This window comes from Gymnoscopelus braueri (genome assembly GCF_963280865.1).
Source record: "Gymnoscopelus braueri genome assembly, chromosome: 14".
NCBI lineage: Eukaryota > Metazoa > Chordata > Actinopteri > Myctophiformes > Myctophidae > Gymnoscopelus > Gymnoscopelus braueri.
In genome coordinates, this window is record NC_137619.1 from 35,071,672 (window position 1) to 35,322,440 (window position 250,769).

Genomic DNA, 250,769 nt, shown 5'->3' on the forward strand with positions numbered 1-250,769 from the left:
TCCTTAGGCCCCAGCCATAAAAGTCTGTCCCCCTTTCGTCCATACATGGGCATAGACACAGGCTGACACGTCATGTGAAGTCTGGGTCTGGCAGAACCAGGTCTCCTGGTGTTGTTATTAACTACTGACCCATGTGCTCAAATTGAACAAATTGTTTACAGGCCTATATGTTGGTCATTGTTTGTATGCTGTATGTGCCTGAAACCCCCATTTATTTTTGGTTGCTTAGAAACGTATCCAAAACCTTCTTGACCTCCCTGGTTCACAAACACTGTTCAGGGGTCTGCCATGAGAATAGTCACACCAGGGGCCACGTTGTACAAACCAGCTCACTCTGTCTGGGGCCCCCAGGGGCTGTAATCTGCACCAGACTTGGCACAAACGCTGTTCAGGGGTCTGGCATGGGAATAGTCACACCAAAGAACTTACATTGTAGTCATAGGGGGCGCTACAGCAGTGTTTAACTCATTCACTGCCAGAGTAAATAAATCAATAAATCATCCATTGGGGGCACGGTGGCGCAGTCGGTAGCGCTGTCGCCTCACAGCTAGAAGGTCCTGGGTTCAATTCCCGCCGGGGACGCTGTGGGCGCTGGGGGCGTGTTCTCTCCTCCGCGTCATCAGTGCCCATACCCTAGGTGGGGGGTTGGTGAAAGGGCCTTTCTGTGTGGAGTTTGTATGTTCTCCCCGTGTCTCCTAGGGTAGTTAATACCCTCACAAAAACATGCAGTAATCCTGGTCACTATACTGCCTCCCCCTGGTCAGCCAGGGCGCCTGATGGAGGGGAAAGGAACTGGTTGGAATAACGTGTTCCTTCCACGCGCTACGTCTAACCAGGGAACCTCCCCCCTGTCAGGTGATAAGAAGCGGCCTGCTTGCTCCTCATGCATTGAAGGAGGCATGAGCTTCAGCTTGGGCTCTCCCTAGGTTGGCAGAGGGAGAGTAGCGCCCAGGATTACATAGGCAATTGGCACTGGGTGAAAAAATATGGGTTACAAAATCGTGGGATAAAAATTATAGGAGAAAAAATAAAATAAAATCATCCATTGCCAGCGATGTTTTGTTTTCCTTACTTTTTCAACTAGTCACAGAATATTTATCTCCTGTATGATCAATCCCCCGATCGTCGCTAGCCACGGAGGGTTTCTCTGAGCTTCCACGAAAAAATGATTACAAAAATCGCGACCCTGTTCGTTTGTCATAGGCCGTTGAATATAGCATGTCCTATTAGCTTATCCAGCTGATGGGACTGTGGTGATCCTTTCTTCTTCACCTTTCTTGTAAAACAACTGTTCTTACAAATCAATATCCTTCATCATTGCTGTTCCCTGCATTATACAGTATTACAAAAGGTTGCAAGAGAGAGGGCGCACCAGTGAGCACAATAGGAAAGCGGTAATCGATAGCAACCAGTAGTAAGAAGTGATCCTCATTCCACTATTTGTATGCAGGATGTAGGCAAATTCATATAGAAACCGAAAGTAATAAGTGCTCCTCATTTCACTATTTTGTATGGAAGATTTCAGTAAACTAATATACTGTAGATCAACCTTTTGTTGTGTGAATCTGTGGGCAAACCTCATGTTGATAATCCTGAGTCCTGACCGGCTGTCTCTTCCAACAGACAGGAGTGTGGTGATCGTTTCTTCATCACCTTGAAAAACACCTGTTCTTACAAATTCCTTTGACCTTCACTGTTCCCTGCATTGCAGCTACAAAAGGCTACAATACAGAGATTTCTGCATTCAAAATGACACGCTTACTGAAAGAAACGAGAGAGAGAGGGTGGTGGGAGAAGGAGAGAGATTTTAGGCTGGTATTTCAGTGATCCCTGCCAGGCAAAATTGTTTTGGGGGCGTCTGATTAGCCTCTCAATTGCAGCGATTACAAGGGGTACTTTTATGTTTTCTCAGCTGATTGTTGGGCCAATGTAGCCGCAAGCCCTCACTTAAACCTGTTTGTGTTGTAATGGCTATAGCTCAATAGTATTTATAGACTATAAGAGGTAGAGGCTTTGCTGAACTCCAAGAACAGAAAATGTCAATACACTTTTGCAATAACAAAACAGCACCTTGTATATTATCTGTCGGTGAAGATTCCCTGAGTTTGTACATTAATACTATGACTTACTGTATGTACTTACTTACTTGAGACATACTGTGTACAGTACTAGTTGCTCGATGTCACTCCTCCCCCCTCACAGTTTAAGGTAATTATATTTTCACCTTCAAACATTATTATAAGTTGACAGTGCAGCCAGTCATAACACCATCTGAAAAGCCTAAAGCCAAACAGAGGTGGGAACTCCAAAGCCACCTATAAGAGCAAATGTCACCACTCTGTAGAGATACAAAAGGGTTAGAAAGTGGCAAAAGGAGCTGCTCCTTTTCAACAAAACTATTGCGATCTCCTTTCATGTGAACCAATACAAAACATTCCCTGGTTCAGTGGTCATTAAAGGCTCAGACATGTAGCCTATGTTCCACCAGTCTTATGAACAAACTTCTATGTAGAAAGAATTTGTCTAAACATGTTCTAGGGAGAGCATAGAGGTCGTAAAGAATGGTCTACTACCTGACATCAAACATCCTTAACATAAATTCAGTGGAATTTGCATGATGATCATTCTAAATTGAATTGTACAACTAAAAACAAACGTCGCTTTGTGTATGGAGTGGGATTGATGCCACATCCAGTTTCAGTTTTGTAATTGCCACCAGCCTAAAGTAAACAATGTACTGAACCAAACATAATGGTTAACATCCTTCTCTTCACGGTAGACCTATACTTACAATTTGCACAGTTGTACAAATCAATATGTTTGATACTTGAAAAACATTGAAGTATACTTCCTATTTGTGTTAATGGTTTCAGCTATTTTCTACAGTAAATGCTGCCTTTTATTCACTTTATTTGAGCCTTATTCTTATTATTTGGTCATGTATCCAGCCAACAGCCAACCAGATGCAGTACTAAACTGCATATACTGTACTGTAGGTCAGAAGTAGGTTTATATTATTTTTTTGCTGTCCAGGTATACTTTATTTGTAACCGTAGGTTTTGCAGTAGACAAGGCAACCATCTTGACACAAATTTGGATTAACAAAGAGACAGTTCACAAACATGATAAAGGGCTTAAGTGTTCAAATAATCAGGCCATTAAAAAGAGAGAGAGAAAAAATAACAACACTAAAATAAATGCATAATACCACTGTATAAAAGTTGACGTGAGCAAGTGACACAATAATTTGCCAGGTCACATACAGTAGAACAAAGATAATCCATATAGACTAGAGCAGCCAGTCTTTTACATAATGAGAGAGAGAGAGAGAGAGAGAGAGAGAAGTGGGGGAGAGTGATGGAGTGGAAAGCACCCACAGGGGCATCAAAGCACTACTTCCTTTTTCTTCTTCATAAGGTTGCTCCACTTGCAGACCCAAGGGAGGCAGGGATCACACAACTGGGGGCCCAGACAGACAGCTTCCTGCTCAGGCCTTACAAGCACATGAGTGATGGCTGAGGTGGAACATCGATTGCCATGCTTGACAGCTCAGACATATCATCAGACTGGCTGATATGTTGTTGTTTTTTTTGTCATGCTTAAGGGAATGATCTCTTTGTCTGAGACATCTCCCCATCTCAGTGTTGTGAGTGTGCAGGAACGTGTCGACTCAGCCTCTTTTAGATATGATGGATACTCAAGGATGAGACTTTAACTGAACACACACAGCAGGCATGATCTCTTTAGAAACATACTGTAGAGACGGAACACACACACACACACACACACACACACACACACACACACACACACACACACACACACACACACACACACACACACACACACACACACACACACACACACACACTCTTATACACCAGTCACTGAGACAAAAAGGAATCTAGTAGTATAGTTTAATTTATTACATATCGTATAATATAGTTTACAAATTTATTTTTTCCCCAAGCTTTTACAAATGTATATGTATTTTATGACCTACTCCCATAAACAATTTGTTTTCCTATGAGCCTTTTCAAACCATAATGGTATCAGAGATGTTTAATGGTTCCACTACTACTACTGTCCATCTCTTGGACATCTCTTACAAATCAAGGAAGCTTGTTGAAAACAAATCCTACCCAAAGGCCTCTTTACTACTGTCATGCTGTCCTGCCAAATATCTATACAGTGGTTATATTGGCAACAGACCATAGATTTCTCTCAATGACAGTGTCGTCTTCAACCGAGTGCTTATTGCAACCAACGTGTAACATTGCAACCGAAAGCCCACCTGACCTGGCAATTGTCAAAGCAACTGTTTTTCTAAGAATCTGCTGTGAGAATTTGCGCACCTTAATGGCTTTTGGAACCTGGCTCTTTGCAGTGACCGAGGCATGCACTTATACTGTAGATTAAAGATTCTCGAAAATACTGGTTCAGTGATGGATGTTCAAGGTGCATGGGAACTCGGAAATGAAAGAAAAAAGGAAACAACAACCCACAAAAGGCTTTGAGTTGCATCACACTCAAAAGTACTTTCACAGCTTATACCAGACCCAAGTCTTCATGCAGACACTAAAGGGGGAAAACACAGAGCAGAACAGACTCCTCTGGGAAGTATCCATATCCTCTTGCACTGGACTACCAAGTAGCATATCATCGCCGTCGGGCAGAAAACTTGCATCTCCATATTTTATATTTTTATATATTGGCAAAAGTAGCTTTTTTTGTGTGCTATTTTTAAATCACCCCCACGCCTATGATGACATGCTCATGCTTTTTATAAATATTGATCCAATGAAAAGTATTAACAGCCTTTGCCTAAATAATAGCTATATTGGATCCATTGGAATGCAGGTTATTTTTTTTTCCATATCCTGAAAAGTAACGCCCTTGGACATACGATGTTTCCACACAACAGCAACAATATTTAGTGAAATACAGGAATTTTTGTTTGACTACCTACCACAGCAAGGCACATGGCACCATGCAGAAGGACTAATAAAGGTCCCCTGGCACTGTTTTAAGGGCAGGTGGGACGGGGAGCAGGAGCACTGCGGCTGCTGTGCCGTGCTGCTGGTTAATAATTTCTTTGGCCGAGCCTCAAGGAGGCACAGTGTTCTGCTGCTCTCATATTCCCGCCTGTCTGCCTGAATCGACTCCCGAGTCCGGAGCTGTGACGTGCAGGCTGACGTGAGGAATTCTCTGCAGTGCATGCCTCTTAGGGGGGAACACGCAGAGAGTAGTGACTCGTAATTATTGTCGTAGTAGTAATACCAGGGCCTGTGTGAATGCATTCGACGTGCAACATTTTTGGAACACGTGCAATTTGACCTTCCAGTTCGATTAAAATGCAACTAAATGAACATGGAATGGGGAAAACTGAGGTGCTGGGGAGCCCAATGTCATGTACTGTATGTTGAGTGTTAGTGGTAGAGGGTTTGTATGTTCCCAGTGCTTCCACCTGTTGAGCTTTTCCTGGAATGACCCTCCTCCCAGTCTGCTAGAGCAGTGGTTCCCAAACTTTGGGTCGGGGGTGGGGGTCCCTGAGATGATTAGCTTAATGTGCATCATAGTTTTCTCACTCAACAGTAAACAAACCAACGTACAGTAAGTGTATATGTCACAGTATGATTGGAAGACCAGTCAGATTGAAAAAGGTGCACTTCTTTTTCGAGGCGGAGCAAGCGAGAGGCTTTGATGTCCCCCGGTACAAACCGAGTGCTCTGCTCACAGCTGACAACAACAAACTAAATTAGCAGCTACGCTAGAAGGAACACTGCCTCCCTTCGAAGTGGTCCGAAAATGGATTCAAACGTCATTCTGAATAAAATAAACAATCTTATTATATGTTGTGATTAATTAATTAATTTAATTAAAACGTTAAACTTTATAATGTGAAATAAAGGCGGGGGGGGGGGCACAATCTAAACCGCTAAGCTGACAGGACTCCTCGGGGAACCACCCCCGTCTTGTCCCATCCTGTCTCGGCTCCCGGGGCCGGGGCCTATCAGGAGCCGCAGTGTTTCCCTAGGATGAGCGGGGTGCAGAAGTGCTTGTCTTCGGACACCGACGGAGGCGAGCGAGTCGCCGTGCTGAGCGTTGCAAAGTCACCTTCAGTCAACTCAGCGCCGTCCGAGTTATGTTCCGAGAGGGACAGAATCGTAAACGATCTTCCCCCCTAGTCTCAGTACCGCCAAGACGTCAACACCTCAACATACTCATCCTAGGAACACTATGGTTAGCCTCTTAGCTTTAGCGCCTAGTAGTAGCTCCCGTTTCGAGCCCGTTTTCCACTCCGTTTATTTATAAATGATTTATTTATCGGATATTTTCACATTATTTATCTGTGGAACCGAGTCAAACTAAATGTAGCCTCGGAAACCCATGCTTTTTTTTTGTTACAAAAGAAAAAAAGCCTGGGAGAGCCATGCAGGAATGATGGTCTTAGGACCTTGTTATCTCCTAACCAATCAGAGTGCAGAGGGGCGTCGCTCTAAATTTGGTGACGTCAGCGTGCTCCGTGCACAGGCCGGGGGGGGGGGGGGGAGGGGAGGCGGGGACATAGATTGATGAAGCAATAGGAAGCCCCACACGAATCCGGGCGGCTGGGTTTGGATCCGCCCTTCAAGACCATTGATTGGGCTCGTTCTCTCAGTCTAAACTAAATGTAATGCCTACAATTCCAAGTGCTTGTCAGGGTGGTGGTCCCCTAGCCTGGGTTTCTGATCGGTCTGAAGCGGAAATAACTTTACGTCATCAGGTGGCCGGAACACACGACCGGAACCTCCGGTGCCGTGCATCTCCAAAGCCTGGTGACTCATGGTTAGGGGTCCCCAGTACAAATATGATTATTTTGGGGGGTCGCGGCCTGAAAAGTTTGGGAACCCTTGTACTAGAGCAGTGATTCTCAGCCTTTTCTGGATCAGGGCCCACTTGAAAATGTGTTCACTGCGTGCATTTTCAGAGCATGTTTATTTGTGTTCCGGCTTGGATCAGTGGAACTAACATTAAGTTCCTATTTATCGGTATCACGATAAACTCATTTTTCAGAGTTGTAAAGAAAAATTACATTATTATTTTTATATTAATATTATATTATCATCAAAAATGAAAATCTTAGTGTTTTTCCAATTCGTTGGGGGCCCTCTTGCAATATTCTCACGGCCCACAGGTTGAGAATCACCATACTAGAGCTCCAGCCAGGTTGACGGGAAATGGCACATGTACACACAGGCACGCACACACAAGAGCCAAAGCACACAAACTGGAGGTCTAGATTCTCAGACTAATCTGTTTCTTGTCTCTTTTAGTCACTGCCTTCGTTTTCCAACTTCTTGAACTGATATGTTTTTCACCTGGCGGCCCGTATGAAAGGCCTTGCTCAAAAAAAGGACACGTGAAAAATAAATCCCTCTGCATAGATGTAAAAAAGCAGAAAGTGTCTCCAGGGACAGTCTCTGCATAAACAACAGACCCGTTGCAACGCAGCACAGATGGCCTCAGTCTTTTCCAAGGCCCGATATGTTGACCATCCACAGACCGAGTCTGTGTGGTTGGATCTGGTTCATCTTAACTCTGCTGGTTGAGACCCAGCATCTGAGCGGGCCAAACCCCAACTTCTAAATCAGTCTACCGACTGGGGTCTGAGCACGTAGTCTGTAGCCAAGGGCCATGACCAAACACAAGTAGTAGCAAACCCCAATGAGCTGGACCTGGTGCTGAAGCAGCGCTTTTCATCATGGCTTGATGCTCCGAAAATAAACCTCATCCGATTACCTCACCCACCGTTACGGCAAGCCTAATTAAACCATGCGGTAGGAGTTATTTAGAAATCTTAATTCTTACTTTTCAGGGAGTCCAAAAATATCATCCACAGTGACTTCTTATTAATGATGGTAATGATATATGATAAGTGGTTGGTTGTGTTTTCTTTTCATTTTCCCCGCAGGCTTGTTTAATAAATCTTGATTAACTTGAATTGCAATCGAGGCCTTATGGTCTGGCAGTGAGATGATTGAAATTGTTATCTATAGTGCAGTGGTCAAAGAGATTACAGTGTATTAAAATTCCACAAAAACGACAATGGAGAACGTACAGTAGACTAAAAATAAACATGTGACATCTTATTGAAGAATAGCTGAGTGCTGAAGAAGGCATTTACATTTTGTCTATGGCAGTATTGGTTACATGGGTAGACATTTGAGAATCAATAAAATACTCGACCGAGGAACCCTGTCCATAAAAATCTAATCTCCATAAAGCCTCGTATTCCAAATATCAACAGAAATTTGAAACTTTACAAAGTACTTGTGTGGTAGGCAGCCCAAAATTACTTTTAAACACGCATTGACAAGTTGCATTGACATGTTAAGGCCCATGCATGGGTCACGGGCCCGATTATGTGGTGAAAGGCTGAAGTAGGTTTCAGACACATGAACTATACATGAACTATGTACAGTTAATCTGAAATACCTTGTCCAACTGAACAAATACACAGTGTAAAGGCTATTTTATACTCTGTAGTAAGACGATTGCAAAAGATAAGTTATTTTTGGCAAGCAACACCCTCTAAATTAAGCTTAATTTCAACAACACCTTTTGACAGTAAATAAATAATACACAGAGATATCCAGTTTCAACACCAACCAACCCTGATGGGATTTTTCCCTGCAGCTGCCTTGCCATGTTTTTCTTTCTTTATTAGAGAGATTGTCACCCCACATCTGCATTCGACAACTCCTTTATGAAACCTCATGTGAGCTGGTTCTAATTTGTCGTCCCTTGCACGGAATTCAACTTTACCAGGCTCCAAAGACTTTGGGGAGGACGAGATGGGTGAGGGATGCAGCGGGAGAAATAGGGCTGTACATGGGAGGAGGATGACACCAAAGACGTCTAATAAGCACTTGGTGTTTTTAAGTGTGCATGATGTGGTCCTACTCAGTGAGAAGGTTGATGCTGAGACTCAGAGGAAAGGCCAGATGTTGGTTGTGTCATCCCTCAACTTGAGTTTTCCCCCTGCAGAATTTCTTATTTAATTGACTAAATTATCAATTAAATGATTGTAGACCCAAGAGGAGGTCACCAGTGAGTCGGCGGCTTTGAGCCCTACAAGGCCCCCTCTGGAGACCATTTTCCCACAATGTTTCATGGTATTTAATGAATGTGTTCAGACGTTTAGAGCCACTTTTACGCTCACAATTAAATGAACACTTGAGGGTTTCACTACTCTGTGTCTGTCAGGTGTCTCTGCTCCAGAAGGATGTGGAAGTGAAAGAAGAGAAATACCTCAAGCTCACTGCAGAACTAAATGATCTGACCATAAGTGCAAACAAGAGCCTATAATTTATTTGATGTGCGTGTCAGCAATACTTTAATATCCCAAAGGAAAATAACATTGAGGGTGGAGCGACCGGTTAATTATAGAAGAGTGAGAAAACCTCACAAACCACTGGAGGCCCCAGGGTTGATGGCTCGGACCGCCTATAAGCCTGGTTGCACGGACCAACCTCACCTTACAGTGTTGTTGGAAACCAAGAGGGAAACATAGTGTTTTGGCCTCGGAGGAAGAGACTGAAACACAGAGGATACGATGGAGAGGAAGAGGGGATGACAGCAGCTGAAGGAAGCAAAGACCTTGAGCCTGGGGACACCAGCACAGGGAGGGAGAGCACCATGGCCTCATTAGAGTCCATGCTGCATTGTGTATGTTTTTGAACAAGTGCAGCTCATGGCTGTCCCGCTGTGTAATAACACACTGGCAAAGGAGACACGTTGTAATTTTGATATTTAAAAGCCACAGTTGCCTGATACTGTGGTAAACCAGATGGAGGGGAAGATGAACAAAAATGTATTTAAGCTCACTGGAAGATGCCTTGTGTTCAGTAAGGCCTTGAACTGTTTCTATTTAATTTGATTCAAGATGATGGGTGACAGATTAGATTAAAAAAAAACAGAAAGATGGCCTTCAACATGGTATTCAGTTGGATGTTTGTCAGCCTTGCGAATTCTGGGTATGAAAATGTGAAAATATCTTGTTTGGAAATGATTTGTATCTATAAACCTAAGACAGCTGCTACTTTTTCATAGAGATGGCAATGATATTTCAAGTATTATGGCAAATATGCATTGAATATAAGGTATTTATTGTGCCTCACAATGTGATGTATCTCTCAATTTGCCCATAAAAAAATCTAACCAATTACAAATAAATCAGCTAAATGTAATTAGTTAAACCAACTGTGAGTACCTAATTAAAACCAATTAATTAAACTAAATGTAAGGGACTACCTGTCAGTGTACTAATCAAAGTTCTCTGTGATTGATGGTGTTCGTGGTGGTCCAATTGACCCCCTGGCTCCCTCTCATTTACTACATCCTCTAATGGGCTAAACATGTTAGCCTGGACACATAATGTCCATTTTAACAGGACCGGGATCTTCTCCGGACACACCTGCAGGTGATTAGTAATAATTAGCCTCAGGGGCTGTGAACATCCTTTTAACCTTGACAGCCCTTCCCCACCCCCCTTCAACATTTCATCAGATGGGCTACAAGTCCAAGATGGATAGCTTGAGACAGATTGGAGCAATTGTATCTACATCACAGGAAAACCACGTCACCCATCTACTCTGGGCAATTGCTTAATTTGTTACATAGAGCAGACAAGCATCCAGTCTTTGGCTGGATCGAGAGTGAATCGGGAGAGGATTGACAAAAGCTCATGACTATTTGTATTTGTTGGTTTTATAGATTTTATTTATTTAATTATTTATTCATGCAATTTTATTTTAAACCAAAACCTTAAAGGGATTCTAGGTAAGCCTACATTTTAAAAATATTTATATATATATATTTGCATTTTTCTCCCTCTATCAGCCACTATATAATGATGCTGGGGTGTTATCCTGCATTGAAACACAGTCCTTTCTGAAATCCGTATTTTCCCTAATATTTATGTTTTGACATCCGGGTATCCGGGACATAAAATGTTGGTGACGTATGTGGGAGGGGGAGGAGGGGCAGGGGAGGAGGGGGGGGGGGGGGGGCAGAGTTCTAGCCAATAACAGCGCGAGGGTGTGTTCAAAATCCAACTTTATCTAGACGTTCGTTCATAAACATGAACAATGCCATAAACACACGATAAATGCACCATTTTTATTACAAAATGTATAATATACCTACATCACTCATTGTCCAGCAGCTTCAGGTATCGTTATATCCTCAGTTTTTTTAGCGGTGCTGCGATCAAGGTTTTTGCGATCCGATCCCGATCAGGCAGCATCAAAACAGATCCGATTCCGATTAATTCCGATCCGATACGGCACATAGTCTCTATACAGTCTATCTCATATTTTGTATTCTCAAAGATTACTGGGTTTTTGAATTGTTATGCAATCAATGAAATCAACCAGCAATTACTTACAGTAATGAGCTGTTATTGAATTGAATCTAGATACTTGCAGAAGAAGCCTTAGTAAAGCTATGGGATGGAATTCATTAACAGTTGCTGAAAGAGTGAGTATATTTTCTCAGAATTTACTCACACAAGCCGTTTTATGGGCGTGCTGTAAATTTCACCACTTATGTTGTGGTTGGACAAATGAGTCTGAGTCACAGAATACACAATGGCAGTTTATAAGCACAAATGGATACAAACAGTATACAACTCTTTCGACAAGTACAAAATACAAATGGGGAACAAAGTGCTGAGATCTGTCATGACAGGCAGAGGAACATGCATTTTTCCTGTTGTGTTCATGTGAGTTTAAGGAAGAGATTCTCAAACATTTTCATGTCAAGGACCCCAAATTGATATATATATTTGGCCATGGACCCCCATTTAAAAAGATTTTGTGCCAGGGAAGAGAAGATTTGTCAATGTGACATGTTCTGAGCTTGTAGATCGACTATTTTCAAATATCCGAAAATAGAATAAGTGTTTAAACGGTTCCTCATTTTTCTGGGGACCCCCCCCAAGGACCTCTGGGGGTCCCCGGACCCCACTTTGAGAACCAGTGGAGTAGGGTTTCTCTGATATGCTGCACTAATGCACACTCAAGATTAGTTTCTTAAACCATGGCTCCATGACAGAATATGGGTCACAGGGTTGTTTCTGGTGCATCACCAGATCACAGGAACTCTACTGTGTTTTCATTTGTCTGGGTTTCTCTGGCCAGACTAATGGCCCAGACTAATTTTATCCAGTTTAGGGGTTTGAGGCTGGAAACATCTAAGGAAGCCCTGATTTAGACTCTACCTGTTACCACCCAGGAGAGACTCTTACAGATGCATTCATTCCAGAGCACCTAAATCTCCCTAACTTTCAAACACTGGCTGTTAATGGAAAATGACCAGACGGGGCGGAGAAGAAGGGATGAAGACCCATTGTGCTCCCTTCCGCCGCCGCCGCCTTATCTCTCTCTCACTCACGCATTCTCTCTTTCTCTGTCATCTTCTGTTTTACAGTCACTCGCTGTTTCTCTCTCTTTCATTCTTCACGTTTTGTAGTACATTGAGGAACGGAAGGACACATGCACACATCAAACCTGTGGAGAAAACAGTATTATTATTGTGGAAGTAAAACAGTGTAACCTTGAGAACAAGAGTTTATGTGATCTAGTGTGTGTGTGTGTGTGTGTGTGTGTGTGTGTGTGTGTGTGTGTGTGTGTGTGTGTGTGTGTGTGTGTGTGTGTGTGTGTGTGTGTGTGTGTGTGTGTGTGTGTGTGTGTGTGTGTGTGTGTGTGTGTGTGTGTGTGTGTGTGTGTGTGTGTGTGTGTGTGTGTGTTGTTTTTTTTTAGATGGAGAGAAAGCAATTTCATGTATAATAAACAGATCCATAAATGTTCAACCGAACTGAACGTGCTACTGTATTTTTTCATGTCTATCTTCTACAGTACTTTGTGCAACACACTATAGTCACATCACAGCCCCCAAAACCATAAAACTGGCCTAGTGCCCTCACATAATCCTCAGGCACAAGCCCTACATCAGCTCTCAAGTACTGATGAAACATAATTTACAAAAAAAAACAAAAAAACATTTTTGTTTGACAGCAAACCCAACAGATCTCTCCCCCATTTAAGTCCTTTGCAATGAACTGTATCAATTAGCTTATTTCTAATTCAAGAGTGAGATTACATGCACAAATGAACCCACGTAGATTCCTCCTAACCCATGGCACATGTTGAGCGATTGGACTCTTGGGATGATTACTAAGCACTTGACCAGAAAATTGTCATGTTGCAATGGCAACCAGATGCCTTAGAGTTTGGGTGCTGCTGCAGTAGAATTAAAGAGATATGTCAACCGTTTTATGTTACCATATTGTCTTTTCTGTCAGTAAAACCAGGTTAGCAGTAATGACAGAATCATTTATGTGCTGTACAAGCTCTCTGTAATCCTTCGACTACAGCCTTCATATATTGTGCAGAATAAGCTCTTTATCTAACTCAGACTTGTAAAAAATTGGATGTGTGAATCATGTAATGTGTGAGTGCTTCTGTTTGAGAGGAACATCTGGGAGTTCATCCTTGAAACCGAATGTAAGTGTCATTTTAAAGGACCATACCTCTATTGATACTCTATATGTTGTCTAATCACAGTTTCAGCCACATATATCACACAAACTGACCATTTCCCAATATTTGATTCTGTGTTGGCATGATTGCATTTGTATGATATGTTACTAACATATCATTGGAGTTGATGTATACCATACATAGTTTAATCCTGAGTGTTCCTTTATCTCTGCATTATTTACTACCACTATTTATTTACTGCTATGTAGATAAGATGATGCCTGGAGATTTAACGTGGCCTGTTTTATATGGAAACAAGTGGTAAACTCATCCCTGTGTTAGTTTACAACTACAATCTCTATCACAGCTGTGACAGCAGTAAGATGATGAGTCATTTTTAATTAGATTTAATCCTATGATTGCAATAAATGTACCTCTTACTGAGATTCATTTTCAAAGTGTGTTTTTCTGCTTGGAGAATCACAAAGCCAGCTGGCCACACAGAGTTGAGTTGTAATTACAAGGACTCGCACCACATGGGTTCATTACATAGTGATTCCTGCCCATCCACCCATAGTCATAAACCTTGGTAGGAGCATGGCGTCCTAAGATGTGGCTGACAGTCGAAGGGCCATCTCTTGGTCTGACTACAATTACAGCGCAAAGACACAAGTCAGGAAATTCTCCATTAGCTTTTTAAAAACCCCTCTGTGGTGGCCAGAAAACCTTTGCCATAATCGAAACCACCCATGTGGTTTTGTAAACGCAATTAAACCAGCCACCGCTTGAGGTCGACCAGCTTGATTTTGGTGGCTGCCAAGTCACCGTGTGGCAAAGCACGAGATGAAGTTGCTACACAACAGCAAACAAACGCTGGCATTATTAAATGTGGTGTGCCCTTCAATTTCATGTATTAATCAATATCCTGCTGTGCTGATGCTATAATAGAACACAAACATGGAGAGCTGTTCTGGTACATTTTAACTGGCATCTTAAAGGCAAACGGTAAAACACTCTCTGGCTAGACCTTTAACTAGAGGGCCTGAACATGATGCACAGATGCTTGAACTTTTTTTTTGTTGAACAAACTGTAAACTGAAAAGCCACATCAAATAGTGACCACTTCCATTTGACATCAGGGATGAAAATGATATATTTTGACATGTATATTCTACATTATATCTTACTCTTAAAGTAAAATTGATGCAGGTCCATAAAGATGCACACAGAAAAAAACACATTATGGAACAGGCACATATTATGTATGAGTAGTCTTTCACTCATTCACATTAAATTAAAGCTCCAGCGTTTTTCTTCCATTTATGGACAGACACAGAGCACGAATTGTGGGGAGAGTGAGAAGGGGAGTGGAAATGATGAAACAATAATATGATTGGTTGAAGATTCACCGCATCATTGAAGCACTAAAAAGTTGAGGCCAGATCAAATTGGATTGGTAGCGCCTCAAGCCCCTCAAGGGCCTCTATGGAGTGTGTTCCAAAAGCACTTTCACTTTTTGTCCATTGGGGGTGCCACAAATGCAAAAAGTTGCCATTTGTATGGCAATATACAGTATATGGACTAACAATTGTATTTTGATTCAATTTCTACCTGTTTGTAACTGTTCACATGTCCATGTATTCAGAGTCCATGAACTCTTACCCCTTGCCCCCCCACTTCTTGTCTTTCTCCCCCTTCTTCTTCTTCTTCCCTTTCTCTTATGGAATTAACAAAAACGATGACGCTTGCACAAAAAATTCACCCACAGTTTTACACCTGTAAACCTGTGATGTGACAATGAAGTTGATAGTCTGATACCAGGCTTATAGAGAGCACTGCCCTCGCTCTGTATATAAATGCCTTCCTAGCCCCTGCCATTTATGACTCTGAGGAAGATGCAGTAGTGAAGAAAAAAAACGTCATTCAATACCTTTTTGTACTTAGCACCTTAATAAAAGAGGCTTCAATTGTACGCGTGTACAATTAAACACCAGACAGTGTCTTCTCTACATACGCTGTGTTGTCCTGCTCTTGTGATGCACCGGGCTTGCCTACGTTTAGCTGAGGCGCGGCAGTAGACTCCCTTTCTTCTGCAAAAAGTTTCACCTTCATGCCTGCGGCTTTTCTCTGGCCCTGATAGCTGCAACCCACAACTTACACAGCCCATGGGTAGCCCTGGGTGTTTTCTTGTTTTGGAGGGATGTTGTAGGATGTTACGATGTTGTAAATCTCCAAGACTTGATCATTTTTGTTTGTTTATAATTATTATATAAGGAAATTCTAAAACCTTACACAAACACGCTCCCATCTTAGCACTCATGCCTGACTCTATGACAACTGACATCATTTCCATGACATCCTATATTATCTGTTCAGCTGGTCCACTCCAGAAACCTGCCAACCAGCCAAACACCCTGCGGTGCCGGTACCCATGTGCACTAAGCAGTGGGCGTCCAGGGGACATGTATCCTTTTGTTCTAATATGTACAGGCACTAGTGCGCTACTGCTATCTTGATAGATGAAAGTTATCATTTTAGGTATTAGGTACTGTGTGAGTGAGTCCACCCTTATTTACCTTCTGCATGAAACAACGTCATTGGTTTAAGACTTGGATTCTTGATTGCTACCGTATAGTCACAAAAATACATCTCCTGTCCTCCTGTCCTCAAAAATATTTTGTTCAAATGAAAATGTCAAACCAGCACATTTTCTTCTTGAGGCAGATGGCTTTGTATAACGGTTTTGCTCAAATGGTGGTGCATCAGGCCAGCATCTCAGGCAAAATATTTCCTTTGGCCAGAGGGGATTAGCCTTTGGCTAGCTGCTATAGCTGCCACATGGGACACACATTTCTGAATCCAGTCTGGTGTTTCCATGGAGGGGGTTCAGAGAAAGTGGTGATAGTAGGCCTACTGACTGAAGATTTGGAAGCCTCAAGATCCCAAAAATCTAATTTTACCCACTAGCAAATGATTGGTTGACTGCATCGTTTGACACTGGCCTAATGCAGAAATAATACCACTCACTGACTCACTCACTCTCATTCATCAATTCAACCTCTCTCTCTCTCTCTCACTCAAACACACACACACACACACACACACACACACACACACACACACACACACACACACACAGACACACAGACACACACACACACACACACACACACACACACACACACACACACACACACACACAGAGGCATAGTCAAACAAAGAGCAGCACAAACAGGAGCCAGCTCAGTGGCCCATGGTGTGTCTGTGTGGCTCGCCAGCCGTTTTAATGGGGTGGGAGATGAGAACTTCAAAGACCACTAGAGCCGACCTAAACACTGTTATTTGACTGTGGGTGAAACAACAGCAGCAAACTAATCAAAGAGGGACGAACATTTGTCTACTCCTCCTGACCGTCCTGTACCCTTGGACACCGGAAGAATGATGCAAACAAGTGTGAGTGTTCATTTAGTGTAAACGTTTTTACACTTGTAGTTAATACTCTGGATTCTGCTGTGTAGGTAGCTACCTGGAAATCATTATAGATTTTTGGGCTCTCAGGGGCCTTTATTGGGTTTTCAGGGGATGACCTCCATGTACGTGGTGTATAGGAAATGGTAGGTTTCACTCCTGCTGTAATGCAGCGTTTCAGCTATATTGCACTCAGCAAGCAAGTTGTTAGCCAGGACAAAATGTGGTTATCTGGTCTGGTGATGTGTTGGCCCATTAGAGAACCTCTGTTTAAATGGTTCTACAATGTTTCTGGTGAGTCGAGGCTTTAAGCAGGGGACAGCAAAGTTGGGCTTTTGGGGGTAAGCAACAACATTGAAATTATACACTTGGTTACAGTTGGAATGATACATGAAAGTGATTGAGATGCAATTGTAGTGTTGCTGACAATGGCAACAGTTAATTCATTCATATCTGAAGTGAACACATTGTGACCCAGTCTTCCTTTTCTTATCTGTGAAAGGGAGAGGCTGATTAAGTTTTATGACTTGGTTACATCATAAAGCTATGTTAAAAGGCAGAGCTCCCTGTCACGATGATGGCATTCAATAAAATGAGTGCCAATTAAGTGAACATAACTGAATTATGGAGGTCGACATAAAGTTACATGTTGTTGTCAAGGCTACACAAGTTTGACAACAATTTTACTTGCACAACATGAGTGTGTGTGTTGTTGTGTTGGTGACGCGTCTTCACTGCGCGCCGCCTCGTACTGACTGACTTGACTGAGGGCACCTAAAAATATCCCTCGCAAGTGTGCGGATCAAAAGGGGCAGCAGCAACGCTGCCGTGAATCCCTCCCCAACCCCAACCTACACCCCACAAACTCATAGGAGGAGCATGCACGCCACTGTCGAGCAAAAGGCCCATGGTAACCACTTTAGTGCAGAGGCGAAGTGGCTCGGGTTTCAGCGAGCAGAGCGCACTGACGGCTGATCTCTCAGAGATAGTGGACTGTGTGTGTGAGTCACTGCAGCAGCACCGCTTTGAAGAGCAGAGCCCCATCAAATGGAGCGGCTGAACGCATAGAGAGTCCCTTTCACATCGGACATGACTTGACTGAATGATTGATCCAAATCTACACAATGCCTCGTGTTATAATAACTTCGATATTATTATAGACACTCATCTGAAGACAGCAGCAAGGTAGTTTTGTGGAGGAGGACAGCTGCTGCTGCGCAACCTGCCAGCCCTGCACGGCAACAATCCCCCCTCAGTGACTAAAGTTGTAGGTCGTTGGGATTTCTCCTCCGCTCTTCACCTCACAACTTTTTTTTTTCTTGATGAATATTGGAATTTCGCGGTGGATCAAAAACGAATAGAAGCGTGTGACAGCCATGGAAGAGGATCAGAAGTGGGGAGTCGGTGGCAAATCGAATATAATGGGGAGGACTTGCAGCGTCCAGCAGCACCCTTGTAAAAAGCCTCTCTGGAGAAATTGGAAAGATTTGTCTGGCATAGCAATCTGCATAACATTCTCGCTCTTTTCGCTTGGAGTATGCATTCTGGTTGTCCTGCGGACGTCGGAACTGCAGTCGCGGATAGTAAGTCTGGAGAAGCAGCGAGACACGCAGCTCTCTGCATGGATGTCTGTGGAGCAGCAGGTGGAACCCGTTATCTTGGGGCGACTGGAGCAGATTCTAGAGGAGGTGAGCGGTGTGTGTGTGTGTGTGTGTGTGGGCCACAGACCACTGCGTAAAGCTGTGGTTCTCAACATTTTCAGGCCACGAAAGTAATCATATATTGAACATATTTGAACTGGGGACCCCAGTCTCAACCTTTTCAGGCCACCAAAATAATCATATTTGAACTGGGGACCCCCCTACCCTGACAAGCACTTGGAATTGTAAGAGTAAATATTGTGAAAATAGCCGATCTGCAAGCTCACGTGAGCTTGTAGATCGGCTTTTTTTTTGTTGACAATTTGGCCAACGTTTGACCAGTTTTTCTATTATTACTTTTGATGCAGTTACTGCAGTAATGGTCTTTTTTCTTTCTTTCTTTTGTTTAAGGTATTAAAAAGGTATTAAAAGGCTTTAAATTGTCACTTCACTGTCATCTGGGGAACCCCCCCCCCCAAAATCAGGTCCCGACCCACGGGTTGAGAACCACTGGCGTAAAGTGCCCGCTCTGAGATAAAGCTGACATTTGTTTCCTTTAAGCTGTGTGATGCGATTTGCCTCAACAATTCACTGTCATAGAAATTGTGAACTCATGTCTATTCTATTGTCTATTGTCTTGTCTATTTTGAAATATATATATTTTACATTTGAATTATCCTAGGCTATTTTCGCGGCGGAGTCTAACAGCTGCATATCATGAATGTAAATGGGTTCAACTTTTACAATATTGACTATTTTAAAAGGTTGTGGGATCGATGCTCGCCCCAGGCCCCCAGCATAAGGCTACTTAGTTCCGATGCGAATTTCTCTAGTGCCACGACGAGCAATAAGCCTAATATTACGGTGGAGAAATTGGATAAGTTTATTTTTTATTTGTTTTATTAAGTAATATGATAAACCAAACGCACAAGACTGTAGCCTATTAGCAATTAAATGAATGCGTGCAGAAATTATAGGCTAAATAGGCTATCCTAAGGTGACTATGATTTAATCAGGAATGTAGCCTATTCTTTCATTTGCGAAACGATGGTTCCAGTTAGTATCATTGTTTTGGATAAGAGCGTTGACCTGGCCGTCTTATATCACATCTGTTGTTTCTAAAAACGCTTTCTGAACGCTGCCCTTTAATTGACCAGCTCCACAGCTATACTAACAACTTTACTGTGATTGAAGTGCCGCAGTGGCCCATGTTCTCCCTCCCCCTGTTTACTTTAAAGCCAAACTTTTGTTTTGCCCCTCCACTTTCACTAAAGGGCATCATAAATGCTTATCAGGGACTAAAGAAGAGCTCAACTCCACAGCAATGGTGTAGTAGCCTATGATAGTTAAACATAGGAATGCTAATAAAGATGGAACATTGAAGATCTACACTTAATTCAAATAAAGAGTTGGCAAAATGATTATATTATCCAGAGAAACAAACAGAACTATACTGAAGATAAGTGACAAAAACTGAGATTCTACTAATTAAAATATATATGAAAAGGTCTTGGTATTTGTGCTTTAAAACCTTGAAAAATGTGTCTTATATACCTATGACTAGGAACCTAAATTATACTACTTATAAGTTCCATTGATCCAAGCCAGAACACAATCGATTGATTGATCATTAAAATAAACATGCTCTGAAAATGAACGGCGGGCCAACCCATCTGACCACCAAGTGGTCAGATGGGTGGGCCGCAAAACGCTTTCAAGATTTTCAAGTGGGCCCTGATCCAGAAAAGGTTGGGAAGTGCTGCCATGCAGAGTGAGAGAGCAAGCCACTGCCTTTTGCAGTTACAGTATCCATGCATGCTGTGGAGCTAGATCCTCTTCATGTGGGCAGATGAAGACTCCAGTCTGGCCTCAAGGAACACTGCCCCACCTCATTGTATACGTAGGACTGTGACTCCAGTCTGGCCTCGAGGAACACTGCCCCACCTCATTGTATACGTAGGGCTGTTCGTACAAGTCATAATTGATGTGAAGCAACTACAGTCGTGGTCATTTCTAGACTGACGTCTCAGTTAGTTTCTCACAACATTGTCCAGAGTTTTTCCTCCCTGTCTCCTTGAACGACTCTATGGAAAATGAGCCCAGGCGGGGGAATTAGCTCCCAATATTTTCCTTCTCTCATTTGGATCAGGGGAGATTCTCATAACTTTGGTGGATAATGTTTATGGTAGTTTTCTCTCTCTCTCTCTCTCTCTCTCTCTCTCTCTCTCTCTCTCTCTCTCTCTCTCTCTCTCTCTCTCTCTCTCTACCCTCCCTATTTTGAGCAAAAAAAGAACATTAAAAAAACTGTCAAATTGTCAAAAATGATCGAATGCAGCTAAAATTGCAGATCTACAAGCTCGCAACGTGTTGACACATTGTAAGCTTGTAGATCAGCTATTTTTGCTGCACGATACAATCATACAACAAAGTATAAAATATGGCTTAAGTGATTAAAGTTACAAATAAGACAAGTCTTCCTCATCTGGTTTTGGTTATGAGGCACTGTAGCCTTTGTTGCATTGCCAACCCAACAAACTATATTATATGGCAGGCAATACTTCTGCCCTTTGCCAATGTCAGAACAGTAATTTCTTCATAAGCAACACATATTTTCCAATTTCTTCATACAAGCATAGATGCACTGCCCATGGCCGAAACCTCAACAGGTGTCCAAAAAGAGAATCATACTTGTGAGGTGACTATATTCACTCATATTCCATCAAATCGCCCATGTACTCTTAAAAACATTCATTGAATCCGAACGCACCCTTATCTTGCCCCAGAGTGGCCTCTTTTGACATTTACAATTAACCACAAAGTGGTCTCTGCAGACTCGGCAGGGACCTAGCACACATTCTCGGTTGCGGAGGCTTGGTGTGAGTTGCAAGCCAGATTCAGAGGTGTGGAAAAGTGAGAAATACAGACTCCCTCTACCCCGGTTTCCTCACTGTGATCCCCATAGATCTGTCACCCAACACGGTGTAAAATATATATACTGATGTGCTTTGGCTGTATTGTCGCTGACTGCTGGACACACACACACACACACACACACACACACACACACACACACACACACACACACACACACACACGTGGGAATGCATAAACACACAGAATGACAGATAGACTGATGCGTGCACACACTGCACTTATTAACACACATACACAATGCATGTGCATGTAATGTATCGTGTATTTCCCGTGTGCGTATTTGAAAGTATGAATGCCCTATGTGCTAATCAGACAGCCTAATGCAAATAGCACACTCTAGGAAAAGTGCCTGTTCAACCTCTGCACTTTGTCAGAGCACAGTTAGTGAAGGCTTCAAGATATGCACAGATGTGCGCACACACACACACACACACACACACACACACACACACACACACACACACACACACACACACACACACACACACACACACACACACACACACACACAGCAGAGGCAGGAGTCGAGCTCTCAACCTATCCGAATGATTTATCCAAGGGATTAAGGCCAGTGGACTCTGTGCAGCACTAATGCATTACAATAATTTTCTTTCCCTTTAATGATTATAACTTGTACTGTGACAGCTCTTATCTTGTATTCAGAATGCGTCCAAGTGTCCAGTGTCCAATGTCTGCAACACTGTAGGTCTCAGAATTACTTGGTACTATTGGTTGAGGATTGTAGATGTTTTGTGTTACGATCCCCTGTGTCCAAATTTAGCAATGCTGGAATTCCTCAAGTACCTCAGTGCCTCAGTTTTACAACCCTTAGGTGTAACACCTATAGTATCCTTGATGTGCCCTTGAGATACGGCAGCATAGCAGGATTTACAACAAGCTAACACAAGTATGTTTCCTTAATGACGTATGTTGGCAAACATTGGATCGTTGGTGAGAACAAAAGGAATCAATAGGAGCCTTTATGACACAGCGTTAAATGCTTTAGGACCCCCATGGTTGATGATAGGGTTAGTGCCGATGTTGCATCTGTTACATAAATCAGCTGGATTCAAATAAGAGTACACATGCTTCACCCTAGAACTATAAAATAGGCGTCCCATGGTTCCTTGATGTGGTAACAGTGCTATAACCTGGGAATGGATGGAGGACAGTCTGAATATATTTTGAGCAGCATAACTGGGGCCCTGTGGGGAGTCATGCCGATATGGTCTTAGTATAGCTTTAGGACAGTAGAAGGTTTTGTCATGCATTGAAAATAGAATGTTAAAACCAGATCAAAAACTCTGGCATCGGGTTACCATTAAAGTGGGGAGGCATAGAGGCGGAGAATGCACGCCCCTCCCTCTCTTTTTATCACCCCATCCCTCCATCCACCCTTCAGCTCCCTTTTCCCAAACGGACTGGGCACCCCAGCTGTTATTCATGCATGCATGCATGCATGTATGCCCTATGCATCATGCCGTAATTGATGTATGTGATTTGTGTATGCCATCACTAACTAAGCATCTGCATTACATATAAGATGTCTGTTGGAGCTCTCTCAGATGAGTCCTCACAGAGACCAGTTGTTAACGTGGATTTGGCGAAAACGTCAGCCGAATGTATGATTGGGTGATAAAGGCTACTGATAGTCTTTTGTATCATGGTTTTTACATTTTGTTCCCCCTGGCACAGTTTTAAAAGCCTCTGGATGTCAGTTGTGACTTTTGATGTGGTTAGAAACGGCTTTTAGGGTCAAAGCTGACTGGAAACAAATAGGTGAATCTATAGAATCCAGTACCTCTTCTGCATTATCTCTCATTATGTAGTGCACTGGTTGTCTTATGGGTCCTTTCGTCTCCATGTTTAGCTGGGTGTTGCACAGCATAGCAAAAAGTGCAATATAGAACTTGTAGCTATGTAGCTCAATGGATTTGTCTTACTAAAGAGTTCTCCAGAGCAGGACATGTCAGGATCAAGCAAATAAATTCCCAGAGCTATGTTAATAATATTATGGGGTTTGAGGGGAAGAATGTGCAACAGTGCAGTCCTACAGCTGATTCAGCTTGAGCCTGTGATGAGAGTGCATGACTTTTGAATCCTCGGGTATCTTGAGTCAGTCCCAGCTTTTTGAGAGCATGGCTGGCAGGTTTGACATGGCTGTAATAACTTGTCCCCTTACAAATGGAATAAAACACTAAATATAAGGGCTGCGGTGTGTACATTAATATTTTAGTTGTTCATAAAGTTGCTCATAACATTTATTTCAATTTTCTACCCCGAGTGAGATTCACAGTCTATGTAATCCCTGTCTGGCACTCCACCACCCAAATAGTACTAATCCAAAATATTTTTTGTTTAATGGTGCGCATTTGTACTGAGGATTCGGGTATGATCCACGGCCACAGTCATACATATACTGGGATAGTGGTCACACTAGGCCAACGGGCAGTACAGAGAATAGAGACTCAATGCTTAGAATGGCAGAGCGTTCATAACATCCCCTTCAGCACCTGTTGCAGGCCTCTAAACAGCCAGCCCTGGCATTCCTATGATAGTAACCATCACCGATGGGACTGCTGCTATGCCACTGGGAATGTACTAGAATGTTTTTGTGTTCTGCTCAGGGTCAAATCGCAGGCGGCCTTTTGTTGATCTAACGAGGTCAACTGTCACACGTTGATACCGTGATGAAGTTTAAATCGAGACTAGTGGCAAATCCATTGCATGTTTTGATTGATGTTTTCTAATCTCACTATCTATGGGTTGTACATTGGGAGTGTTGTGTATACACATTTAAAGACAGTGCACACTTGGATAATGTATTCTACACAGTATTCACTGACCAAATGATTGGCATTGCCAGTGCAATGATGAAGTTCACCAGCTGTTTAAAACACTTTATTGAACATCAGTAATCTAAGCAGACATTGATTGATGGAATCAGGCCGTCTGAGGATTATACAATTATCGAGTACAGTTTCACCATATTTTACCAATGTCACCATATTGTAACATTGCTGTGTGTTTTGTCTCCTGTGCAGAAGCTTGCGGCTCGGCTACCTAAGACGCGAGAGGCCAGAGAAGTTTCCCACAGCTGCTTGTGTCCCCCAGGTAAGCTCATTCTTCTCTCGCATCTATCCCAACACCTCATGGCTGACTCTTCTACACCTCCATGGCTGTGTTCTCAGGTCTAACCTAGAGGGTATTTAGCCACCGCGACTAATTGCCACTACTGCTCAAGCCCTCCTTTGGTTTCACTTCTCTTGGGGGGGGGGGGGGCAATTTGCCTTGCTTAGATAGGTCACTAGATCGAGGTAGTGTGGGTGGGGTTCTTGGCAGCACTGCAGCCAAAGGGCGAAAGATTGTTCAGTGATAATGAGACCCTTCCCTCAATGTGTTACCTAACCGCTAAAACCTTTTAAAGGAAGAGTGAGTGTGTTCTTAATGGTGTTGTTGCCATGAAAAGGTTTCATTCATAGCTTTGTTTTATTGACGCAATACTAACAACTGTTATCATTCATGGTGCTTTGGTTGTCAATGGAAACAGGGTGCAACTCCCACGCAATAAGCGAGAGATGACACGGGTGAGTTTACATCAGCGTTATCTACACGTAATACTCTTGGCATAGTAATGACACTTTTATCACTCAAATATGATTAACCTAGGTAATGAATGTTGCCGTCTTAAGGGGGTGACATACGTTAGAAACGGTTAGAAACAGGAGAAATGCAAACATTGAAGCTCAAAGCAAAGTTTTTTTTTGTTGTTCTTATGGGTTGGTGGAAGTAAATGTTTTCCATTTGTAACTCTGAGAGTGTACAAATGCAATCAAACGGACCTGCAAGAGTAAGGATTAGTGTAGAAGAGAAGAGCAGCGGAGGTGAAACTGGGGCATCCAGGCAAACAATGCTGCATTCTTTGCCTCTTGGTCTGGATGGAGCATAAATGGGAAGGATTTAACAGGTTTTATTTGGTACATGACTATCTGCCACACTTGATACTGTACATGCCAACTGGTGCCCTCCCTCTGCACTTGTGCCTTCCGACTCGCTCAGCCATACCGACAAGTGGAGGTGTATTTCGGGCACAAGTTGGCAGGGGTGGGCATTTGGTGTCACATTGAGTCATGATGCAAGCTTCATCAATGTATTGCTGGGCATTCATCATTTTAACACGGTTCCATATTTATAGTATTTTGTTGTGCACAACAGACCCACTGATGGTCATGGCCAATTGCATAATAATTTTCTTTCTCTAAATTTGTGTACTTTGGTCCCCGTTTGCTGCCAACCCACACTGTTTGTCTGGGGGAGGGTGAAGACGACAACATGCCTCCTCCAATACACACTCACCAGCTGCTTTTTTCTCTGAGGTTCACACTGTCTGGCCCAGTTCCCCGCCCTCCTGACCAGCAGGAGTCACTAGTGCGGCGAAAAAGAACAGCTGGCATTCCAACTGCGGACAATGCCAGTCGCGTCTGATGGAAGCACTACTACTGCTAGGAAGCAAACCCCAGTCTCTATGGTGGGGGGGGGGGGGCGAATGTGGCCTACCACAAAATGTAAATTTTCTCCGACTTCATTAATTTAGTTAGTTTTTCAGTATTTTCAGCATTCATTCCTTAAATATGATTTTCATGGAGCGCATGTTACTTTTTTATCGTCATCATCAGTGACTCCAGGTTCACCTTTTCTCAAATTACTTAAGACATGATCAAACCAATTCCATTCTTTCAATGATTAAAACCCTACTGTACAGCAGAGTAAAGCAAATAAACAGATAAATAGTAAATACATCAGCCAATCAAGACAAGTCAGTCAGTAGGTCTGATTTCCAGGGGCGTTAAAGCAGCTGGACTGTTAGCAGTTCGAGTCAAACTCGTATAAGAATGGCTCATTCAGCTACAGATGCCACCTGTTTCTGTGCTACAGCCCCCAGGTGTGAGTAATTTAGTAATTAGGTAGGGATGTGTTTGTGTGTGCGAGCTGTATGCACTTGCAGATGTACATTTATTGTGTGTGTCATATGGTTTCTTCTGTGTGTGTGTGTGTGTGTGTGTGTGTGTGTGTGTGTGTGTGTGTGTGTGTGTGTGTGTGTGTGTGTGTGTGTGTGTGTGTGTGTGTGTGTGTGTGTGTGTGTGTGTGTGTGTGTGTGTGTGTGTGCGTGTGTGTGAGAGAGACACATCATTGCATGTTTACAGTATGTCTCTTTACTAGGCTGTCTGTCTGTATGCCAGGCTGCCCCATCCCCACTGAGACCTGTGAGAACTAGGGGAGGTGCTGGCCACCACACATTAGTGCTAATTGGACTTGTCAATAGGATGTCAGCGTTACAATGTTCCGGTAAGTGTCTTCTGGACGTACCGTGAACACCAGTTATGGTGGAGGTGCTGTCAGAGCTTCAGAGAAGAAGCCACAGTCACTGCAGGTGTGGAAGCCTTTCAACTCCGGCTGTCCCAGATGGCGTGTGCTTTACAGCGGGGGCTGACATTTGTGGGTTTCCTCGCGTCCCACGGCTCTGACCTCCTGTAAAAATGGCCGCCTGGAGACATTAAATTATTTTCCTGCATGAGCAGATAAATTAGATAAACTGGCAAGATACAGTTTCTCTTTCCACAAGCCATTTCTGCATAGGATCTTTTTTCATTGAAAGCACTGAATAAAACAAGGTCGTAAAAACGAAGCCTTGACCGTCACACGGCATTTCACACTTAACCTAGAGATGTTTGTTTGGATAGGTTTTTTGCAGCTAGCCATATATCTTAGTGTTTATAAGCCTTCCCATTTGAATGACTAATGACCAACCATGGCCTGTTCAAAAAACACAATTCAGCATGGCTGCTGTCTCTTTGGGAGGCTCATCGCTGTGTTTTCTTGCATTGCATTGTGGGATATGTGTATGTATGTATGTATAGATGGCTATAGAGCGCCGTCCCATTGCCCACCTGGCTCCTGCCAGTCAGCACGACTGCACACTATGTTCACATGGCTGCCATTCTTTTGTTTATTTTCAGAGCCTGGCGATCAAGGTACAGTGAGACACAGACTGGGTCTCAGGAGCCCCCCGGGCTGAGACTAGGGACTCATGTTTGATGATATGGGATTATGTGGAAAACAAATCAGTGGTTAAAAATGTATTTTCTTTTTGTCCTGATGAAGGTCTAAGGACCGAAGCGTCATATGGTAACATAAAGCTTTTTGCAAGTTCTAGACAGCGTAAAGGATGTTGTCCTCACCCACAGAAATGCACAATAATTCAATTAATAAATATCCATGTGCATTTTACACTGAATCCAGGAAAAGTCAGAAACACAAGTGTCACCAGCAGTTTACACTGCAGTGGTCATAGTGGTTCCTTCCTGTGTAGAGAGAATAAACATTGATTGATTGAATATTTTATTCAGAAAATGTAAGCACGTGGTACAGTAAGACATTCAAGCTAAAAGAATAGCACAAAAAAAGTCCTGGGGACTTACGTACATTGTGGTCCTTTGTATTGAATTCAATACATAAATGTGTTGCATCCCTGTGCAGCACGGATTGAACTGGACATGCACGCTCGCGTGTGTGCGTGTGTGTGAGCATGTGTGTGTGAGCATGTGTGTGCGAGCATGCGTGTCAGCGGATGTTTCTGGTCCACATGAAGGACATTGGGTATTATTCTCAGCTTGACTGTTTTGCGGGCAGCTTGTGAAAATTTGACTTTTAGTGTCTCTGAAACGGCTCAGGTCCCAAGTAAATTAAGTGCCGCTTCGCCTGTTGTTTTTCAAAACGTTATCATGACCACAGGGTTGTGAAAAGCCTTGATGTTACATACATGTGCCTAAAATAGGTGTAACATACATGCTATTTTAAGTGGATGGAAATGAACCACCAGACACATGGTTATGGTTGAGTGGTTCCATATCATCAGTCTGGGTATGCCATGTGTATGTGACTGTCTACTTATGTGTGTAGGCAGCCCATGTGCCTTTATGTAAACATGGCCAGAGGACTATGTATGTGTCACTTTCCAATAACCTCACAGTCACAATCATATCATCATGTCATGTTGCACACAGACGGACAGACAACATTACAGATCACCAAGGATATTAATATTTCACAAAGCCTCTGGGTTTAAGGGCTTTTGTATACACTAACAGCAAAGGCCTGATTTGTCAGACTTGTTTGTTATGATAACTTGCATGGTTTTAGATCTTAACAAGGAGTGAAACGTATTTGAATATGTTAGGAAGGAGTTAACAGAACTAATGGGCTTTTATTATGTTTATTTTGGGGGCGGTGATAATAATGCCACATGCTCATGGAAATTGAAACAAGATTTTCCAAAAAGCATGACATGTTTTTTCGTCAAGACACTAAAAGCAGTACTCCTCAGTCCTCACTAACCTGTGATGAATGAGTCTCTGTCGAGTGTCCCTAGTGTGAGATGCCTCTGGCAACCACCAGAGGGTGAAGACCTTCGGGTCAGATAAACAGCCTGAGGATTGTCAGTGGGGAGTGAGTGTGCATGTTGTGTGGACCATTGTTAAAGTGGGACTTGGGACAAAGGATATGCAGTGTATACGTTAGTGCTGTGATTTATGGTTGTAAAAATGTGTGTGCCTGAGTTGTTTACTAACGCATATCCACAGCTGTCATAAACAGTGTTTACTTTTTTTATTTATAACATTACGCTAAGTCACACATGAAGAGTGATTACGCCATGGCTGACTGGAGATAAAAAATCACAAACCGACCTGTTACATGTGACTAAAACAAGCCAGAGGTTTTAGTTGTGCAAACAAGCTGCATGTGTGCAAGTATTAACACATTGTTCAAAGTGAAGAAAAGAGTACAACAGTGAGGTGACGGCGAACTTGGAATCAGGATAAAAACCCATAGAATCGACTCGAATCCCCACGTTGCTGCAGGGAGAGGCTGAGTGGCACTTTCTTAGATGGAAAGTGAAGAAAAAGTAGAAAGCACTTTGGGGACAACAGCCCCTCCTCCATCTCTTGTCAATTGCATTTCCGCCTCACCAAAGAAATTCTAACTCTGTGGATTTAGTTGCTTTGTGCCTTGGAATCACAATGACGTATGTCTTCAAGCTATGGGGGAGGGATATTTTTTGTGTGTATGGAGCATGATGCTCGCATGAAAGATCATGTGACTCCATAGATGTTGTCACAGACGGATGTTTTAGGATTTTTGTTTGCTAATGAATGTGTGTGTTAATACACTGTCTCTCCATGTATCACTACAATTCTATCTTGGGAAGAGCTCGTCAATGGGTCTCAGTTCACCACTTGGCTTCCGCGGAAACCCATCCGCCCGCATGGCTTTGGAACAAGGCAGGGGTGCTAGCTCATGTCCCTGCCATAAGGGCGGATTAGCCCCGGGTAAAAACAGGAGAGATGGGGGGGTCCAACAGGATAGAGGGCGGGGGAAAGGGGGGGGGGGGAGTTAAAGAACTTTTAATCCTGCCGCCGCTGTGGGAGGAAGTAGGCTTTGACAGTTTACCTGGCCGGGATCCCAGGGGAAGCCATGTCCAGGGAACAGAGGCATGTAATCTAAGACCACATGGTCTGCCACACAGGCTGGCATGGTTGGCATAACTCCATTCAGCCTTCATTTAGCCTCCCGCCCACCCAGGACAGGACACCGTGAAGGAGACTGAAATCCTGCTGGTGCCTTTTGGCTCACATCAATAATATCTGGGGTCGTGGCTGGGTATGTAGACAAATACCTGCACATGCAGTGTGCCATGACGGAGCATTACACGGCTTGTCGTCCACATGTTTCATGTGACACGATGAGGTATTTATTGCAGTTTTCATATGTCATATCACGTTACACTGCTGCAGCGCTTTCCCATGCTCATGTCCATCAGATCTAAATTGGACACTGCTTAGAACAGGATGAGTACTTGCGAAGACAGTGCTATGTGCAAACATTGCAAGTCTGTTATTGTCCAAGGTATGAGCCATTGTCAGATGGTCACCAGTGCCCCAGTGTGCGTGCCAGGGTTGCAGGGTACACTTGGGGAGATGGAACTACCGGCACTCTAAGCATGCCTCCTCAGCCTGACCGCTGACAGCCCACTGCAGCCTTCAGTCCAACTGCAGCCTCCATTTCCCTGCAGAGAGAGAATAAGGGAGCGATATAGGAGCAAATGGGGCAGAGAGGGAGGGCAGAAAGCAGAAAGAGAGCCTTCGTTCTGGTGCAATTGAAAAATACGCCACCGCAAACCACGTGCACAGACACACACCAACTCCATCACCTCCTATATTAAGCTGATGCTGTAAAGCCAGGTAATCCAGAGCCCCTGTCTTTTTTTGTTCCATATAAATACCCTTGCTGCCAGTAGATATATTTGCAGCTGTAAAAGACCCTAGCGATGCCCTTGTAAACAAGAGGCTTCCTATAATCTTTTGCTGCCGGGGGGTGGGGTGGGGGGGGGGGGGGTGTTTGAGGGACCCAGGGTCGAAGGGCTGGTTATTTAAGGAGTCCCCCAAGTTCACCTTGACATCTCTGCTGACAGGAAGAGAGCCTGGCAGATCTCCTTTCTTCGCCCGTGATAAGTTTACAGCGCAGCTGCCAGTCTGTGGCCATACGTGGAGGAGGGCTGATGCCCGAGGCACCAACAGGCCGTGGGTAGAGAGAGAGGGAGACTAGAGGAGAGATGGATGGGGTGAGACAGAGAGTCATGGACAATGAAGGGGGAGAAAAAGACTTGACATGAAGGGGATGAGGAAGGGAAAGTGTCTGTCGACAGCGTCGTCGGCTGGCAAACATGTCGTGAAAAAGACTAAAGTACCGTATGTGTTGTCCGACCTACCTGTTGTAAGGTCACAGACATGGGTGTCCATCAGTGGCTGTCTTACATTTTCATTGGTTTTCTGGACCAAGCGTTCTGTTGGTGTTGTATAATAAATACATTAATAATTATACTTTTACATGTGCAACATTTGGCTTAATGGGCATTTATTTAATGAGTAATGTAACCATTGATGAAATTATAAAATATCTGCAGATAATATCGGTTCTTGCTATTGTTATCTCCTTACTATAGACATTGGCGACAATAGTAGAGAGAGAAAGAGCCCGAAGGACAAGGTGAACCACACAAAGCTAGAAAGGTGGACAGAGAACATAGTAGAGCTACAGTATAGTTGACCATCTGGTTTCCCCATAATGAATGCTGTGCTGGGCTTGCAGCCACCTGATCTCCTTGCAATCACTGTTCCAGCTCTTATACAACGCACCCGCATCCTAAACTTGTTAGCATCTTGTTTGGAAAGTCACTTCACAGCCAACACTGTATGCACTGCTCAGGGAGAAATGTTGTTCTGGCTGATTGCCTACCTTATCTCCATCGCCTAACTGAATTGGACAAAATACAGATACAGTGCAAGAATGTACCTGTATGTGCAGTATGTGTACAGTGTGTGCATTCTCCATTTTGCATGCAACACACAAAAGCTGAGTTTTTGTTTTTATTCACATCACATTTTAGACACTTGTGGATTAGATCTGTTGCAATACAAAGTCCACAATATCCGGTTTCACACTGGCCCATTCAGTTCATGTTGTGTGAATAGGATTTAGGAAATGCGTAGTCATTCAGCAAGAGCTGACCGCAAACGACGCCCATTTCTGCTGTTACAAATAAAAGCATGATAGTGAATACAGCACGGTGAAATTAGATGTAATTGAATCTGACCTCCCCCCAGTGAGCCCCCCACTACAATTATGGCTAGTTTTCCTCGTATGGGAAAAGGTGGGCCAAAAGGGATTCTAGCTGTCTTGGCATGGTACAGTACTGCACCGTTAAGGGCTACCAACTGTCAAGAGATTAGAAATCATGGACCAGAGTTTGTAGAAAGTCTAAATTATCTAGATGATAACTAGATGATAACTACATTCCAAAATATTTCCAGATAGGTCAAAAGTGTTCATTTCATCTTAGAGTAAAATGTATAATTAAGGATTCACTCGTGGCATCGTTCAAAGTGTTAATGATCTTTATCTCCAAAATCGGAAACATTGATGTAACATCACCCACATTGTCTTGCTCTTATGACAGAAATTTGGCCAATGAACATGCATTTCAGGAATTTAAAATTGTAAAGGTATTTGAGGGGAAATTATTCATTATTTACATTGGACAAAGGCCAACAAACACATTGAAGCTTTATTTTCAGTCTCAGATGTTTGGCTTTGGGGCAGATGAGTACTTTTCCAGATGGTGCTGAAATTACCTGAAATTCTTAACATAACAGCTATACCTTATAGGTTTTATAGGGATGGTTTATCTGATGTTTTGCCAGTTGGAATGCTCAGATTATGTTATTTTCAGGGTCAGATTCTACATGCAAGTATATCACAGATCTGCAGCGCAAACGTCCTTGTATTCCTTTACATCCACATATTGTTGCCACATTCGTTTGAACACCACAGCCGTATAGTTTCATTAATTTCCCCCTGAGTATCACACTTGCAGTTTCACACAACTACTACAGCAATAACATCAACCATAACACAATGCACACTCTGAGTGCTCTGAATGCTTCTTTTTTTATGACCATATCATTTATGTCCACAAATTATTTCATAAGTAGACGCTTTGCATGAAATAAAATGGACGTCCAGAATTGCACAGGCCACAGAACGACTAATGTCTTATAAAACCAAAAATCCTAATCAGCTTGACAATCAGCCCTTTTCACTGAGGGAATCACTGTGTGGGAAGTCTGGATGAGAACAGACGTGCCTAGTTTGCAACTCTGTTTGAGTTCGACGGGTGTTTGCTAATGCTATGCTTCCTTTATGTATGTGACAGGAAAGCTGACATAAGTTAAACAAGGAATTGCTGCATTTGTAAACTTCAGCTCCAGGTAGAATTTACTGAGCTCTAATACGTTTGGAAATCCTGACGTACTGTATACTGTACATGAGTAGTTTTTTCTTCCACTGGCAAAGAGCTACGGGGGGAAAAAAATACAGTGTTGTTACAGTTCTTGTGCTGCCACATCAATTCTGTAAAGCTAATGTGCTTCATTAAGATATATTTATTCAATAACACGTGTTTACAGGAAACAAGGGGCCAAAACTTGACACCAGGTGTGTGGCCTGAAACCGAGACCTCCAACACACACACACACACACACACACACACACACACACACACACACACACACACACACACACACACACACACACACACACACACACACACACACACACACACACACACATATGCGCGCATGCGTGCGCATAATTATGCATGCATGCCCAGTGCACACACACAAACAAACAAACATGCACACACACACACACACACACACACACACACACACACACACACACACACACATGCGCGCGCACACGCATGCGTGTGCATAATTATGCATGCATGCCCAGTGCACACACACAAACAAACACACACACACACACACACACACACACCCCCTCCTTCCCAGAGGGCGGTGTTGTACATTGGCACTCAGTCTGTGAGGCCCCCCCTGGCCCGCTCCAGACATCCTGTGGGCATCAGAGCGCAGCATGGCGAGCGAGTGAGCAAACCCACAGGGAGCACACTCTTATGTTAACAGACCTGGGATGCCAGCCAACAACAACACATTTCGTATAGGCATTTTTCGAAAGGGGAGAAAAAAAAGAGAAATTTAGTATTTTTTTCCCCTTCTCCCATTGGCTACAGGAGGTCAGTGCTGGTAACAGTAGTTGAAATTGCAGTAGCTCATTTGCAAAAGGTCATGTATCGCCTTTAGAGTTCACTTGTAATTAGGACCACTTGAAAGTCTTGGCCAAAGGGGACGCACGGTCACATGCACACACACACACACAGGTTTCCTCCATACACCCTTGCGCAATGGAATGGCCTCGCGCCACTGTACAGCCGAAAGGGTTGCGTGAATTGAAATCTTTAAGTAACTGAGAGATGGAAGCACTTGAGAGCTGATTGTTAATAAGGGCTATTAGGGTGTGTGTGCAAGTGTGTATCCCTCACAGTTAATGGTCCTGAAGACACAGGCCATCTGCTTTGGATCATAGTCTGATTGAGAAAAGGAGTGGAACGGACCTTGAATAATATTATGATCGGCTGGAAAAAGTCTCTCTGTCTCGAAATTGTCCTCCAAGATTCTACTGTTTGCCAGTTTCTCCCAGCTGCCGGAACATCAGCTGTCAATGGAGGGGGAATGAGTTTGTTTGCTAACTCGACTTTGATGGATGTTGCTTTTCTACTGAATACTACAGATTAGATTTTCATGAGATATTTCACATCTCACTCAGCATGTCACTCCCTGGCCCAGAAAAATATTTATTTTTGGGCTTTTTATGCCTTTATTGATAGGACAGTAGGTTGACAGGAAATTGGGAGAGAGAAATGGGGAGTGAAACGCAGCAACGGCCGTACATTGAGCCTAGGTGCCCGGACCGCTACGCCAGCTGTCCGGGCCTTAAACCACTTTTTGCCCTATCAAGTAATGTGAACTGTTTTAGAGCTCCTTTTGCTGTCGATTTGTATTTCTTTCATTATTCCATATACCAAATGGGACTCTTTCTTCAGAGTGAAATGAACGTTTGGTTCTAAGAAATGGGGTTAGGGTTGTAGTCGAGTTGTTGTGTGCAGGACAATCATGGGTCAGTTGTTCAGGTCACAACTGGAGTTGTTGCTGAAAAGGATAATTGTTTTGGACCCTGTGAACTTTCAGCTCTTAATATATTTTTCCAATATCAAACAAACGGGACTTCCCGATTGGCAAATAAATTCTGAACTAATTTCCCATTTTAAATATGTAATTGTCGAGGCCTTGTCTCTCAGTTTGTAGATGGAAAATTCAGTGACATTTACATGTACTGTTCCACTTCAGATGATGCAAGCTGACACTATAGGTCATGTGAAAAAAAGAAAGAAACATTGCTTGAATTCATCTGTACAATAAAAAAGTTATATCTATTTCTGTCTTATATTTATATACATTTATATAATATATATGGTTTTATATCAATGATAAATATAGTCAAGTTGGTCTTAATATAACAATTGGCTAAAAGAGTAGGTCATAGTGGTTGCACACATCATAGAGAAATCGTTTGTGTCTCTGAAATATCAGGCCCTGTTAAAGAAGAGGTCCAATCAATGTACAGATCACTCTTTAATAAAAGTTTGGCTTTCTTGTCTTCTTTTTTACAAGGACGACTTTTCCAGATGTAAAAAATATGAGAGGCTTTGCCCATGGATGGGTTACCTTTTGTGTTTGACATCAGGCACTGATTTGGTTGATCGGCCTTGGGGCTCAGCTTAAGCTATTTCCCCTTATGCTCAATTGACTTTTCATATGAAGCCATAAGCCACAGGCTCTGTGACGCACACAGCCACTCTATGCTGGCCATTTGCCTTTAAACTGTGCCATTCCCCGGCAGAAATGCAGACTCTCGTAATACGACTTTAATCACAAGACTTTATTTCTCACAATGAAAACTGGAAAGGCAATCGTGACCTTAGTGGACTTGTAAGAGAACTAGAGGTCCGGGCTGCTACGTGGCCTTCACATCTAGTAGCCTAGTCCCTCACATCTAGTATCCTACAATATAGGCTACGTATATACTATTATTCCTCAAATACAAACCCCTCAGGTACACAGGGTGGCTTGCTCTGCGTTGGCCTGGTTGGTCATCATTGGGTTTTGACTATGCTGGTGGGTTATAATAAGATGTGGTATAATGTTAATTTGGGTAAATGCCTATTTTTCATGTTAGTGATGATGTTCTGCAGCCTCGCCGTTCTGAGGGTTGTGAAACAGCCCATGCTAGGGGAGATGGGGAGGTAGCTGGATTACGCAACAAATGTTGCGTAATCATGTAGTGCGGCAAATATGGGCCAAAAAACAAGTAGAAATGAATGCTGAACAATTAAAAGTACACGATCCAAAGGCGACAGGCATGATCGATTGTTAGGCGAAATGTGTAGGAAATTGGACACGTGGTCTGCTAGAACATAGCAGAAACAAAGAGTCCTGACAGAATGACCCTTAAGTCCAACCACTACGCGACTGTATATATAGATTGCCCATTCATAGCTCTGTTACTGTCACTGCACTTATCGTAACAGAGACGGAATGGATTGGGGAGGGCTCATGTTATCAATGATTCATTCTCATTGGTCATGGTGATGCACTGCGTCAAGAATGATGTGACATAACAGTGGGGGCTCCTGTGATTTGTGGGAAATGGACCCTGTATCAGAAGCCCTTTAAAAGGAGCCCTCTGAGGACCCATGTTTCTTTCTGGAGACATTAGTGCTGAGGATAGAAGGGGGCGGGGATACAGGGAGAAGAGGGAACAGAAGAGAGGATGACGAGCGTTACGTCACAAACACACACCAAAGAGATGCCGGCAGATCATCGGAGGTGGAGGAGGGGGCTGGATCTATTACAAGCCTGAGACTCTTCAAGGGGTCGCCTTGGCCTCTGACCCCACACACCCACTCTACCCTAAAACTGTCCACAAATGAATTGGGAGTGGGTACACCCGGACCTCTAATGGGTTTTTAATGACTCTCTTTCAGCTTTGCTCTCTCTCTCCCTGTCTCCTCTCTCCCACTCAGTTTGTCTCTCCATTTATTGTTTCCACCATGCTGGAGGCCGGAGACTATGTTTTCGTCCCTGTCCGTCTGTCTGTGTGTCTGTCCGTCAGTCTGTGACCAGCTCAACTCCGGCGCCGTCATCAGCCTGTCATAGCGCCACCATTAGGCAGAATTTTGCCTAATGGTGCCTATACTCCTACAGATTTTGTCCAAGCCTCACGCAAATCGGTACACAGAGTCTGGGGTCATATGATCAAGATGTATGAGTCTGATTTTTCAGATCCCATTCTAATACTTTATTATCTGCCAAAGTTTGCGGGGCCTGGGTAGGCAACCCGGCCTGGCAGAGCACACTTTTCTAGTTGTTCCCCTGCTTCAACGTATTCTTGCAGTAGGTTTGAGTGAGCCCTACTGGTGCTCACTCACTGACTCACTCACTCACTGACTCACTCACTCACTCACTCACTCACTCACTCACTCACTCACTCACTCACTCACTCACTCACTCACTCACTCACTACACTCACTCACTCACTCACTCACTCACTCACTCACTACACTCACATACACACATGCTTAACCTCCTGCTGTTTCTACGACCCCCTACACCTTCCCGTAACCCCTCTCACCTTCTAGTGGCCCCCTGTGGCTCCTCTAGATCTAATTAGGCCTATTAAACAGATAGGCTGTGTTTTTCTAAGCTGTACAGATGGAGCCTGGCCCTTCGAACCCTGTCAGCATGGTTTTCTGCCTACGTTGTTCATGTAATCGCGTGCGCACGTGAATGCGCATGCATGCGTGTGTGTGTGTGTGTGTGTGTGTGTGCTGTATATGCATATGATCAATAAAGGCAGTTATATATCATGTGTATTGCACATAAACACACCCAGAAACCCATACTGTACACTTACACAGACATGCTCATACATTGATTGATTGATTGATTAAATACTTTATTATTCAGAAATGTAAACAGCACGAGGTGCAGTCAGACATTATGGCTAAAAGGATAACACGAAAAAAGTCCTGGGGACTTGTATCAATTGTGGTCCTATACAGAGACTTGAAGTAATACCGTGTTAGATTTAACACAACCATGGACCTTTATGATAATACAATAGCAACATAGTACAATGTGTGTCAAACCATTGTTGTGCAAGTGCTGCATGATTTGTTGATTTCTTAGAGTGCACAATATTTACTCTTCGGAGACGATAAGACTGGCGTCAAAAGGTCACATGTCATATTCCTGCTAGATTTAGTTTTCCTTATCACTGTTATCACCATTGCTCTTGACCTGTCAACCTTTATGGCATTCATCATCTAGGGCTGAAAGAAAGGGGAAGGACTTTGCTGTAGACATCGATGTTACAGTACAGAACAATTTTTTGTCCTCAACTGAAGTACAGCGGCTATTGAGTGTAGCTTCTGTTGTTGGCAGCCTTTGATTGAGAAGTTTGTATTGTTTGTATAGAATGCATCCAAGATACAGTTAACCACTTTAACCCTGCATGTCATTATATAGCTATTTAAGACTTATTTTAACATAAAATATCACTTGCACCCCCTTTAATATACTGTACAGTCAACAAGAGAGGTATTTTGGAAGTCCTTTATGTTGCGTAGGAAAACAACCTGTGAATTTGCATCAAGCATCTCTTTTGAGCACCATTCATTCATTACTGCTGTTCTCTCTAAGGCAACAATCAACTCCTCCACTTTCAATGGAAGCTTTGTTGCTACTTGGATTTGGCTGATAGATCCAGAGTGCCTCGGATTCCTTATGGTCGCCCAAGAATGCACTAAGCTCCCACGTAGGACCTACTTTCTCTCTTTCTTGTTGTCTTGCAAAGACGTTAGTGTGTCAGGTCTCTGAGGTGAGGCGAAGAATGCAGGAGAGCTCTATGGGTTTACCAGAGACGCTGGAGTCCTGGGCTAGCCAGCAAGACACAAGAAGCCCATAGCGGTGGGGATGGAGCCTGACCCGCATGGGTTTCAGTGTGGAGAAGCGAGCAAAGGTATCGAATTGCTCGGGTTTCATTGTTACGCGCAAGACTTGAGTCACCTCCGTCGAGGAACCGCTGAAGACAGGAAGTTCATCCAGATCCTTACAAAGTGAATCATCTTGTCAATGAATCATTAAAGGGGTCCTGAAAAGGTTACCCCTGGTGTGGTCCAACACGTGCTAATACAGCCGTATATCTTTACAGTTGTCTGGTAACAAACTCAAAAGCTACCATTTAGAAAACGTAAAAAATAATAAATAAAGATTTCATCCACAGACAGGGTTTGATAAAGCTCGTCGCAGGAGGCGAGGGGCTGAAGTTAGGTGAAGCATTTCACCACAGACCAGCACTCGCACAGCCAGAAAAACATTAATGCATACTTATTACTTATCAATTACAGTTTCTGTAAAGCCCCCCTGTTACACTTTCTGTAAAGCCCCCTCCCGCTGAGGGTACTGGAGCGTTTGCCTGGCAGTGCGTCAGACAAGCTATGGGCCTGTCAACAGAGTGAAGCCTTCGCAGAGCCTTGCCGTCAAACCCACTTCTAAAGAAGGAAAATGGCTGCCAAACTAGGGTCAACTTTTAAGAGGACCTTGTTGGGGAAGTCGTATAAAAACCATTTGTGACCTGGTGAGGTTATGATAATAATAAGTTTTAATAAAACGTATCTTGGCAGAGCATTCTAGCACGATCAAGGAACCTACTGTGTTTGAATGTGGCTGGTGAACCTATATGTCTCATTTGGTTGCACTTTACTTCCCTGTCCTTCCTGTCATTCTTCAATATAGCATTTAATATCTGTGCACTATAAATAGTAATAGTAATAATCTTTAAAATATTGCCCGTAGATTTTTCATCAAAATGTCTGTTTTTCTTCCATTGTAAAAACAACGTTTTAATAACGTAAGACTTTTAAAGATGTTTCCATTACATTGAATCTGTAAAAAATATACCCCTGTCTCGTTGAGTTTATTCACTGCCATATTTCTTCTTTTTGTTCTAAAACAGTATGTGCCTGTGTAGAATCTTTTATCATTTAAGACCTGTCAGATTATGGCTTTGTTCAGATTGCTGGCAAATCTGATTTGTTTCTCAAATCTGATATTTAGCAATGACTGTCCACACTGTTATTTGCAAGTGATCAGATCAGATTTGTGTATTCAGACATCGTCCTTGGTTGCTGTGGTAACGATTTAACTTTCGATCGGCATGAGTAATGCTTAAATTATTCTCTGTCATATGACGAAATGCAGTGCATTGTTAGCTGGTAGATCGGCTATTTTCACCATCGTATGACATAAGTATAAATCAGGCTTCAGTGTGAGAGTAGAAATCAGGTTTGAATTGCATTTTAAACCTCCCAGGACTGTTGTTCAAATCTGAATGCAAAAATTCATGTTTCCATGTGGTGTTTTTTTTTTTTTTTGCTGTTCAGGCTTGATAAAAACCAATCTGATTCCAATCTGGATCAGCCAGAAATAAGATTTGGGCTGCCAGTGTGAACATAGCCTATGCTAACGTGTATGAGAATGAATGGGTTCAGAGAGATGGAACCAAACTGAAACAAGACAAAGGGACAAATTGACTTCCAGGATGTCAAAATGATATCTTCCTCAGATAATCTGACTGGGTGCTTTGTAAGCAGTGGTGAATAGAGCTTATCTGTCCAGGTATCTCTAGTTTGTGGATCCCTTATCATGTAGGTCATAGGTCAAGCCTGTTGCCAACTCACCCCTGGGCTGTGTCGCGTGTGTGCTGCCTGGTTGTGTGTCCGTGTACGAGTGTGTGTGTTTATCTGTGCGCGAGTGTATGTGCATGTGTTTGACTTATTTGTGTGTTTCTCTTCCTGTAAGGCGAAGGCAGATGATGACAACGTGCTGCTTCTGCACAATGACTTCCCCAGCTGTGAAACGAGAGAGCGCTGCTCACTCACAGAAGGAGAGAGAGAGAGAGAGAGAGAGAGAGAGAGAGAGAGAGAGAGAGAGAGAGAGAGAGAGAGAGAGAGAGAGAGAGAGAGAGAGAGAGAGAGAGAGAGAGAGAGAGAGAGAGAGAGAGAGAGAGAGAGAGAGAGAAGGCTGGGGGTGAGTGAATGCACCGGTGCCATGCAGAGGGCGGGGCGGGGGTCTGGGGCTGTCGGGAAGTCTCCCAGGCTCAGACAGTTGTTTAGCTCATCTAGTCCCTAAACAGGCGTTTGATGTCCTCAAGATAAACAAGGTTATTTATGGTCCTGCAGGGGACCGTGAGGAGGTGACAGTAGTGACATCAGTGTTCACAGAACGGCTCTTCAGTGGGTTTTCGGACAGATGGGCCTTTTAAGTGATTAGCAGCCTGTTGCGTTTTGGAACGAGTGACTCTCTCTCCTTGTTTACACACATGTCTTTCTACCTCTGTGTGTGTTTGGGTTTGCGCTATTATACAGCCAACAAAAGTGTTTGCATTAGTGTAAGTGTGAGTGCATGTCTGTGTATAGGCTGAGCTCTTCTTTTTTTTTTACCTGACCTCAACATGACCTTTTGACCCCTGGAAATGGTCCCACTGTACTTCACACAGGAAGGAACCTTCTCTCCCTACCGGCACTCTAGCTTGTAATGAAAGAAGAAGTACCAGGTCGCTTACAATTACACTGTTACAGGTCGTCTTTAATCTCAGTGATAGGAAAGGCCTGCTTGGGGGGGGAGATGTGGTGAAACCCCCTCTCCTCTCCTCTCCTCTCCTCTCCAGTGTGATGTGTCTCTATGTGGTCGAGACGGCCACTCCCCCCCCCCCCCCCCCTCCTCCCCTTATTCTTGTGCCAAGACCTGGGGGCCTCCCTCCTGAAATGCAAGGCTGTAGAGATAAAGCTGGCAGCCCCCGCTGTCCCAGACACTCAGGACTCACACCACCAAAACCTGATATCATCATTTACTGTAGTGCACCTCACAGCATTGTGTGTGTGTGTGTGTGTGTGTGTGTGTGTGTGTGTGTGTGTGTGTGTGTGTGTGTGTGTGTGTGTGTGTGTGTGTGTGTGTGTGTGTGTGTGTGTGTGTGTGTGTGTGTGTGTGTGTGTGTGTGTTTGTGCGTGTTTGTGTACTCTGTGTATGTGTGTAAGGAGTCAGGACTCGAAAAGGCTTTCACAGCCAGGTTGAGTGACGGTGATGGGATGAAGGCACAGCATTCTGAGCCTGTCAAGGTCCCATTCATAGTATTCAAGGATTAAGTGTGTGTGTGTGTGTGTGTGTGTGTGTGTGTGTGTGTGTGTGTGTGTGTGTGTGTGTGTGTGATGGAGAGGAGAGTGTGTGTTGTGAATGCTGCTCTCTTATTGTTTAGCTGCTGTCAACATGGTCTCAGCAGGGTGCTGATGACTGATCCTGTAATCCAGACGGGACAGGAGGAGTTTTGGGCGCAAGAACTCCACCATGTCTTCCCTCTACCATGGCAACGCTGACCACATAGTCATAGACTCTCAAACTACGGGTTGGGGCACAAAATAATGGGCTGTGGTCCAAGTGCTGGTGGGTGCTTACATAACAAGAGTAGCTAGGGATGTTTGGGTAATTTGCAGGCTGTTGGAAATGTTTGACCATGGTTCACAGGGTGTCCATGCAACTGGAATGGAATGGAGACCAGAGAAATACAAACAGGTTCATCTCTCTAAGTGTGTGTGTGTGTGTGTGTGTGTGTGTGTGTGTGTGTGTGTGTGTGGGGGTGTGTGTGTGTGTGTGTGTGTGTGTGTGTGTGTGTGTGTGTGTGTGTGTGTGTGTGTGTGTGTGTGTGTGTGTGTGTGTGTGTGTGTGTGTGTGTGCGTGCGTGCGTGCGTGCGTGCGTGCGTGCGTGCGTGCGTGCGTGCGTGCGTGCGATCATCTGGATTCGAACCTGCTCACCTACATTGGAAACCAAACAGCTACTGTTCATCCAAAGGGAAATCCCCCACTGCCCAAAGGAGATAATATAGTAAGCTTCTGGGCTTTATGCAGGGCTAATTTGCTACATTCAGCCCCCCTTTGCCAAGGGAGATATTAGGCTTGTGGGCTTCAGGCAGGGCTGCTCTGCTACACTTGCATGTGCAAATATGTGTGTATGTGTTTATCTGTGGATGTCTGGTGTATGTTCTTACCTCTCATACATGGTATAAGATGGAAGAGCTGCGAGCATCGTCACTGGACCAGTAAATTCAGCTTTAAACATTCAAGCAGGGCCAGGATGTTGTCGTCAATCCTGAGCTCATGAGAGCATTCAAAGGATGATCCAGCTCCTCGCGTCCTGTCCTGCTGGAAGTAGGAAGCCCCTTAGGAAGTGAGGCTTCCACGTTCTTCCCTGTTTTCCAGGTTCTGTCTGGATTTCAGGTCAAACCACGTAGTCAAGTAAAGAACTATGACAGGGGGCGGCCATAGCTGAGTGGTTATTGAGCCCGCCTAGGGAGCCAGAGGCCCTGGTTGCCCCAGGTACGATTCCAGGCCACGGCAGCATATGTGTCGATGAAATGAAATTTGTCCCTGAGCAAGACTCTTAACCCCTAATTGCTCACAGGCCCTCATTGGAAACAAGCCCGCAAGGACTTTCATGAACGTCCTGTTAAAAGGAATTATCCATATCCTTATCCACAGGGCCACCTGTGATTTGGCTGCATAATCGATGGATTCTACTCGTTTTATTGACCCCTTGGCCTTTCCTCTAGTGTCACCCTTACGCCAAAATGTCCACTTGCATCCAAGATATCTCAGAATCTAATGTGTGGCTTGCAGGATGAACCCTGCTGATTTTGGTGAACCCATGGCTTTTCCTCTTTCAGTGAATATTCTATATGCAGTATATGACCCCCAATAATCTTCCCTTTTTTCTATTTTCAACCCCACTAGTGAGACCACAGGGCTCTATATGCTGGTTGTTTCCTCTTTCTCAAGATGTCATCTCAACGTTTTCTTAAAATAATGTGTGACAACAAGACTAACTGGCCACGTTGTTAGCTGGGAGGTGCTGTTGTTCTGGTCCACTTCAGCAGCTCTGGGCACTAATGGGGAGTGAGTCAGGAATGCTTGCACGAACAGGCATCCTCCCCATCCCACGTCTCTCTCTCTCTCTCTGTCAACTATACCTCGACCCTTAAGAATCTAACCTCATGCCAACTCTAAATACTTTGAATCAGAGCTTTGAATATGGGCTTCTGATCTGTAGTGGCCTCAGTATTTGCTGTCACGGTTGACCTTTGTGCCTGCTCACGCGTGATGACATGGATATCCCAGATTATGAGGCCTGACACTGCTCAGGGGATTTGAACAACCACTGTGTCTCAGTCTCGCTCTAGTGAGCCAAAATGGATGCTATAGCTTCCTTGGTCACAGCACTATGTCAGTGGTCCAACAGTGCAAGTAGAGGCGGGGGCATCAGTCCCGGCGGTATTTGGACAGGGGTTCTAGTTGGCTGACCGTGTGTGGACCGTGGGGGCCACTGTTGCGTACAGGAGCCGGTTTTGTTCTGTAGGTAACAATTGAACAGCAGATGGTTGATCTGAGCCAATGTGGTCAGCACACAGCAGAGATCTTCAGAAAGAGGCCCATTGCCTGTATCCCAGAACTTCCCCTGTCCGGAAGCCCTTGGATTTTTTAATTATCACCCCAAGGAGTCGTCAGCAATTTGGGATTGTTTTATTGGATTTGGGCGCAGGCCTGGGGTTTCTGTTTGTCAAGCTTTGAAGTCTATAATTCCTGGAAGTGCATGACCAGTGACCACCTCAGTGTCTTACCCACATGTCCAGACACAAACATACACATATGGGTGGACACACGCACGCACTCATGCACAGACACACACACCACGTGTACTTTGCAGGCTTTTCTAAGATCAAAATCTGTTTTCCACTTTTAGGATTGAAGGCTGAGGTTTCATGAACGTTCGTCTGGTTATGTCTGACGATTTTCCTAATTGTATCTGATGACAGTAAAAGGGAAACCTGGGGTTAATCTAAAGCAGATCAATCTCTCAGTCAAAAATCAGACAATGAAACGGACTGTCAAATTACCAGCTTCTTTCATTAATAAATCTAGTGTGTCCCTCTACAGAAATGTCATATGATACACAATGCGACCCATTGTTGCAACTTCCCATCATCGATTTGAAGGGGGGGGGGGGGGGGGGGGGGCAATTATAATACTGAATTCATTTTTGACATGCCAAACAACTTTTTTCCTTTTTTTCCCTCCTTTTTTCACATGGGAATTCCACGTTTCCTCCTCTTCTATGAAAGCAGATTCCTTTTTATAAAGGAAGCTTAGCCTGAGGCATGAGCAGACTGAAGTTTGATCTCCCTGGCTTCTGAGTGGTTCAACTCCTGGAAAAGTAGAGAGTAGAGGAGGGGGGGGGGGGGTGACAAGTTGCACACGCTCGTGCACGCACGCACACACGCACACACACACACACACACGCACACACACACACACACACACACACACACACACACACACACACACACACACACACACATACACATACACATACACATACACACAGAGACACACACAGAGACGCACACACACACACACACACACACACACACACACACACACACACACACACAGTGTGTTTTTGAAATGCCCTAGAGCAAGTGTTCTGTGGCTAGGGACATGGCTAATTTCTGGTGTGGATTGTGAGAGAGTCCATATGTCAGCCCTTTTGAAATGTGCTTGGAGACAAATAAGGCCTGTTTCTTGTTTCTTGTTGTAGGATAATGATTTTGGAGTGTGTGTGGGGCACAATTTGTGTTTTTGTCTGCAGAGGTTGACAAGTCATAAAAGTTTATTATGCTCTCTGCAATGTTAAGGGTTGCAATCTCAACGTGTATGTGGTCTCCCATGCCATAAATTTATATGAAAATGTTGTTTGGACAGCCACTTAACAGATCTGCTTTGAAACATAACACTCTGTGCTGAACCGGTATGCTTGAGATTTCTTCCCTACCCCACGGCGCAACAGATTTCTTTTTCATTCATAGGTTGCATGAATAATATCCATCCATCATATACTATACACAGAGAACAACCACTCTTGCCAAACCAGTAATTCTTGACCTTCTGAGGGCACGGTAGACCCTGTCTAGACAGAAATATCTCTGGCAGACAATTATCATATAGAGATTTGGTTGCATTTTTATGATGTACTATTTTCTGTTGATATTTACCACTTTTTTACAATTTTACAATTGAGCCGATCTACAAGCCCACAACGCATCACATCATGAAGCATTGTGAGCTTGTAGATCTTTGCACTTGAACTGCTGACTCTCGAGGAGTGTTTATTAAATAGTCTGTGGACATTCCTTTTATTTTTGTGTTGGTGTGTGAGCGTTCCTATTGCCCTTCTTGTTTATGGTGAACAAATGTACTTTGTAGCGTTATACAGAGGTGCACACTTTAATATCCATCGTGTGTGTGTGTGTGTGTGTGTGTGTGTGTGTGTGTGTGTGTGTGTGTGTGTGTGTGTGTGTGTGTGTGTGTGTGTGTGTGTGTGTGTGTGTGTGTGTGTGTGTGTGTGTGTGTGTGTGTGTGTGAGTGAGTGCACGCGTGTGTTTGTGAGTGTGTTTAGTCTTAGCCATGTCTTTATATCTGAGATGCAGATGTGTAGGAAATCCTGTGAAGATTACTCAGAAGACATCTGGAAAGAGACACAGAGGGGAAAATGTGTGTGTGTGTGTGTGTGCATCCGTGCGTGCGTGTGTGTGTGTGTGTGTGTAACTGAGAGAGAGAGAGAGAGAGACTAACATTCAAAGCAAAACATTTGAATATTTATGTTGATGGAGCAGGTTCTGGGAAGTGCTTATATCCAGGGTTTCTATGTAGCTGTAGACCAGCCTATAGGACAGTATCAAGTTGCAGTATCCCCTCCCCTAAACAATATGTTGTGACATTTGTGCCTCTGTATCTCATTGGCAATATCATGCAAACGTTATATTAACATGCCACACTTGCATGACATTAGCGGGCAATATTCAAAGTGTACTTACGTATACAATACTTGAATGGTCATTTATGTAGTTGCAGTTAAGACATTGATGTCGTATTTTGATGCTTAAAGCAAACATCAATAATGCCACTTTCTGTAGCTCGCGGAACACTATTCAATTTCATTAGGTATGACACCTGGTATTCTGCACACGCAGGTCCCTGCCACCATACTGGGGTGTTTTCGTTTTGCACAGCAGGATCATTCTGAGTGGTAACAGAGAGGGGGGTGCAAACAGTAAAATGTCATTGGTGTCCCCGGCAGTAGTCTTTAACTAAGCTGCAGCAGCGGGCGTCACGTATCGCTGCTCCGGGTTACAAGCCTCAAGCGTGTGCTGCATGTTTGATTATGTCTGCTTTTGGCACTTTTTTTCTGCAGTGAATTTCCTGGTCTGGCTGGAGAGAGGGAAGAGAGAAAGAGAGAGAAAGACAGACAGACACAGAGAGAGCGAGCACACAGGAAAGGAAGGAGAGCAGAATAGGAAGGGTTGTGGTGGTAGGGTGAAGGAATGTGAGAATGTCTTGTCAGTCATAACTCCGCTCGGCTGGAGGTGAGGTGGCGTTTGCGGCTAGCGCTGTTTTTCTCATTTGGGGCTGCGTTGAGGGAAACTTGATCCGTTCATGTGATTTGGCGTTTCACTTTGTTTGTCTTTGCAGTGGACGTGCCATCCCTCATCAGCCCTACTGTTTATTTTGATATCCTGTTTGGGACCTAGAGCTGAGCTAGACAATTGATTGGGCACCGTCTGGACGGCTTGCCACAAGATTTACACAATGCTGTTCTGTTCCCAAATTTTTGAGTAGGCTATGTCTGATAAAACAAAACACAAAAATGAATTAATACCATGTAGTTATGCAACTTTCTTTTTCTTTTTTCTTTTTTTTACAAAGCATCAGACAAGATCTCAAATGTTGTCACTGCTGGGCAGCCTGAGATCTGCTATTTTCACTATTTATTTATTTTAAAGATATTTTTTAGGCCTTTTTCTGCCTTTATTTGATAGGAAAGTAGACTGACAGGAAACGGGGAGAGAGATGGTGGGGGGGGGGTGACACACAGCAAAGGCCGTCGGGATCGGGAGTCGAGCCTGCGACAGACTGTCGGGCTGGATTACCAGCCTAGGTGCCCAGACGGTTACGCCAACCGTCCGGTGAAAGTGGTTACTGTAACTCTTTGCGTTTTATAAGTAAGTAAGTAAGAAAGTAAGTACGTCGCCCGACAGTGACGATATGCACTAGTGCAGTGTTCTGTCATTTAAGGCAGCATTATAACATTCAAATCTTTCCTGCCATGCACATACACATGTCATGACTAGTATCACTTTACAGCAACAAACCACGAAATATTTCTGTACGGTTTTGAAGTATTTGTTTACCCCCGTCAGAGCTGCATGTGTACTTGATTCATTTGTTTTGCACAGGGGAGTCAGACTGAATAATGTCACCGATGACAGCCCAACCTAAGCCTGGCTTGTGACATTGAGGTGTCTGGGCTAATGACAAACAGCAGACCTGGGGTGACGCGTTTTTCTAATCTTTCGGACATTGCGACGTGGCTTAATGCCTGGCTTGAACAAGAGTAACTCTCCTCGTAGTCATGCAGGAGTCTGGTATAAAAGGTGAAAGGGGACAAGGGGTCGGATAAAGTGGGGCGAGGGTGGGTCTTTTTTCCCTGGGTGTTATTTCAGAGAAGCTGAAATCCAAGCTTTGCTGCGGTCCTACTGTCAGACTGCGCAAGGGGGGGGCTTAGATTATATCTCAAGCTCATCTTTCAGCTTCACGAAGCTACAAGAACACTTCAAGGACTTGCGCGCCCATCAGTGGCCACCAGTTCATTCAACTTGAGTGTGGGGACAGCAGAGATTCTGGGGCCTGATTACATGCTCTCTATATTAAGATATAGAATGTCTGTCCTGTAGCTAACCGCAGCTAGCATTATCACTACCAACAGTCAATTGTACTAATTGAATATACAAATATTTCAGTTCAAATCTTTAAATGTGGGGAACATTTTCAATTTCTTATTATTTTGTTTTCCCTCTTTATGGCAATTCTGGCTTGTTCCCTATCTGATTACAGCCGTCCGTAGGTCCCCTTTTAATGCATAGGACTTGTGATGTTTACCCCGGTGTTTCTGCCTTTGTATTTAGCCCAACAGGCAAGAACCATTTGAGAGAGAGAAACCACATTTTAACACTAGTACTTAATGTGTAGTGTGAAGCTGACCAAATGCCAAGCTCCTACGACACACATGGTAAATGCATTGACTTCCTTCTCGTTTATTTCAGCAGTCTCTCTTTATGTCTCTCCCTTGCTCTCCCTCGCTCTGAGCTTCAGTTTTAATAACTTATAGCTTGACAAGATACTACAATTCTTCTGCCTTGTTACTCGGTATGAGAAGGAATCAATACAGCTGCTCAGTTTTGAACTTGGCAGAACTTGAACTTGGCAGATGACTGGAGTTATGAATTCAAAGGCTCCTAGCTGGTGGTCCTCAGGGAGACTTGACATCTGCACTATTTCACATTTAATAATGTGACCAAGTTGGACTAAAAGCTGCATTAAGCCTTACTTATACGTCATTGTGCAACCGTGCCGCGTGCCGAAAATAGCCAATATACAAGCTAACAATGTGTCGCATCCGCGTGACGCATGACGGCGCGACACCGTCATGCGTCGGAGCATAAATTAGGCATTAGTCTCTATCACTACCATGAAGTGATAGAACTCAACAGGAGAACCTGAGGAGACCAAACCAGGCTGTTTTCGGTTGTTATAAGACCACAGGGGATTAAGAGAGTGACTAATTGCCATGTTAAAGCCATGCTGTGATTACATTTTTCAGAAAATTATGATATATCCCAGCTGCCGCGTGCATGATTACACTGAAGATTGATGTCACCAATTGAAGAATGTCAACTCATACAAGTTCCCTCGCCTCACGGTTGAACTGAATTATTCTGAGGTCTAACAGTTTTCAAATCTATTACAGTATGTAAGCTCAACAAACCGTCCTAGATTACACACTCATAAGTCTTTATCAAGTGAGAGGAAACGTCAGTGTCACATGTCATGTCACCAACGCCGCTTATTTCCTGACTTGACAAAAACATTTCAGGTTCCGTTACGAACGCAGGCTTAAATCCGATATTTCACAGCTACCTGTTGATGTGACTAATTGACTGTACTTCTCCTTGTTTGTTTTCATAGGGCTGTTTTTGCAGGGTCAGTGATCCATTCATCAGGCTCTAAAAACAATAACACTCATTTAGATCATGTCTCAAATCGCTCACTTCACAAAGTCATCAGAGGATACGCACATAGATGAGGCCCGAGAGGCTGGAGGAAGGGCGAGCTGGCTCGCTTGCACAATGCATCCTCTGTTGTCCTCGACCCGGCATAAAACACTCCAAGGGTTTCACGTTTGGCCATGAATGTTTCGTCTCCCGGATCGTTGTCAAGTTGTTGTTTTAACCTTCACTCTGATGCTATTTGTCTGGGTTAAATAATGTGCTTAGGGGTCAAAAAGCGGTGGCTTTCCCCTCCCGGAACGCCCACTGTGTCTCGTTAACGTGTGGCTCAAAGGAAGAGAGTGGCGCCTGGAGACTGCTCGCCCGGCGTTGCCGTACACGTGCCTGGCCTATTATTAGAGCCCTCTTTCTATAGGCTATTGAGATCAGTGCAAATAATCTGCTCCTGGAAAACAATGGGTTTTAAAGTCTTCATACCCTACTCTATATGGTTGACTGAGGAGACACGTTTTGGCACAAGGCCAAATATTGTAGGTGTATGTAAATATTTGAATTCCTACTGTCCTGCAGGTAAAGTAAACTGTATATTCCAAATTATTTTGTGAATCATTCATATTTATACCTCTCTAGATATTTCAAGACTGTTTTAAATGCCTTCAGTCTTTACTTATTTTTCATTGTCGACGTGTTAGGGAGTGAACACAGTCACTATTAACTGGAAGGAGTGAAAGAGGAGGTGGTGAGTGGAACCTTTATTTGGAAGGGCAAATATTCCAAGTGCAATTATCAAATCAGACAATATGAAATCAAGAAAGTCCTTTGGCATGCTTTCCCTTTCAGCTATCATGGGTCTGTTTGCTTCATTAATTCGCCGCTGAAGGTTTGCATGCCGTAGCATCCAATCAAAATCCCCCCATCCACGGACAGCATAGCAGACTTCCTCTGGCGCAAGCGCTGTCTGTTAACCCCTACCTACACGGGGCCAGACATACAACAACCCCACCCTGAACCAAAAACCACAGGATACGTCTGAATAAATCTTGATGATTTTAAAACATAAGGAGATGAATTGTGAGTCTCGCTCTCTCTCTCACTCTCTCTCTCTCTCTCTCTCTCTGCCTCTCTCTTTGTCTCTCTCTCTCTCTCTCTATCTCTCTCTCTCTTTCTCTCTCCGTCTCTGTGTCTGTCTCTCTCTGCGCTCCACTTCCCATATAGCTGTGTACCTTCCCGTAGCTGTTTCCTATAGTTGGTGACAAACAGCAAAGGAAGTACATGCAGCATGAGATATTAGTTTTCATGACAGGCCTGTGTGCTTTTGAAGGTTATTTAATAGCACAGAGGCCCCTCTTGGGTTACAGCGTGGGAGGTGGGCGCATCATCACTGAAGGCGTTGAGCAGAAGCCATTTTTGGTTGGCTCTGACTGTGAAAATTCCTACACTGAATTACACACCTTTTTTTTACACTTTAGTTTTTTACACTGTGGATTTTTGTTATCTCTCTCATCAGTCCTTGCTATTAAAATAGTGAAGTTTGGTTTATAATCTTTGGCATCAGCTGGATTTGGCAGGTAATAGTACAGTCTTCCTCCAGTTAGTCTGTGGTTAGTTTTCTTAAGATAGCCTGGAGCGTCCACTGTCAGGTTTTCTTTTGTTTTGTTCTGTTTTTTCTATGTGGAAGATAAGGTCAGAGCCGGGAAATCAGATGACCTCTGTCTGTTGACTTCCCCATGGCTTCTATATGGCCATTAAGTCAAATAGCTTTTTTCCCCTGCCTGCTGCAGATCTTTTGTGTCGTGTTAATTCATGGCCTAAAGGTCTGAGAACAGCTCAGCATGTTCGAAAGCAAAACCCATGTCAACCTGAATAAACCTTCAGTGCAACTGAATGCAACCCCACTATTAAGTCAATGAAAGAGGAGCCAGGGTTGAGGGCTCATTAAAGCACTGGGCATTTGCAGAAAGGCCCTGACTGTGCACTTCTAGTGGTTAGGTGAATTAGCAAGTCAGGGAATTGTAACCTAGTATCCCCAGGCGCTGACGTTTCGCCTAATTACTTAATGATATAGTCTAGGCTTTATTAGTTTCCAAAGTGTTTACCAAAAAGAAAGGTGTTTGTTACACAGGAACATAATGTACAGTGCTACAGTATAGGGTATGTAGTAAATATAATTGTATTAATTTATCTCTTACCATGCCAATCCACAAGTGCACCTCCTGCACGAGCAGTTCATGACACACATATATATAGACTCAAATGGGAAAGGTAGCTACCATAGCAAGTGTATTCAAATACAGTTTGAGAAGGAAGGTGCTGGAGCAGTTCGGACGATTTAAGGCTTTTTCTTAAAGGTATCATGACATTCATTTTCACTTTTTTTATTTTCAATGTTTTATTTGGGGTTTTATGACCTCAATTACACCCAAAAAACCTGAACTTAGAACATTCAGTGGATTTTCTGTGGTCTGGGGTTTTCTGAATAATTAGGCTGAAAAGTAATCTGAGCTTGGCCCTTCGACAGTGAGGTCACTGTCGATTAATCCCGCCCACTCTCCTCCTCGCCCCTCCCCTCCCCTATCCTTTCCTTTGGGGGGGGCGGAGCAGAGGCGATGATTGACAGGCAAAATCCCTCACCAGCGACACCCGCAGGCAAAGATTTCTTTTTTCATTGCAGTTGAAAAGGCCTTAGAAATGTGAGAGAAAAACACCTGCCATGGATCAATGGAATGGAATTTTCACTTAAAACTTTTTGTACACTTTTGAAGGACCAGGACAAAGACTTTGAATGTGGTGTAAAAGTGAATGTCATTAAACCTTTAAAGGTGCAAAGTATAACAGGTAGACTAACATTTCGACATCATCAGAGTCATGGCTGAGGTGCAGTGTAACTCCCTTTCTTCTTGCATTCAAATACAGTTTTTACAAGTTTTCTGTTTTGCTCTGGCTTAGACTCGCACATACGTAATTGGTTGGGTTTTTGCCGTAGTTTCACGCCTGTGATTTAAATACAGGAAAGTATGGTAGATGGGAAAACAAAGGAGAGATTTATGCTTCCGCAGCATGAAAGCACTCAGTTCAGTGAATTGCTTTTGAAATACTTTTTGGAGTGGACTAGAGTGGAACTGTTAGGATTTTTTATGTATGCCTTTTCTTCCCTCCTGGGAGCAATTTGGGAGAATAATGGTAAAGGCAGATTAATTGTTGCCTGTCTGGCACATACAATGTCATCTTTGTAGTGATCTGCTGTAAGCGCCACAGACTAATTATTTAACCCTGGACTTAGTTGCATTATTTATTGTGCTCAAAGAGTCGGAAAATATGAAAGTCTCTATGAAGTCATGTTGCATAGAAAGCATAACAGGTACTCAGTCATTTCTCCCATTCCAGAACTGATGGGAACAGTGCTAAAGGAAACTGAATAGGATTCCTTGAATTAAGATTTAATTTGCATAATACATGGTAAGCTGGCGTCTAGACCTGTATTTTACTGACGGATACTGTGATGAACTGTTCATAAAGGACTTGGACTTCAGAAGACTGTACTTTTGAACGGTGCACACCACATGTTGCTCATCCACCCAGCCCCTAAGCATATTGGCTCCCCACCCAGGGTCCATTTCCCATGGCCTCCCATCCCATGGATGCTAACGAAGCCAAAGCCTTCCGTGCGTGAAGATCCAGCCCTTTGCCATGAGCCAGCTTACACAAAACTAAATTGCATATAGGAAATGTGTCTGGACATTACTGGTATGAGTTCACTTGAAGGCGCTGCTCATGTCAGAGAGCCAAAGCAATATCATCTGTGGTGTTTATTCTCAAAATGGCTTTTCAGCAGCATTAGAGAGCATCTTTTCATAAGGTTTGTTTGGCTGAGTCACATTTGACATTTTGTAAAAGCATGACATTAGCCTGGTATGAGCCAAAGAAATCACAGGCTGCCATGACATTATGCTTAACATGGCTGCAGAGTTACAGGGGCTCCGAATGAATGGGTCAGCTGTCATGGGTACACGTAGGCGACGAGGTCGAGGATGAGGGATGAGCCTCTTTGTAACCCCCCCCATGTACCCCCACTGGTTGTAAATGAGTAGAGGTAGAGTTTGATAAACTATTAGTTTGTCTAGACGTGATTTTTTTGGTGGAAGGCCTAGGAACCCAATATATCCATTGTTAGCGTTTATTGGTTCCCTGTGGATGCAGCGACGGCAGTGGTGCATAGAGAGAGTCGTACTATTTCATTTTCAAGGAGTCAACTAATCTTCCTCGCCTCCCTGAAGGTCACATTTTCCTTTTTCTTCTTTTTTGGAAGGAGAGGATATTATATGTGTATGTGGGGGCGGAGGGGGGGGGGTGGGGTGATATGTACAGTAACAGCAGTGAAAAGGCATGAAATTTGAAGAATAATTTTTTCCACATCTCAATAGGAGGTGGAGGCGTTTTCTTCCCCCTCCCTATGACAGAAGTGCAAAAGTTCAGTCTGTTTTATCCTTTGACAGATACACACCCCGAGGTAAATCCCCTCTACTGTTTGCACAAATTATACGTAGCCTGCGAGTTAGTTCTGGCAGCATACACTCGAGAGGTTACATGCATTGCTCATTCTATATGGCTGTTTACAGCGTCATGCAAGATCCTTACGTCATACACAGACGTGGCAATCAGCTGTCCAATTGGGCGGGTATTTAAGTTCTCTTGAATCGGGCATTCCATCCGGTTGTGTCTTCTAGCTTGTTGTCATGCAGCGTTTGCTGTTCCTGGCTGGTTGTTTGGTTGTTTGCTGGAGCTACTGCAACTTGCTATCATGCTTCCCAGAAGCTGCTGTTGTTTGCTGGTGTAACTGCTTCATGCTACTTGAATCATGCTTTCTGCTCATAAGCTGCTGTCTATTATAGGCTACTGTGAAGGCCAGGTGGTATGGCGTCGCGTTTGTTTATCTACTAAGGCTGCTGTGTTCTTCTCTATGCTGCTGGAAAAAAAAAAAAAAGGAAAAAAAAAAAAAAAAAGCTAATATGCTGTTGATGCTAATGTCATTGTTGAGGTTTCAGTGGTGGTCTGGTGCCGCTGGTTGTTATATGATACTTGTTCTATTACTAAAAGCAAAGCAACTTAAATTGTAGTGAAACTGCTCCTTGCTAATGTTTTCAAAGTTAAGCTGAAAAACAGCGGTGTTTTAGCTCAGCCAGCAGAGCTTTCTGTTGTGTCCCTCCGGGCTATGGGGCCTCATCTCATTATTAGCTGGTTTTCTGTCAAATCGCTTATTGGTGGTTTGGCTTATTTCTGGGGAAAAGTTATTTTGGGATCGCTTTCTTATGTGGTTCTGTCATGGTCCCCAGATTAATGTGTAGTTAAAAATATACATATTCCAAATATTCCACTTTTATCACAAGATTTCGAAATAGCAGATCATCTACAAGCTCACTTTAGGCTATTTCAATGACAATGCATACATTAGGATAATACAGGTTAAATACAAGTATTTTCGTGGTCTAGGTTGGCTGATTTCTCTCTCAAACCGGCATCACTGCACGTATCAGTGATCAGCTGTTCAGAGCAGAGAGGGAGAGAGAGGTCCAATAGTTAGTGTCACTTATGCAGTGCATTGCTCAAATCTTATGTTTCATATAATGTAGCCTACTGGTTAAAAACGATTAATGCACAGTCTGGCCGTCATCTTGAGTGGGATAAGAAAGTACACTTGTGGATGAAGAAGAGCTAGTGTGTGTTCTTGCGCTTCCAAACATGTCGTGGTTCACTGATCAACGTCAGTGCGCTCCCTCCGGGCTATGGGACTGCAAGCATAGACGCAACACAGTGCTGGGTTGCCATGTCCGCTTATTATAAGCACAAGTTATAACTAATAGTCATTTTTCTTGATCTCGTTTTAGTGTTGCAGACAGTAGTCTGCGGATTTACTTGAGTAAATCAGCATAGCACCAGGTATCTCAGTGTAGGAATTAATAATGTTTCAAGTTAATCTACAGTTGGTTAAAATATATATAGGCTATTTATATTAGTGATTCATTCTTTCAGCAGTTTTTCAAATCTAGGAGACTGCATTCAAATATGCTGTAAAGAGAACTTATGGTTCATGGTGCATAATTTTATACTAAAGTAGACTATAGTGTGCAGTATGGCCATTATATTGTGGTAATATATTTTATGTTGCAGCTAGTATGTGCTAATTGGTGGCTATAGCTATTTCCATCTGATGTAGCCTACATTTTCTGGTAATAATTTGCCTCTAAGATATAGTGGAGGCTGGTAAATATAATAATGAAGTAAATTGTGCAAATCAAGTAAGTAATGGGCTATTATACTGTGTTGGCTGCAGTGCTTGGTTAGATGTAAGCTTTGGTTACATTCTAAAGTCCCCCCTGTGCTATTGTATTGCAAAGCTAATTAAGCTATTCTTGCTGTCAAGGTGATATACATTTTGCTGCTTACACCTTGGATAAGAGACTGGTAGGTTACAGGGATTTTCTTAAGTAAATCTTGAAACACTTGAAAGAAAACAACTGCTTTTCTTTATCTTTAGCAATAGCAGGCCATCTAAATGGTCTTTGTTATATTAAAGATGGTCCAGCAGAGGGCATTCATGCTCTCAGGGCATAAAGGAGGGGAGCAATTTATGAGGGCACTCATGTCTTATCTTGGGATCAACATATGTTCAGATCCCCGGATGTAATGCATTCTTATAAAAGCGGTTGACAATTGATGTCATGTTGTGTGACAAGCTACAGGAGTAAAGTTATTGCTACCAGATAAATGGTGGGGCTCTTCAGTAGAGTCATGGTTGATGGGCATTTCAAAGGTTCTTGGAATCCAAACTTAGTTCCGTTATTGTTGTTATGAAGTTATTGGATAATGAATGGTATGGTCATTAATTAAAATCTGCTCAGGAGGCAAATATTTAATGTTATGTTCTTTAAAGGGTGGCTTATCATTCTTGGTATTATGTTGGCGTGGTTCTTCTTGCAGTCTCGTAAGCAAGGTTGCAATTTTACAAGCATGTAATGTAAAGGGAGTACTGGATTCAGATTAAATATTGTTGGTACTACTAACTACTATAAGTCGATAACCATTGCTTTCATCTACGTGGAGTCTAATCTAAGTGTATATCAAGAGTTAGTCATGCATCTTGATTTCTGATGTTTTATTTCTATGGAGGGACATTTTATGAATATATCTTAAATCTCTCATTGGAAGCTGCTTCAGTATTCTTAGTTAATTAGAAGTCAATCTATGGTTAGATGGGGCAGTCATAGATCTTAGCTGTTAAAACACAGATCTTAGTCTGTTCTCACACAAGCAGCATTATGTTTTATCTGTGGCTCATTTGTTCATCAGGTCATGTCCCATCTTCAGTTTAAGCTTTAATTCAACAGAACAAATTTTAACCATCTGCATATTATCAGTTGGTGCACAGATCAACCGTTCTGAATAAAATGGTCCTTAGTGCCATGTTCGTCATGTGCGCTAAAATGGGGAGTTCTTTGTTGGCTCAGGATGTAATGAATACAAGTGTTGTAATAGCTAAATGTAAATGGTAGTTCTGTTATTACCATGCATATCTGGTGGTCGCTGGGTGAAGGTAAGGTGTAGCGTGACTTCAAAGTCATGTTAAGTTTTAAATGTTTCTTTAGTTGGCACTAAAGAGTTAAGCTGGTTGCTCAAACTCAAAAAAGTGGCATCATGGTTGATGCGGTTGGTTTGCATCATGGCTGATGCGGTTGGGTAATAGCATCACGGTGATGCAGTTGGATGGCATAAGAGTTGATGCGGTTGGGGGCATCAGTAGGATGCGGTTGGGGGCATCAACTCTTAACACTAGGCATGTTAAGTTTATGTAGTATATTCTTCTATGTGGCTATTAGAGGAATGGTTAAGTGCTGCCTGTGCATGGCAGCTAAGGCCTTTTAGTTCACATAAAGTTAGTATGTCCTCGCTGATCCCAGACGCCGGTCTGTGGTGGATGGGATATCAGCTTGGTCAATTGGTATATGGGTTTGAGAATTCACCCCACACATAGTTTTAGTTCACATAAAGTTAGTATGTCCTCGCTGATCCCAGACGCTGGTCTGTGGTGGATGGGATATCAGCTTGGTCAATTGGTATGGGTTTGAGAATTCACCCCACACATAGTTTTCCTATCATATAGAATAAGGCTTACGGCAAGCGTAGCCATGGCTTCACATTCAAGTTCACATAATGTTAGAATATCCTAGCATGATCCAGAATTGCTAGCTGCATATTCGTCACTGTCTCCTGAAGGAGTCTATTGGGATATCTGCTAGGATGAATCGGTGAGCGTTCACCGTAGGGCGTTCTTGGTTCCGCGTGTTGGGGGTTATGTTAGAATATCCTAGCATGATCCAGAATTGCTAGCTGCATATTCGTCACTGTCTCCTGAAGGAGTTTAGTGGGATATCTGTTTGGATGAATCGGTGAGCGTTCACCGTAGGTCACGCGTGTTGGGGGTTGTTATGTTATGGTATATCTATCTCCCTGCTCTTAATGGTTAATGATGGCCGTATGATTGTGCTGAGCAGGGAGAACAAATATAGCAGAGCCTGAACGCCAAGATAAAATATTACTTCCACACTTGTATTCTCATTCTATTATATTGCTTAAATATATTCGGTCTATAATATTGGTTCAATCTATTCGTGAGTTATCTGACAGAAATTATACGTAGCCTGCGAGTTAGTTCTGGCAGCATACACTCGAGAGGTTACATGCATTGCTCATTCTATATGGCTGTTTACAGCGTCATGCAAGATCCTTACGTCATACACAGACGTGGCAATCAGCTGTCCAATTGGGCGGGTATTTAAGTTCTCTTGAATCGGGCATTCCATCCGGTTGTGTCTTCTAGCTTGTTGTCATGCAGCGTTTTCTCCCACCACCACCCCAGCACCACCAGTGGGCTCTGCTATTGGTCTGTTCCCCATGGGGGGTTGTTATGTTATGGTATATCTATCTCCCTGCTCTTAATGGTTAATGATGGCCGTATGATTGTGCTGAGCAGGGAGAACAAATATAGCAGAGCCTGAACGCCAAGATAAAATATTACTTCCACACTTGTATTCTCATTCTATTATATTGCTTAAATATATTCGGTCTATAATATTGGTTCAATCTATTCGTGAGTTATCTGACAGAACTGCAGCTGAAAATCCTTCCAAGGCTGAAAGTGAATTTACAGAGTAAAATCAATTGGCTGTTTTTGCTAAGGATTCTTTTTCCCTCAAAATTAGGAAATTTGGTACGGTTGTTACGGTTTGAGAGCAATAGGATTTATGATTGGCCTTGCAAAGTGCTTGTCCAAGTTCTGCTGACAGAAATAATTTGAACTTCAATCTTCTGAAAGAATAAATGAATAAATAAATAAATGTAATTTATAAATGAGTGTAATGTAATTTTATGTTGACTCACACACACACATTGTGCAATTAATCATCATTTGTTTTTTGTTCTATAAAGTTCTCTATGTATCTATGATAATAATACAGACAATTTATATAGCGCTTTTCTAGGTAATCAAAGTCGCTTTACAGAGCAGATAAAAACAACTTTATTAGAACAGACTAGTTAAAAAGGATTAAGGGCGCGCTCCCACCAAGAGTTGGCTGGCCGCTGTTAAACGCAGGTTGTGCACGGCCACAGTTTTTTGCAGCCAGCGGATTCAAAAAAACGGGAGTGTCGCGCCTGTCACTCACTTTCAGGAGCCTCCCCGTAGCCCGCACCGCCTCTGCCTGCTGCCTTGAGCACCATGTTGCTTCCTGAGTCTTGAGACGGTCCGCCTTCGACTCACCCGATTGGACAGAGGGAGAAAATCAGCGCCTGCCTCCAGCAGTTTTATGCTTAGTCGCGGAGAGCAGATAAACGCAAGGTCTGCGCGACTAGCGGAAAAATCTGCTCTTGCGTGAATCAACGCATTTGCATTGACAATGCATTGGCAGATTCTGCAAACAGCGGCCAGCCAACTCTTGGTGGGAGCGCGCCCTTAAACTATAAAAGAAAGATAAAGGTAAACAAAACAAAAGGGAGGGGCAGGGGTTGGGGTTTTATGTAGGGAATGCGATTCTGAAAAGGTGGGTTTTGAGTGTGGTTTTAAACATGGTGAGGGTGGGTGCAGTTCTCACTTTATGCCTTTAAAGTGAGAACATTGTATGTTTTTTGTTGCTGAATGAATGAATTATTTCAAACCATTCAGATCACACAAATCCAAATACCAGCCCATTTTACTCAAACAAACGACAAATACGTTTTCATTTATGCATAAAAATGTCAAAATGAGTTTAAAACCAATGTGTTGACAGACATGCCTTGTATTAAAGTAAGAAAATAATACTATGAATTTTCGAGAGCTGTGTGTGCACCCAGCAAACTGCATTCTATACAGACTGAGTGGGCCCGTTTTTGTTTTCTACTATGCCTTGTATTAAAAACTATCAGCAAGGAACTGGTCATATTGATACAGTATATTCATTTTATGAAGTTATTTTCTTAGATCGTATGGATCAAAGCATGATGTATGGAGGACTCTACTGGTCCTCTGAGCTTGTCCATCACAGTTGACCACCAAAGCCCAACAGATTGTTAATAGCTTTGTAACTACTAACTAATGAGATATTTATGTGTTGCATTCACTATTTCAAGCGTGTAACCTTCTAGCCATAACTTACTAATATTGAACCCGTCATGGCTGTTAGGGCTGTGTTTTTGGCAGGGCATGTTGTACTTGCAATATCTTCCGCTTGCTTTCCTCTGCAGTATTATTAAGTATTTCCTAGAATGTGTCTCTCTTCGACGCTTAAAGAACAGACGCCTGATAGTCAACACATTTGCGCTGGCCACTACTGTGTGTTTACAAGAGCAACCCGAGAAGCAGGGAATCTGAGAGAGACTGGTGGTGCCGGGTGAGCGGGTGAGGGTTTGGATCTGGGTATTTTCAACACTGGAATTCCATGGGTTATTCCTGGATCTATATCCTCGGACAGGGTTTGTCTCAAGATGGCAACCCACCTGCCCAGAGGCCTCCACCACTGGTGTACTTTAAACGACACAAAAGGTCAAGCGAGCTTAGAGAGGATATGGTTATTTAGCATCAGAGTTGTTATGGATGTAAAGTCAAAGGCCATTATGTTTTATGTAGTGTTACAGTATGGGCATTGGCATAGAATGTTTCTGGAGGGTACTAGCACGCTAACAAAGTTTCCTGCTGCCTGCGTGGAACAGTGTTTGGTTAGACGGGTTCCACTTGCCATAGGAGTGGATCACCCATGAGTTTGCATGTTGGCATGGAATATTAGATGCCCATTTCAAGCTACTTCCTACCAAGGCTCTTACATAAGAAGGAACAGGTGTTAGTGATACTGTACACCATTAAGCCCAGTGGAGGTGAAGGCGGGGCATATATGATATCAATATCAATAACAACTTCCCCTTTTATGTCATGTGTGCTGTATGTGTGTAAAGTATGGTTCGTGTATTGCTCACTGCCTGTTGCGTGTGAAGCTTTTGCTTGAGTGGCCCCTCTTCGAGCACCATCACTTGGGCTATATTTATTTGAAACCCCTTCCACCCCAAGTGCCTTTGGATCAAGGTGGTCTATAGATGTCCCCCCTCACCCAAGGTTCCAGCCAACAGGATGTGATGGTGGGCCCAGAATGCAACTGGAATCTGGGGTCCATACTTGCTTTCCCCTTGCTTGCATGCAGAGAGGGTTTAGGCTTACGCTTTGGGGGACAGACTCGCAACCACAAGAATGACTGGAGCGCCCCAAATTATTTGCTCCTCCCACCACCAGTAACTGATCTCCTCGTTCGATTTGAGTTTTGCAAATGCATTGCTTTAAATTGTTAGATGTGGGCAGCTTGTGTGGCTAGCTCTCCTGTGAGTGGCTTAGAAGCTTGACATATCCCTTGGTAACTTCTAAGCTTAAGAAAGATTTTGTGTGTTGTTTAATGTATAGGCTTACTTATCTGCAATGCCATGATGCTGGACATACAGTATAGGCTATTACTGGTTTAAAGTGATGTTGAAGTTTGGTAGAACCTTGTGTTGTATACTTACCTGGGCATGTTATACATGTAAGGCCTAATACAGTATTGTCGATCATCTTTATGTGTTTCTTGTGCTGCTTGAGTGAGAAACCAGAAGTAGAGGCTCATTTTGTTTATACATTGGCAGAATCCATTTTGTGTTTATTTTTGTGCTAAAAGTAATTTTGAGACCTGTTTTGCCATACAATACCATACAATGAATGAATGGCATTGTATGGTTCCTGGTCCCTGCACAGAAGACAACAAACATGTTGATGGACAACATTGGGACTTATATTATGCCCATTCAGCTATATTACTCAAGGTTCTACCAAATTACTTTAAAAGGATATTGCTTTAAGCTAGTGACTTATGTCTAACTGCTGGTTGTGTTTCAACCAGGGCGTCCTGGGTCGAGAGGAAAGAGAGGTCGAGATGGGCACCCAGGTACAGTAGGATGAATGTACTGTGTGTCTGTGCCTGTGTGTGTACAGTATACAACATGCACTGTCCTTCTGTAACTACACAGGAGAAGGGAAAGATTTCAGGTTGCACTCTCCCTAGTGGGTTGTTTTATGTGTGTAGCTGTCTGTCTCTCTCTATGTACTGTAGGCATGTATACTGTACTGTACTGTACTGTGCTGTGCTGTTTTGACAGATGTTCTCTGGTGGTGATGTACTGTATCTGTCACATTTTGGAATTTTACATTTATAGAATATTTGAGTCTTGCATTCTGTGAGGAAGTCACAGTGAAAAGTCTCTGCCAGGAATGCCACATACTGTACTGCAGCCATTCATTCTACTGCAAACGACCATTACCTGAGGGTTTCAGCACCCACTTTTGGTTTGGACGGTTACTTGCACTCGAGTCGATGTGAACAAAAAGCAAAAAAGGGAAGAAAAAAAACCTTCAGTCAGCACAACCTGAGAAAAATGCCATCTCAAATTACTAGAAAAACACAGCCACAAAAAACAGGAAAGGAAAGAAAAATGCCTGGTCCAAAAGGGGAATATTTGTCACCCCTGACCACGTCGTGCTTTAACCCCTGAATGTTATTGTTCATGTCAGACTATTTCACCAGGTTGCAGTAGTGACCAGACATTCTTTACTCTCACTTCGTCAGTTTTTGCAAGTCATTAATTTATGGTTGGCTGTCTCTTTTTGAAAGGCCATTTCTTAATCTCCGAGTGCTTTTAAAGCAGGATTTATGACGGACAATTTGACTTAGGCATCCTGTGTTACAGTGTTGCCCCGTATTAAGGCGCTTGGTGTCCCCAGCGCCCTATTTCTGTCTCCTCCTTACCAAGTGGCTAGTCTGCGCGTCTGGCTCCAGTCAATTTAGCAGAAAAATTATCATGTGCCTACTGCTATTTTTACGCTCTTTTCTAATTCAAACTGTCTGTAAAACCTCCTCTTAGTATCCCTCAAACTGTCTCGTTTCTCCGTACCAACTGGTTTTCATTTAACGGCAGAACAAAGTGAACAAATTGACCTGACAGCGGGCTTTTCATCGGGGACAGCCCGAACCTTAAGGAGCAGACAAAATAAGCCTGTTTAGAAGATAATGCAGGGGATTTGATTTGACATTTCATGGAAGTGATTTGTCATTAGTGGTTTTCCTCGCCTCATTGTGATTGACGTAATGGCATCTTTAGTTTCCCCCTCCCCCCGCCTCTGTCATGAATCATCAGTAATTGATTTTGTCGGATGACTCTGGGCTTTCTGATTATACTTGTGAAAAGGTCATGGGAGAAATATTCGGTTCCCTTTTTTTGGTGAAAAGTCTACCTGAGCAGTCTGAGTTTGAGTGTGTAGCCCTGCCTCAATGTGTCCCTCCCATATGTTTTTGATGATCATTTTAAAACCTGGTATTACCCAGCAGGGCAGCCTTTTGATCAGGTCTCTCTCTATGGAGCCTTGAATAACCCGACACTAAAGATAATAAATAGTACATTTCCAATTAAAGCCATTTGGACTTGCAATAACGTAATAATTATTTAAATATTTGAGTTCATCAAGTTCAATATAAGAGTAGTTTAAGATATTGTTACTGAGAGTTTATCCCTGAATGGAAAAAGGTCTCACCGCTTTGGCCAGATGCCTTGAATTAATCTGTGACTGGGCGTGGAAGAAATGCTTAAAGGAGCGACCCGGTTCATCTCTGGCACAGGCTTCACATTGTGTTGTCAGGCAGCACCTCCCTGGCACACGCTACGTCCCTCTTGCTCTCCATCCCCTCCCTGACCTCTCGCATCAATCCAAGGATTGATCGGTAGGCAGAATATCTGTCATTACTAGCCAGGGTCATGAGATGTTTTAAACATGGCGAGGCTGACCCACGGGACGACACACAGTATTTGTCAGATGCATGATGATTGACTGCATTAAGGGCAAGTCCCCTGAAATTGATACATTGGTTTGTGCTTCAATGACATGATGCGACATGGGTTTGAAAGCACCGCTTGGCTTTATACGTGGCATTAGCTCCTGCGCGTGACTTATTAAGGCAACAGACAGACTGAACACATCAGTGAGTCACCCTCTAGCAGTGGAATATAACAGGTGACGCCAAAGACTTGTATTTCAAAGCACTTTTCCTCACCAGTCTTGTAGGTATTTCTTTTCTTGCTGAATAAGACGCAACGCTTTTATGATACCCTATTTGTAAGTGTTGGAATCTTCCCAAGACATGCCCAATTTGAGTCATAATTACTCTACTATGAATCGGTCAAAAACGGGAAGATTGCAGGGGTGAAATATTGACGGGATTCTGAACAAATTGAATTCATACTGTTTGAAACTCTTAATGCCTATCCTTAATGTAAATTGTTTTCTAAATCATAGAAAAACTAAACAGTCTTTTTCTCTCCCTCTCTTGCAGGACCTCCAGTAAGTAGACGAGAAGCCTTGTGTGACCTGATTGTGGTAAAGTGACTGTTTTCTTTTTGCATTTTGGTGTGGAGGCCCTTTCTCTGAGGTTGAGTATTCAGGTTGCTTGATACTGTACCAGCATCTTACCTTGCCTTGAATCTGGATGTGTGATGTCTGCACAAGGCCCATTCATAAGTGGTCATACTTTTATATAACACTTCCACATAGCCGGACAAGTTCGGGCTGTTAAGAACTAGTTAAGTCTATCAAGCAATCACAGTTGAGAATAAGATATTTAGTGCAGAGACTACTGCTATTATGCATTCATTACAGTGTCCTAAAAGCCCATTGAGCATGAATACGGTATTTGTAGTCGTTAATCGGCACCTCAGCCAAACGTCCCTCCCTGGAAAGTATGATGGATGATTTCATAGAGGAGATATCCAAGGTACATGATGTCAGACAACGAGGCGCGTTTTCCATTTTCGTGCACTTCCAACACCACAGGAGCCGACAACTGCAAACTCCAAAATATGCTCAGATTAAACGTCTCTCCTGCACGGTAAAATCCTCAGTGTTAAACAGTGATGATTTTACTGTGTATGTCTAGTCTGCCTTATGCCAAATACCTATGATGTGGTATATCATCCTGTCCGTTGCATATCAAGGCTAACCTGTAAGGCCCGTCTTTGCCTTTGGGATGTATGCAACTTGTTGGGCAGGGTGCTAAAATTGCTCACAGCTGTGACAGCTGCGTCCTAGCACTGAGCAAGGGTGAAGGTCACCGCCTAACTTAGGGCCATGGCAATGATGGATTGTACTGGGACAGCCAAGGGGAAGTGGTAGAGCCAGGGATAGCCAGAGTCTGACACGGTAGCCAGGCTGGGTGTGTACTGTACCACAAGGGCTTCTGTCGGAAGCCATTTGGGCCGTCGTGGGTAGGTCAAGGAAACTGATAGGATTAATTACAGCTAGTTAGATGGTTTGATAAGACAACTGAAGTTATCATAGGATTAGACGGTGCAGTTCATCTTGCCTATTTTGTGATTAAAGCGTAATATCTGCCAAGCCGTTTGAATATTACAAATCTAAAATGGTTATTCATCCTGTTAAGGCAGGATGAACCAGGGGAATAGCCAACTTCACCAAGCCAAAGTATTAAACCGTTTATTATCTTATGAATAAATCAAGTAAACGATATTAGTCTCATATATCAACTTAAAATAGATAGTTTAGATGGTAATAATAAAAAAATAAAAATAAATCTATGTTCCATAAATCTGTTTTCTAACACACTGGAACTTAATGTGCACTTTGACAAGGGTGGGAAGTTCTGACAAGACAATTTGTATACATTATATCAGGAATCTATTTACATAAGAAGCTTAAGCTAACACTGTTACCCAAGTGATTCCAAGTGTAAAATGACGTGAAATTAGTCCTTTCCTGCTCTCCTGAAAACCGTGCGCTGTCGAACACACAATAACATTATCATTCTTCATAGGTCACATCACAGGGGCCTTGGCCCTCTGCCCTCGCTCTGGCCGTGTGCGTTTAACACACTCTAAAACAATCAAGTGTGATGGGAAACACCCTCCAACGCTAATAAAACTGAACAGTGCTGCCAAATTGGCGCCTTCAAAAGCTGTCAATCACAATCTCAACAAACACAGTAAGCCACCATTTAACACCATCATGGGTGAAAATGGAGGGCATGTTTATTAAAGATTAATTGCCAATGCGTTTTCATAGTCAGTTAGACATCGCCTCACATTTCTCTGATGTCAGCTGCTGGGTAAAATAACACCAATCAGAGTACAGCTAAGTCGGGCCTTTCTCCCACACATCCCAACTAGTTCCTCAGAGGCTCCAGAGGCCCCAAGAGACTGTAGATCGCCCGCATGATAGCCAAATACATCCCACCCCCTTTCTCATTCATTCAGCGGCACTTTGCCAAATGGGAGCCACATGTTGCAGGGCTACCGCGTAATTCCAATGAAGGGTTCCTTCCGGCAGTAGGGAACCCCTGACCCCTGCAGACGGCCCCTGGAGGCCCTGTAGCTTATGGGCAGGCACCCATGTGTGGCATGTTCTCACTCAGCACCTGGCGCTGCACCTCACCACTGCCCTCTGACTGCTGGTGCCTCGTACGTAAGGTGCTTTAGTTAAACTACTCATCTTACGACCAAACAGTAGTCACTGGGCTCACTTGCCCAGATGTTTAAGTGTCTGGCAGAGCATGTTACATTCAATAGATAGGCTGCCTATACAGTACATACGTGGAGTATGTACTGTACATTAGGGCTAGGTGATATGACATTACATCTTTCAAAAAGTTAACAAAATTAAAACCGTGTCACATCTCTGTGTTCGATCGTATATTTTAGCAATTTTTATAAAAACATCTGAATATTTTGAAAGTATAAAATAAGGATTCAGTGATTAAAACCAGGAAATGATAACACTTGTACCCTATTACAATATTACAATATCCAAAATCTATCTAGATGATATCTAGTCTCATATCATGTTATTCATATAATATTGTTAACGTGTCCTGCCCATGGTTGAAGGTTCTACTTTATTGTTACCTTATTTTGTTTACATGTACATAAGAGTAAAACCAATTTATGTTTGGCTTCCTACTGTACATACTTAATTTTGGCCATACTGTAACTTATACTCCTAAGCATTGTAGATAATTTAATGATTCCTCAGGAAGACCTAACACATAGAGGCAATATATCAAAATATGGTCCTGCTGTAGTTTTGCTGGTAGCTTTTGTGACTGTAAATTTAATTCATTTTGTCAGAATCAAAGCGCAATGAGAAATGAGAGTAGTGTTAATGTCTCTTCCCTCTAGGATTATTGAAGTAAGAATAATGACTTCCCCTCTCTCGCTGTCGGCCAGAACTCTCTCACACACACACACACACACACACACACACACACACACACACACACACACACACACCCACACACCCACACACCCACACACACACACACACACACACACACACTGGGATGGTCTAACAAAGTCTCTCAGGACTCCTCAGGGAGGAATAGCGATGAAATGCCAACATTCAAGACCAGGAACTCCTCCAAAAGAATTCATACAAGTAAACAGCCAGTGTGTCTAGGTACAGTTGCTTTTTAGAAAATGTCAAGAGTTCCTGTTTAATCTTACAAGCAATTAGTTGAACATCCTTTGCCAAAGGATTGCTTACAAAAGAACCATTTATTTGTTTTCTGCTACCTTGGTGAAAACAAAACACACTTGACATTGACAATGTGGCCCCACTTCTTGAAGACGCCCGTAATTGAATGTTATTGTACTCACTGACATTGTACCTCCTCTTGCTTTGTTTATCGTGGAAGTCACTGAGCAGAAATGCCCTTATTTCTGCTGTTAAAAAAAGCGCTTCAGAGAAGAGTGAGTTCAGAGTTCGGAAGTTCATGGTCAGTTATGCAGGTGCATTACGAGTTTAAGCCTGAGTTATACTTGGTTGTGCATTGTGTCATGTACCGAAAATAACAGACACATTGCAACCCATTGTGACCTTGAAGATTTGCTATTTTTGGTGCATGATACTGGAGCACAACAAAGAATAAATCAGTCTAATCTACAGTATAGCTAAAGAAATGCACATGGTGGCATGCACTTTCACAAAACCTTTGCATGTTTCTATACTGATAAAAAAAATATCAAATGTTGTGATCTGTAATGTTTACCAAAATCTTGTAATTTGTTGATATGTACCTTTTCTTTTCTTTTTCTTGTTTGCATTTTACCTCGATTTAAAGAGGCATGTGATTGCATTAGCCATAGTTAGCAATAGCATTCAACTAAAATCAATCACTTCAATTAGCCACTTTCTCATGTATGTTTTTCTTCAGTCATGGAATGCTGTGTTGTCTCTTTTTTTGTCTGCCTGTTTTTGCTGAACCATCAAAGGTCAAAATAAAAATGTACACAATTTAATTCAAAAACGTTACTATTAGGCATGAAAATTTGGTTTCAGTAATGCTTATCAAAACAAATTTATTCTGGCCTGGCTCAGTGATTGGTACTTTACCTTTTATGATATAGACTCTCTCTGTAATACTCTCTCTGTAATACTCTCTCTTTTTTTGTACCCATCTTCTCTCACCCTTCTTTTAGGGTCCTCCTGGACGAGCAGGCTTTCCGGTAACTGTCTTATAACTTGTGTCCTTTCTGTATCTCCGTCTGGTTGCCTGTGTGAAGTATTGTCCAGTATTGATCTTTCTACACTCTACCGAGAAGCTCACATTTTTGTGCTGGGTGCATTTTCGTATTTAGAAGGTGTTAATTTAACTCCCAGAGTGTACAAATGTAAGCACATGGAGATCTCAGTTGCAGGTTAGATTAGTTTGATGTAGATTAACAATTTAGCCAAATATGACAGCTTCTCAGTAGATCTCAGAAACATCAATGCAACGATTGAGTGCATACAAAGCAGTTTGCAAATGAACATGAATATACTTACTATACTTATTGATGAATTTTCTTTATTTTAATTCAAAATGAAGAAAACATATAAATGATACCAAAAACATTGAAATGTCCTTTTCCAGTGCAATATACAGTAGACATCATATGAGTGTCATCCGTCATCTGTTATTTTTCATGATCATTGCAGTCTGTTTGGTATTAAACTCACCTCCCCTGTGTCTAATGGCCTAACAGCTCCCCCTCTGATCAGCCAGCCATCTCTCTAACATGTCTTAACAACCTTGGACCCAAACCCCACCTGGTCTCCATCACAGCATGGCAACAGGAGACCGTCTAATATCAGGTCTTTGACATGGGTTGCCGGCTACAACCAGCAACCCCCCCCCCATCTCCGTTTCTGACTGGCTCGATTATGAAACAGTCAGCAGAGGCAGGACACAGGTTTCTCACAGCAGATTAACTAACTAGCACCTTTTGTCAAAGATAGGATGAGATTCTTTACCAGACTTTGTGATTTATTATACCTGTCAGCTAGCTGGAAATGAAATCACAAGTGGTTTTTGACTAAATGAAGGGGAAGGATGTGGTTTTGGAAGCGGAACTGTCTGCTTTCAAATCAGTATTCAGTGTTTCCATAGAATGCGGTTATATTAGATGTGATTTTTCAGCAAAGAAATAGTTGAGTGATGACGGATGGATTGTAAGCACATTGTTCCCTCTTCGTCTTACACAGCACACAAACAGACACGCACACACACACACGCGCGCACGCACAAATATACATTGTCTTCGCCACATAATTCTCCACACACATTACAAACTACATATGGATACGGACAATTAACACTAAGCTCTGGGCTATTGTCTTAATGCCCAAAAATAAGAACCAGAACCGGGCTACAACCATAAAAGACATTAATGTATCATCATCATGCTATAACTTTATTGAAACTGCTGTACCCTAAGCCCTGCAGGGATTTTCATTTAGCCATGCCCTGTCATAAATGTATATATAGAAGCAAAAGCCATCTGATTGTGTGTATATTTTACCAGTAGTAGCTTTTGTGTTGAGTGTGGGCTGGTGCAGTGTGTGTGTGTGTGTGTGTGTGTGTGTGTGTGTGTGTGTGTGTGTGTGTGTGTGTGTGTGTGTGTGTGTGTGTGTGTGTGTGTGTGTGTGTGTGTGTGTGTGTGTGTGTGTGTGTGTGTGTGTGTGTGTGTGTGTGTGTGTGTGTGTGTGTGCGTGCGTGCGTGCGTGCGTGCGTGCGTACATGTATTACTATAATTGTGAGGGCCAAATGTCCCCACAAGTATAGTCGAATTTGAGAAACAGACGTTGGTAGGACAACTTTCCTGGTCCTGGAGAAATGGTTGCTTTATGGTTAAAAAATATGCTTTGAGTTTGGGTTACGATTAGTTGAAGTCTCAGGTTGGAGTTAGGGTCCTTACACACCGGGGCGATTTTTTTCATGCGAATAATACGTTTTTTTTTTAAACCTTATAAAGTCAATGCAAGCTTCCACATCAGTTTCGCGGAGCGAAAAAAGCGTCTTTTAATTATTCGGAACGAGTCCGAATTTTGCGTATATTCGCATATTCGCCGGTGTGTAACCGCCTTTAGGGTTGCGGTTCGTTATTTAGGGGTTGGGGTTAGGGGTTAGGCTTTAAGTTATGCCCATTTATATGTACTTGCACCCCGGTGTCACATACCAAAAATAGGCGATCTGCACTGCAGTACAAGCTCACAGCAACGCCGAAACACTGGCATGCAGCTGAATATAACGCAGGCTTTAGGGTTAAAAATGGCTAAATAATGTTTTTGATTGTGGTCCTAAAACGTTGATGTCCTCTCAAGTATAGTAATTCAGACGTGTGCGTGTGTGCGTGTGTGTTGGAGAGGAGCCTAAGATCCAGCTGAGTCTCATTACTGCTGTAAATACACCTGAGAGGCCTTAACGCTGCACTGCTAAGGGCCCGCATAAATCCTTCTGACTGGAGTGGAGCATACGTGTGTGGGTTGCGTTTGTCAGCTGTAGGCGTGTGCGTGCGCGTGTATGTGTTTGTATGTGTGAAAATGGGTGGTCAGCTGTGTGGTCAGACAGCAGTGAATTTGAGACTACTGAAGCCCCAATAACTCTGAAAACCAGACTAGAGAGAGTGATAGGCACTACAAAAAGAGAGCTACACAAGAGAGCTCGATTGTGCGTGTGCGTGTGCGTGTGCGTGTGTGCGCGTGTGTGCTTGTGTGTGTGTGTGTGTGTGTGTGTGTGTGTGTGTGTGTGTGTGTGTGTGTGTGTGTGTGTGTGTGTGTGTGTGTGTGTGTGTGTGTGTGTGTGTGTGTGTGTGTGTGTGTGTGTGTGTGTTGGAAGGTGGAGGTAAAGTATCCCTTATCTTTTTAAGGAGAAAAACCTAAACAATCGGGGCAGTTAAGTGACAAATGGAGTGGAATTGTGTGGGGAGTTATCAGGTTTCTGTCTGCGATCTCCCGGAATGTTGTGTAACACAAAAACAGACTTGGCTGTGTGGCTATGTGAGCTTTGAGAGCGCACAATTCACCCTATGGGTGGAAAACCAACTTTAGTGAAGGTTGTATTTTGTGGTTATAGAAAATAACCACTGTGGGTCTTTTAGGCACTTCATATAGCCCCCGACTCTGAATGAAAACAATCTTGTGGTATTGGTAGTGTTGTTCCAAAGCCTTGGCTCAAATCAGGACCTTGGACAGAGATTTAAAGAGCCCCACTTCAGTCTCTGGAGACAGTAGTACAGCATGAAGCTATTTTTAAATGTCTCTCACTTATTGGTGACACAACATCTGGCCTAGCATCAATATACCACGACTTTGTGAGATTTTCAGGAGAGAATCAAATAATTTTTTTTCGGGATTAACCACTTAAATCCTACAAAATATGTACTATATTAGCGATAATAGCTGATCTAAGCGCTCACAACGCGCTGCTACTGTATGCATCACGTTGTGAGCTTGTAGATCTGCTATTTTTGCTGAATGTTCGCCTATTTTTGTCGAATGTTTGCCTATTATGACGCATGCCCGTGAATAGGGATTCATGTGGTTAATGACGAGAGTGTTAGAGCTTCACAATAAGCCTCGCTCAGACCTCTCCTCAAAGTTGTAAATGTTTGAGGTAACATTGCAATAGTTTATGGAGCCCGGCCCAACCTGTACTGTAGCTACAGTATACAACAGCCAACTCTGCTCCTGTGATCGCTCCAACCACCCTCCCTACCCCCTCCCAAAACTCCTAGCCCCCTTTTTTTTCCATGACGTGTCACAAGAGTGAGTCGTCAAACAGCTGTCAGCACCAGCCAACTCCCCGATCCTTGGGGCAGGCCTGCTATTGGGGCCACGGAGCGGCTCGAGCATATTAAAGGGCTCCCAGGAATGAGCACCTTCATGTGATAAGTCATTGCAGCGTGACGTGCGTTTATGGTTGTTTGGGATAGTGTGAAAGAAGTCGATATGCAGGGCAGACGACGTGCAAGCCTGGAGGGAGAATGTTTGCTGATGTTTGTTGTTGTTGTTGTTTGGCTTTTAAAAACATGGCTCAAACTCGAGTCTCACACCGCTGCCTCCACCCACATGTTTCAAACCTTCATGACCTCTTAAGAGATATATCTCTTTGCAGATGGTGATCAAAACTAGACAGACGAGGTGTGGTCAGCTTGCAATCTTCATTTCAGGCAATTTAGCCAATCTAGTACAGTATGATTCAAGTAAAATTTTATTTCTTTATTTTGTCAGTATATAAGAAACCAAGATTCTTGGGCATGGCTGCATCAAAGTAGTTAGTCCTATATCACTGTGGAATGGCTGTAGTCTCATTTCAACATTAGGCATGTTGGCATGGTAGGCTGGTTCAGCTTTGTATAGGGTGGCAAAGTTAACCCATTGTATTAGTTTTGATGGTCCTTTAAAGAATACCATGACTTTAAGAATTCTAGTCATCACATAATAAATAAATAAAATCAACAAGCACGTCACAATATGGGGGAAATGCATTGTTACTTCAATGAATCATAGTTGTTGAATGAATTCTAATAACACTTACTGTACACGTCAATTAAAATATGACTAATCGACAGATTTCAGAAGTTTTTTTGTGACAGACTGTAATTCAGAATGTTATGGTATCCCTTTAAGAGTTCATCTGTTAGTTTTCATTATTATTGTTGACAACAATCCTTTTGACTTTGCGTTGCTGAATAGGGTGACAAAGGAAGTATGGGAATCCCTGGAAGAATGGTGAGTGATTTGGGATTGTGCAGAAGGGTTACCCCTGTAGTGTGTCGATCCACATATAAGCAAATACCCCCCTCCCAGTAAATGAATAAATAAATAATGCTTAAGACTTAATAAAGGCTCAAAATTTTTAATGTATCATGACTTCTAAGGAAAGAAAACATTTGTCATTTTAAGATTTATTTGGGTATAAAATAGCAGATATACAAACTCATAGTGCGGCACTCGGTACCGCGCTATGAGCTTGTAGATCTGTAATTTTTTTGCAAAATATTTTGAGATGGGGGTCCACGGCCAAATACATATAATTTTTGAGAACCACTGATATTATAGCAGCATACGTTTTTTTTTTTAACGTTAGGATTTAGAAGACATTTGTAGAATCCCCAGAAGCAAAGATTTTAGTTACAAATGTTCGCTTAAAAAATATATATATTCAAAGATTTGCACACATTTTCCAAGCTTCTACAAGCTCATTGTGAGGCACTCGGTGCAGAGCTTTGAGCTTGTATATCTTCTATTTTTGAAGAGCCCAAAGAAATCAAAAAATTACAGAGATGCGTTCCCGAATCGGTTAATCTACCATTAGTACAGGTATATGCACGACTATTATTAGCAGGACCTATATAATCCCACAAGTAGTCTAATACAAATGTAGAACAGTATATTCTGTATACAGTATACTGTATAATTGCCACCTTCTGTGTCCCTTTATAAAAGGTGCAGGGATCAAACATATTGTGGTAAAACATCATGGGAAAGATTTGCACTGACACTACAACTTTGCAGATAAAGCTCTTCCCTGCAGTTAGGACATTCATAACTGCAAACATGTAATTGTATATTAACATATTGTGTTATATTTTACGTTTTCGTGTTGGCTGTCTACAAACATGCCAATTTACTATAATGACTTAATTTATTATATATTCTCAGTCATGAAGAACAAGCAGCTTGCGCTTTATTGTAAACTATCATTACCAGTTCCAGCGTCCTCTCCATTTAATCTATTAGTGTTTGCACGCCTAATGTCTCACAAATCTATCTACAGTAAGCCCAATTCTTCCATAATCTGTCTTATTCATGAGTCTTCAATACATACAGTATGTATATAATTTTTATGACTGATTAGTCTTTTTCTTTGAGTCTTGGAAGAAGGGTTGCATACTTTTGTTTAGCCAACTCAGCTTTCACCTTGAGATAACATGCATTTGTCATTTACAGATATAAAGAAAACATTTTTTTCGACTGACAAGCCAAGGCTTCCCCTTATATTGCCTCATTCAGTAAGATTTGTGTCCGTTGGATATGTCCATTTTTCAAGGCAGTTATATCCCTGCACCATATGGACGACATTCTACCACTGTATCTCTCAGCTGAGGATTGTCACTTATCCAACACTCGTTCTTCTGCTGCCACTTTGGACTCAATACTTTGCTGGCTTTCAAAACACTCCCTCTCCAACGGTAGGCTTTTCGCCGTCTAGCTCCCGCTGTGAGACCAATGCAGAGCACTCACTATTTCAAACAGGGTAGAACTATGTGCTTCTCAAGTACCTCCTCCAAAGGGAGTTTGATTTTTTTATGGCTTATCCCTTACTTTCTGCCTGTTTCCCTGGCGGTCTATGTAAGAAAAGTCTGTCTCGAAACAACACGTCTCCCGTTAGCGCCCTCCCTACCACACTGAGAGCGCTGCATGCCCCATACCCTCTCCATGTCTCTAACACCAATTCCTCTCTCTCTCTCTCTCTCTCTCTCTCTCTCTCTCTCTCTCTCTCTCTCTCTCTCTTGTCTCTCTCTCCTCACTTCACACCTCGTTGCATGCAACTGTGTCTGCTGTGACTGACTCCAGGGCTTAAAAGGACACACAGGGGAGAAGGTAAGTTTAGGAGCATCTGCCATTATCGAAGGAACCTGTTGTATAATCTCCAAAATAATAGAGAAGAAGGCAGGGGAGAAATCCATAAATCACAAATGATATGCGTGTTTGCATAGTTCCATGGTTTTGATTTTGAGGCATTTAAAAAATGTATTTGGCCATGTCACGACAGACTCTTACATAGGACATAGTTGGATGAGTAGGTCAAAGTTCTATGCGGTATAAATAGGGTGTCACCCAAGACATTGCTAAGATCTCTGTCTTAGTGGGTGGCGGTGTGGTTGGTGGTTAGCAGTGCATACTTGTGCACTGTGTAGTGTATACAGGTAGTATTGATTTATATCAGGGAACCTGGGCCTGTATTTTTAAAAGGGCATAAGGGTCACATTCTGCAAACCGCTTCCCAGCCCGGTTGGATTACCTGGAGTTTTTATACATTATGAAACACAATAGTAAAGATCTGTCACAGAGTCTCAATGCTCTAATTTAAGACTCCCCGAAGAAAGTAGAAGGACATTTATGGAGACCACAGCAGAGTTCATGAGAAGATTCTTGAGGGGAACGTAGTATCAGTGGATTGATATATATATAATGGTGGCTGAATTGTGTCTGAGGTACGTTGCGCAAATGTTCCATCATATTTCCATCTTCCAAATCTTCAACGTGTTCACTTGCACCCCAAAGACGTGCTGGAGACACGGCACCCTATCATGCTCTGAAGAAATGTGCCTGCCAGTTTTGTGACCTCCTGAATCCTGACTCACCACATTTGCAAAAGCAATCATCTCATCCATTTCGATATTTGCTCGTATCAAAGCCAGAAGCAGCAGCTTTTTCAGATTGACTTTTCATCAAATGTGAGGTGATTTATAGCGTGCTGGTATGTATGTGCGATGAAAAGGGGAAACATGCGTCACATTCTGCACTGTCACACTGTAATAACAAAGGAACTTACTAGCCAAAGCGTCAGTCAGCCAACACAGTTGTTCTGTTGGCCTCTAGGAGCCATTTATTGACCAGTGAGAAAACAGAAATAGCGTTGTGACCACCAGAATGGTTAAGTGGAGAACCAGATGATGTAGCGTCCGTTTTTGGGAACTCTTGACAGATTTCTGTCCAAAAAAATCTGACGGCTTCCATTTTCTTCAGCAGCGGTTGTTTTAGGGAAGCACACAGTAATATTGGAGCCGGGGTTTCTCCCCTGTGGTTGGTTTTGCACTGTGGTTGCCAGGAGAGAGACTATGAAGGAAATACAGTGAGACTTGGCTGCAGTTCATCAGCACATAGGAAAGCATCTTCACTCAAATAAAGACAGACAGTGAGACACAAAAAGAAACAGTGAAGATGAGCTTTTCCAGAACATTTCACTCTTAAAACAAATGGGTTCTGTGGGTCTTGTGGGTCGGGCTTGTGGGGCAAGTGACTGGCAAATACAACCAGTCTGAGAGTGAAAACGGAAAGAAATGATGGATTGGTTTAGCAGAAAAGGCGCATGAACCACAACAGATGGCCAATCTGCTTTTTATGGGCTGGAGAAGATTTCATTTAGGGGGGGAGATTAAGTCTGCAAAGACTTTTCATAGCCCTTGTTTCTACTATATGTCTTTTATGTCACATTTGGTTTGGATTGGTGTTGGTTTTAGTCGTGATCTTGTTTCTGCTTTGATATATTGACTCACTTTAAGCAGTGTAACACCTTCTGTACAGTACAAGGGTCTCAGTAGATCTTTGCACATCTTGTTTACCGCACCGTCAGACGATCAAGAAAGTAACTGTAAACTGAAACCTGACCTGGAAACCTCTTTTTCACCATTACCTTTGGCATTTTTGGCCCCTGCGTGATATATCCACCATCAATCTATCTAACCAAGAGTGTGAAAACAAATACTTCCCCTCCCCAAGTAGGCATTCGTTCAGAAACATTTAGAATCACCTGCGTTTTTGATGGATGGCTTGGTCATCAAAGATGTCCTTGTGTAGGGTTTCCTTCGGGTGTTGTTGGCGGGGGTTGGGGATTTGTGCACAGTAGAAGCTAATTAGGGAAAGTGCTGGAAACCCGAGCTGGACCAGTCTGGCCCCAGTGGTTTGTGGGATTTTGCTGGGAGGGTCTGTGGAGCTATAGTACGTGGACCAGGGCTGACATGGTGCAAATCATCTGTTTTGTGCCAGAGCTGAAGCCCAGAGGCTCTCCATTGTTTGCACAGCAGTGCCGTTGACCTTTTTGAGTCACATTGTCGAGTTATAAAGTATAGTCCTGAAATCAGACCCCTTTTCACTGGGTTGAAATTGATAGTAAATTAGAACAATTATGCTCATATGCATGCTAACCTTGTCCCGTGATTGGCCTGAGAGGATGTAGTCATGTGTTGGAGGTAGAGATACAGTAGGCCCGTATGTTTAACAGATGGTAACTGATGTACTGTACTGCACTTGCCCCCAACTCCCAGCACCCCTCTTTTGCTATTGTAAGAATAATATCTGGACCCTCACAGTGCTCAATTTCTGTAGAGGTTTGTTAGGAAAGAAAATGCTGTTCTTTCTGCTGCTCTTGCATTCGCTGTATCTTCTCTTGTGTCATTTGTCTCTCTTTCTATCCGTCCTTAGGGGGCACCAGGCGAGCCGGGGCTGTCCATTATTGGCCCAAGAGGACCTCCTGTAAGTCTCTTCACCTCTCCTTACACCTAATAAACCCCCATGTCTTATCTCTAAACACTTATCTCTGCACAGCCCACTTTGGGCCTGCAATCTTAAGCATTTTATTTGCTGCCATTTCTGGAGAGACGTCTGCTTAATGCTTCTGGGACTCGTGCCTGTTTTACGCTTCGTTGCACGACGGTGTTGCATGCCGAAAATAGCCGAGCTTGCAGATTGGCTATTTACGGCGCGTGAATGTATAAATCAGGCTTTTAGACACTAAAAGCGTGACCTTGCAGTTTCCTCAGATTAGATTGGACAATTGTTGAGATTTGCTCTGTCCATGCTCATGTTACAGTATACGAGATCCAGGATTAAGAAAGTAAGTCAAGCAGTCGCTGGCCATGATTGTAGGCGAATGTACCCTGATCCAAACAATAGAACAATGTTTAAATGCATATTTTGTGGGAATATCTTAACAATCGTTTAAGAGGGCTTGATATTTGATTTGGTGGTAAAATAGATAATTTGACACGACTGATTCTTTAACCGTTTAAGTCATAGGGAGGAAATACCGATCTTCAAGCTTCAAGCGTCACATTGTGACACATTGTGAGCTTGTAGATCGGTTATTTTAGCTATTTTTGAAAATTGTGCAAAATGTTGAAAATGTGTGAAAAGTTTTACATTGAAATTTGACATTTGAAAATGTTCGCCTGTATTGACATGCCCAAAATACTGTAGGGATGGCAGGTTGAAAAGTGGTTAAGAAATTATATCAGAAACTAAATATTAGAAGTCCCACATGTCCCGCATGTGGGATGAATCTCTAACCGGACATGAGACCATCATTTGGTCTTTTGTATTAACACATTGGGTGCCAGCATTTTTTCATAACAACTTACGTTGGGTGCCAGCATTCTCCCCATTGACTGCGCTTTGCTGTTTAAAGCTCTAGACTCCACGAGGAGCAAATCCATGTAAAAAAAAACATCCATTCATGTTGCGCGATGACCCTGGCTACAACCTGGAACGATAACATTTCACTCGCGAGTTACAATGGGGGGGGATCGCGCATCGCGCATGACCGGTTTTCCCCACCGGAAACAGATTCGGAGATATAGGTGTTTTAAAGAAGGAAATAGACAGGAAGTGGATGGCAGCCATGTTTTTGTTTTTCCGGTGATCTATCTGGCCTATCCTTCTCAAGATCACAATGGGTACTCCCAGAGCTGCTCTAGCCCCGCCCGTGTGGAGAAAAACGAAAAAACAAAAAGACATATTTCACGGTCTGGACCGTGTTCGGCACCGGACCGCTACTCTGCGCAAACACGGTTCAGACCGTGTTTGGCACCCGATGTGTTAAGGTCCTGAAGTCTGTGAGACAGAAATCAATGGACCAAATCGTGGTTTGGTTCATTTTATGTCCTTCCTCTTCTGTTCTTATGTTCTTCCTCTGCAGGAAAACAATAGTGTGTCGTGTCTGTGTTGCACAATATCCCTTTTCTCAAATCTCTTTGAAGACACTTCAGTCATAGTTCCTCTTTTGTTCCAGTTTACGGTTGCAGAACAGTAATATACACAGCCAATAGTCTAGCCACTTAAGTGTAGCTGACATCTGTTTTTGAAATTGGTGATTATTACAATATATACCTGTGTGTGTGTGTGTGTGAGAGCGAGTGTGTGTGTGTGTGTGTGTGTGTGTGTGTGTGTGTGTGTGTGTGTGTGTGTGTGTGTGTGTGTGTGCGCGTGTGCGTGCGTGCGTGTGTGTGTGTGTGTGCGAGAGAGCGAGAGAGAGTGTGTGTGTGCGAGAGAGCGAGAGAGAGTGTGTGTGTGTGTGTGTGTGCGTGTGTGTGCGTGTGCGTGTGTGTGCGCGTGTGTGTGTATGCCCACTCTTCCTGAATGGGTAATAGGCATTTCTAATGAATAGCAGGCTGGGGAGGAAGTGAAGCGCAGTAGGAGCCAGGTTCTGAACATAGAGGGCCAGTTAGAATGAGGTACTTGAAGGATAGTTTCCCACAGCAGGTGAGATTGACATGCGAGGCTGGTCTTGACCTGAGATGGAACAAGGGAGTTAATTTGGCAGAGAGGTTGGGAGAAAGAGAGAGGAAATGACAGCTTAGGCTAGCCAGGTGGGCCTGTATGCACTGCCACACTGTCATTTTAGAGAGTGGAAGATCAGTGGTGCAGAGTTTTCTTCTGCAAGAAAGGTTTTCCACTATAGTTAGACTATTATGGGCTGCAAACCAAACAATGTTTTACCCCAGCTAGCAGCTCGGCTCAAAGGATGGCAATGTCAGTTGGTCAGCGCGTCGAACCAGTGTTGATTTTGACAGCAAATTTTTAGTTTTAGTCAGTCTTTTGAAGAAGATTCTGTTTAGTTTTAGTCATATTTTAGTCACCTGAAATGTTTTACTTTGAGTCTAGTTTCAGTCGACTAAATATCATAAGATTTTAGTCGACTAAATCTACAGTTATTTTTGGCGGGCCTTGATGGCATCGAAATGCTTTTCACTTAGCTGCATGCCGAAAATAGCCAATCTACAAGCTCACAACGCGTCGTGCTGCGACGCGTTGTGAGCTTGTAGATCAGCTATTTTCGGTCTGTTAGTCTAGTTTTTATTTGTTGATTAAATTGTCAGTATATTTAGTCATAGGTTTCATAGCTTAGTTTTTATTTTGTTTTTGTCAGTGAAAAAAGGTAGTCAACAGACATTTTTCGTCATAGTTTTAGTCGACGAAATCAACAGTGCGTCGAACACATTGGTTACACTTTTGGGAACAACATATCTCTCAAACTACTGGCTGGAATCTGCTCTGCACCTTCATGCTCCCAAAAGGATGACCCCTACTGATTTTGGTGACCCCATGGCCTCTCCTCTAATGCCAACCTTATAGAACAAATTTTCCACTTGCACCCAAGATATCTGGTCAGTCACCGGCACAGCCTGAGGCCTGACAAGTTTTAGATGTTTTTTTGTAACGAGAGTTTGGACATCTAATGATGACAATATCGGTCGGTTCAAACCACTTCTTGGGTTATGTGCGGTGTAAGCGTCAGCACGACCTCTAGGGGCTAGTGGAGCTTTTAGACTTTTCCATGAAACTCCAATCATACATAATGATGACTTGTCCTACCATTATTTTTGCTCAGATGCCACCTAGTCTATAAAAACAACAATCCAATGGCAAAGACAGTGGGTTCATAAGAAATTGTTCCTTTACAAACCACATCCCACGTCCCTTGTAAGGTTGATGTAAAAATACAACGAAGCCATGTTCTACAATGTTTTTCCATAACAGACTCGAGATTCCTCGGGGAGAGAAAACATGCAAGCATTATACTTCTGGTCGCAGACATACAATCTGTTTCATTAGCCACATTCACCCCCTTCCTTGTAATTTTCTTTCTGTTTGTCTTTATTACCACCCCCCCCAACCCAAACCCCACCCCTCCCCTTCACTCTTTTCCCCTGGGATATTGAATGGCCTTTACCAGTCCCTGAAGCAGGGTGGAGTGTCCACAACTCAAATCCGCCTCGTTTTCATCAGAGCCTGAAAACATGTTAATTGCTATTGACGTATGTTACCTTTCCTCCTTTTCTTTATACTATTTTTATTACATTGGAAAAGCATAATCTCTTTGTGGATCTCTCTATTCAGTGTTGTGTTTCAACGTTTTCCGCTTTCCTCCTCTCTTTGAAAGGGTCATTTTTTTCGATCTCCCTCCAAAACTCCCCATTGCCTACGGTATCACTCCCACTGTCAAAGTCAATTACAGCACGCTGCCCAAAAGCTTTTCTGCACAGAAGGAGGGGGAGAATGGAGTCATGACTTCGTACACTGACCTCCTTTCAGCAGATTTCCATGTCAGTCCTCCACAAGTCAAAAAAAACACACCGTGATTTTGTTTCTGTTTCTCTTTAGGGGCAGCCGGGAACCAGAGGATTTCCAGGCTTTCCAGTAAGTCAAAGCTGGGCCGTTTATCCTTTATATAAGTGGTGGTCAGTTGTTATAGATGAAGATTTTATTAAGTGGGGCCATATTAAGCAAATACTTGCTCGGAGTGGCCCTCATAAGCAAGAAAAGTGTCTGTAAATGACTTAAGTACATAAGTGTCCCATGTAGTGTTCCTGGCAAACAGTAGTTGTTTCAGTTATACATCTGATGCATGATTTCCATGATTCCAACACCAGTGTTGTGTGACACTGAATGCTTGACTCAAAGTCACTCGTTAACACAGTACAGTAGTTCCCTTAACTGTTTTCCTCCTGTTAGGAGCACAGAATGCTCCTAACCCATTACGTGACTTGCAAATACTTTTACTGCCTCTTGAAAATGACCACACTACAGAGCTGTAGTCAGTATAATGTTAGCTATGCAAGTGCATCAACCAATGACAACCATTATTATGCTTTTAAATGTATTTCTCTCTTCCTTTATCCTATAGGGTCCAATCGGGTTGGACGGCAAGCCTGTGAGTTTCCACCCACTTCCTGACAAATGTGAAATAATTGCGCAATTTAGTGTTTTTTAGTGCCCAGAACCTGCCACCTTATGATGGTAATGAGCATAATTAAGTTAAGAATGATTATGGTCATTATTGTAATAAAATCTCTATTAGCATCATTACTGTTATTACAGGGTGGAGTTAAACATGTTATTGATATTCCTAAGACGTTTTCCCAAGGAAATCATGTCCAGGTAACTGTTGGGATCAATTTGATTATTTTTGTCCACCTGCACTCACTGTGTTATGTTCATACAGGGGCAGAACGGATTGAAAGGAGACATGGTAAGTCCTCCTCAAATGCCTCATAAGATTTGTTTTGTTTTTGTGCTGATATAATATGTACAACCAAGCACAATAAATGCTTGGCTCTGTATGAACAGACTAGCGGATAATGTGTTTTAGATGCGTTACATGCGATTACCATAAACAAAGCTTCACGCCAATATAAACCTGTGTGAGCTCTCTTTTGGTATTATGGCATTGCATTACCTGGTTGTTTACTTTGTGCCCTCAGTGTAGCCACACAAATTCACTGGGAAAACAGACTAGTGGGCTGATTTATGTACAGAGTAATGGGATAGCAGTAGGCCTCCTGTTCTAGTGACAAGGAGAATGCCGGGCCATATTTAGTAGAGAGGGTGCGTCTGATGGGAGCTGTTATGCACACTCTGGGTTTCAATCAGGGTTAGTAGGTAAAACGCTGTCTAAAGCCTGATTTATATTTAAGTAAAATTAAGCATAACTGACATGGACACAAAGGGACTTTGCACTGAATTAAGAAGCATGAACCGTATTGCATATGCTTTATGCATTTTCCTCTACATAAAAAAAAGGGATATGGGCAAATCCCAGTTTTGTTTTATTGTCCGTGCTGTGAACATTGTTTCAGAGACACCTTACAAAGCAACGTTTAAGTTCTGAAATGCATCCAGTTCATACCGTGACCAATGATCTGACAATGACTTGCTCTGGCTTTGTGATGCTTGCGTTTCTACCCTGCTGGAGAGCCAAAGAAAAGAGATGGATTCCCCCCCTCCTCCAGACACCTTTACTGGCTCCCATCAATCCTATAGGCTCCCAGCGCGCCTTCTGCTTGAGTCACCACCACTGTTAAAACGCTACTGCCCCCACCACATCTATATGACCGCTGGACGGCTCTTACTATGCCTCACCTGGGAGTTGGAATCATGGTTTTATTGACAACTTTTCTCACCGATTTTGATCCTTTGGATTTGGATTTTTTTACAGCCTCAATAAAGATACTGTATTTTATTTAAAAAAAAGAAAGAAAGAAAGAAGGAGCTCTGTGTTCTTCGTCCGTGGAGCAGCTTGGACGCCGTTATGACATTGATGCTCTGGCTTTTATCACGCCCGCTGGTGATGTTAGTACCTTTGTTTGAAAACCATTACTCTTGCTCAGACTTGGAAGAGGCGGGGCTATCATGCAGGGGTTTGTTTTATGAGTGGTGGTGGTGGGGGGAGGGGGGGGGGGTGCTTGAGCTTGTGCTGTCTCCAGCCCCGAGTGTGTGTGGAGTGGTTCCTCTTCATTGAAGCTCTGCACACGCGGGAGGATCTCTGGGCCAGCACAAATGGCACGTCCGTCCGGGAGGCCAAGTGGGGTTGGATAATGTTGAAATAATGTTGAATGTTGATGAATGGCCCCATAATGAGCTCCCCTTTCGAACCCCCTTCCTGACGAATGTCGAGGAGCATTGAAAAAGGCTTTGAGGGGTCATCTGGTAAATGTATAGAGATGGAGTCCCCTTCACAAAGTAGCTTTGGCACTCTTGTGACAGCGGGGTCACAGGCGTGGGGTGTGCTGGATGTGTCCAACTGGGCCCTTTCCCCGAGTCCATTAATCAACCAGTCACCAGGCTCTGACAGCGAGCTAGACGGGCACCCACCCCAAGACCTGATGGGAAGTCATATTGAGTGGCTTTGACTATAGCAAAATGATTGGAATCGACATATGTAGTTGGCAAGACATCAGATTAGATTCAGTCCTTGTCAAGTCCTTGTCAAGATCTGATAACCTTTATCGGGATACATGCGTGTTTAAATCCTGTTCGATTGAAATCTTTGAGGTATAGTTAACTTGTGTGTATGCATAAATCCGTCAATGATTGATTGTTCTACTGTTTATTGTCTTAGGGTCACCGTGGACCTAAAGGACTCTCAGTAAGTTTTTTTGAAGTCTGCTATTCGTCTATAATGAATGTCTGTCTTTTCATCACCCTTATATAACTGCCCACCTCTTCTTCTACTTTCCAGGGTGAACCTGGTCCCAAAGGCGAGAAGGTGAGTTTTTTCTTTTATTCATTAAAATAGTATTAAAAGCAGTGTGTAAAACTGTTATTTACTGACTAAAGCAAATAGCATTTCACCAGCCAATTCAATTTCTGCAGTAAAAACAAGATAGACTACACTGATTGTACTCAAACTTATATCCTGATTAAAGGGATATTTCACTTTCAAAATTTTTTTTGGTCATTTTATCATCTACTCAGGCCTTTGTGAACCGCCCAGACAGTTTTTAAGTTGCTTGATTCATTATTTAGATATTTGATATTCATTGTATCAGACACGCCCCCTTCCTATACAAACCCATTGTAACTTCAAACTTCATTTTAACCATGCTAGATTCATCAAAAACACCCGTCCTTGGTTCTGGTGACTCATCCTGCCCTCCTAATTCGTGAGGGGGCCGTGTTTTTTCAATTACTTTTTTCATTTATTTTTTATATATTTTTTGGAAAATGAAAAAAATAAAATACAATAACAAAATTAAATAAAATAACTGAAAAATGTAATCGGAAAAACACGGCCCCCTCGCGCATTAGGAGGGCAGGGTGAGTCACCAGAACCAAGGACGGGTGTTTTTGATGAATCTAACATGGTTAAAATGGAGTTTGAAGTTACAATGGGTTTGTATAGGAAGGGGGCGTGTCTGATAAAATGAATATCAAATATCTAAATAATGAATCAAGCAACTTAAAAACTGTCTGGGGCATGAGTAGATGAGTAGATGATAAAATGACCAAAAGTTTTTTTGAAAGTGAAATATCCCTTTAAGGCGATTATAGACTTGACAAGCTTAACACAGCCAGACCCAACCAAATCTCACCAGAAATTGGCTTGTGAGGTGAATAGTGTTAATTTAAAGGCCTGACTACTGTAATTACTGCAGATTTATTTTCTCTGATCCATTCCTGTGTTTCGTGTTTTCTCCAGGGCGTCTGTGGAGACTATACACACCGGGTAAGGAGATATCCTACATTCATCCAAGTTGTATACATGTTCGTTCATCTTATTTCAGTCTGTGTCTTTTTTATTAAAAGTGTGAGATGTAATTGTTTTTCTTTCTCCTCACAGTAGCCGTGCATTAGATGGTAACTGACATCAGAATAATACCAGTACTGTATTCTCCTATAGCAACTTATCTTTCACAGGTCCAGACATATGGGCAGCGGTGAACCTAGTGTAATAACAGAGGAGGAGAGAGAACTTGAAAGAGGAGCAGGAGAAAAAAGAAGCGGGGCTTTAGACAAACGACTCTGTGATAGGTAGCACATGCATAAAATGCAAACAGGCGTCCGGGTGATGCAGATCGTCCCAGCGTCTCTGGGGCTTGGCTGCTTGAGAGAAAACAAGGCAATTACAGGCTGCTTGCTGGAGCATACACTCAGATGTGATAAGGTCCTGTATGTGGGGGTGCCAAGAATAAGAGTCTCCTGTGTGTACTGGGGGATTTTTCAGATAACTAAAGTCCATTTCCAGTGTAATCCGAACTCCCAGCTATTTAACGGCTGCTGTGGAGATGTTAAGAACAACGTTTTCATAAACGTTTGTTACACTGTCAAACTTTGTATCAAAGCTCTGTAAAATAACAGTCCCATGTTGAAACAAGTCGTCGATAATTCGTCAGGCTCTCTGATATGCATCTCCTGCCACCAAACGCTTTTTGGCTAGATAAACATGGTAGGTCAGAATGTGCAGTTCAGCGGAAGTGGAACTCAGAATGTTCTAAAGTCTTCAACCTGCGCTGCTGCCCTCCCCCTCACTTGATGTGCGTGTGTTTAATTACTTTTATACACCTATACAGGAGTCTCCTGCAGCAATCTCCCCTGTTGGTGGGCAGTTCCACTCAAGTTCTCCACATACGAACATGCGGGTGTTAGGGGAGACGAGGAGGTCTATGTGGGCTTGGGGTGGTGGTGGTGGTGGGTGGGGGATATACAATGCTGTGGATCTGCGATCTGATTTTCCACTGGCAGGGGAAAGCCAGTGCAGTGTGTGTTTTTGTTTGTGTGCATGTTTGCGCCCTTTGGGTTGATATAAATGTTCTGATGACGAAAGTGATCTAAAGTCATGACTGACCCGTCAGTAGATCCACACTCATTAGATCATAATCACCATTAGCGCTGCTGAGTAAATGTTAAAATGTTATTGAGTTTAAAAACTGACCCCTTACCTGGTATGCAGGGCGTCTTTGTGCAAGAACTCCCTCTGAAAACCCTGGCTGCCTTGCGCTCCAGTCAGGCTCTGACGATGTTGAAGGTTTGTGGGTGCCCTCAAAACACCCCCGTATCCTCGAAAGTGGTCTCCACACAGTCATGCCGCAAAGAGAGCCAGTGCTCCAAAATACTCAGGTGCTCCTCAACCCTCTGCTCTCCACCCCCCCCCACCCACCCCCCCAAAGAGTCAGTCAATCAATGTCACTGGCCACCCAACTTACAGTAGCAACGTGCAGTGAGGAGATTTTGGTTTCTAACGAAACAATCTGATAATTTCACGCTGTAATCCCGTTACCTTCAGCGGAGACTCTTTGAGAACAGAAATAGAGCAGCCTTTCACTGGGTGAAAAGGCTGAGAGACGAGAGCTTTGACATTGGGTTCCTAGTGGTAATGTTGTTTCACTCAGGCTATCTTAACCACTTCAAATTTGTTGACTGAGGTCCCCCAGGGCTCTATACCTGGTCCGCTCCTTTTTTCCTGTACACCTTATCTCTTCACCTAAAATGGCCCATCTACAAGCATTGTGAGCTTGTACATCAGCCATTTTTGCAGAATCTTCGCCACAGAATTGGCACGCTAGGGTTAATGTGGTTAAGACAATAAAGCGATGATCTTGTGAGCTGGTGGTGTCGGTGGTAACACACTATATTACAGCATGGGGGCAGATGTGGTGGATCGCTGAAAATGGTGGGGTTTAATTCAACTGTAGCAGCGCACTTGCCTACTTTTAGTCCATTTCCTCCCCTTTACTCATAAATCACATGCTGTATATATTTCCTCGTCACGTAACTATGTAATCATTATTTTTCTGTTTAAACAAGTTAACGATTAAAGTCATATACTTCGGATAATAATTATCCATATTGATCACAGTGAGGCGGAGCATTCTCCTTTTTGTTTAAAATCAAAATGGAAATATGTACTGTATGTAAAAAAGTAGGCAAGTTGCACACAGCTCGCTCCAGTAGCCTGTGTGTCAACTGGGACATGTGGATGTCAGTGGGATCGTGCCTTTACCCCCCTCCCCCCCCGTTCCTCCCTCTCTAACTTGTATCTGACAATGCTGGTCATCTCAACAGAAGCGACGTATTGTACAGCCCTGTGTCGGACAGTTGGCCACAGTAAGTCTGGATGTGTACTGTGCTGTAAGCTACTGCTGTACTGTATACTCTCTTTGTGGCAAGACTGAATCCCACCTGATCTCCGCTCAGCTGCAATCTAGGGGCCCAGAGTGTTGTTGATGAGAGTTGGTGCAAATAAATTAAATATATATATATATATATATATATACTGTATATAGGGGCTGTCACGATTACAAATTTAAGTTGACGATGAATTCGATGATTATGTAATAGTTGTGACAGGCCTATATAATAAGCGCAGGCCCATTATGAATATGGCTGAAGGCTTGTATATGAGAAATGTGCATGACTTTCACATGCTTGCGAAATAATGAAGTTGGGTATATGCGGGCACGTCAACACTCCTCACCTTCACCTACTGTAGCCTCCAGTTTGCAGGACTGGCAACTCTTCGTGTTTTTCTTTCCTCAGCCTCCTTTCTTTCTCTCCGTTTGCCTTGCCATTTTCCTTGCTTTTCACTCTCATGTTATTTTTTTCTATTTTTTTCTCCTTCCCACCTCCCTTCTCTTTCCCTGGCCTCCACCTCCTCCTCCTCCTCCTCCTCCTGGTGACCTTTGCCCCACCCTGTGACCTTTTTGCACCGCTGGCCACCTGTGCTTTGTGACCCCAGATGTTGCCCATCACCGTGCGCAACATGCCCTCAATAAGCCCTCTAATCCTAAAGCGCCTCAAGGTACTATTTCTCTCTGAGCCCGTCACGTGCCTCTCTGTCCTGTGGATGCCAACTGCCGTCGACCGTCGCCAAACTCTGCTAAAGTCTGCGTTATGCTTGTCACTATGTGTCGCACGCTGAAAATAGCCGATCACATCTGTGACGCGCTGTAGACGCTTGTAGATCGGCGATTTTCAGCGCTTGACGCCATCGTGCCAACGATAAATCAGGCGTTTCTGTAACGCTTCACTTCATTCCTTCTTCACTCTTAATGTATTTCACTGTTTTAGTGACAGACTTCCATCCTAGACATAGTCTGAGCGAAGTTACACCTTATCTGGAATCAGTGCTATTGCTTTGATATGAAAGTAGTCTGTATGTTTTTAATTGGTTATAATAAAACGTGATTCATCTTAAGAGTAAAAATCTATTGATTTAAGAACAATGTGGTCAGGTGGCCAGTGGCTATTAAAAATGGATAAAGTTGTGGTACATTATACAAATATTGCACTCTTCAAGAGCCATTTATATACTATTAAGGTGAAATAAAAACCTCAAAGTGAATGCCAAAGAACCCACGGTTTTGACCAAATGTGGAAAAGATCAACAACATTACGATCGGATCATTTACACTCAGCAGTATCTTGACAGCCGGAAATACACGAGTCAAATCAGAGCCTGATTTTGGCAAGTATAATGCCTGATCTTCACGGTGAACTTTCACCTCCGACTCTCTGAAAGAGCCTCAGTTTACCTGCCATGTGCTCAGCGGGCACCCTACCCGGTTAGTGAGAGGGCCTCCTGGCACAGGTAGACCTGAGTTGGCATCCGCCCTTCATCTTGTTTTTCCCCCAGGTGTGCAGTTCGCTCTGTGCCAGGACAGAATACCTTGTTTGGAGACAATGCTGCGCACTGTGGTAGAGCAAAAAAATCTAAATCTAAAAGGAAATACCACCCTTAACTGGGTTGGCTGTGTTTTGTAAAAAAGCCCTGCGTGGATCCAATCTGGTGTACCATAGAGGAATGTGTTCATTTAAGTCCTGTATCCGGCGACATAAATCATAGCTGCACAAATTTTGTTCCACTGTGGGGAATGCTAAAATATGGATCTGATGTGGACGGATATGTTCCGGATTATCTCAGGGTAGACCCACTGTTAGACTTGGCAACACTGAGCGTGAGCTACTGTAAATGTATGTTCTTTATAAAGTTACACTGTGATTATGGAGCGCTTGGATCAAGGCCAGTGCTTTGTATTATTACATTCTTTTTCAGTTAGACCACATGTGCAAATAAATCATATACTGTGGTGGAATCATGTCATGCCATGTCAAATTGTTCCTTTCTATTGAAATGACAATGAATGTAAATCCAGACCTAAGACGTTTTATTTTTTTTATGTAGATGAAGCTAGTCTATGCAGTACATGATAAACCTAGAATGTTCATCATAGATCATGGAGACCATAGTGGTCTTATTTAGTCAATGAGATGAATTCCAGGAGTATGATCGGAGAGTAAACTCTTAAAACCATAGATTCAGGATCTGCGCCTGCAGGCAAGTTCATGTCAGTTTTCCATATCCCGTGTCCATTGAAATTGACCTTGATTTGATTTGTTTAGTCTTGGCTTGTGCTTTAGATAATTTCCTGTTCTCTGGCTCATAATGGAGAGTTCACAGAACAATCGCACAAAGAGATGAGTTGCTTGTCAGGTAAAATGCAGGAAATTTTCAAATATAATTTGAATATAAAAGTGGATACATTTCACGGTTAACACTGTAGTGGACAACGTAAGTCTGCAAATACGATGGCATTGAGATTCCACTCTTCCTCCTCAAGGAGAATCCACAGTTTACCCCATTCACAGTGCCACACTCTCCAAACCAAGGTACTCGGTGAAAAAGTAACGGCAATACAACGCTTTGTCTTGCTCCTCTCTAACATTTCTCTGTGCAACCTCTTCCTCCAGTTATTGTTATTATTGTGCAGTGCAGTGTTGAGGTTGTTGTGTTGGCATGGTGTTGCTGTGGGAAGGCTAGGCTCCACCATGGCAGGTTGTAACCCTAAGGTCTCTCAGCAGGGCGAGCCTGGAGCGCAAGGCCCACCAGGACCTCCTGGCCCCCCAGGGCCCTCCGGCTTGAATGGAGGCAGTGGCCCGCCGGTGAGTTCTTTATATCACTGTTTCCCAAACTTTTTTAGCTCAAGACCCAAAAGAGAAATTAGACGTTTGCCTGGGGACCCAAACTAGTGAAAATAGCAGATCTACAAGCTCACAACGCGGCACGAAGCGACGCATTTATTTATTTTCTTTTTTTATGTAGGAAACAAAAATAATTGGTCCGCGACCCAAACATGGGTCACGACCCATTGTTTGGGAAACAGTGCTTTACATAATACAGAGCACCGGCTGAATGTCTAGGGTAGATGGCGATTGCAATTAAATCCGAATTTTACAAAAACCCAGGCAGGAACTATTATTGGACTTAACTTTAAATGGCCCAGTGATTTGTTAACCTTGGTCAGTGTATTCCATGAAAACTGTCATCATTCTACCATTCCATTTCCATACCGATAGCAATACATTTTGGTAAACAAACTGATGTGCTTGAAGGGCAACTTTACCGATATTTAATGTGAATCATGTCGGTTTATTGCGAGGACAACATGAATATTTGACATAGCACTTCCCTATATGCTCTGTTTCACAAGCTCTCTCGAAAAGTGTACATACATTTTGTGGAAATATGTCGTATTACATACTGTAGGCTGGCAGCGATTTTGCTGAGAGAGCAAACTGTTATTCACGTCTTTCTCACAGTGGAAGAATAGGATTCATGTTATATATAGCTGACGGTGCCCTTTAACTTAGAGAGCCTCCTGTTTGTCAGAGAAGAGGTGTAAACTCTCATAATTGTCATAAATGTCATACATTTATTTAACTGAATTCATATTTTCTTGTTTCAGCTCCACTGTTTTTATAGAAAATAAACATTTTGATTGTTAAGTCTTCACTTAAAAAGCCTCTTTGTTCTACTTAAAGGGGAAACCAGGTGAACCAGGCAAACCAGGAAAAGACCCGAGGGTGAGCGCAAATTTTGTCATGCCTCTACTTTCTATTCTATTTTTACTTGATTTGCACACATGTGAAAATATATCGGCATGACATTCTTTTTCTTCTTTATTCTCTTTGTAGCTTCTACCAGGAATGAAGGTAAACAAATCGCTATTGTTTTACAAACACAATTATCGTTAATTTTCTCCAGCAGCTCAGTGGACTCTCATGATGATTTTTGATTTAACTCGAGATGAAAAAAGGGGAATTCGAGTTAGACGCAGTTGAGTTGTTTCCTCTCCTTTATTGCTGCAGCTGTATGCACAGCCCCAACCTACACGGCAGAAAGAGACCTCATCGGTAGTTTCTGTGTTTCTTTTGGACGGAGCAAATCAATTTCCTCCCATGATGCATTAATTGTCATGGATAATTTGAGAGGAGGAATCTTTTGATTGTCACGTCATGGAAAAGGAGAGTCCTGTAAAACGGCTGTCTCTTTACGAAATAAAAAAGAAACAAGTTCATATCACAGCAGGGGCTTGAAGGTCCACTGTGTTTCTCAGGTCATGGGACCTTAAACAATGAGCAATACCATCCCTCAGCTGGCCTACAGCAGGACCAAAGCCATCTGGTTTGGAAAATATGACTTTGATCCCCTCAATACAAGACATAGCACACAGGCCACCTGCTAGGTCTCCTGTCGAACCTGTCTGTGTAATGATACTATGGTGCACATGTTCCACTGGTTTGACCCATGAGGGTCCATTTGGTTCCATTTGTAGACTTTCTGAGTTAAATTAACACTGAGGATTGGAACAGTATTTATAAGTGAAAGATGAATAATGGTTTCTCTTTATAGGGCGAATCGGGTTCATCAGGTCCAAAGGTGAGTCCGTGTAATTATAACTTTTGTATGAGAGATATTCACGTAAAAAAGTGTTGTGGGTCACTGACCAGAAAGACATAGATCTACAAATTGTCTACTGGGCAACAGATGGATTTTACATCACAAAGGGAAAATAATAAGTTTAACCATGTATCACTGCCACTAGATATGGGGGGTGGGGGTGGGTGAGGGGGGGGGGGGGGCAGCAATTTTCTCTGGATCCATCTGCTTTCAAGTATCGGCTAGGATTAACACAGGCAATATTTCATCTCTGTGTCGTCTGACTTATTTGAAAATGTCCCACAGACTGTTCATGGGTTTCAGACATTTTTCATACATGTCTGTAAGCAATAACCTGACATTTTTGGAAGGAAATTATATATCCGCATGAAACCTGGCATAATATTGAACTTTGAACAAGACTTCTGATGAAGTCCTGCATTTTTGTTAATGGTGTTTCTTGTCGTCGTCATCAACTTTCTAACTAACCACCTCATGTTCTCTCCCACAGTGTTAGTTTGTTCATCATCTCTCTCTCTCTCTTCACAGGGTGACGTCGGCCCTGTAGGTCCAGAAGGCCTGAAGGTACTGTATGCTTCTATGCCTTTCTTGACATATCGATTTTGTATCTCGATTTTGTATCTCAATTTTGTATCTCAATTTCTCACTTACACATGGGGTGGGATATATATATATATATTTTAGTTTATTCAGGACATACAGTATGTTAATTTATAAATGTATTACTGTTTTTAGTTTGGTTGTTTTTTGTCATTTGTGTGATATTTGAATCAATCTGTATGGTAGAGTAGGTTAATACAATATAATAAGCACGTCTGCAGTGGTTGAAGGTGGTCTGTCTCCCTACTCTTCCATTGAGAATGTTTGACCCTGGTGTCAGCTAGGACACCGACTGGTTGACAACTAGCACTGCCCTAAAGCTCATAGCACAGAATCTCCCCTCACCCAGCAGTGGTACCTAGAAGAGCGGTAGAAATTTGGTCTCTCGTGAGTACAAAGAGCAAAGACCCAGGTTCGAAGCCGACCTCCATCTTGTCTCCCATGTCTCTCCTCCCTCTTGGCCCATTAGTTCCCTGTCTCTGACCTATCTGAAATAAATAATCCCAGAAACGAACCATTAAAAGAAACAAAAACAAAAGAACACAACATGCACACGTACACACGCACAGTCACAGTCACACGCTCACATGGTCCCATGGTGGCAAAATTCTGGGAGCTAACCTTGGCTGAAGCCCTGCAGAGGACAGAGAGAGCTATGCCCATTAAACCCTCCACGTGGCTGTCCTCAACCACTTTTCCATGGCTTAATGGACTTCCTCTGGCGGACACAAACACACACAGGCTCTCACACACACATACACACACTCACAACTGTTCTGCACTAATCTGACCTAAGCCGAGCCATCACATACTGTACAACGTGACTACTGAGACAGACAGACAGAGAGAGAGTGAGAGAGTTGTAGGCAGGCAGGCAAATGATAAAAAGTATAGTGCCAGAAAAGGCTAATAATTTTAGACTTTGTCATGCGACCGCATCACTCGACAAAAATAACCGATTCTCAGTCGAAAATGGGGGAAATGCCTGCCTCCATTGACCACAGGGTCACCTCTACATAAGCCCCGCGGGCAGGCTAAAAGTCTCAGCCCCCGAGTAACGTCCGACTGTTTGGCTGCTGCTGTCACAACAAAACCACTGTATATAAATCCATGACGTGATGCCTTTTTTAAAAGTGATTATTACCTGATGCCAGATATAAAAAGCGCTGATTTATAACGTGGGGGCTTTTTATAGTAGAAAAATAATACCCTTTCATTGTATGGTTTTAATACTATACATTGATTTCAGGGGGCTCTGACCGCTGGAAGAACTTTGCTATTCTGAGCTCCTGTGCATATTATTGCCCTGTTAAACCTCAGCTAGTCTCCCCATCTCTCTTCGTTTTCCCATGAAATCCTCCCAGAAAAGCCTGTATGCATTGTGTGGGTTTATGAGGACGATGGCTCCACTGTACTGTAGGCTGCTGAAAGGCCAGGGGAAGTGATTTGATTTAAATGGGTCTATTATTGTTTTATAATCTTATTCAAGCTATCTACATTGATTCATTCATGAAAACATTTTAGTCTTGTCTGTCGTACAATACAGTATGTTACAGTATGTCCTCCTCCACACTCCCATGTTGCTTTATTCTGACATTTGCAGAAACATCAGAGCCTGTATTGAAAGATGTGCATGAAGATAGGCTCATAGTTTCTACCTATACATTAACTTAATCCATTGTCAGGTAAAAAAAAATCAAACCTCCCTAAGTGCTCTGTATGGCTCTGTGTTCATGGGGTCAGAGTTTGTAATGCTTACAGGTTATATTGTGCCATCTAGTGGTTGACTATGAAATAGTCATTTACAACAATACAATGAAAACACCATTGTACTGTGCAATCTATTGTGAACTGTAGTGACAGTAAAAGGTTTACAAGATGTCTTGTCTACAAGTACTGTACATTACAGTAACATTTATTTTGAGTTAGGCTGCTCAGACATTGTAGCAATTTGTAATCTCTTTTTTTCTTATTTTTTAAGCAAACGTATACACACAACAACAAAAATAATAACATGTCTTCTTATTTGTGTTTTCCTCTCACAGGGACTGAAGGGAGACCAAGGAATTAAGGTAATTTAATGCACCAGTTGGAAGTTATACATGTGCTATACTGTATGTACAGTCCAGAGCAGTGTCGGTCACTTAATTAAACTTAGCCTATACATTCATCTTGCTTAACTACAGGGAATGTTCTTGCACCGTATTCTTGTTATTTGAGTAATTTGGCAACACAGCCCACAATGGACTTTAGTTGTTTTGTTGTGTGTTGGTTTCTACTTGCCTGTTTTATGAATGGACATACTCTCCTCTGACAACCTTGCGGGAAAGGAGGCTCCCATTGAAAACAGGGCGTATGCTGTCAGGTTGTCGCCCTTATCTAGAATAAACCGGAGGTCTGTGGCTTAATCTGTGAATGTACTGTACACTGACACAGTGAAAGCTCGATTGCCCGGTCTGGACGAGATATCAGCGCACTTCAAAAAGTTTCCCCCCGCCACCCCACATGCTTCGGCCTTGTCCAGTTTTAATTCCCCTTTGGCCAAAGATTGATGGAATATTCATTTCCACCAAAAGACCACAAGTTTGTTCTCCAGTCCAAGGACCACCGTGGTAGAAGGCCCGTGCAGAACGGCCCTGGTGTCATCTCTAAAGAGGGAGATTTATGTGACCTTGTTTCAGGCTCGTGTCATGTGGGAGCACTCCTTTTCCCCCCGGGGCCGTTGATAGTCCTTTGATTCTCCCTGGTTGAAATGGTGGGCTTATGTTTTTGCCCACCTTGCCTTTCTGAAATGATGTCTCCATCCGCGTTGTAGGGAGATGAAGGACAACAGGGTTTCCTTGGGGAGAAAGGAGAGCAGGTACAGAGAAAGTCCTGAGTGAAGTTGTGCCTGGCATGTAGAGTTTTGTTTTTGATGGTGATCTGCATGGAAACATTACTCATGCCGGCCCTGGAGATGATTTAAATGACATTCCTCGGTTTATTTGACAGAAAGTTGTAATGGTCTGTATTTGTAAAAAGTGGTGTAAAAGCTGTCCTTGTATTTTATTCGTCACATAATCCTCTGCATGTAAAAATAGTCATTTTTGTTTTTGTTCTGTTTTTGGATACGAACAGCTTCTCAGATTTTTCAGAGTTTCTGAGCTTATGTAAATACATGTACCGTAGCCTCTTCAGCCTGTAGGACCCTCGACCCCTTTCTTTACCCCGTCCACAACACTCAAAAATGTTTAAATATATTCCTGTTATCTATCAGGGTACACATTTAGGATTTCAACAAGTTCAGCTCGTCACTAGCAGCCATCAGAACATGGCCATGTGTACCAGCAAATATTTCTACAACTACAGTAGCTGAACAGTGTCCAGATCCTGTAGTGAACATAATTCTCCACCTTTCATCTCCCTGCCTCCGCCATCCAGGAAGCTCAGTTGTCCCGTAACCATGGCAAATGATCTTGTTGCCGCGGTAGCGCTAGCAGTAGCGGCACCGGCCCGTGTGTTTTCTGCATTAAGCCCTTCACATGGACAGATTGAGAGGGGGGGAAAGAAAGAGAGAGAGACTTCAAGGAAAGCACATATCAAGACGGTGGTATCCACGGGAAACAGCGAGCTGGAAAGGCTTTTATTGTTTTATAATAAAGAGAAAGTGCTTTCGCAGGCCAACCCTTCAAAGTTTTTGTATGGTCACTCGAGGATTTGAGGTTCGCACTGACCCCAAGGGATCTCTGTTCTATATATAAGCTCACAGAGCTGGCTGACTGTTCCTTCTACTAGACAGAAATAAAGTGGAGCAGGTAGGGATTTTGTGGCATATAGTCATAACAATTAATATCTACATGGTGCCGACCGCAAAGGATGACTGCGTCACACCCTTAACCACTTCAAGCCCAACGCGCACAGCAGGCAGCAGTTCCACATGCAGTCATGGAGGAAGCAGACAAGACTATACCACTCATAGACCTTGTCTCTGTTACAGCACTGTAGATCACTCTTAACCACATGAACCCTAGCGTCCCTATTCTGGGCATGTCATAATAGGTGAACATTTGGCACGTAGGGGATCATTCTGTGAAAATAACAGATCCACAAGCTCACAATGCAGCGTATAGATCTGCTATTTCACTATTTTACGGACAACAAAGTATATAGGGTCTAAGTGGTTATGTCTATACTCACAAGACAAAATAATACACTTTTTTCGTTTGAGAATGTGTTACATTAGCTGCTCGACGACAGACACTTGTCTTACGAGTGTCTTAATGACATCATCACGGATGTGTGTCTACCCTCCCCCCAGTCTACTTCAGCTTAATTCAATAAGCTTTGTCTTTAAAGGGGTCTTTGATTTCCGTTCCCCCTCGAGTCAGTGAGTGGGGTCCACTCTGGACAGGAAAGTTGGATGATAGAAAGATGGGCTTAATGACGAGGAAGAGGAGGTCTGTGGGGAAGCTGCTTTTGCTTTTCTCAGGCTGACTGAATAGACCTTCCTGCCCTCCTGGAAATGAGAGAGGCAATGGCCAAACGCAGCTGGAAAGAACATTATGAACCATGGGGAAGACAAGCAATTAAATTCCCAGATCACCCACCTAGACTTATTATTGTTCATTGTACTGTAGCTAGCTACTAGCTATAGCTCTGCATGCACTAACTCTAAAGCCTTGTTCAGACCAAAGATTTGCAATGAGATTAAACCATTTAAGCCAAATTTATACTTTGTCGCACGGCTGCGTTGTGCCCCGCAAATAGTCGATCTACGAGCTCACAACATATGTCACTGATGCAAAGCGTTGTGAGGTTCTACAGTAGATCAGTCATTTTCAGCTTGTGACACCATCATACTACAGAGAATCAATTAAGCATTAGAATGTTGCAGAGAAAAATCACAGCGGTCTGAATTACCCCTACTATAAATTGGGTTTCTTTTGCACCGCTGAACAGATTGGCACAACTGTGTTTATCCCCCTATAATAAAACCTCTATGAAACGTGAACTGCAGTATGTGAATATCATAGGGAATCATAAACTAGACTTGCCATTTTTATCACCCAACTTATCTGATTATTATCCTGTCCAGCTGTTGCCAGCATTAGTATTTCTCTGTTTAGACCACTAGTGGAAAGTGTTCTGTACTTCCCGGTCATTATGGAAACACTGGAAGAGAGGAGCTTTAGCTTTAGATGAGGTCTACAGGATGACTTGGCTGCAGCACAAACACATTTTAAACAACTAAGCCTGCAGCATCAGTGGAGGGATCATTACCGTTTCTTTAAAAGCCGTGTGGGGTGGTCATTGATCTGTTTCTCCGTGTCTATCTCGCTACATTTCCTCTGAAGTGGAACGCCTCTGTCCGCACGGCTTCAATAAAGAGATTAACAAATTGATAAATCATGGCTCGGCATGCCAATTTGACAGGTACATGCTGCCCTACACCCATTGAGTATCTCGGGCATAGAGGCATGCGCGCGCAAACCCCCCCCCCCACACACCCCCCCCCACACACACACACACACACACACACACAACTTACTTTAATGTTAAAATAGAATCAAGCAGAGGGAATGGGGGGCGGACCATTAAGTGCACAAGTGGAATGCTGCAAGCTTATTGGTGGAGCCACAGATCAAAGAGAGGCTCCGGTTCCTGTTTTAAGGGGGGCTGGTTTGGGTGAGCCTCTGAGGGACCCCACCACGCGATTACAGCCATCACCGCTTGCATCCTCCTGGGGGACCACTTGGATAAGGGGGGGTCCAACAATGCTTTCATCTTTCTAGAAACTGACGCTAGGTATCAGACACTCTATCCTGAAAGGGTCCCTTCACCCTTCCCAACTTGACAGAGGAGTGTGATTATGAGATATGAGTCAGTCCCTCACTCACTCACTCACTCACTCACTCACTCACTCACTCACTCACTCACTCACTCACTCACTCACTCAACCCATGCACAGTAAATTCCTCAGTGTTCATTTAACTCTGAGTGTGTACAAATTGAACCAAATGGACCCTCTTGGTACTCTCTCAAAGTTTGTACACTCTCAGAGTTAGGTGTGGGTCCCGCCTCCTCGTCCCTCCTATGTCTAACTGTCCCTCCTCTCGCTGTGCTGTGCTGTGCCGTGCCCCCCCATCCCCCCCACCCACCCACCGCCACCACAGCACCTGTTAGGAGCTCCAGTCACTTGTTGAGTGTTTGTCTGTCAGTGCAGAAAGGACAGGGGATCCATGGTCTAAAGATCTGCCAACTTGCAAACTATGATCTGCATGTCTTCCTTCAGACCAGCAGGAGCCCAGTTTTCAGTGTCTACACACACGGTACAATCCAGAGTGTCCATTTATCTCTTGATGATTTAACTGAAGAGACCTTTACAGGTCCATTTTACACTCTCAAGAGTCAAATTAACACTCCAGATTTTACTTTAGCCTTTAGTGCCATACCTCACAGTTTTATTCAGGTTCAACGTTTTACTAGGCAGTCTGATATAACCATTTAAAATATATATGCATGTTTTGATGTGCTGACTGTGCTTGCTATCCTGTTTTTTCCCTCCTTTTTAACACTACCTGCCATGTTCTATACTACAGATGTTGCTTTTCTTCAAATCTTTGAAAGCTGTGTAGTTTACAGTATGTATTTCATAGTTGTAATTATCTACTTTTAGGGAGAACTGGGAATGCCAGGGAAACAAGGACTAAAGGTAGTCAATGTATTGCATTTAGCGAGAAATGGTTCAATTTGAGCACTTTGAATTACTAACAGTCCATTTCCTAATTGTTGTTGAGTGTTTGTTAAAGGCTTGTACACTCTGACTCCTATTTGATTAAATCATTACTGTGCTGTGCACAGTGCACTCCCTAATGCATTGAAAGTAATTTTTAGGATTATGTTTTCAGCATGATTTTATGAACTATAGAAACTGTGACAGCCGGTCAAAATGTCACTCTTTTATTTGTGTATGCTGTCTATAGTCTTTCATTTGCATCCAGTGAAAACTGAACTAAGAACTCCAACATTGACACTGGCCATGAAAATGGATTATTCGAATTTCTATTATAATTATATTGTATGACTTAGAGCTGAGAACACTTAAAACCCAACCTCTATCTATCTATATCGACGTGTATAAGACATGGTATTTATGTCTCAGCAGACACACCATCCACATTATACCAAATCCAGTGGGACAACTAGAATAGTAGGACTTGCATACAGTATGCTTGCTCCTCCTTCAAGGCGGTCTGTGTACTGTTTCTGTACTGTGTCTGTGGTCACAGCTGTGACTGTATATCATCTTTGGCACGTCTACTCGTTAATCTGGCCAATTGATGAGGGCAGCAAACACACAGATGAATTAAATGACTCTCATGTGTTCCCTGCTATTTATAACAACCAATTTCCGAGGGTTAATCGTCTTGCGGCTGCCTCTTTGACGGATGATGATCAGCGACAGTTACTGTAGTTATCCAGACTAGAAACTGTAGAGAAAATATAGGAAATATACATGTCATTTCAAAGCACAGTTGTTAAAAAACCTCTGTTTATTTGTGTGCATGCTTGCCTGCCTGTCTTGATGGATGAATGGATGGATGATTACAGTACATACATCGAGCTATCGTTGTGTGTTTGTGTGCTAGTGTGCATGTTTGTGCATGTACTCTTTCAAGGTGAAAATACAGGATTTCCGCTCATTGCCCATTATTTTTAGTCTAGAAAATATATTCTCTTATGTCTTATCACATCCTCTCTGCTTCCTTTCCTGCTTTTCTCTCCACTTATCGCTGTTTTGCCTTGCTGGCCGTCATAGGGAGAGTCAGGCTTTCCAGGCACCCCCGGACGTAAGGTAAATTAGCTTGGAGTGGTGACTGTGTGGCTTCTTGTGTCATTGCAGTAAAGCATAGAATCAACGATCCAATCTCTTTGTCATAACTTCAATCTTCCTTCCATTGGAAAGGGGCAAGCTGGCATCCCTGGTACCCCTGGTATCCCTGGCAAGAGGGGCTATAGGGTAGGCCTGGCATGGAGTAGGCTAAATGTTTTGCTTTCCACCTGTCAGTCATCTGTGTGTCTTAGCGCCTGGACCCTTCATTAAGTCAATCAGTCATTGCCTCAGTGTTTGCCTTCGTAACCAACCAAAGCTGTGAATAATTCACAACTTGCTTCTTTAACTTTCACCCACATTACATTTTTCAATTGGCTTTTGTCGAAGCGTTTTTGATCCTAATAGCTGGTATGATTAACCAGCCTTAAGGACTAATCCTAATTTAGGTGGATTGTTTGTTGTACTGATGTGTCATTCACATGGTGACCCTCTCATTGTGTTGTGTGTCAGTAATGACTGACAGTTGATTATTAACACCTCGGCAGTTCATAATCACAGAATGGCTCAGGATGTCTGCGAGATGTGCTGTGATTATTCAGTATGTGCGTGTGCTCTTGATGTTGCACAGATAGAATCTATCTGTGCGTTTCATCCATCTGATGGATGAAACGAACAAAGAATGAACGTGGGTTCATCTTTGCTCTTTGCCCGCTGATCAGTGATGTTAATCTCAAATTGCAAATTGAGTTTCATGTTGTTTCACCATTCCCCACGTAATTCATTTTACCATACTGTTATTTTCATGAAGCCAGTGTTTACTGTGTACGGTGTATTGACTGTATTCTTTGTGTTTCTGGCAGGGTGACAAGGGAGAGCCCAGTGCTGCAGGTCAAGGAATCAAGGGGGAACCCGGGGTCCAAGGATTCCAAGGCCAAGCAGGATCTAAGGTATAATAATGACAGATATTTAATATATAAGAGAACATTTTTAGTTCATAATGAAAGTGTGGGATCACCCCACTCTTTCAAAGAAAATAGCAACACGTTCCCATCCCAACACTTGTTTTGTTTGAGCTGCTAGATAATCTAACTGTCATAACCTTATTCAACCTCTAGGGGGAAGCAGGTTCTGAAGGCCCAGCTGGACCCAGAGTAAGTCAAGACTGTGTTAGATTTATAATGAGTGTTAAGATGGATGGAGCAGATGCTCAGTGAAAACCCATTTTTTTCTCCATACCCACAACATGAAACGTCAGTAGCAGTACTGTATTTCACTTGACAAAATGTATTTGTAAACATACAAAATATATATAGGAAATGTTTTTAATTTCTAATGTTTTTAACTTTGTAGGGTCCTCCTGGGCCAACGGGCGAGCCAGGAAAGGCAGAAATCCAAAACAATGAAAATGTACGTCACTCTTGAGTTATTATGATTATTTTGTATTATTATTATTATTATAAGCATTCAAAATAACAGAACGGTTTCAGAATAATTCAGTTTTTAAAACAAACTTTTCATCCAATATTTATCTGCAGGATATCCGGAATATACCTCTGATGGTAGGTCCCTCTGCAGTATGTTTGAGGTCCAAAAATTACAACAAATGTATGTTGCTATATACTGTACATAGCAACAGGAACCCCAAAAGGGGTTCCCGTCCTGAAAGGTATAGTTACAAATAGGGGTTCCCGCCCAAAATGGGTTAACTCATAAATGAATGACCTGTGCCTTTATATCATAAACAAATAGTTTCAAGTTTCTGTTAAATCCATCTTTTCATCTCTCTCCCTGCCAAGGGCCCACCAGGGTTGCCAGGTCCTCCAGGGTCATCTGGACATTCAGGCACAAAGGTAGGTGGTTTCTGGGCAGAGAACGGACAGCACCTGCTGTTTAACTATTTTATCAGATGTTGTATTTTACTAGAGTGTGACCGATGCCACATTTTTGGGTCCGATGCCGATCCCAATTTTGGAGAGACCTAACCACCGATTACCGATGTTTTGACCCATATTTTGTGTTAAAAAAAATGTTTTTTTAAAAGAAAAAAAGTAAATACATTTTAATCAATTTGAAAAACAATCAATCAAATCAATTTGAAACGTCTACAAGCTCACAGCGCTTCATGTTGTGATGTGCTGTGAGCTTGTAGATGGGCGATGTTTTGAAACTTTGAAAACTTTTTATCTAGTCATGTCCAGAATAGGGAGGCCAGGTTGAAAGTTGGGACACATCGGGTACAAACGGTAATTGCCAATAACAAAAAAGTAAAATAATGACTGACTGATCGGCCACCCGATATATCAATCTGGCTCTAGGTTTTACTCTTTACCTTGATAATTCCAATTCCAATTTAATTTCAACAATTCCATTACTATTAGGATCAAAAACTGTGGTCTCAACTTGTCTGTGTAGAATAGTTTGTTATTGAATAGAAAATACTGTAGATCAGAATAGAAAACAATACAAATGTTCTGCGACTAGTAATACAGTACAACTCATAATTACATCATGTCCTATTACTTAGAGATTTATGAATGCCAGGAGTGATTTAATTGTATATCCAGTGGTTAAATAATTACTTCATGAATACAGAACACAAATCTCATGCGCAATGCATTAGTTTGTATCATGATCTTATTAAAGTGATAGCTGAAATTTTGATCTTAGTCATTTTCTATCTAATGCATGCATTATGTTGTGTGCGTGTGTGTGTGTGTGTGTGTGTGTGTGTGTGTGTGTGTGTGTGTGTGTGTACAGGGTGAAGTTGGTCTACCAGGTCCTCCTGGACATGATGGGGAGAAGGCAAGCTTTCCTGTGTTATTTCTTATCACAACTTCTTAATGCTAGCAACACATCAGACTTGTTAAACTCATGCATCTTCAAATAAATAGGCCTGGATTACTATGGTAGAATCACCATTAACGATTGCAATGATGCTTGAAATGTAACCAAACCTGTGCTAATGTGGTATAGAATGTATTATGAAGCAGACATACTGTACCATGGCCACGGAAAATACACACGCGCGTGTGTGTGTGGAGAGAGCGTGTTTCACCCATGCAATAACCCGATGGGTACCGATTACTTTGTGCTTGAAACCTGAAAAAGCTTGATCGACGTGTTACGAGGCGCTGCATTGTCAGCTTGTGCTCATTATGTTAAACGGCATGTAACCATAACAAGTGGCCACGGTATAAGTGCGATTATCCCCTGATCTGTCCTAGTAATGGAAAATAGACTCACCTTCAAGTTCACCTTCAACTTGCGTGTTATTTTCCAATATTGGGACACCTCGGTCGTTCATTATCCCATGTATCTAGCTAAACAGCTATGTGTATGTACTATATGTGAAGGGACCCAGAGGGAAGCCGGGAGATGGCGGTCCTGCCGGCCCACTCGGTCCCGAGGGTCCCAGGGGGGAGGGTGGGCTCATGGGTTTCCCAGGACCCAAAGGAGACAAGGGGGACATGGGCCCGTCTGGATCACCTGTGAGTATACCACTAAGCCACATCACACCGCTGCTTGAGCCTCCCACACCAAAGCTCCAAGCCTCCATCTGTCATTATGCTGAGGGAAGGGAAGGCCTTAGCTTGTAGGGCCACTCTCTTATTATCTAATTAGAGACTTAGTGACATGGAAAGGACCCAAGGATGACAGTGAATTAGGCCTCATTTATGCTCCATAGTACGACAGTGTCGCTTGCCAAAAAGAACTCATCTAATTTACAAGTTAACATCAAGTTATTTTTTGGCAAGCGACACCCTTGGATGATGGAATATATACTAAGCTTTAGAATTCTTGGATCCCAAGTGTGCTCTAATAATAATTATATGTGATGTTGTACTATATCTAGTGGAGCCTGCAGTCGATAGTGAATATCTATGTTTTTGTTTTCTAGATGTGGCCAACTGGCCCTGTTGGTTTCACTCAGACATTTCTGGTGTAAATGTGTTGAGATAGGATGGGCAGCATTGCGTCCCTCACTATTCTATGTCATTAATGCCAAGACACACACAGGTTTTTACATCGTTGCACAAACAATTGGTACAAAGTGCCATGTTTTGGCATTTAATAGTTACCGCTAAGAACTGACAAAAAAAGGTTGTAAAAAGACAGTGCTCTTTCAATCCTCTGTTTCAAATATTCACTATTTCACTATGCATGCAAATTGAACTGAATTGAACTGAACTGAATTGAACTGAATTGAAATTCTCTGCCATTATGGTGCTATTTATCTCCCCCTTCCCTGTTCTGTAGGGTTTAGATGGCCCTACTGGTGAAAAGGGGGTTGCGGGGGCCAGTGGCCCCATTGGATTACCTGGCACAATGGTACGCAATGGTGCCCTTCAGACTGAAGCACCCCGTGTGTCTGAATCTATGCAATTCCTTAGGCTTGAATTATACTTGTACTGTGTGTGCACCGGTGTCATGTGCCAAAAATAATCTGCAAGCTCACACTGCAACGTAGGCCGATGCATTGTGAGATTGTAGATCTTTTTTGTTTTTGGCACTTGATATGGGAGAATCGTATGAATCGAGTTTTATAGGTTCACCCCTAGCGATGGTTGAATACAGGCCTTTTTTATAGATCCTGTGATGAAAGAATGTATTGTCAACTTCTTCATTCTTTCACAACCATCGTCACAGGGTCATAAAGGGGAGTCCGGTGAGGGAGGAAGATCAGAAATGGTAAGGATTATACTGTACATATAGTTTTAATGGTGCGTTTCTGGTTCACATTTTTGCAGTGAAAGCAAAAGTACAGTACCTGGATCAATCGTGCTTTATGTAACCTGGTGTGTGTGTGTGTGTGTGTGTGTGTGTGTGTGTGTGTGCGTGTGCGTGTGCGTCTGTGTCTGTGTCTGTGTCTTCAGGTCTATGGCCCTCCAGGGCCGGCCGGCGCTCCAGGACCAGTTGGCCCAGCAGTGAGTCTAATTTAATGCAGCCATTGGTGTTGAACAATACAGGCCCCTAAGTATCCTGAAGCTACACACAGTATTTGACAGAAGATAAGATAAACATTTCTTGATGCCCATGTGGAACAACAGCAGTAAGCGTGAAACAGAGGATACTGTAGATACTGTACAAGTGTAGAGAGATAAGAATACGAATCAAATAAAGATACATTTAGTGATATGTACAGTATATTCTATCAATAAATGTACATGAACACCTGATAGCAATGGTCCTTTCCTCATTATAAAATGCACTGGGGTTACCACCCAGTATTGTATTTTGTATTCACTTCCTTTCACTCGGAGCACTGGGCACTTAAAGCATCGTAGTTTTCTGGATGTATTTTTATGCACATTTTCAACGGTGTGTATGTGTTACCCTATCAGGACATATTAAGACCTACACACTTGTGAATAGCAGTTTATCATACTGGCTTACAGTTGCTGCAACAGTGCTCTGCCAAGTTGTCACACTGAAATTTTGTATTTCTATCCTCCAGGGACCTCCAGGACTCTCAGGGCCAAAGGTGAGATTGTTTTCCATTGTACAGTAACCGCTGGCTCATACTGTACAAATATTCATATATTTTCGAATTCACATGTACAATACAACAAACCTCTTGAGTTTGGTTTGTGATCAGGCCTTTGTTTCTCTCCCAGGGGGAGCCAGGCATAGGAATCAGAGGAGAGAAGGGAGCGAGTGGTCACAAGGGTGACAAGGGGGACAGAGGCCATCTTGGACTTCCTGTAAGTGACTGGACTTTCATTCCATTCTGTAAAGACTTTTATCTTTTTAATTCAGTGAGATTAAACAAGAAAACGGTATTTTCACTTCCCTTGTTAAGTGTACTGACTGACTTGTTTATGTGGCTTTACTACTGTAGGGCTGCAACTATCGTTTATTTTCTTCTTGATTATGCTATCAAACGAATCAAAAACTACAACAAAAAGTCTGATCATTTTTTGATAATTGTTGATTAAATCGTCAGATTAACCACTAAAATAGTGACAATAGCCAATCTACGTGGGTGGTGAGCTTGCGTAGATCGTCTGTTTTTGCAATTTTAATTTTTTTCTTTAAAAATCGATACTTTTTTAATAATCGATTCAATCGATTAGTTCGATTAACGGTTGCAGCCCTGTATTGCTGTAGACTGGAGTTTTATGTGTTTTGAGACTGACTGCCATAATGCTGTCACATCATGTGTGGCTTTGAGTTCAGGCCTAACCCTCAAAGGATAGGTTTCATGCCTCAGTAGCTGCTTTTATGTTGTCATAATCCTGTCAAAATGTTGCATGGATGGGTGGACTGTATCATGTCAGAGTAATTAACTAACATGACAGGTCTCAACATCCCATCAAGGCTTCATTGTAACTGCCAGGGGAATGTCATGTAATGTAGATAATTAGGGGCCCATTAGGGTTTTCTCTGTACAAGTTTTATATTTCTGTTGTTATTCTTATAGTGGTTTATGTCTATCAGTCATGGTGTCTATTATTAGTACTTGGCAATGTCGCTCACCGAACATAGATTTTGAACATGAGATTTTCATTCTTGGTTCTCATCCTGACGTTGAAAATTGATCTATACTCAACTAGCCATAGAAATAAATGTACGGAATGGACATTTACGTTCATACTGTAACTACACTATGCTTCCATCTCAAACACAAAATAATCAATCGTGATGGAGGCTTCCATGGCGCTTTTGGTCGATATGAATATGCGTCGGTTATACTTAATTCTTAGCTATAAGCGTCACTGGGTCCCCGAGCAAAGTAGGTGGCTGTGAACACAGTAGTAGACCTATCTATACTTTTATATCTATGGTACTATCACACATCATCACAGCACAGTAACTCCTTTTGTACAAAGACATTCTGAGTCATATTGTGTGACTCAATACAATATTGTATTATGGGCATAGCACAGGATGATATATACTGTAACTCTACCTATATTGTAAATATGAAAACATGGATTTACCACTCAAGCCCTATTTTATACTTCGTCGTAAGACCGCGTCTAACGGCGAAAATAGCAGATCTACTATCTCAATCGTGTCAAAACGTGACATGTTGAGCTTGTAGATCTGCTATTTTCACTATTTTTGAATTATTTGATAATAGTGGCATGCCCCAATGCCAGGGAGATGACTTGAAAGTCGGTTTAAAAATGTATTGTCATGATTGTACAGTACGTCCAAAACTGTCTATAAAGCATTACGTGCATCCATGTTTATTTATTACTATGTTTGTTGACCACAATATGACTGCAGTCCTCGTGTCAGAATCGAGTACACAGACAAGGAGTTACTGATGTCACTCACCTCACCCATCACCGTCATCAATCATTATCATCCTCATCATCACCAAAACCACTTCCACCACTATCACCCTTTTATTCATCAACACCTGAATGTGTTTTTGGAGTCACTGCTTCACTCACAACCCCAACCACCCCACCCCCACCCTTCTCCACAATTCCTCCTCCTCCTCCTCCTCTTTCTCCACACCCTCTCTCCATCATCTCCGCTCTCTAACTGTGTACACGCTATACAGGGGGCTCATGGGTTAGACGGCAGACCAGGTCCAGTGGTGAGTGGTGCAAATCCTGTTCCGGCTCCCCCTCTCTCTTCTCCTTCTTCTCCTCCTCCACTTCCACTTCCACTTCCATCCCCCGCCCTCCCCCTCTCTCTCTCCCCCTGCCACAGCTTGCCTGCCTGTCTGTCTGTCTGTCTGTCTGCATTGCTGTCTTGTCTGCTTGCTTTCTTACCTTCCATGCTCGCCCTGTCTGGTTCCCTCCTAGTTATATGAAGAAAGAGAGAGGAGAGAGAGCGGTTCTGTTTAGCGCTGTGTTTTGAGGATGCATTGGTGTGAAGAAAATGCATTCACACCATTTGGATGCATTTAGACAGGCAGCATCGTCTCTCATGTCGGAGCGGCAATGCAAATCCACCCAATCCTCAACCACACCTAAACAGTTTCCTGCCTCGTGATCCTGTGAACCCGCAGTGGACTGTAAAACTCTGAGCCGCCATTTGCTTAGGCAGAGGAGCATGTGGAGAGGCTGCATGCGGACATCTATTACAGTACAGCAGGACAATATGGCCGTCCTCCTGCTTTATTCTGCACAGCACTGCACACACTGGATATGCCTGAGATGCAAGGTCCTCTCCTCCGTTCCTGACTACTGCACTGTAAAATGGAGTGTTCATTTAACTCCGAGACCCTTAAAGGGATAGTTCACCCCAAAAAATATTTTCTCTCGATTAGTCACCCCATGGAGACTTGAATTCATGGATATTGTTTTGCTTTTGTCGCATTCCTGAGCCAATAATTTGATGACCAGCGGACCAGTAGGCAGCGGTTCCGGTAGGAGACACAAAGGAGACTCTTTGTGTCTCCTACCGGAACCGCTGCCGGTCATCAAATTATTGGCTTAGGAATGCGACAAAAACTAAAACATATCCATGAATTCAAGTCTCCACGGGGTGACTAATCGATAGAATAAAAGTCATATTGGGGGGAACTATTCCTTTAAGGGCCCATTTTTAAATGAACGCACCAGATTTTACAGTGCACTCAGAAAGCAAGCCGCAGCAGAACTCTTTAAAAACAATTATTTTTACTCATTCTTCCCTCCTTTTTTTTTTAATAACGATAACTGATTGTTCTGTAGTTCAACAAGCTTTGGTGCGTTTGGGAACAGAATCCCACAGTGAGAGTTGAATATTCAACCATAATTTGAGCCTCGTTTTGCGTTGCTCTACTTTAAGATTAACGATGTGATCTAAATGAATGGTCGACATGTCTCTGACAGTGTTTTAACAACTCTGCTCACATCCACCAAGAAGCTTGTTGATCTATTGACAGTAGACGGTTGATAATGTCTCTGCTTGCTCTTACCATTGTTTGTCTGGTTGAGATGCATAACAAGTGCGTTTGATTTGTTCTTCTCCAGGGTCTTATTGGACCAGCAGGGGTTTCAGGACCGGCAGGACCAAAGGGAGAGAGAGTGAGTATATCTCTCTCTCTGTGTGTGTGTGTGTGTGTGTGTGTGTGTGTGTGTGTGCGTGTGCGTGTGCGTGTGCGTGTGCGCGCGTGCGTGCGTGTGCGCGCGTGTTGCCAAAAGCATAGCAGAATATGAAGAATCGTTGAAAGAATCGTTGAAAAAAACGTTGCGAGGACCTCACAAGAGAAAACATTTAGGGGTTACATTTAGGATTTATGGATTTAGATTTCACATGGGTAGTATATGATTGTGTGTGAGTGTGTGGGTGGGTGTGTCCACAGCACAAATTGAAATATTTGATTTGATTTGAGAGGTTCAGCACATACAATTTGAATCCTCTCTTCTCTATCATCACAGGCTACCAAAGGAGACGCAGGCGTTCCAGGACCAATTGGGCCTCAAGGCATCCCTGTAAGTCATTATGTCGCATTCATTCTAAATAATTGCAACTCCCCCCTCACCCCCCCCCCCCCCCCCCCCAGGTCATTTCTAGTTGGCACTTGGAAACCTCACTCCACAGAGGTTGGAGGCCTTTTCATAGATTAATGGCAGCAATACAGCCACCCTATCTCTGATTGTTTCTGACTGTTCATATTATTTTGTAATTTCTCTCTTAGGGTTTAGTAGGACCACAAGGATTCAAAGGGAACCGGGTAAGATAACTCTATTAACTCTTTGGACGTGACGGATTTTGCTGTGTACTCTAGGACAGCTTTCCTAGACTTGTTAGCATTCTTTATGGTGTCATATTCAAAGAGCAGATCGAGCTAGTATTTATTTTCAAATCAAATGCATTAGCTAACCTCCGCCATTATTATTATGACTGCCTTTGTAGTGCCGTAAAAGTTCATTCAAGCAGAACTATGGAGTTTTCAAAGACTTAATTATATAAACATGTCCAATCAAGTGTCCTCTTTGAGAGGTTGCCAGAAAGGAAACCAGATTAGTCATACTGTTAGCTTTGTTTTTTTTGTGGTTATTGGATGATTTGTGTAAAGACGTCTTTTGCCTAATGCATTTGTTTTGCAGTGGCTTTTCCACCCACATTTAAAAATAAACTGTAACAGATGAAAAGAGATTACAGATTTGTGCTTGGATAAAATTAAGACAATAAAGAGCACATTATGGATGTTTTAATGTTTGTGTTTTAGGTTTTTTTGCTCTTGTTTTGGGGGGGAGTTGTAATTTGTTGATGCCATCGTGCGTAGTTTTCCTATTCTCTTCCTATCTCTTCTGTTCTCTTTGTATATTATTAATCATCTTTGCATGGTAAAATATGGTAAAATGATGGACTCTATCCACAGGTTGCCAGTGTATCAGAGAATCTGTTTTCCATTCCTGTTTCCCCCTTCCTGTCTGAGAATGTCTGTTTCCTTCCTATTAACCTACGACTGTTTTAATATTCTTACTCCCATTTAAAAAAAGTCTTTCATAGACATTTCATTAGCTCTCTCAGCACATTCAACTGGTCTCAAGTCAAAAGTATTTGTTTGCACTGCCCACTATCGGTTACTTCCAAATGTATTCAGTTGGCTAAACCAGCTAATTCAAACAATAAACAAGCAAACAATGAAGTAATTAAACCTTCACACGCTTTCATAAACGTCTCCACAGATGTCCAGTTGAAGGTGTTGCAGACATAGCTATGAGATTGTGCTGTTTTTACTCTTTGTCCTGTCTTCCTTTGTTTCCGCAGGTCTTCCTATTCCCTTTTCCTTCCCTCCACCTTGCACTGTGTCCCGTGGCTCTTTTTATTGCCGGGGTTGCCCTCTCTCCCTCTCACAAACCTTGGCCTCCTGCTGCTCCTCTTCCTCCTGCATTCTAATGTAGTCCTGGGTTAATCTCCTCCTACACCCACCCACCTCCCTTCAAGGCAAATTCATACCTAGCCACGCTGACCGCATTGCTTGACGTAAATGATGTAATTTCAACCAGAAAACGTTTCGACGCAGCCGGCGTCGACACATTTTTCAGTTGAAATTACGTCATTTGTTGACAGTGACGCTCTCACGTGACGAAGCATGAATGCATCCTTTACTCCTACTACTTACCTCCTCCTTGCAAGCCTCTTCCTTCCTGTAATCTCCACTGCTCTTAGCTGACAAGCAATGTTTTCCCCAACATTTGCCAACATCAATGTTGGAGGGTTGGTTGCGCAGGTAACATCATGACAATGTTGGGAGAACATTGCCCGTCAGTCAGGCAGTTTTCCTATCATAATTCCTTATCAATAAACTCTCCTATAATCTTACTCTGATCCCTTAAAGCCTTTAACCTTGGTGAGCAGACATTGATGATGATCAGGGTTCATATTGCTGCGTTTTCAAGCCAATTCACACACAGTGCTGTATACTGTAAATATAAGGTCTTTGATTCAATGCAGTGAATGTACTGTAGGTCTAGCTTTCTTAAATAAGTGATTTGGGAAACTGTAGGTGGCTTTGGCTGTTGGTAATCTTGACCTTCCATTTGTTAAAATTCTGATTAGTTCACGCACTGTAAGGTGATGCAACTAACTCTGACAATAGTTTACATATTAGAGCTTGCAGTTACAATACACAGATTCATTATTTGTTTCCGAGAGACTGGATTACAACTGCTGAGAATTGAACCTACGATCTTACACTTTAGTCTTGTGGCATTGTTACTAGTCTGTATTGACACATCCTATTGTTTTCCTGAAGAAGTAAAGTTTAGCTGTTGATTACTCACCCATAACTTTATTAATCTTAATCAGTGTTGTTGGGGAAATTACTTTCAAAGTGAACTATATTACATATTACTTCAAATTAAGTATTGGGTTACAATATACGATGTTGTGCCAAGTAATGCATTATTACTCTTGCAATACTTTTACATAACACTAATGAAGTGCAAAAGGATTAGACATACAGTAATATTAAATTGAAGAGGGTAAGCTAAATGGAATAGAGAAGAATGCTACAATAATTTCAATGTCATGATGAAACTGATACTGTAATAATGTTACTGTAATAATACCCAATTTATAATGTGTTTATATTTCTGTGTTACTCGTGAAATTAATTAATTAATTAATTTCCCACACGGAATCCATAACATTACTGGATGAAAAATATCATATATAATATAATAGGCACTGTAAAGTTATTCACACATTGGCCACCTTTATTGAGAAGATCTGTTTGTTGTCTTTTCCCACTAGATTAATGTTACAGATACAGTGCATAATGCTCGTTGGAGAAGTGTCTAATGCATATGAGACTAGTCCATACTAGACCAATATTTTTCTTGTGACGATTATAAAGATAACTATTTCTATTAGTGAAAAACCTACAGTAAACTGGCCACTGTCTTGCGTTGCCTAAAAAGTTCACCTATAAACTGATGCACACAAATAATGTTGGTGTGAGAGATTCACGGAAAGAATAATAATTTTCACATACAGGTATTAATATCAACTATACACTACAGTGAGGCATTGTCTCTACAAGGAAACAAAATAGTCATTAAAGGGATATTTCACTTTCCAAAAACAATTGGGTCATTTTATCGTCTACTCAGGCTTTTGGGAGCACATCAGACAGTTTTTAAATTGCTAGATTCAGTATTTAGATATTTGATATTCATTTTATCAGGCACGCCCCCTTCCTATACAAACCCATTGTAACTGGAAACTCTCTGGGGGGCACTTTGAGAACCAACCAAGGAGTTTTGGTTCATAGTTCATGTTACAGAAGTCTGACGCCTTCATTCACACTCCAGCAGTGAAGAGTTATGTAAAATAATACAAGCTTGAGAGTGGGCTAAATTTACAGAATTAAAATATACAGAAATCAACAACAAAGTACATTGCCAGTGGGTTTACAGGTGTCAGTGCAAGTGGGGAAATTACCTGCATGTGTTTCTTATGCAATATGTTACCCCCCCAACACCGGTCTGAACAGAGTGGAGCGCATCTTTCTGTCAGATGAGTGAAAATCCAAACAAAGTGCCCATTGGTGCAAGGGTGATAAAATTAATAGCAAAATACCCCAAAAGTTACCACGGCACTCTTGTGGAAAATGTTAAAAAGCCTTTATTGTAAATTGGCTACTGGATGGCAAAGGTTAAAAGCACCAACGCGTTGCGGCAAAAGTCTTCATCAGGGTCTGAACACGCTTTACATTTTGGATATAGCCAACCGTTTTTGTAAGCAATTGCCATGTTGATAGCTTGCTCTAGAGTTTGTTTGTAGTTTTATATATAGATCCTTAGTAGTAGCAATGAAGTTCATTAAAATAAATTGAATCAGGGCAAATGAAATCAATGAAATCTGCTCACCAAGTGCACTGCAAATCCCTTCTCCCTAACTCCCTCTACTTACCTTCCCCTTCCAACAATTTTAAATGTAATGCACATTGTCTTTTAAAACACCAAAAAGCACATCAAACATTACTGTTATGATCTTAGAATATCACAATTAACAAAAATGAAAGAAAATACACATACAGTAGGTAGGAAATTACAGGCAGATGATTGTGCTTTTACCAACACCAACATATTTGCTTACTGTGTGGCAGATTGACCAGGAGGACTAAAGTTTGTCTTTGTTTTTAATGCGCTGTTGTTTGCAGGGAGAGAGGGGCAAGAAAGGCAACAGGGGAACAAAAGGGGATAAGGGAGACCAAGGAGCACCTGGATTAGATGCCCCCTGTCCGTTGGTATGTCTGTAGTACAATGTGTAACCAGGAGGCAGAGGGAAGGAGCACAACCTTAGAATACAACATAGCTACGAAGAACTTCAATTCCCAGAAGTTTCGTATTCTGAGGCTGACTTCCTTTTGCCTCTGGTGTGAAATGGTTCTAATAAATCCTCAAACAAGCGTTAGGGTTTGGTCTAAGTGTCCACTTTGGTGTGGGAGGGGTAATTCTAATTGGATGGTTTTGGGCCTTCGTAAAAAAAAAAAAAAAAAAAGCTTGTTCTCTGCAAAAGAGAAATAGTCTACCGATATGAAATGATTCATCAAATGAAAGATGGTTTGGTGAACTACACTCAGTGGACCACAGGCCATAACTCTGCTTGAGGGATATTTTCTTTCCAGGGATGAGACGGACAGGAACCAGGCAACCGCTGTTGATGAGTAGCAACAGATGTCAAAGTTATTAGCTGCACTGTCATTGAGATTCAACATCCCTCCAGCAGCCCTGCTGTCTTGTGCTCCCTCTTCAAGCGGACATGACAGGCTGAGCACAAATGGAAAATGTCCAGTGATGACAATCCGTGACCTCGCCCTCTCATTTCTGCAAATCTTGACTACCCCACCCGCCCATCTCGAATGTGTATACAATCAAAAGTTGAATCAGTTTGCTGATGATCGGGGTCCAGCTTTCTACAAAATCAGCATGCCGTCTCGGACAAAGAACTGAGACTCCATCACCAGTCGCATTACGGCAGACATTTGCCAAAGAAACAATATTCTGTCGTCAGTGTCTACGCCCAAACAATTTATAGACCTGGCCCTATGCTATCTCATCTCTGCGAGCCCGGTTCCTGTCAGTCCGAGGTGTCCTGCATGCTTAGGCACACCTGTTTCCAGAGTTACCTCCAGAGAACCTGCACATCTGCCCGCCAACAACCAGCGGGAGGGGGGGCGGGGGACACACTCCCCTGCTGTAAGAGAGGTGCAAAGCAACAGATGTTTAAATGGTTGATTTCACAAACAGGGTTTCCGAGGCTTTAAAGGAGAGAAGGGTGAACCGGGCCTGCCAGGCCTGGACGGGCTGGATGCCCCTTGTGCTGTGGTATGGTGCTCTCTCTCCCCTCCCTTTCCCTGCATGCATTTAGCTCTCTCTAACCACACCCGTAACTACTATCTCTTAAATGCTACTCTGTAGGGTTCTGCTAGAAACTTGCATGTCGGTATGGGAATTAAAATAAACTCACTGTTAATAATTTGTTTAACTGGCCCAGTATCACTACAGTTTTAGGCACCTGCTGTCTGTATTACTACTACTACTAAAAATGTCTATTTAACCACCTAAGTAGAAATATGCATATTATTATAACCAAAGTAACCATCACTATTTGACGATAACGTACAACTCACAACTTAATATACAAGGATCATTGCTAACCAGTCTGCATAAAATTTGCATGATGATTTGTGTGTGTGACTTAGACTACCAGTAACAGAACTAGAACCAGCCTGCTCTAAAAACTTAAAAACCAATAACTTCACATAGACAAAGAAACATACTTAAATACTGAACCTATCTTTCCTCTACCATCTCTTGCATGGGGCACCAATTTTCCAGCCTTTTCCTACTTATTGAGGCAACAGACTACCCTGAGTTGTGAAGAGTAGGTATGGGGGAGATTCGTTAAAGTAGGGTGAGGTCCTCTCACAGGCCTGGATAACATCAGTAGAGGAGAATTCATTCTGAGACCTATTGTCTAGACTCTAGAAGATTATTGGAAATGTTTCTCAGGTACTGAAAGGGTCCATGGGTCCACACAGTTTCATGAGCAGTGCTGTAGGTGAAACAAGTCGATGTGTTTCGTTATTGAATTCCATTATAAACCTTTCTCTCACATGCATCTGCTATAACCTGAAAATATAGTCAGAAATCCACCTGCAACGTACGGCATACTAATTTAGACTGAAATGTATTTTGTCTGGTGTAGCGAGTTGCTTTTGTATGTGTATGAGGGCTTATGCTTGCATGATTTCATTGTTATACTCTTCGGCATAGTATCTCTATTCTCACACGTCGTCTGTCTTTCTCCAGGGTGATGATGGCTTACCTGTACCAGGGTGCTGGAATAAAGTAAGTTTGCAGGTTTGAAGTGGTTGAAGCTGTGCTTTTGTGTTTGCATGTTTTTTTGTGACATTAAGCCATTAAGCTGATCTACTGTACAAGCTAACAACGCATCACAGCGCCATGCGTTGATCGGCTGTAGATCGGCTCGTTTCAGTGCGCAACACCCGTGCGCACTGAATTATAAAGAGAGACGAGATCGCACCACATATAACTTAACATCGTGCTAAATCGCCTGTTAATGTCACCGTAGACATGGTTTGGACTAATGTGTTATGTTTTGCCTTTTGCTCTTCTCCTTGCAGTGACCATAACTTCGGAATGGCTTGAGTGATTGTACATAGAATATTTATTTTTGTACTTCTTATCTGCTCTGTTATACTGTTGAAAAAAAAAAAAAAGATGGAAAATCATAAAGATGTGGCAGGATTTTTGTACAGATTGTTTATTTTTAATACGTATGATCATGTTCATGTACTGGATTTTATATCTATGCATTATTTTGATATGTTTGGACAACGAATAATTATAATGTGGCTGCATATGCATGATATTTGTGCATAATGTGAAGTGGATATTGCCTATTAACTTATTGTATCATGTTGTTTTGTTCTGTTGTAATAGACCATGCTGCACTGATGTGTGGGGCTGGAAAGATGAAGTGTTAGCCTTTTAAATTCTTAGTTGAACTCTCCTCTTTGTGATTAGATGTTAAACATAAATGTTGACAAGCACTGCAAGTACAGTATTTTACAAAGTACTGGCCTGGGGTTACTTCTTTGTACACAATTAACAGTGGCAGACAGCACTGTTTTAAGTCTGCACTTTGTTTTGTGGTTGTGTGCGCATACTGAAACATTGGAGCCATACATTAAAGATCCAAAGCTTTTATTATAATAAGTGCTGTCCTTACAAGTAATATTTTGGGCTTTAGACATTGGAGTTTGTTGACTGGTTGGATATAGCCACATTATTATCTGCTTGAAGGTGGTCATAAACATTTACCTTTGCACATCTTGAACTTATCAGTGACCGTAAGATATGCAGTGATATTTTTTATGCTAAAGTCAAAAAGTGTGCTTATAGCGTTCCAGAAAATACTCATTCAACAAAAAGAAAAATAGTTGATGTTGAAACATAATTGATGTAGACTATTGGGGGACAGCCTTATATACCGTTTAATTTGTATTTGATATTTAACACAATTATCTAAAAGTAGAGTATTCCAAACAATCAGATTTGCATTAGCATCTCCAATCTAAACATTTGTATCATTGGAAGAGGGTTTCAACCGACATTGCCTTACAATTTAGAGCTTTGAATCCAAGGTGTGAAAGAAACTGAAACATAAGTGTTTAGTTGTACAGCCAAAAAGCAACATCTTTAAAAATGTTGCTTCTTATCAAGAATGATTGATGATCCTTCTGGTCTCAATTTGTTCAAGTTAATTGTAAATAATTTATATTTGCCCTGTGTAAAGGGCAGCCAACCTCTTGCTTTTTGACTATCAGGCTGTCTTTAACTATAGTGTTTGGAATTTGTTTTTATTGTTTGTTTGTTTTTTGTTGTTTTTTTCTAATCTGTGGCACAGTATACAACTCATAAAGCTTTTTGTTGGATGACTGCATTATTGCTGCTCACCCTTAAGGCATGCTGCTGCAACAGACACAATGCCTCATTGCCCATGAATGCCTCATCCATTTATATTGATATGAAGAAAGCTCTAAGCTTATTTGGACAATGAAGATCTGTTAATTAAGAACTACCGACAAATCTGATCCACTGCCTTTTTTAAATATGGAATAGCTATGTTCTTTAAGCTAATCTCATTAACTATGTTAAAACTCAATCAGTGTTGAAGAAATGGATGGGGGGGCCCAGAGTGGAACTTAATCCATTGTTTGCTGCTCTTTGTAAAAAGCTATGTTTGTATATTGCTCTGCCTGGAATTGTTCTTGCCACAAGAGATTGTCAGATCCTTGCCTTCAATAAACTATTCATCAGGTCCCTTTACAGTACAGTACCTCATGCTAACGTATGTCTTAGTCACTACTAGTTGGCATTTATTGTGTTGTAAGATTGATCATGAATACACATGGATTTGTCCAAACATGTCTGAAATGTTAATATGTTGATTGTGTTCAAAATGACAATCAGAATTAAATATTCATTTCTAGATTGTTTCTCTAAAGCATTGATTTATACTCACCTCAATGAGAAGGAAAGGATATGTTCAGTAAATGTGTCATAAAAATGCCTTTTCTTAATGATAGAATTTGTTTATAATTTGTTATGACTGAATAATACGACCATTTTTATTCTCATTTATATTTTTCTTTTGGTAATGCAATGGAATTACAGTAGAGCACTAATATCTGGAGCTAATTAACTTGGTGGTTGTTTTGTTAATTAACTCTAATCTCTTCAATTTCAAGTTGTGTGCCTCATTGCATGAATTGAATGAGTTTGTTGAGGTGAGTGTTTTCAACTTCTCTTATTTACCTCTGCCAACAGAGTTGGATGGGGGTTGTGTTTGTTAGTCTACAAACTTTATCAAAAAGGCACATATATTCCAAATGGATTCATGTTACACCACAAACCACATCGGGTATGATCCCTGTCTTGTCTTGCTTGTCTCTCCTCTCTTTCTGCCCTTGGTTTCCTGTCTGTCTGCACTGGTGTATCTGAAATAAAACACCAAAATGCCCAAAAGATTAATACAAAAAAAAAAACTCAACTAAACTTTGAGGAAATGTTTGTCATGGGGCAAGGAAGAATACCAATTGGTGGCCGACCTCCCTGGGCCACGAGGGCATTGTGGGGTATCATTGGACCCTGTCGACCTCCCGGACCTCGCCCATTTAAATTTTTCCGAGACAACACCTGAACTGTCTGCGCAATTACAGGGCATTCATACAGTTCCTACCTGTACACTGCTCAGCTCACAGTAAACACACACAAGATAAATTGATATTCATGTGGTTTGGTATGTATGATGCCTTTTTGTGCAACCTCAGTACTGATTAAGTCACATTTTATTCCTGTATCTTAACTGACAAAGATGCACTGAAGAATAACAATTGTATGTTTCACAGGGTCAACATCCTTTCCAACTGGCCAAGAAGTAGAGGTACCAGAGGTCTTCTTGATTTTAACATACAGTACAGCACCTGCAGAGTGGAAACTTGAAGGCATTTTGGATATATCTTTGAGTTTTACCCATACCTGGATCTTCCAGGAGGCTGGACCACAGGGCCAGTAACGTTGGGAGGCTCCAGTGGCAGCAGCGAGCAGAACGACTTCAATAAGGCTAGAAATAGAGGATGTTTGCCATGCGTTTCAGTTCTTTGATGAAGGCTCCTCGGATCACTGTCACAAGGAGATGCATTTGTTTGTGTCTTCACTTCCTGCATTGATCTCTCGATCATTGACTATGTGAAAACTTGGCATGAAGACTTTTTCCTGTTTTATCTGACACCATATTAAAAGTAACTGTGATTGAGAATTCAGAGCAGCTCACAGGACAGATAGATGCCATCTCTCCACGTTCATGTGTTTCCAACACAGGCCAAAAACCAAGGGAAACACTATTTTGATGATTCCTTGTTGACATGATCAAACTCACTGCCTTTTCAAATACCCTTTAGCCTGCAGCTATTCAATTCTGCTTGAGTATGTAACCTGCTGCTAAAGTAAAGACTTTGACACCTGCCATATAATATTATATGAAGGTGTATGTTTGTATACATCCCTGGCCACAAATAGCATTTTTATTTACATTCTTTATTCAGGTGTTGGAGGACACCAGAAATCAATGCTGTAATTGTAAGTATTGTACAATATCAAAGAAATAACTTTACTATGTGCATAAACTATGTTAACTTTCATAACAAATTGTATCACAAACATAGCATCCAAATTGGGCAGTATTCATAATTGTTAGACTTTAGAAGACTAATGTATCCAAAATAAGTACAGTGCACGCACAGCAATATAACTGTGATGACTGCAGATCATAGCTGCCATAATTTGGATCTTGTATCCAAAACATTTGAATTTTTATAATGGTAGCCCTTTCACACTCCTTCAGTTGGCATTTTCATTATTCATTTGGCCTTGTACCTTTAGATGTGATGAATAATACATATTAATATACATATTGGACATTTTGATTCAAAATAACTGGGCAGCAGATTTGCCTTTAAAATGATTTACTATTTCTTTATTAAGTTTTGTGTGAAAACAGAATATATTGAATGGCCTATTACATACAGTATGTACATCAGCCATATGTTTCAAAGTAACTTTCCTGTTTCATTGAAATCCAATGAACAGAAGCATTCCTTATGCCATTTTGACATCTGTTTTATCAACAGATGTGAGTCAATATAGCATTTCTTTATTTTATTTCGTTTAAAATCTTCCAGGAGTCATTTTTGTATGGGCGGTGGATTGATTAGGGGTAGAGTGGTTGGTTCAAATGTACTTTACCTTTTCAAAACACACCATACAGTATTTTGTGTATGAAATAACATTTTTAACGTGTGGAAATGAAGATTCTCCAGCAGGCTTGATGACAAAATGCTATGATCAAAACCTTGCTTCCTGGCTCGGTGATTCAGTCAAAAGCTTTTAGATATAGTTTTGGGATTTAACCGTGCCCTTGTTTTAAGAGTTTTGGAAGATAGCTGTTTTCACGAGAATGAGACCATGCTGAACATGATGCAGTTATACAACTGTACAGTAGCAAGCAATATCAAACAAAAAGATAGCGTTAGCCTCATAGCATAATTGCCTGAGTCATATTTTTAAAGTTTCCAGGAAAGAAGAAACAAAACATCACTTTCTGCCTAAGTCATCTAGTTGACTTAGGCAAGCATGAGTAAAAAACTCATTTTGCGGAAGTCATATGTTTATCTGCCTTTATTTATATCTGCTTAACTCTACTCTCCTAACACTGCTGCTTCACCCTGCCTTATTGCCAATGTTCACTATCATAATGCTTGTTACATTCAAAAAACATTTCCAGCCCAAGTCAAAAGGTTGGCTTAAAAGCGCTTTCTGCCTAAGTCATTTTGGAATGTAACAAGCATTCTGATTGGCTGAGGACATAGGCAATAAGGCACAATGAGGCAGCAGTGTTAGGAGAGTAGAGCAGAAATGTGAATTTGGCCAACAAAAATATGCTATGAGGCTAACGATATTGATAAACGGAAAAATTGTTCACTCTTTGAGTTCATATGCACGCTGAATCAGAATTTGACTCTTATAGGGGTCTTTAATATGTCCGTACACGGACAAATGTGTCCGTGGCAAAGACTTGGTATTGTCCCTGGCAAATTTTAGATTTTATTTTTTACACACCATTGTAATGTTCTTATTTTGATCATAAGACCCAATTACTGAATGTCAAGTGTCCAGGTTTTCTACAGAATATGTATGACACTTATTTACTATGACACTATGGCATATTAAGAGTCCCAACTAGTACTGGTGGTTCTCAAATGTTTTATTTGCAAGGACCCCCATAACTCTGAGAGTGTACAAATGGAACCAAATGGACCCTTCCATTTGGTTCACTCTCAGAGTTACAGACCTGAACATTTGAACACTCTCAGAGTTACAGACCTGTTATGGTCATTCAGGGCTAGTGTTTTTGGTAATAGTATTGTTGCACTCATTGCACTCAATGTCCGTGGCAAAAATGGAATTTTGTAAAAAAATGTCCACCACAAGCCAGCATGGCGATGACCCCTATTGTCAATATACAATAATTTGTTGTTGGTTTTGCCTGATGGTGTAATCCCTGAAAGTGTTTTTTGGCATTTTTCATTTATTTTTGCACAATGGTGGAGGTAACCTAAACTTTAATTTGAATGGTTATGGACATTGTTAGGAGTATTTTTTTGCTTCATACTGTACATTTCCCTCTTGGCAAAACAATTTCTGTGTCTTGAACATATAGATTACTTATTGCTAATTCAGTATGCCAGTATACTGTACTCTTCATGTAATATACTGTAACTAAGATATGCATCAAGATAGTTTGATGCATGAAATCAGCTTACAGGATATGGCATTTTATTGTTTTATCTATGCACATAATGGCTTTTGGGCCCTATACTGTAAATATATGTAGATTTATTTGTATCATATATCAAATTGCTTAATTCTAATGTAAGGACATTCAAGTAACAGTGTAATCAACCACCTATAATGGCGTGTTGATTCAGATTCTCACTAGTAACTATTTTAGCCACCACAGTTGCTTTAACCACTTTACCTTAAACCTGACTTTTTTCTCCCTGTAAAATTTTGTGAACATTTTTGGTAAATGTTGAGAAAATGTAGAAAGAAATGAGGGTGCAAGCATGGTATAATAGTCAGAGAGACCACCTCATAAACCTGAGGCCATGCACAGGTTAGATCCCCATAAAGCTTTGTGCAAGTGACTAATCTGACCTCTGGAGAATTGTGAGCTGAATGCTAGAATATAAGATTATTATGATGGAAGAGCAGTCCGGTGCCCAAGGGAGATTAACAAACATTCAAGAAGTAATCATAATATATGAGTATTTTAACATTGATATCAAGCCCTCAAAGCAATTGTAGATGCAATGTTTCACATTTTATATGAAGAGCACACAGGTTTTTGGAGTAATCAAAGAATCGCCCAACATTTGATCAGCATTACAGATATGTTTATGATGGTCTGTGCTGTATATATTATTCTTCACTATGCTTGAAGCATTGGTCATAAGGTACAGAAAATACATTATAAGGACATTATAATTCAAAACAATTAAGGATCTTTGCTAGAATATACATTATGACACAAGAATGGAATATGTCATATTTAGATACGTACCACAATGCAGATCTGTAGTACAAACAAATCCAAGAAACATGCGATATACATTATATGCTTTACAGATGCATATATACAGTATATATGTTTGTGTGTGTGTGTGTATATATATAAGTATGTATATAAAATGATGCTTATAATGTGGTGATGGTACTGTACCTCACACTGTACTTCAAGTAAAGTGTTGTTTCAATTTAGCATTAGGTGAATGTACAATATCTTCTTTAGACCCTCATTATTTGCATGTACATCAGGAAATGAAATCTGCAGAAACATTTTAAGTAGTCTACTGTGACCTATTTACCTTGTACTATTTTAATAGGTTCATACTAGAAGATCAAGATGTATATTATCATGAAACCATTTTGTGTGAAAATCTGTATATTTAACCAAATACTACTGTAAAATAGCTGAAAATGGATAAAAGGGCATTTTTATCAGTGCATTTGATGTTAGAACGATGTGCATGCTGATATTATTAGAAGCACTTTGTTAACTTTATTAGCAACATCAATGTAACCTGATTTTTTTTGTGCATTTCAATAACACAAACTGTGGTATTTTTATATGCTATTTATGCACATATATTAGGAGATCTGTCAGTTGAGTGACCATTACCATTTTCCTCTACTGTCAGATTTCTGGTATAGTGCTATTGGAACATTGAATTGAGATGTAAGTTTATTTCCCCAGATTCAATGTGAGTTTGTGGGCCTATCAGCAATTGACATTAAATGCAATCCACAATTTAGTATATATTTAGTAACTTTGAGAGTGGTGTCAGAAATTAATGTTTATAGACTAAATGATGATGTTTTTATTTTCCAAAATTTGTTTTTACCTTTTTATAATCCATAAAACGGCAGCTTTTGTCACTGATAGCCAAAGACAGGTTCACTGTTCAAGACAAGTGAATCTTGATTATTGTCAATGATTCAAAATAAAGAATTACAATTACATCTGCCTGGAACTCATAATGTTTGATGAAAGTCAATTGCGCCCTGCCTTCAGTGGTGCAAAGTAACAAAGTAAAAATGTTCACTGAAGTATTTCCAATTTTCAATACTCTTACTTCTACCCTACATCTCAGTCTCAGAGGCAAATATTGTACTTTTTACTCCACTACAATTATTTGAAAACTTTAGTTACTAGTTACTTTGTAGATTTCGATTATTATTTTAAAAAAATACATTAACCACTTCAGCCCTATACTTTGGCTATTTGAAAATAGCCGATCTACAAGCTCACAACATGTTGCTTTTGCTATTTTCAAATGATTTTTATACATTTTAAAACTGAAATGGGACATCCTGCATAATGAGTACTTTTACTTTTGGTACCTTATTTTGATGGCAATACTTTTATACTTTACCCAAGTACGTTTTGAATTGATTGATTGATTGAATACTGTATTAACAGTTTGCAGAATAAAAAGGCACGGTGGCACAGATTTGACTTGTAACAGAGTATTTCTACATTGCAGTATTGATACTTGTACTTAAGTAACAAATGTGAGTACTTCTTCCATCACTATACCTGCCCTGTTGATGAAGTCTGATTTAAGTCAATGCGTCTCAGGTGTGGTTGATGTAAACCCCTCTGCCACCACCAGGGGTAGCTGTTCTCTCACTGATACATAGACTATACTGTAGCCCACACAACCAACTGTACAGACACAGTACACTTCTCGTCACTTAATTTCAAACGGAGGACAAGCTTTCAGAGACAGATGTCACATACTGCTGGCCCTAATCCCTGAGCCTTTTGTTATTGCGTTTTTTAGCAGCACTTCACCGATTCACCTGAGGACAACACAAGAACAGTAGTAGTCAGTTGTCCACAGAATCTAACTGCTGCTTGAATGTCATCCTGGGCAACACAGTAAGTATATCTAATCACCAACGATTATTTCAGTGGATACAGGATAGGTGGGCACTATAGGGACATCTGGGCACCTCGATGTAAAATTGGCTATTTTGTCTAAAATGTAAAAAAATAAAATAAAATGGTAGGCCTATTAAAGTATACATGATGTGAACATGCACGGTACATCATTATCAGACTTGATTTTATCCTTCAACTTCTTGTTTATGCCCCAGAATGACTGGACATACTACAGATTTTGTAGCTATTTGTAGCAATTGTAGAAATATTAGACCTTAATTGTCGAATGTTTCGAATCATGTATACTTTACATTACTTAAGACAATTTTTTAAATATATATATATATATATATATATATATATATATATATATATATATATATATATATATATAAATATTTAACATTTTGGACAAAATAGACAATTTTACATCGAGGTGCCCAAATGTCCCTAGTGCCCACCTATTTTGTTACCAGGTGATAAAAATGTGAACTTGGGACAAATGTATCCAGTTCACAAAATAACGCCTTTTTTCGGGCATTCTTCATTTGATTTTTAAGTCCTCACTGTATTGCATATTTTAATGTTGTTTTATGCTTTTGCTTTTATTTTATTTTATTTTTATTTTTATTTTTATTTTTATTTTTATTTTTATTTTTATTTTTATTTTTATTTTTATTTTTATTTTTATTTTTATTTTTATTTTTATTTTTATTTTTATTTTTATTTTTATTTTTATTTTTATTTTTATTTTTTTATTTTTTTATTTTTTTATTTTTTTATTTTTTTATTTATTTATTTATTTATTTATTTATTTATTTATTTATTTATTTATTTATTTATTTATTTATTTATTTATTTTTTAAAATTTTTTGCTTTATTGTTAAATTGGTTGCAACTGTAATTGTATTCTTGCTCTGTAAAGCACTTTGAGCTCATGTCATGAAAGGTGCTATACAAATAAAGTTTATTATTATTATTATTTAGTTAACCTATATTTTCCGTCATTAGTTTGTTTATAAAGGTGGTGTGTGCTGTGATGGAAGAAGTACTCACATGTTTTACTTAAGTAAAAGTATCAATACTGCAATGTAGACATACTCTATTACAAGTACAGTAGTAGTCCTGTATTCACATAATAACTTATATCTGCAAAGTAACTACTGTATAGTAACTAAAGTTTTCAAATACTGTAATTGTAGTGGAGTAAAAGTACAATATTTGCCTCTGAGATGCAGTGTTGTATTGAAAATACTCCAGTAAAGCAAAGTACAGTACTTGAGTAAATGTACTTAGTTACTTTACACCACTGGGTGTGTGTAGCCAACTTAATGTCTTAAACCTTGCAGTCATTTCATATTATGGTTCTTTCTGTCAACGTGTTTGTCTTTCATTTTTCTACAGCAGTTTATAGCATGTGAGACAACCAGGAGAGTCAAGGAAGAGAGTGCAAGTTGTCTAAATAATCACAGAGATTTCTCAGACGTAATTACTTGACTTTGCTGGCCGTTCCTATGGTGGCCAGCCACCACCTAGCCATGGGCAACGGTTCAATAAAAGCCCCTAGGGCTGAAGAGAACAGCTGCCTGGTCTCCTCCACCTATAGGGACCCCCCAGGTTGGGATGCAGAGCCCCTCAGGTGAGCCCTTAACTATTTACAATACATATGGTGTACAGTAAAACATTTAAAAAAGCATGGATCCTTACTCTCTTTCAAAACCGCTCTAAAAGATCAGTTACAGGTGGCTGCAATTCGGAACTGGCCCCTGTAAAAAATGCAATCCTATCACCAGAAATGTAAATTCCCAATGTGCCTTGTACTCAGGCCGATTCTACAAATGTCAGTTTTCTGAAAAAAACGTATGTTGCTATATCGGTGGTTCTCAAACTTGTTTATGTCAAGGATCCCTGAAATGTACCCCCACAAGCAAAGATTTGAGTTAACATTTTTTGCTTTAAAAATATATATTCAAAGATTTTTTTTAAATAGCAGATCTGCAAGCGATTCTTTTTAAATAGCAGATCTACAAGCGATTTTTTAAAAATAGCCAAAGTGTAAAATAATGCTTTTTAGCTCAAATCTATAATGACACAGATGCTTTCCCGGCTCTAATGGGTTAACTCGTCTTATAATTCAGGCAGCGGATTGCCCACCTGGAGCAGGAGCTCGCTCGGCGGAACAGAGAGTTCTGCGCACAGGAGCACCAGCTGCAGCATCTCCAGAAGGAGCTGGAGGCCAAGGTCTGCCAGATCGACAAGCTCCAGGATGCCATCGGCTACAACCGCCCCAATCTTCTGGGCCGCTCGCCGCCACCGCCGCCCCGTGGCCGCCTGCAAAGCCACCGCCTGCTCAGTGTCATCAACCAGGGCCCCAGTCGCTTCCACAAGGCGGCGGTGGAGGTCCACCACAGGCTGAAAGCCAAGGATGGCGTGTCCGCTGAGCCCACGTCAGAGAACTTCTGCATTGGGTTGAGGAACGCGCACAAATCCATCGAGAGGGCTTGTGTCCGCAAAAACTCACAGTAAGTGAGCGGGGTCCCCCCCCCCCGGGGCTCTATAGAGCGTGCCAACGTGTCGTCACCACGGGGGGGCGTGGCATTGGGCAATGTTAAGTCAACCTGGTTTTTACCCCTCAAAGATGTCCGCCGCTACCAAAAGACACTTGTTGTTGCCCCCTTCAGGATTTTTGGCACGCTCTATACTACCTGTATGTCAGCTAGTATTTTCCTCTACACCAAATCTGTTAGGTGTGAGCTTGTAGATCAGCTATTTTTGCCAAATGTTTGCCCCAGAATAAGGACGCTAGCGGCTATATAGGGTTCAAGTGGTTAAAAGAGGTCATATAAGTAATGCTATGTTATGGTACACAATAAGATATGTACCCTACTGTATAGGTTAATGGCAGTCGAGAAGCACAGTAAATCCACAAAGCCTGGTTTATTTTTGATAGTATTATAATTGGACCAGGTTTGCCTCTCCCATGGGAAACAGTCATGGCAGGAACACGAGAGAGCTCTGTCAGGCCTTTGTAGCGTCAGCGCTTTTAGCAGATCTGAAAGCCTGTATTTGCATCAGAGGATAATAACAAGGAAACAAAAGGCGACAGGATCTAAACGCATGTGCTGGCTCATTATGGGCTTCAGTTACACAACCCATACTGCTTCCCCTGCCCACTACTCTCAGACCCATTCAGATATATCATCTGTGTGATGTGGTAATCAGGGGACTCGTAGGACGGACAAACACCCAGGGAAACACTCAGAGATATGGATTGGAGCTCAAATATGAAAGGTTTGGCCAGTCCTGTGACAGGCACAGGCGCAGGCACGTGCACACATACAGTAGGAGCCAATCAGTGCCCAAGTACCTGTCTGATCACCTTCATAGGAGAAAATGCCATTTTTATGCATGCATGATTTCTCTCATTTCTCTTTCTTGACGAACTGAACACCACAGTTGCTGTTTGCCATGCTCTCATTCAATACTAAGGCTTTTCTTTTGCCTGGTCCCTATTTTTTCCTCTCGTGATAAGTCTGGTTTTAGGAGGTTAGTTTTTCCATTGAGAAATGTAGACCCTGGTGTTGGGAAGGACACCGGGTTTGAATACCAGGTTGTACATAATATATAAAAGTTATGGATTGCATGGGGCCTTTAAAGGACCATACCAGCGTTCTGGCATGTTTTGTCCATTGCCCACAACTCATGGTATACTGGTTTGCTTGATCTCCGAGGAAACCATTGGAATTTCAGGAAAATCTACTTGCAGAGATTTGAAACTTACTTGAGATAGATAATGCAAGGCAGTAAAAGTAAGTACGCAGTTCTTTTTTGTCAAAGTTACAAGTTATGTTTTAATGCATTTTTAAACCCTATACACTTCGCTGTATGTCCAATAGCTTGTAGGTCTTCTTTCTCCGAATGTTCACTTTCAATTCATTTAGGCGACACCATAATATAAAATATGGTACCCTTGTTTACTAGCTAATTACTTACTAACTAATGAAGAGTTAATCAGATGCTTTGTTAATGTCATAATGACATAAAATCAGTGTTGCAGTAACGTTGATTTCCTGTTGCACCAGATCTTCAGAATTGGTGACTTTTTGGCACTGTTTGTCTGAATCTCTCTGCTTCATCTTCTCCAGTACCAAGAAACTCATCAATGACGCACTCATGAATAATGACTTTCTGAAGAAACTGGAGCCACAACATACTAGGGAGATGGTTGACAGTATGTATGAAAAAATCTACACCGAAGGCCAGCTTGTGATCCACGAGGGCGAGTCTGGAAACTACCTGTATGTGCTTGCAGGTCAGATCGACATAATACCTGTTTCTATTGCAGTCATTGCCATTTCTTGTTGATGGAAAAGCTTAGAATGTTGTTTGTATTAACGATTAACGTTAACCAATTCCACTTGATTTCAAGATGATGAACTTGATTTAGCCTATTTTTCTTGTATGAGCTTCTCATGCATGCACTGACAGCATGATACCTAAATATTAAATTTTATTTATTTATAGCATTTTGAGACTGTAATGGGTCTATTAAGATCTTATAATGTCTGTCTATGGTGGATTAGAACAATCAGTACTGAATACTTACAAAACAAGTTGATATGTTAACAGGGAATATGAGTATTATAGATAGTCAAATACATTTTTGATTGTGCAACAAATGCCTTAAATTTATTTAAATGCCTTAAATGTCTTTAAATGTTTTCAATATTGCAGAGGGTTTGCTGGAGGTGATACAGAATGGCAAGTTGTTAGGTCAGATGCGTCCAGGAACAGCGTTTGGAGAATTGGCCATACTGTACAACTGTAAAAGAACTGCAACTGTCAAAGGTGCAGAACCCATGTCTGTTGATGAACAAAATCAATCTATCGATCAAGCTTTATTTAATTCTCTGAAGACACACTGAGGGTTGACAACCTCTTTTCCAGTGGTTCCGAGATTACAAATTAAGTAAAACACAAAACAACATGAAAGACTCAAGGAAATTAAATTACTAAATAAATAGTGTTCAAAATCACATTGCATAAGTTCATCCACACAAGTACATCATTTAAAACGGGTGTGATTAAGATTAAGCAGAGTTGATATATCTGACTGAAACTGCCCCAGGGGAACAAAGGAATGGAACATACAGTGTAAAGTTATGCAGGGGCACAAAACTTAAAAGCGGTCTTTCCGAGGTGATAGCAAGGGAGAGCCAACCAACCTTGTTATAGAGGATGCAATGGTGGATACTGAAACTATCGGCAGTTATGAATCTGAGATTGATAAACTGAATCTAATGTTTTAAGTGTGTCTGCATTTCTGTAAATGATGTCCCCCCCCATCATCCAAAGCAGCCATATATGTTTTATATCACCCCATTGGGACACTATATTTATTCAACATTTCTTCTGATGCTCTCGTCCTTTAACAACCATATCCCTACATACGAGGTGTGTCAGAAAAGTAACAGGACTGTGGCAGCCACACTCATGACTCAATGCTAATTAAGTAACCGCTTATGTCACTGTGTTGTGAACATCTCACCACTATTCTGCTATAGTATTTGTTCACTTCTCTCACTCTGTGCTACTGTTCAAATGGAACCAAATAGAGACCCTTACCATTTTGTTCCATTTATTTTGTACACATTTAAATGAACACCATTATGATGTGCCGATAGCCATAGTGCTATGATAATGGTTTTGCTCTTTGTGCAGCTGTGTCCCAGTCTCATATCTGGGCTTTGGATCGGCGAACGTTCCAGACTATTATGATGAGAACGACCCAGGCCAGGCATGAAGAGTACTTCAGCTTCTTGCGCAGGTAGACCCTGATAGTCGTCCAAATAATGTGAAATTAAGTATTGCTTTCTATTCAGCCAAATCTGTGCTGGTCAGGTTTTGATTCAGTTTGGTTTAACATTTTACAGGTCAGCAGGTTCATACAAGGTTTGTTAATGTGTTACCATTAAACATAACGGTAAAATAAATTCTTACATTTTCCCTTTCACTTTCTCTCACATACCTCCTGTAGTAGCTCTGCAGAAAAAGGGTACAGGCTAGGGGTACATCTACCACATTGAGAAACACTGCATTAGGCCACAAACCCCCCATCTCATGTGATTTGTATCACTGACACTGAAACCTCAATTTACACTGTAAAATCCTCAGTGTACACTCAGAGTTACAGACCTGTAAGGGTCCATTTGGTTCCTAAACTATTAATTATTTACCTGGGGACCCTCAGGACCTCTGTGTGTCTCTGGACCGCAAGTTGAGAACCTGTGGTGTTTACAATGATACGGAACGTAGGTTAGTTTAGCACAGGACAGTAAATACTGTTACAAGTTCAAAGATGTAAGTGAATTACTGTAATTGCGTCTTTAACCTAAGGCATATCTTTTGCTTGTCCCAAAGTGTGACCATACTCAGAGGACTACCTGAGGAGAAACTGGCAAAGATCGTTGATTGTCTGGAAATTGTGAGTGTTTCCAAAAATGTGTTATTTTTCATATTTACTTTCCAATTTGGTACAGTATGTCCATTTGAATTGACAACACTGAAGTTACCCTCATGTTTTTCTAGGACTATTTTGATAAAGGGGAGTATATTATTCGAGAAGGTGAAGAGGGCAGCACTTTCTTTATTATAGCAAAAGGAGAGGTGAGATATCTGCATTATTTTTCTCATGGATAAGCATTAAGCAGTCTTATTGTTTTTCCTTCTTCTCATGGTTTTGAGATCTGATCTCAAAACCATGCATCGGGTATCACTTTTCAACCCTACGGTAGAAAATAAATTATTATTATATTATTTATGGTATTTGATATGTCTTTTGAAATAACTCCAGTATCTCTTCATGTATCTATATTCTATACTGAAATGGAAGACATTCTGTAATCAACACATGGTTTCGGGATTACAAGCAAGACGTGTTCAGGCAGACAACTCAATAATGTAATTAATTCCCTGTAATTCTATTTGGCATATCTCTTAATTGTACATTTTTCATGCTTACGAGGAATGAATAGAGACTGAGCCTTGATGCCAAACTAGGCTTCAGATATCTACTGTATGCTCAAATATGCTCAATGAAAATAATTAATTAAATCCAAGAGTTTTCTGGCTGAAATAATAGCTTTGTGAAATACTCTTATCCTTAGCATTTTTCAATGACTGAAGCTGTGAAATTTGCTATGATATTTGGTGCGTTCATTCTACAGGTGTCAGTCACTCAGTCCACAGAAGGCAGTAATGAGCCCCAGGAAATTAAAACATTGGGGGTAGGCGACTACTTTGGAGAGAAAGCCCTCATAAGGTAAAAACTCACACTTCTTAGACAGTGTTGTTGAGTTGTTTTTTAGACTGACAAAGACATTAGTATGCAGGGGAGCGGTGGTAATAGCATAATAACATTGCATTGCATGTAAATTAGGGTTGTTTTCAGTATTGCATTTGACTCAATGTTGTCCTTTGTCTCTATAGTGAGGATGTGCGTTCAGCCAACATACTCTGCACTGAGAATGACACACAGTGCTTGGTGGTGGATAGAGAGTGAGTAGTGCACTAGTATGAATACACAGTATACAGTAGATACTGTAACACACTCACAACAGATCTCAGTCAACATTTTATTTGCAAACACCCTTAACCCATTAAGACCTGAGGACGATTCTACAAATGCCTTCTAAATCGTGTCAAGGAGCCCCAAATTGATGGGGCTCCTTGACAATGTTCTAAATCCTAAGAGTTTTCTAAAAAATCACACCCAGTGTGAAGAGAGTGGTGCCTTTCATGAGTTCATTTCGTTAGTTACTTTTTACAGACTTTGATGACTTCAAAGTATTTTTACTCATTTTAAGTACTTTAAAATGTTTTTACTGATTTTTACGTGTTTTTACTCATTTTAACATCTTTTAAGTATTTTTTACTAATTTTAAGTATTTTTACTCATTTTAAGTATTTTTTACTCAGTGTAGGAAGTTTAAAATGTCTTTACTAATATTTAAGTATTTTTACTCATTTTAAGTATTTTTACTCATTTTAAGTATTTTTACTCAAAAGTGTGTGTTGTGTGTAAGTGTGTGTGTGTGTGTGCGTGTGTGTGTATAATTTGTGTAACTGGTTGCATCTTTGTGTTGCAATCAGCCGCAGCTGTTGAGGCTGTGCTCAAACATACAGAGAGGCTCATACGGACGGACGGACGGACACACAGACACACAGACACACACCAGGACAAAGTCACTCCTTGGAGTGGCTAGCACCACTCAAAAACGTATGATGCTATATATATATACTGTAGCTAAAATCTAAAATGACACCAGATGTTTTCCTGGCTTTAATGGGTTAAACATAGGCATGCCAGGCCGCAGTTGTAAATAATAATTTGTTCTTTAAAAAAAAAAATGCATTGATCTCCAGCGGATGGTGATCGAGCATGTTTGTACCGAAAGTCTTTTAGTCAATCTTTTTTTTTATTTTTTTTAAAAGATTTTTTTGGGGGCTTTTATGCCTTTATTGACAGGATAGTAGGCTGACAGGAAATGGGGAGAGAGATGGGGATCGACATGCAGCTAAGGCCGTCGGGATCGGAACTTGAACCCGCAACGCGCTGTCAGGCTACTTTGGAGCCTAGGTGCCCAGACCGTTACGCCAGCGGTCCCGGCCTCTTTGAATCATTCTTAAGAGTGGTGTTGTTGGTGGCACACTCTTGACTACCTGTGCCAACCACATGTCCGCTACAGATGGTGTGGTGAAGCTTTTACTATTTCACAGACGGCAAGAGGCACAGACATTAGCGTACAAAGAGAAGAGAAGGGGGGGGGGTGCACGAAGTGCTCACAATGGAAAGGGTCCATCACAGGGGTGTGGCGGGTCGCAAGATTCAGAGTTTGGTTTTATCCGAATTAAAAAGGGAGAGGATATGCAATGATTTAATATGATTCAATTGAAACATCTAACATCCTTATCTTTCTTTCAATCTTTTTTTTAAATTTTCTTTGTTTTTCTTCCTTTGATCACCATGCTATAACTGACCTTTCTTCTGGAGAGGCTACTTAGGAACACACACACACACACACACACACACAGACACACACGCACGCACGCACGCACGCACGCACGCACGCACGCACGCACGCACGCACGCACGCACGCACGCACGCACACACACACACACACACACACACACACACACACACACACACACACACACACACACACACACACACACACACACACACACACACACACACACACACACACACACACACACACACACACACACACACACACGCTCTCACTGAATTGGATGTTGCTTCCTTTCTCCAGTAACTTCAACCAGATGGTGGGCACCTATGAAGAACTTCAGACCTACCTGAAAGAATACGTTGAAGAGCTGTCCAGGTGTGATGAGAGGAGAAATGCTTTGTGAGTAAAGTAAAAACATATCTAAGTCACCTCAATCATTTCACCTCTAATGTACACACTCTGTAGAAGACACATTGGCAATCTACAGCATTAGCACCTGGAACGCCTGGTAAAGAGAGTGGCTTGCTATCGTGCTACTGTACATCGCTTCCAGGCTTCTTTACATGGCTTTAAGCGTTATAAAGTTACGATAATGATACTAGTAGCATACCATGAAATGAGGGTAATGCAGACAGCAGAATAGCTAAATAAAAGTGCACATGGCTAACAAGAATATGACAGCCTAATAAACATCCAAAATAGAGCTAAAATACTGTAGGCCCTATGTTGATGAGATTTTAATGTATGAATTGGGTGTATATCTAAAAGATATATAACGTGTATATCCAAGTGTGTATACTGTATGAAAACGTCAGCTGTTCAGCGCTGCTTCTGGTCAGGTCTACGTTAATTAACCACTTTCAAGCTGGTGCCCCTATTTTCGCCATGTCATTATAGTCCGAAACTCTTTAAATAAATTCAGATTTTCAAAAAGCTTATACATCGGCTATTTTCACTATTCATCGTACAATAAATAGTGAATAGTGGTTTAAAAAACAACAACAATTAGACCAATGTCATCTATACTGTATACAGTATGTATGTACTGTATTCATATACTGTATTGTTGTCTTCTCACAGGCCCCAGTCGCCGCAGATGGACCCAGCATATGCCCAGGAGATGAAGAGGCTGCGTGAGAGAACAGCTCTCCTGCTTCATCACCAGCCCTTCCAAGGCCTGGAAGTCATCGCCACGCTAGGTGTGGGTGGCTTTGGGAGAGTGGAGCTGGTAAGACATCATCTGCTGATTACTTACTGTAGCAAGAGCAAAGGAGTCGCAAACTATAACTATAAAACACAGCACAAATAGCAGGTATACAAGCTCAAGCTTGTAAATCGAGCTTTCCTCACAAATGGAGACATTTCTATCTGGATGGGAGATATTTCTTCAAATATGACGCCTCCTTCCGCAGGGCATGTGGTGGTCACTGAGCTACAGTAGAGTCACTAGACTGGAGCAAACCAACTGAGCATGTGTAGGATATTTTATATCTGCATATCTGACAAACTTTGCTTGAATAAACAAAGGAAGCATTGATTATATCCTATTTGACACCATTCTTTGATAGAAAAATTTACATGGTTGTAAACATCTTACACATCATTGCACTTTATGAAAAAGCAGATTGGCCATCCTTTGGTTGAGATGTATGTTTAAAGCTCTGCTTGGTTTGGTCCCTATTTATCTCTGTACATATTATCTTAACAGAAGTCAGGGACGCTACAACATCCTTGGCTGACTGTTCCACATGCTTGTACAGAGCTGGGGGAAAAAATGCCTTTAAACATGCTGCCCCCCTCTGTCTGGAACACCTCCCAGAAAAACTTACCGTAACCACTTGGGGAACAATAGCCAAAAATAGCAGATGGCTTGTAGATCAGCTATTTTTGGCGAAGAGATTTGGTGTAGGCATGAAAAGAATATCCAAGTACAGTTGTAACTCAAGTCCGTTTCTCTAAGAATATAGGGTTTAACGGGTCATTTTACTTTCAAACCTATTTGAGGTCATTTTAACGTCTACTCTGGCTTTTGTGAGCACCCCAGACAGTTTTAAGTTGCTTGATTCAGTTAGATATTTGATATTCATTTAATCAGACCCCTTCCTACACAAACCCATTGAAACTTCAAACTCCATTTTAACCATGTTAGATTCAATGAAAACACACGTCCTTGGTTCTGGTGAGTGGTGACTGATATTGGCCTTCTAATGTGTGAGGGGCCGTGATTTTTCAATGGCTTTTTTCATCTATAAAAAAAAAAAAAAAAATCTTTTTATAAAATGAAAAAATAAAATAAATGAAAAGACAGCACTGAACTCTGGGTTATGAAATTTGTGTTTGTATAATAATACAGACAATATCTCCTGACTGCATTTGTTCCTTGTTTCTCAGGTCAAACTGAAGGATGAGGACACCACCTTTGCTCTGAAGTGCATCAAGAAGAAGCACATTGTAGACACAAGACAGCAGGAGCACATCTACTCTGAGAAGAACATTCTTCAGCAGACCAACTCACAATTTATAGTCAGGTGTGTCTTAACTTAAGCCTAATTTATATTCCATAGAATGACTGTCACTTGCCTAAAAGCGACAGTCTACACATAGTTAGCTTGAAGATCTTTTCTTTTTAGAAAAGTGACAATTGTTGTGCAATGGAGTATAAATGCACTCACGCACTCACGCACGCACGGACGCACGCACGCACGCACGCACGCACGCACACGCACACGCACACGCACACACACACACACACACACACACACACACACACACACACACACACACACAATAGTGTAGTAATTCAGCAGAGTAAAACAGATTGACACATAGGCCTACACCTTTTATTCCAGTCTCTTAAGCGACTATGTATCTCTGTTATGTAAATCTTAAAATCTTTCCACTTTTTTGTTTTTAGTGCCTCAATCATTGCATGACAAATTTGCAAACTGTCTGTCCCATATTGACAGTTTGTCTCAAGGCTTTCCAGTCCTGGCCTGCTGGCCTGATAGCCTGAAGATAGGAGGGTTAGACAAGCCACTGTTATTGTCCAGTGTAACCACTGAAGTACTATACCTTGGGATCTGGATAGAAAGCCTACGGCATGTTATGGTGCATTAGGCTTACTGTAATATGCCACAATTATGCAAAGCGCTAAATCTACTCAAAATGTTGAAGAAAATGTAATAATTATTGTTGTGAAGTTGATCCTCTGGTATTTGTCTTGTTGGTCAGTTCAGAATTGTGCAATATGACACAATGATCATATTGTGCATGGCTCATTATCTGCAAATTTATGCTGAGAGAGCCCTTGAGTTATTTCCACAGAATGAATAAAAGAACAGCTCAGAAAGGGTCAGTTCCAATATTGTCTGGATCTGTTAGACATAAAAGAGAATTTAATTCATATTGTCTTTCAGTGGCAAATGAATAATTTATATTTTGGTGGCAATAACGAAGCAAAGTCACAAATCGAAAAACAAGAACAATTTTGTACCTTCTTTGTAGCCATGTAACCTCATAACATATTGTAAGTTAATATGAAATAATATTCTACTCAGACTTCTATCCACATTGCTTTAGATCAGAGCTTGTATAGAACCAAATAAGTCTAACCATTGAAAAGAAAATTATAACTTTGACGCAGTACCTTTAACAGATATGGCAAACCTAAGCTCAAATCACCTCTAGACTGAAAGTCAGGTCTAGATTAAATGACTCATGCAGTGCTGTCCTTGAAAAACAAGGTTACGATTGAGGTGTTTCTTCAATGAAGTGAAAAGGGAGGCCTCGCTACTCATGTTAGGTTTCCCAGTAGGGTTGCTAAGGAGCCTCTTTAGAGAATGTCTTTTTGTGATGGGTCCCACCATGGCAGGGTTTGACTTATCTGGCCTGTGGCATTCAAAGACAAAAGCCACAAGCAAACACTGCAATCAGCTGTCACTCAAGGGAAAAGTTCAGCTGCAAAGTGTTGTTCAATTTCTCTCACTAACACACACATTCTCAGTGAACAATTTTTACTGAGACTACTTTAAATTCATTTAGTTTTTAAGGAAGAATTAAAGAATGACGATTCATGCTGAGAAACCATAAGATGTTAATGCATTATAAAGGAGCATAGTTTGATAAATACTCTTTATACTTTATTACTCTTTATATAAATTTAGTTGGCTTTAAAGGTTTCACCTACTTTTTCAATGAGCATCTGAATTTTGATGCACTGCAGTGAAATATTCTCTTGACATTATTTCAGGTTATTCAGGACATTTCGGGATGAGAAGTTTGTCTACTTGCTGTTGGAAGTTTGTCTTGGTGGGGAGTTATGGAGTGTACTACGGGACATGTGAGTGTATACACAGAAAAATCACCAGCACTCATGGAAATGGCAGCATGATGCTGCGTTTCGACAGAGCCTTCCTCTGTGTAATGATCAATCAAACCAGGTGTGTCACTTTTAGCCCATTTAGATCAGAGGCCGATTCTAAAAACGGCTTCTAAATCTGAAAAACTTTAAATATTAATCAAAAATGTTAAACAAAATGATGTTGCTATATACTTTACGTAGCAACAACAACCCCAAAAGGGGTTCCCGGATTGAAACGTATAGTTATGTATAGGGGTTCCCAGTCTGAAGGGGTCCTGGGTGAAACAGTAAGCAGTAAGAGTAGACGAAATGTGAAAAAAGTATGAAATGTACGTGTGTGTGTGTGTGTGTGTGTGTGTGTGTGTGTGTGTGTGTGTGTGTGTGTGGGGGTGTGTGTGTGTGTGTGTGTGTATACACCCATTGCAATGGTTAAAAAAGTAAAATGCAAAGTCCAAGCATGGGTATTTTCCTAATCCAGTGGCTACATTACTGTATTTTTATTATCTTTTCACCAAGGAGTTTCTTCGATGAACCCACAGCTCGGTTCTGCACTGGCTGTGTCTTAGAGGCCTTTGATTACCTCCACTCCAGAGCAATTGTCTATAGGGACCTGAAACCTGAAAACCTAATGCTGGATTCTGAGGGTTACGTCAAAATGGTAATAAACATCTTGTTTATTATGCACTAAATAAGACTTACTTTGCAGTGCATGCATAATATTATTATTATTAGTTGAGCCACTAATGGGAAACTATTGTAAAGAGCCTGTGCGTTTGTCCGTACTGCATGTACAGTAATGTATGTCACACGCATGTACAGTAATGTATGTAACTCCAAACATGGCTCAGCTATGCATAATTCAAGGTTTCCTTGTTGTTATTATTATTATTATTATTTTAAATCATTATTATTATTACATATGATCCATTCTACAGGCCGACTTTGGCTTTGCTAAGAAGCTCGGCCTGGGGAAGAAGACATGGACATTCTGTGGGACTCCAGAGTATGTGGCACCAGAAGTCATCATGAATAAAGGCCATGACTTTGGAGCTGATTGCTGGTCCTTAGGCATACTCATCTTTGAGCTGCTGACTGGCAAGTGAGTCGTTATGGCAGAATGTATTTATTAAGTCGTGATAGATTCACATTTCAGAGTGCCCTACAGTATATAGGAGAAAACTAATGGTCTCCGCCAGGCCGAAGGCGTAGCCGAGAATATTTTTTCGTCCCCGTCCGTCCGTTCTTGTGTGTATTCGTCCATCCGTCTGTGTACAGCTAATCTCCGGCACCGTTGGACCGATCAGTGTGAACTGTGCACACACACTCCCTGGAGTGTAACATCTGCCTGTTATAGCGCGACAAATCGGTACACATTATCTCTGGGGTCATGTGATCAAGATGTATGAGTTTGATTTCTCAGATCCCGTTCCAAGTGGCTATGACCAAAGTTTGCGGGCCCTGGCAAGGCAACCCGGCCTGGCGGAGACCTGTGCTTAGAGGAGCACACTTTTCTAGTTTAACTATGGAGCCATAGAACATACGGCCAAGATACATTTAACTGAATCCTTCTTTTGTTTAAGAGGTTCTTGGTTAAAACTTCATTATGTGATACATTATCAATGTTCAATGTTTTTGTTTCTGTTTGGCAAGAGACTCATCATGTACTTCCTTCATCCCTATTTAGTGAAGGTATTCCTATTTGGAGTCTGTTTTTTAACGTTTTGAGTCAGCAGTAGTATGCATTGCCTATGTTGTCTATGCTCTCTTTGTTCCTCTTTCATTTTGTGGTCTCTTCCACCAGTCCCCCCTTTGTTGGCTCAGACCCAATGAAAATCTACACCATGGTCCTCCATGGCATTGAGAAGATAGACTTTCCCAAGAATGTAGGGAAGCGTCCAGATGACCTTATCAGGAGACTCTGCAAGTATGCACTCACTGTACAGTACAGCTGTGATTGGGCTAAGATACAGACGTGTACTCACAGCCCTGATTGTGATATTGTTTTTATGCAACAGTTCTAGTACAATTCTACAACAAACTTAATTATCAAGTAATGGGAGAAAACGGTTCCATCAACCAATACAGTTCCCTAAGTAGTCAGTCTCGGCTATGTGGGTACATAAATAACAAGAAAATGGCTAATTTGCATTTAGTCGCATGACCATGCTTCTCTGCGAAAATAACTAGTTTTCATGGCTGTCACTCAAACGAAAATAAATAATACTTTTTTAAATGAAGAAAATTGAGGCTTAACATGAATTAGCAAGCTAGTGGAATCATAATATGTTACAGTAATACAAAAATCCAGTGCTGTTATACCAGCACGGAAAATGCCTGTTGTTCAATAAAATTACTCAACCAGGACAAACTTTTGTTCAGTATACTGTGAATATGTAATGAGCTTGAGCTTTCTTTTGTTATCTGAAAGACAGTAGGGCATGAATACATACATACATTAAATGAATGCAATGCATGTATAATTATACATTACACATTTGAACAGTGTTTACTGTAGCATCTGCCTGCACATTGCTGATTAGGGCATCTGTGATTTTTCCTGTGTTAAAAGCCGGCAAGCAGCATCATTTAGAAATAATTGGCGGATGGTGGCCTTGTAGTGATGTTGCACACGTCAGTCATACAATTAGTGTCATATCAACTAGTATTCCCTGGCTCCATTTCAGGGGGTTGTGGCAGAGCTTTAGCTCCGCTAATGTTTTAAAGTAATTTAATTGTGTGTGTGTCCTGGTGAAATGACCAGGCTGGTTGTTTATTTTTATTGCTGTAACGTTAGATCCAGATGGTTATTAAAGACAGACATAACATCACCATACACATTACTCTCTCCCCTCAGGCTCAGCCCTGTGGACCGGCTTGGCAATAAAAAGAACGGCATCGTCGACATAAAAAAACACAAGTACGTTTACTCTCAATAATAGCTAATTTAACGTTTTATAGCACTTTTGTTTACACTTTTAGTTTACAAAAGTTTACATAATGCTTTCAGGAAATGATGAAAAAGGAAATATTATTTAAATAACTGAAGATCACGTTCTGCATGCACTACCTCAAAGAACACAATCTTCTTGCTGTCAGCTACTCAGGCCATTATTCTATTACGCCCCCACCATTTTCCTAAGTGTCACGTGGTAGCTGGCAGGGGACAGTACTTGCCACACATTGTCTGTTTAGCCAACATTGCGTAACAAGCAGCAGTTCCCACAGGGTAACAATTAGAATGCAGATTGAGGGTGAAACTTGCAGAAATCTGTCTGCCACTTCACTATGGCATGGTAGGAGACAAGAGACTGGGGAAAGAGAGTTGTCCGCTTCTTGATTTTAACATGGCCAGCATGTACTTCAGGAGAACAGTGTGGATTATGGCATGATTTAAAATAGAAAGCTAGGCATGCTTTTTTTCTTAGGCGACAAATTTCCTATTATATAATATGCCGTGTTTTGAGCATTAGTACGATATATATTTTTTGGACGATGTATAGTGTATTTTGTGGCAACAGGTTTTTTTTTGTTGCTTTATTTAACCAGGAGTAAAATTCCATTGAGATTAAAAATCTATTTTCCAAGGGAGTTGTGGGGCACAGTGTATAGCATTGCAAATTAAAACCCAAGCAACACAATAAAACTAGGAATTTATGAAATAACTATTTAAAGAATTAAAACATACTGTAGTACAGTAAGACACTTTTTTAACAACATAGGACAGACAGTATGTCATTTGTTTGATGGCATAGTGTAATAAGATGTTTTAACAAAATCCTATGAACGTCAATCAAATAAATCACCGCATATGGAGCCAGAGTGTGCAACCTTATCCCTGCTTTTTCAGTATCATGTCAATTTCATGTCAGTATCAAGGTTAGTCATAGTCAGTATCATGTCAGTATCATGTCGGCACGACAGCTTACAATACTGCAGAGGGTGAAAAAAGGTGGTGTTTCTTTACGTTTTGCCCTGTTTGATTAACCAAGTTTTTTTAGTTACATAGTTTGTCTAATTTTGGTAAATGTAGTCAGTGATATTGTGATATTTTGCAGATGGTTCCAGGGCTTCAACTGGGTGGGCCTGAGGCATCGGCAGCTGCTGTCTCCGCTGAAAAGAGAGGTGAAGCATTTACCAATACATTCATGTTACCCAACAATGAGCACTTTGATTGATTTTTGATTGATTGAATACTTTATTAACAAGTTGCAAACAGTACAGCGAGTACAATTACACAAGCAATGCTAAAAAGGATTACACAAAAAAGCCCTGAGGGCTTGTTTCAATTTGTGGTCCTCTCCTGTTTCCTGGACACAAAGAGTTGATTAAGTTTGAACAAGGTATAATGTGAATTAAGCAAACGTTGCACTCGTTAGCGTCCCTAACCTGGGGGGAACATGCAGTGAAAATATCAGATCTACAAGCACACAAAGCCGATCTACAAGCGCACAAAGCGTTGCAATGTCACGCGTTGTGTGCTTGTAGATTGGCGCATTATTTTCGGCGAAGACATTTAGTTTACAGCAAAAATGAGCAGGCCTAGACCCCTGGGGGGAGACTCCAGTTAAGATAAGTATATAGGCTATAGGGTTTACAGTAAGTGGCTAACAGACAATTATATAATCAATAAAATGTCCCTCCTTCAGGTAAAGGGGCCCACGGACCACAGTCACTTTGACCTGTTCCCTCTTGACCTGGATGAGCCTCCCAATGAACTGTCTGGCTGGGACAAGGACTTCTAAAGCCCAATACTTTCAAAACTATACACTGGATATAAATACAAACAAGTCACATTTTTACACTCAGAAGCGTCTTTTGTTTGTTTGTTTGTTTGATTGATTGATCTTTTTTCTCCTCAGCGTTTGCAAATCTGTCACATTTAAAATAAAAATGTATTGATCTTTTTTTTTTTCTGGTCCCATAAATGCAGTCTGTGGCAGTGTCTAACCAGTAACAGAAAGTTATTTTACCGTTTTTTATTTCCTTCGCTATCTTAAGCTCCAAGATGTGCCATTATCACTATTGCTTCCCCGTTAAGGTGCCATAGAGTGGCAGAACGCTACCTTCCCCCTGCTGAGATGCGACAGTGGACTTGGGAGACCATTTTGGGACATTTTCCCCCCTTTTTTTAAATCCCCATTTTCTCTTCATTCACTTATCAGCATTCTGTGCTTCTTTAAATCCACTGCCTTCCAACATACAGTGAAAAACTCTATTCAAATGAGTCGGTGTTTGAAGAGGTACTTGATCAACTGCTGCCAGGCAACATAAATGACTAATCAACACCAGATTGACTGACTTTCAAGTCCCATATCCCCACCTAATGCATTTGGCCTTATTAACTTTTAATGTGAAACCATAATTCTATTAAAGAATTACAAAATAGTTTTGATTTGTGTTTAGGGTGGTGTGACCACAAAGATACAAGTCTAAATTTTTAATACAATGAGGCCCTAGCCGATTATTAACTTCAAATGGCTATTTAAGATTATCTGTACTGTAATTTGCCTACTCTGAAATACTACCTTATTTCACTTACATTTGTTTGACAAACCCCCCAGTTCACTGAAAATAGAAAGTTTGACCTAATTACCGATTTAAATATAAATATATGTGCTATCTTCAGTAAAAATAAATAAATAAACAATTTGTTTTTAATCATCTGTGGAGGCTGATGGTATCATAACAGTTTGCCCAAACTGTGAACATTATGCAATGTCGCCCTCTTATGGCTGTCCATGAGAACTGTAGAATTAGAAAACAAGCAGTGAGAGGGGGAGTTGTGTCAGGTTATGTTGACCAATACACACCCTTAGTGTTAAATTGGAGCTTGAAATGTACTAAATTATTGCCATGAAAATTTCACCCATTTACGCACACATTCATACACCGATGGCGGAGGAAACCATACAAGGCACCTACTCATTGGGAGCAATTAGGGGCTCAGCGTCTTGTTCAAGGACACTTCGACACTACCTTTGGGGGAGTCCAGGATCGAGCTGGGAACCTCACAGTTGTCATCCGGCCGATTGACCGGCCACTCTACCCCTGAGCCACTGCCGCCCCCTGTATACTCACACTTTCCAAAGACTGTCAATCTTTTTCCAAAATAGCAGATCTACAAGCTCACAACGCATCACATTGTAGATCGGCTTTTTTCCCCTGAATAATCAAAGTATGGCAGATAGAGGGGTATGTCATTTGGTATGGTGGTGGAGTATGGGGTGTGTGTGTGTGGGGGGGGGGGGGGGGGGGGGGGTGGTAGTTTTGGAACTTGAAATCTACAAACGTTTTAGTATCAAATTATACTGTCTTTGAGAAGTAAAAGTACTCAAATTTTCTGAAAATAGCAGATCTACATAACGCATCACATTGTAGATCGGCTGTATGTGGTTACCGTAGGTAAGTAACAAGTAACTAAAGCTGTCAAATGCTGTCATTGTAGTGGAGTAGAAGTAACAAAAATGGAAAGTGAAGTAAAAGTACCTAAACAAAATTGAGAGCAGACCCGTGCGAACTTGGTGATAAACAAATATCTGTAGTGTAAAAAATGTGGCCACAGTGACTTTACGAAAATACAGGGCATTTCTCCTGTGTCCTTCTCTCTCCCCACTAGCAAACCCCATTGGAAATGCATTGGATGCTTAAAGTTAAATATTTCAAAAACTACAAATCATTTAAAAATGAGAAATACAAGCACACGTGTCCACAGTAAGAGCAGAATATAGAAAGAGCGCTCCAACAGTACTACTAAGAGACTTATGCTAAGAATCAGTGAGAGATGCCCTAGTGAGCTAGTGATCCGACTCCCAGTACAGAGGTTCCATGTTCTAATCCCAGTCTTTCTATTGTTCATTACTTTACTAACTGAAGGCTAACACAAAAGAACGCTTGTACAGTACGAAAAGACTGATAATTTTAGTGGCTGAGAGATGGTGTAGTGGTCTAAATATCAAACTTTCAGCATGGAGATTCCATGGTCAAATCCCAGTCCTTCTATGGTTCATTGCTTTTCAACTTTACTAACTTTGGCTAACATACAAAAGAGCGCTCCAACAGTACTAAGAGACATGTTGTGAATCAGTGAGAGATGCCCTAGTAGTGGATTAGTGATCCGACTCCCAGTACAGAGGTTCCAAGTTCAAATACCAGTCTTTCATTACTTTACTAACTGAAGGCTAACATACAAAAGAGCGCTTTGAGACTACGAAGAGACATATGATGGGAGTGGCTGAGAGATGGTGTAGTGGTCTAAAGATCAGACTCTCAGCATGGAGATGCTGTGTTCAAATCCCAGTCCTTCTATGGTTCATTGCTTTTCAACTTTACTAACTGTAGGCTAACATACAAAAGAGCGCTCAAATAGTACTAAGAGACATCTGCCAAGAGCCAGTGAGAGATGCGGTAGTGGGATAGTGATCAGACTCTCAAAACAGAGGTTCCATGTTCAAATCCCAGTCGTCCCATATTTCAATGTTGTAGTACTTTGAAATTTTCAAGGCCAAAATACAAAAAAGCTAGTCAAAAGCAGTAGAAGACACCTGTTGAGGGCCCAAAGGTGTGTTAGCGCTTGATTGGTTGCCTCTGCTACAGACTGTTTGCAGGTTCAAGTCCCATGCCATCAATGTACATGGAGGACCATTGGGGGGGACTAAGTCCCTCCCCTGTTTCCTGATAGTTAAAGGTGGGGGGTTATGTCTGAAAGAATGCTTCCCAGCTAAAGTTTTACAGAAATACATTTTAAGTGATCATTGTCGCCATCTCTAGACTCTTGTCCCTCTGCTGTATTGCTGGATACCCAAGAGGGCGACATTGAATTTTACAAAAGAGTTCGGGCATTGGCATCATATTCACTTGGAATTCACAAATTCATGCATGTCCACGAGATTTCACTCCATTCACAGTTCAAAAATTCCACCTTACTGTGGACATGCATCCTTGAGATTTTGAAATGATTTGTAGTTTTTGAAATATTTAACTTTAAGCGCCCAATGCATTGTCAATGGCAATGGACATTTAAAGGGGAAAAGTACAAACTTTGGCAGGCTACTAGTCCTACATACTTACCCCTAGAAACCCCATTCAAACTTTAAAATGTTCATCCTAATGTGGACATGTTTGCCTGAAAAGGAATATTTGAAATGTTTCATAGTTTTAGAATTGTACTCCTTTAAAAGTTCAGAGATTTATAATGCCGATGGAAGATTTTGGGACCTCAAAAAAACACTTTCACCTAGAAGTTTCACAGTTCAAAAAAGAGTTCAAAATTTCCACCTTACTGTGGACATGCATCCTTGAGATGTTTTACTTTTAAATGATTTGTAGTTTTTGAAATATTTAACTTTAAGCGCCCAATGCATTGTCAATGGCAATGGACATTTAAAGGGGGAAAAGTACAAACTTTGGCTTTTACCTTTACCTAATCTTTCATTGAAGACCACGGAAGTGAAGAGATTGAGTAAGAGTGTTTTAGATACAGGGCTTGTAACCAGAAGGTTCCCGGTCCAAATGCAACCAGGACATTTTTCCAACTTTTATCTGACTCTTGTGGTCTGTATCTAATCTTTGACTAAAGAACGTGCAAGAGACCAAAGATAGCATGAACCATGGTGGAGCAGTGGATAAGATACTAACCTTGTACACAGAAGGTTTTGAGTTCAAGACCGGCAAGGAATATTTTCCAACTTTTACGTGGCTCTTTCACCTTTATCTAACCTTTCAATGAAGAACATGCAAGTGAACAGATTTAGGATGAATTACAGTGGTGCAGTGATTGAGATACAGGGCTTATAACCAGAAGGTTGCTGGTTCAAATCCAACAAGGACATTTTCCGAACTTTTACCTGACTCCTGCACCTTTATCTAATCTTTCAGTAAAGAACATGCAAGTGAACAAAGTCAGTAGGAATCACTGTGGTGCAGTGGTTAAGATACAGGGCTTATAATCAGAAGGTTCCTGGTTCAAATTCAGCTAGGACATTTTTCCAACTTTTACCTTGCACCTTTATCTAATCTTTTAGAGAAGGTCGCGCAAGACAATGGATTAAGTATTAACTACGGTGGTGCAGTGGTGAAGATATGGGACGGACGGAAGGTTCCATGTTCAAATCCCAGTTGTCCCATAATTCAATGCTGTAGTACTACTAATTTTCAAGGCCAAAATACAAAAAAAGCAAGTCAAAAGCACTGGAAGACACTTGCCGGGCCCAAAGGTGTGTTGGTGCAGTGGTAGGGTTCGGTTGATCTTGATCGGTTGCCTCTGCTACAGACAGTTTGCAGGTTCAAGTCCCATGCCATCAATGTACACGGAGGACCATCGGGGGGACTGCGTCCCTCCCCTGTTTCCTGATAGTTAAAGGTGGGGGGTTATGTCTGAAAGAACTCTTCCCAGCTAAAGTTTTACAGAAATAAATTCTAAGTGATCATTGTTGCCATCTCTGGACTTTGAGTCTTGTCCTTCTGCTGTATTGCTGTATTGCTGGATACCTGAGAGGGGGACATTCATTTTTACAAAAGAGTCCGGCATCATATTCACTTGCAATAAATAAAAAGACAACCTTTGGCAGGCTACCAGTCCTACATACTTACCCCTAGAAACCCCATTAAAACTTTGCCTGAAAAGGAATCTTTGAAATGTTTAATAGTTTTAGATTTGTACTAATAGTTCAGAGATTTATAATGGAGGTCGATGGACGAATTTGGGACCTCAAAAAAACACTTTCACCTAGAAACTCCATTCACAGTTCAAAAATTCCACCTTACTGTGGACATGCATGCTTGAGATTTTTTCTTTGAAATCATTTGTAGTTTGGGAGATATTTAACTTTAAGCGCCCAATGCATTGTCAATGCGGCAATGGACATTTAAAGGGAAACGAGTACAGGCTACTAATCCTACATACTTACTGCTAGTAACCCCATTCATACTTTAAAATGTTCATCTTACTGTGGACATGTTTGCCTGAAAAGGAATCTTTGAAATGTTTCATAGTTTTAGAATTGTACTCCTTTAATAGTTCAGAGATTTATAATGGAGGTCGATGGACGAATTTGGGACCTCAAAAAAACACTTTCACCTAGAAACTCCATTCACAGTTCAAAAATTCCACCTTACTGTGGACATGCATGCTTGAGATTTTTTCTTTGAAATCATTCGTAGTTTGGGAGATATTTAACTTTAAGCGCCCAATGCATTGTCAATGCGGCAATGGACATTTAAAGGGAAACAAGTACAGGCTACTAATCCTACATACTTACTGCTAGTAACCCCATTCATACTTTAAAATGTTCATCTTACTGTGGACATGTTTGCCTGAAAAGGAATCTTTGAAATGTTTCATAGTTTTAGAATTGTACTCCTTTAAAAGTTCAGAGATTTATAATGGAGGTCGATGGACGAATTTGGGACCTCAAAAAAACACTTTCACCTAGAAACTCCATTCACAGTTCAAAAATTCCTCCTTACTGTGGACATGCATGCTTGAGATCTTTTCTTTGAAATCATTTGTAGTTTGGGAGATATTTAACTTTAAGCGCCCAATGCATTGTCAATGCGGCAATGGACATTTAAAGGGAAACGAGTACAGGCTACTAATCCTACATACTTACTGCTAGTAACCCCATTCATACTTTAAAATGTTCATCTTACTGTGGACATGTTTGCCTGAAAAGGAATCTTTGAAATGTTTAATAGTTTTAGAATTGTACTCCTTTAAAAGTTCAGAGATTTATAATGGAGGTCGATGGACGAATTTGGGACCTCAAAAAAACACTTTCACCTAGAAACTCCATTCACAGTTCAAAAATTCCACCTTACTGTGGACATGCATGCTTGAGGTGTTTTACTTTGAAATGATTTGTAGTTTTTTTAATATTTAACTTTAAGCGCCCAATGCATTGTCAATGGCAATGGACATTTACAGGGGAAAAAGTACAAACTTTGGCAGGCTACTAGTCCTTTAGAATAACTGAGGTGTTCCTGAGGTAACTGTGGTGATCTAATGACCAGACTCTCAACACAGACGTTCCATGTTCAAGTCCCAGCCCTCCTATAGTTCAATGCTGGACTATTTCAACTTTACTAACTGAAGGCTATACGAAAGAACGCTTCAACAGTAGGCCTACTAAGAGACATCTGCTGAGAGTCACTGAGTGATGGTGTAGTGGTCTTTGAGTGGTGGTCTAGTTGTCTGAAATTCAGCACAGAGAGCGCATGTTCAAACCCCGGTTCTATTATTGTTCATTGCTGAAGCACTCTGAAATTATGAAGGCCAAACTACAAAAGAACATGGGGTGTGGGTTTAGGGGGGAGTTGTGTCGGGTTATGTTGACCTATATACACCGTTAGTGTTAAATTGGAGCTTGAAATGTACAAAATTATTGCCATGAAAATTTCACCCACTTGCACACATTCATACACTGATGGCGGAGGAAACCATGCAAGGCAGCCCGGGATCGAACTAGGAACCTCCCAGTTGTCATCCGGCCGATCTATTGGCCACTCTACCCCTGAGCCACTGCCGCCTCCTGTACTCACACTTTCCAAAGACTGTCAAGATGTTTCCAAAATAGCAGATCTACAAGCTCACAACGCATCACATTGTAGATCGGCATTTTTTTTTGAATAGTCAAAGTATGACGAGGGGAGGGAGGGGTATGTCATGTCATGTGGTGTGGGAGGTGGGGTGGCGGTGAAATATGGGGTGTGTGTGTGTGTGTGGGGGTGGTAGTTTTGGAGCTTGAAATCTACAAACGTTTTAGCATCAAAATATACTTTGAGTACCAAAGTTTCCTTTTGATTGATGGCATTTCATTTTATTGAGTCACTTTTTTTGGGGAGTCACATTTGATTTTTGAGCCTAGAACCTTCTGTTCATAAACCCCTTACATTTAGGTTGCGCCACGCTGGCACAGAAGACATGAATGAAAACGAAATATTTAACCTTTTACAATTTAGATGTAGAGTGAAGACCTTCCCAATTTTTGCAATAAGAAGCACATTCCTCACCACTGTACCACGGTGCTGCAGTTTGATCTTCATTAAAAGATTAGAACCAGCATCAAAGAAACTTTTTTTGCTTTATTTTACTGACAGTGAGTGAGAAAGAAATGCCTGCAGAGAGTATGGGAATGAGTCTGACATGCAGCAAAGGGCCTCGGGTTGAATTCTAACCCTGCTATATCTATGTGACATAGTGGGTGTAGTGGGTTGGGGCACAAATTGTGCATTCCAATCTCCATCTATCTCACATTTGTTCCTGGATTCCTCTGGAGGTGGATGCTGGCAAATATTAAATCGGTTATTTTCCTCCCAACGCCCAACACTAAATGTTCAGTCTGTTCAAAGTTGGCATTCTGCCACTGTGTGTGTGTGTGTGTGTGTGTGTGTGTGTGTGTGTGTGTGTGTGTGTGTGTGTGTGTGTGTGTGTGTGTGTGTGTGTGTGTGTGTGTGTGTGTGTGTGTGTGTGTGTGTGTTTGTTTGTTTATCTGTTATCATTCCCACAATACAGAGTGAGGACTTTGGGGTGATATGGGAAAAACTCACACTGCCATACAGTATTAAGAATCTGACAAACTGGCCAAGTATTTTCAAACGACACGCTATGCAAAATCTTGCGTAGGATCGCCCAGGATCACTTAGAAAATTGGCACCGGGTGAAAAAAGGGTTACAAAATTGTGGGGGAAAAAAAAAAAATCTTGCGTAGAAAAAAAAACAGGGAGGGGGAGGGGGCTACATATGCTGTCACCTAACACATACTATATACAAGGTTGTCAAAAGATGTTGTTAAAACTGTTGAAATGCCATAACCGTGAGTTATACTTTTGCTTAAAGTCTCTTGCATCACTCAAGCCAGTTACATATCATAGTATGAAATTCTCACTATAGGATTTGAACCAGGGACCTTCTGCTTATAAAACACTGCCATAATCTCCTGCACCTCAGACACATAGAAGGTGTTTGTGAAAACTACAGCCTTATAGGATTTTTAGATGCAGAGATAAATGTTCACAATAGAAGATTCAAACCAGGACCTTCTGCTAATAAAACATTGCCCTATCTCCTGCATCACAGACACATACAGGGAAGGTGTTTGTGACAAATAATTAATTTGAAAATAATAATAATCAACACTAAACCAAGGAAGAACCTCCATCCCAAATTTGTCAAATCTCCTCATGGTGGCGCTACAACAGCCAACTTCACATTTTGGCCTATAACTCTTGAATCGTAGTAGGTTGTACAATCAACATCTTTCTTTCGCTGGATTCCTTTCCTTTGATCATGACGCAATTTAAAGGCACTGTTTGTGCCAGATTACATTTTCTGCCATAGCGCATTTTCTTCAAAACACGCTTTTTGCTACTACTCCAAAACCTACACAAATCGTTATACATTATCTCTGGGGTCATGTGATCAAGATGTATAAGTTTGACCCATTCCAAGTGGTTAGGACCATAGTTTGCGGGCCCTGGGGCAGGCAACCCAGCCTGGCGGAGACCTGTACTCCGAGGAGCACACTTTTCTAGTTAAAGGTGGATTTGCACTAAGGACACTGTTTTTTTTCTGACACCACTGAGGTATTGAGGATTTTTGGGACAACTGCTTAGCCTTATCAGACTTGCATGTAGATTGAAGAGCTTCCATGAGGTGGATTTGAACCAACTACCTTCTGTTTATAAAACACTGGCATTTCTCTTGTGCCAGAGACAATATTTGTAGCTATTTATTTATCCTCTTAGGATTTACATACAGAGTGAAAATGTTCACAATAGAGGATTTGAACAGTACAGTACATTAGCTGCAGTACTGACTGCAACCAAAAGATGTCAGTATGATTATAAAACATTCGATCTAGAATTATACATGTACTTGTACAAGCCGAACAAGCAGAAACATAACTGATCATTGAGAAAAGTGATCTGAAGATTCCTTAATTATAAATATTGATAACAATGAATCAGATATATCAGATTTTATTATTTTGAACATATTTTGATGGCAGGCATTACGTTACGTGATTGGCAGTAGCAGATGCTGGGGCTGGCCTTCTTCAGGTAGCCATATTGTCATCTTGCTAAAATAATGGCCTATTTTTAAAACATTTTTCAAAAAACAGAAAGTCTTAATTATTTCACCCAAAAGGTTTATACAAATAACGCTGTTACATAAGAGGATTAAATGACTTTTGTTTGTGTTTTGACTTAGTCAATTGTAAACCTGACTAAAATGCCAAATCATTAATGGGTAAGTGACTTACTCCAAACTTAAGCCAATTTTTTTCACACTCTTGAGATAGGCCATTATACTACTGAGGTAGGAACAGCATGATCCTTTTCAAAAAGGATAGGAGATTTTACCAGATGTGGCCAGTGTCTAAGAGCTGATTTAGGCAAAAATAAAAATGTCCTAAAGAAATAACGAAGGCCATTATTTTAGCAAGGTGATGATATACTATGTAAAATTTGCTCATGTCTGGATGATCAAGCTCTATGAAAGGTTATAATGAAACGAAAAAAAAGCGTAATGGAGATGCGTGCCATTATGCATGGCTCTTGTATAGCCTATGTCGGAAGTTATATCGAACCTCTTTCTAGAGAACTAGCACAGTCTCCTGGAGGCAGAGAGAGACACAAAATCTGTCATATAATTTCAGTTCTACTTCTCCACTGGAGGATACTCCATACACTACAACTCATAGCTTTTTGTTTTGCTCAAACAAAAAATGTATGCGACTTCCATTTGTTGAGCTCTTCTCGTAGATGTACTGTAGACATTTCTTCATCATCTTTTGTGAAACATGGTGTTCCAGAAGTGACTACGAGTTTAAATTCAATGAGGAAAAGCATGTCTGTTGTCATCTCATTTTGAATAAACTTTATTTGAAAAATAACTTTGAATATGAATGCAATATGCATACTGAAATATACAACCGATAACGGTGTCTTAAGTCACATAGCAAACTCCCATCTTGAAAAGCAACTGTATCTTGCATACAAACAGTTCTTATTGCCTATACAAATCAAACATATATTCTTTCAACTTTTAATTGAATATTCAGAGGTAAAAAAGTATAAAGTATATTACAATAAAAGAACATTGTTATTTTTTACTTTAGGGATACAATATAATAACATGCTATGAAATACTTTTCATACTAACAATACCATTTTGCTAAAGTATGACCAGTTCAAACTGGTTTCAGTATTGCCAATAAAAATATATTTTTTACACTCTGGTTTGAAATTAGTGTCTTGTAAACAAAGAGCTTCTTGTCTTATAAATATACTGTAGCACAGCTGCTGTTCATATGTTGCCATAATGTTAGCTGTTACTGAAACCTTGTCTGCATGGAATGATTTATCTTCTAATTAGAGGATCTCAGTGGAGAAAAGATCCTCTAATTTCAGTGGAGTTCATCTTTTGCTTCTCATTCCATCCTCATCTTTCTGAGATACTGTAACTCATTCTGCATCTCGTCAACAATCAGGGAATCAGGGAAGGGAATCTCAATAACGTAAGATTGCTGTACAAAATGCTAAATCACAGTACTTAAGGTGTCATGCTCCAGAGTCTCTCTGTGTGTCCACATCAAAGCACATCTGAAAATGTCAGTCATGAAATATTCCTTGTATCATGGGGTCAGTGTTTCTGAGCAGCCACTTATCATCAGCGTTTATGGGGAGACAATTCTTTGACAGCGGAGGCTACGGCAGCCGACTGTTTGATCAATGGAAGATTATTCTTCATCTGGAAAAAAATCTTACATAACAAAAGTAGCTTCTGTTATGTAATATTAGATGGTAGCCATCAAACAGTGGTGTTTTATCGTATATGGTCTTTAACTTATATAGTTGCTGTCAGGCAGATAACCTTGTAAGTCCAAAACTGTTGCAGTAGACCCAATGTAGTTATTATTTAGTTACAAGCTCTTGTTACCTTTTATAGGTTAAATATTTATAAAACCCACAGGCAGACTTAACTACTTTGAACCTGAGCTCCCCTATTTGTTCAGGTCATTATAGGCATTATATTTGTTTCACAGCTCGTTGTGAGCTTACACATAAGCCATTTTTGCTACTCTTGCACAACATTGTCTTTTGATTAAGTATTAATTAATTAATACATTTATGAAGAAATATGAAAAAATAATTAAAAAGGTTTCTGCCCATCAGCAACGACATCTTTTGTAAGATCAGATGGTAGCCATCAAAGAGCAGTGTTTTGTTTTTATTCTCTCAGATGATCTTTAACTCATAATATGCTAACATGGTTCATTATAGACAGGAATGTGTAGCACATAACCTACAGCACTAGTTCTCAGTGTGGTGTCCAGTGACCTCCAGGGGTCCTTGAGGAGGTTGGATGGGGGCCACCAGATAAATGGTTTATAGTTAGGAACCAAATGGACACTTATGGTTCTGTAACTGTAACTTTAGGTCTCCACACTTTTACTTTGATGCACTTTTACTTCCTTGCGCTTAAGCTATACTGTACAAGGCTACACATACACACACACATGCAAAGACACACCTCCGTCTATCATTTGTGTATTATACAGTTTATACACATGACATGACCACGGTGAGACAAAATGAATGTATGTATGACATGTATGAAACATGTACACATGCATATGTTTCACATTACATTTTTGTCTACACTTGCAGCATTCTTATTGTATTGTAGTGTATGTGCTTGTGTTGGGACAATGAATTGCCTTGTTCATGAATTTGAAATTGAATTTTTACAAGGCCTGATTACTTTTTACAGGTGAATGAATATTAACACAGATTAAAGCGCAATTATACTTGCCAATAACTATTTCACAATGACTGAGATGTTTGGACTATACCACCCAGTAGCATATACAGCTGTTTGTTACTCTTTTGATAAAGAAAGGATTGAGAAAATGCCTCACTTCCAAAAGTTGATCATGAACATCACTGAAAGAATAATCAGATATAATCATTTCCAGGTACACCATTAGTGTACTGTAAATACATATTGTATGAACACAGCAATATTCCCTTACATGCAAGACCATCAATACCTTATTCTAGAACCTTTACATTAACCCTTATCTTGTCTTTTCTTGGTGCTCTCCTTTCGTCCTTTGATCCCTCCCTCCATTCCTCCTTCTCTTTTCCAATCTTGAATCTCTGTGCAACATCATCGAGTCCTTCTGCTCTTCAGGGCAGCCTCTTCTTACCCGGCCCCATCTGGATCGTATCTGTGTGTAGAAGACAGAGGTGCTCATTGTGGGCAGTGTCTAGAAAAGTGCTCATCTGTTCACCTTTTTGAATAACTCCAGCAGATACAGTATATGGGCAGTGAATCTTATTGTTTCAGTGAGGCACTCTCCAGTCAGCAACATAGGAGGACATGCCCATAGAAAGGAGCGGAAAATAAATAAATAAATCTATAAAGATGATATGTATTTTTTTTATATACATACACAATGTGACAATACAAGTCACATTGTGATTCGTTTTGAGCTTGTATATCAGCTATTTTTGCTATTCATCATACAACTAAATATATCAGGGCTTAAGTGTTTAAACCTTGCACATGTGAATAAACATTGTTCATTGTAAGAGAATGTCCACAATCATAACTTTGGGGGAATATACTGTATACCTAGGTACAATTTAGACTATTACGATGAGAATCAAAATGTCTTCGTTTAACTTTTGGTCCATGTCAGCTTAATATCCACTTTGACGTAGTCCTATTCCCAGCTTGAATCTAAATTGAAAGCAACATTTCACATCTCCTTTGAGTACGTTTTCTTTTAATTGTAATATTTAAAGTAAACTATACTGAAGTATGTTAACATTTGCCTCAGTTTTGTGTATTATAGCATTTGCATTTGCAGTGGGGACCTAAATTGAAAGCAACATTTCACATCTCCTTTGAGTATGTTTTCTTTTAATTGTAATATTTAAAGTAAACTATACTTTTACTTTAAAAAAAAGTATGTTAACATACCAACAATTTTAGCCAGTATATGACACAAGGTCAACACCGCAGTGTGAAAAGAACACGTGTGTACCATACCTACATGGTTACTGGAGCCAGGGGAAATCGAGTTTGTGCTGATGGCCCAAGGCAATCATGGAGTTCCTGTTTCTTCCAGGAAGCTCTACCGTTCCCAAATCAGGCCTGTGGGGGAAAAGACGGAGACTTTGATTACTGAGAGCCACTTGCATTCTACAGGGTCTCTTAATAGACACTTGGGACACTTCAGTGCACAATGAAGCAGCGCCTTTAGAGAAAACAATTTGGGAGAAATGTATTACCATTTTCTGCTCAACCCGGCATATAGAATAATGGTGTTGTCCTCATTTCACTGCTATTACTGTACCTGACACTAAACAAAGACAGCTCTGGGAATATTGAAGCATTTTATTGACATAAAGACTATAAAATAAGCCGTGATTTGGAGACGGCCCCTGGTGCAGTTCTGTCTTGGAGAGTGGCGTCTTTTAATGAATGCTGGATAAGAGCCATATCTCACCAGACCACTGTTAAAATCCACGGGGGAATTCTCCCACTCCTCCAGGCATACCTCACGGCTGACACTCCAACCCCCAGCTCTATTAGTCTGGGTCACGGCCAAGCTCTTGGAGACAAGTGCCCGGCTCAGGCTAGGCGAATAGGTTGAAAGGCCAGAGAAAGAACTGTTCTTTCCTGCAGCCCTCCAACTCCCACCAGATTCCAATGTTCCAGAACAACTCAAACAAAGGAACCCCTCTACTGACGCATCCATCTTACAGATGAAATTTTATTCTACACAATGCAATGTCCCAAGAACATGACAGTTTACTTCTCACCCAAAATCACCCATTTTACACCTCAAATAACCCATATAGTAATTTTTCCCTTTTTTTTGCTATGATTCTCTGGTTGGGGTGAAGTCTTTGAAAGTCTTCTTCATCATTTTTGTTTTGTTAAAACAAATGAGGGAGGTGAGTACAGTGGTTCAGTGGTTTTGGGCTGTATTTCAGAACCAAAAAAGCAATTAAGAAGTCTGACCTTCCTTCTGATGGTTGAAAAGAATAATGGCACGTATTGTTAAGATGTGAGATTTTTTTTAAATGACTTTTAATATGTCATTAATTGTCAGTAATTAATTGATCTGCTATATAGATTTTTGATTCCCTCATAATGTACGTTCACAGTGTAACCATGTCAGTGTCTATTCTTTTTTCTTTATTTTACTCTGTATGATGTATTTCTTTCAACCTGTAATGTTATTTAATAACAATAATAATAATATACCTTTCTTGAAGTTACAAAGTGCTTGTACAGTGCCATACAATACATAAAAAACATTAAAGGATAATAGCATAAAGCAAATATACAATACCAATCGTGTAAGTAAGAAACATTTGCCTTCCCACTATCTCCAGAGACTGCTAATGCTTAACTAAATATAAGAAATTTGATACAGACATACAGAGAGACACACACACTCACACACACCCCATCTGTGAGGAATCTCTTTTACATAATGAAGAAATTGGATATTTGGAAACAAAACATGGAAACTTGGCAAACTTCCACGGGCATCACACTAATCTTTCTGTGAGAAGCCACTGTGGTTCTCTAGAAGGGTTTTACTTGTGTTATGTGAGGTAAAGATGTAAGCTGCAAAATGTGTTAATTTAACTTCTCAGAGTTAAATTAACATTAAATGCAATTAACTCCAAGTGTTTATTTAACTCTCAAGAGTTAAATTAACAGGGGGTCCCCAGATAAATGATTTACAGTTAGGAACCAAAAGGACCCTTATGTCTGTAACACTGAGTGTACAAGTTGGTTCCATTTGTACACTCTAAAGGTCATTACACACCGGGGCGATTTTTTTCATGCGAATAATACGTTTTTTAAAAAAACCTTATAAAGTCAATGCAAGCTTCCACACCAGTTTCGCGGAGCGAAAAAAGCGTTAATTATTCGGAACGAGTCAGAATTTTGCGTATATTCGCATATTCGCCGGTGTGTAACCGCCTTAAGAGTTAAATAAACACTCTTACATCTTACAGCTCAGTAAAAGCCAGGCATGCCAAGGGTGATGAAAGAAGAGATAGTTCTGTGGTTGTGCAGTGGATCAGTGAAATACCCTTTGAAAACCCAAACATTGAAATTATTGCTATTGTAAATTACTACCAAAACCAGAAGCACTGCTTGCCAACTCTGTTATGAGTCAGATTTGAAACTACAGATTCACAAAAAGTGGGCTCTCTCTCTCAGTCAAAGACACATAACTAAACATCCACCTGGGTCATATACTGTACTTTCACTCTCTATTGTATTCTTCTTACGATATTGTATTCTACATGTTTTGTACACACGTTTAAAAAAGTTACAACAGAGAAACATTTAGAATAGATATACAATATTAACCACATTGGGACTACCCTGGCGTCCCAATGTTGGGCATATTGAAAATGTTAAAAAATAAAACGTTTTCAAAGTTTTACATACATTTCAATAATATTAGATCTACAAGCTCACAACACGCATTGATGAGCTTGTAGATCTGTATAAAGAGTATAAAAGAGGGCTTAACAACTCAAGCCGCAGATTCTCGAAGTTTAAATAAAATGCATAATTATATATTTTTTTATAAAGTCAACAACAAAAATGTAAAGACATGCCACTGTTGTTGCATTTAAAACAAACAAAAAGAAAGTAATGTTGTTTTCACCCAGCACATCCAGTATGTGGCGACGTATCCTCACCTGTAAAGCTGTGGACAGGACATCTTCAGAGATGGTGAAGTAAGTCCCAGCCTGCTTTGGTTCCTCAGCTTTGTCCTCTTCACCAAGTCTTTAACTCTGCCCCATGTGTGGTTCTCACTCAGCTGCACACATAGACAACCATGTATGAGAATCTGTATAGCCTCATTTGCATTGGTCATGTAAAGTCAAGACTCTAGACTAAAAGATTAAAAGCACCACTAACAGCCCCTAGAGCATTGGTTCTCTAAGTGGGGTCCGGGGACCCCCAGGGGTACTTGAGGGGGTTCCAGGGGGTCCCCAGCTAAATGATGGATAGGAACCAAATGGACCCGTATGGGTCTGTAACTCTGAGAGTGTACAAATGGAACCAAATGGACCCTAACGGGTCCATTTGGTTCCATTTGTACACTCTCAGAGTTAAATTAACATTGATTTTACGATATGAATTGGGGTCCCAGTAATAGAAATGCCATTAAATGGGGGTCCGTAGCCTAATGCATGTCAAACTGGGGGTCCTTGATATTAAAATGGTTGAGAATCACTGCTAGAGCCGTAAAAATCTTCTCTTATGGGGGGTCCCTGGCTTATCTTTTCAAATGGGGGTCTGTGGGCTAATAAGTGTCAATTTAGGGGTCCTTGACATGAAAAAGTTTGAGAACCACTGCCCTAGAGGCTGTGCTGCTCCTTACGCCCAACCATACATTTTGGCTGAAGGCTGGGAGTAGAGGAAAGACCATGGGGTCACCAAAATCAGTAAGTATCATCCTCCAGGAAGCATGAATGCACTCAGCAAATTCCTAGGCAATCCACCAATTATATTTGGAGATATCTTGTGTGCAAAATTACACATTTTGAATTAATGATGGAGCTAGAGGGAAAAGGCCATGGGGTCACCAGAACCAGTATCGGCCATCCTCTGGGGAGCATGAAGGTGCAAATCAGATTGGCAATCAAGCCAGTACTTTTTTAGATATCTTGTCTGGGAGAAACAGACTGAAACACTGATATAGTCATCCATGGAGGCCAACCGCTAGTGGGGCTAAAAATATCTAATGGCACTTGCTACAATCATACCATCTTTCACACCAAAGTAGACAAAGCCTGGTCTCAAAGTGACACACAAATGAGAAACAGGGAAAACAAACAACCTCTATATCCGACAGTAACTGTGTAAAGCTGCTGAAAAGGTTATTTTTCTGCTGAAAACAGTTCTCGTAAATCTTGAAAAGCTTTTGTAAAGCTTGTAAATGTATTCTTGTCGGCAAAAAGAGTCTACGTTAGGATTTATTCAGAGGAATGTCTTACAGATAAGTGAAGGAACATCCCAAGACTAAACACAACAATGCTACCAGCGATACGCACATTCCTTTATAAATGGCACCGTAATGTACAGCTTTTTATCATCCAACAACCTAAATATTTAATTACAGTACATCAGCTATCACTTCCTGCCATTCCCAAAGGTTGAGACTCTCACTGAGGGAGGATCTCTGAAGTTAAGAAAAGTTTAGGAGAGAAGGTTTATCTTTGAAAGTTTATCATTCACATGTCAACACTTTCGGCACACTCTGCTGAGAATAGCAGATCTACAAGACTCACCCTTCGGTGGGGGATGGAGAGACCCTCAGTGCTGTCAGAGAGGAAGCGTGTCTCCCCCTCCGTGTAGCTCCTTCGGTTCTGACCCCTCCTCCACAGCGGCACGGGTCCCAAAAGTTGGCATGAACCGTCACTGGCCAGGTCTGCACGAACAACATGGGAAGCAGATACGATGTGTTTATTTACATTCTCAGGGAAGGTGAAAGCTATTTATTTATTCTTTTGGACAGGACACTGACCCGGGTTGAGCTGCTGATAAAGAGAGATGGTCTTTCTCCACTTGTGTGTGTGTGTGTGTGTGTGTGTGTGTGTGTGTGTACAGTTTTCATGAGCACAAAGAAGGGAGTGAGGTCTATTATGACAAATGGTGATGGGAATCAGAGGTCCCGGAGGAGTTCTGCTTTTCGCCTGTTTCCCCCTCCCACAGACACACACACACACACACACACACACACACACACACACACACACACACACACACACACACACACACACACACACACACACACACACATACACACACACACACGCGCACACATCAGCTGGGGCCCCCATCACCCGTTGCACCCATCAGCCGGGGCCCCCCATCTCTCCTGACTCTTCAACCTCTTCTCCAGATCCAATTTCCCGCCCATCAGAGGAAGGAGCACAGAATTCCAGAGAATATTATATGTTCCGTTCGTAAGCAGAATGCCTGGAATTCTGCCTGTGTTCCATACAAGTCATAATTTCATTCTTTCTCGTGGGACCACCAAACTGTCAGCCACCCCCACCCCAGGCAAAGTGGGCTGCTCCAAAAAAACACAACAGTAATAACATTTCGGGGGCCAACCCCGCCGACCAAATGACTTCCATTGGCTAGAATAATGGCATAGTGATGACATGGTAAAGGTCAACACTGAAAAACACACCTGGGGTCGCTGTACGGTCGAGTTGTGAAATGTAAGGCCTGCAAAAGCTTTTTTTTATAAACAAACCCACCCGGATTAATTTCAGTTTGACGCTGGGCAAACACCGTCCCTAAAACGTTAGTGGTTGTGTGTGTGTGCGTGCGGCCGTGCGCGCGTGTCCCACTGGAGCAGGTTATGAGGTGCTAATGAAATTGTAATGTTGTAATGGGATCGAATCTGGGTGGCATGATGTCATAGTGGTTCTGTGACCTCATACCATACTTGTGCCTTCCGATACAGTAGATTACAACAGAGGCCACAGGATTTATATCATATTATATAATATAATGTCTGCCATTAGACAATGAGTCCAATGTGCTATCCATTGTGCTACGAGGACACATGGGGTTTAATGAGGAAGAGAGACTGTCTGGTAAACCCGGAAGAGAAAGATGATATTTTATAAACCAGGATTTAACTTACCGAACCTTGGTGGCAACAATGTGGAATTTGAGAGCACACTTATGCAACCCTAAATCAGCCAAATCGCTTGCTGGCGGAAAATGTGATTGAATAAGTAGACTCCAAGGAACACTTTTGAAACTTTATACTGTTATATGAACACCTTTCTTCTTCTACCCCACCCATCACCTCAATTATAAAGCAAACAATGTGCATATTTAACTATATACATATATGCTCGATTCAATCGTATCAGTGATTACACTACTAACACGACTATTAAGATTCCCCCCTCAAACTAAAATGGCAACACAAGCTGTTCCTACATTTTAACAAGTGAACAATGGAGATCAGATCACAGATTAAGGCATCCCTTCAACACAGCTTCTTTTAAGCCAGATATAATGTCCCACCAGTTACAACGCACCTCTTTTCCTTGAGATAAGTGGATGGCGTGTGACCTCAGGAATGGTGGACAGGTCGGAGAGGGTACCGCTGGGTGAGAGAAATTCACTCCTGGACTGTCTTTTGTGAACTTCCTGGAAGGCCAGGCAGGCTGCACCACAGCTACAGTGCTGCTGGAAGAAGTCCTGTACAGAATGACAATGCAAACAGATCAGTACTGTGAAAGACATTCTGGGAGGCTCACCTCGGTTGACCAGTCTTCTTTTGGGACACAGGTCTGTTGATATAAATTCTTAAGGCCACTAACAGAGATCTGCATGAGAAACAGATGTTGAACTCAGTCAAAAGCAGCTATTCACAAAAATCGTCAATTGTGAGTTGAATATTGGCACTGAATATGAAGCACTGTCTCACTCTGGGTGTTTTCACACTGTCGAAATTGAAATGCTGTCCAAGTAAGCAATTCATAGCCCTTACGGGTACATTTTTACACTCTCAACTTAAACCTGTATGGCTGCAACTCAACCTTGTTAAATGAAAATGCCCTGCAGTAAGTTTTAACTTTGTTTTGTTTCTTGCTCACGGGTCAAAAAGGATCCTCCAATGTTACATTCTTGGCTGAGGAAGCAAGCATCTGGTAAAAATTCAGAAGCAATGTATTATGGGCCGCCATGCACTTGCATTTCTTGGCAGCATATGAGCGCAGGTTTTGTTTTTTTAAAGGCCCTGTGATATTTGAGTTTTGCTTTACTGTTTTAAACTTAATTTTGTTTATTGTTTTCTAACATGATATGTTTCCCATTGCCAGTGCTGGGCTTGTGTTGAGTTGTAACATACTGTATTGTAATTATTAACTAGTATAAAATACAGTAATTGTGAGAGTGTGTGTGTGTGTGTGTTTGTGTGGTCAGACAATTTTCCTCCTCTTCTCTTTAGAGTTAGAGTAAAAACCAAAATAACAATAGGATTAACTGAGTCACTTTAGGGCAAAGATCGGTGTGATCAAAGTTCACATCTGTGAATTCTGACTCAAAGGGAACTAAGCATGTCACTTCCACGTAGAACCCCAGAATAGTTCAAACCACACAAACGGCAATGTAACGCGGATGAGATGAAAGACAGCGCACAAGATGTTTTTTTCCTACTCCATTGTGCAGAATCATATTTACAATGTCACCCAGGGGGGATTATTGGCCGTCTCTACTTGGACCTGCGTGGACAGTAGAGTACAGTACAGTGCACTGCACGTACAGTACACAAAGACACACCACCTGCACGACTTCAACGTGCACCGTAGCTTCTCACTATGTGAAGTCATTTCCTGACCTTTTGAAAAGTAACTTCCCTCACTGTCCCAGAGTTACCTCTCACCTACAGTACATGGACACAGGGTGTAAACTAGATTCCAAAACAATGCATCATTTGGTCCTCCCCCACACACACACACACACACACACACACACACACACACACACACACACACACACACACACACACACACACACACACACACACACACACACACACACACACACACACACACACACACACACACACACACACACACACACACACACACACACACACGATCCTCAGAGTTGTCTCAATAGCCCCCCTTTCCCATTGCTAGCATTACATATGCACAGGTAATTTATATTCTCTGCAGAATGGCAGTAAGCGGAGCATGGCAATTGAGCACTGAAGTCACGCTGTGCTGTGGCACCATTTATTTTTATTATTTACAAAACGTTTAGACCAGTGGTTCTCAAACTTTTTCATGTCAAGGACCCCCAAATCATTTGGCCGCGGGCCCGCATTTGAAAAGATTCTTAAAATGCTTAGATTGTAGCCATTTTCAAAAAGCCGATGTACAGTATATAGGGGTAAAGTTGTTAAACTGCTGGGGACCACTGGAACCCCCTCAAGGACCCCTGGGGGTCCCCGGACCCCACTTTGAGAACCACTGCTTTAGACACGCCTGTGCCTGTAAGGCAAGCCCAGGCGCTGCCAGGAACCCAGGTCCAGTCCCTGAGCAGGTTGCATAGTGACCACCGCCACTCCCTCTATGGATGGACGGACCACCCCATCGGTGGGCTTAACCCCTCATAAGTGAGCCCCGGCCAACCTTTTGGGGCTCAGAGGGGGCACCCACGCTAGGCCAATGACCCCTGACCTCCCAGCGGAGGATTAGGCTGTTAGAAGTATTATCTGTATAGTCAAGGGGAAACAAACATTCTGGAATTCTGGAATGTTCCAACACATACTTCCTGTCCCTCAATGACTGAAGAGACCACTTTAAGAAGCATATAGAAGATCGGTGTTTCGGAATGGGAGTAGGGTGCAAGCAGGATAAACAGATATCTGCTATTATTTTGCGAATTTTTTCTCACATAAGGATAGCAAAGAGACAGGAAACTGAGGGCAGAGAGAGAGAGAGAGAGAAGGACACGCAACACAGCTCTCCTGCCAGAATCGATCCGGGGATGTTGCAATAAAGTGATCAGACACCAGCTAGAACACAACCTGTGTGTGTGCATGCACTTGTGTGAGTGCGCGCATGTACGTGGGCTGATGACCAAATGATGCATTGTTTTGGAATCTAGTTTATACACCTTATGTCCATGTACTGTAGGTGAGAGGTAACTCTGGGACAGAGAGGGAAGTTACTTTGCAAAAGGTCAGGAAATGACTTCACCTAGTGAGAAGCTACGGTGCACGTTGAAGCCGTGCAGGTGGTGTGTGTTTGTGTACTGTACGTGCAGTGTACAGTCATCGTTACAATGTATTTACTTCATTTTAAACATAGGGCTTCATTTTTAACACATTTTTGGCAACTTTCTATTTTATTTTCATTGTCAGTATACATATATACTGAGCAAATTATATTTTTTATATTATTGTTATTATGTTGACCTCGTAAGTGTACTCAAATCTATAAGGATATTTTATCTATGCTAGATATTGTGTGGCAGTTTTATACAGTTCACCGCCATTGAAGCACCAACTCCAGTCAGCAGTGTTGATTTCATTGACTAAAACTATGACGAAAAATGATCGACCACCTTTTTTCGGAAAAAGAAAAAAACGAAATAAAAACGAAATAAAAACTAATATGATGACTAAAACTATGACTAAATATATTGACAATTTCGTCAACAAATAAAAACTAGACTAAAATGTTTGGGAGGGACTAGTGGAGAAGAGATCATCATGGGTGCGCAGACCGGAAATAGCAGATCTACAAGCTCACAACGTGCCGCGTTTCGGCATGCAGCTAAGTGAAAATCTTTTCGACGCCGTCACGGCCCGCTAAAAATAAATTTAGAACTAGACTAAAAGTAAACATTTCAGATGACAAAAACTGAACAGAATTTTATTCAAAAGACTATGACTAAAACTAAATCAAAATTTGCTGTCAAAATCAACACTGGTGGGCAGCAAGGTCGTTTAGTCTGAAGGGGGTAGACTGCCTATTGTCTGTCCGCTGCCTGGTGATCATGTGTCCAGCTGTGCTTCTGGGGCTGATGTGAAAGGTGGACGAGGTTTGGCGGACACACAGGGGAGCTCCGGCTGTCACTATGGCCCTATTCATAGGACCTTTAGACACGTCCAGGCTGAGCCGCTGTCCCCCTTTTGATGTGTCATCGACGTGTCTCGGCTCGTGACTTTGCCATTGAGCATGTCACAGCGGGAGAAAGGGGAGAGCAGCTGGTGTGGTCTGGTGTAAGAGCAGCGCACACACACACGCATCTCACATTCCTAGAGATCTCATCCTTCTACGACTGCAAAAACATCACTGAAAATACACATTTGGGAGTCCTAGACTTCCTAGACTTAAAGTAACTTTTTTTGTTGAGTATGTTAATACAATATAACTTGTACAATTGGGGTGGTTGTATTTTGTCTCCCTGCTCTTCTATTGATACATTTTAGATTGTGTCAAAGGTCATGTCTCACCTAGACACAGGATCTGACACGAATTTTGACCTGATGGTCAAGATCCAATTTATCCCCCGAGCAAGCAGGCCCGGCTCTATTAGCTCAACGGTAAATATTTCAGCACTTAAGCAGGAAACCAGGTTCAAATCCGGGGTAGAAGAGTAAAGTTACATAGCGCTGCTTTAACCATTTAAGCCTTATTCTCAAAATGTGTTGCATGTGAAAATAGCCAATCTACATCTTGTGAGCTTGAATATCAGCAATGTTTTGAAAAAACTGTTGGCCTATTAATGACATGCTCAAAGTAGGGATTCCAGGTTGAAAGCCGTTAAAGGCAGTTGTAGAAATAAAACGAAACTGAGCCTTCTTTTCCTCTCTCTCTCCTTCTCTGTCTCTCTTTACTCTCCGCCTGTCTTTGAATGCTTTGAAGTCGGGAGCTCACGCTGGGTTCACCCACCGCTCCACTGGAAAGCTTTTCCGGCCTCCGGGCCCAAACTGACAAGGCTAGTTTTCAGAACGGGCTATGTGAAAGTGAAACCCCCCTGAATGGAGCCGCTCCTGTATTGTGCCAAGACCTTAAAGGAGAAAACAACATGCCTTCTTTACAGGTCCCTGTACAATTGTACAATGTCACCAGAGTGAGAGGTCACGCCAACACAATGCAGAGAGAAAGGCAGAATCCAAGATGACGGTGTCAGATTAAAATGACTACGATTATAACATTATTATATAACTATTTGCACAAAGGAAGATTCAATATTATCTTTTAATAGTATGGGAACCATGGATTCAATAAACACTGTCTTCAATATAGCCATATAGTCGAAAATGCCTCCCTTGAGCTTGTATTAACACTACTCTGACATACTGTAAAAGACAACGATTCCAGCAAAAATATTGGCAAACAACACAAATAAGCAGTGTTTTTCTTTGCAGCATGGAGCTAGCAACCAGAGCAAAGCTACAGTAGATATGTTTGATACAAGTGAGAGGAACGCTGCTAGGCTATACTATGAACAGTATTTTATAGGTTACTTCATGGTTAACTGTCCAGAATTTGAAATATTTTAATTACAGACTACTGGAATTCTACTAATGTTATTTTCTACAAAGATTTTTTTTATTTGGCCATAGTAAATCATCGTTTGACCCTGTACTTTCCTCAAGTTCAACTAACATTTCTACAGTTGTGGACAATGTTCTGAATGTAGTCTACATGTGTAGCGCATGGACTCAATTCCCTTATTCTTTATGTTTATTTTTTCCACATAAGGCATAAATGTTATATAAAGTGCACACCTTGGGGTTAAATGAGACACATGCCAAGTTTGAGACCATTCGGTCGGACGCTTTCCAAGTTACACCCGGGATAGAGTGACAGACACACACACACACAGATTTGGTAATAGCATAGATAAATACTGTATGCATCTCCATGTTTGCTACCAAATGTGTGGCCCATATGTGGCACCATTCCTCTATAGTGGGCTGGCACAGCTGTTGTATTAATCTAATACACTTTTCATCCTGTATGACTAACAACCCTTACTACTGATTTTAATTGGAGGGAGGATGGCTGAGTAATGTAATGGTTGTAGCCATACATGGCTGATGCCGAATAACCTGCATGACAGCTGGTAACAAATCCAAGATCAAAAGCTTCATTCTACCCTATTCTTTGCACGTTTTACATTATTATTTATCCCCAGTGCTTTGTTGTGGTCCTTCCTACTGCCAACCCACTGTTGGCCTGGGAGAGTGTAGACTACCATGTACCATGTCTCTGATACACACACTCATGTCAGCTCGCAGGGTTCTCTAGTGCAGTGACAACTACATGATCATTCACCAGCTTCCCTCCAACAAACACTGCCAACTGTGTTTATCAGAGCACCTGGCCAAGCCGGAGGCACCACTGCCGGGATTTGAACCAGTCTCCACTGTGGAGGGTGAGGGTTTTACCTCTACCCTCAGTCCTCACATGCCCAGTTTTATGTTAATTTTAAAAGATAACACACACACCTCTTTAGTCTTGGTCATCCTGCCGTCCTTCTCCTGGCCACAGATCTGTCTCTGCAGTCGTAGGTTGGTCTCCTGGAGTTGACCAATCTTCTCAATGAGTTGGCAGATGTGTTCTAGGTAGCCCAGACCTGAGCCCAGAGGGTTGGAGCTAGCCTGATGTACCTGGAGTATCACCAGAAATAAGGATTAATCAAAAATAACAGAAGTCTATACAGTAGAGTAGATCAGCAGTGACAAGCTATGAGGAAAAGACAATTTGATTTTGAATGGATTATCCGTATCAAATCAACAGACAGATTTGTCACCAAAGAAATTAGATATTTTCACAAAATAAATTAGACAGAAAGATCACATTGCCCTCGGTAGAAGTCTAAAAGAGTCTTGGTGTAAAGTTAAATAATGTTACATTTTATTATCATATATGTATTTGTAAAATATTGTGGCTTTAAATATGATTATCTGATAACGTTGACTGGTTTTAATGCACTTGAATACTTTATTCATTAACTCTCTCAGTGCCAGACCCCGAGTTATCCCGAGTTTTTGGGTTATACCCTCAGTGCCAGAACGAGAAATCCCGAGTTAAAAAAAAAGGTTTTTGTTTTTTTTTTGTTGTTGAAAAAAGTGTTCAGAACCCAAGATATCATTATCTGAAGATTTGCAGCTCCATCCACTCTTTGTTTAACCTAAAACTGAAAAAGGCTGTATCTCGCTTCCTAAGCACTTTTTATTTTCTTTGAAAAAACAAAAAAAATAATCTGGCAAAGTTCGCAATATTTTTTTTATTTCATTGGCACTGAAATAGTTAATGGATTGCCTGTAAGCAAAGAGATCACTGGTGGGTAATATAATCTTTTTTACAAGGAAACAAGAAGCTTGAGTAAGACTGGTGACAGGGTAATGGTACTGTCCATCCACTATGCTGTGGGTATTATAGCAATGTCTCTCCCATAATCCCTAATCCTCAAACTGTTTTATAAAAAAGGACATGTCATTTTCTGATGGACAGAACAAGTTGCTACACAGAACTTTCAGAGTTCAGAGAAGTAAGATTGTGAATGGAAGTTTGCCTGCATGTCTGACTCCTTGGAATGCTTGGGAAGAACCAGGAGTTTATTTATATTTTACCCCCTGCATTTTACCCTCTTTATTGTAATGCTTATTTATTTGAGTGTTTTTATTTCTTTCTTTTTCAGTCTGGATTATCATGTTTGTCTATTGTCTGTGTTATTTTATAAAATGTGTTTCACGATAGATAACCTGTCTACTGCAAACCAAGTTAGTCTAGTAAATAAGGGATAGATGTGAATTGCCTGAACATTGATAGATGTAGATGTATATCCTGTACATCATCTATCCTGTAGATGATGTATCCTGTATCCACCCACAGCATATGAAGATGCTCCATCATAAGATACTCTCTCAAACCAGGCTACCTCTTCCACAATCTTCAAATGCTACACACAGAGTCTGTAATTCCGCCCCATAAAAGTTGAAAACAGGAAGCTGTCATCTGCTCTTCAGAGCAGATGACAGCAGAGCAGATGACAGCTGTGACCAATCACAACAACATTTAAAAGAAATATGTGGATAAGGATTTCAAGAGACAAACATACAAGGATACAAACAAACAAAAAGAAAACAAAAAAAGACAAGGCACAAAAGGGCTGTATTCTACAATTGTTACAGTTATTACTTTAGTAAAAATAATTTATACATTGTCCATGGGCTGAAGGAAGAAAGTCCACTTTTCCCAATTTTTGTGTAACTTTTTGTAGTCCGAGTATGAATGTTCCATAGTATATATTTCCCCTATAATGTCCATCCAATTTTCTTTCGTTGGAGGGTCCTGTTGGTACCAGCGACGAGTGATCGCTTTATCACATTTTTATTTTAAAGCAGCTTTGAATTATCTTTTTTCATCTCCATCTCTGCTAAGCAAGTATAAATCAGGCTTTAGTCTGTTCTTACTGGGATGATGTATGGCTTTTAAAAACACAGTTATATGTGAAGCAAATATAAGTTTAAGCCAGTCTTACCAACCTGATGCATTCCAATGTCTCTCTTGTCTGTCTCTCTTCATGCTAACATTGACCAGAGGGTCGAAAGAATGAAAGCAATTAACCTCATCCTGACTTCGTTACATAATCGTGACATGCCAGCATCAATTGTGTACATTTTCACTTGTGGTCTTCTGATTAATTGTCAGGGAGTATGTTTTCCATGTTCCCATGGCAGAAATTGAGATATTTTACACAAACAATGTCATAGGATCTATGGGTAGCTTCACTTACAGGATAACATATATGTTATGTTGCCATTGAGAGGAATGTTTTTGCAGTCAGGTTAGATTTAGAAAAGATAGTCTGCAATATGTTTTTGGGAAGACTTGGTTACGCAGTCCATGATAAATCATAACAATAGTAAAGGAAAGGTTTAAAGTGTCTTTAGGGGTGGGCTGTTTAACGTCAAATGTCACTGCGAATTCATTTAACGTTAAAATTCAGAATTAATTAATTTGCTCTGGGGTGTAGTGGCGTGCCATGGCTTGCCCGGAAGGCGCAGATGTTCACGCTTTTCAGAAATACAAAAAAGGAACTTTTTGAGAAAATATTTACACAATCATCAACATTCCAAAAAGTGTCCCAACAAAAGCAGGATGTGAGCTCAGGTCGGGGTCTCGCACCCTCCTCCTCCCCCCCTTCCAGCAGCCCTTTCCCGTGCCACTGGCTGTGAACGTCCAGTGAGGGAGCTGGCACTCTGGTGGACAGGCTGGACAAACAATAGGACAGCAGCCATAACAGCATGGAGGTCTGACATCATTCACTTCCTCTGACGGAGAAAGAAGATCACACACATGCCGCTTGACCGGGATCCATTACCCACCTTGACATTTTTATCGCCTCTATCTTTCTTTCACACTGCGATTTCTTTATTTGATATTAAACTGTAAAAGCCTGAGAGTACTATTCATTTAACTTTTATGTTACAAATGGATAAATTAACACTGAGGAGTTCATTGCGTATTTTTTTCAGATTCATTGGATGCTTCTCACATTTGCATTGTCTCAAGGACATACAGTAAATCTAACCACTTAAACCCTCTATACTAAGTAAAACAGAGTTCCAACTGTACTTGATACGCTCTCTTTTTTCACTCTACACCAAATCCAGCCGATCCACAAGCTTGTAGATCGTTATTGTCTTGTACCAGTCGCTTGTATTTTTGCCAAACGTTCCCCCCAGAATAGGGACGCTGGGGTTCAAGTGGCTAATAAGAAATGGGCATTTATGGTCTGTAATGATTATGTTGAAATTCCTAATTTAGGAATAAAAGAAGGTCCTACATGTGCTCCCTTCTGTAAAATCTAAATTAAACCATTTAACCTTCAACAGGTGGATTTGGTTACTGATCAAACAGGTGGACAGTCAAAGCACTGTAAACAGTATAGGCTAATGTAGTTTATAGGCAGCATATCGAGATAAACAGGGGTATTCCTTCTTCCAGGAGATGACACACTGTTCCTCGGGGTAGTTAGTCACGAGAGGCCACTGGCCGTTAGTTATTAGTGGCCTTCCTGGCAGAGATGGTGATTGGGTGGGGAGGGCCGATCTTATCAGTTCATCCGCGGCCCCTCAGAGACCCCTGTGGGCACGATGAGGGGGCCAGAGAGTGGAAGAGAGCCTGGGGGTCCGGGGAATGCCCCCTTTTTGCGTGCAGAAAGCGTTTCTGAACGATGCACACACAAAAAAACACTAACATCCACACGCCCTGTTCCCTTCCTCTGCGTTTCCGCTGTCACTGTGAGTGAAAGGACAACAATGTGTTAAACGTGGGAATGGCCAGGGTGACGAGGAAGTGGGTGCCTCTGTGTCCAACTTACAGTCTTCAAGCATTCTTCCTTGTCGCCGTTATTATAACTGCTTGGAATGCGATATAGTAAAAGAAAGATGTGTTTTTCAATGAGCGAGTTATAAAGATTTATATAGTGAGAAAGCTCTTTTTTTCCCCAGCAACTGGGAATAAATCAAAAACAGTTGCGAATTCCTTTGCTGTGTCGCCATGGTTTTCTCTTTTAATTTATTCTCCATCATATCAAATAAATATAAGAATGATAAGGCAAATGATAGCCAAAATCACTATGGAAAACTACGGCCTCCTTTGGCCATTGCTTCTAGATGTTTCCAGCACCTCCTGCATCCAAAATACTTTCCTAAACATGACAGTGTTGGAAAGGAATGAAGCACCAGATGTGGGGTGCGCACAGAGATAGAGAGAAAGGTACGTGCAGTACTCGAACACACGTTCTCCAAGCCAGGCTCTGTTTTTATTTATTTTCTCAACATACAATCTGGAGAGTGAAGATAGCACTTTTTTTGTGATGAGTTTTCTTTCTGCTTTGACAGAAAAGGAGTTATACTGATTTATTTGAGGGAAGCATGGATAGAGAAAGGGGTCAGTGGTGGTGAAACAACGTAGAAGCACATTCGGTTACCCATTTCAGTCACTCACCTCTGACACCTCACGCATGAAGACGATATCTCTGATAGTAATGTTAACCACTTAAGCCCTATATACCTATACGGAAATAGCCGATCTACAAGCTCATAACACGTCACCGCGGTGTGAGCTTGTAGATCTGATATTTCAGCCATAAAAAAAGGGGGGGAAAATACGTTGAAAAATGTACCAAGAATTTACCCAGGTTAATATGAAAAAGATTATAATAATTTAAAAAAATATATATACACTGTATAAATATACTGTATATACACACATATATATAACTAGAGGTTTGGGCCGCTTCGCGACCCTCACATCCAGGCCCAATCAAAGAAAAAATGTGATGCGGCCAAAAATAAAGATGGAAGGAAAGCTGCTGTGGCTAAAATGTTAAAATGTAGTTTTATATTAATTGTACAATATGTAAGTACATTGAAGGCGGGGAAAGAAGACTAAGTATTAGCCAGAGCACTGATCAACCGTCTGTGGCAAGTTTCGGGGCAAGTGGAGTGATCGTGTGCTGACCCCGGACGTACTTTTGGAGGTCATTTCAATCATAGTAGTATATATATATATATAGGATAGGATAGGATCATTTAAATATAGGAAATATATTAATTATAGTATTTGAATATTAGACCACATGAATGCCTACTATTAAGGTCAAATTTGCACAGTTGCACCACTACGAGTAAATGCAGTTCATCGTGAGGCCTGCACACCAGCGCTGCGCATGTTCATACGTTACTGCTGAGGAATTCAAAACAAGTCACAATCACAATTTCAAAAGAATATTCAGGCTTTGTGTTTTAATTGAACCATATTTCACACTGCTACACTGATGAGGGAAGTATGCTTTGAATACGCGGTGGTTTCCCAAATGCGGATACAGACGCTGCAGATCACATGGAGGGCTAAACAAGTCCATATGCGCTTTTTTCCTGACGTTAGAAATACATCTGCTATGTGCTGTACAGCTCCATCTCTGAGCCATCAAAATATTTTATGCGGTCAGGCTGTGTTTTGTTGTTAAGGCAACATATTTTGTTTGACAGGCAACTAAGTAACTGCCAAAGCAAGGTCACTACTGTGTGTCCATCTTGCTCATAAAAACTGCAGAGAAATATGGAAAGAAAAAATAGATGGAATGAAGTGAAGGGGGAAAGCCCTTGATGTTCACTTAGAAAAAGTTACCTCTTCCTTGGACCACTGAGATTCATTTTAGCAGGCAAAGGAATTACATTATTAGCTGTGGTGACAAGTGACCATAACGGACGGCTACCAGCCTGTCAGCAATGTACCCCTAAAGAAGGGTGAGGTGGGCCCCCTAAAAACCGCCACTGCTTGCAGTTCCCTCACAGAGGCCCCAGACATCTATAAAAGGGCCTTTATCTGGGTAAATATGCGAGTAATTTGAGCTATTTGACACCTGTTTGATGCGTCTAGGTAGGCCGCCAAGATTTTGGCTTGGAGAGCAGGCAGGGCGCAGATGAGAGAGGGGCCGCTGGTCGGCGACAATATCGCCACAGCAATCTTCACAGTCACTCAGCACAGATGAACAGGTGCTGCATGACATGCGGGTGCAGGGGAAAGCGACCTCGCACTGTAACGCATGCCCTCTCCACCTTTCCTCCTCTGCCCACATGTAGCAGATTCTGGTGTTTTGGTTCACCCGATCCGTCGGCAAGGATGAAAGCCGTGTCTTCGGTGGGGTCTCTTTGAACGCAACGTTGTTGTGAAAGGTCTTCAAGGGGAGAGATGGAGAGGATGTGTTGAGATATCTGGATATCTGCTTTGAAGTACAGTACGTCTAGGTTTTGGAATTTGACCCCCTTCTTATTCAATGACATGGTACTGAAGGGAAGTGTACGTTATGCTACAGTAGAATAGAACTATCAATATCTCTTTGTCAAACCTTTTTTATTTTTTTTCATTGTTTAGGATATGATCATACTCATGTGATTTCATTATCTGTGCCCTGGGAAAATCGCGCAAAGGTCATCAAAGTCATCACAAAGCTTTAACCTTGTGGTTCTTGACAAGAACACCGCCACTTTCCACTCAACCGTGAAAAAGGTTCATTTTGGGTTAATAGGAAATTAATCACTTAGTCCGTTCTTCAAACTGATACAAAAAGGTCAACAAAACAACTAAAAAAACAAACTGGGGGTGTGAAGGCACAGCCAGTGCACCAACCATTGCGCTTCTTGTGTGTCGAGAAGACCCATGAAGCGAGATTCCAACTCTCGTAATATATATCACATCTCCCCCACACCCTTTGCCCTAGTTTTTCTGTATCTCTACACTCTCCTATCTAAAATAAAGCATACATATGCCAAAATAAATTTGGTTTAAAAAAAGTGCTTTTTATTTGTGATCCAGTTCCAAATAATCTACTAGTTATATTTTGAGAATGAGATTGATGCATTAAAGGAGGACTAGCCTTTTGTTAGCATGATTTCAATTCCATCATAAAAAGCTGATAAATCTCATCACACTCTAAAACAACAGCAGGTATTCATATGGAGAGAAAACTTGAGTCTTTATCAAATTCATATGCTAACAGTTCTCTGTAGCGAAAGACTTAACCAAGGCGTGAGCGTGATGCTTTCAGGACATCAAACAGGTGATTATGACAACCCGTACAGCTGTCAGGTGCACCTCTCTTAGAAGAACACACTTCTTTTTCCAGTTCAGACACGAAAAAGCCAGATGTCAATTTTTTCCCCCCATAAGATGAATGAAAATCACGGGTCTTTACTATCAAGCTTTCATTAGGGAACATGCCACTGTCGGTATGAATGAGTACAGTCGCTTTATTGTCATGCCCTTTGGGAACAAGGAGCAGGTCTGAGCATGATAACAACTCGGCTCCAATTTACATTTAACCCATTAAGACCTGGAACTGTGTCATTTTTAGATTTGAGCTAAAAAGCATTATGTTACACTTTGGGCTATTCAAAAATAGCAGATATACAAGCTCATAGTGCGGCACCGAGTGCCGCGCTACGAGCTTGTAGATCTGCTATTTTTGAAAAATCGTGAAAATGAGCGCAAATCTTTGAATATATATATATTTAAAGCGAACATTTTTAACTCAAATCTTTGCTTCTGGGGGGTCCCTGGAACAAGATATTTTGATGGGGGTCCGCGGCCAAATACATATAATTTTGGGGGTCCTTGACATGAAAAAGATTGAGCACTACTGATATAGAAACATTATGTTTTTCAGAATACTGTTGAGATTTAGGAGACATGTAGAATCGCCTCAGGTCTCAATGGGTTAATACTAGTTTATATACATCGTAGGACAGTGTCCCGCAAAAGTAGATATTTTTTTTATATCCAGGAAAATCTTTTGGAATTTTGAAGATTTCCGCTTGTAACGACAAGCCCAAAATAGGGACGCCTGGTTTAAAGTGGTTTCAAACATTTAGTTCCGAGGTGGCAAGACTGAAGAAAATGTCCAATGATTTCAGGCGCTTTGCTTGTAATCATACCCTGAAATAAACTGCGGGAAATACATCGACTCCCATAACCTTATTTTGCCAGCGATGAGATAATTAGCTGGTGACAGAAGCTGGGAAGAGTTGGTAATTAGAGATAATGACAGAGGTCCTAAAATATCTTTGCTGTTCACCCAAAAGGGCTTTCCTAAAGTCAAGTCCCTGCCACTTTGCAGGAAATCCAAATAGCCCCATCTAATTGCCCTTGGACAACAACATCGTAAGTAAGCACTGTGATACAACAACTGTGACGTCCTGTGTGACGACGTGGAGAAATTAGCAATAGTTTATAAACGTTTTTAATGTCTTTGTATCCATTTGAAGATCTGCATCATGATCTGGGCAAATCACTTTTTTTCATTATCACTTTAAAGTATCTGATTTATCTTAACATTTATGGTAAGTGAGATAAAATAAAATAAATAAATAAACACTACAAAAGAACCACATCAGTGATTTAAGCAGACTGAAAGTTTTAGAAGTCCCTCCAAATTGGCCCTAATTTTTTATGGGCTGTTGCATAACCGTGTAAATAAGACATGGGAAGCATCTGCATATTTGCAAGCGAGCCGTTTGGAGTAAACATGTTCAGACAAAATGTTCCTTACCTCACTGATTCTGCAGCATTCCTCCATGTATTCCTCCAGGCTGTCGCTGGCGGTGCTTTTCCTTAGGGCCTGCTCCTCAAACCCAGCTCCCGTCGAGTCATCAGAGGCCCCTGCTGAGCATCGGCTGCTAGGCCTGCTGTTCTCCGAGCAAGCCCTTTCAGTCACACAATTATTTTCCTCAACCTGTTCCGAGTTCTCTATATTCGTTTCAGGGGTGTCTCGCAAAGCTCTGTACTGGGCCTCGCCCTCAGTTATGTGCAGTTCTACCCTCTCAGGGGAGCAGGGTTCCACTGACTTGACAATCACACTGTCCTGAGCATCCAACGTCGTACATGGAGGATTATCAATCGAGTTCCCTGTCTCTGCGGTGTCAGAGTCCTGTTGGTGTGTGTGTAGTGTGTCGGGTATCATGCCACTAGTGTTCAAGTGGCAGGAGTCACAGGAGGACTCTCGACTGTGAACCCCAAAGCTGTGTTCAGAGCCCGTTGGTGTTGAAGGAGAGTTAGCTCCACTGGGTAGTTCCACGCCAGAGTCCTCTGACTCAAACTTGTACAGCCTGGGGATCTGGGAGTCTGAGAACATGGCCGCCAGGTAGTCCGTGCTGGTTTCCATCAGAGGCTGTCCAGGAATGTTGTCGTGGTGGGAATTCACCTCGGAGGCTTCGGCGGGTTCTGAGATGTCCTGCTCACAGGCCGACACGGTGGAGATCGTGGACACTGAGTCGTCCGCCATCAGGAGCTTCTCGTGGAAGTCGTGGAAGAGTTTCATTTTGGTCAGCACGACCTCACTGTCCAGCACCATGTCCCCTTTCCCTGTGAAGGGCAGAGAAAGAAAATGTATTCACATGCCCTATTGCATACATTACATGGGTTCAGTTTGCACAGTTTCTAAAGTTTCCTTTAATTATTCACAATGAAATGAAAGACCTCGAAATACCTGAGTTTGAGCCTAAATTCATGTGTTGCAAAGGCACAACAGAGTGGTAATTTTGCCATGTCACAGAATCTTCCCATGGCATTCAGTATCATCACTGTCATTAAGCATGTTAGCCTGTAAAAAATATGTTGAGAACAAAACAATGAACTGTGACAGTTCAGGGATATTAAACGTGCCCTGTTTTATGAGAGGGCTGATAGTGTGCCTCTTCCAACGGATTCACGGCTGCATGTCCAATTCCTTTGACCATAAGTGACACTGATGTACTAGCAAAATATACATCTAGAGTCCAGCGTCAGCCAAGTATCAACTACTGAAACCTGAGGATTTACACTTAAGGCTGTACAATCCTGCATTCTTTGCCTCGGGGGCACACACATACGGCAGGACACACACTATCTGTCAGTGTCCCCAATACCTGACTGTCTGGCTTTGATCTAGAGCTCCAGTTAATACCATTAGAGGGAGCAGTCATATGTATCCTCTCCTCTTACTCGCTGCAGGCAATCTGATAGTCTCCCTGTCAATCAAATATTCATTCTTTCCTTTCCCAAACTTTTGGGATTCAAGAAAAGCTTCGTGCAGATATCCTTCGTATTTTTCCCTGGGAAAATCCTGGGGTTCTGATTAAACAACCACGTTTTATTTATTTAGTCTAATGGGGCATACTAAACATAGCTCCAAGCACCTTTTGGAATAAGGTAACCCCAGTCCCGTTTGATCACACCTCAACAATGGAGGAGGTTTGGCGACTTCCTGCTGGTTGAATCGGAGATCGCGCCAAGCCAAATTTGAGATTAAAAAAACGTCTTTGAAGTTATAAATCCTGCACTTTCATCCTCTGCTGAGGGGAACTTTAGAAAGGGGAGGTTTTTGCAGGGAATGTTCTGGAAAGCGTGTTGTGGGAATTTGAATGGGATGAGAGAGTATTTGGGTTATTACTAGTTGGGCCCTGAAAGCAACAGCAGAAGGAGCTGTGGTTGGGGAACTTGTGTATGTAAACACTCCGGGTGGAATATATTCCTTGTAGTTTAAATGAGTCAGGCGGATGTTGTGATTATGAGGGGAGTTGGCACACAGTGAATGATGAATGATTTGTTGGAAAAGTTAATTAACAGAAACTCTCAGGATAATATGATAGCCCCACTGTCCTCTGATTGGCAGGAAATGATCTCACCGGGTTCAATAAACTACACAGCTTTGAATGGAGGGGCGGTTTTGATTCAAGAGAAAATATCCTGTGGCAAAATACCTGAAGCAAATAATATTACATTACAAAGCAGCAAACTGTAGTAACGGAAATCTTTAGGATATAGGATTACATACTGTTTTAGTTCTCATCAATCAGAATCTCTTGATTTGATTTCAAAGTCAATAACAAAACAGAGGCGCGGCCATGTTTTCCCACTGGGACACAAAAAAAATCCCTGTTGTGATAACAGTGTTGCTGGATAGGCCTTACACCTCTGCCAAAATAATGATAGGACTGTGGTCTTGTTGGGAAATAACGGGTTGGGGTCTGGATCGAGTCTCATCCCATTCTAAACACAGACTGTGTTTCCCCAGAGTGGTTCAAGGTAGCACTGTGGCCACAACACACACACTTCAAAGGAGTTTCGACACAAACTGCACTTTTCCAACTATGCTATGAAAAGTTTTATGCTATAAAACTGCATATCGGAGTAGAACTCATGTCACAGGATAATCTGCACTAGCTGTAATGTCAGTTTATGAGACTCAGAAACGCTTTTAGACTACAACAGACTTTTTTAAAGACAAACGTTCAATTTACTGTAACAGGTGAGTATATTTTTTATAAGGTTGTAGTTTGAGTTACATAACTGTTTCTTTATTTCCATATGGAGTCGATGCCGAGCACATTTATGTTCAAATGAATGGAGCCTTAATTAAAATAAATGCACAGGCGAATCTCTGTGTTGATTTTATTATACAACACCACTAATTGGTTTTCATTTAAATAAATTGCATGTGGTGAGGTACCACACTGTTTGAGTACAGTATGTCTCACTTTATTGCAGTGTGACATACATTTGTCTGATCATCATCCCATGCTTCTGATGCTGCAGTAATGTACATGTGGAACAAATCACCTCGATATAATGCTTCTCACAGCTAAAATATTTTTCGGCAGAGGCTAGAGAACCCATTTCCTGTTTGTTCTGCTTTCAGCTACTTATGCTTTATGGTGAGCATTGGGGTGGACGAAACACACCACCACCAAATCAACCATTGTTTACAGCGATTACCTCACAGCAGGCAGTGAATGAGCAAGCTCATTGTGTGTTTATTCTTGAGGTAACCCAAGTCATTCTTCACTGCCTCTTGAGAAATACCTCTAACACTAGCACTAAAAGCCAAAGAATGATGTAACATAACTGCTCTGAACAGTCTGCCCCCATCCAAACAATAGCAGTGAAATGCGAAATATATAGGCCTAGGTTATATAAAGTGCACTGTCCATTGCTACATTGTTCCACTCTCAAAACATGAATACTTCAGAAAGTACTTTCCAACGATGAGGTACATAGCAATAGAGCACATAGAACACATGCCGAGCATTAGCCAGGATACAAGGATATTGCGCTGTGAATGTGAAGAACTCATTTAAACATATTTGTAACAGAAAAGCCCTGATAAGACTGTAAGCCCAAAGGAGAGATGTAAAGCCTTAAAGCCCATGTCCACCCTCTTCAACTGTATGGCACACTTAATCTCATAATTGTCTGTATCAAGTCAGTCTGCGGTTAGTCGTGTGTTATCAGTGCTGGGCTAATGAGAACTGTTGTGTATCATCCAGTGACTGGTGATAAAGGAATTAGAGGGTTCAAGAGCAACACTGATAGCCCACTGTACAATGTCTGCCACATATACTGTATATACAGTAGTTAACTGTGGAATTTAAACATACTATACGAATGCAAGCTGTCAAGCCTTGCAGTACACAAATACAATATAAAATGTGTTCCTTTGATCCTAAATTGAATGGTCAATACTTTCACAGAAAACATTTTCTTCTTTCATCAATACATGTCACATATGTTTGTTTTGTATGTTACTTGTTTTTTATGTTGGGGACAAAAAGGATGAAAATGAGCATCTCTTGCTAAATTATATGTATTTACAGTGCAAGTTATGCATTGTTCATTAATACATATTATCCCGTCCAAATAAATGAATACATGAAAAATAATACAGCTACCTCTGTTCAACTGGAATGCCATTGTGGCATTCCAGTTTGTGACAATCTTGTACCAATAAGCACATAAACTGTACATTTATATTCCAGATGGTTTTACAGTAACATACAGTAGCCTCACTCAAGGTGTCACTGACCTTGCATTTTAAAGTTTGCAGACACCTGTAGGTATTCAGCCTATAAACATAGGTCATTATAACATTGTGGTGAATTAAGTTAGTGTGAATGGTCAGATTATGTTTGCTAATTTGCTCTCTTGTTGACCAGTGAATGCGTAGTTTTTTTCCCCACGTTTTCTTCTATTTTAGCTGAATGTTCGTCTAGTATGACATTATTATTATGACATTATCATGACATTCCAAGAATGGTATTTAACCACAGGGTTAATGTGGTTAAATACCAGTAATTGAGGTCGCCATCAGCCAGTGTTCTTGTAGGCAGTGGTGAACATAAGTAAAATTTTGAGATACTTTAACTTTACTTGAGCATTTTGAACATAGGCCTTTTACTTGTAACAGAGTATGTTTACATTGTGGTATTGCAACTTTTACTTTTACAGGGGTGGAGTTATGACATTTTTCTACTGTACCATTCATCCTAAGATATCATAACATCATAGAAAAGGTAATAAAACTTTAGTCCAAAATTCTCCTTTAAGTAAAAAAAAATCTGAGTAGCCTACTTCTTCCACCGCTGCGTGTAGGTCAGTCAATTAAAGTCAGCAAGCAGACTTTGCTGCAAAGCAAAGTGAGACGCATTGTCAAGGTGCCAAAGCCCCTAACACAGGACAAGGAGTACGTTTGATGGTTGTTGGTGGCATGCTTTCATCAGGTCATTGTTCACGAACAAAAGTCAATCTGCATTCTAAATCCCCATGGATTTTTCATTTAACAACCTGTAGACCTGGCTGCCCTCTCGGGAGAGATCAAACAGTAACTCACTAAGCACCACGCAGCCTGGAATCTCAATAATGTAATATATTGTAAAGTACCTTGCCAGGAGTATGATGGGATGTACAAACAACAGAATGTAGGTCACGGCTATCTTAAACGGATATGAAATGGATGGGGAGTTTTTTTTTCTTTTTTTTTTTCTATAGAACCTCATTTCACCCAGCAGTTAAGGTGACGTTAGGTGAATAATTGCATTATGTTTCATTTAGTTTGCCTCATACCAGATGTCAAGCATAGGTATGAAGCAATAAATAAGCTGCCAACAAAAGGGACTGAGCCTACAGTACATAGTATAACTTCCATTATTCATAATGAATCAAATGTTCTATGTGGTGGTTGGGAAAATCTTCCAACATCATTGGATTGATTAGTCATCTTCTCCTGATTAACATTATCATTATTGGTAAGAGAAAACTGATCTATTTTCAGTGACAACAAACCACAAGAATTTCTGTTCAACACCAAGAATGTGTGGAGAAAAAAAGAGATAGAATAGAATCTGAACACCCTGTAATTAATTAAGGGCAAATTGACAGCAGAATGTTCCTTGGAGGAATAAACACAAGTAGACTTTCACTATTCATTCCATTGCCACCTCCTCAATTATTCCACAAAGTGCAGGAAGACGTAGGCTACTCAGATGCTTTTACTTAAGTGGTAAGTGGTTTAATAATGTACCGTAAATTTCGGACTATAAGCCGCGACTTTTTTCCCATTTTTCGACCCTGCGGCTTATATAACGGTGCGGCTTATCTATGGATTTTTACAGCTAACGGCCACTAGGGGACCTCCTAAATCTATGGATTTTACACCCGCGGCTTATAGTCCAGTGCGGCTTATATATGTACAAATCATTCAATTTAGCTGCTGCGGCTTATATTCAGGTGCGGCTTATAGTGCGAAAATTACGGTAAGTAACTTGTAAGTAACTAAAGCTGTCAAATAATTGTAAAAAGTACAATATTTGCCTCTGAGATGCAGTGGAGTAGAAGTTCAAAGTATCAAAAAAAATCTAAATATTCAAGTCAAGTAAAAGTACCTCAAAATTGTACTCAAGTACAGTACTTGAGTAAATGTTTGTAAACTTTGTTACTTTCCAAAACTGCTTCCACAAACTTATTATGTGACAGTCTTTTCCTGTGCATCACAGGCAGACAATAAGAAGGAGACCGGGTTGACTTTAATTACACGCTGAAGTCACCTCGTCAACCCAGCTGTGTAATCTGACATTCTGCCATTGTGATACAATCCCTTCCCCACAGTCACTTCCACGCAATCGGCAACAACTGCACAGGTGTTGTCGTCACTGTCATCATCCGCACCAAACAACACAAACAGATATCCTATCCTGTATAATTGTCTGCGCTGGCTGAGTCAGCCTATTTCCAGTCTCTGTCTGACTAAACCCCACAACATATAATTACTGATGGTCCACCCGCCACCCCCTGCCCAACCCCCAACGACTCATCCTAAGCTTTAGGTCTGTCTGTAAAAAAAATAGAAAACGCTCAGCCATTTCCCATAATATTAATTTCACATTCCAGACACTGCTAATGTCACCATTGAAGTGAGCCAAATACTTTTCCCCCCTGGAAAGAGGACTGCTCAGTGCTTTCAAGAATGGGGAGTTTTAGCAAAGTCGGTGGATTGCCCTGTTGCCCTCCCAGATGCCTAGAGCCCTGGTCCACTGAAAGAACAAAGGCCTAAGCTGCCTGGAAGGCTGTCACTCCCTCAGAGGGAAAACAGCACCTGTGCCAGGGGACTGCCAGAGGCGGGTAGGATACACATGCATACCCCCCCCCCCTTGTGCGCGCGTGTGTGTGCACGCGCGTGCGTGCGTGCGCACGCGCACACAGCAAATGCACACAGCAAGAGTGCTTATTAAAGTGTAAGGATTTACACATAATTGACATCAACATGGTCCATTGCTACACTTTCAGAGTTTGCACAGCAGTTAAGATACAGATAATTATGATCTCTGCTCCTTTCACTCAAACTTCACATTCTACCTAAATCATTTTGACAATAAGAAGGTTGTAGGCTACTGTACCCCTGAACGTCTTCATAGAGTTTATGAATATAGGTTTTAACTTCTGCAGCAGGTGTGTACTGCTACCTACCCATCTCTTAAGCAATAGGCGTGTTTTGGGAGGTCCGCGGGCCAAGGCATGCATAAGCCCTGGGGCTAAACTGTTAGCTCAGTTGGCCCCTCAGTTCCTGAGTGGAGAGGTCAAAAACAGGCCAGGACATGTTGGCTATTTTAACGGCCAAAGTGGATTATTGGTATGTCAGCTCCCTGTTAGAAGTTTTGGGTGGTCACTGGCGAAAACTGACCACTGGTCCCTGCTGTACTGTACTACTGTATGCTTCTGGTCATTGTAATCATTGAAATTATTTCTCACCAAATCAATGACTTATGGAGTCAGCATTTCTAAGGCGATTTCAATTAATTGGCTTTCAAGTACTGTGGTTTCTTTGAACAGCCTTAACAGATGACATGCAAGCTGGTCACCAGAAAAAGTTGAACTTGGTGGAAATACTAAGGAATTGGCCCGAGTTAACGACTTAAACCCTTTGATTATTAGTTTGCCGGAGTACCCCAGGGCTCTAAACTAGACCCACTCCTTATTTCAACACCAAAATCTCTTCACCCCAAAATAGGGACGCTAGGCTTCATGTGGTTTAATCTCTATGATAAATGAAGAAGCATTTTTCATGACAAGCTTCACACTTCCAAGTGCGAAGTATCTTACATATATTTTGCAATAATAACCCCCAAACCGAGATTGTAGATGTAGACCACGTATACACATTGAGACTCAGAACCCGCAATCACAGGGCTTCCAAAACAAAGTAGCATCCTTTTCTTGTGCCCCAAGGTGCCAGAGCATCTCAGGTGACACAAACCAGATGTCCAGCCTGATGAGGTGGAACATACCACCACACACCTTCTCCCTGTCCTTCCCCCCCCCCCCCCATCTCTCACTCATCTCTGAAAACGCCTGGAGAAGCAGCATACCTTGCAACTCCATTGCATTGCTCAGCTGGGATTGTCTGTTTCCATCTCTACCCTGACCATGGCGTTGTCAGACCCAAGGACGCTTCCCAGACTCCCCGTCTATCAATGCAAGCTAACAGGGCCTGCGACCCCGGCCTCTCCTATCAGACAACATTGCGATAAGGCAAGAATGTGCAGGAGCGCTGTAACTCAAGTCAAGAAGTCTCCTTCGGGCTAATTTCCCCCGACAGCTTGTAGTTTAACTCTACCCCAAAACCTATTCAAAACAGACCTTTCTCAACAACTGTTTTCAACTTTGACACTGTGCAAGCCCTGAAGCTACAGTAGTATTTGCCTCTAGACTGGTAGCATTACAAGCTTCATTAAATTAAAACACTTGACCATTAATATGACCAACGACTTCATTAGATAAAGGGGCCCTGTGGTTTGTCTGGTCAGGTCAGATGACCAGGGAGAACATATGTTACTACTTTCTTCAATTCACTATCCAAATGCCTGAGTTCTGATTCACTTCTGACACCACTTGTCCACAAGGTGATTCTGTATATCACAAAATTCCAACTCATCTAGGTCAGTTTTTACATATTTCAGGGTATTAGTCACACAGTGGTGATTTAGGAATCTAAAAAAGGGCGTCGTCTGGAATGGTTCAATGGTTCAGAGTAATTTCTTCCCTCCAAGAAATTATGAATATCAAATTAACACTTTTTTTCCTCCATTGTTTGTGTCTCTCACCAGGGGTGTCATTTCATCCCAGCTCAGTTCCTTAAAGGAGTAGTTCACCCAAAGAATTTTTTTTTTCTCGCATTCCTAGGCCAATAATTTGATTACCGGTGGAAAGATGCTAATGTATCCGGTAGGAGACTCAAAGGAGTCTCTTTGAGTCTCCTACCGGAATTACACCTGGTCATCAAATTATTGGCCCAGGAATGTCCATGAATTCAAGGCTTCAAGGGGTGTGTAATTGATAGAAAATAAATACTTTTTTGGGTGAACTATTCCTTTAATACGACTCCCCTCCCCGAAACCTAAACAGTGATCGAGTGACAACAGGGATTCACAAGAATACGCCAATAAAAATTGTGCCTCGATGTACTGTACACAATGTAAGTGTTATCTTTACAATGGCCCTTTTATTCCTTCTCCAAGTACCATGGCAAACAACGTGATGGCTGTCAGGCAGGGCTGGGAGTCTCTTTAACAACGGCAACAATGAGTAGAACTCTGTTTTTCTCTCTCCCTCTCCCTCCCATAACAATACAGCCTGAGGATCTGAGGCAACAACGCTGCAGCTCAGCAGGTGTCTAAGCCACACTGTACATAAACTGAGATTGTTATCTGATCAAGGTTCAATAAATGGAATGCAGAGGAACCTGAAGGCAGGGTCCATTATATAAAGGGATGATAATGAGAACTCCTGGTGGATCACAGATATTTCCTTGACTTTGTCTAAGAGCATCACCAGCTCATAAAAAGGAATTTAGCAAGTGTACTCCAGCCTTACACACATACTTCTTCTGCTTGTTACTTTAGCCATTCAAGGCTTAACTTGAAAATAACATCTTTTATCAAGAAACACAAAGTGTAGCATGTTCATAACATGATTAAGCTACAATGATATGAGATATGATATGATCCTCTCATCAAGACCTTTGAATATATATACATACACATATACACAAATATATATATATATATATATAAATCATTTTGTGTTTTTGTTTTGTATACATATGGGCTGTCCAGTGCTCATGTTACAGTAGGCATGCAAAGCAGGGAGTGCACCAATTGTATTCCACCTCTGCTGAGAATGACAACCACCACACATAAAGACACTTCATATGACTTACTTTTTAACAACTCTCTAGAATGGGACTTTTATAACTCATTAAATTCATTAAGCAAGCCTTTTTTTATGCCATTTGTACCAAACCAGACAACCCCTTTAAAAAACGTTGTAATGAACAATCAGGGGCAGATGTGGAATGGGAATGTGTCGTAAAAGTTAATTTTCACTCTTCCAAATGTTAAAACAATTGGCTTTATCACCCTTTAGAAACAAATGTAATTCTGGAGTCTGCAAAAGTGATTACAGCCTTATGTGAAGAAGAGCTGACTCTGGGCCATATGATGAAGTTGGTGCCACTACAAAAAGAGCAGTCTATAGCACATTTGATTCATATTAAACGCACCTGTTGACTGAGTCACAACAAAGTAACTCCCATCTGTCCCACACTCAGAATCTTTACTCGATCTATCCATCACAGCTATCACCCAGTATCACCCCCAGTAGCTGGCACCCAGCATCACCAGTAAATCAGCCCTCTGTTTGCTGAGACAAATGCCCCGCACATGCCAAGCAAAACAAATGGCTGTTTGTAGACGTGAGGCAGTCGTCTATGTGATGAGGGGATTTGTCTGTGGATGAAAGCCTGGCACTTAAAGCAGCAACGCTTGTGTTTAAAAGAAAAAGAAAAAGAAGAAACACCTTGAGGCTGAAATTATAGCTCCTTCCCCGACCACAGCAACTCATCCTGCAGACACTCAAATTACAATCTGTGATGGGAAACCCGGGTGGCACAGATTAGACTGGCAAGACAACAAACACAAACAGGTTGATCTCGACAATGTGACTGTACTGTACCTTTCCTCCAAGACAGGATGGAGAAAGACTTCTGCCAGCTGAACACCAGGCCAGCCTTTTTCTTCTTCACGCTCATGGTGTAAAAAAAAATAATCCCACGTGTTCAAAAGACTTAAATCGGTCCCTTCTGTTGAAAATGAAAAACAAAAAATAAATAAAATCAAAACAAAAATATGGCACCTCCTCAAAGCTTCCACATGATCTCTTGGTTTCTGTGAATCATTTCACTGCTACAGTAGATCAACAACTCAAAAGGCTTCACTTGTGGCGGTGGAGGCATCTGTTGTCAGAGGTTACAGCTAGGATGGTGTCCCTAAATAGGGTCATGGTGCCAGCCTGTTTCCTTGCCTGCCTGCTGGTCGGTCTAGGAAGGCTTGCTCCCTACATCTAGAGTGTGTGCGCGCGGCGTGTGTGTGTGTGTGTGAGTGTGTGTGAGATTCCTCCAGCTGAGGAGAGTAAAAAGGGGGCCGGGCTCCACCGGCAACACTCACACCGTCACAGGGCTAGCTAGAGAGGTGTGGCACCCAGCCAGAGAGAAGGGCGGGAGAGAGGGAGACAGAGGGACCGAGGGAGTAAAGGGAGAGTCTTGGAAGGAGGCTAGCTGAGATTTAAACTCAACCAGTGGGCGAACATGAGAATAACAGGGAGGGACACAAGAGTCGGAGAGGGCTAGAAAGGGAGGATACAGAGAGAGAGAGAGAGAGAGAGAGAGAGAGAGAGAGAGAGAGAGAGAGAGAGAGAGAGAGAGAGAGAGAGAGAGAGCAATAGAGAAACAAGGATGTGTTTATGCACAAGAATGGTAAAGGTGGAGGAGGATAGGGTTGATGGTCAGATAAAGCAGATAGTATCACTTTTTTTTGTTGCTCTGCTTCCAGCACTATAGAATGCGAGAGAGTACGAAAAGAAACATCCACATCGGAAGTCAGGCTATTATACTGCACCACCATAGAACATTAATGAACAAGGAAGTGGGAAAAATACCTCCAGGAAACGCATCCATGGGAAAGAAGCATAGGTCAGATCATCAGGCCTGCCTGATAAAAGATTTATATCAATACAGTATACTTTGAAGCACCAGTATTTTTCATTGCTGTGGCTTATGTGGCCATTTTGCACGGCAGTCACTTGTTATACACATTCAGACAGTCAATAGTGACATTGGTAATGCTAGTACTGGAAAATGCAGATAGTTAGGAATGATGGTTTCATTTTTGCAGAATAAAAAATAAACAAACACCCTGAGACAAAGTAACATTAGAGCGGCCACAGCCGATATACTTGTTAATTTGTTGACGTTCGCTTTAGTTAGCAATGCTTAGTTCCATATAATTATCAGTGATCACTTTATACACATAAAAACATTCCAGAAATAGCAGACAATTTATTTCTGTTATTAATGTTATTTAATGATCATATTATTTCAAAAATATTGACTCATGACTGGATATCATCCAGTCTGGCTCCCCCCCTTCTTTTAAACAAGTCTTGCCTCTGTTTTTCCTTCACTGACTAGAAAAACAAAGCAAGGTAATGGAATTCATACACACCCACATATAGTGCAGCTGTATTACAATGAATGCAACATATTAACTCTCTTTGTCTGCCTTTCTTTCACTTTTCTTTCTCCTGTGGCTCACTCACTCACTCACATCCTCTCTCTCTCTGTATGTTACTCTACAGCACTGATTCTCAAACCTTTTAATTTGAAGGACCCCAATAACTCTTGAGAGTGAACGAATGGAACCAAAATGGTCCCGTAAATGTGTACACTCTCAGAGTTACAGACCTGTAACGGTCCATTTGAACCCTGAGGGTCCCTGGACCCCACTTTTGGAAACACTGCTCTACAGCATCTCTCTCTTACACAGTAAAGTTTATTCATTTGTAACTCGGAGAATGTGCTGATTATGATTAAAGCTGAGGATTTTTTACGGTGTAGCATGGGTGTCTGTTGAGCAAATAAACATTTCTGGGTTCCATGAAGCAAGACATTGTTTAAAGTTACCCACAAAGCTCTATCAGTGTTGTCAGAAGTAAAGCGTTTAGCGTTGGTGTTTTCTTCAGGGATAGTGGAGGTCATTAAGCATGTTTTGCTAAGGGACAGGTGGTGGGGTTAGGACAGAGACAACACAAGTGTGGTTGTGTGTGCGTGCGCGCATTCGTGTGATAGACAGTGGTGGAAAGTAACTAAGTACTTTTATTGATTTGATTTCCCATGTGGGAGACCAAGGTTCAAATCCCGGGTGTTAGGACATCGGGAGAGGACATAAAACGTAACTTTAACGAGAAAGGTTTACGTTTGGCAATATGTATGATACACATGTCCAGAAATAAATGATCCCAGCTTGCTCAATAATACAGTTTCTCAACGTACAATAAGCCTGTTGTTTTACCTTTTGAAGTTACTTCATAAAATAACCTTAGGAGCAAGCGCCCTGATGAGAAACCAGGGCTACTCATCTTTCCCATGTCCCTGACATCTATTGTGTGTGATATTCCAAACACGTGGAAAAACAAGAAACCCTCTGGTCACGGCTGGGGATATTGTCACAGGTCAGATCATGGGATGTGTGAAGCATTGTTGGTGCCAACACAAACAGGATTGTATTCATGGCAACCACATGAGAATGTATTTGTGAATGCTGATGGGGTAAAAGTGATTTTTTGTTTTTCAACTGAACATTTGCAAACAGTTCTGTTGCTTTTGGATGTGAATGGGAACAGTCTCCACAGGTATCAATACTTTCTATGTAACCTAATGCCTGATTTATATTTGATTGTGCACTGTGTCAAAAATAGCTGAAGTGCAAGTATAAATCAAGAGTGTTATATAATATTGACTTTGAATTTGCCCAGGCTCAGCTCAAGTTGTTCTTTAGGCCATTTTGCAAGTTTTCACACATTTTGAAATAACGTAGCAGGGTTTTACTATTAAAATCTTAGGTTCGGGTAGACAGTCTAGTGTCTAATCGTCTGTTCGTCTTATGCTAGTTAAACCTATAATCATACCAGAATTCTTCTATATTCTTGGTTTGATTTTCACAAGGAGCGGGGTGGGGCTAAAGCACTAAGCTTTAGTGCAAAAAACAATGAGATCGTATTGATTCGTTTTCAAGATAAGGGAACCTTTCTGACCTGAGATATGTTGGCCTACAGTAGCTATGAGTACAGAACTTTGTGGCAGGTATCAATCCATTTTACAGTCAGGTCAGAAGCTTTGTGAAAAATTCGAACCATATCCAGGTATGTTTACATACAGATGGGCAACAGCAGCTTCGGTTATGCTGCTGTAGCATTCCATTGAAAGCTTCACATTAGGAATCTTAGGAATGCCAATAGCACCTAGAAGAAGCTAAATGAAGAATAATTCCCAGTAAAAAAAAGAAAGAAGAAGCAGTTGTCAGGTTTCGGCAGAAACACAGCCAGCCATTGTTTTCTCATGCCATTTTGATTGGAGCGCATGACATCACACACGGATCAGGTTGACTCAAGTATTAAAAACATATATCCTCTCAGATGGCACTCCCATATTTCCAGTAGATTTGAACCAAATTCTGTTACTTTTGGCTAAACTCGCTGTTAAAATGTATTCTGCCTTTACAGAAAGATAGACATATTTGAGTCACAGTTCAATTAAATGCACCGTTTTATACAAAACAAGATCAGCCATTACCCAACCCAAAACTACTGCTCATGCAACACTGAAAATGACTGCTGATTTGAATTATGTGTATGTAATACCTGTTTTTGTTAATGGAAAATATAATATATATTTTTTTTTTTTTTTTTACAGGACAGATAGATATACTGACTGTACTGACACAATACAGTGACGTTTTGTGTTATTGTGCTTGGAGTCATTGAGTGTGCACTCTATGGACATGCCTTATCTGAGCGGCTTGTCAGAGCTACAATGTGAGCCACTGATAAACTAAACTGGACAGTGAGCAGGGGCTGGGGTAAGTGAGGGTATAAGGAGAGGTTTATCACAGAGGAAGTCCTCTTGTTTTTAAGAGTTAGGAACACAACCCTGCAGCATTTATTGTTTCTTAAATCTGCAATACACAACTTGGTTTTAGTGGCAAAAGGTATTGCATGAAACTCAAATGGAAATAACTAGCCCTCAAAATATAGCTCAACAGCAAACATTTTGGCGCTTGTATGGGGCACCCTGGTTTGAATATTGGGTAAGACATGAAAGTTATGCCACTTATGCCCAATATACTTCGTTGTATATATCAAAAACAGCCACAATACGACGTGTTGTTGTGAGCTTGTACACCGGCTGATTGTTGTATTTATATTTCTTGACAATGTTGAAATGTTTTGAAATTCTTTCTTGTGTTGTTTACCTACTACAGAGCACATGCCCAAAATATGGACGCCAGGTTGAACGTGTTTAAGACTGCTGTCCTATGAGCGCTCAGATTGCAAAGGATATACAGCAGAAATAAATCAATTATGTTCTCCTCAGTGTGGGTAACTGAGTGAGATAATCCATATTCCAAGTAATGTACACGATGTAGAGCCAGAAAAGAAAACAAGATTTTTACAGACTTTACATGCTAATGTCTGTCTTTATGTATAGACATTTTTGCCATTCGAGTTATGCCATGTGAAGACCGGATCAGTCATAATCACTGGTTCTGATGAAAAACAAAGCATGTCATTCACACACAGAGAGATGTTACTCAGAGTACTTGAGCTATTGGGGGTAAAAATATGGACTGGAATATACATAGGACAAAAAATAAACGACTATGTCACTGCACGGAAGCCATGTCCTGCTTTTAAACAGGTGTGAGCTTGTTTGGTCTGCCTGCTGGTACCCTGTCATTAGCCTAAAGGGTGAATAGCAGGAGGTGTCTGAGGTAGCTTGTTTTTCCAGCAGTGAGAGCTCTGGCAGAACCTTAGATTCCAAGAAGAGGAACACAAATGAAAGACAAGCAAGAGGATAGCCTCATTGTCCTTTTTTATAAATCCTTTAAGCCTCTTTATTTATGCTAGCTATTTATCCCAGTACAGTCAATAACAGTAGAAGTAAGCCAAAGTTAATATTAGTTTAATTGTCCTTTTGTTTTCTTCTCCTTTAAGTCTCTTTATTTATGGTAGCCATTCATCCAAGTAAAGCCAATAGCAGTAGAAGTAAGCCAACTTTCATATTTGTTTTATTGTTTGTTTTGAAAGATGTGTGACCTTGCTTTGTCATTGAAGGAATTTGCAAAAGGCAAAGGAACCCTACAATTAGAGAAACACATTATGTAAAAATATACATAGCCTAAACTATGCTTGTATCCTAATTGTCCTGAGGTAAAACAGGGGTGCTAAAAATGTTTTAACGAATAATAGATTATTTAAGTTTGCGTGAGAGACCCAGATGGGCAGAGATTCCACAACAATCAGAGTTCTTCATGTTCATGAGAAAGTTGACTTCAGACAGAGCATCTTAACCTATCTTGTTTGGAAATGACTTTGAGCTGTATATCTTGGCCCATCAGTGAAATTATTACAGTCAGAGAGAAAATTTGGGCATAAGGAAAACCATGTGTCTCTCCAAATGGGCTCTGCTCTCTTGAATTAATACCTCTGGAGCTGATATGATAATAAAAGCACATCTGTGTTGGATTGGGAAGTGATTTACTCCATTGGACTTGTCTCCACCTTTTCCACCGCAAGAGAAAGCCTTATATCCCTGAGTCAGATTTTTAAGGCCTGTGTCTGCCTGTGATGCATCAAGAATCACAAACTGTAGAGGATCAAACCTGTTCACAGATATACTCAACACATTAACCCCACATAGCTAGATCTTGAGTTAAAGGGGTATTTCACTTTAAAACACTTCTGGGATCATTTTAACGTCTACTCAGGCTTTTCCGTGCACCACAGACACTTTGTAAGTTGCTTGATTCAATATTTAGATATTTGATTATAAGCCCATTAAACTTCAAACTCCATTTTAACAATTTTAGACTAATTTAAAACACACATCCCTGCTTCTGGTGACTGATATTGTCCTTCTAATGCGTGAGGGGGCCATGTTTCATATACGTATACATTTTTTGAAAATGAAAGATAAACAAATAAACAAATAATAATTGTTAATATTGCTGTCCGGCAGGAACCAGCAAACAAAATGTTTCCGCTTTTGCATTTTTTTCCATAAATCAGGGCCATTGAACACCCTTTATGTCTGTGTATTGGTAAAAAAAAATATTGAACCAATAAAAAGTATTAAAAAGTGCTTCTGACAAAACCAGCTAACTTTCTGCTAAACCAGCTAACTCCACCAAAGGGCGGTGGAGTTAGCTGGTTTTGTTGACTCCAGGCTCCACCCCCTTTTGACCTCCAACCTCATTGTGAGCTTGGAGGTCCTTTCAGCGTTCTTATCAATGATGAACAAAACCTCCTAACTCCATTTCTGTTTTGTTTTTGTCATTTCCTGAAAAATGAACATTTTGGAGTTAGCTGGTTCCTGCCGGACAGCAGATATATATATATATATATATATATATATATATATATATATATATATATATATATATATATATATATATATATATATATATATATATATATATAACCAGAAGTAGGGATGTGTTTTCTCAAAGAGTCTAACATTGTTCAAATGAAGTTCAATGGGCTTATATAGGAGGGGGGCGTGTCTGAGCTAATGAATATCAAATGTCTACATATTGAATCAAGCAACTTACAAACTGTCTGGGGTGTAAAAGCCTGAGTAGACTTTAAAATGATCCCAGAAGTGCTTTAAAGTGAAAACCCATTAAATTGATTGATTGATTGATTGATTGAATACTTTATTAGTCAAAAATGTAAACAGCACGAGGGACAGTCAGTCAGTCAGTCGGCGGCAGTGAATGACACGTCCATTGTATTGGGAAATTGCATTTATCTCCCCTTGTGGTCTCCTGACAGGTGATTTTTCAGGCCAGTTTTGAAAGAAAAAGTTTGGCCAAAGTTTAATAAGACGAGGGATCTAAAAGCCATGCCAGCTACCCCTAGTGCTAATCCTTACACGCAACCAACCCAAAGTGATGTGAATCAACCAACATTGCCATTACATATTTTGCTGTAAGGATGCGTTAAGACTCCAGGGTCTTCCCTCTAACGGTTACATGGAAGACCACGGGTTCACCAAAATCACAACGCTTCATCCTCCAGGGAGTGTGATGTCCCACGTCAACACAGCCAGTAGTTTTCAAGATATCTTGTTTGGGACTTAAGTGTTAGAAGGATGACGGAATAGGACGGACAAACAAACCGACATCCTCTTCTTCTTTTCCTATTGCATTGCTCCATGGTGAGGTCATGGGCCTCAGGAGTAACAGAGAAATGTATGGCAAACGGCACTTACTGTATGCTATACTCCAGCTCCCCACCCCCTCCATGCTGCTGTAGAGATTGTCTTTCTGTCACAAAGACAGAGGTGGCCTGGCCTCCCACTCTCCACAATTGTGTCTGGATTTCCTTGAATTGAGAAGAGCAGAACAAAGAACAAAGACATCATTGATAGAGCAGGCACGACTTCTAACACAAAGGGCCAAACACATACATCTTACAGTGCGCCAACGGACTCATCACAGTGTTCGCTCATATGAACACTGATACATGTATACACACACGCACACACACACATTCATGTACTTTCTACAACACCCCCACACACAAACTCAAAGAATCCAGTATCCCAAAACATCCACTCTCTCTCACACTCCTTCCACAAATACTCTCTCTAACGCGTAGAAATCCATGCAGACATCCGCGGGCTTCTTTGTGGCTAACATGTTGTTTTGTTAGTGCTTTTCCTATTCATGTTTGGAGGGCAAAGGGAGAAAAGCAACATCCGTGATCCTATCAGCCAACTAGAGTTGAAGTGATTTCCTTGGAAGTGCTCTCTGACAATTACTGGATGGACATAAAAGGGCTCCAGAGCTGACTACTCTAAGAATAAACCCATTTACGGCAATTTACTACTGGAAGGAGGAGGATCGGACCCAAAGGTTGTTAAAATGTTTTGATTTGTTCTCATGAACTCCCTGGTCGTGAACAGTCATCACTCTCACTTCGAGGCTTATTTGTATTTATCTTCCAACCCCAGTTAGACTACTTCTTGGGCACTGTTTCTGGGGTGTTGACTTGATTGTGGCTTGCTTGCACAGAATCTATTGTCACAAGTCATTATCTTTTCTTCCAACTGAGGCTTTCGTATTTTCTCTCTAACCCTGATAGCACCATGCAGGCTCTTTGCACTATATTTTAAAGGCGTTGACGTGGCTTTACCGTGTTTGCATGGAACTCACAGGAAGTAAGTCACAGAGGGGGTTCGGAGGGGAGGTGCCTATATTTCCAATCATGCTCCCCCATGGAGGGCAGCGACCTCAGTAACTTGATTACTGTCTGTGTTATCATAAGGCATTCCGGCTGCTTTTAATAAACTAAGCTTTGCAGCACCTTTCACAATGAGGTCGGGGCTCAGCAAACATACAGTATCAGGTGTGCCTGAACTCTTGCTCGACGTGATGACTAAAGCCCTCTGTTATTTCATTGTTTTCTCCTGATGTATTCTATTCTAATCCAGTGCTGGAGGAAGAACTGACTATTAACCACTGTATGTCAACCTCCCCTCACCCCCACCATTGTTTTCCCTTGTGCTTGTAGTTTAGAAAGCTTTTGGTGATTATGAGAACTATATTACAAAAAAATATATATATATATATATTATTTTTTTTGTAATTCATTTATCTTTAAGTTTAAAAATAAATGAATTACAAAACAATTACATATTATATATATATATATAAATCACTATGGATGAGAAAGTCAACTATGCCTAATTTGTTTGCTAATTATTGTAAAACTAAGTTATGGTTACTATTATAGATCCAGTTAAGAAAAAGGCTGATGATATTCATGAAAAGTAAAGACTTCAAGATCATATTCTAAGGATCACCCAGGGGGCTGGCTGGTGGAATTTCGTGCAGTTTCATATTTACAGTAACCCCTGGCTTCCTAAGCTCTGGTGATAAGATATGTGTTGATTTGGGATTCTGTATGGAAACTATCGCAGATTCTTGAAACAGGTTCAAGTTTTGATGCAGGCCGGCTCCCTCCATGAACTTACTGGCCCTCATGATTTTTGAACATTAGTTTGACTGCACAGCCGGTATAAACGATAAGAATGAATTTATGGTCTGCGAAACAATTTACTCTGGAAAATTCCCCACATACTTAAAACGTAATTTTGTCCAATGATCCTATTTACAATAACGTCATTTAGGATTTGTAAGAATTTAGCATCGATAAGAGCGTTCTTTGCAGGTCAAAACATTTCATCCTGATAACCAGGTCCGTTCCTAAAGTGTACATAGAGTACTGTACACAGTAGTGGAAAAAGTACATTTCTTTTTTACTTAAGTAAAAGTATCAATACCACAATGTAGAAATACTCTGTTATAAGTAAAAGTCTGGTATAAAAATATTACTTGAATAAAGTACAAAAGTATTGGGATCAAAATATACTCATTATGTAGAACAACATCATATTATGTATACATTTTTTTTTAAAGCTTTTGAAAATAGCCGATCTACAAGCTCACAACGCGTCGCTGTGGGACGTGTTGTGAGCTTGTAGATCGGCTATTTTCAAATAGCCGATGTATATAAGTACAATAAGTACAGTACTTGAGTACATGTACTTAGATACTTTCCACCACTGACTTTATACACAGTACACAGTGCACATGGGTTAGTGGCAGCACAGAACTGGAGTCGGCGGTGGAGAGAGATTAAGTGCTTTGCTCAAGGGCACAAAAGGGAAAGTGTGGCGTCTTTCTTTCTGAGTCAGTCAGACTGTCAAATTCAGTAACACCTGTTAACACTTGCTGAAGGACAACACCAGCTGGAAACACCTGAGGAATCAGATTATGAAATGTGATCCGTCATCTATATGGTCCTTGAAAAACATCACAATCCATTGTATCCTGGGAATGTGTTCATCGCCAAAACAAAACGACACAACTTTCTGAGACATTTTAACTACATTAACCCTGGCGTCCCTGTTTTGGGCCAATTTTCTTAAGAACGTGAATTGTTTTTCTCAATTTCCACAAAATATATTCAAAACCACCAGATCTATAAGTTCACAATGTGTCACGACGGGTTGTGAGCTTGTAGCTAGGCTATTTTCTCTATTGGCGTACAACATATATAGGGTTTAATTGGTTAGATATTTCTACAGTCTATTCAGGGTTAAATCTGTTACTGTTACAGTCTTTTGTGCTGGATTCTGCAACATTGAATTTGTTGTGAGTTTCATCTTACTACACCCAACCCACACAGGAACGAGAATAAAGCTACTTATCGCTGTTCTAAATCCTGAGAGTTTTCTGAACGAGAACAAAACAACCTTATCTTATATAAGTAGCCTTGAATGAAACTCTTCTATTTTGTTCATGTAGCTGCAAACTGCACCTACCTCACACCTTTGCTACCTCACCCCAACCACATGAACCCTCTGCTCTGTCATTGGAGCTCGTTTGAGTCTGGGACACGGTGTAAGGCTATACTTAACACAGGCTGAGTGTACGGCAGGAGCTTCTCCCAGCCTGGGGATTTATGACGAGAGCATTGCATTGATGTGTCCACAACAAAGAGCCAGACAAGCCATGTCTTGTATGTTGTTGCAAACATTTCATTGTGCACGCGCACGCACGCGCGCACACACACACACACACACTTACTGAGAATAGCTGAAAATAAATGTTGTTTTGATAGATACGCGGTCTCTGGAGATCCATGGGGAACACTGCACTGACATTATTATTGTTTTTCAACAATAGAGTGACGGAACAGCAGCTTTACTTGGAAATCTGATGGGTTACTAGTAAGTATCCAGCGATAAACAGTATTCTCCTGTTACCTCAATGTACTGTACCTCAGTGGTTCTCAAACTTTTTCATATCAAGGAGCCCCAAATTAATATGGATTTGGCTGTGGACCCCCATGTGAAAATATGTTGTGCCAAGGACACCCATACCCATAAGATTTGTGTTTCAAAAATATTCCCAATCTTTTACATTTTTGTTTAAAAATAGCTACAGCACAATGTCTACAAGCTCACAGTCACAACACGTCACGCTATTTTCAAATAGCCTAAGTTTATAGAGTTAAAGTGGTTAAACTGATTTTAATGCTATAAGTAATCAAAATAAAAAAAGTTATCGAAAAAACATGGCCCTCTCACGTATTAGGAGGGCAGTATGAGTCACCAGAACCAAGGACAGGTGTTTTCGATGAATCTATCATGGTTAAAATGGAGTTTGAAGTTACAATGGGTTTGTATAGGAAGGAGTATATTTACATTTTATGAATATCTAATATATAAATACTGAATCAAGCAACTTAGTTAAAAACTGTCTGGGGTGCTCACAAAAGCCTGAGTAGACGTTAAAATGACGTTTGCTTGTGGGGACCCCCTGGGGTCCCCAGACCTCACTTTGAGAACCACTGCTGTAACTAATGGAGTATAGGAAGGCTGGAAGTAGAGTCCCCAGAAAACAGAAGTCACTGTAATCTGCAAAGAAAACATCAATGGGAAGCTCTCTGCTGAACCAACAGACTGAGAGCTAAGGTGGAGGAAATGGGTCATTTCCATATGTTTACATCCAGCAGTCTCAGTGATAACCTTGTTGATAACCTGGGCATACTGGTCTCTCCACCCTTCACAGAGTACAGGCCACAGCCCTGCACGTGCATGCCTAACAAAGACCTTATTTATCAGTTTCACTGTAGTATAGCTTCTTTGACTGCCAATCAGTAAAGCTGCCATGTCATCAAAAGAGTTGAATGTATAACTATTGTTCCTCATAGTATGTGAGGATATCCTTATCGCACACTGGTGTGACTCGCTGACGTGCTATAGGATTATACACCGAAAAATCCTGAGTGTTGATTTAACTCAGACGGACCCTTACGGACCCTTACAGATGCTCCTGAGAGTGCAAATATAGACCCATACAAAACAAATTTGACATGGTAGGATTTGACACTCAGGATATTCCTGCGTACAGCAGGTGGGATTATCTGGGTGCTATTTGGTAATATGATATCTTATGAAGTAATTAAAATTGGAATCTGTTTATTGGCCAGGTATGTTTACATACAAAGAATTTGACTTGGTGCATTGCTCTCACATATAGGTAGAAGAAAAAAGGTACAAAATATAATTTGTATAAAATGTAAATACAAGTACTGTATAAAAATAATAAAAAATCACACCCAGTGTGAAGTGGGCGGTGTGGTCATCACAGTGGTCATCACAGTGATGGAAGCTCACTTAAAAAAAAATGTAAAGTGCAATTTCATCATGTGTCTCTCTAGCCAATCACAGTGCTGAATAGAGTCAGCCAATAGAGTCAGCCAATCACAGTACAGCTAGGGGTGTACTAATGCTAGGGGTGTACTAATTATGAGCCAATCACAGTACAGCGAAGGGTGTACTAATGAGGTGTCCCAACCCCACTTATAGGGGCGGCTACACCGCCCAAAAATAGGAATAATTACGATGAGTATTGATTCAGACAAATGTGAATGTGAACAGTAGGCTATAGGACAAGCCATATATCTATTGCACAGACCACTTATAAATGTAGCAATATTATGGTACAGTTTATGTACATTACTTATATTGGACAATGGACATATTAGATATCTACTCTATAAGTTCAAGTTGTGTATGTGTGTCTGTCTGTGGCAGGCGCACAGATACACACCTATGGACTGGACATGCCCATCGTCAGTGCAAATCAGCATATGATATGCCCATATATGGACTGGACATGCCCATCGTCAGTGCAAATCAGCATATGATATGCCCATATATGGACTGGACATGCCTGACGTCAGTGCAAATCAGCATATGATATGCCCATATATGGACTGGACATGCCTGACGTCAGTGCAAATCAGCATATGATATGCCCATATATGGACTGGACATGTCTGACATCAGCGCAAATCGGCGTTGTTATGGCAACAGTAAACTGCAGTTCAAATCGCTGCTTTAGGCAAAGGTTTCTGTTGTGTGTGATGACAGACCAGAGCTCCATCAGTGAGAGACAGGGATAAAGAGAGAGAAAGGGAGGGAGAGAGAAAGGGAGGGAAGGATGGAGCGGGAGGGGGAGGGAAGGAGAGAGAGAGGGAGAGGGGGAGGGAGAGAGCCTATTTCACCCATGCAATAACTCGGTCAATGTTGGGTACCAAAACCTGAACATGCTGATCGACGCGTCACGACTTGCAAACCCACCACGTTATCAGATTGTGGTACAGAAGCGCATAAATAGAATGTATGCAGTGCTAATACTAGCATGTATAGCATTAGTAAGCAAAAGCAATACAATGAGGCAGCTGACAATGGCACCATCTTTATGTTCATCAAATTCACTTCAATTAGTCAACGAAAATGGCATTCAAAGCTGCAATGAAAGGATAAGAATCAGTATCTATCATTGCTACCAATTTCATGCACAGCTGCTAAGCTGTTTTTCATTTCCCTCCCTTTTCTAAAAGAATGGCATAAACACTTAATCCAAAAGCAAACAAAAACACATGTGCTGTGTTCCAGATCACAGACTTTCACAACATGGACGAGAACGCACTCAGATACCAAGAATGCAGGATGTGAAGTGGTAATAAAGAGACGACCATTAAAGGGCAAGACCACTTTGGTAGAGGTTTGGGTTGTGTAGTTACCTTGCCATGATGTAACTCCAAAGGTGGGCAAGAAAAAACATCACCAAACCCAGTACTGTTTTTTTTTTTAATAAAAATGTCAACTTCCTGTTGATTTTGCCATTTTTAATAAGTAGAAAACCCGGACTGGATCAGCGGATCCGGATCCAGATCTTCAAATAGTAAAATCAACAGGAAGTTGACATTTTTATTTAAAAAAAAAACAACTGGGTTTGCTGATGTTCTATATTGTCTGAATCAACTTTGTTTGCGTTCGTTTTTGTGCTAAAAGAGTGACTTTGAGAGCAGTTTTACCGTACAATGTAAGTCAATGAGGAGCATATTTTGAATTATCAATTTCTAATCAATGGAGCAATTATTTTTGATTTCTTGCCCACCTTTGGAGTTACATCATGGCAAGGTAACTACACAACCCAAACCTCTACTAAAGTGGTCTTACCCTTTAAGTCTGTTTCATTTCACACACATATATGACCCTGTGAAGTGTAGCCACTTTCACCTGGGGGTCAAAATGTTAAAAAAAAATCGATCTTCAAGCTCACAATGTGTCATGATAAGACGCGTGATGTGCTTACATAGCTATTTTTAAAAGTTTTGTAAGTGGTTAATTCAAGTTTTGTCATACAACCATGTCGCACATTGAAAATAACGGATTTTCAACGTGACGCACAACATTGACAACATCCACCACAGCTTTTGAAGACTGATGAGAGACTGGTAGCTGCAACTGTACATTGAACTGTGTGCCATATACTGTATGTCCTGTGTTGGATCACTCACTACTGAAGATATAGTACTGTATAACGTGACCTCATTATTCCATACATGTGTTTTGTGTGTACACATGAATTAGGTACCTTTACATACCTTTAAAACAAACAAGCCCACTCCTATTTATGGAGGTAATACATCAACCATTCAATCAGCTGCCTTACGGTCAATCATTGTTCTTGCTTTCTGCATGAGTTTCAGCTACAGTGATAAAAGTGTGAAGAATGTGAAATGGATGAAGATATACAGTATTGTGAGTTGAAAAAAGCTAACTAGCTACCACTTTCCCAGGGTCAGGTTGACATAACATCTCTAGTCTGGACAGTTGTCTTTTAACCACTTATATAATAATAGCCCATCTACAAGCTCACAACATTTTGCTATGCGAGCTTGTAGATCTGTTATGTTTGAGAATACAAGAACGCTCACCCCCAAAACACGCTCGCCCCGGGCCTAATCCCGCAACGTTGGAGCGATCGCCACCAGGTATTCCTAAACGTAACCTCAGTAAAACTATGCCTAAAATTAACCTTATTCCTAAACGTAACCTCAGTAAAACTATGCCTAAACCTAGCCTTATTCCTAAACTTAACCTCAGTAAAACTCTGCCTAACCCTAAACGTATTCATAACCTTAACCTCAGTAAAACGAATACAAGAATTCAAGAACCGCTGGGGGCGAGTGTGTTTTGGAGTGAGCGTGCGTTCCAGTTACGATTTTTAAACTTTTTTTTTTAAAGTGGTTAAAGAGCCAGAACACAAGGTGATCAAAAAGATGTCAAACTTGCATTCTGTCTTATATATTCAATTTGTTCATGTGTTAAAATGATTGAAATAGGGCAAAATAAATGGCAGATGGGTATCTGGCTTATTTTGTCCCTTTATCAGTTGAATTGCAGCTACTGGTCCAAAAAAATGCATTTACCAAAATTCTGTTTCAGAAAAAGTGATTTGAAATCTTACAGTTTGCCTCCAAACAATTTAAATAGCCTAAATTAGAGACCATCATGTCATACAGTAGTTATTTGGAAGGAAACTTTTAAGTAAGCAAACCTTTCTTTTGTTTGTGGGCATTTTGGATGGCGATATAAAGGGCATATGGTTAGTGTGTTGTGGTTTTTTTTGCAGGAAAGCTAATTCGATTTTCACTGGGGATATTGTGTTTGTACAGGAAATGTAATATTCTCTTGTTTTAAAAGCTACAATGTTGCTGCTCCAGGCAACTCAGGCTGGTTTGGTTGGTCTCAATCTATCCCACATGTCAAGCCAAGATTAGTTTAGAATTACTAGGTCGCTTGGATGAGAATGTTTTACGATGGATACTTAGCATACATCGATTGATAAATATTTCTGATGCTTTTGCATTCATTGTAAATTACTTTTTTAAAAAATCACTTTGCTTAAAATACTGCACTATGATACCATCACTTTCAGTAGTTTCAGATTTGAATTGAATGCATTAAATTGTTTGATGAATAAGTGGAATTTGTAAATGAAGAAAAAGGAAATCAAGTGAAGAAAAAGGGAATGTCCGCACACAATATACTGCTCTCCCGTCTTTATTTATTTAACCAATTGTTGGTTGAATATAAAATAAAAAAAGACGGGAGAGCAGTATATTGTGTGAGGACATTCCCTTTTTCTTCACTTGATTATTTTTGGGTCCAGCACCGTGTTTAAAGGACTGTGGGGATGTGCATATCCTACCTTTTTTCATGGAATTTGTAAATGTCTTGAACCCCCAAGTGAATCTTGTGTACATTGTGTACATTGATTCCACAGTGTACATTGATTCCCTGTCCATCTGTTACCATTATAGTTTCATTGTGAACTGACAGTTTATCAACAGTTTAATGTCTAGTACATTTATTTACAGCACCATCTTGTGGATAGATATTGACCCTGCAAATATAAACCCTGGCACAGTGATAGGAACCTTGTGGAGTTGTTTTCTGCAGAGTTAAAGGGATACTTCACTCTCGGGCCGGGGACACATTTAAAAAAAATATTAAAAATAAATGAAAAAAGTTATGGAAAATTCATGGCCCCCTCACGCATTAGTAGGACACTCTAATGCGTGAGGGGGCCATGAATTTTCCATAACTTTTTTCATTTATTTTTAATATTTTTTTTAAATGTGTCCCTGGCCCGAGAGTGAAGTATCCCTTTAAGTGCTGATTGTTAATTTATCCAATTGTAACTCAGAATAAGTATAAGAGTAGACTCTTGAGAGTGTACAAATGTAACCATCTGGACCCGTAAACATTTGTTCACCCTGAGAGTCAACCACTTAAGCCTTATATACTTCGTCTTACGACAAATAGTGAAAATAGGCAATCTACTTGTAGCTTGTAAATCTGCTATAACCACTTGAACAGTCGCATGCAACCATATTCTGGGGGGACGATTCGGAAAAAATAGCAGATCTACAAGTTCACAACGCGTCGCAACACGACACGCTGTGAGATTGTAGATTGCCTATTTTCTGCAAAAGAGATTTGGTGAAAAGGAGGGGAAAGTGCAAAGCCATCTTGAATTTAAAAAATCACACCCTGTGTGAAGTGGGCGGTGTCTTGCTAGCTAATCACAATACTGAATGGAGTCAACCAATCATGTACAAAAGATAAATACATTTATTGAAACACTCTTTATGATGGACGAAACCATAACTTGAAAAAAACAAATTTTTGGTTTTTTTCAAGTTATGGTTTCTTATATAGGGCTATGCACATGTGTCATGTGACACTGGCCAATCACAGTCCTGAATAGACTGTGATTGGCCAATCACAGCGCAGGATAATTGTACAAATTTCCTGGGCCCAGATCACAGCGCAGGAAAATGTACATTTTTCCAAATCTCACTTATAGGGGCGGTTTCACCGCCCAAAAAGTGGTTAAATGACCAAAGGAGGTTCTAGATCTGCAGAATCTTTCATAGCTAGTATTCATAGTAGTACTAACTTCATCATGTTTCTGCAAATTGTCTGTGGTCCCGTACAAATCGAATCAAATTGATTGCTACATTAACTCAAGTATTCACCAATATAAATGTACATTTCTTTATATACCGTTATTGGCTCAGTGAGCCAATATAAATAAATGAGCCAGGCTCACTAATCATATTTTTCCTTTCTCCTCAGTCACCTCCATCGTATTATGCAGTGGCAGGACAAAAAAAGATCTACAAGCTCACAACACATTGCATTAAGCTTGTAGATCTGCTATGCATCTATTTTGTTATGTAGGTGGCCAGAGCCAGAAGCCAGGAGCAAGGTCAAGGCTAGACAATGGCCTTCATCATCATCATCATAACCTTTATTTGAACTCTGACTACAGTTGAGGGGCAGGCCCTCATTTTCAATGTAGCACACAATAATCAACAGGTAGAGAAATTAATATACAGCAATATTAAAAGGCCTTGTCATGACCTTTAAAAAATAAAATCTTGTGGAGCACTTTGTAATCGCTCGTCTGAGTTTTACTTACTTAATATTTACAGTACTTAACTTGCAGTCACTCAATGGAGTTCATGTTTCAATTTTACCCATAACTGATCTCAGTGCTTTCACCATGCACTTAGCTCCATCTAGTGTAAAAACCATGAACTACGATCAGTACTATGAGAATCGAGGTTGTTTTCAGTCCCTGTTCCTGGGCTGCTTTTACTGTTAGACAGGTAGCTTCTGACTGTGTGCATAGTTGAAAATAAAAGCTGCATTTGAGCTCTAGTTTTGAGATTTTACTTCAACTTCAATAATATCCCTGTAGATCTTGGTGCATCATTGAATACAAGTCAACAGGCTTGTTGACTACTTGAGTTTGCATTCTTGGAAAATGTTAACTATTCATAAAAATGCACAAAACTCAGTAATGTAGATTATAAATGCATCAAAGTCAGAAACTGTTGGGGTGCCATTTTCATTTTTACAGCCTGAATCATGTGCATTTTGAAGTGAGAATACTTGTTAGCAAGAAAAGTACTGTACAATTTTGGAAAACAGACCATATCAGATTTTGCTAGAAAAAGGAAATGCAAGAATCGTATCCAAGTAACAGACAAGGAGATAATGCAGGATGGGAAGGGGACGCAACTGACGTCACACGAAATCACCAAGTAGGTATACAACAATTATTCACAATATCCACAATGAATATTGGCTGAATTATGCAGTGGTGGTTTTAGGGCCTGCATGTGCACATTAGCTCCTACAAAACATCCTTTTATACATCTTGAAAACATCTATGACCGATAATCTAAAGCCATGGTCACGTCATAGTCATACTGTACCCATAAGGTCACTCGGGGCCATACATGTCGGGAACGATGCAAGTCTGGAATACATGCCCCACCTGTTATGCAATACCTGTTATCTGATATACTCGCTGTACCTGTTGTCAGCTCCACGCACATTGCGTGCTTCGTGCCCCCCTTTCGTTTGCTTCCTTCACCCTTGACCACAGCTCTTCTAATATCGGTTTCTTCTTTTTATAGGCTTTTATGGAAGTTGGCATCCTTATTTGTTGCATTAAGTCTTATGGTCAGTTTTTTCCCATTTTTTTGATAGAGCAGTTCCACTAGGAAGTTGAGGGCTCCCGTCCCTTTTGGCCTCTGGTACTAACAATTATAATGACGCTCTGGAGATGTAGTTGACTGTGGCTGTAGTAGGGCCGTTCTCATCCCTCTACAATCCTACGAAGGATGTCACCCAGGGAGCCCGTGGCTATCTGGAGAGGAGTCTTCTCCTCTTTGTTTTCAATATAGATACTGGCTCCATGTTCAACCAGCAACTTGGCTGCCTCCACACGTTCCTCATCGCATGCCAGGTGGAGTGGCGTATTCCCTTGTGTGTCCTGGATGTTGGTGCCGGCGCTTTGTTTGAGAAGCAGCTGAATCAGCTGGTGGTTGCCCTTGGCTGAGGCTCTGTGCAATGGAGTAGACTGCAACTTGTCCATGACATTAGGGTCTGCACCATTCTCCAACAGCACCAGAGCTATTTCATATCTGTCTTTAGAAGCTGCATAATGCAGAGGGGTGCAGCCATTCTGATTTACAGAGTTCAACAGAGCTCCTTTGGTTATTAGAGATCTCACTATGTCCTCTCTGCCTGCTGATGCAGCAATGTGAAGAGGAGTCCAAGAGGCATCATCTTGCAGATTCACTTCAACACCCACATCCAAGAGAAACTGCACTATGTCGGTGTGTCCAGCCGAACAGGCCCAATGGAGAGCGGTTCTATGATCCTGGTCTGTTTTGAAGGCAAGTGTTTCATCTATTAATATGCATTGCTTTACTTGGTCAAACTGTCCCTTGTAGGCAAAATCGCAGATCTCCACATTTGAAATGGAACCCTCCATTAGAGAAGTTTATCCTTTTCAGTTATCAGAGTTCTCTAATAGTTTCAGTATCTGCCGATCTATGAACACGGCATCTACCAGGAGGTCGAGGGCTCCCGCTTCTTATGGCCTCCAGGTACTAACAACCAGTACCGACGTCATAGTAATGTCTTGTGATGTCACATAATGTCTTACACGTAATCCCTTTGTTGTGTGATGTCAAAGATGAGCAACTGGCGTGATGTCATATCTGAGTCTTGTGATGATAGCTCCTGTAGCAATTTCAAACTGCTGAGTCTGGTGGTCTGTCTATTTTCATTTCATTACACAACCCCATGGTTTTGTAGATTTATTTGAGTATAAGCAGCTATTTTCAGATTCGCTATAAAATAAAGAAAGTAATAAGAATACCTCAAATTGACACCCTACTCCACCACCAGTCAGCTGAGCCATTAGACTGACAACCACACAGATGGAAATAAAGATGTGACTCGACAGGGATCCAATTGTTGTTGAAATAAATGTGTGACAGAAGGAATTGCCGAGCCGGCACAAAACAAAAAGGAAGTTTTCCGTGTTTTTTATGAGAAATTGAAGGCAAGTAAATGGTTTTGGTTATGTGTTTGCTGGTAAGAGATTTTGATTAAACTACAACGGGGCATAATGTCAACCATTAAAATGCATGTTTTACTGCAATGGCAGATATACAAGTGCAAGAACTGGTCAATTTGCAAACCCTTGCAAAATGTTCTAGGAACTATAAGTTTTGCCAAATATTATACAATCACAAATCTCTTGAGGGTCCAACAAGTTGTTAAGACAGTGATACTGAAATTGAAAAGACCTTCGTACATACCATTAGCAGTAGCAACTGTGGACAAAAAAACCTCCAAACTCGTAAAGACAAACATCGTGGTAATGGACTGCTGCAGCTTATCATCGATACCTTTACCATCGTCGTCTTTTCCTGAATGAAGTATCAAGAAGGGTTTGTCACTTACTCATACAGGTACAAGCAGCAAAATGTTGGTTGCACATGTTATGCAGAGACTGTGCTAACACAACACAAGATGATAATAAAAACAAAAGTAATAGTACTGGATATGAGAAATACAGTTCAAGTACAGGTAGAACAGCAGTATGATAAATCTCTTAAGACAAGTACAATATCTAGTATGTTATATCTTTAGCAATAGTGGAAAACACAAAAAAAAAAAATCTCAGTCAGTCCCCATTTAACGATATAATGCTTTTAATTGACCTTCAGACATTTCTGACCACACATTTAATGATAAGTGAAGATACTGACCTGGAGAATAGAGATCTTTTCTCTGGTCTCTCAAACGAGGATTTTGAAGATGAAGATGGGTCCAGGACTCCAATCTTGTATGCAACCACATCCAACTAAAACATAAGAAAACACTGCTTATCGATCATAGCTTAATCTTATCAGATAACACAGGGTATTCAGTGGCTCCGAATAGTCTTAATCGGTAAAATATTAGATCATATTAAAGCCTTAGTTACACCATAAAAAAAAAGAAAGAAATAGGATCATGTGCTATGATTGTTTTAAAAGTCCCATACATTATATTTTTCTCCCCAGATAGTCAGAATTTATATTTATTAATATTTATTATTCATCAAATGATTGACTCATTGTTAGGTTTAATTATTAAATTACTGACTTATGCTATATTTGCTTTATTGTAATCATCATCCTATAATAAGGTGTAAAAGAAATAGTAGCCATCACTGCCACACTGGTAGAAAACGGTTGCCCACCCCTGGGGCTGAAAACCTCCCCTGTGTCTATGTCTGCATCTCTCTTCTGTCTCCTGTCCCCTCATCGGAGGTGAGATGAAATGACTTGACCTAGGCTCTGACCTCCCTGCCTCATCCTTTCTAGCTCCCGACACTTTTCCCAGCTGCAGCAGGTGCCACATCTTTCATTGACATCAACATCAGCAATGACATCTGTCTGCCTTGCTCAGCTCTCCCCGACAAACCATCAGATGCCTGATTAGATGCACCTCCCACACACCTAGCCATGGTTCACATGACGCTCTTCTGTCCATGACGCGTGATTATGAATCCCACCAACGTTATAGGATATAGACCCGCCTTACCTGTCTGATTGGCTCCCTGGCAGGCATACTGTAGTTTTACAGCGGTTAGGGTTAGGGTTAAGGTTAGGTTTAGACATAGTCTTACTGGGGTTAGGGTTAGGTTTAGGCATAGTTTTACTGAGGTTAGGGTTAAGGTTAGGTGTAGGCATAGTTGCAAAAACGAGAACTGTCAATCACAGCGACTACTGGCCAATCACAGTGAGTTCTGCCTAGAACTGAATAGCGCGTCAAGCACAGTCATGTTTCAGGGCTACTCCCACACCCAAACTCCCTCCACCCACCACCACTATATCAAGGTATATGGGTCATCTTTGAGGTTGATCAGGGACCAGTTACTAGGTAGGGGAGGTAAGTCCGTCATGGGTAACGGGTCCTCTTCGGAGTTTGTAGTGAATACAGGTCCAGTGGGTACCTAAACATTCTGGGCACCTCGCAATTCCGGCGACCTCGGAACAATGCGGGCACTGGGTATGTTTGCTGTCTAGGCACCAAAACCGAGTCCTGGGAACATTGGGCACCAAAACACAGTGGGCACCTGGTATTTCTGGGCACCAAAACCGACTAGGCCTCTGGAATGCTGGGCACCAAAAACACAGTGGGCACCTGGTGCAATTTGATACCATGTTTTTACCCACTTCATATTCATATGGAATCTGTTTCATATGAATTTAGTTATTACAGTCAGGGTTATAGTCAGTGGGTCTCAAACTTTTCAGGCCGCAACCCCCCAAAATAATCATACTTGAACTGGGGACCCCCCTCCCTGATAAGCACTTGGAATGTAGGAGTTAAGGCATTACATTTTCGGTTCCACAGATACATATTGTGAAAATAGCCGATCTACAAGCTCAAAACGCCTTATTGGCCCACAGGTTGAGAACCAGTGGTCTCTACTCTACACAGGGTTGCTAAATTCTTACATTGTAGAATATGCCTGCAACCTCGCCTCGGATCCAGATGGACCAACGGAGGTGGGTCCCACTCCGCTGGCTACGCAGCTCCCTCACCACCAGCATCATCACAGCTGCAGAAGATACGAGACAACAGGATTATAAACAAAAACCAAAACACCTCAGCTAGCCCGAGCCAAACGTTAGAAATTACCTGTTACGGTGACGCATGGTTTAGCTGTTTTTAATGCTGCCATGATGACGCATCAATAATACAAAACTTCAAAGTGAGTCAATAATGGCCCCGATTCCTTTAGTAGGCTATTATAGGCTGGTTTGTTCAATGTTCACTCTTTCAATTATTTTCTGGTCCAACATTGAGAAAGTAGCCTACACTAGCTAGCCTAGTATCAACAGTAGGCCCAATCCTCCAATCACAACTCCCGGGTCTACAGGTGTTTCTCAACGACAGGTCCGGGGCCGGGCCGGGGTCCAAATAGAGCCTTACAGGGTGCTATGTTTCCATAGGAGCGCTTGTTTTTGGCGGAGGCGACGGAGGCGCTCTGAGAGTGTACAAATGGAACCAAATGGACCCTCATGGGTCCATTTGGTTCCATTTGTCCTCTCTCGGAGTTACAGACCCATAAGGGTCCATTTGGACCCCCAGGTGGTCCTCTGACCTGACAGAACCAGTGTAGTAGGTCATCGTAGGCCAGCGCAGCAATGGCTCCGGGTCAGCGGAGGAACAAAAATAATCAGTTTGATGGAATCAATCATTGGCCACCAGATGGAGCTAGTACACTGCTATACAGTCAAACTATATGCCTACTTCACACTTCACAGAAAGAACTTGTGCTTATTCGCAGGGTTTTTGTTCGGGAAGAACAAAAATTATATAGGCCTTTGGCATGCGTTATAGGCCTGCCTACCGTATCATTAGACTACTACAATGTGATAACCTTTAGGCCTGAATGATGATCTGGCCAAAGGATTGTGATCATCTACCGTCCATCAATGCTTAAATTAGCCCAATACATTCTCTTACAGCCTTTAGCGAGAAAATTGGTCACAATTTGTATTCGTTAGGGGCCATTAATCAGAAAATAGGCTACTATCAATTACTTTTCACATCTTAGAAATATAACTGTCCATATCTCAAACGCTATCAACCACCATGTCCTGGCCTATAATTTAATTCAGAAAGCAATTATTTTAGAAACCTATTTATTACCTATTTTATTCTCTGCAGAGCAGGAAAGTAAACTAATGTTGCTATAGCCTACTGCCAATGTTGCAGTATAGCAACAGGCAACCAAGATAGGCTACAAAAGTGTCCAGACTGTAGACAACAGGCACAATATTTGACTGATAGCTTATGATTAATAGGTATGATATAGCCATAAGCTATGTCTTGTTAATTTCCAGTAAATTAAAAAATATATATATTTTCATCAGAATGCATCTAGTTTTTTTTGCATAGCCTATCCCTGAATATGTGCTCTAAAAATTAGCACACACAGGTTTTGAATTTAAATCCCCCAAATTACTCATAGCCTAATTCTTAAGCAATATTCAGGCCTGCAGATTTAGAAAACAAAGGAAGACAGATAATATACAGTAGGTGGTCTGATTGCCTTCTTATTAGCTTACATTTAGGATATTTTTTGCCATTTCCTTGGCGTTAAATAGAAGATTTGGCCAAAAAATATATATATAATACAAACAATAAAACATAATAGTTCCACTTCAAAAGTAACGAAAACACCAGAACAAATTTGGTTATAGTCTGTGCTTTCTTTACACAACAATCATCTGAAGGCACCTTTTTTTCTCCTTCAGATCTCAGGGTTTCTTATACTTTCTTTGCAGAAAGGCGCCCCATATCTTCACAAAGCCCATGGCCTAATTGATTTTTATTTTCATTGAATTTTCCCCTTGGAGCTTGCTTTCTTGTGTCAGCCCCTGGAACAAAACTTCCAAAAGGGCAGGCAAAAAAAAAACGTCGTCTCCTCTCTCAGCGGGGAAGCACAACAGTCTGGAAAAGAGGCTCCGCTTTGAGGCTACCGAAAGGTCAAAATAATAAATGTAGGCCCAATTGAGGCTCTCCACACACACACAAAAGGGGGCAAAACGTTACATTTTGGCAGCGCTGGACCCTCATAGCGTGATAAACTTATTTAAAGAAGGCGAACTAAAGGGAAAACAGCGTGAGTCCTGGGAGGCAGAAAGGCTGCTTTCAAACCGACAGACAGGCTTGGCTCATGGAGTCATGGGGCCTTTTCTTCATCTCTTCACTCTCACGGTCCTCTTCCATCTTCCGACCACGCAGCTCCACACGCCGTCACACAAAGCGCATCATTTTCCTACAAATTAAACTAATAACTTGATCGAAAAGAAAAACACATGGAACTGAAGCTATTTGCCCTTCATTAGCAGCATGAATTCATGTTATATTATGAAGGAGGGGAAAAAAAATCCAGGCAGATAGAGCTTTAGACCTAATCCGATTTTAGGCTGTTATTCTTCATGGGTTTAAAGATAATCATTTTGCCATCCAGTTGAAAGTCGCTCTTGCTGAATTTCAATTCAATTCAAAAGGAGCTTTTCATTAGGCCTATCTCACATTCTTGTCACCGCGTGGTAGTGGCTGAATAACATTCATTGCCTTCTGCTTTGAGTTATGCCCATCCGAGCGTGTTAAGAAATAACAGCCTATCTATATAGGCTAAAAGGGTTACGTTTCCTATAGCATAGGCTGATGGTGAGGTTAGCTTACAATGGCATCATTTTATTATTATTATTATTTGATTTAGAAGAAAAGTGAGAATCGTACACTACATTTGCACGTACACACACACACACACACACACACACACACACACACACACACACACGCGCGCGCGCGCGCGCGCGATGCAGGACACATATATGTATGTATATGTATGTATATGTATGTATATATTTTTTGGTTTTATTATTATTTTACATTTATGGGCACATAGCCTATACTGTATTTGTGATGGGGCAAACATGGTTCTATAGGCTACTTGATATAATAACTTAATTATTCAACATGCATTTGTCTAAAAACATTTATTTTTTTAAATCAACCATGTGTTACAGTCAGACATTAAGGCTAAAATGATTAACACAAAAAAAGTCCTGGGGACTTGTTTCCATTGTGGTCCTATGTATTCAATTCATCAACATAGCCTAAAAATAACACAATTTGGCATCAACAAATACAAAACACTAAGGAGAAAAGGGAAAAATCTACAATCTCGAGTCATGAGCTTGTGGATCAGCTATTTTCACAATTTTTGCCTCTTTCTTATATTATTTGACAATTTGGCCAATCTGACCAGTTTTTATAGTTATAGTTTTTTTTAAAGTAGTACTTTTGATGCAGTAATGGTCTTTTTCTTTTCTTTTTTTAGGTATCAAAATGATCCTTAAATTGCCACTTCACTGTCATCTGGGGAGTGGGGACCCCCCTAAAAAAATCATGTGGGGGACCCCCCTGGGGGTCCCGACTCACAGGTTGAGAACCACTGCTGTAGCCTACTTGTTGTCTTGATTCATGTTCATGCGCCGTAGTGCAAAGAGAAGGCAGTCCTTTTGACAGCTGACCAATCAAATCCCGTTACATTACACACGCGCCCGCACCCACACACGCGCGCACCGTTTCCGTATCCGTTCAGTCTAGTTTGTAGAAACAAAAAAGGAACGGATCTTTTACAACACGTTTCGTCACCCATAACTCATTTCCTTACTCCAACCACCATAAAAAAAACACTTCAACGAAGAATGTCTTTAGCCTACTGACAGCTTCGTTGCGACAACTGAACTGTACTGCTGCTGCTGCTGCCATGGTACTGAAAGGAATCCCCTCTGTTCTGTCCCCAGAACTGCTGTATGCCCTTGCTCTAATGGGCCATGGAGATGAGTTGGGTATGCTACTACTGTATATGCTCTTTAATTATGTGAAATGAACAGTGGTAGAAAGTAACTAAGTACATGTACTCAAGTACTGTACTTAAGTACAATTGTGAGGTATTTTTTACTTGCCTGGAGTATTTCCAACTTTCTGTACTTTAACGTCGACTCCACTGCAGTTCAGAGGCAAATATTGTACTTTTACTCCACTACAATTACATAAATGGGACATTCTGCATAATGAGTACTTTGTACTTTTGGTACTTTAAGTACATTTTGATACCAATACTTTTGTACTTTTACTCAAGTAAATTTTGAATTCCAGCCTTATACTTGTAACAGAGTATTTCTACATTGCAGTATTGATACTTTTACTTAAGTAAAACATGTGAGTACTTTTTCCACCAGTGGAAATGAAATACACAAATGTCCTATAATGATGCTAGCATGTTATCTGCTCTTGTAGGTGGATTGTGGAAGGAGGAAATAGCTTATTGCTGGTTAGAGACGTTTAGAGAATATCTCTAATAGAGATAGTTAATTGTTTACAGTGGAATCATTTAAATCTTGTGCTGAGCCTAAAAAGATTTACTATTGTCTTTCTGTAGTTCTTGGTGACGCCAATTTCCCATCATCTTCCGTTGCTGCCTGCGGTCCGAAGGAGATAAGAGCTGATGGTATGTACTATGTGTTGGTGATGGGCATGAGGAGAGAGAAGATTGGGGCCAGTGTTGCCAGATTTTGCGAAATAAACGAGCAACCTATGAAAGCAAGGCCAAAATAAGTGGTTATATATAGGGCAGGTGGCATTGTGTGATGTTGTTTTAGAGCAGGGGTTCTCAAACACTTTCACGTCAAGGTCAAGAACACCACAAATTAATATGTATTTATTTGGATCCCCATCTGAAAATTGTTTGTGCCAGTGATCCCAATAAACAAGATCTTTTGAAAATAGCAGATCTACAAGCTTACTACACATCGAATCGCGATGCGTTGTGAGCTTGTAGATTGGCAATTTTCAAATAGCAGACGTGGTTAAACCGCATGAAGCAAGCCCAAATAAGCAACTACACTCTAGAAACGAGCCCAAAAAAACACAACTTCCAATATTTACAGGAAAACAAGCTCAAAGTTGCTTATAACGAGTAGACTTGGCAACACTGATTGGGGCTCTTCAATCATACTTCGATTTGCAGTGATGGAAGAAGTACTCACGTGTTTTACTTAAGTAAAAGTAGCAATACTCCAATGTAGAAATACTCTGTTACTCTGTTTAGTAAAATTCCAGTATTCAAAATGGACTTGAGCAAAAGTACAAAAGTATTGGCATCAAAATACACTCAAGTACCAAAAGTAAAAGTACTCATTGTGCAGAATGTCCCATTTCACAAGTTCAAAATGGAACCAAATCTTTTGAAAAATCGGCTATTTTCAAATGGCCGAAATATATATAGGACTGAAGTGGTTAATGTATGTTTTGTGATAATAATCTAAACCTGCAAAGTAAGTAGTATAAGTAAAAGTACAGAACATTTTAAATACTGAAGAAAGTAAAAATACCTCAAAATTGTACTTAAGTACTGTACTTGAGTAAATGTACTTAGTTACTTTACATCACTGTTGATTTGTGGATTTCGTTGACAGTGACACACCTGTATATTGAAATGATCAACCCTCTCTGATCCTCATAGGTATTGGAATACCAACACTCCTGGAGGCCATTTTGAAGCTCTTTCCCCTGGATATGTACCATGCTCCTTCACCAGTACGTTCCTACTACACATTACTGCTTAAAAAACCACTGAGTGTCGTCTTGCTGATTACATTGATGGCTACAGCGAATTCTGCTGTTTTGCCATTAGTATTGGGTAATATCCTGGATATCGATTTATTGATGTATTATTGTATTGATCTGTTGCACCAGGCTGCAGTCATGAAGCCGGTGGAGTTCGGTTTGGAGGTCCCTGTGTGGGAAACGTACAAACACCTACTGGGTCAGGCTGGACTTCAGGTGTACCCTCCCCACCACACACACGCACACACACGCACGCACACACACGCACACACAAATAATCTCACATACACATGCTACGTACTATGGTCTGTAGTATGAGAACTATATGTGTTGCTTCATATTTCTATGCAGGCAGATCTTGAAAAAGTGGAAAGGTTTGCTTTCTATGAGCGAGCCAAGAAAGCCTTCGCCGTGGTGGCAACAGGGTGAGAATGTGCTCTGTGCTTATAACAGCTATTTTCGTCATACTGGGGCAAACATTCAGCGAAAAATAGCAGATCTACAAGCTCACTGCTTGTAGCTTGTAGATCGGCATTTTTGGGCTGAGAGATTTGGGGTAGAGGGAAAAAAAGCAGCGGGCCAAGTATGGAGCCCTGGGGGACACCGGTCACCTAAGTATACTGTATAGGGTTTAAGTGATTAAAAGGAAATAAACATGGACGTACTGCAACATGGAGAAACTATTTGTAAATAATTGGTCAATGTTTCTTAATACTGTCCTTACTGATTGTATTGCACCAACCTCACAGAGACAATCATAGGCTATGTGCAAATGTATAATACCTTGTGCTACTCGAGACCTTTATTTGCTGGGAGTTCTGATACCGTCACAAGACAGAGATTATGTCTCTGTGGGGTCTGTCTTTCACAGTGATTACATTTTGTTTATTTGATTGTGCAAAAATGTAGCTGCTTAATTAACATATTTATTCTTTACAACTTATCGTTGTGAGTAACAGACTGTTTCATGTGTGCATAGGGAGACCGCTATCTATGGGAATCTGATATTGAAGAAGGGGGTCATTCCGGCTGAACTACTACAGTGACATTTTGTTTGACAATATTGTTATAAGACAATTATGATCATATAATAAACAGTTTTACACTGATGAAGATCCATTTGTGAACAAAACGTTGAACCTTGCAATAAACAATGGGAGCAAACTTTTACAATAAAAAAGACTTTTACAATAGCTTTATGCTGGTCTTCTGTTTGTCGTGCTACTGATTACAAGAATTTATGTGCATTCTCTACGTTTCATATTCATTGTCTGTTATAAACATAAGTCGCTACTGTTCATGTTTTGTTTATTGTTTGTTCTGTATAAAACATCTGAGTTTTCTAATTATTTCCTTCTTGTGTATTGAACAAATACGTATACTGTGTTTAAATAATACAAAAATAAATTCCTTACGATGATACACTGTGATTGTGTGTGGAAGGAAATATGTAGTCATCATTATTATTATTACAGATTTTATTATCAAGATGGGTGGGGGAAATACATCAGCCATTAGTGGTATGTTTGCCATATCCATTTCATTGGATATGGCAAACGGAAGCGTTTAGGTCAGTGGTGGTAAATATCATCTAGGCTTCCTCTGGCTGACTGTGCTCACCAAACTCATAGGTATTTTTATAAGACAGCGGCTGCCGTCTCACCTGGACAGGTGCAGATCCATCAGCAAAGACAGGCTTGAGCAGGTCAGCATGGTACAAGTCGTCCATGTCCTCTTCTGGACGCAAGTGAAGTCTGACCCCACCTACTAGGGGCACAAAGTCCACTTCCACCGGTTTGAGTGCGTCGACGTGATACAGATCATCCATGTCATCCTCTGGTTCTGTGTGTGCATGGACCCCTGTTCCAGGTCCATTCTTTGCCACCAGGGGAGCAAGATACCCACGTACTACCTCTTCCATCTCACTCTGGTACATTTCATCCCATTCTTGTTCGGGTTCCTTTTGGGCCTCATCAACTGAAAAGGAATGGTTGATATCATCTGTATCTCTTTCTGGCTCTTGATGGTACCAGGTGTCATCCGTTTCCCTCACTGGTTGGATATCCACCCCAGGGAATGTGTCTTGCTTCTGTAGCTGAGCTTTGAGCAGATCAGCCATGGAAGGATGATCCTCCTCTGGTTCAGTGTGTGCATGGACCCCTGTTCCAGGTTCATTCTTAGCCACCAGGGGAGCAAGATACCCAACTACCTCTTCCACCTTACTCTGGTACATTTCATCCCATTCTTGTTCCTTTTGGGCCTCCTCAACTGAAAAGGAATGGATGATATCATCTGTATCTTCCTCTGGCTCTTGATGGTACCAGGTGTCATCCGCTTCCCTCACTGGTTGGATATCCACCACAGGGAATGTGTCTGGCAGATCCGCCATGGAAGGATGATGGAGCTCATCATTGTCTTCCTCAGGCTTTTGGTTGTGTCCATCCTGTCCAGTAGCGGTCATGCTCTTCCAGATGGCCATACTAGGGTCAATGTCATAGCCGGTTACATCCATATCTTGTGGAGGCTCCACTTGCACTTCCAAAGACATCATTTCTTTGACATTTCTGTCCCTTAAAAGGGGGAACATAACATTGCACATACGGTAAAATATACAGTACCAGGAGATATACATACCAGTATGTAGTTTTGGAATCCCAGTCCTTCAATACATTTTCTATACATTTGAATGTGTACATTTGAATGTGTGGAAACTACACAGCTTAACTTACAAAATAGTGTCCTGGAATGCTGAATCATCTATTTCATCCTGATAGAAAAAATAAGAATTACTGAGATGTCAGTGACCATACAAATATGTACATTTCATCATTTTGTTTATCGATATAATTGCTGACAGGCAGATGTGAGGAATACATACCCAGTTTTTGTACGGCTTTGCTGTGCTGCTGATACACAGCAGAGAGACACACAGGAAAAGTCTACAAGTGGAAATGCAACTATTAGTCTGATTTCCAGCCAGATGAGTTTTCAGTGTCAACAAATGTGACAAAGGAATTGTCACGCATCCAAATCATCACAATAGATCAGCCACCACACTAACCATAGTCAGTATCATAGTCAGTGGTGGGAAAAGTATAAACATTTTGTACTTAAGTAAAAGTATCAATGCTGCAATGTAGAAATACTCCATAACAAGTAAAAGTACAGAATAAAAAAAATATTTGAGTAAAAGTACAAAAGTATTGGCATAAAAATGTACTAAAAGGAAAAGTACTCATTAAGCAGAATGTCCCATTTCACAAGTTTTTAAAAAAGCTCACAATGCGTCGCATCGCAACACATTGTGAGCTTGTAGATCGGCTTTTTGGTTAGTGTAGTAGAAGTAAAAGTACAGAAAATTGGAAATACTCCAATAAAGTACAAAAATACCTCAAAACTGTACTTAAGTACAGTACTTGAGTAAATGTACTTAGTTACTTTACACCACTGGTATCTTTCTACATAAATTAAAGTGTTTTTTTTTGGAAAGTGGAAAAGAATATACTGTACCTGAACATGGCGCTCTGAATGATTTTAGCCTTCGCAGATTTAGTAGATCTGAAACACTTCCCTTCAATCCTGCTATTAAAAACAAAGGACAAAGGTTCACTCATAAATCGGTGTGTTCTGTTCACCTTTGTACCCTCTGGATAGATGATTGCTGGCTTTCAGTAATTCCTTGGGGTTAACTTGTTTGTGTTGTGATCTGCAAAATGAAAATAACTACCTTAAAACATTGAGCCCTATTGTGTTAAATAATAGTGTCTCAGTAGTGATATCATTAATTGATTACAGTAGGAAGTGTGACCCGTAGTTAATCATACTGACACTGCAGGTTGATTGATTAAAGTACTGTACTTGTAAGTAATTATATGTCTAAAATGTTTTGCCAACCCTTTACAGTCAACAAACACATAAAAAAACAGCTGTCATTCAAAACCACTAATGACAAATTAATGTGATTACATGAAGTCCTGCTTAATCACCAATGACGAGGCCTATCACATTCATAATAAATAACTAAGGTCGTATCACTGACACTGGGTGGAGGTTATTTATCTTTAATGTAATCTCTAATCTTTTATTACAGTACTGTGTCCAGTTTTCAGAGTTAGTTATGAAAGCAGGGAATGAGTCACGCACTATTAACATACCATCCCATCAAATCAGGAGCCACGTATCTTGGTCAGGGTCACAGACTTTGCAACAGTCAAGTCAAGCAGCCCAGATGTTTCTCAGCAGTTATAAATGCATATTTTGAACTGTCAAATGTATTAACTCTTTAGGACGCTACTGCCAGCAAAAACGAGCCATTTTACTGACCTTTGAAAAATCATGGAATATTATCCGTGATCGCCGTCCTCACGGAGATCGCCTCATTACGCGCACAGGGTCTCGAGAGTCTCGGGGGAAAAAAAATCCAGTCGCGGTAATCCGTTGCATAGCTGTGGCCAGTTGAATGTGTCTTGTTTTTGCCGTAAAGCAAGAGGAACGGAGATATAGCCATTTTCCCACAGAAAATAAACAGGAAGTAAATGAGGCGTAAAAAAAAAGATAAAGACGTCAGATCTGGCAGTGAAAGCATCATTCATAGGGTAGCGAACAGCGCCACTGGTGGGAAACCACTGAAAACACAAATCTCGTCATTCTCGTCAGTGGCAGGCTGCTCCTTGGCAGAATCTGACGAGAAATCTTGTTGGTGGCAGGCAAAGAGTAGAAAGCAAATTTCAGAACCCTTGAAAGAGAGATAAGCAAGCACTCATCAGACGAGTACAGTAGTTCACAGTACGTGCGTATCGGATGCACGGCTCTGGCAGAAATAGTTTCTTAAAAAGGAATACCAGCACTAACTTTGATCCATTTAGGTATTCTTGTTTGTTTCAGTCTTTCACCCCCTGCAGCAGCTCATAAGACGGACCTTTCGGCCCACAGGCCTTCCATTCACGCTGAGGAAGGCCTGTGGGCCAAAACGTCCGTCTTATGAGCTGCTGCTGGGGGTGAAAGACCGAAATAAACAAGAAATCCTAAATGGATCAAAGTGAGTGCTGGTATTCCTTTCTAAGAAACTATACAGGAACCCTCTCACGCCCAGACAGTCTCCCTCATATGTGGCTTTTAGGCCAGGACGTCACCCATTTTAGAGTGACTAATTACCTTTCACATACAGTATAGTATAGGGGGGGGATAGATTGGAGACAGATGATAAGTCTGTGATTCTAGCCACAACACAATAAAGCATCTGTGTGTGTGTGTGTGTGTGTGTGTGTGTGTGTGTGTGTGTGTGTGTGTGTGTGTGTGTGTGTGTGTGTGTGTGTGTGTACAGTGTGCGTGCGTGCGTGCGTGCGTGCGTGCGTGCGTGCGTGCGTGCGTGCGTGCGTGCGTGCGTGCGTGCGTGCGTGCGTGCGTGCGTGCGTGCGTGCGTGCGTGCGTGCGTGCCTGCGTGCCTGCATGTAAGATGTCTGTCACTGTTACATTTGGCTACTAAAGTTTTAAAAGCCAAGATGCAGAGAACAGGGTTAAAAGCTTTCAAAGGATAATACATACTGTATGCAGGGCATTATACTGTAGTATATGTTGATGACATTGTTATTAAGTTTTATCTAGTCTATTTCAGATAACATATGTGAAATTTTTGATGACATTTTATAGTATGGCATAGTGTACTGGGGACAAGAGTAAGTAGCCTTAGAACCAATGGCTCCCGAGCCATATAGCCCCAAAGGTCAGGAGCCTTTCTCCTCTTTCTGTAGAGTTGAGGTGGTTTGATGTACAAGTACATCCCCGGCCTTGATGTACAAGTACACCCCCTGAACATGTCGCAGGGACTTACCCCCAGTCCAACCCTTGATGCTGCGTGCCAAGCAGGGAGGCATTTTTATTTTTATTTTATAGTCTTTGGTATGACTATACCCCTGTAATAAAACACACAGATGAATAGGGTGGCTAGCCACTTCTTGTTTGGCCCCCTAATTAAGAAATAATATCCACACACTGAATAAGCTCCCTTTCTTTTTTTACCAGGATACCTTATGCAGGATACCTCAGTCCACTGGAGCAAAATGTCTTGTAATGACATCTGAAAGAGAACCACAGATGAACCCCTGAGTCCTGCCACAAGAATGGGGATGGAGGTATGGAAAGATTGTGATGGGGGCATGTCCCTGTGCAAACTGACTTAACACCAGCTCCACAGTGACTCTTACAGGTCACTACATGCACCTGCAAGACAGACTGCAGTAGCCTGAGGTGCACATGCAAGAAGCATGACAATGAGTGCTCTGTTGCACATAGCAACCGCAAAAGATCAGGGGGTGCGAATTCTTCTTAGACTGCATGTGATGACGACGACGATGATGATGATGTTGATGAAGAAGATTAGCCAGACAACTGCAATGATGATGACAAGCAACGTTTAAGTTTTACTTAGATGTTAACACGTTTATGCTGATCAGTACCACTACCAACATTTATTAGCGCCAATTTGGCAGTCACTAATATTTTGAAAGTAACATAAAAATGTTATTTTAAGTGATTTTTTTAATACCGTAGTGATGTTGCTTTAAAATATTATTTTAAGAAGCAAAAAATATACTAGTGTATGGTTAAAAAACTATTTGGAAAAGTACTTTCCACCTATTTGGTCTTTTTTGTGTATTATAGGAAAGGCTTATCTGAGTAATACACATGTGAGGTTAACCCCTTTTAGTATAAGATTCTAGATCAGCTGTCCTACCAATGCTTGAGACAGAAGCCTGAATTTGGGGTTTTGAAATGTCAGTACTTAAATAAATAAAGTTACATTTGTTTAGTAGTTTGTTTTGAGCCTCATAATGAGAGGGGGGAAATGACGCACTGTATTATATTATTTTCAAACACACACAAATACAATTATAGACATCACATGCCAAATATAACTACCTGCTTCAGAAATTAACCGTATTTGTAAATTCTGCATGACAGCACTTTTTGACTCTGAAGGCAAAAGGGCAGGGGGCTCAAGTGCCTCTTAGGCCCCATTTCTGCATGTATGAAACATTTGTAATTTTTTGTTGACATAATATAGTATTACAGAATAGTATGACCATTTATTCTCACATACTATGTGAGAAATAAGCTATACTACTTCAGTATGTAGTCCCAAATGCATTATGCTGTATACTGTCAAAACATCTACCCCATTCTATTAGGCACTGCTTCAATTGTTCATGGGCAGTGTGGGACTTGACATAGGCTACAGCTGCCTCATTCTCCAGACACTGAGGACAGTATACCACTATGACCTCCACATGCTCAGAGGTTCTTCAAGAGCTATTCAAAACTTCCCATAGAGCATTTGCTTCCAAAATGTACTTGTATTCTGAAAGTACCAGGGTTTGAATACACACATCCCTAAGTATATTCTGCCAGGTGCAGAACACACCGAGCTCTCTATGTTTTTCACAAGCTTTTCAAGCTTTACCCTGGGACACTGGCTGTGAAAACATACTCTGAGGTTAAGAGTAACATGATTTCAACACATAATTTAAGCCTCTTTGGCCAAGGGTAGAACTAACTGACCCACTTATACTTCATCGTACAATGGAGTCTCAAGCCAAAAATCCACATACTGTAGATCTATTTTTTTTTTGTATAAATTAAGTATATAGATCTGGACATGAGCTGTTTGTTCTTCAAATGCATTTCAAGCTTTCCGTTGGAAATTGGCTGTCATCACTAATATTTAAGTTAGGGGCTTGAACTCGCAACCTGAACATTTCATCATTGCATCGCTGCTTGTATTCTGGCACCTTTCAACTCTGCTGTGCTGCATGTTGACTTCTAAAAGTTACTTTCACCTGAAGAGTATGTTTTTAACATCTTACCTACTGGGCCACATTTGTCTGGGCCACTACGAACTGTAGTTTCTGAGCCACTGACAAGTAACTACAGTATAGCAATTATCTAAGAAAGTTTCTGCCAGAAATGTGCAGACCTCCCAAAATATGCTTGTGGGATTGCTACTCAACTTGCACCCCAGGACTCACCTAACCCCAGCTCACTTCATTGGTCTAGGATGGCTCAGGGTGGAAGAAAGAGTTTCCCACATTTCATTGTGTTTGATTTTCAAGATACTCAAAGGAATAATTCCCAAGTACTTGTCGAACTACTTCTCCAGAATAAAGGATGCTCATCGGTACTCCACCGGAGGAAGTTCCTCTGACCTTGTGCCCCCCCCCCCCCCTAAAGTCACTCAAGGGTAAGAAATTGAATGCATTGCATTCTACTATGGCTACGCAGCCTCTACACAGTGGAATGCTATGCCAGCAGCCCTGAAATCTTTAAATTCCCCATTAAAGTTTAAAGCTGAACTAAAATCATGGCTCCACTTAAATTCTAATTGGTGTTAGCTATAATTTGTTCCCCAGCTGGCCTGCCCCCAGGGTTACAAACAGATCACTCCCTCGGTGAGTTCGTTATGTCTCTTGTGAGTGGCATCCTCCACGTATAGAGCATCGAAGTCTGACGTCACTGCCACTAGAGGGCGCTGTTTCACGGGTTCGTGGCTTTATTTTTTGTGTTGAAATCCCCATTTGGGAATCTTAGATCACGTCATATAAGAACTGTGTTCCAAACATAAACACACCACCCTGACGTTTTTGTCAGGGGGGTGGCTCTGCATCGTTTATGATATTCATTCATATTTGATACAGCCTGTTTCTGGCTAAAATGGAATTAATTCTGCGTTAAAAGTCTTAAGAACTACTACTTCCGGGTCTGAAATCACTGTCCCTCCAGCAGCCGCGTTCATGGGAAATGTAGTCTTTGGGTTGTTTGACTCGTTTCTAGTGTTTATATTGTGTTACTCTTTGGGTAAATGTGTACATTTACACCTTCAGTCGATGCTTCATATCCATATGAGTAAAATCGCCAGGGTGGTGTGTTTATTTTTGGAACACAGTTCTTATATGAAGCGATCTAAGATTCCCCAATGAGGATATCAACACAAAAAGTAAAGCCACGAACCTGCGGAAAGTGCCCTCTACTGGCAGTGACATCAGGACTTCGGCGCTCTATTAGTATCCCTGGCCCCCTCTCCCTTTGTTATGATTTGTGTAGTCTGTATATTTTAGCATTTATTCTTTGTTGTGTATTGCACTGTTGTTTGTTTAGTTGTTTGAGTGTTGAATGTTTTAATTTAAATGAACCACAATGGAAACAAGCTTCTGGCTTGTTCGTGTTTTTATCCATTTTGTCCTTTTTAAACGGTTGCACTGTGTATTTTAAAATGTTAAGATATTCAATTCAAAGCCTCTCCTACATGTGATCAGTGTTAACAGTATCTCATTATAGCCTGTCTGCATCTATATACTCTCTTTAGAATGACATGCTTGATGCAGGGACTGATGTCTCTGTGTGTGTGTGTGGTTCGGTGGCGAGGGAATTGCCCTTCTGAGGCAATCCAGGCTTTTTGCTGTCACTTGGTTTATCAAGTGAACACATTTAGATTGCATTGTGTATCTTCACTAGATAAATCAAGCTGGCTTTGAACTACTGTTCATGAGCATTCTGCATTCCGTTTTGCTGTGTATTGTGTATTTTGATTTGTTTTGTGAAAGACTGTTATGTTTTGCACTTCCAGGCTCCGTACAACTGTAGTGGAAACATCCTGTTGAATGTCACTTTTGTCTCAAAGTTAAAATACACAGCCATAATCTATTCTAAACAAACACAATCTAATGTGGCATCAACTATGTTCCGACGTTCCAGCATCCAATGGTTGTTTTAGATCCAAGGCTTGGAAAAGCCAAAAGAAAACCATTGAGTCTTTGTTACTTTATGATGTTCCCTGGTCTTTCTGGTATTATAAAAGCCATCAGGTCTGACATTGGACCTTTTTCACTGTTTCAACTATGGTAGGCCAGTCATTATGTTGACATACTGTATGGATTATGAATGTATAGGATGCAACACACAGAGTCACACACGCGCACACACACACACACACACACACACACACACACACACACAATCACACTGTGTCAAAGCAGAACAGGGGCAGACAGACACACCGCACACTTCCTGCTCTGTTCAGCGGATGGCTCCACTGCGTCTGCTGCTATCTGCGCTCTATATCAGATCCATATGTGTCAGTACATACACTGACCCTCATCTACCTCTGTTCACAAGTCAGTGAACAGTCTCCTGCCACTCTGCCCCACTAGCTGCATGAGAAAACCCCTGACATCTACGGGCCAGTCTATGTAATCACAAGAAAATGAGAGAGAACAGATTAACCCACGAAAACCTGAGGCCGATTCTAAAAATGTCTTCTAAATCCTAACAGTTTTCTGAAAAACGTATGTTGCTATATCAGTGCAGTTCTCAAACCTTTTCATGTCGAGGACTCCCAAATGTATATGTATTTGCCCGCCGACCCCCATCTAAAAATATTTGTTCCAGGGACCAGAGAAGCAAAGATTTGCAAAAATGTTCACGATAATTTTTTTTTTGCAGCTATACAAGCTCATAGTGTGGCACAAAGTGACGCACTATGAGCTTGTATATGTGCTATTTTTGAATAGCCAAAGTATAAAAAAATGCTAAAATCTAAAATGACACAGATGCTTTCCCAGTTTTAATGGGTTAAACTCATCACTAAATGTCCTCATTCTTATTGCCTGAAGATCAGTCAAATACCAAGTGATTGTTATCAGACTGACAGAGAGGCAGTTACAAACCATTATGGGAAATTCTGCTATGCCACTATCCCAGAAACCACAACCCTGAGAGACAAGAGGCTCTGGAACTGCCAACCTGGGAAGTGAGGTTTGACGGATAAAGTGTGCTGAAGCCTTTACCACTCCCAGCCCTCTCCTGTGTCTTGTACATATCATTGAAAAGGCTTTCATCAGCAGCCCAGAGGCCCAGCCAGTTACCCACACAGACTAACCACAGGAGTCTGCACCCCTGAACGGCTGATGGTCCTTCAACCTTACAGGAAAACACACTTCGCTGTGGTTTAACCCTGCCTCTGGTTGGCAACGTGGTCTAGTTCAGTGACTGAGTAGGCTTTCAGCTGGTCTGAATAATGTTTTGGTCATTCCATTAGAAGATGTATTAGTTACAGGAATGTAGGTGATGGAATGTTGGGAAATGGAATGGAATAAAGGACGACTGCAAACTTGGTTTGAAGTTTTTCAAACCAAGAGCAAATTTGCAATTGTTTTGCGACAACAATATGCACATTTGTTTTTTACTTATATGAACAAGGTTTACCTAGAGGTGTGCATAGTAGAGCTGCGTTGCTCATCACCAACCTTGACGGTTTGACCACCAAATTGCACCGTGCAATAAATTGAGTTAGAGATGAGATTGAGTTAGAGATGTAATAAATGAAGGGTCATAACCCTGTGTTGTAATTTGCTGATCATACATACACAATGTTTCATACATACAGTACAGTACACACTGTTACATGTCAATCCATAACCCAGGTTATTATTTAATTCTTTGGCTCTCGTTTAATGTCTAGGGGTCTTTTGGCGGTACGTATTTACAATGTACAGTAAACTGATTTACTGTATGATACAAACTCACTGACAGATACAGAGGTCTCCATATATGGGCATAAAAGGGACAAGGACTGACAGATACAAAGGTCTCCATATATGGGGATGTACTGATGACATCAGGGATCTCCATATATGTGCATAAAGGGACAAGAACGGACAGATACAGAGATCTCTATGTATGGGCATATCAGGCAGACGTAGGTGAGGGCTGCATAGCGGCCCGAACCTCGAGTACACGCACGCACGCACACACGCACACACACACGAACGCACGCACGCACAATTGGTAAATACATGATAAATGGTGCATTTATATAGCACCTTTATCCACCTTTATATAAGGTTAGTACTAATACTTGTATTCAATTACAAGTGTTATATATAGTGTTATGTATAGTATTAGCTCTAATAATCTATTAATATTAGATTGGGCTTAGAAAGAACAAAAATCACACCCAGTGTGAAGTGGATTTTTTGAAGTGCATAATCCTTTTTATAGGTTATTAATGTCATCATATGTCTCGCTAGCCAATCACAGTGCTGAATAGAGTCAGCCAATAGAGTCAGCCAATCACAGTACAGCTAGGGGTGTACTAATGAGCCAATCACAGTACAGTTAATGAGGTGTCCCAACCCCACTTATAGGGGCGGCCGCCAAAAAACACACCCTTCAAACAGAAACACTCAAAGGCACGATCACCCCAAAGAAACAGAGCAAATCACTCTGACCTCAGACCCTTAATATTGTCATTATTATGAGCTTTTATGAGCTTTACAGAGCCTTTAGATTGAGACAGACACACATATTAGGATGCTGATAGCCCTGATGGACACATTATATTGAGCCCATGGGCCAATATAAACTTAACAGTGAATATTGGTATTGTTGGAGTGTGACTGTGCATTATGTGGTTTTCAGGTATGGAAACAACTCTAGCTCGACAGCTTTTGGACTGTTTCTTAACCCATTAATACCTGGAACGCATCTATGTCACATGAGATTTCTTTGGCTATTCAAAAATAGCAGATATACAAGCTCATAGCGCGGCACCGAGTGCCGCGCTACGAGCTTGTAGATCTGCTATTTTTGAAAAATCGTGATTTTTTTTTTTTTTCTTTTTTTCAAACAAACTGTTAGGATTTAGATTTTTTTAAAGAATCGCCTCAGGTCTTAATGGGTTAAGGGCCTCAAACCCCTCACATGAAACAAGATCTTATTATTTTTTCAAAATTTTAGCAGTGGATGATTGATTGAATGTTTCTGTGATGTTATGTGCAGTCTTCTCCCTGCACTTCTAGAAGCTATTTGAGGTTTGGTGAGGTCTGCCAAATGCATGAGCAAATCAGTGTGCGTGTGTGTGTATGTGCATGCATGTGTGCAGATGACAACGTTTTTAGCACTGCAAAGAGGACAGTAAAGAACAGAATGAGTGGGAGTTGTCTGCAAGTAATGATGGATGGCAATAAACTGTGAAACTCACATCCACATCACGATGTTGCACAAAACGCATAATGTGTGCCAAGAATAAATTGCCTGTCTGTAACTATTTAAGTGCGGCATTAAGCCATGATTTATGCCCATAAATGTGGGACCGTATGAGGGAACATGCTCCAAATGTTGCAGCTTGCAGCAATTTGACTTATATGAGGGAAACCACCAGAATGAATATTTGACCAAGTTCCCATATTAAACTGGATGCTGTTGCCTTCATTCTCCCCAAAGTGCCAGTTACATGGTGGTTATGTGTGTATGTGTGTGAAGTGTGCTATGGCTTACTCTAACAGATAATATAGATTGATATGTTACTGTCACTGATGATGACAGAACCTTCTCAAAATTGTATCTTAAACGATCTAAACTCCTGGCAGTGCCTCAAAACCAACAGCTTTTACTCCTAAAAGGCAGCGAGGAATGCAGCCAGCATGTTAATACTAGACTTCAAGGTGCATCTTTATTTGACTTTTCTGCTGTGAACGAAACAAGCATGAAAAACGAATATTCCGCGGCGTACAATCAGTGCGAGAGATCAGACTGTTACTCCACAGTAAACCCCTGTGTTTTTCACGCTCCAAAGGACAAACAGCTCTGGAGGATGTGTACACCGTGAAACAGAACTGTCACTAATATACACTAAAACACTCATCAGCAACACAACATCATCATCACCCCCAATTACTACGAGTAAATCCCATAAAAGTTGTTCCAGAGGATAGGGCTATATTTGAGGCTAACCAGCTCTCTGTCTTACCGTCATATCCCCCACACTCATAACATTTAGGAAAGCTGAGGGTTTTCTAAATAACTAAAATTAACTCAATGGTGTACAATTAACTTAATTGATGCCTCACCGACACCCATTAAACACACATTAGACATCTTCAGAGTGGAGTTGAACCACATGAATTACAGGGCTGGTGGAGGGACCTCCATGGAAGAGTGGAGGTGCATGTGAGATGTTGTTTTGACGCTGGGCTGCTGAAAGGAGAGACTGTCATTGTTTTGAAGCTGACACAAAGAATCAGCTTGCCGTCAGCCCCCCCAACCCTCCACCCTGGGGAGTTGGTTGCAATTCATTACACTGTATGTCTGATCATTGTATAGCTAAGCATACACACATTTAGAACTCTTGCTGTTAAACCACTCTGGCTCTTTCAGAACAATCAAACATAATTTACATTGATTATTACTGTTATTTACACACATGCCCATGTGTGGTTATAGTATATAAGTGAATAAGAATAAATACTCCAATATAGAAAGCTATATCAACGTATTCCCCAACAATGCCCACTCTACTCCACTCGCACAAACGCACGCGCGCACGCGCACACAAACACACACACACACACACACACACACACACACACACACACACACACACACACACACACACACACACACACACGTGCCTGAGACACTCCATTCTGCTGGGAGCCTGGCCAGGCTAACATGAAGAAGACGAGGGTCTGGTGATGAGGCAGTCAGTCTGGGGCCCACACAGCCACCTGACTCACCTGGCTCCACTGCTAATGTCTGGGTCTGACTCTAGCAACAATAGCACCAGTGACAGGGGAGGGAGACTGGGAGACTGGGAGGGCTGCATGGTCACAGGAGAGACAGACAGAATTAAGAAGTGCCGCTCTGTCTCCGTTATGTAATGGAGAGACCGCATCCCTCTGAGGAGCTTGTCTCCCCGTGAGAGAGAGAGGAGACAGGAAGGAGACCTCACTCAAAAGGAATATGATTGGCTCATTGTCCTCTGAAACCAATCAGCGGAGCTGAGCTGAGCGTCAGAGAGATGAGAGATATGTGCATTACCACTGTTTGCCATATGATCCCCCACACACAGCAACAACTCTGCTTTGTCGATGAATCAGAGTACAAAGGAGCAGAGGAGGGGAATATAAACAACATTCATCATATGTAATCATGATAATTCACTCACAGTTTAGAATATTATCATTAGACACTCTTTCTCTCGCCATCTCTCTCTCTGTCTCTCACACACACACACACACACACACACACACACACACACACACACACACACACACACACACACACACACACACACACACACACACACACACACACACACACACACACACACACACACACACACACACACACACACACACCTTTTTTTTCAGTCACACACCCCTCATAATTTCAGTAAACATGTGGCTGCAGTTAAAGCAGGTTTAATAGCTATTTACTGTGTTCTGTACGCTTCTCATTAAACACATTTTCCACTCAGAGAGAGCTAATGTTTCGGAAAACTCTGTTAAATTAAAATGGCTATGATGCCAGCGCTTAGCACATGTGCACACTCATGTGCTTTGGATTCTGCAGAATTTTACATAATTCATTTGTATTAAGCAGCAATAGCAAATAAGACAGTAAGTGATTAGTTGATTCCCGCATGTGCATTAATTCACAGATCACAGTTCATTTTATACAACTGATATTGTTTGTGTTCTGACTTGAAAGGATAAATGTATGATTTATATAAAAGTTAGCCTGCATCTTTAATAAAACCCGGGAGAGCATCTGTGTCATTTTAGATTTTAGTTGGCTATTCAAAAATAGCAGAGCTACAAGCACCCGCGCTGCGAGCTTGAACATCTGCTATTTTTGAAAATGTTTAAAATGTTTGCACAAACACAAATCTTCTCTTCTGGCGGTCCCTAGCACAAAACATTTTCAGATGCGGGGGTCTGCGGACAAATATATATAATTTTGGGGTCCTTGACACAAAAGCGTTTTGAGAACTACTGATTTAGAAGGCATGTTGTAGAATCGGCCTCAGGTCATAATGGCATGACAGAAAATAATGGCATGACAGGCTCTCTGGCAGAAGAGGGGGTACAAGGGTGCCATGGAGAACACATGGCCAGAGCTCCTTCATCCACCTCCTCTTCCGTGACAGCAGTGTTCTGACCACTGAATAGCTCCTCACTGGAGTCCACCACGGTCCTGTCTGCCAGCTGGAGTTCTGCTGACCTTTCACCTCCGAACCCTGATCCCGGGCACTGCAGAATTCATCACAGAACCTTCACATCAATGGACATCAATGGGGGGTGCGGGTGGGGGGGCATCCTTTTAGTCCACTGTCGCCATAGAGACTAGGAGACTCGAGGTCAGAGCAGAGTGAGAACAGTGATTGGATGATCCGTACAGGTGGTGGAGACACAGGAAAGGGGGGTTGTGTGTAGGAACGTTACGTGCAACGACCAAGAAATCTTTATCGTTGTTACCGTCTATCAAGGCCAGTCCACATCAATGCAACTCCTTGCAACATGCAACTACTTGCTATTTAGAAATAGACCTTGTGAGGACCATTTTCCTGGACTCTGAGAAATGTTGCTTCCATGGTTAACGGTGCTGCAAGTGATATTTTTGTGTTCAAGTGTTCAAAATCTCTATATTCGCATGGATTCCTAAAGAGTGTTTGTTCAATAACAGGGGTTTCTCTCCAGCTCTTTCGTGAACAGAAAATACTCTACCAATTTCATCCAATCAGGATAAAATAAATAAGCAGACAAAATTGGAGCTGTGAATAAATTAGCTTTGTGGAGTTCTCTCTCCTGATTGCATCAAAATTGTAACCCACCTGAAAATTTATTTTCACTCGGAATATAGAGCTTTAACCTTTTAATAATAAACTTTTAACCAAGAAAAATAACAAGGATTTTTAGAGCTACGGTTACAATTAGGAAAAGATTCAGGTTGGGGTCAGGGTTTAGCCCAGTCCACACCAAAGATTTGCAAAGCAACTCGTTGCAATCAGTTGCAGCGGTCTGAATTGACCTGTTGCAGGTCAATTCAATTGGTGTGAACTGGGTTTTAGGATGACCCATTTGAAGTTAGGTTTATGGGTTAGGGTTTAGGGTTAAAATGGCCAAAACAATAGGGAAAATGCCCTTTATAACAAACAATATAGCCACTTGCTGTCCTCACAAGTACACAAGTATAGTAATACCAATGTGTGTGTGTGTGTGTGTGTGTGTGTGTGTGTGTGTGTGTGTGTGTGTGTGTGTGTGTGTGTGTGTGTGTGTGTGTGTGTGTGTGTGTGTGTGTGTGTGTGTGTGTGTGTGTGTGTGTGTGTGCGCGCGCGCACGTGCGTGTGTTTTAGTTTGCGTGTCAGGGTCCCATCTATCCTGATGCTCCTGGGTTAAAGAGGGGATCCTGCTGCTCCCTGATGGAGAGCTGACTGCAACACAGAGATCCAGTTACAGGAGTCCTGCACTTTCATCCTTATGAAAGAAACATGTGGCTCTGCTCTGTGGAGTTCTGTCCTACACAGACAAACTTCTCCATGGCCCTGATGGAGATCTCAACCTTCAGCTCCTCCTGACCTTTACTCAACGCAGATAATAGGGCATTAGCCTACAGTATATACTGTATATCACATCCATTGAGACATCACATCACTGATTATATACAGTATTATATACTGTATATCAGATCCATTGAGACATCACATCACTGATTCTCATCTTTTTTTTAGGGTAATTAACCAGATGAACTCAAACCCTATTATGGGCACGTTACAATACTGTAGGCAAATATTCAATGAACAATAAGCAGACATTCACCGAAAATAGGTGAAAATTCAGCAAAAGTAGCAGATCTACAAGCTCACAACGAGTTGCGTTGTGCTAAATTTTGATCTTGTAGATCAACTATTTTCCCTATTTGATGTACAACGAAGTATATAGGGTTTAAGTGGTTTAGAACCTGCTGTATGGTGCAAACAAAAATAAGCCTATACATTTTTCATAGCAAGTACAGCTGAATAAGAGCCTTTCATGATTTTCATTTTTTTTTGGTTAATATTTTATGAATATTTCAGTGCTGAAAAAAACTCAAACCCAACCACATGAATTTGTCTTCCGTTTGTGCATCTTCATAGTTGAAATACCCGTGGTTTGTGTGTTGTACAGTCATTGGATAATTACAGCCTCCATTCAGACAGAGCACGTAGAACCCAGCTGCTTGATTTAAAATGATTACTTAATCTTTGGTCGTCACCATTTATGCACAACTAATTGGAACACTGCTGTTCAGGGAGATCTCGTGTGTGGCCTTGCAATCTTTGCTATGAAAATTACTCTTAGTTTCCATTACAGAAGGACAATTATTTTCTTCATATTCAATCACCGTAGGCTAGCACAATTTTTGTTTTGTATTTTAGTAGTCATGTTTGTGAAACATGATGAATGTGGAAAGAGACCATGGGGCAGACCAAGGACCAGATGGGGGGATTATATCTCCATGCTGGCCTGGGAACGCATTGTGATCATCAGTAGCTAATGTGGCCCTGGAAAGAGAAGATTGAGATTCTCTGATGGAACTGTTACCTCCGTGACAGATTCCAGATAAGTGGTAAAAGGTGGGTGGATAGATGGATGGATGGAAAATTAAAAAACAGATCCACAGAAAAGATCCACAAAAAATAAAGTATGTCATGGTTAAAAATGACTTATTTTCTATCAATTACACACCCCATGAAGCCTTGAATTCACGGAGATTCTTTAGTTTTTGTTGCATTCCAAAGCCAATAATTTGATGACCAGCGGAAAGATTCTAATGTCTCCGGTAGGTGACCCCGCAAGTCTCCTACCGGTCATCAATTTATTGGCTTAGGAATGAAAAAATAAATAAATAAAAAATCTCCATGAATTCAAGGCTTCATGGGGTGTGCAATTGATAGTAAATAAGTATTTTTTTGGATGAACTACTCCTTAAAGCTTTGGATTCCAAGACACTTCTACGAGAATTGTAGCACACTGTCCCAAACAATCCTTATCAGTCTTTGTTCTGAAATACTGTAAACATGCATACTGTACTAAGAAAATGAGTGCTGATGTAACTGCGAGAAAAACAAAAAGCGAATCTTGATCTCTGGATCCACATGGGAACGGATGGCGTGGCTCCAATGTGGATCTCGGACTTCAATACGGCCAGCCTGTGACATCAGTCATCTATGACGTATGATATGAATCCAAATTTTGGGCAAGGTTTCAGCTTGATCTGATTTTATGCTAAATATTTGAAAAAGTATAAAAACATATGTAGACAGGTTATTGTTGACCTGGCATCCTATAGTGTGTATAGTTTCAATGTACAGATTATTGATATTCTACTGTTTAGACTGATGATAGGTTCTTGGTTTACTTATGATCCTAGATTACTATTTCTATGCATCTTGTGTTGTCCTTGCTTACTGTAAATCGCTCTGGATTAGGTGCCTAAATGATAAACTGTATACAGTATGTGAGGGGAATGTGTGGAGGTACTGGCAGTTTGCATAGAAGCAGCAGTTTGGTAGATTAGCTCCAGATACACACACAGACACACAAATCGATCAACTTTCTTATAGACAGCTAGCCCACCTGCAGAGTCACACCATACAATCAATAGTACAACTTGCTGGAATACTCACTTTGTAAAGTGAGTATGTATGTCCTTAGTTACTCTTGGATTTATTTGGCTCTAAGATCTACAACAACCTATTAATATGCAAACTAATAGTATTCTTGTCATCCACAATATCATCCATTAGGTCAAGCTGATTCAAATATACTGCATTTATGCTGTGTTATACTGTTAATAATATAAAAAACATTTTCATAATTCATTAATTGTCTACCCCACCCCATACTATAAACTGTATTCAGAGCTTTTTTATTAAATCAAATTACAAGCATCCTGTTAAATGTAATATATTAGTTCCTAACCCTCACAGATGTGATGAACTTCATTTATGACAGATTACACAGCTACAAATCAACATCCCTCTTTTGGAGCGAATAGCAGATCTACAAGCTCGCGTTGTGAACTTGTAGATCAGCTATTTATTGCGAAGACATTTGGTGTAGAGAAACACTAGCAGACCTATAGTATAGAGCCCTGAGGGAACAAAGTATTTACGTTTAAGTGGTTAATGGAACACAAAGAGTCTGGTGACTGAGCGAGGACTCTGCATCTTCAATGTCTTCATTTCCCTTAACAGATTAGACTTGAATTTGGGGTAAAATAAAGAGCAGACTATCTCCTCAAACGCTTCACTGCTCTCAGGTTTTGTTCTGTGGGACGTCTCACTCCAACCATATCCAACTACATTCACAACACAGACAACACCCGAGCAGAAAGAGTTGTGGGGCTTATTATCATACCAGTGTGTTATTCACAGCTTCAGCCATAGTCTATAAACATACTGCACACTATTTACCTTTATTGTCTCCGCCGTAGGTGGAGAGTATGTTTTCGCTTCGTCCCGCCGTGTGTTAGCATGGCCCCTAGCCAAGCTAACATTGGTCAAGCTCCACGTGACACGTGTCAATATGTTGACACCAATGCCTTTGATTGGCTAGAGGGACGTATGACGAAATAAAACACTATAAATAGGTGTGTCACTTTTAAAGCCATTTATGTTTTCTGAAGTGAGGTAAGACAGGATCAATCAGTCTTGATTGGAACAGTACCTTCCATTACAAATCACCCGTCCGTGCGTGTGTGTGTTCCTCTGAGAACACCTAACATTGGTCAGTTTTACGTGACATCACAATATGTGATATAAATATATAAATAACTTAGATAGGAGAGGCTGAGATCACACAATGAAACTAACTCCCATTATGCAAACTAAAGAAGCAGCAAATGAGCATCTGAAACCTGATGAAGACGCAAAGGCGCAGAAGGCCAAAGCTAAGAAACAGAGAGAAATAATGAAATTAAACAGAGCTAAGAAACAGAGAGAAAGAATGAAATTAATCAGAGACAAAGAATCCCTAAATTACAAAAAACGAAGACTAGCCATAAATGCTGACAACATGACACAGCAAAGATTGCTACAATCTCTGGAAGAAAAGGTACAAGAGTCTGTAGAGAACATCGAAAGGAAAAAAAGGAACTGGTCAAAGTATCCAAGTAATGAAAAACAACATCAACAAGCACATAACACCAGTAAGAAGAGACGGTACAGATCACAAGAACTAGAAGTTGATAAAGCTTGATAAAGTTGATAAAGCAAGTTGATAAAGCATTTGATTAAAATAGCACGGGTCTGCTTGCGGAGACTTGTGCTCCGAGGAGCACATTTTCTAGTTATATATTATAATAATATGTAGCTATCAGTGGTGCTCAAACTCAGTGGTGCCAAAATTATATTTGACCCCCCATCTCAAAATATTGTGTTCCAGGGACCTCCAGAAGCAAAGATTTGAGTTAAAAATTGTGAATTTAAAAATATATATATTATATAAGGTTTGCACAAAGTTTCACGATTTTTAAAAAATAGCAGATCTACAAGGTCATAGCGCGGCACGAAGTGACGCAGTATGAGCTTGTATCTAAAAAAAATAAATAGCTTAAAATCTAAAATGACACAGATGCTTTCCCGGTTTTAATGGGTTAAGATACGTTGATTGAGTTAGTCACAGTTTGACGAGTTTATGTTCTTAATCTTTCTCATCTGCTTGTCTTTAGACATCACTGTAAGTAACATCTCAGCTCTTCACTTTTGATGTCTGCACCGCTTAGCATGCCTAAAGAGATGGGATGATTTGAAGAAAATCATACAAGATAAGTCAAGCGTGGTCAAACATGGTGTTCATTAAGGTACAAAGAAGAGGTCACTGCTTGAAGACATGTGTACGCCTATTAAAAGTTATAAATGCTAGGGGTGTTTAAATGATGTGAGCAGTCTAAAAAGTCAGAGGTCTATTACTATCTGTGAGATAAACTAATAAAACAATGTTACCTGCTGTGTCCTGTCTACATAGCACAAGATTCGTCTCACTAAATACAGCTACTATTACATTATTGGTTTACATAGCGCTCTGAACTTCTCCCTGAGGAGAGATCTTTGCCAGGATAAAGATTTTAATAATGTCACAAAATCACTCCCAGCTGGTCTAACTGCAGGAAATGCTTCCTTCTTAAAAAAAAGAAAAACAACAACTCCCAGAGCAAATAATACAAGCATGGATGGAGTATTCATAAGCATGTCTGTCCTTTTGGTTTGTTTGGGTCTTTGAAGCATTTCTTCGTCAATGTTGTGGTCACAGCATGTATTACCAGTTAGCTCCTCTCTTTCTGCACTAGTGAGCGTTCCCATCCCACCCCTAAACATCTTAAACTTTCAAAACAGGCTTTAAGAGGGAAACCTAATTCATGGTTTTGAGAAAATGTAACGCTCACCAGATCAACTGGCATTGAATCCTTAATGCTTGTAACGTCCATAAGGTCAACCTGCAGTCAGTCGCACAATCGCTGCAGGTCTGAGTGGATATTTAGTGGGTGTAATAGTGACTTGAGCAGGCTTTGGGCTCATGCTTGTGAAAGCAGTTTAGCAAAGAGGTAAACAGCCTCGGGCCAGCAATAACAGAGTGGAACTGATTACACACAGAGAGAGAGAGAGAGAGAGAGAGAGAGAGAGAGAGAGAGAGAGAGAGAGAGAGAGAGAGAGAGAGAGAGAAACAGAGAGAGCGAGAAACAGAGAGAGCGAGACAGTAAAGGAAAAACAAGATAGTGACAGATAGTATCTTAACCAACTTAATGAGACCAGACAGTTAAACACTCCACAGAGATGGCTATATATACAGTTTGTGTGTGTGTGCGTGTGCGTGTGCGTGTGCGTGTGCGCGTGCGTGTGCTGTTTCAAATTACAGCTTTGTGAAATGTGGAAAAATACTGCTAACATGCTATATTTATAATAAAGATAATAACAACAACAATACAAAGTGGTAATAAATGGCAATAAATGGGATACTGAAAGTAACGTCATGTTTTTACTTTACAAATGAATAGTTTTCAACTTCTTCCTGTCCATTGAGACTCTTGTTTTAAGTTCGACCTTGATCCCGTTTGCAAATGCTGGGATTCTTGACAAGGAGATAACCCATTATCTCCAGACTTTATCTCTCATTATCTCCCTGTCTTACACCATATTTCCATTCCTGGCTCCTGATATATCAGTGAAAGCTGTTTCTAATAAAAGTGAAAAGGCCAAGTATGAAAAAGAGGTGAGAGAGAGCAGAGGAAGCTGCATTCTTTGCTCCCTGCATTAGAGAAGCTTTTCTGGGTAGATATGAAGTTCCAGCGATCTGGGGAGAGGAGAGGCCGAGAGTGGAGGCACAGATAGGAGCTAAACATCACCCATGTCGCTCGGGGACATTGCGAAAACATTTAGCTCTGTCAGTCTTCAAAGGGACAGCAATTACACTGGAGACACATCCTGACATGCTAACGGCTAGGCTATGAGCACTAGAGGGAACGAGCCACACCTTCAAAACCTCAATGAACAGGAGAAACTCATCCTCTCCTCTCCTCATCCCCTCGTCTGGACATGGCAATAAGCTACACTAAAGCAGAACCCCAATAGCTCATCTCCATCTCCTCTATGTGCAGAGAGGGCAGCCATTGTGTGCCTGTTCCTCTTTCCCCAAGTCAGTTTCCTATTGAGGGTTTGAAAGGGCCATTGAGGGGCCCTGTTTTGGCCCTGCAGCTCACCTGCAGAGGGGAAACTATGGGTCCATTCTAGAGCGCAGCAGCTGCCAGGGCAGAGAGGCTGGCACCCAGTGGGAGAGAGAATAGCAGCCGCAGAGCCTTTCAATACGAAGCCACTTAGTAACAGAAGGCATGTGCCAAGCCTGCAAAACCACAATGAAGAGTCGTCCTTTGGTGTTCACTAAATATCATGGACGAATTACGCTCCCCACCCCCCCGCCACCCCAACTCCTCATTCTGCAAGGAATTATCAGTTTGCATGGTGTAGCGTGGGGAGCATTGCAGTAGAAGAATTTCATGTAAAAAGTATTTGCAGAATGAACCTCAGCCATGTCAGACGATTCTCCCCTTCTGTAAATCAGGACAGGGTATGAATTGAACACTTGAGCATCAGATCAGGCTACAGTGCAGTCTGCTCTCATCACAAGGCTGTCGTAAGAATGTCAGTAGCTGCAGAACTAAGGGCGAAGATGTTACACAAAGACCCTTTCTGCCAGCCAGCTAGCTCCCACACTGACGCTAATTTACGATGCCCTCACAGCAATTTCCACAGTCAGAGAAGTTCAATTGTGTTTTCCAGCTCATTAAGCATTGACACAACAAAGCTTTCATCTACTCCTCCATCCCTTTATCCCCTCCATCTCACCATACACTCATCTTCCTTCCTTTGTCCTGCATGTCTTCAAACTAATCTAATCGAAAGAGATTAAGTGTTAAATATAAATGTGCCTCCTTACTCTGACAAATATCTTTCCCTCTCCCTATATATAATTCTGTTTCTGTGTGGATCTGTGGCCTGGTTTGTTTCAAACATGGTATGTAGTGTGAAAGGTCCCCCTCAGACAGCCATAGAGAGAATTTAATGCTTGTTTATTCAGTGGCCTCTGCTCGCCCCTCCTCTATCCTTCAGACCTTCATGAGAGAAAGTGGAATATTGTAATCTCAGAATAATCAGCTCCGCGTATTTGTTCAGGCTGTCACTATGTTGTGATCAAAGACTCACAGACAAATACATGAAAATGAAGGGTTGTTGTTGAACATAGTAAATGTAAATCACACAATATAAGGAGACAGTTTTTGCATTCACATATGCATTTAGGTCAAATGATGACAATTGCCTGAAGGTTAGAGAAGTGGTCTTGTGACTGAAAGGTCACACTGCAAATTCCCCGACAGGCTGGGAAAATCTGGGAAGGGGAGAATTAAAGAGGAACTCTTCCCAGCTCCTGTCAAAATGCCCTGGAGCAAGGCATTTAATCTAAAACTTTTCAAGCTGCAGGCTAGGGAAGACGAAGATCAAACTTCATTGACGCATTTAAATGACACACGGTCACCTTCTTGTTATTGAGTGATTTGCAACAATAAATAAAATGTAAATGGGCACAGTTAAAACAAGTTGATTTGAAACATGATGAATCTGAGAAATGTGAAGACAAAGTATATGCTCAGAGGTATTGATACAGTGAAACAAATTTAAAACACAAGTGCTTTGTTATGGTAAACTAAATGTTGTGAAATCCAGTGTGAATAATATTAAAGGACCATACCAGTGGTCTGGCATATTTAGTCATCTGACCTCAACTCATGGTATGTACAACCATTTTCCAAAGCCTCCTATTGTTTGTTTGATTTTCAAGGAAACCATTGGATTTAGTTTATTTGAGTACAATATTAAAATAAACTTGCAGGGACTCGAAAATTGCTTGAGATAGGTAATCCATCAAGCATCAAATATGATTTTATTTTTTTAATCAAAGTTATGTTATTGCTGCATTTTCATAAAGAAATATTACACAAGAGGGTGTGGTTTACTTGCTAACAAATCTGCCAGAGGGAAATCGTTGTTTTTTAGTCTGGTCGTGCCAGTAATTTACGCCATGTAATGTAAATAAAATATTTTGTTTGGGGCAATTCACTTTCAAGATAAACTAGAAAAGCGCACTCCTCTGAGCGTCACGCTTGAAGGAATCCAGAGAATTTTCCTTTTAAGTTGTAGGTCAAAACGTGAAACAGCGCCCTGTTATAGCGCCACCATGAGGCCGGAAATACATTGGATCTGACTAATAGCTGGAAAACAACCAGTAGACTCCTATGTAATAAAAACATATTTACTACTCCAGCAAGTACGCCAACCCTTACAATAGTAACAGGCGATTTCTAGATCCTGTTGAGTCAGCCAGCCAACTTGAACTAATACCTTCTAGAGATCGTGGGATTTCCCAAACTGAATAAATACCACACATAATAATAAACACAACATTTCTGTGTTATATTATACTTGTAATGAATTTCCCCATGGACAGATAGAGCTACTATGTTTTTTATTTATTTATTTAGAGTAGCCAATTATTTTTACCCCATTTTCTCCCCAATTTAGTCATTATGCCAATTCATTCCTCCCCACACACATTTCTGTGTGTTGTGACTGCTGTTGTACCCTACTGGCTCACCTCCCAGTGAGGAGCCCCCACCGAGAGGACGCAGCGTCTCCGCCCCACTCCTCCCGCCACTCCCTGTTGACAGTAGTGCTGCACGATTCTTGCTCAAATGTGAATCACGATTTTCCTCCATAAGAATTGAGATCACGATTCTCACACGATTCTCACACAATTCTCTTGTAAATATAAAAATATTAAGCAAAAAAAAAAAACACATTTTTTTCTTTTAATTGAAAAAAAAATCGTCATAATTTAAAATCGAGATCGCATAGGTGTCTGAATCGAGATCACAATCTTTTTTCGATTAATCGTGCAGCACTAGTTGACAGGTGCCGCCAAAGCCCGTAGGCAATCAGACTGCTTGGTCAGATCTACCTGTTCTGTAATACATTTTAGGATTGATGTAAGAGTCTAGCCAAAAAAAGTGCCTGGAGAAAAGGTCATTTCCAGATGAAAGTAGAATCAGAATGAGCTTTATTGTCACATCACAGGTGTTGTGGGGGAAATGTAAATGAAGACAAAATCAAAAAATAAAGTTAATTGGTCTAAGTATACTGTATGTATGGCGGAGGCTGTGAAAAAACAATAATGTGTATTGATAATCCTTTAAAGCTCTATTATGTCATTTGTTTTTGTGAATAAAATGTTATTTTGTCCAAACTGTATGGTAGAGTATGTTAATATGCTATAACCTGGTCTCCCTGCTCGTCTATTGAGACATAATAGATCCTGTGTCTAGGTTGGACCCGACCTTTGACACAATCCTGTTTCTGGTTTGACGCGAATTGTGACTGTAGTCAGTATATCATTAATATGTCACCCAAAATACACATCAATAGATCTGCATTTATTTTTGTACCAAATATTACATTTTATAATTATACTATCATTTAAAACAGTTTTGACCACATTGACCTCAGCTTAACTGACACTATGCTTAATGTTTCAGAAACATAGCCTACTTTTAACCACTTGAACCCTATAGCGTAGCTATTCCGAAATGTCATCTACAACTCCTTTGTGAGCTTGCAGATCGGCTTGATTCGGCTATTTTCAGCAAAGAGATTTGGTGTAAAGGGAGAAAATGAGGGGGCCAAGGATAGAGCCCTGTGGGACCCCGGTCAACGAAGTATATAGGATTTATGTGGTTAATACTGTGATGAAACAGTAGAGAAAAACACAGATTCACTGAAATCAACATGCCAATTGCCTACAGTATCTTCTGTGGTTTAGGTGTAAATATCCTGTCCAGTACACACACAGAATTCTTTGATAGAAATCACAATATCCCACAGCTAATGCGAATGACTGCACAGCAAACAATGCTCACCACTGACGCATATTGTTCTGATTTGGTGGTTTGACCTCTTCTGCATTTAAGCTGAGACACCAAGGGGAAAATTGATGTTGTGGCTGAAATTTTTGTGAAAACTAATTCATTGCAAGTTTAGCCTCTGGGGGAAAGATATCCTAGACAGAGAAGAGAAAGAAACCAAATGAGAGTGCATGAGCATATTTTATAGTGTGTGGTAGCATTCTCTGGTCATTCACTTGACCACAAAATGGCTACAGTTTAGTTTATAGTTAAGTTAAGCCATGTCAGTTCCCTCTGTCCCCTTGAGAACCACAGGAATTCTGCTGTCACTATTTCTCCACGGTCTGCAGTCACTCTTATCCAGATGTAACGTTATGGCTTCTCGTGCTAAAAAGACAACATGCTGAGAGCTGTTCACCTGTCTGTCCATGTGTTAATGTATCCAATTGTAACTCTGAGAGCTACAAATGTAACCAAATGGACCCTTCCAAGACCATTTGTAAAGTCTCAGAGTTAAATTAACACTGAGGATTTAAGTGTGTGCGAGGCGAGCATGACACTTTGTATGTATGTGTGTCAGGTTTCTAGCTGAATTCTGCCTCTGATGTCTCCTGCTCCTCTGCTGTCAACACCTTCATGCAAACGCTGTTCACGTCTGCTATTAAAGCAAGAGGGACAATTAAGAGCCAGTGATATTTGTACATGGCAAGCAGCCTCTCTTGTCGGGGTCATTCTCTAACATTATCATCATCATTATCAAAGAGAGTGCACGTCTTCCATCTGAGTTCCCCTCGGCTGTCAGCGCTGTCACTGAGCTCACCCTAACCCCTGGCGCGCCTGAGGTCCAGAGAGGAGTGTCCGGTTCCCCTCGTCCCCCTTGAACCGCAACAATACAGCAACAATATCTCTGTGTTCACCTGTTAGCACCTGGTGCTGCAGGCTAGACTCGCTGCCGAGGCGCTGCCAACGGAACACTGTGCTCGCCTCTGTTAGACGCCATGTGGAACGCGCTTCCCTGTCATCATGGCCAATATCCAACATACAAACACATGGAGACATAATAAGCCACTCGCTGCTGCTCTGTCAACACTTTCTCCTTCCTCTCCCAAGTCATGTTAACATATAGAGGAGAAATGAGGCCACTTAACCAATCAGCAATCCATCAGGTAATTGCAAAAGCTTTAAAACATCATCTCCCCTGTTGTCAGTATGTCGACCCTAAAAAGAAAAAGGCATGAATTAAATATCATCCTTATAACAGATAATAACAGATAATCACTTCACTACTTATTAATTATCCACAGCTTAGTATGCCAATGAATATTCAAGTAAAAGAGTCATTCAGGCTGTCATGCTTGTATTTAGTTTTTTAATTGCCCCAATTTGCTTGAAGATGCTGCATTGCCCCTGGTGGCTGTAGTGGGTAAGTGATCATCATTTAACCACTCAAGCCTTATTTACTCATTCATTGTATGACAAATAGTAAAAGTATTTGTCGTAAACCGACATGTTGTGAACTTGTAGATCTGTTATTTCCGCTACATATATTTTTTTCATAAAATGGAAAAGTTGGAAAAATGTAGAAAAAATTACCCCAAATAGGGATGCCAGGGTTATGTGGTTAAATAAAACCTGCAGGATTTAATGTCAGCCTCAGAAATTACTCCTGGCATGTTTTACTTCACCACACGCTGGGACAGAAATGTTCTCCAGAATCAAACAGGAAATATGTGAAGCTCTGCACTGCCAGAGATTGGGATAATGAAATTGGGGGAAGGGATGGGCTTGGTTCAAGTGCAGATATGTGTGTGCGTGTTATTGTAGGGTGATATGAGTTGACTTCATAGTTGGGTTCAGCAGTGTTTAGTGTTGCTGCATGTTGCACTTCTGCATGGGATCAGGGAGAGAACAGTTCATATGATGTGATGTGATGCACGCACGCTGGCTACACAGTTCAGACAGTGATACAGATTCTGCCACGATCAGTGGTGACTATCCATGCAAGTTGCGTGAGTTAAACTGTGTGTGTGTGTGTGTGTGTGTGTGTGTGTGTGTGTGTGTGTGTGTGTGTGTGTGTGTGTGTGTACACACGTGCACTTTGTGTGGATGTGTGTTTTGGTGAGCAATAATTAGAATGGATTGTAAATAACTGATACGTTATAACTAAATTGACTGCTTGAAATCAGTAACATAGCCTGACCGATCCACTTAAGGTGGAAAATTTCTCTAGTTCTACTCTATGTCAAAGTCCTCACTCGTCACACCATGACCAACATCCAATAAACAATCCCCTCATCATGTGATATCTTCCAGCATCAAAGAAAATGAGTAATACACACACAGCTGCAGCCACAGAAAGAATGACCCACAAGAGTTACAGAGAAACGAGATAACTCTGAAGGCAAATCGTGTTAATTTATGACATGTATGTGTTACGGTTATTGAAAAAACATATATTTTTGACCAAACAAGCTAGAAACTTGATTTAACAAACAACAAGTTAGTGCCAGGGGTCCCTCGGCTAATGCTGCAGCTGCAGTCCAATTTGCATGGAATTGATAATCACTGATGATGACATGGGGATCTGTGTGCATATCTACCTGTAAATACTATGAAGGACTGTATATAACGATTTGACAGAAGAACCAACCATTCTGCAATAAATATTTCAAGGATATATATATTTCACTTTTTAATTCATGTCATTGTATCCCCATATATGAATATCAATAAAAGGGTTACCGGTTAACCCTGAAAAAAAGGACAAATAATCAACTAATGGCACACAAGGTTTGCAGGGGTACTTAACTGCTGTATACAAATACATATTTGAATAAATATGGTATTTCTTTTAAATTGTTGAGGCATTGGCCATCTTTGAGCTGAACATAGAATTTGAATTCACCACCCTTCAATAACCCTAAAAACACATTATGTATAAGTTATATTGTATTAACATACTCTACCATACAGATTGGACAAATTTTCATTTTATTCATTAAAAACAAGTTGCAAAATGCCGCTTTAGCTCTGTCACTTTTGATGCAGAATGTGCTTATTTTGTCTTCCATTCAACGCATCCAACTAGCTTCAACAACTCATTTTCTCTGTGCGACGCTGTCGTACGACAACCTCGAAAATAGTGTTTAAATGGCTAAAACTACAGAGCCTTTATACAAAATGTTACTATACTGTAAATGGTAGGATAAAAATGTTAGAAATCTGACATCCATTGACATTTTGACGTGCCAAGTGTTGGCAGCGCCACTCAGAAACAGGACTATGTTGTGTTATGCTTCGCTAAGCGGGAAGCTCTTCCTTTTAAAGATGATACTGTTTTACCACAAGGCTTCCCGCTGCGCATTTCATAAATGTTTATCCCACACTGCTCCAGACCCTTCCCCAAAGTTTGCTTTGGGTGACTGAGAACCCTGCCAGTTCTCAGGAAAGAGAGGATACAAAAATAAAATGCACTGTACATAAAGCTTGCTTTGACATGTTTGGTTACCTTCTTAGACAATCTAATGCTACGGAGGGCCAGATAAATTCAACAAGATTCAGATAAAGGACAGGAAGAGACACAGACATACATTTGAACATGAAGCTGATCTGATCATCTGACTGAACAAATGACTGGGGGTGGATGGATGGGGAGAGAGAGAGAGAGAGAGAGAGAGAGAGAGAGAGAGAGAGAGAGAGAGAGAGAGAGAGAGAGAGAGAGAGAGAGAGAGAGACATAAACAGTGAAAAAAATGTTCAGTTACATTTAGCTCCTCAATTTCCCAAACCAAAATACTCATTGTTGACTTCTCTGGCAATTATATGCTACCCAAGGAGCCAGGAAAGATCAATTATTCAATATATAACAATAGAGCTGAGACAAAACAGTGGTATAGCATTCCTGAATCCCGTTTCAAACAGAAGGCATTAGAGAGTGGTAATACTCTTAATGAGAAAGGCAACATGAAGAATGTAATATTGTCAGTAACTAAATTACAGTAATTTAAAGCTTGTATGGTTGCCCAACTATTCATCATCACTGTCACAGAGATAGAGACAGAGAAAGGGTGTGAGGGGGGAGGCTGAGAGAGAGAGAGAGAGAGAGAGAGAGAGAGAGAGAGAGAGAGAGAGAGAGAGAGAGAGTGGGTGAGGGGGCTGAGAGAGGATGGGTGAGGGGGCTGAGAGAGAGAGAAGGGGTGAGGGGCGGAGAGAGAGGGGGGCTGAGATAGAGAGAGAGAGAGGGAGGGGGGACAGAGAGAGAGAGAGAGAGAGAGAGAGAGAGAGAGAGAGAGAGAGAGAGAGAGAGAGAGAGATAGAGAGGGGGGGCTGAGAGAGAGAGGGAGAGAGAGAGCGAGCAGACAGACATAGCTTTGGAGGCGCCAGTCGCGGCAGGATCAAAGAAGAACAACCTCGGGGAACCAAACAGTTAACTCCACTTAACCAATTGTCCTACACGCAGTGTGTTGCTGCAGGCCCAGCAGTTCCCATACTGTCGACAAGACTCTCACGTTGTGGTCTCTTTGAAGACGATTCGACTTGATTAATGAGGCCGTACATAAACTATGCCAAAGAATTCCTTGATATAAACACACAGCCACTCCTCCGATTGCTCAGAAGACAGCCCTCTATTATTTTATTTGGGCGATTAACCTACTCGTTAACCACTTAAACCCCAGCAGATCGACACGCTCACCACGCAAACGCACTAAGTCGCATTGTGAGCATTGCAGCTATTTTCAGCGAAAGCTTTCCCCACAATAACAGAAAATACACTAGTATTGAGCCCTGAGCGACTCCGCGGTTACCCATATGGGGGTTAAGTGGTTAAGAAAGACAACACAAAGGGAACCAAGGAGGACACAGCAACACAAATACCCATTAACACACTAGCATGCAATGTGAACTATCTCTCATGATGCCTCTATAGGAGTTGATGACATTTAGGAGGGTTTCATGAAATATAATGTGAAATCGCGGACGTTATCAATCAAAGACGAACATTTTCGGAAGCCTGACCTATCACAACACGTTTGAGTGAGCCACGTGGAGAGGCATAGCAACGTGATTGGCCGGGCGGCAAGATGAGAGAGAAACTTGTGGAACTTCGTTGAAGGAGCAGGGTTGCCATGTCGGCTTATTATAAGCAACTTTGGGCTTCTTTTTCTGTAAAGTCGCTTGTAAATATTGTTGGTTACAATGGTTAGTTGCGGGTTGCGTTTTTTTGGGGCTTGTTTCTAAAGTGTAGTTGCTTATTTTGAGCTTGTTTCCTAATTTGTTGTTGTTTGTTGTTTGTCGTTTAAACCAGTGGTTCTGAAACATGTTCATGTCTGTCAAGCAAGCAAGCCTAAAAGGACACCCAAATTAATATGTAGCCTATTTGTGCCTAGCCCTAGAATGTCTGTGATCTTACATACATTTCAAGTATTCCAAATACACAGTCATAGATCGCTCTCGGAGCCCCACTGTGTAGTGGCGATCTGCACGGCCATAAAAGTGCTCTAAACTCCGTCTGTACTCACCCAATAATTAATTCCTAAGAGTTGGAGTCATATTTTGTCCTCTAGTTTCATATCCATTTGAAAGTTCTGCCAGAAAACGTGTGTTTAGTCAAATATCTCCACCTTTTCATGAGTTGCACACGGACGACTTTCTGTAGGGAGCTAGGGGGGGCGACTTGAGTGACGGACCGTTTGGGTACATTCGGTCCGTCACTCAAGTTGCCCCCCCTAGCCCCC

General features: G+C 41.3%; 6 protein-coding genes across 11 annotated transcripts; 4 read left to right on the top strand and 2 right to left on the bottom strand.

Annotated features, from left to right (window-relative positions):
* Window positions 1-17,939: 17,939 nt before the first annotated feature.
* Window positions 17,940-65,336, top strand: LOC308100610 (uncharacterized protein; the record flags this gene model as incomplete). The annotated part of the gene is made up of 5 exons (XM_080449676.1): window positions 17,940-18,682; window positions 24,613-24,682; window positions 62,840-62,884; window positions 64,630-64,711; window positions 65,321-65,336. The coding sequence occupies exons 1-5, from the start codon at window positions 18,371-18,373 to the stop codon at window positions 65,334-65,336; spliced, it is 525 nt and encodes a 174-aa protein (XP_080305802.1). The 5' UTR covers window positions 17,940-18,370.
* Window positions 65,324-119,505, top strand: col13a1 (collagen, type XIII, alpha 1). Its single transcript, XM_080448827.1, has 41 exons — window positions 65,324-65,328; window positions 69,474-69,500; window positions 74,011-74,046; window positions 75,895-75,921; window positions 78,526-78,576; window positions 82,483-82,518; window positions 83,006-83,032; window positions 83,324-83,350; window positions 85,220-85,246; window positions 85,340-85,366; window positions 86,300-86,326; window positions 89,336-89,398; window positions 91,456-91,539; window positions 92,419-92,460; window positions 92,572-92,589; window positions 93,290-93,316; window positions 93,866-93,901; window positions 95,983-96,009; window positions 96,753-96,797; window positions 100,593-100,628; window positions 101,736-101,771; window positions 101,883-101,936; window positions 102,611-102,697; window positions 102,866-102,901; window positions 103,101-103,157; window positions 103,286-103,309; window positions 103,547-103,600; window positions 104,508-104,552; window positions 105,104-105,238; window positions 106,008-106,079; window positions 106,398-106,439; window positions 106,625-106,675; window positions 107,206-107,232; window positions 107,366-107,452; window positions 109,267-109,302; window positions 110,669-110,722; window positions 111,077-111,130; window positions 111,337-111,372; window positions 115,315-115,401; window positions 117,470-117,508; window positions 117,805-119,505. The coding sequence occupies exons 3-41, from the start codon at window positions 74,026-74,028 to the stop codon at window positions 117,805-117,807; spliced, it is 1,764 nt and encodes a 587-aa protein (XP_080304953.1). The 5' UTR covers window positions 65,324-65,328; window positions 69,474-69,500; window positions 74,011-74,025; the 3' UTR covers window positions 117,808-119,505.
* Window positions 119,506-126,113: 6,608 nt separating this feature from the next.
* Window positions 126,114-144,512, top strand: prkg2l (protein kinase cGMP-dependent 2, like). Of its 2 annotated transcripts, XM_080449481.1 has the most exons (20): window positions 126,114-126,248; window positions 127,656-127,890; window positions 128,390-128,773; window positions 130,397-130,563; window positions 130,986-131,099; window positions 131,973-132,078; window positions 132,672-132,735; window positions 132,840-132,917; window positions 133,478-133,572; window positions 133,740-133,808; window positions 135,585-135,683; window positions 136,365-136,512; window positions 137,676-137,812; window positions 139,534-139,623; window positions 140,161-140,302; window positions 140,580-140,743; window positions 141,446-141,568; window positions 142,499-142,561; window positions 143,700-143,766; window positions 144,291-144,512. In XM_080449481.1, the coding sequence occupies exons 2-20, from the start codon at window positions 127,766-127,768 to the stop codon at window positions 144,384-144,386; spliced, it is 2,331 nt and encodes a 776-aa protein (XP_080305607.1). In that variant the 5' UTR covers window positions 126,114-126,248; window positions 127,656-127,765; the 3' UTR covers window positions 144,387-144,512. The 2 variants fall into 2 exon arrangements, with proteins under 2 accessions (XP_080305607.1, XP_080305608.1); XM_080449482.1 differs by lacking the exon at window positions 139,534-139,623.
* A 12,088-nt stretch (window positions 144,513-156,600) lies between these two features.
* LOC308099895 (uncharacterized protein) lies at window positions 156,601-196,868 on the bottom strand. 4 transcript variants are annotated; one of them, XM_080448749.1, is made up of 8 exons: window positions 196,466-196,868; window positions 178,325-179,136; window positions 169,707-169,868; window positions 163,768-163,930; window positions 161,992-162,131; window positions 160,393-160,514; window positions 157,707-157,807; window positions 156,601-156,875 (listed from the first exon to the last, which is right to left on the bottom strand). In XM_080448749.1, the coding sequence occupies exons 1-7, from the start codon at window positions 196,497-196,499 to the stop codon at window positions 157,711-157,713; spliced, it is 1,530 nt and encodes a 509-aa protein (XP_080304875.1). In that variant the 5' UTR covers window positions 196,500-196,868; the 3' UTR covers window positions 156,601-156,875; window positions 157,707-157,710. The 4 variants fall into 4 exon arrangements, with proteins under 4 accessions (XP_080304875.1, XP_080304872.1, XP_080304873.1 ...); XM_080448746.1 differs by lacking the exon at window positions 196,466-196,868 and adding an exon at window positions 189,094-189,495; XM_080448747.1 differs by lacking the exon at window positions 196,466-196,868 and adding an exon at window positions 189,094-189,495 and having other exon boundaries at window positions 157,703-157,807.
* Window positions 196,869-208,304: 11,436 nt separating this feature from the next.
* Window positions 208,305-208,985, bottom strand: LOC308100382 (uncharacterized protein; the record flags this gene model as incomplete). Its single annotated transcript, XM_080449407.1, has 1 exon — window positions 208,305-208,985. One exon carries the CDS (start codon window positions 208,983-208,985, stop codon window positions 208,305-208,307), a length of 681 nt encoding a protein of 226 aa, XP_080305533.1.
* A 6,720-nt stretch (window positions 208,986-215,705) lies between these two features.
* On the top strand, window positions 215,706-219,144 carry fuom (fucose mutarotase). 2 transcript variants are annotated; one of them, XM_080448989.1, is made up of 6 exons: window positions 215,706-215,934; window positions 216,528-216,596; window positions 217,611-217,688; window positions 217,851-217,930; window positions 218,066-218,139; window positions 218,694-219,144. In XM_080448989.1, the coding sequence occupies exons 1-6, from the start codon at window positions 215,853-215,855 to the stop codon at window positions 218,758-218,760; spliced, it is 450 nt and encodes a 149-aa protein (XP_080305115.1). In that variant the 5' UTR covers window positions 215,706-215,852; the 3' UTR covers window positions 218,761-219,144. The 2 variants fall into 2 exon arrangements, with proteins under 2 accessions (XP_080305115.1, XP_080305114.1); XM_080448988.1 differs by having other exon boundaries at window positions 217,611-217,684; window positions 217,844-217,930.
* The last annotated feature ends 31,625 nt before the right edge of the window (window positions 219,145-250,769 follow it).

Excerpts from the sequence above, each read along its gene's own strand:
- col13a1 (XM_080448827.1), top strand. The coding sequence starts at position 74,026 with ATGGGAATCCCTGGAAGAATG. Across the intron at positions 86,327-89,335 it reads GTGGAGACTATACACACCGG|ATGTTGCCCATCACCGTGCG; the intron begins GTAAGGAGATAT and ends TTGTGACCCCAG. Across the intron at positions 110,723-111,076 it reads CAGGACCAAAGGGAGAGAGA|GCTACCAAAGGAGACGCAGG; the intron begins GTGAGTATATCT and ends CTATCATCACAG.
- prkg2l (XM_080449481.1), top strand. The coding sequence starts at position 127,766 with ATGGTGGCCAGCCACCACCTAGCCATGGGCAACGGTTCAATAAAAGCC. Across the intron at positions 131,100-131,972 it reads AAGAACTGCAACTGTCAAAG|CTGTGTCCCAGTCTCATATC; the intron begins GTGCAGAACCCA and ends CTCTTTGTGCAG. Across the intron at positions 135,684-136,364 it reads GATGAGAGGAGAAATGCTTT|GCCCCAGTCGCCGCAGATGG; the intron begins GTGAGTAAAGTA and ends GTCTTCTCACAG.
- LOC308099895 (XM_080448746.1), bottom strand. The coding sequence starts at position 189,169 with ATGAGCGTGAAGAAGAAAAAGGCTGGCCTGGTGTTCAGCTGGCAGAAG. Across the intron at positions 163,931-169,706 it reads GGATGACCAAGACTAAAGAG|GACTTCTTCCAGCAGCACTG; the intron begins GTGTGTGTGTTA and ends CATTCTGTACAG. Across the intron at positions 160,515-161,991 it reads TCTCCATCCCCCACCGAAGG|CTGAGTGAGAACCACACATG; the intron begins GTGAGTCTTGTA and ends CTATGTGTGCAG.
- fuom (XM_080448988.1), top strand. The coding sequence starts at position 215,853 with ATGGTACTGAAAGGAATCCCCTCTGTTCTGTCCCCAGAACTGCTGTAT. Across the intron at positions 215,935-216,527 it reads GGGCCATGGAGATGAGTTGG|TTCTTGGTGACGCCAATTTC; the intron begins GTATGCTACTAC and ends GTCTTTCTGTAG. Across the intron at positions 217,931-218,065 it reads TGGGTCAGGCTGGACTTCAG|GCAGATCTTGAAAAAGTGGA; the intron begins GTGTACCCTCCC and ends ATTTCTATGCAG.